General features: G+C 42.0%; 22 protein-coding genes and 1 long non-coding RNA gene across 36 annotated transcripts; 11 read left to right on the forward strand and 12 right to left on the reverse strand.

The window, feature by feature from the left end:
• Positions 1-13946: 13946 nt before the first annotated feature.
• smim20 (small integral membrane protein 20) lies at positions 13947-16697 on the reverse strand. 2 transcript variants are annotated; one of them, XM_082528070.1, is made up of 4 exons: positions 16482-16697; positions 15886-15942; positions 15182-15269; positions 13947-15031 (listed from the first exon to the last, which is right to left on the reverse strand). In XM_082528070.1, the coding sequence occupies exons 1-3, from the start codon at positions 16588-16590 to the stop codon at positions 15226-15228; spliced, it is 210 nt and encodes a 69-aa protein (XP_082384196.1). In that variant the 5' UTR covers positions 16591-16697; the 3' UTR covers positions 13947-15031; positions 15182-15225. The 2 variants fall into 2 exon arrangements, with proteins under 2 accessions (XP_082384196.1, XP_082384195.1); XM_082528069.1 differs by lacking the exon at positions 13947-15031 and having other exon boundaries at positions 15077-15269.
• Positions 16698-16715: 18 nt separating this feature from the next.
• man2b2 (mannosidase, alpha, class 2B, member 2) lies at positions 16716-23233 on the forward strand. 2 transcript variants are annotated; one of them, XM_082528067.1, is made up of 19 exons: positions 16716-16955; positions 17050-17196; positions 17332-17437; positions 17800-17972; positions 18064-18179; positions 18283-18460; positions 19013-19211; positions 19341-19531; positions 19682-19853; positions 20011-20150; positions 20721-20974; positions 21081-21272; positions 21417-21660; positions 21739-21849; positions 21937-22129; positions 22283-22429; positions 22518-22630; positions 22735-22852; positions 22950-23233. In XM_082528067.1, exons 1-19 carry the CDS (start codon positions 16821-16823, stop codon positions 23048-23050), a joined length of 3030 nt encoding a protein of 1009 aa, XP_082384193.1. In that variant the 5' UTR covers positions 16716-16820; the 3' UTR covers positions 23051-23233. The 2 variants fall into 2 exon arrangements, with proteins under 2 accessions (XP_082384193.1, XP_082384194.1); XM_082528068.1 differs by having other exon boundaries at positions 20014-20150.
• Positions 23234-23627: 394 nt separating this feature from the next.
• LOC309702019 (uncharacterized protein) lies at positions 23628-28875 on the forward strand. 2 transcript variants are annotated; one of them, XM_082526402.1, is made up of 9 exons: positions 23628-23866; positions 24187-24258; positions 24337-24408; positions 25407-25600; positions 25856-25925; positions 26041-26206; positions 26472-26669; positions 26843-26931; positions 27269-28875. In XM_082526402.1, the coding sequence occupies exons 1-9, from the start codon at positions 23852-23854 to the stop codon at positions 27305-27307; spliced, it is 915 nt and encodes a 304-aa protein (XP_082382528.1). In that variant the 5' UTR covers positions 23628-23851; the 3' UTR covers positions 27308-28875. The 2 variants fall into 2 exon arrangements, with proteins under 2 accessions (XP_082382528.1, XP_082382529.1); XM_082526403.1 differs by having other exon boundaries at positions 26843-28875.
• LOC309703055 (uncharacterized protein) lies at positions 27697-33170 on the reverse strand (the record flags this gene model as incomplete). The annotated part of the gene is made up of 4 exons (XM_082527759.1): positions 27697-29473; positions 29685-30395; positions 32008-32324; positions 33163-33170. The coding sequence occupies 4 exons, from the start codon at positions 33168-33170 to the stop codon at positions 29388-29390; spliced, it is 1122 nt and encodes a 373-aa protein (XP_082383885.1). The 3' UTR covers positions 27697-29387.
• Positions 33171-49560: 16390 nt separating this feature from the next.
• sat2a.1 (spermidine/spermine N1-acetyltransferase family member 2a, tandem duplicate 1) lies at positions 49561-58152 on the forward strand. The gene is made up of 6 exons (XM_082526002.1): positions 49561-49968; positions 50259-50310; positions 53570-53653; positions 54692-54793; positions 54885-54925; positions 55096-58152. The coding sequence occupies exons 1-6, from the start codon at positions 49906-49908 to the stop codon at positions 55261-55263; spliced, it is 510 nt and encodes a 169-aa protein (XP_082382128.1). The 5' UTR covers positions 49561-49905; the 3' UTR covers positions 55264-58152.
• A 4551-nt stretch (positions 58153-62703) lies between these two features.
• tnfsf12 (TNF superfamily member 12) lies at positions 62704-71465 on the forward strand. 2 transcript variants are annotated; one of them, XM_082525948.1, is made up of 6 exons: positions 62715-63394; positions 64805-64886; positions 67048-67107; positions 67257-67280; positions 67374-67501; positions 70123-71465. In XM_082525948.1, exons 1-6 carry the CDS (start codon positions 63143-63145, stop codon positions 70396-70398), a joined length of 822 nt encoding a protein of 273 aa, XP_082382074.1. In that variant the 5' UTR covers positions 62715-63142; the 3' UTR covers positions 70399-71465. The 2 variants fall into 2 exon arrangements, with proteins under 2 accessions (XP_082382073.1, XP_082382074.1); XM_082525947.1 differs by having other exon boundaries at positions 62704-63394; positions 67257-67501.
• Positions 71466-73802: 2337 nt separating this feature from the next.
• On the reverse strand, positions 73803-76028 carry LOC309701733. Its single transcript, XR_014275232.1, has 2 exons — positions 75929-76028; positions 73803-75662 (listed from the first exon to the last, which is right to left on the reverse strand). It is a non-coding gene; the product is annotated as an uncharacterized lncRNA (long non-coding RNA).
• Positions 76029-80541: 4513 nt separating this feature from the next.
• On the reverse strand, positions 80542-137010 carry chd3 (chromodomain helicase DNA binding protein 3). Of its 5 annotated transcripts, none has more exons than XM_082525883.1 (41): positions 136817-137008; positions 136070-136256; positions 133400-133527; positions 133107-133295; positions 132882-133009; positions 130943-131181; positions 129574-129713; positions 129299-129428; positions 127141-127310; positions 125241-125510; positions 124930-125133; positions 123305-123528; positions 123094-123225; positions 122309-122408; positions 121102-121293; positions 120811-121011; positions 120585-120722; positions 120057-120178; positions 119210-119383; positions 118068-118209; positions 117730-117861; positions 117399-117516; positions 113226-113350; positions 112901-113132; positions 112366-112550; positions 112031-112208; positions 111686-111772; positions 111262-111347; positions 110695-110828; positions 109605-109749; positions 107176-107338; positions 106909-107066; positions 105054-105264; positions 104801-104917; positions 104576-104707; positions 102983-103091; positions 101078-101210; positions 98155-98350; positions 97154-97317; positions 96704-96830; positions 80542-82727 (listed from the first exon to the last, which is right to left on the reverse strand). In XM_082525883.1, the coding sequence occupies exons 2-41, from the start codon at positions 136230-136232 to the stop codon at positions 82624-82626; spliced, it is 6222 nt and encodes a 2073-aa protein (XP_082382009.1). In that variant the 5' UTR covers positions 136233-136256; positions 136817-137008; the 3' UTR covers positions 80542-82623. The 5 variants fall into 5 exon arrangements, with proteins under 5 accessions (XP_082382009.1, XP_082382008.1, XP_082382007.1 ...); XM_082525882.1 differs by having other exon boundaries at positions 104576-104710; positions 136817-137007; XM_082525881.1 differs by lacking the exon at positions 80542-82727 and adding an exon at positions 85014-91523 and having other exon boundaries at positions 104576-104710; positions 111686-111751; positions 136817-137010.
• Positions 137011-141892: 4882 nt separating this feature from the next.
• naa38 (N-alpha-acetyltransferase 38, NatC auxiliary subunit) lies at positions 141893-144693 on the forward strand. Its single transcript, XM_082526570.1, has 3 exons — positions 141893-142001; positions 143124-143298; positions 144242-144693. The coding sequence occupies exons 1-3, from the start codon at positions 141963-141965 to the stop codon at positions 144364-144366; spliced, it is 339 nt and encodes a 112-aa protein (XP_082382696.1). The 5' UTR covers positions 141893-141962; the 3' UTR covers positions 144367-144693.
• Positions 144694-144752: 59 nt separating this feature from the next.
• dnajc3b (DnaJ (Hsp40) homolog, subfamily C, member 3b) lies at positions 144753-152464 on the reverse strand. Its single transcript, XM_082526567.1, has 12 exons — positions 151997-152464; positions 150421-150531; positions 150111-150235; positions 149930-150004; positions 149701-149844; positions 149347-149528; positions 149139-149258; positions 147893-147998; positions 147592-147712; positions 147221-147353; positions 146961-147109; positions 144753-146294 (listed from the first exon to the last, which is right to left on the reverse strand). Exons 1-12 carry the CDS (start codon positions 152079-152081, stop codon positions 146149-146151), a joined length of 1497 nt encoding a protein of 498 aa, XP_082382693.1. The 5' UTR covers positions 152082-152464; the 3' UTR covers positions 144753-146148.
• A 731-nt stretch (positions 152465-153195) lies between these two features.
• On the reverse strand, positions 153196-157437 carry cldn15a (claudin 15a). The gene is made up of 5 exons (XM_082526568.1): positions 157049-157437; positions 156636-156800; positions 156287-156368; positions 156100-156207; positions 153196-155108 (listed from the first exon to the last, which is right to left on the reverse strand). The coding sequence occupies exons 1-5, from the start codon at positions 157263-157265 to the stop codon at positions 155015-155017; spliced, it is 666 nt and encodes a 221-aa protein (XP_082382694.1). The 5' UTR covers positions 157266-157437; the 3' UTR covers positions 153196-155014.
• A 16472-nt stretch (positions 157438-173909) lies between these two features.
• On the reverse strand, positions 173910-179561 carry fis1 (fission, mitochondrial 1). Its single transcript, XM_082526569.1, has 5 exons — positions 179472-179561; positions 178732-178864; positions 176049-176125; positions 174776-174881; positions 173910-174689 (listed from the first exon to the last, which is right to left on the reverse strand). Exons 1-5 carry the CDS (start codon positions 179514-179516, stop codon positions 174586-174588), a joined length of 465 nt encoding a protein of 154 aa, XP_082382695.1. The 5' UTR covers positions 179517-179561; the 3' UTR covers positions 173910-174585.
• Positions 179562-179663: 102 nt separating this feature from the next.
• On the reverse strand, positions 179664-184174 carry LOC309703863 (cytidine deaminase). Of its 2 annotated transcripts, none has more exons than XM_082528782.1 (5): positions 182584-184174; positions 182379-182495; positions 181049-181160; positions 180917-180974; positions 179664-179929 (listed from the first exon to the last, which is right to left on the reverse strand). In XM_082528782.1, exons 1-5 carry the CDS (start codon positions 182588-182590, stop codon positions 179816-179818), a joined length of 408 nt encoding a protein of 135 aa, XP_082384908.1. In that variant the 5' UTR covers positions 182591-184174; the 3' UTR covers positions 179664-179815. The 2 variants fall into 2 exon arrangements, with proteins under 2 accessions (XP_082384908.1, XP_082384907.1); XM_082528781.1 differs by having other exon boundaries at positions 181049-181205.
• Positions 184175-184549: 375 nt separating this feature from the next.
• On the forward strand, positions 184550-192823 carry tm4sf5 (transmembrane 4 L six family member 5). The gene is made up of 5 exons (XM_082528780.1): positions 184550-185100; positions 186118-186198; positions 187859-188001; positions 190306-190498; positions 192470-192823. Exons 1-5 carry the CDS (start codon positions 184927-184929, stop codon positions 192485-192487), a joined length of 609 nt encoding a protein of 202 aa, XP_082384906.1. The 5' UTR covers positions 184550-184926; the 3' UTR covers positions 192488-192823.
• A 9327-nt stretch (positions 192824-202150) lies between these two features.
• LOC309702151 (uncharacterized protein C17orf114) lies at positions 202151-208783 on the forward strand. The gene is made up of 3 exons (XM_082526592.1): positions 202151-202327; positions 207321-207416; positions 207504-208783. The coding sequence occupies exons 2-3, from the start codon at positions 207332-207334 to the stop codon at positions 207674-207676; spliced, it is 258 nt and encodes an 85-aa protein (XP_082382718.1). The 5' UTR covers positions 202151-202327; positions 207321-207331; the 3' UTR covers positions 207677-208783.
• Positions 208784-209536: 753 nt separating this feature from the next.
• On the reverse strand, positions 209537-214686 carry mettl3 (methyltransferase like 3). The gene is made up of 11 exons (XM_082511748.1): positions 214578-214686; positions 213226-213416; positions 212669-213133; positions 212381-212556; positions 211558-211771; positions 211256-211443; positions 210445-210483; positions 210254-210362; positions 210023-210088; positions 209828-209940; positions 209537-209746 (listed from the first exon to the last, which is right to left on the reverse strand). The coding sequence occupies exons 1-11, from the start codon at positions 214678-214680 to the stop codon at positions 209626-209628; spliced, it is 1785 nt and encodes a 594-aa protein (XP_082367874.1). The 5' UTR covers positions 214681-214686; the 3' UTR covers positions 209537-209625.
• Positions 214687-214726: 40 nt separating this feature from the next.
• ttc5 (tetratricopeptide repeat domain 5) lies at positions 214727-221776 on the forward strand. Its single transcript, XM_082511759.1, has 11 exons — positions 214727-214790; positions 214993-215097; positions 215181-215286; positions 217035-217167; positions 217259-217470; positions 219589-219739; positions 219832-219923; positions 220044-220247; positions 220880-221094; positions 221199-221343; positions 221430-221776. The coding sequence occupies exons 3-11, from the start codon at positions 215224-215226 to the stop codon at positions 221547-221549; spliced, it is 1335 nt and encodes a 444-aa protein (XP_082367885.1). The 5' UTR covers positions 214727-214790; positions 214993-215097; positions 215181-215223; the 3' UTR covers positions 221550-221776.
• Positions 221777-222864: 1088 nt separating this feature from the next.
• ccnb1ip1 (cyclin B1 interacting protein 1) lies at positions 222865-227763 on the reverse strand. Its single transcript, XM_082528759.1, has 5 exons — positions 227684-227763; positions 226554-226852; positions 225985-226131; positions 225621-225807; positions 222865-223234 (listed from the first exon to the last, which is right to left on the reverse strand). Exons 2-5 carry the CDS (start codon positions 226848-226850, stop codon positions 223068-223070), a joined length of 798 nt encoding a protein of 265 aa, XP_082384885.1. The 5' UTR covers positions 226851-226852; positions 227684-227763; the 3' UTR covers positions 222865-223067.
• Positions 227764-229957: 2194 nt separating this feature from the next.
• LOC309702132 (uncharacterized protein) lies at positions 229958-236838 on the forward strand. The gene is made up of 3 exons (XM_082526566.1): positions 229958-230513; positions 232171-235472; positions 235564-236838. Exons 1-3 carry the CDS (start codon positions 230438-230440, stop codon positions 235774-235776), a joined length of 3591 nt encoding a protein of 1196 aa, XP_082382692.1. The 5' UTR covers positions 229958-230437; the 3' UTR covers positions 235777-236838.
• Positions 236839-238958: 2120 nt separating this feature from the next.
• Positions 238959-248178, forward strand: slc7a7 (solute carrier family 7 member 7). Of its 2 annotated transcripts, XM_082528071.1 has the most exons (11): positions 238959-239666; positions 240081-240134; positions 241010-241634; positions 244179-244304; positions 244571-244715; positions 245855-245978; positions 246062-246165; positions 246260-246356; positions 246456-246605; positions 247242-247425; positions 247531-248178. In XM_082528071.1, exons 3-11 carry the CDS (start codon positions 241142-241144, stop codon positions 247602-247604), a joined length of 1497 nt encoding a protein of 498 aa, XP_082384197.1. In that variant the 5' UTR covers positions 238959-239666; positions 240081-240134; positions 241010-241141; the 3' UTR covers positions 247605-248178. The 2 variants fall into 2 exon arrangements, with proteins under 2 accessions (XP_082384197.1, XP_082384198.1); XM_082528072.1 differs by lacking the exon at positions 240081-240134.
• Positions 248179-248221: 43 nt separating this feature from the next.
• Positions 248222-254439, reverse strand: oxa1l (OXA1L mitochondrial inner membrane protein). Its single transcript, XM_082525957.1, has 12 exons — positions 254423-254439; positions 254141-254272; positions 252949-253083; positions 252346-252441; positions 251978-252254; positions 251676-251819; positions 251494-251579; positions 250768-250932; positions 250562-250666; positions 250313-250475; positions 250103-250183; positions 248222-248459 (listed from the first exon to the last, which is right to left on the reverse strand). The coding sequence occupies exons 2-12, from the start codon at positions 254249-254251 to the stop codon at positions 248335-248337; spliced, it is 1488 nt and encodes a 495-aa protein (XP_082382083.1). The 5' UTR covers positions 254252-254272; positions 254423-254439; the 3' UTR covers positions 248222-248334.
• A 5199-nt stretch (positions 254440-259638) lies between these two features.
• LOC309703242 (uncharacterized protein) lies at positions 259639-263363 on the reverse strand. Of its 4 annotated transcripts, XM_082527974.1 has the most exons (8): positions 263346-263363; positions 263089-263208; positions 262878-262996; positions 262085-262268; positions 261887-261987; positions 261227-261379; positions 259869-261141; positions 259639-259711 (listed from the first exon to the last, which is right to left on the reverse strand). In XM_082527974.1, exons 4-7 carry the CDS (start codon positions 262239-262241, stop codon positions 260680-260682), a joined length of 873 nt encoding a protein of 290 aa, XP_082384100.1. In that variant the 5' UTR covers positions 262242-262268; positions 262878-262996; positions 263089-263208; positions 263346-263363; the 3' UTR covers positions 259639-259711; positions 259869-260679. The 4 variants fall into 4 exon arrangements, with proteins under 4 accessions (XP_082384100.1, XP_082384099.1, XP_082384102.1 ...); XM_082527973.1 differs by lacking the exon at positions 263346-263363 and having other exon boundaries at positions 263089-263345; XM_082527976.1 differs by lacking the exon at positions 263346-263363 and having other exon boundaries at positions 262679-262996; positions 263089-263345.
• Positions 263364-263933: 570 nt separating this feature from the next.
• Positions 263934-272222, forward strand: LOC309703232 (ubiquitin carboxyl-terminal hydrolase 47). The gene is made up of 12 exons (XM_082527955.1): positions 263934-264113; positions 264245-264329; positions 264911-265013; positions 266467-266579; positions 266678-266748; positions 266819-266944; positions 269164-269259; positions 269347-269475; positions 269961-270089; positions 270199-270236; positions 270536-270567; positions 270652-272222. The coding sequence occupies exons 2-12, from the start codon at positions 264257-264259 to the stop codon at positions 270897-270899; spliced, it is 1158 nt and encodes a 385-aa protein (XP_082384081.1). The 5' UTR covers positions 263934-264113; positions 264245-264256; the 3' UTR covers positions 270900-272222.
• Positions 272223-273900: the final 1678 nt, after the last annotated feature.

Raw genomic sequence — 273900 nt, forward strand, 5'->3', positions numbered from 1 at the left:
ACAACAGCGTCTGTTTCATTCAAAGGCTTTTCCTATAATACCTGGGGGGCTGGTCTCTAGTCAAAATGCCCAGGCCGATTTTTTGTCCCAGTCCAGCCCTACTGCTGGGGAAAAGAGGATAGTCATTTGATTTATTTCACAGAAAAACTAGCCTGCAGGGGCTTAACGTGTTTAGCAAAACTTATTTACAAACAATGTACACGTAACATACATGTAATGTTAACAACATGCACGTAATGTAGACGTATCGCAGGTGTAACGTTCACAATGTACATATACATGTAAGGTAGGCGCCATGTCAACAAAGTACACTTATAATGCACATAATGTCAACAACATTCGCATACGTAACGTACATAAATCCATTTTCAGATCTGTTTCTACATTAAATTTATAAATATAGAGCCTAAAAGCTATAAAGATGTTAATAATCATTGTACCCTAGGGAGTTTATATACTGAGTTTCATCAAGACTGATTAATGTGTCTAGGAAGAGTTAGGAAACACACATAGAGAATTTCAGCTTACTTAGAAATATTTTGAAATTTTGAGTAAAAATATTTAAGATAACTTGAAATTTGGATTTATTTTTCCAGTGGTGGAACGCTTCCATATTTATCTGCATTTATAATGGCAGATAATTCAAAACAACAAATAACAGTGCTATATGTATAAATAGTAGACCTTAGTCATGGACCAATTTTAGCTATGTACAAGTCCGTTGGTATTGTATAAATAAACATAAGGCTTTCAGATATAAGTCTGAAAAGTATAAGCCTTACATTTTTTAAATGTCGAGCAGACTCAGTGTGCCCGCAGATTCAGACCAAACAGAAAGAGGCTGATTGAGCTGTTGCATCCATGGATGTTGCAATTCCACTTGAATGAAACACTTTCCTGGGGGATGGGGCATGACTCAAACTGTTTTTGCCCCACAGACTTTACTCTAAAATAATCAAATTCAGAGTTCTTGGCTTGGCAAAAAATGAAATAATAAACATTTATAATCGAAAGTAAAAACTGACTGTGCTCAGAGTTGGAGGTCAACTAGAGAAAAAAAAAATAGAGAAAGAACTTACATCCCTGTTGTTCATGTTTGAATAGATGTTACGCTGAAAACATTTGTACTTTTTCATTCCGGGGTAATATTAACTGTCCATCAGTGTCGTCAGGTGAAATTTTGAGGCTATGGCTATTTAGAAGCTGTCACAGTCTGGCAGAGGCAAACTATAGGGAGTGAAGAAGTTGGACCCAAGTGCGTACACGCAAAATAACAAGACTTACTATTAACTGAAAATGAGCCGTTTATTGAAGGCTGATTTGAGCAATGAAAAACTAAAGCAAAGAAAAAACTAAATCATAACCTAAACTGGGTGAGCTAAACATAACAAAAAACTGACCGAAAACTGACCAAAGCCAGAGCAAAAGAGAACATGGAGCTCACAAAAAAGTCCAAAACAAAAGTCCACAAAAGACACTGGAGCTCAGGGAGCAGTTCATAAACATTTCAGGGGCCGACCCAGAGGCCGACAGCACAGGAGTTCATGACCGAACAGTTCAGGCGGCCAGCCACGGGTCCAGCAAAGGCGATGGAGCAGATCAGGGGGCCGGCCACGTGGAAAGTGGCGGTGGTGAAGCAGGCATGGATGACCAAACTTTGATGACTTGGCTGATGGTCGACGGCGGTGGATATGACCCCTTGGGTGGATTGGTGCGTTTCCGTGGACAGGCTGTTTTGACAGGCCTTGGAAACAGCCATGCTGGAGCACAGGACGTGGGGAGCGTTGGACATGGCTTGGCGGCGGACGTGGGGAGCGCTGGACGTGGCGCGTCGGCAGGACCGGGCGTCGGCAGGACCGGGCGTCGGCGCTGCAGGCAACTGCGTGGAGGCCACAGGTGGTGGCCCAGGTGGCTGGACGGCCGCTTCGGACCCCCCAGCTGATGAGACATGATGCTGGACGGGTCCCTCGGACCCTCCAGCTGACGCGCCAGGACATTCCAGCACATAAATTATTTTTTTTGTGTTTACACTCACTCTTTCAAATAGATGCAAGTAAAACACAGCAGAAAATAAATAAAGTCAAAGACTAGAGGTCCTGTTGCTCTACTTTCACCTGTAAAGCAGGAGTAGAGTAGGCGGAGGTTTACGCTGGTGCAGGTGTGCCGCGGTCAGTTGAAGAATCCGCGAGTTTCTCTGTGAGTTTCCCATTACGTCGTTGCGCACTCGGTGCTTGCTTGGAAGTTTAGGGTTTTTTTCGCTGTAAAAAGAAGTTTTCTTCCCACGCATGATGGACACTAATGTTTTTGTCACTTTTTATGGAATCAAACTCAAAATAAGGTCAATACTTCCACGCTTTAAACGCTGCACGCTCATACTCTCTCCCACAGTCGATATATGATGCACTGTTGATCTGCACACAGCTGTTGTCACCAACGGCGCACTCGCTTACGTCACTGTCATGAGACATTCTCGCAAAAAAATCACGGTTTTAGTAACGCAGTAACGCAGCGTTCCTACGGGAAAGTAACGGTAATCTAATTACCGATTTTGCAATAGTAATGCTGTTGCCGCACAGCAAGAAGGTCCTGAGTTCAATTCCAACACCAGGCCGGGGTCTTTCTGTGTGGAGTTTGCATGTTCTCCCCGTGTTTGCGTGGGTTCCCTCCGGGTACTCCGGCTTCCTCCCACCGTCCAAAGACATGCAGCTTGTGGGGATAGGTTAATTGGATAATCCAAATTGTCACTAGGTGTGAATGTGCGAATGAATGTGAGTGCGAATGGTTGTCTGTCCTTGTGTGTTGGCCCTGCGACAGACTGGCGACCTGTCCAGGGTGTACCCTGCCTCTCGCCCTATGACAGCTGGGATAGGCTCCAGCACCCCCCGCGACCCTGAAAAGGATAAGCGGAAGCGAATGGATGGATGGATGGATGGATGGATGCAATAGTAATCCCTTACTTTACTCGTTACTTGAAAAAAGTAATCAGATTACAGTAACGTGTAACGCGTTACTGCCCATCTCTGCTCACCACATGACCCTGGCAGAGTGTCAGACTTTGAATGACTTAGTTCAGGTACATGAAAAATGCAAATAATATCATTGTCTATGGAAGCATTGCCTAGCAGTTCATAATCAAGGCCATTAACACTGGAGCTGGCCACAGGATTAATGTTCATGGATTCAGTCTCAAAAAATACATTATTTGGTTCCACATCCCACAAGGATGTGGGATCTGAAGGCAATTGTCTATGGTGTGAAGATACGAGATGTGCAGCACCTGAAACTACGGATACTGGATGCCTGTGCTGGCATTTCTCCTGCGGTGTTGCTATCAGTGTGTGATGAGTGGAAGAAGAGGGTTGCATTGACAATCCAACACAATGGGCAGCACATTGAACACATTTTATAAGTGGTCAGAAACTTGTAAATAACTCATGACAGAATAAAGCTATGTTGAAACCAAGCACACCATTGTTTTTCTTGTGACATTACCAATAAGTTTGATGTGTCACATGGCCCTCTTCCTATTAAAAAAAACAAAAGTTGTATCCAAGATGGCCGACTTCTAAATGGCCACCATGGTCACCACCCATCTTGAGGAGTTTGCCCCCTCAGATATACTAATGTGCCACAAACAGGACTTTAATATCACCAACCATTCCCATGTTATTACGGTGTATCCATATAAATAGCCCACCCTGTATTAAGGCCTTAGCTGCACAGGCCTGGTTAGCAACCATCATGGCACCATTGGTCACATGGGAAAAATGTGTATTCCCTAAGTCGTTGTGAGTGATCGCTGGCTGACTCTTGATTAAATTGGTGGCAAAGAGGGTGCTGTACCAAAAACCTTCTTGTGATCGCTTAAGGTGCTAGCAGATTGTTGCGGCCACCCATAGCTTACATGGAAGACGCCGACTTGTCTTCAAACACTCTGCATTTGATCTCTATGCAATAGTCAAACTTGGGGGGGGGGGAAGCAAAATGTGTCATGCAAACCAGAAACGTACAACATTCGAGGTCAAAGTACAAGTTTTGCCTTACTGCTGCAACCAACACATTTCAAAAAGTGGAGCTTTTACTTTGAAGGCAAGGAGTCTTGCTTGCGGTCTGAATCTGCAGTTCTTTAGAAATGGGCCATTAAACCTCTGGAATGGTCTTCCCAAAGCCCCAACCTTAAACCTATTAAAGAAATTGTGGATTACGCTTATAATCTATCTGTGCCAGAAAACCAACCAATTAAAATGAACTCTACCAATTCTGCCAAGAAGAGCGGTCAAACATCCAGCCAGAATTATTCCAGAAGCTTGTCGATGACTACCGAAAGTGGAACAAATATTAGTGGGGGTGTATGTATATCCTTGAGACTGTGTGGATTAGAGAAAATCCAGAATATATTCAAATTTGTGCACTCAATTCTTGTTTTTTAAAGTCATTAAAGATGTATGTCGTACAATCATTCCATCCTGGAAAAAGAACAATTCAAAAAATCTTTAAAAGCCCCAAATTACCACCGACGATGGGTGGGTGTAAACTTTTCACCTTAACTGTAACTAACATATGATGGCTAACTGGATAGGAGACGTTCATTTTTCTTAATTAAAAAAGTACTCTACTGAGGTACTTCTCCCAGTAACGCACTATCGCAATAAATTGCCTCTAACATAACAAGTTTCATATAAAGTTAACATTGGCCAACACTGTTAACCATTATACTTGCACAGAAATGCTTTGCATAATTAGTTTCAGTCTTTGCTGTCTGTGGTTTGTGTGATACGTTCCACACGACATGCAGTAGGTAGCGGGAGGCAGACACACATCACTGTGCAGTAGTGCACATTAGGACTCCAGAAGCCACAAGTACAAGTTGGTTTTCCTTCTCTCTTGTCTCCCCCTTTCTCCCCCAGAGCCAAACCACACTTTCTGATACCTCAGCCTCTGTCCAAATGATTCATTCAACCATCCGCCCACTAAAGAAACACTGAAACAAAGAACGAATGCAACATAAAACAGCCTATACTTTTCCAACCGCATGCTTTTGCACACACAGAGTAGCAAAAACACACACACACGCACACAACATGCACACACTTGCGTGCCCGCAATACAGAAAAAGACACACATTCACTCAGATACAGATCAAATACACACATATCAAATTACACAGTCTTGTTCTCCATATTCCACATCATTCCATCTCCATCCACGCAGACAAATGCGGCATCTTTTCCTGCATTGGAGCCCAAAGACAACACCGATCCTGCCGCCGCAGGTCTCAACCCACTTCCAGCCCCGACCTGAGGTGACATCATTCCTCTGTTTCCCCTCTCTGCACCCATCCTGCTCTAATAAAGGGCTGCGTTCCAACACAAATCATCCAGCCTTGTCCTTAATGACAGGGTAGAACTAAGTGATGCCAGGGGGCAGGAGAACTGGAGGTACTTTGGCCTGGGATGCTGCCCGTTGAGGATTCCTCCCTGAAACATGTGGTTTGCTTCTCTCTCTGAATGGAGCTCAGACGGAGGCATGGATGGATGAAGAGAACAGGGAGCAGGGAAATGGGAGACCACAAAGTAAGCTCATAGCCCAAAGGGAGAGATCATTTGTAGCTCAGGTGGGATATGATTCTGCTTTCATGTCAGGGTGGCTTTCTTCTGTGGATGGCATTAAATAGCAGAAGTATACCCTTTGGACAGAATATGAGGATGAGGTTTACACATGCAATTCAATCGTTTTTGCAAATTTCCTACTGACATCAGGACATATGGGTGCTATTTAATCTTGTGGTTGGGTTTAGGGTTATGCACATGACATGACCATGGTTTATTTTTGACCCTCCGTTGCACGTACAGGCGAACAAATGAAGGAAATAATGAAGTTCTTCGGCAGTTGTGGAAAGTGAAGCCTTTCCAAGGCTTTAAAGTGATTTGAAAGGATCCAATAATAGGATTTCCACAGGCTTGAATTAAAATTTATGAACCTGTCCTTGGTGGCTTGACTATTGGGAAAACATAACATGCAGAGTCTCTCTGAAGGTCTCCTCTAATAGCACATCCTAAAAGAACTCTTTATTAAAAAAAAGCCTTCAAGTACTGTCTGGACTCATCTGAGATAAGTCCGAAGTGTCTAGTTTTGTGAAGTCAGTCTTCTACTTAGGACTAAAATTAAAACTAAACTAAAATCAAAGTCCAAGACAAGCCTCAAGTCATATCTATGTTATGAATCACTTCTCTGCAGTCTCAAATACGTATGAACCGCATCAAGTCATAGGTGGTTGCGGCCAAGAACAAGTCATATTCAATTTAAAAACGATTTGGGACGAGCCGAAGCTAAAGTTACTCATGAAGAGTTTGAGACGAGCGTCAAGCCCAGCAATAATCTTTCTGCTTTTACATCGCGAATCCCCGATGACAAAATCATTCAAGCTGCAGCTCTTGCAACGGCAACACTCAAGTCGAGTCTCAAGGCTTTCAAGTCCCGACAGATACGTTCACATTAAGTCACCGCAATTAAAGACGGGTCCGAGATGAGTCTCATCTTCCCCTTTTCTAGAAAAGCCGTAGCGCTGCAGAATCTGAACGCTGTTAAATGCCTTTCTGCTGAAGACGCCGATGCCAAACCGCCAGCACACGCCGCAAATTTGCTGGAAACTGATGACATCAGTGGCTCCGGGAGGGGCTACGACGAGACAGCCGGAGAGTATTCGGAGATGCAGCCCACAGATTCTGCCCATCATGATTATAATGCACGATATCTTACCAATAACACAGAATCATACTGCGACCAATACGTAACAAACAACTCTCTAAACCTGACAAAAAACTATGCTGGTTCTTAAGGCATGGAGTTCCTGGAAAACACATATTAATACAAGACATAGTCTCCGGCCTTTGGGCTTTAAGGACAACAGAAGGACTTTCACAGCACTCAGCTGAAACGTCCTTAGTTTTGTGACTTCAGTTTGACTTCTCAAATGAACTTTCAGGTCTAAAGCCCTACAAGCACAGATGTGAAACTTAAAGTCACACTTTATTTTTAGTTGTCAAGTGAAAGATACAAACGGAGGTGCTACAGAAGTTTCCGTGTCACCACATGGCAGAATGTGCAACAATGACATTTAGAAATTTATTTCATGGCGTGCCAGAATGACAACTGGGCACAAATTAGGACACGCACTCGGTGGATTGACGACTTTAAAACAAGGGCCTAACTGCATTCAGCGATGTACACAGTTTTGACACTTCGGTATCTATCAATAAAGATGTTGGTTGACAAGCATAAGACTATTTTCTAGGTGTTTCCAAGTGTAGCTGCATAGGCAGAGACCACTCTCATTAACTAGTGATGCAAACACATCGACTTTGTTCTGACAGCAGGACTGAAATATGACAGAAACCACTCGTGTCAGAACAGAGATTCAAGAGTTATTCCTAGTAGGCTTTCAAGAGGTAAAGAGTTAAGCCTGAGGTTCCTCGTGGTTTGACTGTTGTCTAATCATTATTAGACTTCAGTTGTGCTTTTATTTTTATATCTTTTCAAATGTTATTTGTATTATGTTGTCTCTTTATGTGAGTCCCATATTTGTAATTGGGTTCTTGGTGACCTGGCTTTACAAATGAGTGTCCCTGTAAACCACTTAAAATGCACCATATAAATAAAATGTGACTTGACTTGGAAAACTGAAGTAGTTAAAAATCTAAATCATGGTTGTTCCAAAATTTAAGAGACTGTGTGAATCCTTAGAGATGGAAGATTGTCTTTTTACGAGGCTTGCAGATTTTTGTGACTAAAGGAAGATAAATGCATTAAACAGACAGAGTAGATCCTGTACCTGGGCAGTAATACAGATCACCGGCCTTTCTAATCATCATCGGGATGATCGACTTGGTTGCGTCAGCGCGTTCCTGCTCTTTCTTTGATATCAGCCACATGTGGGCCTGCTGCTTGGTGCTGTGCTGTAAACCTGTCATTATTCTGGGTCAGCTCCATAAGGATCTCCTTCAGGGCCACCGTATATGTGCACAAGGACGCAAACGCACACTGCAGAAGGATTCCTCCTCTTTCCTCCATCTCCACAAGGGAATGGGCCAAGACCTGTGTGCCTGTGTTCCGTCAAGACGTCCAAAATTCCATGACTTTCCCAGAATTCCCATACGAAGCCAAGTCATATATTCTGTTGTCATCCACAAGGCCCTAATAAAAACCCACGGGGAGCACAGGGGCAGGATCTTGTCTGCTCACCCACACGCCATTTACACTAAAATGAAAATACACTCCAAATATGACTCACCGCACGCCCCTGCGGTTATTTAATATCCATTAAAACGATTTAATTCACTTTAATACAGTGACTTGTATGCATAGAAGTTTGACTCCTTGAATTAATTAACATTGTGTGTAAACCACTAATAATAAGACCCAGTTCCTGTAGCTGAATATTAAGAAAAAATAAGAGGGTATTGTGAATATTTTCAGCACTATGAATCACTCGGTCCCGTTGCACGGCATCTCCAACTAAAGACTCAGTGGTTATATTAGATCATAATATTACACATTTTTAATCGAGCTTTATTGCATTACATGCTGTTAAGCGGGCTCTGGGAAACGGCATACCTTCTGTATTGTTCACAATATAATTTTTAAATGCCGTCTCGGGGTTAAGCTGTTTATTTTGATATAGTCCCTCAGATGGAGAGGGAGTAAAGTGCCGTGCCAGGAAATATGAATGAAAACTGGCCTGCCCAGTTAAAAAAAACAACAAAAGTAGTTTCAAAAGAGCTTTCCATGGGTTTTTTAATGTAAGCGATGGCTTTGATAGGCTGCAGACTTATTTTCACAAATGAGTGTGTCAAATATTGAGGTTCCTAATAAATCACCCTCCCTCTTTTCTCTTTTCCAAACCTTTCCGAGAGGCTTGGAAGAACAGCATGATTGCTCACAGCTCTGACCCTCTTTGTCAGTAACCTTGCCTAAGTCAACAGTGGCCCCGCTGCTTTACTGCATAAGAAATACTGAATATCATATTTGGGACTCAAAGACGGAAACCTGCTATATGCCTTGATTGACGGCCGAGCCTCACACGGGCTCAGACTGCGATGCCGTAATGGTGTGTGTTTAGGATGGGTGACAGTAACGTTTCAAGCGGTGTGTGCGTGTGTGCGGTTTTCTGTTAATCAGACAGTTTGACTGATTTAAATGTAATTGTGGTTTTCAGCGTTTTGCTTCCACATCAACAGAGGGAACATGGGGCTACAAAAGAGGAAAAGATGGCCTGCGATGATGAGGTCTGTCCATAACAAAAATTTTCCTCTCCTCTGCAAAAAAAAGATGTTATAAAAGAAATTTGCGTATTTTTTCCAACCTTAAACGTATAATTAATTGCTTAAACATTTCCTCCACTGATCCATATGTTAACAGGAGCCAAAGCGGCGGGCTTTTGGCACTCTTTGAGCCGCATTTGAGAATTTCCTACTTACCTCATTTCAGAGGTGTTGCTCAATCACATTCACTGCCTGTCTGAATAGCCATGAAGAAAGAAGACCCAAATGAGTTAAACTATGAGGATTATGAAGTTCAACTGGTGTTTCTTTAACCCCCGGAGACCCACAGTAAGTTAGCAATCTTTGCAGGCTTTCGTGTTTTGTCATTTTTACAGTTTTACACATCCAAGAACAAGCAAAACATCAGCTAATTGTATACGACTGGACTTGCATACACTTGCAACAGGGGATATTAGCCAATAAAAGAAAAACGTACATTCACAGTCACTTTATTAAGGACATCTGTTCAACTGCTTGTTTATGCAACTATCTAATCAGCCAATCACATGGCAGGAACTCAGGGCAGGCAGGGAGACACGGTCATGAAAACCTGCTGAAGTTCAAACTGAACATCAGAATGAGGAAGAAGCATAATTTAAGTGAATTTAAACGTAGCATGGTTGTTAGTGTAAGTATTTCAGAAACTGCTGATCTGCAGGGATTTTCCCACATGTACATGTTTACACAGAATGGTGTGAAAAAGAGAAATATCCAGTGCGTGGCAGTTAAAATGCTGATTAAAGGAGGATGGACAGACTAGGAATAGGAAGGCAACAGTAGCAAAATAGCCACTCATTGCAATCAAGGTCTGCAGAAGAGCATCTCTGAACGCACAGCACATTGAACCTTGAAGCAGATGAGCTACAGCAGCAGAGGACCACACTGGGTGCGAGTCCTGTCAGCTCAGAACAGGAAACTAACGCTACAGTTCAAACAGGATCATTAACACTGGACAATAGAAGACTGGAAAAACGTTGCCTGGTCAGATGAGTCTCGATTTCTGCTGCAACATTCAGATGGTAGAGTCAGACTTTGGGATAAACAACATGAAAACTTGGATCCATGCTGCCTTGTATCAACAGTTCAGGCTGCTGGTAGCGCGATGGTGTGGGGGATATTTTCTTGGCACACTTTAGACCTCTTAGTGCCAACTGAGCGTTTAAACAACGCGGCCTCCCTGAGTATCGCTGCTGACCATGTTACATTATGAGAAAAATTTTTTTTTGTGATGTTATGTTCTAAGTTGAAGGCGTTGTATACGTTTTTGTTGTTTAAATTTAGATGATGAGGATGTAAACCTGAGGGGGTAGGGCTAAATAAGTATATACTTCTGCCTACTCCTTTTCAAACAACTGCATGGAATGGTTTTATGAAACGTTGGTGAATGTATATGTTTGAAATAAAAAAGAACTGAACTGAACATTAAATTACAGCAGTAAAGCAGCCTTTATTACCACCATATTACCATCTTCTTGAGCTTGTTTAATGTAACATGTGGTATAAAAGTGGCATGAATATAATTCACAGTAATGTCAGTTTATGTTTGCAAATTCTTTGTGAACCCTAAATCTCATAAACAGTTAAGAAAATAAATGGGTGGATGGAGCACAGGTTTATGCAGATTCATACTCTAGGGAGCATTGTTTAGACAAGTTAGCTATCCCCACATGGTGAAAGGTACCCTCGAAGCTTTGCTCCAAAATACTTTTTGAAGTCGTCATTGGTGAATTATTGGATAAGAGATCATCCCAGATATTGAATTAGTGCAGTTTTGCCATTGAAACTGTTATTCATCCAATGATACTGATGCTCAAAGCTGGTCCATCCATCCATCGAGCCAGTTTCTTCCACTTATACAATGGGCGGAGAAGCGGGGTACACCCTGGAGAGGTCACCAGTCTGTTGCAGGACTAACACACAACACATTCACACCTTTTGGCAATTTAAAATCACAAATTAACCTAACCCTACTAAGTGTACTGTGAGAGGAAGCTGGAGTACCCGGAGAAAACCCACACAAACACAGGGAAAATATGCAAACTCCACATAGAAATTACACGTGAAGATAGTGGATTCAAACCTACGACCTTCTTGCTGATTACAGAAAAACAAAAAAAAGTTCTGAAAAAAAACCAACAAGATTTCTTGCTTTGGACTGTGACAGTTAAAGTGGATGTAAAATTGATTTGGTTGCAGTTTGTAGCAGAGCTGAGAAACTGTGAGCTCTGAAAATGTCATGCCTCAACACTCATGTACGTTACGAGGCCTCAAAAACTTGCTGGAAACAATAAGACAAATCAAAAGCACCAGATTTCCACCAACCCTTATGTACTTTTCAGGCCTGTCACTGATACAAAGATTAAATTGCGCATGGCTTCATTAAATATATTGAAGTTAAAAATGGTGTCTTTCTAAGGAGGGGTCAGGTTGGAGGCGCACACTGTTTTTAAACATGGCTAAAACTATGTTTAAAAAAAAAGCTCAGGATGACTGAAGTGCATTTAAGTTGAAAGCATGAATTGTGCTAATGACTACTCTGAATAATGTGAAAATTACCATGCCACAAAATGTAACTGTTACTAATTACTACATGAATGTTTGTAATGAGTTCGGCTAATAACAGACTGCAAGTGGCAAAAACCACAGAACATGTTTTCACACGTGCACTGCTGGGTGGCCAAACGGCCATGCAGTCTGTTTATAACCAGTTCCTGTAAGATTGCAGCAGGAAACAAGAAGCACACATGATGCAAAGACAATGCATCTTTGCATCATCTCTATTTTACCATTGGCTCTCTGCGCACAACCCCACCGTCCCCTTTTAACTAAGAACTGACACACCGCAGCAATGAACTGCAATGCCTTCACGACTGGGCAAAGGGGATGCAACCTAAAACAAACCATAATTATCGATTTGTGGTCCTGCTTGGGGCAAAAAAGAACATAATACAAAAGCACACACAAGATGTTTGGAGTTCCAGTAAGTTCCACAACCACAGTTTAGTCTCGGGGGGATTCTGGGTTCCTCTTAGCTGAACTTCTTCGCTTTCTTTCTTGAAAGATGCATGCACACACATACATATACACTCCTGCATGCAATAAACGTAACACTAGCTCACAGGTCTTGGTGTCCATGGGACAGTTTGCTCTGCCGGCCTGCTGTGGGCCGGGCCTGCGTCTTTTGTCCTAGACGTTGCTTCAGACTTACTATCTGTTTCCACAGCCGTGCGCCTGCTGACCCAAGAATGCGGACAGCACTCGGGTACATTGTTTTACGAGGCTTAGCGGCATATGCGAGATGTGAAATGTAGATGCTGTTAATTTTTTGCGATAAAGCTAACTGTGGGGGTATTTTTGTACCAGTGTGTGATACATTTATTTTTAAGTGATAATCTGACAAGGAGATTCTTGTCCTTTCACATTTGGCATCATCTTTGGTGAAATTTAGTAACTGCTCAACTGATCTGTATGCACCATTACCATTACCAACATATGGAAAGTTAGCTACGTTGCTAACTAATCAAGTCAAGTTGCAGACAAACTCAGACTGATCGCAATGTGTTGGCAATCTAATTTATGAATTAAAAAGCAATTACTGGCAATCATTTACCAGTCTGTCTGAGAGTGATAACAGTCAGTCCAACTTGGACTCCAATTGTTTGGAGACAGGTTGCCTCCCACCAGTTAACCTCTTCCAAAAATGGTCATCCAGAGGTTGAGGCAGTTGCGTGCTCAACCTTTGGACAGTCAGTTGGGTGCTGCAGCTATTTGCAATTTGCCGAACCTGAACAAATTCAAGCAATCACTGTGCAACCACCGATTTTTCCTAGTTGCAAGGAGGTTCGACTGAGTTGTAAGCGTCTTTGTTTACTCGTGTACTGCATAAACTGCGAAACATTTAACAGGAGTCATCTTCCCAAAATGTCACACTTCCTGAAAGAGAAACAAATACCACAGTTGTGTCGTCATATGTGCCATCGCAACGCTCTGAGAGCTTTCTGATGTTCTCGCTCCGGTTTTCCACACTCGATATAGTACGAGGTGTTCGCTGCTCGTATTTTACATACTTCTCCACCCTTTCCCGAACACTGCTGCTGCCGCTGCAACCCCTTGACCTGTCTGTCGACCCTTGTTCCCATGGCAATTAGTTAGAAACCTTGGCCAATTATCGGCCGCTCTCAAACTCGGGCTTAACAAAGTGCTCAGAGCGGCCGACGGCGTGCCACCACTTTCCTAAACCCCCTCAATAGCTGAGAGAGATTTGTGTGATGGGTTAATAGCGGGATAGTAAAAGCACTGCAGAGGCGACATTGTTGAGTTCATGTTGGTTTATAGTGCGCTGTGACCCTGCTGAACGTTTTATAGAGAAGGGTGTCTATCATGGGATAAGGGCAGCATAAAGAGGACTCCACAACAAGCAGCCATAAAAGCCTGGTACATGCTGCACAACCTGTTACACACTGCCAGGCGAGAAACAGAGATCGAGTGTCTTTCTATCCTGCGTGTAGGTGACGCGTCCCCTCAAGAATGTGGTTCTCTTCCTCTCGCCGTTTGCTTCAATTTCCCCCTCTGCCTGCTTACTTCACTCGCACAGCCGAGGAGCTGTCGCTTGAGGAATCTGGAAAACACCAGTGGGGAATGAGAGGAATTTCTGCTTTTCGTTTTTCCTTAACCACCCCCTCACTCCTTTCGCTCTCTTTACTTTGGACGCCTCTGCACAGCCGGGCTCTTGAGTTTTCTCTTGTTTCTGAATGCAGCCCAACAATAACAACCTCTCATAAACAATGGGGCTTGTTGATTTGGGGGTTGTGAAGGAGAGTGGCCGTTGCTGGCCTGCGCTGTCAGTTTTGCTGGCAGCGGGCCTCGCGAATGGCCCTAAAAGCTCGAAAGTACAGGCTACATTGAGGACTGTGAAAGATTTAAGGGCAACTTTAAATATGCCCCATCTCTGAAGGACCATAAACACATGCTTTAGTTCTTTCTTAATCTATCTTTCTTCCAGAAGGACTTTGATGGACCAAACTCTGAAAGGGGGAAGCTGGTCAATGTCAGGAAACCACAAAAGTACAGGAGGGGGAAAAAAATGGCAGTTTTGGAATTCTCTGCTTTTACAGCACCCGTGGACTCGTAAAGCCAGTCTGGATCACATCGAGTAGGATTTGAACAAGAGGATGGTGGAGCCGTGCCCCGTCCTTTCAGCCTATGGGCAAAACATAGCCGGTCACATGTCATTTAAACAGCAACAGTTAAACCCCGCCTGCGTGACAGGGAAATGATAATACAGCGATGTGTCCTGGAATAACTCTGTCTCTACTGTTTCCATTTTGGAAGATGATACCGCACATTTCTGGACATTGTCCCTCGTCTGCTGAACCGATTTAATGACTCTCACATCAACTAAATCAAAATAAAATGTCAAAAGGGATTCCTGTGAATGAGATGGGTAAACAAACCACTGCATTTTATTATAATTTCCTACAGGCTGCATACCAGAGCAAAGCTTTTTTGGAAATACAATGGTTTTTCCAAAATATCTCAGATGCACAAACAAGACATTACACAGTCCACTGCCTTTAGCGGGAACACACAGGAGTGGTGCGCCCTCATGTGGGCAACAGGAGACCAGCAGGTGGCTCTAGGTTGAATTTAGGGTAAAAACAAAACAGCCATTGTTTTGTATCTGTGCTTCTGTGTAGCTAGCCGTCCTCCATCTAAATACAATATAATAAAAAGATATCCACGTTTGGGTTCTTAAGTAGTTGATTATAGTTTATTTAACAGGTAACTTAACACTCAACAGTCATTCACTCACACACACACACACACACACACCAAGCACATATCAAAAAGACACTCTGTACTCAGAGTCTGCAGCAGCGTCTCAGTGAAGGGGTCACTGTGGTCATCATTTGCTTGCAGCCTTGAATGGATCAGACCATATCTTCATACCTTCAGACAAAAAAAGAGACACAGAGACAGAGAGCTCTCATTAATAATAATCAGTCTATCAGTCATGGATTGGCCTCTCCAGATGCTGGACCTCAACATCGTTGAAGCAGTGTGAGATCATCTTAACAGACAACAGAACAAAAGGCAGAAACATCCAAAGAAGAGCTTTAAATGTCCTTCAAGAAGCCTGGAGAACTATTCTTGAAGACTACTTAAAGAAACGACAAGAAAGCTAACTTGAGGCAACTGCTGTTGTGATTTAGCGCTATATAAATAAAATTGAATTGCGTAAGAGTGTTCAGGCTGTGATGAAGAATAAAGGTGGTCATACCAAATAGTGACTTTCAAACTCATTAGGATTGTACAAACTCTGTTTTTGCCTTTATATACTGTAATTCCATGTATGTTTGCACAATAACTTACTGAAGCCGTTTCCCATTTTCGTTGCAAAATATAAAGAAATGAGGAGTGTTTTAAGACCGTTGCACAGTACTGTACTAGAGAGAAAATATAACAATAGCGATCCCCTTTACTCTTAAGATATATGTTGTAATTCATGAATTTGTATGTACAGTATGCAAGCTGTACAAACAAGCTGATAACAGCTCACACTTACCCGCAGGCTGCACATCTGCCTGGTTGATCCCTGCCCGGTTCACCTTTTGGACTTCTCCTAGCAAGGACAGAATAACAGAGCAATTTGGGTAAATCTGTTAAAAAAAAAACAAAAACAAAACAACAACAACTTGCAGCTAAAGTCACTGATATAAACAATTTCCTTTGTTTTTTTAAACACTACAGCTGGTTATTACCAGTCTTTACTGTCTTCATGTCCCATGTATGTCAGGACGACAGCTCTCCATGTACCTGATAAGGACTATATTTGTCTTAGCTGACATAACTTCCTTTAAAACAGGGAAGAAATGTAGCAGTATTAATGTAGTAGCTGGATTTATTCAAGTCAAATAATGTTCATAATCACCTTTGACTCTTAACGGGCGCTCTAACTGAATGTATGTGTTATATTACATGAGTTACCTCAATGGCACTCTTTATGCTAGCTAAGCTAAACAAACCTACACGGACTGCTTATCATTTGTGGAGTAAAATGACATTTAGCTCAGCCGTAACTAAGGAGAATTGTAAACGACATTAGGCCAGGCTTTCTAAACTAATTGTGTAACTAAATGAAAGCAAAGAAAGACAACTTACTGTACTCGTCTTTGTGTGTGAGGGGGTAAAAAAATATGGGGTAAAACGCAGCAGCAACGGCCGTCACAAACCCTCCAAACACCAACATTATTTTCGTGTTTTTAGACATTTTCTCTGCTGGGTAGAAAAATATCGCTCTCACCTCCAAATGTGCGCACTGTTTACACTGACTGCTTCCGGTGAAAAGGTCACTGGTGCCTTTAAAAAAAAAGGCGACACGACAAGTCGGCGGTTTGGCCTGTCTGGGCTTCCGTCGTCACAGTCACATGCCGTAGCACAACAATAATAAGGAAGTCAGCCAAGTTATCTAAGCCGTCTTCTCTCGTATGGGATTCAAAGATGGGATTTGTAACGGCTGTCGTGTTTGCTGTTTGCTGCTGGTTCTCGCATGGAGTGGCAGGGCAAGAAGAGCCGATTCAGACGTTTGTGATCCCTCACAGTCACATGGATGTTGGCTGGGTGTACACTATCCAGGTAGGTGTCTTTAACCCGGCTAAAAAGTTGAGATGCATATAACGCGCAGATTGGGCTTTAATCTGGGTAAATGTGTTTATAAATGTGAGTGCAGGAGAGTATGCACGCCTATGCAGCTAATGTGTACAGCAGTGTGACTGAGGAGCTGTCAAAGGTTAAAGAGCGCAGGTTCATCGCTGTGGAGCAGGAGTTTTTCCGTCTCTGGTGGGACACCGTGGCCTCGGTCACACAAAAGAAACAGGTGAGGATATATATTCACGGCTACGTGACTATGGAGGGTACACGATAACGCCCCAGAAATTAAACATCCCAGCTGTTTTCTCTTAGATTAACCCTGCTGTGGTTTTTGTGCAAACTCCTCTCTCTTTCTCTCCAGGTACGACAGCTTATCAAAGAAGGTCGTCTTGAGTTCATCATCGGAGGTCAAGTGATGCACGATGAGGCTGTAACTGACCTGGACGATGACATCTTGCAGATGATGGGTAACGCCACACACTTCCTGCTCCTTCAGTCCACAGCTGCAGCAATAACATACAGTGGTTCTAAAGATGTGAACAATTCCTGTTAAAATATCAGGTTTCTGTTGTTAAAATAAAAATAAGACCACAATAAACCATCACAAAAACCTGAGATTTTAACAGGGGTGTGCACAGTTTAGTTTTATTTATTTATATAACACCACAGTCACAACAACAGTCACCTCAAGGTGCCTTATATTGTAAGGTAACAACCCTAGAGTAATAGTGAGAAAACCCCAATGATCAAGTGACAGCATATAAGTAAGCGCTTGGTGACAGCGGGAAGGAAAAATCCACAGTAACTGAGAACCTCCCTGCTGTTTCAGAGGGTCACGGCTTCCTGTATGAGACGTTTGGGGTGCGTCCTCAGTTCTCATGGCATGTGGATCCTTTCGGAGCCTCTGCCACCACCCCTGTACTGTTTGCCCTGGCTGGATTCAATGCACATCTCATCTCTCGCATTGACTATGACCTTAAGGATACCATGCAGAAAAACAAGGTAGCGCAGCATAAAAACAACAGTCACATGGTCGTCTCAATCTGTGCTCCAAATATTTATAGCTAATCTAGTTTTATGTTTTCCAACACAGAAACTGCAGTTTGTATGGCGAGGCTCTCCCTCTTTGAAATCACAGCAAGAGATCTTCACTCACACCATGGACCAGTTCAGCTATTGCACTCCATCCTACCTGCCATTCTCCAACCGGTGCTTCATTTTTAGCTTCTCTGGTGCCTTATGTTACATTTGTGGTCGTCATTAATACGGTATATCTTTAATAACTATTCTTGTTCTTCCTCTTATGTCTCAGGTCTGGTTTCTATTGGAATGGAGTTGCCTTGTTTCCGGACCCACCTAAAGATGGAATTTACCCCAACATGAGCCTACCTGTGACCAAGGAGACAGTCCATGCTTACGCCAAGACTATGGTGGAGAACATCAAGCAGAGAGCAGTGTGGTTTAGAACTCATCATGTGCTTTGGCCATGGGTAAGTCAAAAAGAACTGTAAATCATCCACCCGCCCATCCATCCATCTTGTATCAAATCCAAGTAACAATCTTAAGGGATGAAATGCAGTTCGTCTAAAGCCCCCAAAAAAGGCAAGCTCCAAAAAGTGAGAACCTCTTTGTAGAAATGTTAAACTTTGGGTTAGAAGCATATTTAAAGCTTGCAATACAAAACTAAAGAACTTCTTTTCTTGTTTTTAAAGATGTTATCTGACAAATAATGTTGCTTGGTGTGGGTAACGGCACCAATAAACCATAAAAGAAGCAATCTTTTATTTGTTCAGAGAGACTATGACCCTAATCAAGCTAGATATTGTTAGCTGATGACTTACCACTTCACTCTCTTTTCCAAATATGATCTGTTACAAAGAAAAAATGGGAAACTTCAAAACGAAGTTTCAAAGTGGGACTCTACTGTGGAAGTGTCCATCTTTTATATACAGTCTATGGTAAACGTATCTAAGGTTCGGGACAAAATGTAGGAGTTAGTTTTGTGAAACAGCCTACTCACACGTGCGATCGTCCCGTTTTAGGGCTGTGACAAGCAGTTCTACAACTCATCAGTACAGTTTAACAACATGGACCCTCTGATGAAGTACATCAACCAGAACAGCAAAGAGTTTGGGGTAACAGTCCAGTACGCCACTCTGAGTGAATACTTCCAAGCCATCTACCAATCAAATCTAACCTGGGAGGTGCGTGGGAGTGAAGACTTCCTGCCATATTCAACTGGTAACAAATCGATATCCTAACACGAAACGGTGAAGAGGTCCTCTTCACATAAAGTACTGTGTATTTGAAAACACGACACGCTGTCTCGTACAAACTTCATGTAAATTGGAAATGTGTCGCACTTTTTAGAGCCCTACCAGGCGTGGACGGGGTTTTACGCCTCCAGAAACGTCCTGAAAGGCGTGGCGCGACATGCCAGCTCAAAGCTGTACGCAGCAGAGACCCTCTTCGCCCGCTACCGAATCAGTTTCCCAGATGGACCTGTGGCCAAGGACTGGGCCCTGGACAAACTCGGAGCGCTGCGCTGGGCTGTTTCCGAGGTACTCCTGAAAAATAGTGAAATAACAAATACTGCAAGACTTTGAAGGTCCAATAAATATATACGGATTAGAAGGCAAAGCAATCATCATGCTAAATACTTCTCTGTAATTAAGTTTGAACATTCAGTTTGGAGTGGTTTGGTATTCCAGGTGCAGCATCACGATGGCATCACTGGCACGGAGTCTCCCAAAGTGGCTGACATGTACCAGCAGCATCTCCTGCAGGCCATGATGGGAGCAGAGGAGCTCCTAGCTGCTCTCTTTCTGTTGCCCCACAACCTCATGAGTCCCAGCACCCTTGGCGAGCACTACCCTACAAAAGGTTTCAATAATCTGATATTTCTGCAGTGCTTCCACTTTAAAAAAAAGAAAAAGTTTTTATAGTAATTAACTGAGCTAAACAGAGCACTTTAGCCAGTGCATGTCTTCGCATGTAAAAGTCGAAAAGGAAGTAAACTGCTCATCGATTTGCTCTGTAGCAGATGTTGATCAGGCTTTGGAGCAGCATGTCATCGTTTATAACCCTTTGGCGTGGAACATCACCACAATCGTCAATGTAACCGTGACGCAGCCGAGCGCTGCCGTGTTTGATGATGATGGACAGCCCGTCCCTGCGCAGGTACTGTTGTTTTGATGGTTTCTTTATATGTTGATAGGTGAATGGGAAATATGTGCAGAGATTTACAGAAATGTGCAAACATGCATGAAAATGCAGTATATGATGGGGGGTATCATCACTTTTACAATAGATGGAGTACATACTGGTCCTGATGCATCTCTCGGGTGCTCTAAAAGGTCTTTACTGGGGTTTTTGCATATTTCTTAAGGATGTAATTTCCAGATACTCTTCATCTTGCTGAAAGCTTTTAAGGCCTTTGTCCTGCATTTATTAGTTTCCTCACATTCTTTAAGATATCAGGTTGAGATGTGCCAAGTTTTCTGCTAATATCTCTTTGAGGAGTCACGCAACACTTTTGCACAGTACCGTATGTTGATAGTAAACAATGCTAAAGCAGAGTGTATCAGTACCTATAGAAGCATCTGCATAGCTAAAGCTGGCAGCATCAGCCATCAAGTCCTCTTTAATTATATCAGACCAACTAAGAGTCAAGTGATTAATTTTTCCTAAATGAGCAGTTTTATCTGCATTTGTATGTATTAATCTCAACTCTTCCCCTCTCTCTTTCAGATCCAGGGGTCAGCACACTCCAATGCGACCTACGACCTTTTCATCGTAGTGGAACTTGGAGGCCTTCAGTACAGGAAATACTTAATTAAATTCCCAGAGAATTCCAAGGCTTTTGAAGCTAAGGCCGCTTCGTTCGAGAGACGCAGCGTGAAGGACCGGGCGAAAGCAGGGAGGCGACTACTTCCTGTTCTCAGCGAATGTTACGAACTCTTGTTCGACCAGGACACCAATCTACTGCACAGCATCACCTATCTGTAAGGGTTTAAGCCTCCATCAGTTCATAACTCTTGTTCAGCTGTCATACTTCAATGAACAGAAGTTGTTTTCACACATTTCTGCAACTCTTTTCATACACGGCAGTGAGGAGAAAAGGAGAGTAATGATCACACAGGATTTCTGGGAATATGATGCCAATGGAGACGTAAAAGCAGGGCCAATTTCTGATAACTACATCTTCAGCGCTAATGGTTCAGCTGTGCGGGCCTACAAGGCTGTGGAAATGGAGATAATCCCAGGGAAGATTGTCACTGAGATCAGGCAGTACTTCTACAGGTGAGCAACAGTGACGAGTAGTTTATCATCTATTTACGTAGGTTATATTTTTTGTTATGGGAGTTATCTTGCTCTTCTCTTACTGCTAAAAGTACCACTAGTTGTTATGATCATGCTCACATTTTGAAATCTTCCGTGTTCTAGAGAGGAGAGCGATAAAGACTACGCCTACTCCATTACCACTCGTGTCCCAGAATGCTTTGGGACCAAGCTGCCGTGCCACAGGCTGGAGCAGACCTACTCTCTGGGCCCACTCAGCCTCAACACAGAGGTCGTACTCAGGACCAGCACCTCAGTGAAGAACAACAGGACTCTGTACTCGGACGACAATGGCTATCAGATGATGAAGAGGACATACAGGAAATTCACAAACAACACTTTAGCACGAGTAGGTGTTTTCAGGAATGCCTTTCTTGAGACATTCTAGCACAACATGTCGAATAATCTATATATGTCACGTTTGCAGAACTACTTCCCTATGGTGCGCACGGCTTACATTGAGGATGACCTCAGCAGGCTGGTGCTCGTCAGCGACAGAGCTCACGGTGTGTCGAGCCAAACTGACGGACAGCTGGAGGTATAGAAAACAAAAAGACGTGCAAACAAGCTGGCCGTGCAGCCCCTTCACCCAGAAGGCAACCTAACATCTCATCTTCTGCTCCAGGTCATGCTCCATCGGCGGCTTTGGAACAACTTGCAGTGGAACCTCGGGTACAACCTGACTCTAAATGACAGCTCTGTTGTGAGGCCCACGCTGTGGATGATGCTGGGCTCTGTGAGTGCCACTTCAAAGCTGTACCAAAGGGAGGCAGTGCAGCTGCAGCACAGACCTGTCGTCATGCCCATAGACCAGCCTCGTAAGTGCTTACCACATGCAGTGGTGGGCCACTAGTACAACCCTGCGAGTCATCATCCTCATCTGTGGTTTTCATTGTCACGTCAGTAAAATGTCCATACAGGCAGCTTAATTTCAACCTTTCACACCACTTCTCAAACTCTTGTACACTCAGAGAAGCCCTGGCAGGTGAAGGAGCCCAAGCGTGGTTCTCTGTTGCGTTCGGTTGTTCTGCCGCCCAACCTCCACCTGCTCAGCCTCAGCGTCCCCGGGTGGAACTACTGCTCCAATCACAGCGTTCACCTCAGCCACATACAGTCAGGTCAGCTGTGAGAAACTGTGGGCTAGTATTTATTACCGTTTTGCAGATTTCCACTGTTTGATTTAATTTCCGTGTGGCCTGCATCCAGGTAAAGATTTGCACTCGCAGCCAGACTATGATCGGATCCTGTTGAGAATTATGCATCTCTTCGAAGAGGGAGAGGACCCCGAGCTTTCGAAGCCGGTCACCATAAACTTAAAGGTGCAGATAAAAAGAAAATTTAATACTGACAAATGAAAAAAGTTGAGATTTTCATTTTTTTTTTTTTACTCTTGTTTATTTTGTTTTTTTACAACGGTGAACAGGAAGCTCTGCAAGGCATGGGCGAAGTGAAGGGTGTGGAGGAGCGTTCTCTGACAGGGACCTGGGATGTCACCAGTCTGCAGAGGTGGAAGTGGAAAACTGCAGATAACTTGGAAAACGGTGAGAAACACAGAATATATCTGAACTGATTCAGTTTTTATAAAAAAACAAAACAAAAATAATCCCTTCACCCATTTTTGCTTTCTCTCTCCTTCAGACAACAAACAGCAGCGGACGCGGGATGACAATTTCACTGTGACCATCTCCCCCAAAGAGATCAGGACCTTCTTTGTTCACTTTGTCTCCAGGAACTTTTAGGCTGAGCTTTCCTTTGTCTTCTGTGAAGATCACCAAGCTTTAGCTAAATCACAGCAGCACAATATAAAGCCTCTTTATCCTTTGCTGCACTGTTCACTAATGCTCTTTTTGCACATGTGTTGATTTGTTGATCAGATGTGAATTTGCTGTGCCTGTTGAATCAGAATAAAATGATTGTTTTGGTTCAAATGTCTGACTTCACTCTTACATAAGTCCTGTAGCCCATGTGTAGTGCCTTTGTGCGTTTTCCTCTGACTTCTGGCATCAACAAAATATTTCCTTCCAGAGAAAATGTCCAGTGCTTCTGCAGATCAGCAGTTCTGACCAACAACCGTGACTTTTTAGAGTCACTTAAATCCCCTTTAGATTCTCAGTTTGAACTTCAGCAGCTCACCATGACCATAACTGCATGTCTAAACCTATTCTGTTGCTGCCATGTGATTGGCTAATTAGATACTTACATATTAACAATCAGTCGAAAGGGTGTACCTAATGAACTGACCACTGAGTTAAGTTATTTTTGTGTGTTTCAAGCATCAGTTCTATAAAGTTATAGCTTACTTGCAGTACGCAGATACGGCCGCTAGGGGCTTCGTTTCCCCCAAATTGATGCTACTGACAGACCAAGAAAGGCAACACCCGCTGAAAGCCGAGGCTCTTTGTGCAAATCTAAGCGTTCATCCAGAAACGAAGTGGCGTTAAGCAGCAGAATACACGGCTCAATGCTGACATGCAGCAGCTTATAGAAACACAGCGTGCGCGCCTGTGAGGGAGACGACGACGTCCGCAGTTTGGCCTAAGATGAGCAGCTCCGGTGTGAGTATCGTTTACCTCACGATGAGCTGTGAGGGGTTTGTGAATCGGTGCGATTTTAGAGCAGCCCGATCCATTTTTATATCAGCATGCCACTCTTTGTTCTCAGCATGTGTCCGTGCTTTGACTCATTTCACAAACGGAGGGTTTATTGTCACTAATATTGATGGGGGTGCAGGGTGCTCCTGCAGGGTGAGGAGGAGGCGTTGCAAGTGTTGCTATGATACCAGGCAGGGAGAGGGTGCTGATGCCCGCTGGAGTGGTGCCGTCATTTTTATCGTTATGTTCAGATCGCTGTGCTGTCTGTGTGCATGTGTGAACAGAAACGAGAGAGGGAGCAGAAGAGGAAACTGCAGCACTTCCTCGGTGACCTTGCTTTGCTCGGATCCTTGCAGGTTTGGCCACACCAGCATGCGCGTGCACGCTCGGCTCACCTCTCGCAAAATCACAAAATCACATTGCTTCCTTTGCAGGGTTTTAAATACTTCCAGCCTTGGCTCAGGGGGAAAGAGGAGTTGCTGCTGACAGTTGTTAATGAGGATCTGGTGAGTTTCTGTAGAGAAACTGGGTGATTATATAGACTATACTGCCAAAAGGTATTTGCTCATCTGTCTTCACAGGCATATGAGCTTGAGTGTCATCCTGTTCTAAAGCCCTAGCATTTAAAATGATGTCAATCCACCCTTTGCAGCTATAAAAACTTCAACTCTTCTGGGAAGGCTTTCCACAAGGTTCAGGAGTGTTTATGGGAATTTTTGACAGTTCTTCCTGATGCACATTTGTGAGGTCAGACACTGCCTGGCTCACAGTCTCCTCTCTGATTAACCCCAACGGTATTCAGTCGGGTTAAGGTCAGGACTCTGTGCAGGCCAGTCAAGTTCTTCCACACCAAACTCTCTCATCCATGTCTTTATGGACCTTGCTTCATGCACTGGTGTGCAGTCATGTTGGGACAGGAAGGGGCCATCCTCAAACTGTTCCCACAAAGTTGGAAGCATGAAATTGTCCCCTCCACCAAACTTTAAATTTGGCACAGTGCAGTCAGACACCATCGAGTACCATCTCCTGGCAATCACCAGCCCCAGACTCATCCATCAGATTGCCAGACGGAGAAGCGTGAATCGCCACTCCACAGAACGCGTCTTAACTCTGCAGAAAGTTGGTGTGCAGAGGTCATTCGTTGAACCCGCTCTTCCACTTCCACTTTGTTATAATACCACTAACACTTGACTGTGGAATGTTTAGTAGTGTGGAAATATCACAACTGGCCTGGTTGCACAGGTGACATCCTATCACAGTACCAAGCTGGAATTCACTGATCTGAGAGTGACCCATTCTTTCACAGATGTTTGTAGAAGCAATCTGCATGCCTAGGTGCTCGATTTTTACAAAATTCAATGGTTTGGATGGGTGAGTGAATACTTTTGGCAGTACAGTCCAAGTGAAACATTCACACACCTCCCCAGTCTCACTGTCTTATCTAGGGCACATCTATGACTTCTACAGCAGCTTTCTCTCCCTTTCCCTTTATTTTTGTTCGCAGGGTTGGCGTTCCCCAGGCTTTATGGTGTCCAGAGCCTCCTCCTACTCCTCCACCAGCAGCTGTAACAGCAGTGATGTCTCTCCCAGCAGCAGCTCTCCCAGTCTGACCAGCCGTAGCAGCTCCCCCCTGCCCGGGGAGCCTCCGGGCCCACGAGGCTCCCGGTCACATACCAAGACACAGCCACAGACTGCCAGGTGATTGACTGCAAGTTTGTGTGTGCGTGTGGATAGTAACACGTATGTGCTTGGGTTCAGAGGGCAGCTTGGGTTGTTTGAGGCATTTTAAGAATTGCAATATTTTTTATTGTGCATCGTGGAAAGTAATCTCCTCCTAACTGGGTAAAAAATGATACATGTAAGAGGATTTAGATGTGGGAGTATGAGTAGAAACTTCCTACTGGCTGTCCAGGTTTGCATGAAACTGATAAATCATTGGAGCTCTTTCTGCAGTCACAGGGAGGCCTGCATCGAGGAGCATCTTCTCCCAGCATCTCCCAGTGAAAGGGAGATAGCAGTACCCGTAAGTACCTGCAAGGAGGCGAAGTGCAGAAGCCAGTATAAGCGTTCTTCTCTTGCCTCTGTTATTTAAATTGCTCACTCAGCCTTGCAGCCCACACTTTGTCCCCCTCTAACAGGAGGTCAACTGCACTCTGTTTCTATTGGCCGGCTACGTCAAATACGGACGCCCCTACGCGTGGATACGCTCCAATCACGAGCGCCTAGTCAACATCGGTGGCACAGATTCGATGGTCAAAGACACGCCCATGAAACTCAAGTCCATTGCAGACTGGCAGACGCGAGGTATGGAAACAATGTGTGGAATCCTAACAGGAGAAAGTTATTGTTTTAGTGCACTGATTCAATAATTACACCATTTTCCATGAGCTAAATCAGATGCAGATGTGTCTGTGCTGCAGCTCGAGCCTCGCGGAGATCAGTATTTACGGTGGATTAGGGCCGTGGAAAAAGGCTCCTAGTGCTTTGGTTAATGCATATATGTTTATGTGCAGTGCATGACATCTCACAATAAAAACATCAAACTTTTCTTTCTTTTGTCCTTCGTCAGCAATTCGTGTGTGGGACGTTGTCAGTGAGCTGGTGTGCCTCTGCACCGTTCCCTCTCCGTCCAACCCGTTCGCCCTGGACATGCGTTACATCAAAAGTCTTCCTCTCGCCGAACGCTTTCTTGTCACGGGAGCTCTCCTTAACTTCCTGGAGATGTACGTGGTTTACGGCAACCGGGACGAGTTGCATTATGATAAAGGTGCGAACCTTTATCACTCTTGGTTTACTATACCAGCAGGTGGTGCTGTTTAGCTATATTTTAAAGGCATGAAACCTGAAGCCTTTCTCCTAACATACTTAGCTTGGATACATAATCATTTAAGAGCATTGCTGAGTGTCCGTGATGATGTTTTGTTTTGTTCTTCCTTTCAGTGGTGGAAGAGGTGAAGCCTCTCAGGCGTCTTCATGTACACTCCCTGCTCGAGTTGCAGCGACTTAGAGAGAGCTCCGGCAGCGCCGCGGTGCACGGCTCTTCTGCAGAAGAGTGATTCTGATTGTTTGCATATACTGTGAGCTACATCAAGCTGGCCTTTTATTAATGTAGGAACAAAAACAAAACTAAACAAAACAAAAAACTAGTAATCCTTGTGAGCCAAAAGCTCAGAAATCAGAGTGCTCTATGTGCTTGGTGCTTCTGTTTGCAAGGGGCAGCCAATCAAGAGAAAGATGGCTTAAAGGGGGAGGGGCTAAAGTATCTTGTTGGTGCAGAGGATGAGGTGAGGGGCTGCACGAAGCCTAGTATGAGAGAAATAAGGATTATTTTGAACTGTAAATCATGCCATGGTACAAAATAGGAAGGAAGCAGAAGCAGGCTATCGGGGAGCTCCGTATCATTAGGAAAATTAACTCCAAAATATATGGACTTCTTCACTTTTCCTCCAAAGTGAGGCATGAAATTCTCAAACGCTGCAGTAACCCATGCAGATGGAGATGAATCACCTTTGGTTGCAGGTGTCAGATATTAACAATTTTAAAGAACTAGAGAAATAACCCTGGGAAATGAGTCACATGACTAAAATTCTAAATAAATCCCAGGACATCTGAACATGCTGCCCCGTAACCCCTAAAACCTTCAATCTCTTGCTCTCCACCCACTCCCACATACTTAAATCGGTTTTCATCAGACCAAATATAGCATTTTAAAACTGGAAGCCTGGAAACAGAATGATTAATCGAGGGTCAGAGTAGTAAGAGTACAAAATGCACAGGCAAACAAATGCTTTATAAAAAAACTTTTAATATTCCATAAAATACATATTTAAATATGTACGACAACATAAAAACAGAACACTCGTTAAATACATCTTAAAAGCGGGCACATCGACGCCTTTTCTGAGATGAGGCTTGTGCCGTTTGTAATTAAAAAGTCAGGTACATCATGTTAAAATTAACCGATAACAACCTGGTTGCACATCAGTCAGGAAAAAAAAAAAAAAAAACCTTCCCTGTTTAAAAAGAAAAGACATTTTTAGCTTCGTTTTGGTCAGAAAACAGAAAATGGAGTTAACAGTAACCTCTGGCTTCATCAACAATCCTCCTGTCTCTCATGTTTGTAAACCTAGAGATAAAAAATTACCATCATGGCACAAGTTACGCAACACGGCACACGTGTGTGACCAGAACGGTCACTCTAGATGGACTCCGGCACCTTTTATGGCTTTTATTGATGTGAAGGAGCAATTTAAAAAAAAAAAGCACGGCGTGCTGTTTACCGACAAGGCTGCTCAATATGCAAAGTCACGGGTGGACAAGAAGAATTTGGGGTTTTTCTAGGAAAGAAAGGCGCCGCCACCCTTCATCTCAAGTTTCCCCCCCTATTTGGAATGCAGGTGCATGGCCCGGCATTCCTCACGCAGGCTTCACACAGGAACACAGTGTTCCCAGTGTGGGACACAAACAACCAGCAAGTCACTGCTGAGGCTTCCCCACCCCTCACATAAATGCTAATTATTTATTGCTAAAGACAATTAGGACCTTTTTTTGTTTTGCAGGTTAAGCAGAGACTTTTTAAAATTATTATTATTATTAACACCTCTATTCTGATAATGTCCATTTTCCCTCCGGCATGCATTACACTGAGAACTGACCTCATATCAATAAAACTTCAATTTCCTGAGTGAGATCATCTTAAAAAGGACTCGAATGTGCTCAGACTAATTATGCATATCACAGACTTGGTGGGGAAAGGAAAAAACAAACTAAACTTTACTTTGGTATGACATGCCCGCATTGTCTTAGTCGTCTTAAATTTGTTCATCCAACTACAAAAGTAGGGAAAAAAAACAAAAACAAAAAAAAAGAAATGCTCATTAATGGAACAGGCTGAAAAAGAAAATAACTACTTCATGACTCTGTCACATGTGTCACTTAAATATAAATAAATCTCGAAAAAGAAGAAAAAAAAAGGACTTCCAGGTTCTCGTGGTGCTTTTCCAGTTTTGCCGGGGGACTGTTTGGCCAAGAGCAGGTACTTGGTTGGTTTAACTGTCTCTTTCCAGCAGATCAAAGTCTTTGGTGGCTTCAGCATCAAACAGAACATCAAACAAGCCCAAAAACAAAATTAAAAACCCATGACAGACAGTTTGGGTATGTCCCAGTCTAGTCCTCACACAGCCTTGCGGCCTGTCACAGTTCAGTATCTTGTGCCCGGTTGGACTCTGCGCTTGCAAAAGTCCAAAGGCAACTCTGCCCAGTCAAAAAGAAAAAAATCTCCTATCTCCAAGTCCTCACTGATTACGGCAGCATCCACCCATGACCAGTCCTTATATCCAAATATGGACCTTTCTCATGTCTCATTAACATCCACTGTGGTCTTCATTGTATTTTTCAATCAGTCGCTTCCCTTCAGCGAGGTTGTCAATAAAGTGGTCCCACATCTGACCACAACAACAAAAAAAAAAAGAAAAAAGAACAGGTTTCAGTTCAAGCTGTCAGAGGACGATCCTCTCCTGGTGATTGTTCTCATGGGGCTGCGGGATACAGAGCCTCTCTTCCTCCAGCGAACTGTGAAGGAAAAGGACAGAGTCAGGGATGTTGGCTTGGCTGCTGCAGCTGAATTATCAACAGTGAAAGCCAGCCTCTAGACAGGCCTAGGTTGCCATTATCTGAGAGAAGCACACTGTGTGATTGTTTGGGTAAGTTGGCACCAAATAAGGCTAGCTTGAGTTTAAAGTCTTCCTGGTTCAACTTTTATGTGGCAGTGCTGAATTCTCACCTTTTCCCAGACCGGCTGGCAGCGTGGAGCTCTTTGCTTTGACTTGAGAATTGGACGAGTCCTCTGCAAGTTTTCCTTTCACCTCTCCCGACGGCATCGTGGCCACGCCGGTCTGCTGCCAGTCGCTCATCGCCCGCTGGAAGGAGAGTCCCAGACAGGCGGTCATGTCCCGCGCTCGCTCCGCACGGCTGCACCAGAACACCCGACACTGCAGCTGCTGCCCCCGGTGCTTGCAGATGTACAAGAAGACGTTGGGCCGGTTGGTGTCGGCGGCGCAGTACGCAATGTCCTGCAGGTAGGTCTTCGTGAGCTGCCGACCCGTGCTCAGCTCTTTGACCTCGACGTATCTGGGCCGCACGACAAGGGCGTGGTCCTTCCTGAGCTTCTTCCCGTTCGCGATACCCTCCAGCAAGTGAGAAATGGCCTCCTCTGCTTGCTCCCGGTCCAGAGAAAAGATCTTTTCCGTCCCCAGGTAGTGCACTTTGAACAGAGGGTCGCCGTGGGACAAGGACTCCGTCTGGTCGCGGCGGAATCTGCGCCGCAGCTCGGCGGGCGAGTTCTTCAGGGTCTGCATGAGGTGGAAGGTGCTGAGGGACATGATGCGTTTCAGGCTGGGCTTGGAACTTTTAGTCGTAACCGGGTTCTCGTCAGCGCGTCTCCCAATCTTCCACCCTCCTTTAAATGGAGCGTGGCTGCATCCACTGCTTTTATCTGAAATGAGGCAGACGAAGACGGTGACGTTAGCAAATCCAGAGACGACCGATAAGCCGAGCAGGGGGTAAATCAGGCAAAATGAGAGGCTATGTACTTTCTAATAAATTAAGTAACAAAAACAAGGTTGCACTTATGATGCAAAAAGAGACAAGTCATCACAACTCGCAAATGGGAAAGAGACAAAGTCACCAAACAGGTTTGGTTACAGAAGTTGCACAGTCAGTGAAGTATTCAGTCCCTACAGACAGACAGCACCCATTAAATATTTACAGACAGGTTTGCCTTGGGCTTTGCTGTCACTGTACTCTTAAGAAACAAACACAATGATGGAACTGGAAACGTGCCAGAACAAATGGAAGATTACTGTAAAAAGCTAAAGTGACACAGGCAGACACTAGGGCCATGTTCAAAACGAACTGTGCATTGCAAACTCAATTACACCACTTCTGGAGGACTTAAAGGCTTTTGTGATCTTGCAGAGAAATAAAAAAAGTCTTATGCAACCACATCTGGCCACCCATTGTCTCTCCTATCCTACATACCGACAGAGCTGCCTGCTCTCCATTGTGTTGCTCCTTATATTTTTTCCTCTCCCTTTTCTTGGCCATTCTTTCAACATCCTAGCTCCCTCCTCAGAAGTGACTCGCACAGAGAACCGCCGACTGTTCTAAGGTGGTGGCCATTGTTGCTCAAACCCCTGCGCAGGAAACAGCTTTGCATCCCCCCCACCCCCCCACCCACCTAAGCATTTTTCCCGCAACACAATGACATGCTTATGAAAAGTGTGTCATCTCATGAAAGAGCTGCAGGTTCAGCCTACAGCACAGCAAAGGTAGAGCCCAAACCTGCAGGTTTTGGTACAGTTACATATGACCAGTGCACACATGGACAGGTACAGTTAATTGTGTGGGTCCACACACACACACACACACACACACACACACACACACACACACACAGTTTTGCATTTAACCGAAGTCTCTGACGCACAATCAGAGAAATGTAATCCCAAATTTCCATCCAGGTAACACTTCACGTGCATCAGAATACACTGTCGTTTTCTCGTGCACGCAAATATAAAACTAGCTCATGCAAATATCTACAATCTCTGGAAGTGGAAAGAACATTTTGTTTACATTTACCCCGAGCATGTGAGCCTGTTTATTTCACGCAGAACACGTTCATAGATGCCCGGAATAACCCTCCATCCAAAATAAGTGGCACGTACGCTTTGTGATGCTTTCGTTTGTAGAAAATAAGAACAGAAGACTGTCAGTAAGCAGTTGCTTCAGTTCCTCGCTCAATACATCCAAGCCGAATTGACAACCAAAATCTAAAAGATGATTGAAAATAACTCAAAGTTAGCGTGCGAAGTGAATATTATTAGAAAAAACGAGATAACTCTAAAAGAGCTGATTTTGCTGCGGGGTTCGGCTAGACCCGACGTGTCTCCAAACTTGGGCTTAAAACTTGCTGAGAAAACCCTCCTATATTTGCTCAGCAGATATTCCCAGCAGAGTTTCAACACCTATCAAACTGTTGTTGTTTTCTATACATCGTTTAGAGCGCTACACGACAACCAAATTACTTGTTAGGACGTGAAACTTACCTGGCTTCAGTTTCATGCAAACGACGTTTTGGTGCCGCTCAGGTGAACCGTAGCGTCCCGTGATCTCGGGCAGGTGAAACTCTGCAATCCTACACAGAACTGTGCGGCTGTCTGTAACCGCAAAGCAACTCCGAAGCTCCTCTCTGTGTGAACTCTGTGCGGTTAGAGGACTGACTGACTGACTGACTCGCACCTCTCTTCTCTGCTCTCTGAAACGTTGGATGAGGCGAGCGCCCGTGGGACCGCCGTTTTTAAACAGCGCAGGCGCGAGCACGTCACACGCGAACGAGCGTTTGCGTCCGAGCAGAGCGGGGGTGCTGTGGTGGGGGCCACAGGGCAGTAGCGATGATTTATAAGAGAGGGATTTACAGGCAAGACGGGGCGGGCAACAATAGACCCGCTTTCACTTACTGGAACTGTTGTCTTAATTTATGACTTATTTACATTTTCACTGTAGTATCAGGGCGGTCAAGTACCCTGGATTTTCTTTTATATTTTTCTCACAACGGGAAGCATTGTCATTTTTACACACACTTCTCCAGAAATAATAATATTTTCACATTATATAGAATATGGGTGACAACAATAAAAAAAAAAAAAAGCTCTACAGTGCACAGAGTAATCAAAAGCAGCGTTATTTAACCAGGCAACCTGATCCACTGACCCAGTTTGTTATCATGCAAATATAATCCTGCACATTTAGTCGCGAAATGTGGAAATTAATGATCTGATGATCTAAATTTCCCTTTTTTGGTCCAGGTTCTCACTTTTAGAGAGCTCCTTTCGTCCAAGTAAAGGTCAAACATCCATAGATATTCAGTTTGAAATAGATATTTCACACAGCTTGTTTTTAATTTTAATTTTATTTCTGTCAGTCTTGCCTTTTTCATTTGCTGGAATCTAGAGGAAGTGAATGAGGACACGCAGACGGCTGGTGTGACAGCGGTTGATATGGAGCTAGATGATCCAAGGAGAAGAAGAAGATTAAGACTTGCTATATTTCTTGTCATTCTCCAAAAGTAGGTGAAACTAAAAAAAGAAAAAGTTGTGATATTTTGTGTCACCGTGCTCCTCCAGCAGTTTCACATTTCTTTATTTAACCACATGTGCAATACCACACTGAGCAAACATCTGAAACCCACTAACTTTCGTTACCATCGCATTGCGTCACAGCCTCTCTAATGAGGATCGTTGGCCTTGCTGGTTCAGATCTGCTCTGGGTGTTTATTCTGGGGGCATTTCGAACAGTGGCAGAGGAAAACTTTAAACGGTTCCATGTGTCCGTACATTTGTGCGTGTGTGTGTGCGGCTGGGTGTGCCTGACGCTGTGAAACAGTAGGGCCTCTGTTTCTGCTGGGTTTGGCCCAACAACAGCTAAGTTCTGGACGTCACACTTGCCTCAGTACCTTAGCGGGACACACAGAAACTATTCTTAGGGCTCTGGTGACATAATGGATCATCTCAGACATGCACCCACCCACCTACGTATGTTACACCGGGAGGCAAGAACAGACTCAGCATCCATCCAAGACGTCCCGTAGGAAGGGGTGCAGCTGCAGTCCTTGAGCATGTAAAGGCATGTTGCACCATGTTGCATTGGAGAGACTGCTTCTTTGTTCCCCCAGTTGAGAGGATGGGGCAGCACACAAAGCATGACAATCCCCAGCAGTCAAAGACAAATTATTCTTTAGATTTTACAATTAGCCACATAATTACCAGGGGCTCTGGTGGATACAGGCACACCCAGTTCTTCAAAAACCAGTTGGCGCCTCTTATTTCAAATCCCCCGACTCCTGCTTGTGACTGAAACCAATTAGCGAGTCTTTGAAGGAGTAATTATAAGTAATTGTTGGCAAACAAAGGCATCCTCAGGAGAACGGGCAGTCCAAGATACTGCAACACTTCACTAACAAAACAGCTGCTCGAATGGTCAAAGTCAGCACTCTTCACAGCTGAGCCAAGACAGGATTCAGGAATTTGCACTTCCAATAAGACAGTCAAAGGAGCTTGCAAAGAAAAGCGTCTGGACTTCTTTAAGTTGCTTGAAGACGTTTCACCTCTCATCCGAGAAGCTTCTTCAGTTCTAAGGTCAAATGGTGGAGAGTCCCAGATATAAACCTAGTGGGAGTAACCCCCCACAGAGGGACAAAAGGACCCCCTGATGATCCTCTAATCGCCTGAGCCAAGGTGTGGAAGCTATAGAAATGGATAATGAGTGACCCAGACCTGAAGGCCATTCCAGTTCCAGTGAACCTGAAACTTGAAATTAGGCTTTGTTCCAAAGAACAGGTTTCTGTGGTCACTGGGAACAAATTGTTATGAGAGTTGCCCTCTTATTTACAGGATTTTTTGTAACCTCTGTCCTGGTTGTCATGCAGCCTCATAAAAACGATAGATGGACCATCTCTGTAGTTGGAAACTCAGTAAGCAGAAAACTTTTAAGGAAGTAAAATTACACTGTAAACTTGAATCCATTCATGGTAGAGCTGTGTTATGGCCAGTTCTCCTTTTTCCAAGTGCTCTAAATCAAATGCCATTTATTGATGCCTATCTGCAGCGCTCAACAATGAAGGCTGCATTCCAGTTTGCTATCTGTGAGTCCCATTGAAGCGATAGCGGTTCCTCCAGCCTCTATCACAGCAAGCACTATAAAAAGAACGCTAAAAAGAATGCTGTGAACTTTTACCTTAAAACGATCCTTGTCAGATGCCGAGCATCACATTGGCCTGAAGTAACCTACCTGTTAGTCTCGCGTCAAGGCTGAAACCCTCCAGGTACAAGAAACAGAATAACGTGCTGACGTGACCCAGAGATATGAAAAATGATGCTCAGTGACTCAGTGTTTCAAGTTTTGCTTTAAGAATTCCATAAAGCTGCTGAATAGATTTCTATGAAATTTACTGAGGACAGATTTTTATTTAATACCTTCAAGTTCATGCGGAGGATATGCACAAAATCACTGGGCCACCTGCAAATTACAAATATAAGAACTGCTCAGGCATGAAAACCCATTACAAGAAGCTCCCGGTGGACACCTTTAATGCTGATGTTTGACATGCTAATACTCCTATGAAGGCCCACAGAGCCGTTATTATGGTGGTAGACTCTAAGTCTTTTTAAAAATACTTCACTAAAGCGATCAATAGTAGACTCAGAACATGAAAACAAGCATAGAGCACAGAAGGTACCACTGACGTCTTTTTACTGGGGGAGTAATTCAAAATATGGTTGCAGAGAATTTTAATTAGCCTACCTACCTATTTGTTTATTTATTTATTTGGTTGTTTCAAAAGTCTATATAAGACAAAATGTCAATGCCATTAATACATTTAACTTAGAGCTTCTGTATTTACGTTATACTTACATTTAAGGAAATATATTGTACCTCGTATCTGTTACTTTGTATCACATTTGTCGTTTGCAACTTGTTGCTAAGTCCTTGACCAGGAATCGCATCATATGCTTCCAAAAAACCTTCGAAATCCATTTTATCCAAATGCGAGCATCATGTCAGTGTGACAGCAGTGCCTTTTTCTGCCCGCTTTCTTACTCGAGCGCCACACGCATTGGTAAACTGTGTTCAGTGATAAACAAGTTCACCTGTAAGGGGAAGTTGGTTGAGGCGTGGAGTTATGAAAACAGGAATGGTAACTATAGATTTATGGGTCGTCTGTTGTGTTGCGAAACATCTGCTACAATAGACAACATGATAGGGGTAGATTTTTTGTCCATGTATGGTATGACAAGTGTCCCGTTTGACGAGTGCGATCAAGTAGACGCCTTACATAACTTTGTCATTCTTGAGTTGTTTTGAGAATGGGCTGGGTCATGGCACGGAGAAAAACAACAACTTGTGTTCCTTGATGTTAGAATAGCTGCTCTAAATGATGTGCCTGTGAAGTGGAGGGTTATAGCAAGCATGCTACTACATAATGGACTCAAAAAGGAATCAACACATTCAAATCTTTTAACGCTGCCGACTGTCTTTGGCACTTTACTGCAACCATTTGCATCACTGCCATTCCTGCTGCTGTTGGTCGTTTCCACTACTGTCCATGCAAATGTCTGCTACTGCACTTGCACTACTGCCACTATTGTACATAGATTTGATTTTTATATATTCCCTTAAACATCATTTATCTTTTCTTAAGTCTTCTTTTTATATTAAGGTGAGAGAGAAGCTGAATTTCAATTATCTTGTACTTTCTGTACATGGAGCCAATAACAATAAAACATATCTTTCTAAAAGCAAACAATAACAAAACTAAAGCTAGGTATGGAAAGGTGAGGTGTTGGTTCTAACCTTCGCTCATTTGGTAGAACTGACTGCAACAAGCATGACTAGACATTAATACTGGCACGTTAAGACATGATCAGCAATTTGTAGACACTGATAAGACTGTGATTATTTCAGATTTCTTCATGCACACCATCACACACACCATTCGTTTACATTGTTATAGGAAGGAGTTTAAGGAAAGGAAATAGAAATGGTAATTTATATATTCTGTGTAAATGTACTGTTAGCTCGGACATATGCTTTGATAGGCTAATACATAAACAGTACGACCAGTTGTCCCCTTATGTTTTGCTACTCTCAGAAGTCCTGGTTGGTATAAAATTAAACCATAAAAGATTAATATAACGTAAAAGATACAAACCTAAAACCTATGTAGGTCACAACGCAATGCAATGCAATAACAACAACAAAACCATAAATTAAATACAAATATTAAATAAATTTTTTATTACAAAACTACAGTGATCACATATTTGGAAAGGTAATTAGTATCAGTAACATGGCCTAACTTTACTCATGAAAAATATAAATAACACAGAATTTCTGTGGCGCAATAAAAGTGAAGCAATTAGTCCAACAGTTATTTACATACTTTTATGGGTTTGACACATTTAAGTGACGAGAGGTGGTCTTTCACTCAGAGTGATTTAATCAGGAGGTAAAAAAAATCCTTTATCTGCTTCAGGTCACACCTTCCCGGACAAGTGAAACAGGCCTCTGGTTTCAGAAGGAAGTGACTCTGTTTTTCAAAAGAAGTTACTGGTGGGGCTTTGTTTTACAGTCTGGCTTCACAGTCAGGTTTTACTGTTATTTAACCAAAACTAAAGGAAATGGTTTAAGAAGAAGGAAGAGAAGAAATGAGGTGTTTCAGCATATGACAAGGATTGAAACATCACAAATGTATAGTCTGAGGAGGCTAAAATACTGTATATTTGTTGTATAGCCAGTTGAAAATCTATTTAACCTCACACAAATCCCTTTTCTTTGTTTAGTTCTTTCTTTTTTTGTGGCCTGAAGCTAACACCCATACTGTAGGTTTTAAGGGAGAGGTAATTTCCTCAGGATGTTACTTAGCTTATGTAAGTCAGTGTGTTTGTAGTTAAGATATGCCTCATGCAAGCTTTAATGGAAATGCAGGATGTTTATGGAGCTGATGTTTACTGTTTGTAGTCTGTGAAAATAGCAGGGTATTTGCTAGGTTAATACCACAATGCAATAAAATATAGTTTTTATGTAGCATAACATCAGAGAAATGTCTAAAGACTCACATGGCATTATAACAGCCAGGAGGAAAAGTCTTCTTAAAATCGTATTTTGGGACAGCGCTAGCAAAGTATGGATCATATTTGACTGGTCAGTCTCTACAAGTTGCTCCATGTCCTACTAACCAATGAAATTTAAATAAGAATTAAAAAGAGCTGCCCAAATAAAATAAAGACATTACCAAGATGGCTACCAATGTGGCTAAAAGGACTTTTATAATATCCAAGTACTGAATAACCTGCAGACATTGTTAAGACAGGTGAACAATAAATTACAATATGTAAAATGGCAAAATAAAGGCACAAATAACAGTTTTTCCATTTCAGAGCAAGATACAATAGAGCTCAAGCAATAGTGTTTACCCCAAATTCCTTAAAGAAGATTTAGCAAACGTAGCAAGGAGAACAAGATTAAGGCATAATTCATTTGGGATCACAAACATTGACTTCTGTTTTCTCTTTATTAAGCAGGAGATAGTTATCAGCCACATAACTTTTAATAGAGTCAAAGCACATCTTGGGACTTAAAAAAGATATACAATCGAATGTCATCTGCACAGCAGTGATAAAAAATGTCTCTAAAAGCACTCCAAATATGCTGAAAGAAGGAGCAGATGTAACAGAGAGAGTAGAGGCCCCAAAACAGAAGCTTGTGGCACACCGTAGACGAGGGAAGTGGAAGAGAACTTAGGAGTAGCTACAGGAATGATTAGAACCACTCAAAAGCTAACGCTGATACACCCAGTACGTCAGTCAATTGAGCACAGTTTAATGATCAAACGCTGGGGTCCAGTCTCAGCAGAGCTGATTGGAAACCATAAGAAGAGCTGTTTCATTGGAGTGAGCTCTATAAAAGCCAGATTGAAATGTATTAACTTATTGCAGCTTGTTTATCCAATAACCAAGTCATATATCTCACATAGTCGTTGATAATAAAGATGTGCAGATGCTTCAAAACCATTAAATCTAGCTGTTTCATTATTAAATCCAAGCTCTAAAATCATCTTATTCTACTACATGCTACTCTGTGATGTAGCACTTGTGCTATTTAGCAAATGTTAGCATGCTAACAAACATAACTAAGATAGTTAGAAACGGTAAACATTATTGCTAAATATCAGTATGTTAACTCTTTCATTGTGAGAACTGTGCCTATATGTAGAACTACACTCTCACCTAAAACACAGTAGTGCTTTGAGACAAATGCTAACACGACATGCTAATTTTAAATGTTAGACCCAGAAGTTCTGTGTAAACGTCTTAAAAAGCATCAAGCCTTTTAAAAAAAAAGAGGCTGGGGGCTTACACTATTTCAGGCAAGTGGTTTAAATGCTGTGGCCTGCTATATTTTTATTCGTGGGCATTTTTAGTGCACTGTAAAAGCTGCATAAATTAGCAACAACACACAAATTCAGAGAGTTTGTTGTTTCAAAGTTTTATCAGGTTTACCTTTGTGTGCAAACATGAGAGACTGCTTAACATTTTTGACAGCAGGGCCAGTTTGCATGTTTGCATTAGCAATACATTTTTACGTATGCTGCTGTTGACTGTAAACTTTGTAGACCTCGGTTTTGACTATTAATTAAGAATGAAACGGTGACAGGAAATGTACCTCTTGACAGACCTGGGATCAGAAAGGGAAGCTGGGAGGTTTAAAGAAGAGTTATCACTGGACTAGACATATGAGACTCAGGTCTATAAATAACACTTAGTTGTTTGTGTTGGGACTGAAAGCTGTAATTTATCCCAGACTAACAGCACAGATTTAGGGTTTGCCAGGAGCTTACCATGTGAAACCCGGAGCTATAATTGCATCTTTACCTGGACACTGGCATGGAGGCATGCCAGAGTAATAAATCCCTTTCTTTCTCTGATTTACAGGAAAGCTAGTTGTCTATTTATCATTTCCCGAAAATGAACCTGCAGGGCTATTGTTTAATCTTCTACTGAACATCCCACTAGGCGAGAGTCCCATGGCAAGAAAGTAGCCAAGTCGCCTGACCTTCACAGGAATCACATGACTCAGGGCTGTGCGAGGGATGTTAGGAAAGATAGGCTGACCGAAAAAAAACAAGTGACAACAAAAACCAACATCTGCCAGCTGACCGCTCCGACACAGATGTCCTAATAAGGCATTTTAATGGGCCCGTGTGGAGCAGAAGGAATGACACCATGTCTGCTTTTTACTCACCTAGTAATCTTTTACATGAGGGTTACATCAGTCTGCTGATGATGTCATTTCCTTTTTCTTCCCTGCTCAGTCTGAAAAAACTCGTGCAGATTAAGCCTAACTCCCCTAGGTCAGACAGGAAGATGGGTTTGTCTGGGGGAATTCCTCATATCATGAGGTGTATTTTCAAGACTTTCTTGTGCATTTTAGTCCACCATGAAACTTTATACCAAAAAGAGAGATTGGCCAATTATGTAACATCCCGGAAAAAATAAAACTTGACACACTTCTCAGTCACCTGTTCATGATAAGCACCACAAAAGACACTGAGCCACTTGAATAGATTTTATCACAATACTTTCCCTGAACTTGGCTTTGCTTTCCTTCTCATGAGCTTATTATTGAGGGCACTTATTTTGAAAACACACACACAAAAAGTCCAAAAATGGAGTTTATGGAAGCTGAAGGAGGCATGTTTAATCTCTGGTTCCTCTTTTGTTTTGTCTTTATTTCAGCCGCATCCGTTGCTTATTTTTCTCTTTTTTAGAACTTGAAGAATATGGTGTTGACTGCTTTGTTATGGAAATGCTCTTAAACTCAGGGACCAATCAGAATTTAGACTAAACAGGAAGAGGAGGTGGCTTCCTGTTCTGGCTACCGTTATTTGTGAGTGGAGTGTAACTGAATTCCAGTGTACTGGGACAATTTGATTTCATCAAGCTATTGTTTGTCTTACTGTTTGAAACGTAATCCAGGTCACATGGTTAAGACCCACGTTTGAACTGTTAAAGTAAACATTTTTGAATGAGCTTCACTTCCTTCCTTAGAGCTGAATTAAAAGATCAATTCCAGATCTGAAGTCCCAGATATGAAGATGGGGGCGGACGGGGGAAACAGCTAGTATTGACAGGCAATTATGATGTTTAGTTCATAAGGCCTGTGTGTGTGTGTGTGATTGGGCTTGATCTTGTGCAGGAAGAACTCTTTGCCCTTTTCTCAAGATCCACCCATCCAAACCACATGAGTGAGCAATGAAGTCATTGGTCACCGGAAACAGGAAACAAAATGTGAGCACATTTATAGAAAAACACGTCCAGCTATCTTTGTGATAACCATTTTGAATTCTAGACCATCAGACCGATTACGTTTTTGCGAAAGTTACCATGTTTATCACAACTCGTTGAGGCTTAAAGCGTTATACGTATACAGTCATGGAAAAAAGAAAGTACAACCTCCTTCAGTTATAAGGTTTTATTTAAAAAAAATCGTCTGATCCTGAAATTAGGTCAATATAAAGTCAGTGGAACAAAACGTGACAGAATTTAACCAAAGCTAAACCAAAATGCAGAAGCAGTGCCATAAAATAATTGAACCTCACGAGTCACGGTCTGAAAATTCTCAAAATATCAGTAAGACAGGGATGAAGCTGGTGAGAATGAAGATGGGATTATTACACAATGCCATACTTTTGCCCTTAAAGCCACATCTACACAGCGAACGATTCATTTGTTGCGTTTATCTTTAAAGCTGATGGTTGGACACTAGCGGATATGCAAGTTCCAGTTGCCTAGGCAACCCTAGGAAAGTACTACCATGTCATATGTCAATAACCCTCCTGTATCCTGCACCCTCATTGCTTCAGTCGCTACCTCAAAGCCAAGAATAGTTTCTGTCAAAGCCCACCTGCTTGTAGAGTTTTAGCTGTAGCCTGTCCTGGCTACTATCACTGAAAGGTGTTGTTCCACCCTGAACAGGATACTGTCTGAGTTCATGACATCTTTAAACAACTTACAACATATTCAATGTCCCATTAGAAATCATTTTTAATGTTTCCCTTCCTCTTAAAACGGTTGCGTAATGACACTAACAGGACTTGACTGTAAAGCTTTTTCCATATTGACCTTCTGAAGTTGGCATAAAAATGCCATCAATTCTCTTTTTATTCAGGGGTGTGAATAATGTCAGTGTTATGTAAGACGTCTTCTATTCATTATTCTAAACAGAAGACCTTGGGTTCTTCTAGTGCTTGTGACTGCTGGATGACAGCGAGTGACGGTTAACACCATCACTTTGCATCATGTCCTTATTAAAAATGGTACAATTTTACCAGTTAAAAAGAATGAAAGTTTTTAACTGTCTCAAAAGGTGTATTTGCCATAAAAGATGGTACTTTTCCACAGTAATCACTTTGGAGAAGTACATACAGCGCATCAGGAAAGTATAGTATAGTATTCACTTGTTACAGACTTATTCAACAATGGATTAAATTTATTTTTCACCTCAGAATTTTACACACAATACCCCATAATGTGATAAAAGTTGGCATAACATTCTTGTAAATTTATTAAAAGTATAAAACAAGATATAACATGTACATAAGTATTTACACCCTTTGCTATGGCACTCAAAAGTCAGCTCAGGGGCTTCCTGTTTCCCCTCACCATCGGTCAGATGTTTCCACATCTTGATTAGAGTCCACCTGTAAAAAATTATAATGTTTGGAAATTATTTAAAAAGGCAAACGTCTGTCTATACAAGGTCTCATAGCTGGCAGTGAATGTTAGAGCACATGAAGTTGAGCCATGAAGTCCAAGGGATTGTCTGTGGATCTCCAAGACAGGATTGTATTGAGGCACAGATCTGTGGAAGGGTAGAGAAAAGTTTCTGCAGCACTGAAGGTGGCCAATTAGCACCGTGGCCTCAGTGGAAGAGTTTGGAAGCACCACTCAGCCAATCTGAGCATCGAGGTAGACGGCTCTTAGTCAGAGAGGTGACTAAGAACCCGATGGTCACTCTGACAGAGCTCCAGCGTTGTTCTGCGGAGAGAGGAGAACCTTCCAGAAGGACAACCATGTCTGCAGCACTCCAACAATCAAGCCTGTATGGTAGAGTGGCCAGACGGATGCTGGATGCACTATAACTATTATAATTACATTGTTCCAATATGAAATTGTACCTCAGCATCACTTGTTTAAAATGAGGTCATAAGAGATCAAAACCCTTATTGTAGCTTGGCGCCAGCTATTATGATAGACATGTTCTGGATATCGCCCAAATTAAACAACTTCCCGGAAATGTGTCTTTGACACTTTATCTAAAAATATCTGCAAAATCAATGCAACCATCTCTATTTATGTCATTGTTTCTAAAGGACTGTTTGGCATAATGTGGCACAATGTAACACAATATGGCAGTAATATGTCAGTAGAAGGATTTCGTTGAAGAGGAAGGAGCTTTCAGTGAGTGCTCATTGTGTTTTGGTGCATTACATCCCTTTGATGATCCATCAGCAGATCAGTTATGAAATTCTGTGCAGCCGCTGTTTTTTTTTTTTTTTTTAATTGGTCATTCACTGGTCATAACCAAAAATGTTCCTCTTTTTGTTCCTTTTTTTGATTGACCTTTTCGTATGACATCATTTTTAGATTTGCTTGACTTTAATTTGAGCTTGAAGGAGGTGAAGTGAAAATGGAAAATGTTTCAAATGTCTGCACTGACAGCCACAAATTAAAAAAATAGCCTGACTCCTGCAGCGAGGGTATCTTGTGACTGTGTTATGCTGTGGGGTGGTACTTTTAGCAGATCGTTTTCACTTATCTCCTTACAGGGAAGCACGTTACCACATACAGTTGGTCTGAGTGATCATCCTTGTCTTATGATGACAAACGTCATTTCGATGTGAGCAGCCTCTTCAAGGACGACAAAGAGTTAAATGGTTTAATGAGCAGGACAAGCTGTGAGTCACTGTTATGTAAACCTAATGAGGGGATTTTTTTTTGGAAAAATGGTGTTCATGCCACCAGTGGAGTTTAAGAGATGTCACTCAGGCCTAGAGACCAGACAGCAACCATCTAGCATCCTCCTTGCAGTTAGCAAGCGTTTGTGTGATATACATTGCTAAAGCCTCAGTCAACAGGCCTACAAGTGGTCAGGGAGCCCCGACTAAATGCTGGTCACTAGGAAAAAGTGTATATTTCACAACTGTTTGCTGTTGCCTCCATGAAATTAGTTGAAAGGAGGTGCTGCCGCAATCTGCTTTGGTCGCTAGCAGATTGGCACAGCCACATGTAGCTTACATGAAATACACCGATTAGTGTCCAAATGTTCACAAACTATTCAGTAAGCAGTACTGACCCTGTGAAAAGTGCGATATAAACCGTAAATAAAGACTAAAGGCTTTTTCAAGTTTCACTACAGCTCAGTGAGCAAATGGAGAGTTTTTTGCAGGCTAGTCAGGTCGACTGTGGCAGTCTGCTAGCAACCAAAACATTTACAAGAAGATTTTTGGTGGTATGCTCTTTCTGATCAATTTCTCTTGGTGACAGCCAGAAAACTGTAGCGACTAATTGCAGAATACATGTGTTTCTCTTATAACCAGTAGTCGTTAACCAGTCTCTAGGCCTGTGGGTGTGTGTATCCAAAGCCTTATGAAGACACTTCAAGAATTAACTCATGTTCAAAGATATAGATTGACATTTTGGGAAAAATTGTTTGTTTCTTTTTGCTTTTTTCATGAACTATTTGAGAAGAAGATTGTGTTTATCTCTCTAGCCAGTTAGCTTAGCTTAGCATAACAAATGACGATAAGGTGAACAGCTAGCTTGACCGGAGATGGTATAAATGCACGTTATGAGACGTGACACTCGAAGAAACCTGATAAGAAAGAAATCTACAAAGCTAAAGATGGCAGTTGTACTGCTTCTGTCCCCAAAGAGCCAATCCAAGAGCGAAAAAGGAACCAGTTAAAGAATCATGTTCAAATCATGCCTTGATATGTTGACTGAAACCTCTATGCGTTTGTGTCCCAGTGACCTCTGAAATTAAACATTATAGTTTCATATGACTGCCTAAATCTAATCCAAATTGGCTACCAAGTTTCAGGACTTGCCTATAAAAGGATATTGGCCTGACTAGCAAGCAAACATGTAATTTAAATGAGCTTTAGATGTTGTAATAGATAAATATTGTTGCCTTTAGGCAGAGAAAGTATACAAATCTCTCCTAAGATAAGCAGCTCCTGGCCAAAGCTGCAGGGACCAAGCTAAAAAAAATGCTGTGAAGTAAAGACACTGCATACTGCTTTTGTATAATTACTTTCTCTACACCACTAGTAACCTACAGCTAAATAAGTATGACATGAGAGTTGTGTTGTTGCGCACCACCAATGCTTTTTTCAGGGTTTTTGTAGCATTTGTCAGCGGCGTAGAGCCCAATCAGTGGCCTCTTTCCCACTCACACTGCACTGACTAATGCAGTGTTATTGCTTCTGACTGCATGTGAGTCCTCAAGTGCGTCTGTAAAAACGGTCAGTGGCGTCTGAAGCACGTCATCAGCAGCTCCAGAGAGGCCGCTGATGAAAACGCTGGCAGCGCTCCGCTTTTCTCCCTGCGTCGTATGAAAGGAGCCGTTAGTCAGCCTTAAAGAGCCACGCAGCTATTAATAGACACATAGGCTGCCTTTTTTTTCCAGGAGAACAAATTTGAAGCCAGCCCAACAAAATCCCCCTTTCTCTGCTCATTTCCTCCCCACCCACTACTCCACATAGAGCCGTGTACTGTGACAAATCACTAACAAAATGTATTTTTAGCCCTCAAGCAAACCACAGTCGCTTTTATTTATACTGTAATGCATGCAAAGAGTTAACATATAGGCTCAGAAAGCCTTAATGTGAGATTATACAGAAGCCTCGCTGAGATGACCTCTGAATCATTCATTAATTATTAGCTCAAACCAGATTTCACACTTGACTAAGCCAGCTGTAGTTTTTGTGTAGTCTGTGTGAAACGCAGGTAAGATAAGCTTAAAAGGAATGTTTTAGCTGTTGTTTTGTCACTCATTACAGAGGCATGCACAAATGATGATTGACAATTAATTAGGCAACTATTATCAAGGATAAGTGTGACACTACTGTAATGGGGTATCTTTATGACAGGTGGTTTTAGCCCGCTGTATCAGGATGGGGCTGCAGAACTAACTGGTGACTGTCTGGGTCCAGTAGGTCAAAGGTTGGGGAGGCAGATCAATGATATGAAGGTTGTTGGTTTGAGGTCACATGCTGGCTTCTCTCCTCTCCCTTGCTTTAATATATAGCAACTGTAATTTTATTAGAGCAGATAATGGGTGGGATTTTCACAAGCAACAAGAAAGCGTGTGGACTCTCAGGAGGGGAGGGGTTTGGTTGCTTCAGAGCTTTGGGCGTTTCGAAATGTGGAAGTGGGTGACTTTACAGGCCTGCAGGAGGCTGCCCACCCAGTATGAAGTTAAAACAGGACTGGCAGCTTTTTCCCTGTGTCGCAACCGGCTGGGAGAAAAGCCACCGCCCACCTGTGTTTGCGTTTTATTTCGGTAAATGTCAGATGCAAAGTAAAAGAGCCGTTAATACATTCTTACGCCATTTCATCCGTTTTGGCTTCTGGTTTAAGTGACACCTTATGAATGAACATGAAAAAAATAAAAGGCTTTGCTGATTTGTGAGCAGGAGAAACTTGACGTGACCACAGCTTTAAAATAAGAGCCTCACGGCATGTTGTGGAGCGTAAATCAAACAGAATAATTAGGTGTTGTTTGCTTGTGGGTGAGTAAAAAGCCTCTCCTGACATCGACCATCATTACACAATCATATGTTTTCCACAGGAACGCAACAAGCTCCCATGGAAAACATATGATTAATGGAAGATAGACTCCAATCTTTATAAGAATAGCAGCAACAGTATGCACAAATACTTGTTGCCACCTAATTTACTGTGTCAAAATGTCTAAATCCACTACTAAACTAACGCTGTGAAATAAAAAAAATTCATCTTCCTTTGAGCTCCCATAGAGCAATAGAAATCCAGTGCTCAATACTCAACTGTCAAGTACAACTACCCTGAAACTGCAATTAATTACAGCCCTGAAGTATAATAAATGCACATACTCAGTGTTTGTATCACTGTGAATAATAAGGCTGTTAAATTCCAGTAAAATATCACTCAGAGGGGCTTCAGCAGACTTTGCCCACTGGCTGTGGGTATGCATTTGCTGACATGGCTGTTGAAACTCATCGTTTAGCAGCTGGTGTCAGAGAGTGATCTAACCCATGTGGTATTTTCCCTGAACCACTTCTGTTTTTATGAGCGAATGCCATTGTGAGTTTGACGAAGGGGGATGCTTGAATCGGGGGGAAATGCATTTCACAGCTTTGATTCAATTCTGTCAGCGTTTAACAAAAAACATTCACTTCGTGTAGTGAAATAAACGCAGTACAATAGCAGAGAAAGAACATAACAATGAAATGGTCCCCTGTGAGAATGCACTTGGTGAAAGTGGGAAGGAAGAACATTTAACAGGAAGAAACCTCCAGCAGGGCCGTGTTCAGGGAGGGGGGCAGCCATCTGATTGGTGATTGAAGGGAAAGGGAAGAGGGGGGGGGGAGTAGCATAGAGAGACCATGAAGCACACACAGGAGAGAGTAGACAAACATTAATAACATGCAGCAGAGGCATAACTGTTATCAAAATGAAAGTTTAAAGCCAAATCTTAAACTACAGAAGGTGTAAGCTCGATTCAACCTGAGAGCCGGTAACACAGGAGAGCAGCCTGACAGCTGAAGACTCGCCTCTCTTTGTACTTTGTACTTTTCAGGAAGCAACTCTTAAACCGATTATTGTCTTAATTGCAGCATGACGATCCTTAATCTACTCCAGACTTTCATAACGCTCCCACTGAGATGTCGAAGGCGTTTTCAGTTCCTCTAACTCTGCTCTCTCTCTTTTTTGTAGGGAACTTTATTCTGTTTCTCAACCTTCGTCCTGTGAGAACCAGCATAAAGTCATGAGATCATCATTATTTCTGGAGCTGTGGTTCACAGTTTGATTACATGTCCGCACTCTGCATCATCACATCTGAGCCTAATTTAACTCCGTCTGCCCGCTTCTGTGAATTTTTTTTAGCTGACCTTAAAAAAAATAAAAATCTCATAAGTTTTGTAGACTATGATTTAAAAAAATAAAACGAATCCTCCATCCACACGCTGTCACCCACGCAGAGGCCGCTGTTATGTATCAGCAGTGGGTGTTGAACCACGCAGACTCGCTGCCTGCTGCTTTAATGCGTCTGTGGATGAATCTAGAGTACTTTAGTTTGATTCTGTGAAACTAGAGGAGTCACTGTGACTGCACTGAGAAGAGCAGCACCCACAGAGATGGAGCTACAAGCCAAACTCCAAAGCCTCCTTTTGCCCCCTAGAGGCTAAACGGAAAAAAATTTACTTGCTGATATTTCCGTTGTTTGAGATGGAGCTAAATTACCCTGTTGGTCCTAATGACCCTGAACATGTAAACTTTGATAAGTTAAAAGTTTTTGCCTTGATTCGTTGTAGAGGCCAGGCTGGGTTAGCAGCCAAGGAAAACAGGTAATTGTCCTGGAGCCCAAAACTCTCTGAGCTCCCCCAGGGTCAATGTTTACTTTGCAGCAATTACCTTTTTTAAATCTATATTTTCAGCTTTGATTTGTGGTAAACTTGTGCGAAAACATGGACCTTTAAACTGCTGTACAGTATGCAAGTCTTTGATGGATCAAGCATCCTCCTACATTAACTGAAATTAATAGCAAATCCTGCAGGTGTAGCAGGTTTAATCCAACAAAGAGGGAGGAAAATGCAAGTGATTGAGTGAGGCTGCTGTGCATTTGTAGAGCTAATAAATGTAAAGCTGAAAGGAGACGGAAGGTGTTGAGCCAAAAAAGTGATATCTGATGTTTCTGTGTGTTTTTCATGTGTAAATCTTTGCTTATATTAGTAAATAGATTGTAGTGAACAGGGTTTAGATAATAGGATATATATAAAATAATGACCTGTTTTGCAAGTATCTTTATGTCTCTGCGTTATAGTAAGAGATAAGATACCTTTATTAGTCCCACGAGTGGGAAATTTCATGTTAAGGCTGCCGACCAATTGCCCGCAATGGCGGCGCCATCTTACCCTCCGACCATACATACATTACACAAAACATCACATGGGGAAGATGGGTCAGAGAGGTATAACAATGGAAAATGCACCACATGAGGAAGGATAAGGAGAAAAAAATAACTCCCCCCAGACTGAGCTCCAACAGGGAGATCAGTTTGAGAACAGAAAAAAAAAACACCTCCACACATAGCACATGAAAAAACTCTTAATACACCAAAGAAACACATGACAAGCAACAGGGATGGGTAAAGGGTGAGAGACAGCCAGTGTAGACAGTGCATCTGGGCCTGCAGCACATGCGCTGGTCTCCTTGATCCACCGTCAGCATCGGAAGGGAATAAGCGTCGAAGGCGTTTGGAGGGGGGGATGAGTGTATATCTGCATGTGTATATATGCGTCTGTGTGTGTGTGTCCAGAGTTCAGCTGAGACAGTGTCCTTCGCCCTGCCGAGCTAAGTAAACAGTCTTCCAGCCAACCCAGGTGGCCTTGCGTAGGACAGGAAGAACAGTCAAAGCACAGTAAATGAGACATTGAGTCTCAAAGGAACTACCTGTACAAAATAAGGTTCAATAAAAAATAAATATTGTTCCTACATGATAATCAACCCAGTGCTTTTTGGCCACTTAAACCATCTGTATTTACCTGCCTTCTTGGAAGATCTCTTTATAAAAAGACACTTTTAATATCGATAAGACTTTTTAGCTGAATAAATAAACATGACTGGTGCTATTGTGTTGTTTGAGGCTCAAAATGATTTGATATGATTGACACGTTTCACAGATTAGTGAAAAGTCATTTACAACAGTTTAAATACGGGAAAACACTTCAAGGGGAACCGGTGTATGCTTTTTACGCTGGGGCCCCCTAGAGGATCCCTCTGGCCCCTGCAGGAGGCAGAGGAACACCAATAAAGCGAAAAGGATGCTGCTCTTGAAAGCATCCGGAAGCAATCTCTTAAACGACTGCAGCTAAAGCCTGTTAATGGACGCCCTCTAATCCTCGGGTGCACTTTCCAGTCCGCAAGAGGAGCTGACTCACTCCCCTGTCACCTCCTACCTGGAGGAGGGCGCTCTTTATTCAGTTTCCATCCTCCGTGGAGAGGCTGTGGCGTGCTGGTCCAGGCTAGACGAAGAGCTGGGTACTTCTCCAAGTGCTCGTCATCCGTGCTCCGACAGGCCGGAGCAGCACTGTGAGCATCACCGCATCACATCCACTCGACATGGACTTCTCCATCCGCGCGGCCAACCTGGACGACTGCAAGGACATCGCGCGGATGATCATGGTGAGCGGACACGTGCACGTGCGCGCGTGCGGTCCAGCTGTGTGTATGACTCCGAGGACATTATTAAGTAGCCTGTAGTGGCTTACGTCAGCAGGGCTTTTCATAAACACGGTGTTGCTGTTATTATTAGATTAGTGAGATATTATCGGATGAACTGTGCTCGTCCTGCTCGTTAGTTTCAGGCTAATAAACTGCCTGTAAATGACATGTTTACTACCAGCTGAGCAACACTGATGTCTGGGATGTCCTAATAAATGATGGCAGCTGATGCTATTTTTGTTTATGTCCAGGAACTGGCAGAGTATGAGAAACTGGCAGAGCATGTGAAAGTGACCCAGAAAGGTAATGTATGTAGCGATGTCTCAAGTTTTTGCCTTGATTTTATCCGTAATGCTTAATAATGATTAAGAGTGTGTGGTTATTATAATGTAATTTATAAACTTGGACATAAATGTTTGGTCTTGCTTTATAGGCACATATATAATATCTTTAATCACAAATAAATTATTACATCGAGTAAAACCACGTTATTTGTTTTGGTATCATTTAGAAAGTCTGGGTAAATTAATTAAAGTTTTTAAAAGCAGCTTTATACACATACAGATTTGTGAGTGTGTTAATGGAGCTTTTATAACTACTTATGTCAGATTTTAATCCATGTTTAATTCAGGCAGTTGTCATTAGTTCAGTATTTTGTGTCACCACATCTGTTGTGAGGACCATCTATACTTTACAAAGGATTTATAAATGCCTGAAAAGGGGAACTTCAAGACTCAGTCTTTGGGAACTTTACAACACAAAAAGTCAAAAGAACTTTTTATTCAAAAATGGGGCGACTGTGGCTCAAGAAGCAGAGTAGGTCACCTACTAATCGTAAGGTTGCTGGTTCAATCCCCACCTGCTCCAGTCTGCATGCTAATCAGTTGCTCTCTGATGCAGTGTGAATGCTGCAGAAAGCACTTACATAGAAAAGCAGTGCTTGTATGAATGGGTGAATGAGGCAAGTTGTATAAAAGTGCTTTGAGTGTTCAGTTAGAGTAGAAGTAAGAACCAGTCCATTTACCAACATTGCTCATTTAATATTTGCAGAACATCAAAATGTAAGTTGGACCACAGTCTGAGATTGTAGAAGAGAGAAAGAGACTTACTGAGAAGCGAGAGCCACAGGGTATTTTAAACTAAACATGTTGAAGCTTCTTTTCATTTAAAACCAACATCAATAAGGTTATCACAAAGCAATAGTGAATATATCACAGAGCATCACAAACAAGTGTAAACACCATAAACAAAGCATCCATCATATTAATGTGTCAGAGTCCCCGGGCCATGGGCTCAGGGCTTTGTGTTCCTCTAAAGGTTTTTGTGTCTGTATTTAGTCTGGCTCCTTTTGTATATTACTATGATTAGTAGTCTTCCTTGAGTATTTTATTATATCCTTTGTAGTTTGTTTATATTTTAGTTGTCTTCTGGGCTTTGCATTATTGGGTTATCATCATTTGTGGTCCCTGTCTGTTCTCTAGTCATGTCTCCATGTCTGTCTACACTATGTTTGTGCTCCGTCTCTGCGGTTGTCTAGTCTCCCTGTTAGTTGCCTCAAATGAGTCTTGTCTCCTTAGTCGGTCATGTCTCTGTGTTTGTTTGCTTTTCTGCGGCAAGTCATTATGCCTTGAGTCTGGGTTTCTGTCTCTGTGTTTATGTTTCCTGTCTCATTTTGTCAATCTCTCATCCTGTTCAGTTTCACTTCCTTTGGTTCTTTAGATGGATTCTGTTCAGCTGTGTTCCACAGGTGTCTCCACTCCATCACTCTGCCCTTTGTCACCTCGTCCCTCATTCCCTCTTGCTGTATGTCCCGTACGTTCAGTGTCTTCTGGGTAGTTTCCTAGTTAGTAAACTAGCATCCTAGTATCTGCTTAGTTTGAGTTCTTTTGTATTTTTGATCCCTGTGAATCCAGCAATAAACCTAAATTTTGAGTTCAGTGTCACTTCTGAGTCCTAATCTTGCCAGCTACACAGCAACATATGACATAATTTGAGAATGCAGGAAAATGTTTTCTGTCTTTTAGAATTACTTCTGTTCATTCCTCAGGTTCAACTTTCCTCTCGTTTGCAGTTAGTTGTTGTCAGTTAGCTATCTTTAGTCAGAGAAGTGCTCCTGAATTAAACACATAAGTTGTCAGCTGCCGAGCCTGTAGAGGTCTATGTGTCCCCCCTTGGCTATAGCCCCCGAGATGAGCACTGACCACAACCAAACCAAGCCAGTCACACTGAACAATGTTACAGGCAGAAGAACATTCTCCTCAGCTTCAGCAGACTCTTTCACATCTGTCACATGTGCTCAGGGTGAACCTGCTCTCATCTGGGAAAAGCACAAGGTGCGAGTGGTGGACCTGCCAATACTGGTATTCTATGGCCAATGCCAAATAGAGGCCATTGAACCCTCAAGCCTTCCTTGTGAAGTCTGTTTGTGATTGTTTGGTGAGAAACATTCACATCGATTACCTGCTAAAGGTCATTGTGCTGCTCTGGCATCCTGTTCCACTTTGCACAAAGGAGCAGTTCCTGGTCCTACTGATGGGTTAAGGGCCTTCTATGGCCCTCTTTAGCTCTGCTAGAGTAACCGCCTGTCTCTTGGAGTCCATGCTCTTGAGACTGTGTTGGGAGACACAGCAAACCTTCTGGCAATGACATATATTGATGTGCCATCCTGGAGGAGTTGGGACTACTTGTGCCACCTTTGTAGGGACCAGGTATCGCCTCATGCTACCTGTAGTGACACTGACCCTAGCCAAAGGAAAAACTAGTGAAAAAATAGTCAGAAAACATGAGGAGGGAAAAATATCAGTGGTCTCCAGCTGTCAAACCATTCCTGCTTTTTTGGTTAATTGATTGGTTAATCAAATCTCTCAACTCTCTCTGATTGGTTACAAACTTTGACTCTCATTTCTCGCTCTCTTCAAATAGAGGTTCAAATTGTGTTCTTGGCCTTATAAAAGTTAGTTGGACATATCAAGCAGTGTAAATGTTGGAAAAAATCAATGTTATTATTTATTTAAAAAATAGTAAACAATCTTCTTCTGCAGCTGTAAAGTCAACAGTGTAACAAATAAGCCAATAAAAAAAGACATTTTGATTAATGCAGATTTCAGCTGCTTCAGGGGAACTCAGTTGTGGATGTGAAAACTACCAAAGGAAGTGCAATGAGAATAAATACACAGAGTATGTAATGTGGACTTTATCGTCCAGATGAAAAACTCTTCTAACCAAAAAATAAAGTTTCTGTATCAAGTATAGTTTGGTGTTCAGTTATATTTATCTAAGCCCAGTAGATTTTATCACACTATAATAAAGTAGTTGTCTGTGAGCCATTTGTTTCTACCACCAGGTAACAGCTTTTCCCAGGAAGCTTCATTCTAAAATTAGGAACTATGGACCTTTGAGGAAAAACCATTGCACTGTATTTTCCAACAAAAGGTCAAGAACTGGTTTTAAAGCTCTCTCTTAGCTAAGATTACATTTTGATAAAAAGCCTCAAACTGTTAAATGCAAACTGAATTTCCCCTTGTGAAAACACCGTGTAACAGTATCTATAATTTCTTTTCAGACTTGGAGCAGGATGGCTTTTCCAAGAACCCGTTCTTTCACGGGATCATCGCTGAGGTGCCAGAACAGCACAAAACCAAAGAAGGTGATCATGTTACGCCCAGTTTTCTCACACACTGTTGCGATCTACTGTCTAACAGCTGTAACCCGGTTACTGACACAAACTTAAAACTGATGGGTGACGACCCGCTAACAGTAACAGAACCTTACCAACGGAGAGAGCGAGCAGGAGAAACAAAAAGGAAAACGCAGGAGTGAACTGTTGAGGTATATCAAGTAAAGCCAAAAGGTCAAAAACCAAGCTAACTGTAGACTCAATAGCAAGACTTCAGCACTATAAGATACAAAAAGCTAAACAAGTTTAACATTTTATATATTTTTGTATAATTACTTGTGTCGCACTAACTGGAAAACGGTAGCTACACTTAACACAAACATTAATTGCCATATAGCGTTCATTTACATCATCCTGCATATTTATTACTCATGTTACCTAATGTAGCAGCACACAGCACATGTACCCTCCCTCCTTAAACACTTCTTACATAACAAAGTTGAAGTGCTTTTCCTAAGAATGCAGTAATTAGAACATTATACGCTCTGCTGCCCAGCTGTGCTTTTTCCTTCCATGACACGGGCCTTTTTCCACACAGTCACCTCTGTCCACTATCTGAAGGCTTCAACTATCAGAGGCTATACTGAGAAGTAGCTACTTATGTCTTGGGTCTCATTAAAGTTGTGCTCCGCTCTCATCAGTGCTGCTTTGAGCTGCCTCCAAGGAACCAAAAACAAAAAAGAGAAGTAATAGTGGTTAAAATGACCTAACCAGCCTCACCACTGGGAAATGTGAGGTTTCATTTATAAAGATTGTTGCACATTAACTGTGAGCAGCACCACGACTCATATCACTTTTTTCACTGATGTGAGGGAAATGATACATATTTATGTGTTTACAGTGTAATGTAAAGCATTATGCTGTTAATAATCACTGTGCTAAATGTTCAGAGTCATTCACTCAGTGGGAAGGAGCACCAAAACGAATACACAAATTTCATGAATACTGAATTTTGCTTCTTCTAAATAACGGTTATTTTTACATGCTCAAACTGTTTTCTTCTTTCAGGGCACACAAAGATCGGCTATGCACTTTACTTCTATTCCTACAGCTCCTGGTCAGGCAGAGCCATTTATATGGAGGACCTGTATGTGATGCCTGAGTTCAGAGGTACAGTACAGCCTCTGAGAAGATGTCTCATCATCACTGTGTCCTTATATTTGCAGGAAATCTCAAGTAATGCACATGATCTGTCTTTCAGGGAAAGGTGTTGGTAAAGCACTAATGAGCAAGGTGGCACAGGTGAGTGAAACGTGAATAATGGAGAAGGTAAACCTTGAGCATTTTCCTGTTTTCAGTATTTGCAGGAAAATATGCTGAACAGTGTCTCAGAGGCAGCATGCAGAAACAGCTTCCATGCTACATCTACAGCAGTCATTCCTGTCTTCCTTCTTGTTTTTGCTCTCCTGTAGCTGGCTCTGGCTGCTGGTTGCCACCAGCTCAACTTCACCGTCCTGGACTGGAACAAACCATCGATGGACTTTTACCTCAGCCAGGGCAGCTTCGATATCACTGCTTCCATGGGCTACCACTGCATGCGCTGCGAGGGGGAGGCGCTGGAGCACCTGGCTCAACCTTAACCCAACCCTCATGACCTTTCGTGACCTTTGCAGCCATGAGGTCAGGCCACACACTGCAGGGATGGAGCACCACTCAGTGGCCTCTTTCCAAAACTTGACAAGCTGATTTTTATTGACTGTTTGCTAATCCCTGCCTTCCTTAACATTCTAACTTTAAAGCCATTTAGCAATGTGTTGCATATTAACTGTAACATTTTTCACCATTTTTATGCAGCAAACGTCACCTACATGTTGGTAACTAGCCTTTACTTTACGGATCACTTAAAGTTGGTAGAAACACACCCCTACCACAGTATAATATTTAAGAGATATAACTTTTAAAATACCTGTCATTTTAATGGAGAGAGACAGAATACATATCACATAAGAGTTCTAAACGGAATTGCATATTTTCATTGACTGAAATAAGTATTTGATCCCCTACAACCCAGCCAGAATTCTGGCTCCCACAGATTGGCTGTGTGTGGCACACGGATTACAGTCAACCAATGAATTAATGATTCCACATTTCAGTCTCTCCACCACCATGGACAAGAACAAAGATCTGTCAAAGTCAATGTCAGGAACAAGATTGTAAGCTTGCACAGGAATGGGATGGGCTACAGGACCATCACAGATAGAAGACATAAAAGAACCATCAGTCAGCCTCAGCCTAGATCTCCATGCAAGGTCTTGCCTCATGAGCTGAGGATAATCATGAGACAGGTGGTAGACCAGTGCACTATTAAAGATCTGAAGGCAGTTGGGACCACAGTCACCAAAAACACCATTGCTAACACACTACTCTCTAATGGACTGAAATCTTACAACACTTGTAAAGTTCTTCTTTTCAAGAAGGCCTGACTTAAGTTTGTCAGCTGAATGATTCAGTGAAAGCTTGGGAGAAAGAAAATCAACTCAACCTGCCATGTTTGGAGGAAGAGAAATGCTGAGTATGACCCAAACACCACCATCCCCACAGTCAAGCACGGAGGTGGAAACATGCTACAGCTAAAGGTACAGGACCACTTCACTGTACCATGAAATCTTGGACAAGAACTTTGTTCTCTGAGTCAGAACACTGAAATGAGTCATGGATGGGTCTTCCAGCAAAAACCCCCAAAACCCACAAAGATAAAAGACCAGTGTTTCCCAACCTTTTGGAGCCACAGCACATATTTCACATTAGAAAAAGCACAGCAAACGCTACCAAACAAAAATGTCACGAAGAGCATATTGATCATTTTCCCATGCACACCAGGTATAGTGGAATTGGCTCATTTGTCCCCAGTATACCTCTTTCTTTTTTTTTGACCACTGCAAGGGCCGGAATCTTCTCCAGGACCCAGATCAAACTGACTACTTTTTCTTTTCAGATATTTATCTATTGCTATTGCGCGCTGCGTGGTCTCACAGCATGACTATCCGGTTGTTCAGTCTGACGTCACTAGCCGTGTCTGGGCCTAAACTCCGCTGCAGGTCCATATATCAAACGATCACTATGGCATTACTGAGAGTTGAAACACTGTCTAAAGTCTTTCATCTTTAATAAAATGATCAGCGTTCTGCTCTACCAGGTGTAACAATTGAGTTTAACATCCAGGCATCCATGAAAACGGAATTTATGACATTTAACGGAGTTAGAAGTTAGCAGGGAGTTAGCTCGCTAGCTTCTATCTAAATACAATATAGCATGTCCTGACTGCGGGGTTTTGGAAACAAATTAAAACGTACAGCTTTCTTATCAATTCCAGCATAAATGAAGACAGAAAACTAAACAGCAGTGACGTTTGTAGGGTTACTGAAGTTTGGCTAGCTGGTATATAATGATGTGCTACGTGACCGCTAGCGACACAGCTATGTTAGCATAATATAAACAAGCTAACTTTTTTTCCACTCGATAAAAGTTAACGTGAGTGTTCTCGGTGGTCAGGAACAAATGTAATCGCATGGCAGGATGCTGTAAAAGGACCAAACTTCAGCCAGGAGAACAACTGAGATAATCCATCCACAATACGAGGTTAGTCATTCATATACTACTGCATGGGCTGGGCTGTAATTACATCCTAAGGTTTTAAAAACTGAGCTTAAATAAATGATTAGCGGTAATAAAAGCCGAGGGAGATCAACAGTGATCACTGACTGTTTTAGGAGCTTTTTGAGATTAAATAGAAGAAAATACATAACATTAAACATGTTAACAACACAAAAGCCATATTAAACGCAGACTACTTTAGGCCCGGAAGTAGGATTCGTCGTGTCATCACTGAACAACCGGATTATGTAATTTCTTCTTCGTCTTCTTCTGTTTTACTGGCAGTTGGCAACCCATTTAATTAGAGCAGGTAGTTGTACTGCCCTCTAGTGGAAGACAATGTAATTGTTCTGCCTGTTACTCAGGCTGATCGCTTAGAGTACTAATCAGGTGGAACCAGATAATTTTCCACAGCACGCATACCTATGTGCCGCGGCACAGTGGTTGGGAAACACTGGCCTAGACAATCTTCAAGCAGCAGATGGATGTTTGGGTGATATTTTGTCTCTCTCCATTAAAATGAAACTACCATCAAAGAGACTATTAATTTCTTTGGAAGGGAGCAAACTTACAATTCAGCAGGGGATCAAATATTTAGTTCCCCCACCATATATGAATAACATAAAATTAATTGTCTGATTTACACCAATATTACACATACTTCAGATGATGTTTTGCACAGTTAGTGCCTATAGAATAATGACACAATGCCTGAATTTCACTATAAACTTGTGAAACGTGAGGCTCTCTGGTCTTCTCCGGTACCTGTTGACGAGCACTGGAACAACTCTGTCTCTGCACTGTGGAGAAACTGGACAATCACTATGCCGGGCAGGGATTTAGCCAATGGTCGTTTACTTTTATGTTGAAAAGAATATGCAGTGTCAAGTGTTGGAATGGGGAAGAAATGCGTGCAATACATTTAAAAAGTACAATACAGAGACACTGAAGCTGTTTTGTGTTTGTGTGACGTGTTAAGAATTGTGTGATAAATGATGAAACATTTAGACAACAGGGTGTGATACATGTGTATGTAGTGACATTTTAGACAACTTGTGACCTAAGGTATAAGATATGATCTGAATTTTGTTGGGGTTTTTTTGCACAAAGATCCTCAAAAATCTTATGCATCGCAACACTAAGACATATGTTCAGTGTACGACTGTTTTAAAGGTTTTTTGTATCGTATCCCTTTAAATTTACTCTAACGACAGCAACCAAAGAGTCAGTCACCTCTGCCTCTCGTCTTCCAGATGAGGAGCGCTGCGAAGCTGTTGTGAAGCACAGCGTTGGTATTTGCACTGTTTTCTTCTTTTTTCTAGCTGTTTATGTGTATTGAGGTCTTGTGATGAGAGTGTACACTAAAGGAATCAGCTGGACTCAGACTAAAACCTCCATCTTTGCAGCCAGACGTGCGGGACTGGTTTCAAAGACCTGGACGAAGCCTCGAGTCAAACAAAAACAATCCATCTGGTCGTATTTGAAAACTAAGAGAAAATCTTGGACTGGGCTCAGTGCACGTCTTTGAACCTGTCTCGCTAAAATGAAAGCGGCGTAATTCTGGTCTGCACTTCTGTTTTATATTCAGTCTCAATTTTTTTTCTCTCAGAGAGGGCTTCTTTCCAGCACTTTAATGAAAACAGGCTGAGCTGGGGGTTATATTTGGTTTGTTTTCTTTCTTTCTAAACAAGTAGAAACCGCTGACCGTTCTTTGTTACTTTTTGCAATTTGCATTTACAAAGTAATTCACTCTGGAATGCATGGTATTTTATTTTATTTAGTTAGTTCGCTATCCATCTTTGGGACATCGAAATATTGCATGTCTAATGTGCAAAATCTGCAGCCTAGCTCAGTTTTGCAAAGTAAATCTTTGTGCTGCTACAAAGTGCATTTCCACAAAAATCCACACAGAGTCCAAGGGATCACGAGGGGATCATTATGTCTTATCTGCAGCTTCCCATCAGAATTTCAGACCAAGTGCTATAAATTATTCGGTCTCAAACTGTTTTCCCAACATGGATTTCGCAAAGCACTTCAAAATCAAAGTTCAGCCCGTGTTCCTGTCAGTCACGACTGCAGTAAATCTCAGAAGAGACGCTTTGTGCATAAAACAGAGAGCAGCAGCTCACCAGTTTAATATTTTTTAAAATGTTTCCTCAGTTTTTAGTGTGTTGAATGTGTGTGTGTGATTACAACACTGTGTAATAGCAGAGGAGGCAACCGTGACGCATTCTCATTTCCACGGCTGTGCGGCCGTGTTATCCAGTGTACCATAAGAGCTCATATCAGTGTTCCCGGTGAGGTCGGTGTCTTTAATGTCCTCATATTTCCAATGTCGTCTGTGAAATTACCGAAAATAAAAGTTGTGTGGAAACCTTGTGAATTAAGGCTTTTCGGGGCATTTTCGACTTCATCCGCTGAGTTTTTAAAAAAGAGCTTCATGAGGTGCATAAATTCCCTCGGCTCACAGAGGAGCAGTAAATTCCTCAGCTGAAGTCAAAACACTGAAAAGAAAATCACCAAAAATGGATCCATAAGTTTTTCATCTGATATTCGAAGCCATGAAATTGCCACAAAAGGTAGATGCTTGAATTTTGGGTCATTTGCTGTGTGTAAAAACAAACAATGAATAAAACACTCAACATGTACGAGAGTCAGTGGTTTCATGCTGTGACTGTCTTGAAAACCAGAAACTGTCCACCTGTTGGTTTGATTAGAGTAATAAAATCTGTCAGAATTCAAGGTGACGTGCATGTGTAGCTGCGCATTTCTTCTTTAGTCTGTTTGTCTTTCTTTTATTAACATCAGACGTATAGATTTAATATTACTACAAAGTAGATGAGCTGTGCTATCCAGAGCTAAAACTTTAATGCAGCTCAATTTAGCCAATAGGGGGCGTACTGACATCACCCATTTTTAAAAATCCCAGTTTGGTGTCATTTTTTCTCCAACTATGCTCAATACATACTATGCAAAAGTCTTGATTTAGTCCTGATTTCTTTGTGTTTTACTTCCGAGCAGCCAGGCTTTGCAGACATTCTTTGAAGTGCTCTTGAGGAATAGTTCTCCAGGCTTTTTGAAGCTCTTTCAATGTTCTTCTTTGGCTGCTTTTTCACTCATTTTCAGTCCAGTCCTTGTATTTGGTCATCATCAGAGAAATGTTTGGTTTGTTTGTTAAGCCACAAGACAAACATATAAATCAGTCAAGACTAAAAAAAGGCTCTTTAACTCAGGGACTGAAGGGACGAACCACTGCTGTGTCAACACCAAACAGACAACTTAGCAAAGAACCAATTTTAAATTGTACTTTTAGGCACAAAAACACATAATTTGTTCCCATTTCTTTAGCTGAATCTATGAAAAATATCAAGGATAACAAAGTTTGACAGACACAAAATAACATGCCGATTCCCAAAGAGCCATTAGCCAAAAACTTAGCACATCTCTGCACGGTGTGCAGTGTGGCCTTAAAAACAGCTCATGAAAAAGATACAGTTATGAGGTACATTTAGATTTTTATCCACCATGCAATACTGGAAAGCATCTGAGCATGACCCAAACATACTGCCAAAGCAATAAAACACACAGTGGGACACTATCAGCCATGGATTGGCCTCCCCAGAGCCAGACGTCAACATCATAGAAGCAGTGTGGGATCATCTTGACAGAGAACAGAGTTCAGACTGTGTTGAAGAATAAAGATGTTGTAACAAATGTTGACTTTCAAGATCGCTGCAAGCGACCAAACTCTGTCTTTGACTTTTTACACAGTTTTGAATACTTTAGCCTCCACATAAATATACAGACCTCTGCTATATTTAACAGGACATGCACAGATCAAAGTACAAGTACCTGCTGCTAATAAGCCATGAAAAGCTAAAACAGAAAAGTCCACTGGTAGTTATTCAATTTAACTGCCTCAAGGCGCTGCAGCTCACATTGTTCTATTCGCCATGTGAGGACGAGTCACATTTCTGTGGAGTTTTAACCATGAGTAGTGCTAAGCAGGGGTATTTCTCAGTCCCTGTTTGGTGACTCTCCCACGCATCCCATCCACAGTAGCTGTCATAAGGCGGGGTACACTCTGGACAGTTCATCACATGACTCTGATACATACACTTGTGAAATGGAGACGTTCCATGTTTTTGAATCATATTCAACATTTCATCTTCTTCGATACAGTGCCTGCAAATAAACGTGATATACTAGGATGCAAACAAAAAAATATATATTTATCGATAGATGTAACATTTGCATAATCGTCCACAGCGCTTGGCATCTGCTTGCTGAAATGTTAGACCGTCCTTCCGTGCAGTACATTTAAGGGTTTTCTTCCATTCCTGCAAGTGGGCCTTTGCGGATTTGCTGCGTGCTCCTGATCAACATTCACTCTGAATCAATGACTGCAAACTCACCAAAGTTTGAAGCAAGAAACCCCAAATGAAAACATTTCCACCGCTATGCTTTACAGATGGTTCTTCTCCTGAAAAGCCACATTGGGTCCAAACAAGTCTACTGCTCCTGTGGCCAAACAGCTCTGTCTTTCATTGGGCTGCCCAGAGCATGTTATTCCAAAAGTCTCTGTGTTCACCTATATGTTCACTGGAAAACTGTAGATTTATTCTAATCTTTTTGGGCAGGAAGTTATTTTAACCCTAACCCTTCATTTTCACACAAATGTGCACAAGGATGCTCATTCTCACATACGTGTGCGTGCGTTAGACGTTCAGATCGGCAGGTGAGGTGCCAGCAGTGCTGTCCAACAAAGGCTGGAAAGAAGAAGAAGACAGTATGTGAGCAATGAAAGGTTTGTTCTTCTTTAAGAAAAGCATCAGCGTGACTCCTCGGGCTACTTTTAAATTCAAGTTTGATTTTAATTTACTGTTTGATATGGTGCCTGCTGTGTGGGGCCTCGTAAAAAGGCACTAGAGCTCTGAAAAGCGCCTCATACCCCTGCTATTTTAATGAACAGCGTCATTTTGTAAATGTGGCTTCAGCAGCGTGCTTGTTTAAAATGATTCAACGCGCTCTCCAGAAAATATTTTAGGAGTTGCAGAGATCTAGTGGTCAGGACACAGTGTCACCACGTGAAATTCTCTGAAGATAAGAACCTCTGTGCTTTGTATAGAAGGAGCTGGTACTCCTGTTTGAACCCACTGTCCTTTTGTTCCCTGGAACGGTTTATCTTTTTTTCTTTTCTTTTTATAAATTCAATTATGAATGAAAACTTTGCTCTCTGGCTCACCTGTTGATGGCACAGTGGAAACCAAACGTGCAGCGTGCAGATCGTGAGTCTATACAGCCACCGTGTGGTTGCACACGGCACTGTCGCGGACATGAATGGCACATATTTGGAGTTGATGAGAGTGATTTGACAAGCAGCGGAAGCCTCGCGTAAAGCTTTCCGTGCGCTCCCCTCGTCGATTTTCACGGCGGCTGCCAGCTGGTATCAAAAATTCAGGGCGCAGGCAAAGTTCGCCTCCAGCAGAGAGTGTGTGGCTGCGTGTGTGTGCGTCTCTCTCAGCGCGTGTGTGTACATTCATGTGTGCTCGGTCTGTCTGTCTAATAGACTGACCCCCCAGCACGCCGTTTAAAGGGAAGACAAGAGAGCTGAGTCAACGAATCACAAGGAGAAGGATGCAACAGTTGATGTGCGCCAGTTGCACAGTTTTCTTGTATTTGGAGACGGCCTGCACACACGGAGGATGGTGGCCGTGATTTGATCAGATGTTTTTGCTGCTTTGCTTTCAAACTCATCTGCCAGATAAAGCTAAAAGTTAAAGAGCAGATCCTACAGAGCGGTCACAGCCTGTCCTCTTATTGCCAGACTGGACATTTGGACTGAAATGCATTTGGAGGGACTTCATGCTCTGCTGGAATGGAGTTGAAGCGGGGGATTTCGGATGGTCTGCGGCGGTGATTAGCAGCGCAGTCTGCACCAATATGCATCGGATTCTGCAGAGGAGACGAGTACGCAGGCTGCGGGTCGTCTGGGCTTCTCTGGCCCTGGTGGCTCTGTCTCTGGCCGCATGCAGCGCGCTGTTTACGGCGTGGACTTTGCGACAGACGCGGGACCTGTCTCAGTCCTTCAAGATCCTGCAGGACCGACTCGAGCAGGTTTGTGTCATACTTTAGAAAAAGACCTTAATAATTCGAGCGTGCAGACAGCCCCTCTCCGTTTTTGCACCAACAATAATATTTACTCTCCTGCAACTTTTTTTTTTTTTGAAAGACCATCAAGTGTTTCTTATGTAACTTCTTTTGTGGCTGCGGTTACGGGAATCTTGGCTGGGGGCATATGGACAAATCCACACTTCACCCTCCCCCTTTTCTCTCGCCCCTCGCACGTAGACTACTTATTCTCTCGCACCATTTCTCTGCTTGGCACTTTTATTACTCGGCAATAAACGCAGTCAAATTGTGCCGAGTTGTTGCTTGTTTTTGTGTCCGCCTCCCCCTGTTAACCACCTCCACCCCCATTCTCCCCGGGTGGGGGATCATGATTAATTACTCTGGTGCCAGTTGTGCTCCTTTTTTTTTTTAATCTAATTTTACTGGAAAGCCTCAGCTATTTGGCGTATGCCCGCTCACCCCACTGCCTCGAGTCTGCCGGGGACTCGAGGCGTGAAACGGGCTGCACGATAAAGCGTGGCAAGTGTAAATCATTTTCAGCCCGCACAAGCAAACGCTTCTAAATCTCCTGCAAAGTGCAGCTTTCCTAAACTTTTTTCCACTCTCCTTCTTTTTCTGTTTTGCACTTGCAGCAAATATCCGACACTAGATTGCATCACAAGACAAATAAATTTCCTAAAGGAGCCAGAATGGAAATTCTTCTTGTTTTTTTTTCTGTTTTTGAGTTCAGTGTATTTCACAAAACCAGATTGCAATGGATTTTATATCAGGAGAAAGAGAGGGGGGGGGGGGCAAGAAACCTGCACATAACACAAATACCCCCCAAAATTGGACATGTGGAGTGTTGCTGGAGCCCTCCCCAAGGGGGCCCCTGTTCTGTCCATTTGCCGTTAGCCAACTTCTGATGAGAGCCCAGTGAGTGAACGTCTGGAGGGTGCACTGCAGCTCTCTCGGCCTGCTTTTCCACAGTAGCAGTAAATTTAAACATACTTCTTCCCCCCTCCTCTGGAGCAGCTTCTCCTCTTACTCGATTTAGGCCTCCTTCGGTCACCCAGTGGAGTCTCCCCCCCAGCCACCTTCCAGTTGAGGGTTTAAATCCTGTCTGGCTTGACAAAATCAATTTCTTTCTTGCGGAAAAAAAATGACGTGAAGAATTCGAAGTGCTGAAAACATGCATTAGGTGTCGCAACCAGTCGCTGAGGAAGTGGTAGATTTACAGCTAGAATGGCAGCAAAGGGGGCAGGATACTGCCAGAGACAGTCTGCTGCTTATGTGGCTGGCAGGAAATAAAGGCTGTCTGTGGCCGTGAGTGGGTTCTGTGCCAGAAAAAAAAAGTTATGAGAAAAATAACTGGCCGTTTGTTAATAGCTTGGTTTTTTCTGTGTGTTTCAACAGGTCAACAAACAGAGGAAGGCCATTGTTCAGCTGATCCTGGAGAAGAGAGAGCTGCTGGTGGGGCATCGAGTGAAGAGAGATGGTACTAGTGCTGTGATATACTGCTAATTTGGTATCGATCCCATACCAAGTAAATTCATGGCCAGTGTTTCAGCAATACTTTTAACCTCTAAAGGCAGCTTATGTAGCAGATTTATGAGATGAATCATCAATTTGCTAATTCCTAACACATTTAAATGGTTAGTGATGAGTAGTTACTAAGAGAAAACACACCTTTCATCTTTTCATGTATTTTGAAAGTGATTTTTTAAGGACCTGGAGTCTAAATGTGTCCATCTCTAAAGCACATTAACTTCTGTTGTTTAAATGTGCCGAAGTCTGTAATTAAAACAGACGTTAGGCCATTTTTCACAGTAGATGTTTGATATTTTTCCTTTTCCAATAAAATTATTTAACACAATTCAGTTGGCTACACACTGAACTTAGTAGGACATTAATGCGATCCTATCGCGCCAATACCAGCATTTGTATCGATACTATCGATATTAGGCCCAATCCGCCCAAATCTAGATGGTACTGCGTCTCGAAAGCCTGCCAAAGCCTGACATTTTTCTTGCACTGCAGCACCACCGGCATGTATAAGACGTCCTGTCCTTTCAGCTCTCCAAATTGCCACAGACACAGTCTCCTTACCAACTGTTGTTTTTTTAGGAAGAACATTTAACGCAGAGCGCTGGCCAGTCTTGGCCCCACATGCCACTTTGGTCAGGTCTCGCGGGCCGCAGGCACTACCCGCTGCTAAAAGTTGACACAGGAAAAAGTAGGCAGCTGGAAGACTGTTTCAGAAATTACAGGTCTGACCAGAGCGGCCTCGAGTCCCAGAAAAAAAGCAGCTGGCGCGGGCGCTGGGGGCCTTGTTGCACGCTTTCGGGCAATGAAATTGATTTTTTTCCCCACCGCCAGAACACACGACTGACACAGCTATGATTTGTTGTGAAAGCGGTGATATTTGATGACCTATCATTGCTGTATTTATAGCCTCTGCTTGCGTCACCATCACGGGACTGCTTGATTGTCCACGTTTTGCCCGAGAGTGAACCCACACGAGGGCTTTTTAAAGGGGATTAGAGTCTAGATTTCACCAGTGTATCTGTATTGATATCCTCTAAGTGCTAGCTTATTGGTTTTAGTAACTAATATCTCATTAAACTGTCAGAAACTCATGGCTGTCAATGGAAAAAAAGAAGAAAAACGAGGGAATAAGAAGAGCAAACAGCTTTTTCCAGTCTTGCCTTTCAGCAGGACACTGCTGTTATGTTCTCCTCTGAAAAGACCGACAGCTTAAGTCGAGAAAATCTGGCCAGCCTGAGGGCTTTACGCTCGGCCATAGCAAATCCAAAGTCCACAGGGTCACCCACGTGTGAGTTATTTTCACAGGGGCTCAATATTCCCGAATGATGACGGTGGGGGGCGTTTGGCCCGTCTCATCCTGAAACATAAAGTGTGTAATTCACAGTTCATACACAGAGTTGTATCAGTGTTTGAAATCGGCTGGATTGTAAGGCAAAAAAACCCTAAAAAAACTTTTAGTGGGGAATAAGAGCAGGCGGTCATCAGTGCTGTGCTTTATTTATTGCAGCTATCTGAGCTTGTTCTTGGATGAAGCTGGCTGTTGCTTCACTCTGTCTTGCTGCAGCCAAAGACCCTCTTTGACTCTCCTGTTCCTGCACTTCATTTTTCTTGCTTAGCCTTTTAGTTCTTCAGCTTTGCCTTTTAATGCCTGTCCTTTTCTGCTTTATCAGTCACTTTCCCCCTGTCCATCTTAGGGGTTTTATTGGTTTTCTAATTTTTTTTCACCCTTCCTTCCAATCAGATCTCTCCAGCCTCCTTCCTTCCATCCAATCTCTGTATTCAGTATTTTCTACATGACTGCGACCAACTGGCTCCAAGATTAGCTGCTAAACGTGTGTGTGCGTGTGGTGGTGAGGAGGCACGCGCTTCTGACCGAAAATAATAGTTTGAGGAAATATTATTGAAGCACGTGAAAGGAAATCCTTTACCCATCTGCTAACCCTGTTAGAGCCAGCCAGGTCTGGATCTGAATGGCACCAAATTAACGCTTCATGTTATTAGACAGATAGAGATGGGGATGATTGCTTTGTCCAAATAAATTTTTCAAGAAAAAACCCCACAGACGTCATTTTTATGTGCATTCAGTCTCCTTTCCTGCCTCCCTTTTACAGAGAGGACGTCGAAAGCAGGGAGGAGTGGAAATGGAAGGAAAGCGGCGTCTCATTTTGAGAGTAAGTGGCTTGGCAGATCTCTCGTAGCTGTCTCGTGTAGCATCTGCTGAAGTGTTTTCAATCATATACCCCTATACGATTGCACTCATAAAATCTTAATTCACTTTCCCTTTTCCTTTTCTTTCAAAATCGCTTTTGCTTTCCGTCAGTAACCAAAGTCTCCTCTCAGCAAGGTAAGAGTCGTAAAAGTGAAGGACAGAGGTTGATCTTTGAATCTTTTGTCTCTGAGAGGAATGACCTGGGATGTGTGTGCGTGTGTCTAACAGTGGGAGAAGGTGGGGTGATCAAGGGCTGGGAAGAGAGGACGCTGAATATGAGTAAAGCGGTGAGGTACAACAAGGAGCAGGGCACCTTCACCGTGGAGAAAGCAGGCGTCTACTTCCTGTTTTGCCAGGTGAGTTTCTGCTGGGAGCGATAGTTTATTTTGAGCTGCAAACTCTGCATACAAGGTGTGGCTATTAAACAAGGAGTCTGGGCTTATCTAAGCTAACCCAGCATTAGTCTGGGACTGTCTGGCAGCCGCACCTCTACCTTAAAGCTGAACCAGTCACAACTTTTCCATTAATAATGCCTCAAATGAATGTGGGCAGTATTAAAGGCAGCTCAGTGGTGTGCTTTGAACCCAGACAGAGCGCCTCTGAGTGGAGTTAGCATGTTTTCTCTTTACACAAAAGAAAAAAACACCAGGTTAGTCCTGCCTGTTTGTGTGTGATAAACTGTACAAAATCAAAATGGTTCCCAGTTGGCAGCTAGCTGATGTACACAGTGATATGCAAGCAAAGATGAAGTAAAGATCCAGATATTTCCCTCAGGTTCTGGTGAACTGTAAATAAAAGATGCCCACATCTTTTTTTTTTTTTTAAAAGTTCAATTTTCCATCAGTGTTAATTTCATTGTCAAGTAATTTCTCTCAACGACCTTTTTCATTGAGAGAAATAATTTTACTGATGCTTATGTCTGCGAATAGGAACGAGATGAAAATATTCTGGAGAGATGAGATCCAAAGACAAATAATTAAGTTGTAGAAAGGCAGAACGTGTTTGGCAGCGATCCAGTGGTTAGATGCTAACAATCGATCAGCCCTCGGGCAACGGTACAGCTTTTTTTTGGAAACAGAACTCAGAAATCTCCCTGTTTCTCATTAAAATGTGACAAAATGTTAGTGCTTTTGACAAAGACAAGAGCAGACATATGGACACATTTCACATTTGATGTCAATAAAAGTAGGACACCAAACTACGCCACACTTTTACGCTTCATATTTTAATCAACTGAATCACCTTTAGATTTAATATTTACTATAATTTTATGAGATTTATTCGATTAAAACTGACTATGACTTTAGACTTATGACTAAAATTAAATCAAAATTTGCACTGGTTGCTGAAGAACATAATTGGACTGGAGCCGATCCGCTTGCGCTAGCTAGCTTAGTTAGCATACCTTGCTAACTAAGCTAGCTATCTAGCTGTTCACTTTTAATATAAACCCTTCAAAGAAAATTTGGTTGCACAGTATTAATGTCCTCTGCTTAAGGTTTTAAAATTCATAATGCTACTGTAAAACAATATTTTTGCAGTAATGTTACAAAACAAAAATCACTGGCTAATGAATTATACCTCACAAGTTGTTAGTCAGCAAGCACACCTTGGCTAATCCTCCTTTCTGGAACTTGGTATGACAAATGTTTACTTAAGTTTTTAATTCAAATGAGTGACTAAGTCCATAAACTCAACAGGAAAGTGTTTAAAGAGGTCAAGAAAGAGACATTTTGCCTTAAATGTATATAGGATTAGAATTATTTTTGTACCTGTATCGCCCCCTGGTGACTATTAAAAAGAACACAAGCTAAGTTACTTCTACATTGGCTTCACTCTTTAAACCCTGAGGCTTTGTACTGTTTACAGTTACGCATTAGCCAGTATGTAATGCAGCAAACAAAGTCGACATTGTGTAATGTATTTTTAGGGAATTCAGTTTTCGCTGACAGTGAATTATTTCCTGGAACGGGCAGCTCTGTTTAATTCCTTTTATGACAAAATGATTAAGAAACCCATATTCGCAGTAAGAGGAGTACACTCTTACAGGAAACAAATAAAAAAAATCAAAGTCTTTGTCATCTGCTGGTGACTGATGACATAAATTCATCTTTTTTTAACTTTTTTTTTTTTACAAAGTCATATAATGAAGTACTTCATTATATGACTTCCCTTTAACCTGACTTCTTCTGAAACCACATACTGTGTCATACTTCGTGTTTGCGATGGGCACATCCATCTTTTATATACAGTCTATGTAAAAGACCAAAACAGAGTCAAAATGAAAATGTTTTGTCCCAAAGGTATAAATGCAGCTTTAAAGTTGATTAGGTATCTTTATATTATTTCACAAAATTCTATATTTTTATCCTGCCAACTTAATTTCAAAAAACAATTTCAGACTATGGTTGGGTAATAATTTAAAGTGAAATTAAAGTAAACTGAAACGGGTTCATGGGATGGTTAAGACAAAGTTCAAACACTGACGATTCTGAGAAAGATGAATCCAGCTGAAAACATCTTAAATAAAACAGAGATCCAGGTTAAAGCATCACACCTATAAAAATACATTTCTTACTTTTAGTCTGGTGAATTAGGCTCCAGCCCCCCTGTGACTCTGAATTGGATAGGTGGAAGAAAATGCATGGATGGTTGGATAGTAGGGTGAATTAAAAAAGTCTGCATGCAAAGCTAGAAGCAAGCTTTATTTAGCTCGAGCAGTCATAGTGTAGATGTATGAATCATGTTTTTGGAGAGCTGGGTATCAGGTTTTGGGTAATCTCAAGTATCCAGGCCTTCCTCCTTGTCAGGCTGACAGAAGTCTGGAGAAAATCTAAGCAAAAGGAAAAAAAAAAAAAGAGAAAGAAAAAGTCATGAAATCCCGAGACAGTGTGCTTGGGTTTCACATGAATACTCCAGAAACAAGTTCTCCCTCTGCTGACCTGTTCATGAGAGATCATCTTCTCTGTCCATTCAGGTGTTGTTCAACGAGCAGCAGTCTCAGTACGTGAAGCTGGACGTGGTGACCCTTGGCTTGAGGGCTCAGAAGCTGCAATGCATGGAAGGCTACGGGACAACCCCCTCTGCCGGGCCGCACCCTTTCCACTTCCTGAAGCCCTGCCAGGTGTCCGGCCTCCTGCGACTGGACAAAGGCACGGAGCTGCAGGCCATTACGGGCCCGTCCTTCAGACTCCACAGCGTAGGCAATCCCTCCGCCTCGCCTCACGTCTTTAGCATCTTTAAAGTTAACTGAAGCGCACTGTGGAAACTTTTTGTTTGTTTTTGTTTGTTTGTTTTAACGAGTAAACAGACTCATCAGAGAACTAACTTGTTTTTGTGCGGACAAGATTGTTTTATAAATGGTGAAGCTGTCATAAGCGGTCGAGGCATCGCTTAATGCTACGGCTTCTTCCCAAAGACGTTAATTTGAAAGACAAACCCTGACATTTGGGGAAGCTGTTGTGGATTTTTTTTCCCTCTGGACTGCAGAGCTGTTTTGGAACGCAGATTTTTGGAATAAAACCAAGGCCCGCAGTGAATGTCTGCTGAGGGAACAGATGTGATGGGAGCTGTTCTGTAGATAAAGGGCTTCATATAAAAAAGAAGAAGCAGAAGAAAACTCCTTGGATGTTCATCTTAGCCTGTGTATTACGCTATAAATTGTGCTTAAACTCTTTATAAGACTATGAGTAAAGCTGTGCATGCACCTTCCACTTCCACAGCTGAGAGCACATCTGCAAGCGGCCTACACGAGTTGTCATATATTTTATACAATGTAGCGTCAGTGTGTATGAAATCTTACAAATCAATTTTGTTTCTGTTTATACTGATTTTATAATATCAATGCAAGCATTTTCTTTAAATACTTTGGATATATTTTACACACATTTTACATTTTATCAAGGAGATGGTTTGGGCGGTGTTTTAAATGCCATGGATGTGAATTTGTTATCTTTTTGTAAGGTTAAAATGATTGTTTGTATACTTTGTTGTGCAAGTTATACCGAGCGAAGCATAGAGCTTTAAATATAGCTTGTCCTTACTCCCTCTTCTTCACCTGATTGATGACCATTTTTCAAGAAATAACCTGATAAAACTGTTAATTATTCAGCCAAAATACAGATAAAGCTGTATTATAAATGAAGTTAATACATTTTCCTTTTTTTTTCATCACGTTGGCAAAGTATAGATGCTTATGTAAGTTATTCACAAAGAACTAACAGAAAGAACATCACAAAAATGAAATGCACTGCCATGAAATTGGTACACGCTTTCATTCACCCCTGAGCGAATTCATATAAAAACAGCCGTTTCCTGTCAGCCTCAGCTGGATGTTTTTGTTTTGCAGTCATCGTTGTGGCTGATGATGGGTCTTTAATGGTCGACTGCGCATGTAGGCACAATCGGTTCACGTACAGCAAACTCAGTGTTATCTTATTTGGCAGAAATCTATGCATTTTCTGTTCTTTGTGACCATTTGAAAAGCTTTCATTAATCCAATTCAGGGTCACAGCAGTGCTGGAGCCAATCCCAGTTGCCATAGGGCGAGGGGTGAGATAAGTGGCCCCGAAAAAACTAACAAAGAAACTGTATATGCATGACTAAAACCCAAATTTTCAACAGATAATCTTATTACACTTAGTGATTTCCTTTAAATCTGACTGAAACCTCTTAGAAGGAGATCCAAATACTTTCATGCCTGAGAAATCCTCTGTCATGGATATTCACACCTCTCAAATGAACCTGCTCATGTTAGTAAAACATTTTCTACTTTTATTGAAGATGCTACCCTGCACCTGAACACATGGAGCTTCACAAAGTCATCTCCAAGTCACAAAATAGATTATTAAACCCTTCTGCTAATCAGCCCTCTCAATGCGGTAAACAGTGTGCAACATTAGTACTACTGATTGCAGACCAGTGACGTCCAACCAGAGATTCTTGTACACCAGGATATAACTCTGCAGTTTCAGAGAGGTAACAGAAAGCCATTTTCTTACCAAGTGTGGCATTGTAGGAGCGCTGTGAGAGGACGTGCACACCTTCGACACCTCTCTCTACACAGAAAAGCCCCATGCACAGTCTGATATCCTCGTGTCAGTGTTGTTCCTACATCATCATAATAACGCTGGCCCAGGATCAGCATTGCACCCGACCAGTGACGTTGTCTGAGTTAGTTAGCATTCAGTTAGCATTAGCCAAAAAGTTAGCTAAGTTAGCAAACCAAGATAAATAAACTAAATTTGGCTAGCAGCAAAACTAACCCGATAATATGTTTGTTATATTTTATAAATGAACAAAGAAAACACTTGAAATGCTGACCATTTGTTTTAGAAGAGAGGTTTATTTTAACAAAGGTATGGTTTTACTTTTTTCTCCATATTTTAAAGTTATGCGATCACAACAACGTGCTTCGTCAGTTGCAATTTTGATACTGGACTGACATCATTATGATAATGCAGTGAGAACACCAACACAGGGATATCAGACACGTCAGCCTCCTGGCAGATTCAAACCCAGACGCTTCTTGTTGTAAGGTAACAGTGCTAACCTTTGCACCACCATGCAAGCCCTAACTAATCTACTACATAAGTTAAATGCTAATAGGTTCAAAAAGTTAGCTGGTACTGAAATGAAGAGCCAATGAAAGTTTATATCAAAAGGAAAGAAGCATCGGGACAAAGTTAAAACATGAAAGAGCAGCGATGAGGCTGCTGCTAAGGGCTAAGCTAAAGGACCCACGACAGCAAAAGCAACCACATATGTTACTTCACATTTATCATTTTTGTATTTTAACCAGTTAGTAAATGGTTAAAACAGATACCTAAAAGTAAGAAATAGTGAACTGAAAGTTATGGATTAACAGTAGAGGGTAAATACCAATGGGCTATATTGTGAGTGTTAAACAGCTAAAATTAAGTATAAATTAAGAAAAGGAAATGAATGTCATCTATCCATTTATGCAATATGGATAAATGACTTCATCACCCACAGTATGCGTTAATATTGTAGTATCAGGGTCAGAATTTAACAAACTGGCCCTAAAAACGGACCCTTTATTGTATAAAATTATTTATAACAAAGGCAACCAGTGAAAGGGTTACCAGAGCTCATCTGGGCACTGTGGGTATGCATGGGTCTGACAAAAACGACTGAGAGTCATTGCTGTAGTCTGTCCTTTTACCCTTTTGTGGCTTCATTTTTATTACAGTGAATTTATAAAAGCCAGATATTAAATCAGTTGTGTGACACCAAAAGCAGAACTCTGCAGAAACATGGAAAAGATCCAACATCAATTTTCAAGGGAGTCGTTCCAGGTTAACCTCGGAAAAAAAGAAAAAAAAAGAGAGTTCTGGTTATTTGGTGTCTGACTGCAAAAGAGAGGTGAATGGTGTCAAACTGAAAGTTACATTTAAGAGTTCAGTTTAATATCTAAAAGCTTTTAGTATTGGGTTTGTTTTACTTTTATATCCTTCTGGAAATATAACTCCTTCCATTCTCTCATACGCTGCTGGTTTCCGTAATATTCCTTGCTACAATGCAAACAGTGTGTATTTCTAGCCGTGGGTTTCTGCACTCCCACTCTTGTTTATAAGTAGTTTTTGTGGATGGACCACATTGGTTTCTCCTCAGCACTTTACTGCAGCGATCGCAGCGTTTTTAATTGGAACCAAACATTTATGTTTTCAAATGGAAAAAAAAACGTCCGATTCTGCAGTGCAGACGATATATCCTGTTTGATTTCCTCATCATTTTCCTCTTTCCTCTTTATGTCTCAGTCATCCCCCCCTCCACATCCCTGTGCACCTCATACTTCCCTGTCAGCACCAATCAGACTACACACACACACCAACAACCCTCTAAATTTTCACTTCCTGAATCTGAACCTGAACCACATAGCTTAAAGTCTTTTGAGGAAAAACATGCCTCATCCCACCCCCGCCACCACAAACACACACACAACACACACATGAACACTTCCCTGCCCCAATTCCTTTTTCTCTAAATGTCAAAGTTTATCGCCATTTCGGAAAATTCTGTAATGTTGTGAAGACGTTCTCTGTAAAATGATGATGTATGCATTGCCTAAACATTGTTACACTTTGAAATAAACCTTCCTTACTGTTTTTGAAAAGCTCAATTTCTTTTAAGAAAGAGACTCAAAAATAGGTTAATGGGAAGCATAAAACAGCTAACAAAGCATAAGCCAATTTAGAACCATTATCCTGCTCAGCCTTGAATATTGGAGAGGAGAATGACTCCATACATGATGGAAAATGGATATGTGAACACCTTGATCCAAAAGAGAGGCATTCCATGCTTCACGGGATGCCTGGAACACAGAGGAGTCCTAGGCCAGATGACACATGAAGCCAGGTCAAAGAAAAGCAATCTGACAGTAGTCTGGCTGGACTTTGTAGACATTCCTCACAATCTTGTCAGAATAGCCATAAAGTATTACCACGTCCCAGACCGCATCAAGGGAATGATCTGTAGCTACCTGCGAGGGATCAAGCTCCGCTTCAAGACCACAAACTGCATCACCCAGTGGCAGCACCACGAGAAAACGATTGTCACTGGTTGTGCAGTCTCCCCCAGCCTATCATCCTGTTATGAACCTCATGAAAAATGTAACCAGAGACTCGGCGAAGAACTGAAGCATCTGATAACAGTGATAAAGGACTTCGTGGGTGACCTTATAATCACAACATCTTCCCATGTGCAGGCAAAATTGGTCCTAACCAAGCTTGATGAGGTGGCAACACAGACTACGATGACTAAGGGACAGCAGCAGCATCCACAATACTGAAGAGAAAGCATAGGGGTGGTTGAAGACTACTGATAAATCTGGGCTCCTGGGGAAGTTTCAGACATGGCTGTATCAACAACGCTTGCTTCCAAGGTTGATGTGGTTTCTGATAGTGTATAAAGTCCAGCTTACAGCAGTGGAAGGAGTGGAACGAAAGATCATTGAGCACCTAAGAAGCTGGCTCCAAGTTTTACTCCAGTCGGGCTCTACATCTGGGCAACTACAACTACTCTGTCATCTCTCATTGCAGAGTTCAAAGTGGCAAATGCAGGTTTGCCTTCATCTTCAGAGATTCAAGAGACAACAAGGTCAGAGAAGTAGGTTAAAAACCACATCAGGACAAGAGTGGAAGGACTCTAAATCACTGGTCCAAGAGAAAGGAATCTTTAAAATCCAACTTTATTCGAGCACCCTGTGCAGGATGACAAAGTCTGGGCATCATATGCTTCCAAAAATCTGGAAAAGTTTAACTTAACAAAGAGGAAAACCATGATCCAGGCAGAAATGAGAAATATGGAGGAGTACCAGAGGAAGTTAAGAGCAGTCAAGCTTACCTCCCAGGGCTCAGGGGCAACGTGGGTCAATCAACCCCAAGAGGAAGGTGACTTGGTGTCATGGTCCAGGAGAGTGGCTGTGTTTTTCCACGTTTCCACTGAGTCCCACCTCTGGGCGGAGCCCTCATCCACACGCCTGTCATGCTCATCTGTCTGTGATCCAGGATAATCAGCCATCAGTATTTAAGACCAGCGCATTCAACTTTTCTTCACCAGTTCGTCTCATGATCTACGTTAGTATTAGGCCTCCTTTGCATCTTGTGATTTCTCTTGTTCATGCTAACTTATCCTGTTCTCCTTGTGTTTCTAGTAGCTTCTCGGATTCACCATACTCCTCATTCGCACTTCTTTTCACTCACCTGGACGCTGGTCATCTCTGGAAATGCTAACCACTCCCTCTCATCTGTCTGGACACTCACCTGCCCAGTATTGCTTTTTCCTAGTCACCCTCCACTTGCTAGCAAAAGACCCTTGTTCAAGTTCCATGCCACACACGATTCCTGACCCTCGTTCGAGTTCCACGTGCCACCCACAATTCCTGTGTGTACTGTTTTCACTTGAGTTTAGTAAATAAAGTCCAGGTTGATCCCATTGCCCTTTTCTGAGTCTGCATTTGGGCTCTTTGACACTTGGGTTGACTTATGGAGGTTGGAGCCATCCAAATCTGCACAGCAGGGGCACGAGAGATGACCTAATGTGCAAGTTCTACAGGAACCCTGGCACATATTGTAACGTCGGGTTGCGTTTAGTGGTTGAGAGGAGGCGGCAAAACACTTAGCAGGGTAGCCAAAAGAATACACACTCACGCTGGCGTTGGGAATTCCACAGTGTGTTCTTTAATATACCTTCTCTTCATCAACCATATAAGCCCGGTTGAACGGCTGCAGCTTAACAAACATAGCGCACAGTGTTCGTACAACCCATAACGTTGCAAACAAAGGTGTCTGGAGAGGTAAAACATAAAATCCGTCCCTCCTCATGCACTAGCGTGTAAGCACATGTTCACACCATCACAGAGAGAGAGAGCAGAGCAGTGGCACAAACTGATGACACCATCAACCCTCGACTTGGGTGTCTTAAAGGGACACCACACCATAGTGGCTGTTACAATATCTTATTAGTGTACATGTCTGCTCTTAACCAAGGCAGATACAAGTGGTGCCATGACAAGGTACTGGCTGCACTCGCAAACGTCCTAGAGCAAGAGCCCATCCATACTTCTGTCCATCCAGCCATCTTCTTTTGTTTATCTGAAGTTGAGTCACAGTGGCAACAAGCTAGGCACAGAATTCCAGTCATCCTTTTCCTCAGCAGTGTTTTTGTAGTTCCTCCTGGGGGGGTCCAAAGACACCCAAAATTATATATATTGTGGATCTACCCCAGATGCCTGAAAAAAAATATAGGATGGTTGCGTATCCATGACTTTGCCTCTTTGGTCACTTACTCAAAGCTCATAACTGTAAATTGACCAGTAAAGTTTGACCTTCTGGCTTGGCTCTGAAACAATTTTTCAAAAATTCTTATGTTACTCCTTGTCTGCTTGATGGGACCAGCAGTTTTTACAGTTTGTTGCACCTCACCAATAAATAGTAAAATATGTCAGTCTTTTTGGTTATGGACACCTTGTCATATAAAGTAAGTGAGCTTGTTGCTGGCGTTACCTGTGAGTAGTTCAGCTCAGGATTAATTTTTATTAGAAGTTTGTATTTCACCAGTATGTCTCATTTTATTGTTTATTATTATTGTGTAGATGTGATATTGTATTGTGGCATACTTTCACTTTTGTTGCATATGTCATATTTATATTAATGGAAACAAATAACCAATTGTTAATAGCAGGAAAGCAGATATTAAATTATTTGGGCAATTAATAAATATATTAATACATTTTGGGCTTTCAAGATACTGATTACAAAGTAATGTACAGAAGAAAACTAAATACGTTAGACATCAGTACATCGACATCAAATGTAAAAAGATGGGTTCTGACTCGATTGACCACACTGATGAGCGTTAAAAACAAAAACATCTACAAGCCCAAGATATAAATGTAAAAATACACGAACAGTACAGAAGAGTATTCACCTGAGATGTAGAGCTATCTGCAGAGGGCTTCCCAGTGTGTACCTCAAGGGAGCTGAAATCATCTCCAGACTCTCCTATTAGGGAGTACAAAGCTCCTATAACAGTGAACGCTCGTCTGTGAGCGGCAGCAGTCTGTTCTGAATAGCAGAGCAGGGTGACTCTTCACCTTTTAGTCATTGTGAATCACCAGTCATCTGCTCCTCAAGGTTGCTGTGCATGTGTGCGTGTGGGAGGCAGAGGGGCCTGCGAAGGGGAGACACTGAATCAGCGCGGCGTCCTCAGAGCTTCCAGACTCTTGCAGCATCCACCATCAGAGCAGAGCGACTAAGACAATTGGGTGTTAGGTGGTGTTCACACAAATTAAGTGATCGTGACTGTGGTATTTAAAAACTGAGAAGAAATAACATTTAAGAGCTTTAAAATGCAACTTGCTCACTTCACTGCCTTCCACATGAAACTTAATATAGCTAATGTTTGCACATTTAGATACTGACTCCTCTTTTATTTTTTCTACTCGATGAAAAAATAAGACTCAGTGATTTGTTTTCACTGATTCCATTCAAAATACTGCATCAACGAAAATATTGTGATGCTATTTCATATTTTAGTATCTCTCTTTCTCTAAAATGTACCAATGTAATAAAGCCAATTATTTTGACTAAAATAGTTTTGCTTGCTGTGTGAAAAGACTGAAGGTTTACAGCTCCGTGAGGCTGAATACGGTAGATAAATGGCTTACTGCACTATCAAGCTAGGTCCCTGTTGGAGTGGCATGGAGTTTGTAGTCTAGCAGAAAGAAGCCAACTTCATCATCTTAGACTGCAGACAGCAAAAGTCTTTTTTCTGCTTTTTAAAGTAAAGTGTGCGTGTTAGTCCCCATAGGGAAATAGTTCCTCTGCATTTAACCCATTCACCCAGTGGGCAGCCACCAGTGCAGTGCCCGGGGAGGAGTGTGTAGGGACGGTACCTTGCTCAGGGGTACCTCAGGGTAGCCGTTCAGTGGAGTCGAACCCCCGACCTTCTGATCATGGGGCCACCACTCTACCTACTGAGCTATCCCTGCCCTGAAATAATTTCTGTGAGATGGTCCACATAATAGTACTCAAAGCTCACTGATGCCACAGGGCAGAACAAAGAGTACAATTATGAGACAACAATAGTCTGAGTTCGCCCATGAGAGCAGAGGACCACTGGAGAGGCTGAATTGTATTAAGAGGATCAAAATTCACTGATCTGAAACACAAGATGGGACAGGACAATTGCAACACCTTCACATTCTGTTGTAGATTTGTTGATGTGCTGTTGCACAACCAGTTTCTGCCAAGTTTTAGCTGTCAGTCAGATAGGCTTACATGTCCTCACATATACTTTGGTCTCCGGAGGAGTTCATGATTGACTTGGTGATTGCAAGGTGCCCAGGGACTGTGTCTGCAGAGAAAGGCCAGACTGTCACCTCTCTACCACCGTGCTGACAGTTGCTTTGTGCTGCTATGTTGTGTTTGATTTTCTCCAAGCACTGTGCATTAAGCCAAACATCTGTACTTTGTTCTTGTCTGCTCATTGTTCACAATGTCCCAGAAGTTCAGATGTAACTTCATTACGAAAAGAGTATTAGGGCCACATTTAGCCCCCCCCCCAAAAAAGATTGTTTTCAGAATAAAATGAAAATTTCAAGAAAGAGATATTGAGGTCATAGTTTGAAAACAGGTTGAAAACATGGTGCAGAAAGCTGCATCTGGTCAGAACGACCTCCCCCCCCCCCCCCCCAACTTGAAAGAGTTGGCCGGATTTGTACAAACTGAAATATCCGGCAGTGTACAGATGCAAGGATGCTGATGGTTACACCCTTGTGCAATAAAGAGGATGATGAATCACAAGACACGATACGACAGACGATCATTTGTTTCACAAATTTATCTAAACAAAGCATTTTGTAGAGCGGGCCCCAACCCCTAAGCCACACACTGGTACTGGTCCGTGAGTCGTTTGGCGCCGGGCCGCGAGAGTTGAGGCTCGGGTGTGAAATTCATGTTTTTTATCGTGTTTTAGCATTATTTTTTAATCATTTTTATCTTTAACTCGGTTTCCCTGAGTCTTTTCCCGTATCTTTTTTTTTTTTTAGTACCGGTACAGGTTTTATTTTGTTGTATTTATCCGCAACACCTTAAAGGCCGGTTCGTGAAAATATTGTCGGACATAAACCGGTCTGTGGTGCGAAAAAGGTTGGGGACCGCTGTTGTAGAGGGTATAGGAGCCGTGGTAGTTGTTTGGCTTGAAACGACAACTGTAATCTCCACATTTTGGCTTTTTTCTCATTTGTTTTAGTTAACATGGAGCTAATACTCTGTCGTACTTCACAAACATAAGCTTCTTTTTTGAAGAGGCTCCTGAAAGTCCTTCAAACAAGCCATAACTGTTCAGTCTTTTCCTAATTGTGTTGTCTTGAATCTTAACATTTCGCATGCTAACTGAGGCCTGTAGAGTCTGAGATGGAGCTCCTGGGTTGTTTTTACAGTTTCTTTGAGCACTGCACTGTCTGAGATTAAGGTGAACTTACTGGGATGGTCACTCCTGTAAGACCGTGGCATTTATTTATTGATTTTTTTTGACACAGCTGAATGTTTCAGACCAGTAAACTGTGAAAACTTCAGCTTTTACATCACAACTATTCAACTGCATTTAATTATCAACACCTGGCTGCTATGTACTGGCTTAGTTCCTTCGTTTTTCACAGAACTCTAAATGCACGTGTTGTGTTTAATCATCCTTTCAATTCAATTCAGTTTTATTCATATCGAGCCAAATCACAACAACAGTTGCCTCAAAGCGCTTTTTACTCAATGAAGTCCACAGAGAGAATTTTTTTAATCATTTCATTCAGTTTTATTACAAACAAAACAAAAAAGGAAAGAAAGAAAGAAAGAAAAAACGAGGAGATGCGTCATCATTGAAATGTTTTCACTGCCATTCATCATTTAATCGGCACCAACTACATACACAGTGACACAAAATACCCAGAAATCAACACAACGTTTTGGAAAGAGGACAAAGTAAAACCAGAAAAAATGAACTAAGTGATTGATTTGATGTAACATTTTAGTTCAGGGGTTGTAAAACATTTGTAAAATGGACTCTGACTACTTCCTGGGAAGAGTTAAATGTATGGGATAAATGAACTCCTGTCTACCATGATTTTTTTGTTTGTTTGTTTTTTAGGCTTTTTAACGTAAAAGAGGGGATGTTGTAGGATTAACAGGTTGACATCAGGTTCTTAATTCATTTTAATGACTTTACATTTCTTTATTAAGGCTTTTTATTAAATGATGCGGTATATTAAGTGGAATTTTTCAGCATGACTGTATTTTTCCTAGAGTTAGATAGTATGCATTTTCATTTTGCTCATAGAAGCATTTAGGGTTACACATGTCCCGTTTTCTATACACGTACGTCATTTGCAAGCCCCAAATCTAAAATGGAAGCGAGGGGGGAGGAAAAAAAAAGTTTTCATGTAATATATCTACTTCTGAAGTTAGCTCAACTTCTTCGTTTACAGTCTTTCGTAATCATCGGACGAACATGGCGAAGAGGTGCACCGTGTGTCGCACATACTGTGTTGTTTTTCATAGTTTCTTGTTACAAAAAATGTCTTTTGGTAGAAGCTCTTTCTCAAATAGCAACGGCGAGAACAACAGCAACATCGACAACGACAATACTCATAATCGCGAGAGTGAAAACACAAGAGAACACGAATGAGCTGTTTAAATATGTAAATTACTGTATATCACAGGATTTTGTAGAACGAAAAAAGAAACTTGGAAATGAAAAAAATACAGAAAAAAAGGGTTGATTGAAGGGGCACGGGGAGGGAAGGAAAGGAGGGAGGAGTGCTGAGGGTGGTCGATAGGATTTAATAACACTGACTTGCTTATGAAAGGTTATAAACATTCATAGGAGGTTTCTGAAAAACCTTTTTCTGGAACAAACCCCCCAAATACCTCAAAGCTCTGTACATAAACTAGGAACGAGGGGAAGCGGGAAATACTTTGTGGTCAGACGAGTCCTGAATATATGCATCATACCTTTCTGCGTGTGTTTTATCGGAACATGTACCATCAAAACAAAGTGAAGGTTAAAAAAAACAAAACAAAAAATGAAAGAAGAAGAAGAAGCCGGAGCTGTGCTTGGAGCTGCTTGGACTGAGACATCGGAGATTCAGCCTTTCTCTGAGAGTTAGAAACAGTATTAAAACGACTGTAGGCACAGCTTGACGTATATATATATTTTTCTTCCTTTCTCACGAGACAGCATTATTGTGATTAGAGCATGCTTCAGGAGGGGGGTGGGGGGTGGGGGGCAGATGGAGTGCAATGGCAGAAATGAGTTTAGTTTCACATGCAGCTTCCTGTCGTGGGTTATAGGAGCAGAAGGGGAGGAGGAGGAGGAAGAAGAAGGTTACATGGTCTACTTGAGAAATCTAAAAAGGTTTCTAGGGTTGAGGTGGGTTTAGCGTTGTGTTTGCGTGCGTGCGTGTGTGTGTTTATGCTTGCATTTGTGTGAGGTTAGAAGCATCCCTAAAGGAGGAGGAGGAGGAGGCCGCTGCGAGGAGGCCGTTTATGAGGAGTATAATGGTTTGAGGCAGACAAGAAAAGGTCACAGGAAGTTTTTTGAGACAAGTTGGACTGCGTGTACTGTCGGTGTGTGTCCGTGGACAGTAAGTGCACATGTGCGTGAGTGCTAATGTCCTCTGCATGTGTGTGTCTGTGTGTGACTTGAGCTTTTTAGGGAGTACCAGCCAGCAGAGTAACATTTTCGAGGACTTCTGCGTGTATGCGTGCGTATGTGTCAAAGAAAGGAACTACAATCACTAGCGGGTCAACAAGTTCACCCTCAGTCAGTCAATTACTTTGTGATGTGGAGCTCAGCGACGCTGGTTTCACCGCCAGAACTTTCTAGGAGAGAAATCAAAGGTGTCTTTGCAGCAGACGGATTTCAGTGTGTGAGTGTGAGCGTGTATGCGTGTCTGTGTGGTTTAGTCGTCGATACAGATGACCTCTCCGCTGCGCTGCTCCCGCCGGTTGACTAACAGCTCTGCTTCCCGCTCCTTCTTTACAGACATGGGAGGCCCGTTCAGCACTGCCGGATGGTGACGGTGGGGGGAGAAAGAGACACGAGTTCAGTTTAAGCAATTCGGCATGAAAAGTCTTTTCTGTGACGGATACATCTGACTTGAAGCCTTGTGCTCGTTCCTAACTCGATGCAGAAAAAGAAAAGCAGATTCTTGTGTTATTGAAAGTGTCGACAGGTTTTACCTTCAATAAATCACTGTGATTTGGGTTAAAAGTGCATTCTGGATGCGGGGCTGTTGGAGAAAGAGAGCGATATGTCTTTTCGACACAAAAACAGTAAGAGGGCACTGCTCTTCCAAATCATTAAGAGGGGAGTTGTGGTGGGTGCCTCCGAGCCAAGGGAGAAGCTTCCACATTATAAACGAAGCGTGCAACGGCGACACCAAAGTGCCAAAAACTGCAGTTCCTGGACTTTCTACAGACAAACTCAACACCATTATAAAGGATGTTTTGGGACTGGCACAGTGCAATGCAATCCACAGTTTTGCTCTCTATGGATGGTTCCCTCTTTATGCCAACTGTGAAGTTGGTTTAGGTTTTTATAACTCGTACAAGGCTTTTTAAGGTAAGCTAAAGATCCTGCAATAATACAGGGAAAACCCCCAGGTAGGTGCTTTCTATCCGGTTGTTCAGTGATGACGCGACGAATCCTACTTCCAGGCCTAAAGTAGTCTGCGTTTAATATGGCTTTTGTGTTGTTAACATGTTTAATGTTATGTATTTTCTTCTATTTAATCTCAAAAAGCTCCTAAAACAGTCAGTGATCACTGTTGACCTTCCTCGGCTTTTATTACCACTAATCATTTATTTAAGCTCAGTTTTTAAAACCTTAGGATGTAACTACAGCCCAGCCCATGCAGCAGTATATGAATGGCTAACCTCGTATTATGGATGGATTATCTCAGTTGTTGTCCTGGCTGAAGTTTGGTCCTTTTACAGCATCCTGCCATGCGATTACATTTGTTCCTGACCACCGAGAACACTCACGTTAACTTTTATTGAGTGGAAAAAAAGTTAGCTTGTTTATATTATGCTAACATAGCTGTGTCGCTAGCGGTCACGTAGCACATCATTATATACCAGCTAGCCCAACTTCAGTAACCCTACAAACGTCACTGCTGTTTAGTTTTCTGTCTTCATTTATGCTGGAAGTGATAACAGAGCTGTACGTTTTAATTTGTTTCCAAAACCCCGCAGTCAGGACATGCTATATTGTATTTAGATAGAAGCTAGTGAGCTAACTCCCTGCTAACTTCTAACTCCGTTAAATGTTATAAATTCCGTTTTCATGGATGCCTGGATGTTAAACTCAAATGTTACACCTGGTAGAGCAGAACGCTGATCATTTTATTAAAGATGAAAGACTTTAGACAGTTTTTCAACTCTCAGTAATGCCATAGTGATCGTTTGATATATGGACCTGCAGCGGAGTTTAGGCCCAGACACGGCTAGTGACGTCAGACTGAACAATCGGATAGTTCTCTGGTTGAAAATATCTTGTTGATGTCAGAGTTCAGAGGAGAATGGCCAGACTGCTTTGAGCTGATAGGAAGGCAACCTAACTCAAATGACCACTTGATACAACGAAGGTACAGAGAAGGACAAATCTAATGCAACTCCTCTCTACTAAGAACAGGAAACTGAGTCTCAATTTCTGCTGCAACATTGAATCAGCCTTGAATCAGTGGTCCAGATCGGTCCCCTAGTACCAACTGAGCATCATTTAAACACCAAAATCTGGACCAAAATCTCTGACGGATGTTTCCAGCACCGTGTTGAAACTGTGCCACAAATAATTAAAGCAGCTCTGAAGGCTAAAGGGGATCCAGCCCATTAGGTAAGCTGTACCTAATGATGTGTGGTGAGTGTGTATAAGTCAATGTTTTGCAACATGGTGCAATTCAAAATCTTACAAACAGCAATTTTCATTCTATTGCGGGGCGATCGTGGCTCAAGAGTTGGGAGTTCGCCTTGTAATTGGAAGGTTGCCGGTTCGAGCCCCGGCTTGGACAGTCTCGGTCGTTGTGTCCTTGGGCAAGACACTTCACCCGTTGCCTACTGGTGGTGGTCAGAGGGCCCGGTGGCGCCAGTGTCCGGCAGCCTCGCCTCTGTCAGTGCGCCCCAGGGTGGCTGTGGCTATAATGTAGCTTGCCATCACCAGTGTGTGAATGCGTGTGTGGATGACTGGATATGTAAAGCGCTTTGGGGTCCTTAGGGACTAGTAAAGCGCTATATAAATACAGGCCATTTTTTTACCATTTCTATTTTTTGGCGAATAAGTCCCACCCAAGTGTGATTTTTAATACTTTTAATGAGAAAACTTGCATAATACAGTACATCAATATATCATTTTACATATCCAGTATCAAGTTTGTTTACAATATTGACCAAACCTCAGAATGCATAACTATTAACCTGGACAGAGTGAGGGCAGCAATGAGTAAACACACACTTTATCCACAAGCACGCACACGGTCACACAAGGACACAGATGCACACACACACAAGCACACATAAAAATTAAGTTCTTTGCACAGCTGGCCAGCAAAAGGATCTGTGCTTCCCACATTTGCGCACCATCATGAATCTGCTCAGGGAGTACAACGGGGAGTTTAGCGCTCCTTTCGAAACAAGGCCAAGAATGGACCAAAAGAGGTCTGACTTGCGCCACAGGGAAAGAAGTGCCATAACACCCCTGTGCAGATCAAAGATGTCATACGAAGTGTATTGAAGTGAAGACGTTTGGTGGGGGTGGAGGGGTGTTGAAGCCGTGTGCGTCTGTCTGAAACCAGAGGGGGGGACCGCTTATGGGGAAACGTATGGCATTTCGCCAGTGGAGGCCAACAGAGGAGATCAAGAGAATGAGCCAGTAGAGAGTTAGTGTGTGGGACAAGCAAAATCTGATAAGAACCAAAACAAATCGAGGTAAAGACTGGGTGAAAGAGCAGGAGAAATGAGGAGTTGCATAAAAAAAAGAAAAGCTGCAGAAGACAGAAGACTGTTCAAATAATGAGAAAACACTCTCTCTTTAATGTTCTTACAGCAAATCACAGTACGCCTTAAAAATCTTCAATTCATAATCTTTAATGAAGGAGTCATCAAATCAGAACAACAACTCTGGTTATTGTGTTTTTTAGAAATCGGTACTTAATGAGTGCACCTCGTGGCAGAGTTGCACCATATTTGGACACCAGGGACTCACAGGAATGGACCAATGCTTGTTGTTTCTGATTTTATCTCAGTGAGAACAGCCTCACTGCTGGCTGTTTACGCTTCGCTTCCTGCTGGCGCTCTTTCACTTTAAAAGCACTGCCATGGCAAAAAAGCAGGGAAATCTTTACTATTAATTAGTCACATAAACCCAAAACACGTGGATGTCCCAAAGTCCTTTTTTTGTTGTTGCTGTTTTTGATTTTGAGCTTTGCTGGTAAATGCTGAATGCTGCGCCTGGTCGCACTGGTGGAATTTGTCAGATTTTATAAGTGTGAAAACAATCACCGTGAGATAATGCTGCCAAAAAAAGCCAAAGGAAAGTCATTAAATATAACCATTAAAGGTAATTAAATGCTCGACATCTGAATCTTTAATTTGAAAAAAGGTCTACCCAACAACAACATTTCAGGTTTCACCTGCTGAAAAATGGGACTCAGTTCTAAAGATTAAGGACTCTGAACCCTCACAAACCCACAGCACCTCTTCAGCAGGGCCCAAAAAAGGCATTCAAGGTAAAGAAGGAGTGGAGATAAAACAGGAGGAGAAATTCAATGAAGCACTTGTACTATACCAGATAAAGATTCCCTCAGCGATGTCTGCAACAGTGTACATGTCTTTCTGCTGCCAAAGTAACTCTGCAATACTTCAGCTCTATCTACTCAAGCTCCTCCCCTTCCCAGCCCCCCCAGCGTTGTGTGCAAGCTCTCAGAAAAGCCATCTTCTCCTCAGCCTGAAACTCTGGACTGAGCTGGATGGTGCATCTGAAATCTAAAAGGCAGTAAAAATGATTCCTGGCCAACATGTCAGTCTGTGTCTCTCCCTTGTAGGTCCTGCCTACTCTTTGATAGAAGTGAATGCTGCCAGGTTGGCAAGAAAAGCAGCATTTTTTCCCCTCGCTGAAAAGCTTTGCGTGAGTGCATCAATACAAAAACCTCTCACCAAGAACAACCCTGTGTCTCTAAACTGTCAACTTTTCAGGAAGTAAAAAAAGAAGAAAAACAAAACAAAACACAAAAACGCGGGCTTGTTTTTTAGAAATCTATAGAGCCCAACTGAGAGAGAGAAAGAGAGGAAAAGTAAGACGTGCATGTAGCAGGAGGTTCACATACAACTGAGAACGAAGAATATGCTTCTGGAGGTACAAATCGTAAAATCGAGCTCTGAAACTGTGAGTGGTTTTATTTATAGGCTAGAGAAAGGACATCCCCACTCCAGAAAATTGTCAGGAAATAAAGATTATCCCCCAAAAAACATATTGGTAAATTATTCTTTACGTATCCTTCGTGACCCTGAATCTTTTTCTATTCTCAGTCTTACTAATACCTGAAGCCTCACAAATAATTTCTAAACCTCCCTCAGGTGGCTGTGACAAGGAGGTAGAGCAGATCATCTACTAATGGGAAAGCTGTTGGTTCGATTCCTCGGGCAAAATACTGAACCTCAAGTTGCTCCTGATGTAGTCATCAGAATGTAAATATGTCGGCTACAAAGCGCTTAGATGTACAAAAAAGAGGTTGTGTGAATACAAGTAGAGCAGAAAAGTGCTATATAAGAATCAGTCCATTCAAATGAATGTGACTGCCATGTTATCTGACTACTAATACAGACAGCAGCCTAATGTCTCCAAACACATATTTGTGTTAAGATGTAGACTCTTTCCAAGGTAGAAGATATTTGATACTGGAAGCTTTCTGGCCTTCATTTGTAGTTTGCTTGTCCAGAGTTTAATGATTAACCACATGTGAGCAGGCTTCAGCTGCTCACGGGCGCAATCTGTGTTAAGATATCATCAGCCGATATTAGCTAATTGACAATCGAACGATATCGACATTTATAACGGCTGATAAATTTTAAAAAAGAAATGGAAGAACCATCATTAGCCATCACTGACGTTGCATAGTTTTCCCACCAGAGGGCCTTCTGCAACATCCCTTTTGGCAATCCGGTCGTTAAGTGATGACGTGACGAATCCTACTTCCGGGCCTAAAGTAGTCTGCGTTTAATATGGCTTTTGTGTTGTTAACATGTTTAATGTTATGTATTTTCTTCTATTTGATCTCAAAAAGCTCCTAAAACAGTCAGTGATCCCTGTTGACCTCACTCGGCTTTTATTACCGCTAATCATTTATTTAAGCTCAGTTTTTAAAACCTTAGGATGTAACTACAGCCCAGCCCAGTATATGAATGACTAACCTCGTATTGTGGATGGATTATCTCAGTTGTTGTCCTGGCTGAAGTTTGGTCCTTTTACAGCATCCTGCCATGCAATTACATTTGTTCCTGACCACCGAGAACACTCACGTTAACTTTTATCGAGTGGAAAAAAAAGCTAGCTTGTTTATATTATGCTAACATAGCTGTGTCGCTAGCGGTCACGTAGCACATCATTATATACCAGCAAGCCAAACTTCAGTAACCCTACAAACGTCACTGCTGTTTAGCTTTCTGTCTTCATTTATGTTGGAAGTGATAACAGAGCTGTACGTTTTAATTTGTTTCCAAAACCCCGCAGTCAGGACATGCTATATTGTATTTAGATAGAAGCTAGCGAGCTAACTTCCTGCTAACTTCTAACTCCGTTAAATGTCATAAATTCCATTTTCATGGATGCCTGGATGTTAAACTCAATTGTTACACCTGGTAGAGCAGAACGCTGATCGTTTTATTAAAGATGAAAGACTTTAGACAGTTTTTCAACTCTCAGTAATGCCATAGTGATCGTTTGATATATGGACCTGCAGCGGAGTTTAGGCCCAGACACGGCTAGTGATGTCAGACTTAACGACCGGATAGGTTTTCAGAACGCTACAAACAACAACCAGCGGATCTGAGCAGACTTCGGGCAGAGCGTAAATGAATAACTAGTGCGAGTGAAACCTGTTCATGTTTCGTGTGTCTGAAAATAAATAAATAAATCAGCCGATATATCGGATTTTTACATCACAGACATTAGTATCGGTGTTGATCCTATATATCAGTCAGGCACCCGGAGGAACATGTTTCCTAAAATGCAGTCTCATAAAAATCAGCTCATGACTAACGATAGCTTAGCTGTTTTATTAGCTTTAAAATGCATCCACTCCTGTAAACATGAAGTCTTGAGCTACAACGTTGTGAAATTATGGAAAATGTCCCTCAGTGGTGAAGACACTGTAAGTGCACTATTCTGTCATTTTAGCTCTGTTCCACCACGATCACTCGCTGCTCCCGGGGATGGGCAGGATGCATATATTGTATTTATTTTCTCTGAAAACAGCTGCCTGCAGCTGGAAACAGTCTTGAGAGCAGTCACTGAACCAAAACAGAGCTAAACCGAAAGGTGCTAAAATACTCCCGACTGCTGAGCCGGACGATATGTGTGCACTTCACACGTACAACATATTAATGCCATCTTTTCTTTAGATAGAAAATACCAACGAGAGCTTCAAGTCATAGTTTTGCTTATTTTAGACTGAATTGCAATCAGGATAACAGACTTTAAGGTATATACTGACTGATCTAAGATGTTTAGCTTATTTTCTAAGAGCAGAAAAACATATTTGAACAAAATACTTTAATATTTCTAGTAAGCTATCCAAAGTCGTACTGACATCAAACAGGCATGTCAAACAGTTGGCACAAATCACACACATTCACACTCATTTCTTAACCTACAGACATGCACGACATTCTCATTGCAGGCCGCACTGCTACCACACTTCTCCGGTCATTAAGTCCTTTAAACTCAAAGGGAAATACCATTCAGTTTTAGCTGAAAGCAATCCAAATTCATTGCTTTTTCCCTTTAGATACGAGGCAGAATGGTTCATCTCTAGGACGCCACACAGCGCGCACACCAAGCTGGAAAAACGATGACACGGTCCAGAATGTTTTATTTTCTCAGGGTTCAGGGGACATTTTCCAGCGTGGAATCCATCACGCTGTCACAGCGAGGAAACTCAAAGAACAAAAAAAGAAAAAAACGCCTTCAAAGAGAGTCTCCCTTTTTTCTTCGATGACAGATTACAGTCTTCATCTTTTGGGAAGAGCCGCTCATAAATTATGATCTTTTGTATTTTTCAGTGATTAGGCTTAAAAACAGGAAATGTAAGTACTTCATTAGAGTGATATTCCCTTTCAAGTGACCCCCCCACTCCCCCCCAAAGAAAACGGGTGCAACAGTAAGTATGCTTTCTAATACAGTACATGTCTTTGCTGTCCATCAGTTTGGGTTAGAGCTGCCAACCGCTGGACAAAGGCATCGTCTCAGTTTTTACATCTATGCTTCTTGTTTGGACTCAGGAATGCGAGAGAGGGCAAGAGAGTCCATGGGAAGTCGTGTTTTATACTTAGAAAACTTTTTTCTTCTTCTTTTTTTAAACTTTCGCCCCTCGATTTTGTTGTTTTTTCTTTGCAAGATAATCTCGGTCCACTTTATCTCGCTCGCTCTATTTTGAGTTTGGGTTTCATCTGCCTATACTCAGCAGATAAATTCACTTGTTTGCAGGTTTTACAGGTTGTGTGCGAGTTCCAGAGCTTGTAATATATATGCATATCTGAGCGTGTTCGACTGAGAAAGAGAGACGGAGGAGTTGAAGACTGCGGAGGAATGAGGGAGTACGGGGTCAGATCGAGGGGACAGCCTTGTTCAGCCAGCCAGCGAATGAAAAATTGATCCGGAGGGAAATCTTTTTCTTGTCTCAGAGGGAGAAATAGAAGAGCTAAAGAAGTCTGTATAGGGAGGAATTAAACGAAAAAAAGATCCTCTTTTGTTGCATTGTTTTTTCTTTTTATTCGGCGTCTAATTTAGAGTTTTTGAAATCCTGTGATTGCATTAAGCAGCTTTCCCAATCCCACCCCCATTCTTTTTGGCCAAGGCCTTCAAAGTAAGGTTCGTTTGTTCCAGATAAGTACTCTCTCTTTTTGTCTCTGCCCCCACCACCCCCACCACCCCCCGGGCATCATTAGTGCTTGATCTCAAGGCCAGATTTTCACCTCTCCCTTGTTATTTTGGACTCACTCCTTATGCAGTTGATTGCTTGTTTTCTTTAGTGGATCAAAGTGCCGCCGCTACTTTTCTTTTCACATTTCATGTCCGCTTGTTTTGTGTTTTTTTCCTTTCTGCCTCCCATCCTTATTCAATCCATCCAGCGATCTTTTCTTCTCCCTTTATATCCCTCACATTCCAGCTGTGTCAAAGTGCTCTATCCTTGGATCCTTTTTGGAAACGCTCTCATGCATTCGGCTTCTCGTCTCATTTTTGTTACATTCCACGATTGTTTTTCCATCCAAACGTCGCCCTGTTTTTATTGTTTTAGTGTTCACCTCCCCGCTTTTGCCCCTCAGGGTTTCTTTGGTCGCCCGTTGCGCGGCAGGTTCTCCACTGTGTTGCTGAGGCGGTACTTGACGATGATGCTGTGCACCGTGGATTTAGGCATCCTCAGCTCCTGCCCGATGGCCCCCTCTGACTTTCCGTCCTTCCAAAGGTCCACCACACGCTGCCGCTGCACCACATCGTGCTCCTTGGTCTTCTGGCAAACGCTGGCAGCGGTTGGCCCTCCGGTGGCTCCACCAGCAGCTCCCCCGGTGGCCCCAGCAGCGGCGGCGGCTTCTGTGGGGGCAGACAAGCGGCAGACTGTAGTGGAGGCTTGGAGAGGGGAGAAGGATAATGTGACACTTAACTGGTCCCTGTAGGGATTTGCTCTTTTAGTTTGCCTCCCTCCTCTCTGTGGGGGGGAGGTCGGAGGTCAGGGGAGAGCTACCGAAGCTGGAGTGGTGGAGGGGTGGGGGGAGCTGAGGTTCAGTGTCCTGCTCAAGGACACTTTAGCAGGATGGGTACTTGCAGACACGCGTGCTCCACTCCATCTGTTTAATGTTTACGCCTCTAAAGGATGAAGTCTGGTCTAATGTGTGGGACTCCTTCTAGCACAGATGTGTAGCGTCCTGATGGCAGAAACAGGCTCTCCAGAATGCAACTCGAGTTATTGTGCAAATGCTGACAGACTGCCACGTGTGAGACATCACCAAACAATCCTTCGTCAGAGCATTGTTACGTTTTGTTGCGCGGTTCACAGAGTGCAGCTAAAGTAGTAGATGTGCACTTAAAGTGCCACAGCCCGAGTATTTTTGGACATGTTTTGTGTACTCAAGTGTGGGAGCTTCTCTTGGGGAAGTGCGCTGTTAATGGAGGGGGGGGGTCGCAGAATCAGAGAATTGTTATTTTAACTCCGTCCATTTCTCCAGCTCACTTTTTTTCCCTCCCCCCCTCCCCCTTTCGGGCTCAATCTAAAAAGGTCACGACGCAGCGCAACCCCAATCAAGACCGTAAATGTGGTCTCATTTGCTGCATGCTTGTGCCCCGCTGCGGTGCTCGAGACTGCAGCCCCCAGGCCCACGCTCAGCTTCAGCTGCAGTCTCGCCACGAAAAGGCCCCCGGTGAGCAAAAAAAAAACCCCCACGAAGCAACACAGCACGCGTGTGACTATTTCTGAAGCAGCCGGTGCTCGGCCCAGCCCTCTGCCAGTTCACAAGTCACAACACGAGGTTTAAACAACCAAACTCGTGCGGCTTTGGTCCCTCTCAAAATACCTTGGTAGAAAGTCCGAATGTTTTCTTGGCACGGGCCGAACCCAGACAGCCTGAGCATAATGACATTTTCAGAGATAGGCCCTGGCTCTCGAAAAAGCAATGCTTTTGACAGATGTCTCAGTCTGCAATTACAAAAAAAAAAAAAAAAAATCAAGATACACCGAGCGAGAGGGACAGGAGAAGCACTTGGAGAGAGAGAGAGAGAAAGCTGGCTATTGTGGTTTTTAGAGCTAAAGCTATTGGGGAATATCAGGTTTTACCAGTTATCTCTGCCACATCGCCGCTATCTAAACATCTCCAAACACGAATGCACATGCAGAGTAGAGAGCGCGTCTGGAGAGCACATGCTGTTACCAAACTAATTACGAGAAAATACATTCTGGAAAAACTGCCAGCGAGCCCTGACAGACTGCAGACGAGGAGAGCTGGACAAGAAGTCAAAATAAAATAGATTTTTCTTTTTCTCTGCTTTTTTAACTCTTAAGCCCTTAACTCAATAAGTAATTAGAGCCACGGCAGGACCCAAGAAGAGAAAATAAACAGGCTCCTTGGGGCAGGTTTGATAGCGCTCCGGCTGTGCTTTATCGTTGCACAATGTGTCATTAGATCCCATAAGTGCTGAGCTGAGTATTGAGGTTTCGAGGCCGGACATGTTAAGAGATGAGAACGCCTTAATATAGCAGCGCAGCACGCTCGTGTTTGATTTGGGTAATGTCTATTTCAGGTGTCTATCTGGCAGCCACATCAGAAAGCTCTGCTGCAGATGGTTTTTTCCGATATGGACTCCTTTCTGGATTTTTAAGGTTTCACAACTAAACCTGCTTAGGGGTGAGGGGGGAGATAAAGTGACTGTTCAGAGTGCCTAAAAGGGCGCTGCTTTAGAAGCCATCAGGTAGCTCTTTCAGTCACACGACACGGCATTAAAATGAAACCCAAGACTCGAGCAATGATCCGAAATCTACGCGTAATGCAAAGACATCCTGAAATACCCGATTCCCCAGGCACGCTCATTTCAGCGAGGCCTCTGCAATATTTTTCCATTTTCTTTTGCCTAATCTTTTTCCACAACAACATAACCATATATAGCTGGAATTCCTTAAATGATATCTTTAAAAATAGGAGCAGCACTTTGGACCGGTTTTGTCCATCAACGGCGCACGTTGCCAAGTAATCAAGTTCTGATCTCTGCGGCCAGATCTGGGCTTCTCCGTCGGGGTGTCTCGGAGGCTGGAGTTGGCGCGCACCCTTTCAAATATGAAACTATAAAAAGTGTGACCGGTGGGATTTGTCTGCTTCTGTTTTCTCACAGGTTTCTTTTGCCAGAGCAGATGGTATAAAAACAAGGAGGACATTAAACAGTGAAAATGAATGGCTCAGTCACGCTAGAGAAAAAAATATGACAGCAACCTCCTTGAGCCTAGGAAAAGTCAGCGGTTGCCCGGTGATTGGATTTTTTTTTTTTCACATCTGGAAACTCGTTAGAAGTAGAAGCAACTACCAACAGACTAACCTCAGGGCAACAACTTTCAGTTTGAAGTCGATTGCACAGGATGCCTGGTTGGAGGCAACCTGTCTCCAAACAATTGCAGCCTGACTCAAACAGATTGGAGGTTAGCCAGCAAGACATCAACCTGAGTCAGTCTGCACTGATAAGCTCAACTCGTGTGCAATGCATCTCTTTGCAATAGGGGACTTGACTCAATGCATCTGCATAGTACTTATATTCCTATATAAAAGAAAGCCTTTCTGAGCACCTGTGATATTTTACAGTTAAACTGCTGTTCTGCAGTAACTATGTCACTATCTGTGGAGAAATGTCTGAATTTCTCTTTGGATGTCAGTAGTTAATGTGAATTTCTGAGTATGCAGACTGCAACAGATTTGCAATGTTCACTGTTTCCACCGTTAATGATCATATTATCACAAACAGGTTGAATGTAACTGTCAACTTAATCCAATTTAATCACAAACCAATGCAAACTGATTTGGTTTTCTTTCTGTTTTATTGCTGCCCGACTCACTAAAGTTTCTCTGAGGATAGCAACTGACTGCAAGTAGCAAAAGCCCAGGTTCCCATCTTTGAAGCAGCTATTTGAAAGGCAACAAGACTGAAAGCAATTACAACCATTCATTCCTCAGTGTGACTGTAGCGTAAGGACTAAACCCAGTTAGTGATGCAGTTTAGCAAAAATAAGAACGCTAAAAACTGTTGCAGCAGATTCTGAGATTTAGCCACTAGTAATCAGTAGCATGGGTGAAGCACTTCCCATAATGCAACACAGTACCATCTTTTCATTATACCCTTCATGCCTGGTTAATTACTATAGCTTTCAAGAACTCTTGAAAGCACTTTCTCTTTGCTTTCTATTTTGAAGCGAGCTGAGACTAAAAGATAGTTGTCTGTCACGCTGATCGCTGTGTCAGATTACACAGAGGCATAAAATCCTGCCACTTTATGACTGACAGACATGACAGACTGCACCCGCTGAGTCACGCTTGTCATCCATCAAAACATGTGTGTAAAGAGGTGCTAGCTTGTAATTTCCAGGATAGCAAGGAAAGGAAAAGGAACAGAAGATGGCAGCTGAAGCAGTCATTATAATATTGAGTTCTGACCACACAGGCAACATAATTCCTCTTTTGCATTGTCATGATTACAGCTGTACAGAGCTCAGCGGTAGAAAAAAATATCTCGACAGCTGGAAAAAGCAATCTGAACCGAAGGGAACCGTCGTGGATGACACCAACACATTTTTAACATGCTAGAGCGACACTACAGGAGGCTGTCAGGCATGGAGCCTCGGTTTTAGTCCGTAGGCGAACAGACGGCCCACATCGTCTGGATCGGCCCACGATCGCAGCGTTATCATGTAGTCTGAACCTGGCATTAAATCAGCTCTCCTCAGGCCAAGAGCAGCTGGTGTATAAAAGTGCACTAAAGTTTTCAGTGAATGTTTGGCATGACTGAGTAACTAGACGCCGTAAAGTGTGTGCGCTCAATACAGCTCGTTGGCACGTTTTTACAAATCTGTAGATTTTGCAAACGGTGCCTGCTCCGAGCCTGAAAACAAAAGCAGAACTTTGGCCACATCGTGAACAGAATTTAGAATTTGAAACCAAGGTGGAGTCTTGAGAAATATCAGCGTGCGACTGCTGATAACAAGAAAATTATGAGTAAGTAAGGTAAAAAACACAAAAGGAGCCACCAGAGCGAACAGATCTGTTTACAAATGACACTGGTTAACAGATTTGTTTTGAGTTCTGCTTCATGAGACGTGGAAAAAACTGCACGGTGGTTGTTTTTCTTGGCTTTTAAAAGATGACTGTCTGTGATTGTAAGGCAGCATTTGCAGTCATTCATTCAGACAATGACTCGGAGCAGCTCGGAGCGGCAGGAAGAGATTTGACTGAAAATGATAAACTGAGAGAAGCTCAACAGCAATGAGTTACCTGCGACCATAAACTCTGAGCTCATTTTAAACCTGTGCGAAGTGTGAATTTGCACAACCCCGACCACAATGATCCCTTTGACATCACCAGAGTAATTTTCTCAGACTGGATCCAGACCCAGAAATAAAAAATTTAAAAACAGCACCACGGCTTCCCACAGGTTGATGAGAGCTCCTCCCGATGAGCAGACTGAATTTTTATGTGGAAAAATCGATGGGAAATTACTAAGACAAACTGAATGTTGCGCCTGAGCCAGCAAAACCATCTCCACCGCTGTCAATTATCAGCACGTTAACGAAAAACAAAAACAAACATGACTACGGCCACTTCAGATACAGATTTAATGCACAAAATGACTCTAAAGAACCCTTAAACTGACGCTGCGGCGCTGCTTTGTCCTTAAACATCCTTAAATCACGTGCTGTGATAAGAATCAGTTCCTGAGCCAGAGGCAGAGCTGCACTGACACAGCAACAACACCTCCGCAGAGAAGCATAAATCTGAGTAAAAGTCATCAGCTTGCCAAGTGTCAGACAGATCAAACAAGCTTCTTCTTCTGTGCTATAATTACTGAAGCCCTAATGCCTCGAGATGTTCGATTATCACTCAGTAACTCACCTGTTTGTCTCTCATACGTCCACAAACTGCATTTTCTGCTGACAAAGCTTTTTTTTTTCTTTCTTACTGTCATATTAAGTACACACTTTGGTGCTTTACAGCTGCTACAGTGTCAGCGGCGCCTCAAACACTGACCTGATATGAATGATCCGGGTGGCATCTGACTGTAATTGGCCCCTCCCATGTGTAGGGCGCTCGGGGGCGCGGGTGTGAAGGGGGCTCCGTAGTTCTGAGGGGTTGCGTAGGGTCCTGGAGGTATGGGCTGTGGAGAGAGACCGTGGGAAAGACAAAAAAAAGGTTTTCTTTAGAAATTCTGCACGTGGTGATTTTAGGAAAATCATAAAATAAAACGAACCCCCTTTTGAGTCGTGCAATGTGACCAAAATAAAAAGTGCCGAGTAAGCAGCTGGGGAGTTAAAAAGTGCAGGTGGGTGAGGATAATGGGCTCTATGTTTTCATTGGATGTCTTCCATCTATTATTTTTCCACTGAGGGCTGGCAAAGCTCGAGCAGGTTTCAACCTGTCAGCGTTTGTGTGTGTGTGTGTGTGTGTGTGCTGTATTTAGAGGCAGCCTGATGTGCTGACCGGGGATGTGTGCGTCTCTGTGCCCTTGCTGGCCAGTCGGCTGAGGATGCTCCTCTCTGACATCTGCAGGCGGGCGGCGATGGGTGGGACTCTGGACAGCGTGGCCGGTAGCCGAGTCACGTCGGCCTTCATGTCGCTCAGCAGCTCCTCCAACTGGTTCAACACTGCAATGACAACAACAATAAGAAGACCACAATAAGAAGAGCCACCGACCAGGTGCTTCAGCTTCTCATTTTTATTTCGTTTGCTCAAAATCTTCAATTAATATGAAGAAATGTGCTTTTTTTGGAAGGTGGCAGTTCAGGTGTTTCACATCCGAGGCTGCTTCTGTGCTATGAAGGTCAAGACTATAAATAGTCTGCTTAAGCAGCTTTATTTCAACAAGCTGTTGCTTTTCTTTCCTCAAATGCTGAGAATAAATGTTTAAATAGCACATTGTTGATGCTGTTTTTGTAAGAGATTACAGTTCCCATCCTCCGGTATCTGCCCTCTCTGTCATCGCACCCTAACAAGTAATTAATCACCGTCCGCAGCGGTGCTGATAAAAAAAAAAAAAAGGTTTTCGCCTTCATTGCGTTCGGGTCTGTTAAGACGTACAAGACGAGAACAAGACCAGCAGTGTGCTGAGCGTGTTATTCTGTCGACAGCGCGATATAAACATGGACGGGCTTGCAAAGGAGCCAGCGAGGAAATGTTTGGAGCTATCACTTATCATTGTGTAAGCTTATCTGCCTGCCGTTTTTTTGAAGTCAGCTCCAGGCAGAGCGATACGGTCAACTCAGCAGGAAAAGATTGCACAACAGCTGCTGCGAGATACGCCGATCTTTTATCCCCCTCTGATTATCTGCCTGACAATCTTCCCTGCTTTCTCTGAATCCGTCTGCGTGCCTCTGCGCAGATCTGCTTCCCCGACGCAAACGTTTGTGTTAGATTTTGTTCGCTGAACAACACGAAACAATTTCCTCGCAACTCTCGGTGCCTTTCATCCGATCGCTCCTGACCTTTGTGCAGGACAGCGTTGGCTGGCTTGTTTCCCGCCAGGGACTCCTTGCTGAGGTGCTGGTGTGACTCCGCCAGGCACTCCACCTCTGCAAAGCGTGCATTGAGCGCCATGGCCGGGTGGCTGGGATCCTGGGTCATGTTTAGATAAGCTGCCCGCCGCAACTGCTCCTCTATCACCAGCGCCTGCTCCAACAGCTGGAGGATGATGGATCGGGAGGAGGTCAATGGAGAAAGAGCAGAGAAAGGACTGTTTATGAATCCGAGGTCACTGAAACCGCAACATGTATATGTGCTTTGCTATGATTAAAAAAAACCATGTAATTTAAAAAAAAAAAGTGATTTAAGAGTTGTACTGATTGTGGTTTGCACTGTATTCTGGGCCTTCCTGCACACTCTAGGCTCCAAAATGACAGCGCGGTGATGAAGTGCACTTCAACACAGATATCAAGTTACAAAAACATTACAGAGCGCTAAAATTTGCCACTTCAGTTGGTCTGCAAAGCCTCCAGGGCTCTCTTGTTGCGTAACTTACACAATAGTTCCACTCCCAGTCTGGATTTTAATAATGTACCACAGCTACAATTTAGATACCGTCACTGTATTCAGTTAAAGTTAGTAACTTCTATACTCTTGTTCCATATGTGCATTTTATTACATTTATCGTATGTTTATCTTAAATGGAGCTTTAAATAATTTAAAAAATCATATAAAAAGTTTTTAAAATCTAAAGTTTGGTTATAAAATCAACACAACAGGCCGTAAAAGTACGGCTGAAGCAGATCTAGTACCTGAGGAAAAACTGCTTGTTTAAGTTTTTGTTTGTGTATAAAAAAAATGTAAAGATTTGCTTCCATTATTTATTTATAAATCACAATCTTAATTTAATGTAAGTAATTTTGAGGGTTGGACTGTTGTTGGGTCAAACTGGCACTGTCGAGATCGCAGCTGGACCAGTTTATCAGCAGGCTGATATTATCTGCCGTTATAAAAGGCATTTATAATGGCAAATAAATGCACATTTAAAAAGGAGAGAATAGATAATGGATTGCATTTATATAGCGCTTTTCTAGGCACCCAAAGCGCTTTACAATGCCACTATTCATTCACTCTCACATTCACACACTGGTAGAGGCAGCTACAGTTGTAGCCACAGCTGCCCTGGGGCAGACTGACAGAAGCGAGCCTGCCATATCGCGCCATCGGCCCCTCTGGCCAACACCAGTAGGCAGCAGGTGAAGTGTCTTGCCCAAGGACACAACGACCGAGACTGTCCGAGCCGGGGCTCGAACCGGCAACCTTCCGATTACAAGATGAACTCCCAACTCTTTGAGCTTTGAGCTAGATGATACAAAGACTACGAGTGTTGGTGTTGCATAGCTTTTCCTTTAGAGAGCACTTTGCAGCTTCACTACTGGCAACCCATGTATCTGTTAAGCTGCAATCAATGAGCAACTGAGCCAAACAGAAACTGGCAGTGAATCAGTAAATAAGTAACTATACATAACAAATATTTGGGAAATCTGTTTATATTTTTCAACTCTAAAAGGAAAAAAAAATCAGCAGATATATATTGGAATATCAGACTTTTAACTCACCAAATATCGGTACCAATATCGGTCAGGCTCTAAGGAAGGTCCCACATGGGTAATTGAGAGGGACTTTTTTCACATTTTTAAACCAATCAACCAATTTATTAATGGAAAACTTAATCAGGGTGAACACACTGCATCCTGTCCTAATGGTGGAAATGCTGCGATTAACAATGTGCCATCAACACTCAACAAAATATGTTTCTAAACATAAAAAATACATAAAAATACATTTATTTGTAATTTAAAACACCATGTTTGTTTTAAAGGTATGATATAAATATCCTTAAACAAAAGTTATCTATAATCACACAAAGTGTGTCCAGATCAAACGAGAAAAGTCTATCAAGACTGATAATGATGAGAAAACACTGAATGAATCAGCACATTATACTTACTGGCGTAATTTGACAGTAAGTATATAACCACACACCTGATTGAAAAAATACTGCTAATAATAAGATGTGACACAAAGTCCTTATTACATTCTTAATAATGCAGCGTAATTAATAATTCAGACAGTGGTTAATTAAAAACAGTGAATTAATAAACCAGCGTCACACTTAGCCAATAAGAAAACTGACAAAACAGATGACTCTATTTATACTGAAATCTACAAATCTTCTCAATTTTCGTACAAATTTCTTATGTTTTTTTTTAAACAATGTCTTAGTTGGCATACTAATAATAAAGGCCTCTCATGATTAATCCAGCTTCGTGAGTAAATGCACTTTATGTGTGTATGGGTATCTGTGTGTGGGTCCTGGTAAAGGGAGTTATTTGTAGTAAATGCATTGCAAAAGCTGTCGTGTTACACAACCAATTACAACTAAGACAGCGTGATGAGAAATCGTTTTATTTTCTGCTGTCCTGTGCATTCTCGATGGCAGGTTTACCCCCCATGAAAGCCTACAATAATTTAGCGAGAAAATAAATGAGAAACGACGAGGCTGAGGCAGAAAAAGCGATGCGATGCAGTAAATGAGGATGTTGAGTGCAGGATCTGAAACATGTGCGCCGCTCAAAAACAGGATGAGAGCTCTTCCAGAAATGCAGCGGTCAGCAATACCATTCAGCTAATATGTGGGTCTAGGGGCATCTGTCATCCGACCATCAACCGAGTCAAGTGATCGAAGACACTGGACCGCAAGGCTTTTTATAGCGACTGAAACCATCCGCTGTCGTGTTCACGGCACACCACGTTCCCGCATACGTGGTATGAATTTGTATTCAACATGTGAGACCTTTGAGAGCTTGGAGGAAACTGACATTTATAAAATGTGCGAGTCTAATGTTGAACGCAAGAAGTGAAGGTTTTCGTGACACATCTTACCTTGAAGCGCCGAGCCAGGAACTTGTTCTTCATTTCCAGGAAGTTGCCTTTATTCGCCTGCGTCTTGAAAGGCTCGTTGATGATGGCGAACTGGGGATCATTCTGGATGTCCTGCCACCGAGCGTAGCCGTGACTGGCGCTGAGGTCAAGGGTCATGTTAACAACACTTTGGGAATAAGACCATAGAAAGTATCTAACTAAGCACACAACATCACCCTGAAGCTCAACAAGGAGCACTTTTAGACATTTGGTGCATTGGGGAGAAGTATTAACAACATGGGACAGATTTGGAAAATGTGAAGGAGGGCATTAATCTTTGTATTTATGTATTTTAATTATTTAATCATTTTAATTGTATTCTCATAGATTTTGAGATTTTCTTTTTCCTATATCAAGACATCTCAGGGAATAAATGTTTAGTTAAATGTCTTTACAAGGACAGAAAGTGGAGTTTGTTGGTCCGGCGTGGTAAAGATCAAAGTAGTCTGTGTGTGGCCCTCAGTGTAAAATGAGTTTGACATCCCTGGCTTAAAATAAAAACTAGAAAAAGAGAAAAAACTTAATTGCAAACATCTGTAGTTTCATCAGAGGTTATAGGATCATTTGTGCTGCTTTCTTATAGCTATCCTATGCTAACCTAATACTGAGTTGTATGAAAAGGAGGAAAGGTGGCCCCTGTAGCCTGCAACACACATGCAGTTAATGGATTGCCTTCATTCCATCTCTAACCATGTTTTTCGGTGGCTATGGCTCAGGAGGTAGAGTGGGCTCTATGCTAACTTTAAAGTTGGTGTTTTGCATGTCAAAGCATCCTTGCAGATGATGCAGAATCCCCTGATGCCTCTATTGGAGTGTGAATGTTAAACAAGGTGCTTAATTAGATAAGCATAGTGGTATATAAGTACCTGCTAAGCACTAACTTTGCCATTTTGGAAGCTTAACGTAATTGCCTTTAAAGCCCAAATCAGATAATGATGTTTAATGGCTGCAGCTGATCGGTTTAGCTTTAAAGCATGAAGGCCAGAAACAAAGAAAAAGCAAGTCTTACTCTGTCTAGAGTTATAAAAAAATCCACCTTTCTTTACTTTAGTTAGTTTAAAGTTAATGAAGAAGAAACAGTAAATTATTTTCTTAATATCTTCAGCACCACACAGAAAAAATTGACCACTTTTGACCTTTACTGCAAGCAGCGAAACTTGATGCTTAAAAAAGAAGCAAAAGCAGAAGTGCTAAAAACTTAAGATCTCACTTAGGACTGACTCCAAAAGTGAGTCAATTCCTTTAAATTCCTATAGACGTCACGCATCGGCTGGTATCTGTCCATGTGATGCAACCACACCATTGGGATGCAGCTTACTTGAAAGCAAGCGAGCCTCATTTGATGACTTTGCACAGGAGCCTCTTGCTCAAGTTCGGCCACTTCTGGCTCCAAAACCAACATGGCAACAGCCCAAATGCCACACTCGGGCTTTAAAATAGAAGTCCACAAAACAATGGCATTGCACAAAGATAAGTAGCATCTTCTAATCTTACTCTCACACAGAATGAAAACAAAGGCGAGTTTCCTTCCAAAATGGAGCTATTCTTCTAAGCGTGTTTTTTTACATTTTAATTTCACCTCTAAGCAGACTTCAGGCAGACTTCTATTTCAGTCTATACAGGCCTCAGCATCAGCTTGTAGAATAATGAAACCTGAGTTTAATGTGAATACTCCACAGCCTTAATGACCATAATAGAGAGAGCAACATGAACTAAATGACCCTCCACATCAGTGTCCAGCAGACACACAGCTTGCTGTTTACTGAGGTCTGGCCGGCTTGTTGACTTATTACGCTGGGCTTCTGCCGGCCGATAGAAAAATAAACCCGCCAGGGTCATCGCCTGAGCAACTGCCATCAAGGATACATCACGATTCCCGCCAACAGCCAGAAGTCGTGCCGGCGGTGCCAGATCTCGTTCATCTTCCCCGAAGAGATGGCAGCCCGCTCCTCGTTCTGCCAGAGAGTGTGCAGCTCTGCGGAGAGAAGCGAGCACAAGGTAAAGAACACGAGGCGGGTTTACACGGTGCGCCCAGAGCTTTTCTGGGTCCGCGATCAAGGAGGAGATAATTCTGGCTCAGTGCTGCTTTTGTACTGAAGCTCTGGAACACAAGGGGAATGTTTTGCTCGTTCATTTAATGTTGTTTGGACTGCTTGGCAACGTTTTTGGACAAACTGGATATTTTCACCCTCACACCTTTTTCACTTGATTAGCAGGGGGGGGTGTTTCAAACACAAAGCCAGTATTCAGACAGAGAAAGTGAACTGAGAGTCGTAGGACAAAATGCAACAGATGTAGAGAAGTGTTATTATCTGACAATGTTTTTTAAATATCTTGTTCTAGTTTTGGGGAAGTTCATAAAAGAAGTATCATAGAAATATGAGCGGAAGCATGACGCTTGAACAAGCTTTATGGAAATTCCTATGAAATTTAGCAGAACACTTGTTCACACATGTTTCCTTGATTGTTTCTTCTGATTACCACTGAAACACTTCCAAAAAAAAAATAAAAAATTTACACAGGAGAATAAAGCTGCTAATGAAGGAAATGTTGATGCATGACATCATATACAGTAGTGTGAAACAGCCTTGACCCCCCCCCCCCCCCCCCTCATTTCTTTAGATTTTGCTAGGAAAATGGGAAATACCTGCAGCAGTTTGTTAAAACGTGCAAATCTACATGAAATACGGTGTATAAAGCAAAAACGAGAGTTTGTGCGGCTTCTTGAAGGACATTCAAAGCTCAAAAATGATACATTTCACTCCATCAGACCTGTTTCACTGATTTTTCAGTCCAGTTCTTGCGTAATTTGGCATGTCCCTGCTTTTTCTCGCTGCTTCTCTTTCCACCCTTCCACTGAGACCATTTCTGATAAAGTTTCAGTGAACAACAGAGCCAAGTCAACTGAAGGGCCAGATGTATCTCTGAGGTCCTGTGTCAGGGCTCTGCTGGATTTTTTCCTATTTCTTAAAGACGCTCTGGGAAAGAATCTAATTGGTGCTAAAAAACTTTTTTTTTTATATCTGTCAAACTATGTTTATAGATTCAACTAAAGAAATGGGAACAAACTGTGTTTTTGTGACAAAGTGTGCAAAGACATACTTTAAAATTGGCTCTGTGCTACGTTTTCTGAATCACAAAATTGGTTCATCACTTGATTTAGGGGCCTTTTTGTGCTCTGGGCTAATGACTTATATGTCAGTGTCAAGGAGCTTAAGGGTCAAACAAAAAAAAAACATTCCTCTGAAAATGGCAAGGTAGAAGAACTGTTTTAAAAATGAGTGAAAAAGCAGCCAATGTCCAAAGATAAACTTTGAAACACCTTCAGAAAGCTCAGAAAACTATCGCGCAGCACCACTTTAAAAAAATTAAAGAAACTCCGGCTCCCTGGAGGCAAAAAAAGAAATAAAGAAATGAGGGTTGAATCAGGATCTGTGTTCCAGATCTGCTGTAACTAACCAGTGAAGCCACCGTCTGCGATGTTGAACATGAAGCGAGGTCGCTCAGTCGGGGGCTTCCCGTTACCCTTCGGCGCCTCCTCCTTCGCTGCTTTGACTTCTTTTCCAGCATCCTTTTCACCTTTGACCTCCTCTGCTATCAACGACAGCAGTAAAAATGTTAATTAGTTTGTTATTGCAGCATACCGTTACACGTCTAACCACCAGGAACTGAACAGACACGCACCTTTCTTCACATCAGACACTTCGGTCTTATCCTTGGCATCTGTTGTTTCCGTTGTGGTAGGTGTTCCCTCCCGCTTTTCTTTTTCTTTCTCTTTCTCCTCCCCAACCCTTTCTCCTTCTGCAAAAACAAAAGGACCTGAGTCACATAAACCTGTTTTATGTGTTTGTGCATGTCAAACTTGAACTCACAATACAACAAAAAGTCTTATAATGTTTGGGCTTATCAAGTTTCCTTTTCTTTTTTTTGGGTTCACCTGATTTCTCCTCTTTAACTTCTGAATCCTGCTTAGATGTGTGTTTAGTCTCGTCTTTAGTCTCCTCCTGTGCTTTCTTCTCCTCTGTAGAGGCAGCTGGGTTATCGGTCGTGTCTTTCTTCTCGTCCTCTTTCGTGTTGCTGTCGTCTTTGCTTTCAGTTTTTTGAACGGAAGACACATGTTGCGATGTTTCTTTTGTGGAGTAGGAAAGCTGCGGAGAATAAAACAATGCAATATCACATAATCTTGTTTGCAGTCATGTGCCAAAATCTTCACGCCAGAAGTAAATACTGTATATAAAGACAGCCAGTTTGATGTCACCAAAGTCACGAGAGTGAATCTGAGTAGTGCAACTTCTCAATCACAAGGCAGGACAATCCTAAAACACACCCTGCTTTATTATCTTTTTCACTCTAATGCTGATCATCCTTCTAGCCATTTTCTCCCGCTTATCCAATTCAGTGTCATGGTTCGGCCTATTCTAGCAGCCATAAGGTGAGAAGCGGGTCACACTATGGACAGATTACAGGTCGCCGGTCTCTTGCACGGCTAACACAGAGGGGGTTTTCAAGAGTATTCACAGTCACATCCAAACCTATGGAAATTTCACAGTCACCAGTAAACCGAACCCCACTACCCGTAGTTCTTTGGACTCTTGGAGGAAGCCGGATTACCCCGAGAGGGCCCACGCAGACATGAGGAGAAAATGCAAATTCCACACAGAAAAGAACCGGCCAGGCGGCCCAGGACATCGTAACAGTCAAGTAAACAAGACCCCAGTCACACAGGCCTAGAGACATGTTGGCAACTACCAGTCATTAAGGAGAAACGTGCTTTCCCCAAACACGGTGGTAAAAACTGTCAATGGAAGTGATGGACTTGTCTGCAAACACTGGTAAACTGCTCTAAGAAACTGAGCGTGACACAAACTCGACAGGTTGAGTTCAATTCAATTCAGTTTTATTTATTTGTCACTAAATCAGAACAACAGTTGCCTCAAGGTGCTTTATTTTGTAAGGTAAGGAAGGACTCTATATTAACAGAGAGACAGCCCCAACAATCAAACAACTCATTTGCTAACAGTTGGAAGGAAAAAGTCCCTACAAGCAACCATGGCAATCTGCTAGCAACCAAAGCAGTCACCGGGAACCACTCCCAACCAGTCAGGGGATACGTTTCCCTAGCAACCAGAAGTTGTCACATCCAATATGGCCAACAACTCTCGAGCATATTTGCAGAACGTCCCGTGAGAAAGCCCCACATTTGCAACCAGAAGAGTCGCCCTCTGCTGGCTGTTAAACAGAACGCAGGTTAAGATGCACCATAACTGGCTTTTCAGTCCTATATCCATCTTTTATATACAGTCTACGGTCACACAGGGAGAAATCTCTTCGATGGCCACAATAAATCTTCTAATTAGCTTAATAAATTTATACAAAAAATTGCACAATTTGTTGTGGAAACATGCTACATCAGAGAAATAATAAGGTAATAAACAGACCACCTGTTCATTTGCCACTATGGCCTTAATAGTCTTAAAATTTGAGTGGTGGAATATTTTTTTTGTGTTTTTCTGTCTTTTAAGCTTTAAACTGAGTACCATACTGCATGAAACTGCTGATACCGTGAAACTGATTGCATAGATAATTTTAAGACTGCAATGCCTGCATGTAAAATATAATTTTTAATTTTCAGTGAAAGGAGGATATGTGCAACAAATAAGAGATTTGTGAAATAAGTCAGAGGTTTTACTGACAAAACAGAAATATGCATAAATATTAAGATTATTGGAATAATTGAGAAGACACTGTACTGCATGCAGGTTTTGATTTGCATTTTGAGGACCAAGTCCCACCTCTGTAGGGTCTGCAGTTTTGTTGCCATCCACCTCTTTCCTTTCGTCCTTCTCCTTCAGTTTCTCTTTTTCCACAAGGGCCTCAACGTCCTCCTTGTCCTCCTCCTTTTCTCCCTCCTTCCCATTCTTTTCCATCTTCTCTGCAGGAGCAGGGGTCGCTGCATTTGTTCATACACGTAAAATCATTTGCACATTACACATCAACCATGCTTTTATTTACGTGGAGCGCCCTCTGCTGGCCGCTGTTATTGGATGTTTTTGGGTTACCTGGCTTTGAGGTGCACGGTGTGTTGTTATAGCTGGCATCTGGGGTGGGCGTGGCGGTTTTCACCGCAGGAGAAGAGGCCCTGGAGGAGGATTTGTCTATGCTAACCTCAGACTTGAGCTCTGGAAGACTCCACCGACCGTTGATGTGCTCAAACTCCTGGATCTGAACACAAAACATGAAACACTCAGTAAAAAATAATAATAAAAAACTTGGCACCCACGCACTTTACCTAATACCACCTCCTTTAAACACACCACCTACATGCCCTGTTTGCCTGGCAGTATATCACACAATCCCTCTGGCACAGATAGCAGATCAGGATGTGTACACGTTTAAACAAGTTGGACTGAAAACTGGAAAGAAGATGTTTCGATAAACTAAGATAAACTGAGAAAGTGGAAGCAGCAAAGAAATCAAAGGGTATTTAGAGATGTAATGATTGATCGTTTCACATGAAAGAGGTCTATTTCTTCTTTTCTTCAAAAACACCTATAAACAAAAAAATCTGGATGTGCTTTATCATCATTATATTTATCCAAACTTTCTTACATACGATTTGTAGTTGCAATTATTCTACGTTAGTCTTTCAGCGTATTTACATTCAGTAATTTACTCTCCGTGCAGTAGTTTTCAGCAGTTACCTGCACAGTCCAGCGTTCCCACTTTGCATTTAACTGCACAAGATATTTTTGCACAAGATATTCACAATATTACTGTTAATTCTCCACAGCTGAATGAGAGCTGAGTTCATGATATGCTTGAGTAAACTGGACATTTTCTGTTATGGCAAGAATTGCAAGGGCAATCTCTTTGCTGAGGTGTTTATTTACCCCTGATTATCATGGTTTTCATATTTTGGATAGAGAAACACATAAATCTGACAAGCATGGTCAAGTGCAAGCTGCACAGACAGAAAGAAACTTGGATAAACAACACTAAAATTTTGTAAATGGAAAAATACTAGATGATGTTCTGGCCCCAATATAGACCAGTAAGTAGGGAAGAGATCCAGGAAGCATTTATGCACACAACAGTCTGATCTCTCTAATGCCCAATGAGAGGTACAAGATCCACATATCACACACCAGCAGACTAGTGAACACATTTTTCCCCCTATAACCGTAAAACTATTAAATAAATAACAGATACACTCAACAAATGAGCAATGCATACTGCAAAAGTGCATGTCTCTGTAGTGTTGTAGTAGTAGTGTTGTTCATATAAATCTTTACTTGCACTGGTACAAAACACACTGGAGTCTTAGTTAGCACACTTAATGTTTTTCACATTTCACAAGACCCTATTTACACAATCAGAGCAACAATAAACACCTTAAACTCTGAATCTTTATCTGAGCTATAAAAGCTACTAATGCAGTTTTAAGAATTACTTTTTGTTTCTGCTGCTGTTCGATGTTCCAAGCATTTATTTAACTCAAAGGAAAGACTCTGACACAGAGCCAGCAGGGAGCAACAAACACAACTGCTGGGTTTCTCCTGCTTCCATTTATTATCGAACTGTTCTCTACTGACACATAATATAAACTGTCACCTAATGAATCAGCGAGAGACACAGTTTGACTTTTTTATAGGATAAAGATGGCATCTGAGCCTACACGCACACGTAGTTAGTCAGAAATAACAAAGCCAATCCTTTTAGAAATAGTGTGGTGACACTCAGATTAGGAAAAAAGCAAACTGCTCCCTTTACTTCAAACTGATTTTTAATTTTTGATCCAAATTATTTCCAGTAACAGTTCAGTAGTTATTGCATATTATAATAAGCCCCTTTTTTCTCTACTAAATTCTACACCCTTGTCAGAAATTCAAGTATTGACATCTCACTGCTGACAAATTTAAAATTTTGCAGGGTGAAAGAGAATAAGAAGGTGCAGCTGCATACTTCCAACTCTTTAGCCATGCAACCAAATGGTGACTATCCTGCTGTTGTGTGGAAATCTGCAGGATGTAAAGTCTGCTTTGCAGCACTGTATACCTGTTTGCCATCACAGTCACAGTTTGCCCATTTTACAGAAGTGGCTGGTGGTTATGAGGGAGTTACTAACCTGTGTGACTAGGGCTTAGCAGTGAATGTCAAGACAAATGAATCTCCAGCAAACACTTGCCAACCAGTTGGGGAATACACATTATCCCCTTGTGACCGGTGGCTGACAGATGGTTGCCGCCTGATCTTTAGGTTTGTGTGACGGGGCCTTATTAAAAGAGCACGAGTTTGTTTGATTGTACTCCAAACAGACACACCAGTCGTATTTTTTCCATACCAAATTGCGTTTCCTGGAATATTAAACCACACATCTTGTTATTAAAGTGATTCCCCCAGAGAATACTCTTGAGGATGAGAGCTGTCATAACTTGCATCATTCAACTCATCTGTCTGCAACTAGGAAAGGCAACAGGTTTCGTCTAACCTTCTTCTTGAGGAGTGACATGACGCCAATACGTGTGAGAACTGGCTGTCGACACAGTCCTTCTCTTGGGACGCCATCGGCGAACGTCTCGGCTCCATCGGCGACGGGCTCGCACAAGTGGCGCATGAAGAGAGACACGTAAGCTCTGGGAAAGAAGAAGGCAGAGATAGATGAACATACTGGACTTAGAGGAAGTTTAAAAGCTTGACCTTGATAGTGTGGAGGACCAAGACCACCATAATAAAAAACAAAAGCATATTTGAATATTATATCTTAATAACATTTTGTATTTTCTCCTAGTTATTTTCACAGCACTGTTCACTTTTGTGTTTAATTCCTTTATGCAGCATGTGATGTGTATATTATGCATGTATGGAAATAGTGTCTGTTAATAAAGTATGCTGCAAAGCATGAACGTGTGGTCGGGTCTGCTGTGGATTTATTACAAGCATCATGCCAGGATCTAACTTGTGAATGATGGTAAGGATAGGGCTGATGCTTTCATTCAGGTTTATGTCTGGTTCTCTTTATCAGCTCATCACAGCTGTTTCACCATCTGCTGCAAAGCCAACAAATTACATATGCATCATTTCTTTAAAAACACCCTTTATAACTGCAGGATGTTATAGTCGCCCCCTAACCCTGGTGCATAACTGCCATTATCAAGTTCAAAGAAAAAGCTACACAACTTTTTAGTGGGAATTCTGATGTTAACAATCAGAATTTAGACAAAATTGTACACAAAGTAAGAATATTTTTAAGATTTTTTTGTGAGTCGCCCGAAGCTTCGAATCCAGTTCATTGCTCTTTTATTACTGGCAGCTTCACAATGAAACAGACTGTTTAATGGCATGATGCAATGTTGGAACAGGATGAATTGGATTATCACCCACTGAGCCGTGACATCTCTGTCACTGGATAGCGAGCGCGAAAAGTAAAAGTCAGTTTCTGATATGATTGTTCTTTGCACTGCAGTGTTTTAAGATATGCATTTCGTGCATTTAATTCCTTGTGAATCTACAAAATGATGTGTAATAATTTTAATTTTGTGGGTTTTGGTCCTCCGTGTAATAAACTGTCTGTTACTTACTTGAATTCTTTCTCAGTCTTGCCTTTAAGGTCTCTTACAAGCCACTGAGAAGAGAAAGCATCCTGAGATGGCATCCCCCAGCGCATTACAGCATTCAGGAAAGCTTTGCGCTGGCGTGTGTTAAAGCCCAGAACCTATTGAAAGAACAGTTTATATATGTGAACTACTATTATCCTAGAGCTTGATTGAAAATGCCAGAATGAAAAACTTTTTCATAATCTTGCAGACACTTTTGTGTTTTTAAAACCTCCCAGGGCCTTTTCTGTTTAAGTCTGACTCTTTGATAATGCTAAAATAAACTCTAAGTCCAATCTTTAACAGTGCAGGAGATCATTATCACGTCCATCATAATCAGGATGATGAATGAGCTTAGAAGGTTCAGAGCTATTGAAGAAGTAATTGCTTTGCCGCCATCTCCAATAAAGGATCATTCGGTTTTTAAAGATCGCTGAAAAAATAACCGTGAATGCTAGTTCACTTTAAAAAAAAAAAAGCCTGACAGATTTCAGAAATATCACAATTTAAAATAAAACAAATGAGTAAGACTAGTTCCAGAGCTGTACAAACCTCAAGGTTGCCTCCCACCCTGGCCAGAAGAGGAGGCAGAGGTTTATCTTTGTCATTCCTCAACTGCCGACGTGATTGCCGTCGTCCTGTGCAAAAAATTAGGCAACAAAAATGACGCACGTAAGAATATTTGCTACAAAAAAGACAGATGCGCTCAATAAAACATGTTCTTTATTTATTTTTACATTTTGCAACCCGGCAGTTATTCGTGTCAACCAAGAGTTAAAAACTTCTGATAAGCCTGAAGCATTTTGGTTTGAATTTTTGGCAAGCCAACTTGTTCCGCTCTGCCAGGGAACTGTAACAACTAAATCAAATTCAAGCTGTAATTCAACACAGGCCTGAGAGCGTGTCCTACAAAATATATATTTCGACTTTCACAAGCAGCTCTGCTCGATCTGATGCCTCCGATTCTTTTCCTTACCTTCTGGCCGATCATCAAAGTCCTCGTCCTCCTCCTCAGAACCCACCGAGTACTCGGACTGGTTATCTGAAATGTCAGCATGCCACTCTGAAACAGCACACGGTGGTCTGTCAATAGGCCAGGCCCATTCACTTCCACTGTGCAAGTCATAACTCAAAAAGCACACACACATAATCTGAGACCTCATTATTTTTCTACTTCGATCCCCAGATTAACATAATAAATCTTACATCCATTCTTAGGTCCACGTGAACGAGGACCCATGTTCACATCCAGGGCTTCCTACTCCTAAGCATCATTCTGTTATGTGGAGTTTCTTCATCTTACACGAGACTCGCCCCCTACCTTGGTCTTCCTGTGCAGCATCATTGTAGTTGACAGGCTTGCGGTTCCTCTTTCCTTTACCAAGTTTGCTTGCCAGATCCTCTTGTTGCTGTTCGTAGTGATGCCGCAAAAGCTTCTCCCAATAATCTGGGTCCACGTTCTCCTCCTGTTTGATTATCTCCCGCTCAATCTCCTCGATCTGCAGCATTAAACATGTATGTGCAAAGAAATGCTACACTTCATCTCTATTTTTCATCCATGTGAGGAGAAAACGATGTCTCCACTCCAGACCTTTGCACAAGTTGCACATTTTTGCAAGCAAAGATACAATAAATGGGTATTCAATGTGTCCTCACCTTATCTTCTTCTCGCACCATGTACTGGGCCACTTTGAAGGAGCTGAGGTACTCGTTCATGTTCTGGACATCCGAGTCGTCTGTGTCGTCTTGGCTTCGGTCCAGCAGCCTCTCGATGGCGGTGCTGTCATAGTGAATGACGTTGCCCTCGTCCTCAACTTTATCCCCTGAACTGTTCTTCATGCCTGCCAAATGTGGAGTTAAAAAGCGAGCAATTGTTTCTATGGTTCTTCCAACACATTTTAACAAGTAAAAATGCTCTTGTCAGTTATTTTAATCAATAACACCAGAACATGCCAGGAATGCCCTGTGGCGAAACCTGTCAGAATGAAAGGCATTAAACTGAGTGTATTTGACAAAATAATTGAATTCAGCAGAATAAGCCTATCAAAACATGCCCTATTAGAATCTATCCCAATCCAAGCCAAACCCCTACTTGATTACATTTAACAGACAATCCTAGTTTTATTTGACTAACAGATCCAGCTCAGCTCGTGGACGTGTTATTTTTAGATTCAACAGTAACTGCCGTCACCTTCCCCCTCGTCCTTGAAGAGCTCCTCCGTCCCAAACTTGAGGATGTCATCCAGCTCCTGCTTGGTCATGGAGCCTGCCTTGGATCCCAAACCCGGGCGCACCACTAGGTGGGTCAGCATCATCTTCCTCTTGGCCACCTGGGTGATACGCTCCTCCACGCTGGCTCGCGTTACGAAACGATAAATCATGACCTTGTTGGCCTGTCCGATGCGGTGAGCTCGACTGAAGGCCTGCGAAGGAAGCGATGAGGTAATTCTTTAAAGAGGCAAAGTTTTATGAAGTAGAGATCACTTCGCTTACACGAAAAGCCGACCGAACGGCACCTGAATGTCATTATGAGGATTCCAGTCCGAGTCGAAGATGATGACAGTGTCCGCTGTGGCCAGGTTGATGCCTAAACCTCCGGCTCTGGTGGAGAGCAAGAAGCAAAACTGGCAAGCACCCGGAGCTGGAAACAGAGAGGGCGGAGAGCGTATGTGTGAGAGGGAAATAAACAGGAACACTTGTAGGACAGTGTGTAAAAGAATCACGCAAACATGCTTTACTAAAGTCTGCAGTAAGCAATTTATCAAAGACTGCACTGATATTATCACCTTAAAAAGGGGCTCTATTTTGAACCTTATGTGGCTGTGATAGCTGTAGCTGGAAGTGTTCATGTGTTTGGAAGCAGAAGGGGTGATGCTGTCAGAATGAGCTCATAATTGGCGCGGGTGGATGCGCTCAAAGCTGTGAGCACGGGGCCAAAACATTCGTTCTGTCCTGGAGCTCTTCAGCCTGAATGTTTAGAGCTGAGCCCCAAATAGTTCTACTGTTCAATAACACCGATATAATAATCAAACAGAGCAGAACTCAACTAACTTAGCTGGACTACAGGGAGGAAAGGTGAAAATCCCCATTTTCCAAATTGTATGCGTAACACATACAAGGATACATCTTGTTTTACAGGCTACAAGTTGCTTCTTTTTACAGTGACAAAGTCTGAGCATTTACAGAGTGCAGAAAGCTCATTCCTCCAATACAGCGATTTTATCTACGCTTAAATGCTTTGTGATCTTTGCACACACTCCGATGCACCGGGGCTGAGATCGATCCACCAACCTTCCACCTGAGCTACAGCTGCCATAAACGAATCGCTGATGCAGGACGATCTTACAGCACGTAACAGTGACTTTGATGAATCTCGGCAGCGTCGCGAGGCATTCATAAAAGACATTCGCACCTGCCTTCACACCTGTGGGCAATTTAGTGTTACCAATTAACCTATCATGACTACCTGCATGCCTTTGGACTGTGGGAAGCGGAGAGAACCCACGCAAACATGGGGAGAACATGCAAGAAAGACCCCGGCATGATGGTGGAATTGAACACAGGACCTTCTACTGTGAGGCGACAGTGCTAACCACTGTTCATTACTGCATACATGGATCAGGTTCTGACAGTAAAACAATGTTGTCTTCTACAAATCACTCAGATCAGCTGTTACACATACGATTCATGTTTATCTGGCGGGATAGATGCAAGAATTTAAGTCCTGCACCCCTCCTGAGCGGTCAGATTTATCCTAAGCATGGCTGTCTCTACCTCCGAACCCACACGGTCCCCAGCAATTTCTATAAATATATATATATATTTTTAATCATACAGATTCTTCTTCTGCTGCCTCTCTGTGATTTAAATTGTCACTGTGTTTCCAGAGAGAAAAACATGAAGAAGTCAAGGTGCCAATTTTGCTCATTGGGTGTCACAAGGCTTCTAGTCTAACACCAGGTGCTTTGTTGCTTAATTTCCCCCTTCTTCCCATCCACTCTCCACTATCCAATAAAGGTCACCCCCCACCACCACAAAAAATAAAATAAAATATCTCAACAAAAAAGGCTTTGACATCATGGGTTTCACTTTGTGTGTGTGGGTGTGTAAATGGTGCTTTTCTACTATATTTGACTGCTTTATACAACATACTTCATTCACTCAGTCACACCCGTTGACACAAGCACTTTTCCACAGCTGCGTGCTTTGTACAGGGAGTGCAGAATTATTAGGCAAATGAGTATTTTGTCCACATCATCCTCTTCATGCATATTGTCTTACTCCAAGCTGTATAGGCTCGAAAGCCTACTACCAATTAAGCATATTAGGTGATGTGCATCTCTGTAATGAGAAGGGGTGTGGTCTAATGACATCAACACCCTATATCAGGTGTGCATAATTATTAGGCAACGTCCTTTCCTTTGGCAAAATGGGTCAAAAGAAGGACTTGACAGGCTCAGAAAAGTCAAAAATAGTGAGGTATCTTGCAGAGGGATGCAGCAGTCTCAAAATTGCAAAGCTTCTGAAGCGTGATCATCGAACAATCAAGCGTTTCATTCAAAATAGTCAACAGGGTCGCAAGAAGCGTGTGGAAAAACCAAGGCGCAAAATAACTGCCCATGAACTGAGAAAAGTCAAGCGTGCAGCTGCCAAGATGCCACTTGCCACCAGTTTGGCCATATTTCAGAGCTGCAACATCACTGGAGTGCCCAAAAGCACAAGGTGTGCAATACTCAGAGACATGGCCAAGGTAAGAAAGGCTGAAAGACGACCACCACTGAACAAGACACACAAGCTGAAACGTCAAGACTGGGCCAAGAAATATCTCAAGACTGGTTTTTCTAAGGTTTTATGGACTGATGAAATGAGAGTGAGTCTTGATGGGCCAGATGGATGGGCCCGTGGCTGGATTGGTAAAGGGCAGAGAGCTCCAGTCCGACTCAGACGCCAGCAAGGTGGAGGTGGAGTACTGGTTTGGGCTGGTATCATCAAAGATGAGCTTGTGGGGCCTTTTCGGGTTGAGGATGGAGTCAAGCTCAACTCCCAGTCCTACTGCCAGTTTCTGGAAGACACCTTCTTCAAGCAGTGGTACAGGAAGAAGTCTGCATCCTTCAAGAAAAACATGATTTTCATGCAGGACAATGCTCCATCACACGCGTCCAAGTACTCCACAGCGTGGCTGGCAAGAAAGGGTATAAAAGAAGAAAAACTAATGACATGGCCACCTTGTTCACCTGATCTGAACCCCATTGAGAACCTGTGGTCCATCATCAAATGTGAGATTTACAAGGAGGGAAAACAGTACTCCTCTCTGAACAGTGTCTGGGAGGCTGTGGTTGCTGCTGCACGCAATGTTGATGGTGAACAGATCAAAACACTGACAGAATCCATGGATGGCAGGCTTTTGAGTGTCCTTGCAAAGAAAGGTGGCTATATTGGTCGCTGATTTGTTTTTGTTTTGTTTTTGAATGTCAGAAATGTATATTTGTGAATATGGAGATGTTATATTGGTTTCACTGGTAAAAATAAATAATTGAAATGGGTATATATTTGTTTTTAGTTAAGTTGCCTAATAATTATGCACAGTAATAGTCACCTGCACACACAGATATCCCCCTAAAATAGCTCAAACTAAAAACTACTTCCAAAAACATTCAGCTTTGATATTAATGAGTTTTTTGGGTTCATTGAGAACATGGTTGTTGTTCAATAATAAAATTATCCCTCAAAAATACAACTTGCCTAATAATTCTGCACTCCCTGTAGGTAACGAAGTACAAATACTTCCTTAATGTACTTAAGTGCAATTTACAGTTGTTTATACTTTACTTTTTTTTTCGGACTACTTTTTACTTTTACTCCCTGAATTAAAAAAAAATTTATGTACTTTTTACTCCTTACATTTTCAAAACAGACTTGTTGCTTTTGCTTTACCGCATTTGGGAGGTATCATTTCTATGATCATCATGCTAAATCTTGCCCTCAGATTCTTCATTTTCTTAAACATTGAATCCCAAAAGTCAAATGAGGAGTTGAGCGTTACCAACAGAATGTTTTTGAAAGTGTTTTCCATATTTCTTCTTGTTATTGTGCAATCAAAGCAACATCATCATCATATGACCCTCGACCTAAATGTAGAGAACCATCTGAATCCTGACGACGAATAAATAAATAAGCACTTTAATGACACGCTTTGTACATCACATTTAAATTAAATTTGACTTAACAGTAGTTTTATTAATAATGTGTAAATTGCATCATTTTAAAATGCAGTATATTGCCTGCACTGTAAAAAGGTTCTGTAAAACCATTATGGCCCCATTAGTGCTGAAGGAGAAGCTACCGAGGGCACACTCCCTTTAAGAGTGCAGTGGTCCCAGCTTCCACAGGCATGCTTGTTACGGTTGGTTTCAACAAGCTAAAATAAATGTGGCAGAAACACATGACTTCACTGACTACTGCCTGTGTCAGTCTTGTACATACAGCCTATTGGTATAACTGTCTCGTATCGTTTTAAAACATTTTAACTTATATTTTAATCAGCAAACTTTCTCGGTTAGTCTGTCGCAGCATTTTTGTTATTTCTGTCAATTTAATGAGTCTTTCTAGAGTACTGCAAGGCAGCGTGACACCTACTCATCCTTAGCTGAGCTCACGGTCAGCTTACCGCACTTGATCCTGTGTCTCACCGTTAAAGCGGTCGATGGCTTCTTGCCTCAGCGCTCCCGTGATGCCTCCATCAATTCGCTCGTACTTGTAACCTTCATAATCCAGAAAATCTTCAAGTAAGTCGAGCATTTTAGTCATCTGAAAACGGAGGAGACAGAGAGGTAGAGAGAGACACCGGCATGTGTTTTCATGAATACTTGATTACCCGTGCAGCCGCACAGCTGGAATCACAGCCTGCCGCTGAGCCTTCTGGAGATGTCACGAGACCAATTTAACATCTGCGCAGGGAGATACCCATCTGGTGTTTGCATGTGTGAATGCGCGCTCGTTTGTGTCTGTGTGAAGACGTACCTGTGAGAAGACCAGCACTCGGTGTCCCTGCTCTTTCAGCTTCCTCAGCATCTTCTGCAACAGGGTCAGTTTCCCAGAGGCCTTAGTGAGGGCTGACCCTTCATAAGCACCGCTGGGTGTTTTCGGGGATTCCTACAAACACAAAGAAGATACAGTATGACACAGGAGCTCTTCCACACATTACCACAGGGTGTCCCTGTTAAGCAATTTGCTATTCATTTAAAGCAAATCTTGGAGTAAATGCTGAAATAATACAGGAAACTTAAGCAGCATTAAATCTACTCTTTCTGTGGATCAAGAATCCCCAAAGACAAAAGTGTCCTTTTGTTTCTTCTCACCATTGAGGCAACGGGGAAGAGGTAGGGATGATTGCAGCACTTCTTTAGGTCCATCATGATGTTGAGCAGCGAGACCTGATTTCCTCCGCCTTTCGAGTTTAGAGCTTCAAAGTTTTTGGTCAGAATTAGCTTGTAGTATTTCCTGCATTTAAGAAAATCCAAGAAAAACACAAAATCGTGAAATGATTAGGAGTGTGTCAACACGACGTCAACAACATTAGATGGATCTATTAAATCTTTGAATTCTCGCATTTCACTGAGTCCCACTGACACTGGTGGAGGAATTCCAGGAGCCAGCTGTTCAGTTTTAAGATGCACAGCTGGTTCATTTTTCGCTTTAATGTGGTTGATTGGTGCAGATGTGAACAAAGTAATCGCACATGAGTGAGGACCGAAATAACAACAAAAAGGCCATTGGATGAGTGAGCAACTGGTTTATGGTGAAAACGTGATCCAATCTCTAGCCGATCTTGTTGCAGTCAGGTATATTGAATACAAATGTTAGGAATAACTGCTCCATGTTATTCACTAGTCCAGAACAATGTTGCTCCTGCTCTGAACACATCCGGCCAATAAGAGGACTGAATGTTCTCATGTGGTTTGTAGTGTCACATTTTGGTCTCCAAGAAAAGAAACCAAAAGAAAGGAAATCATGAGAAAAATCTAAGAGTTTACAAACTCTTCAGTTCTTCAATTCTGTATTTCCAGCTTTGTGGGAACACCTCAACTCTACCGAACACCTTTGGGATGAACTAGAAAGAGTCAGCCCGTCTGATCTGACATCAGTGTCTGACCGCCCAAATGCTTTTCTGCATTAACGGACAACAATCCCACAGACAGGCTCCAACATGTACAAAAGCTTCCCAGGAGAGTGCAGAGGGGTACCAACTCCAGATTAATGCCTGGCTCCTGTTGTTTATACAATGTTTATATAATGTGTAGATCAAGATGAAGTCTTTTTAAAACCTTTTTCTCCCCTCCAACAAACACTTACAAACAACAGAGGATGTATAGACTAACTGTCGCACTTGTACACACAAACACACCCTTTCAGTTGAATCTGACCTTGGTTTTAGGCTACGGAAGATGCTCGTCTAAGTGCTACAAACGTAGATTTGTATCTACATTTGTCAGTGTCATACTTCTGCATAGGGCTCAGCTCCACTCTGACAATCAGCTCGGTCTTGGCGGGCATGTTCTTGAAGACGTCGGCCTTCAGTCTGCGCAACATGTGAGGCCCCAGCAGGTCATGGAGCTTCTTGATCTGGTCCTCCTTGGAAATGTCAGCGAACTCTTCTAGGAAGCCCTCGAGGTTACTGCAAAGAGAGAGAGAAGAAAATCTATCATAGACAATTCTACTGCAACTAGAAATAAGAACAGATGAATTAGTAGAGCTACAAGTACTGGGCACATTACTGTTTACAGGTAATGAGATACGTGTACATAATAGTAACCCCTGTAAACCTAAGCATTAGGCTTTAGACTACTCCAAACACTCAGTTACTATCTTTTCTACTTTTGTGCTGAACAGATATCAGCTTCATTTGCTTCTATGGACGCAACGCTTACAAGCTTTTGTTTGAGGGAGCCAGACGAGGGGCAGCCAATCAGAAGAAAGTGGCCTTTCAAGAGTGTGGCCTCAACTCTTTATAATTGCTAGAAAATTGTCAGTGTTTGTTCAAACACCTGACCATTTTATAATTAGTTAAATATTAATTTGCATACATGAGATTTATTTGTATTATACTTCTACACTCTCACAAACACATAAAAACTCATGTGTTAAATATGACACACTTAACAGAGAGTAGGTAAAACAGCTTTTTCTAACAGGGGATGAAGTGAATGGGCTGCACCAAAAGCTAGAACAGATTCATTATTTTTTAAATTAATGACGACTCATGCAAAGCTACTCTTGTAGGACCCCCTTTTAAAATTAGGTGTTCATGTAGTGTGAAGGTGTGTGCTTTACAAAGAAAGAAGTCCTACTTGAAGCGGTTAGGTGTGAGGAAGTTGAGCAGGTGAAACAGCTCCTCCAGGTTGTTCTGTAACGGAGTTCCTGTGAGCAGAAGCTTGTAGTCGATCTTGTAGTCGTTCAGACGCCTGAAGAACTGGAAACACAAATAAGGAAGCTCAGCGTTATTTAACTCTCAGTGGATTTTTCTAAACTCTTCCACATCATTAAAAAACAAACATATTTGACTTAATTTCACATCAGTTTTATTTCTATAGTGCAAACTCACAACAATAGTCGCCTTAAGGTGTTTTATACTGTAAGTAAATATCTTATATTGCATAGATCTTATAATTAGTTGTAATTAAGTCATTATGGCATGGACCCCAACTTCCTGAAGAAGTACAGCTAATACTTAATCTATTACTCTCATGATAAAGTACATTAAACGACCTATGAAAGTAGTTAAGTACTGTGGGACTAAAGTGTTGCCATTGCATAGTTTGGCCACCAGAGAGAGGTGAAGTGCGTTAATGTGGACTCATATGCAGTAGCTGCTGTACCTTGGACTGGTTGTTCTTAAGGCGGTGAGCTTCATCCACCACCAGACAGGCCCAGTCAATAGACTTCAGCGCCGTTTGGTCGATGGTCACCAGCTCGTAGGAGGTCAGCAGCACGTGGAATTTAATAGGAGCTTCTCGCTGCAGGAGGACAAACAAGGGAGGAAGGATGAGTGGACGCCACTGTCGATATCGTGTTTTCCCGCTACTGCTAACGATCCCTCCTTACCCTCAGTTTGAAGGTCTTCTTTCCTCCCTTGACGGCCGTGTCATCAAAGGAGAACTCGTTCTCTCTGATGATGGCTCGGCTGTCCTTGTCTCCCGTGTACGTCACCACGTAGAAATCGGGGGCCCACATCTCAAACTCCCTCTCCCAGTTGATGATGGTGGAGAGTGGAGCGCTGACTAGAAATGGACCCTTAGTGTGACCCTGAAGCGAGCAGAGAGGGAAATCAGTACCGTGTTACACAGCGAGACTTTAAACAACGTTAAAGGAAAAAAGCAGAGATAAGGTCAGCACCTCTTTGAAAAGTGAATAGAGGAAGACGATGGTTTGGATGGTCTTTCCCAGCCCCATCTCGTCCGCCAGGATGGTGTCAGTGCCCTGAGCCCAGGAAAACCGAAGCCAGTTCAGGCCCTCCAGTTGGTACAGATGTAGCGTGCCGCCCGTTGACGTGACAAAGTCTGGCTGCTCCTCGTATTTTATTGTAGGCTGAAGGGAAGAAATGAGAAAACGGTGAGGAGATACGATTGGGTTAACTGGAAACTCTAAATTGCCATAGGTGTGAATGTGGGAGTGAATGGCTGTCTCTGTCTGTGTGTTAGCCCTGCAACAGACTGGCGACCTGTCCAGCGTGTACCCCGCCTCTCGCCCTAAGACAGCTGGGATAGGCTCCAGCTCCCCCGTGACCCCGATAAAGGATAAGCGGAAGCGAATGGATGGATGGAAATTCCTTTACATTTCCTGAAAACATCTGGATTACCAAGAAAAAACTAATTTCATTCATCAGTCTTTGTTTATTTTCTGTAAAGGTTTTGACTGAAAGGTCAAATTGTGTCTGTTTGTTTGTATTTTGACTTATTGTGGTTTAATGCGCACAGATTTGTACATGATAAAAAAAAAATACTGGCGGTCGCCAATGCTACCACTCAGCCTCCTCGTAGTGTTTCCTGTGACTGCGGTATAAATTTGAAAAATCCCAGGCAATCACTGGGATTTGAACTCGTCGGAGATTTTTAGCAGATGCACTTATGGTACAGATTTTAAACTCCTATGTAACCTACTGAGTTGTCAGATTTACAAACCTCTCCACGCTGAACAATTATGAGGTTATGAATCAGAAACTGTTCAATAATCTACATTTTCAAAGATAGTTTTGAGCAATATTACCAAGAGAGAGGCTTAGATATGCAAAATGAGAAATATTGGAAAGTGTGGTTATTCTCCCATGCTGCATCGGACAGCTTTAGTAAAACTATTAGTAAAAATAATCGAAGTCGGTTCACCAGTGGTGTGCTTTTATACAATAAAGATCCTTAAATGTGTACAATTTAACACAAAAATAAAGGGAACACATTGTAAGGGAATCCTTACAGTATAGCATATAAAAAATGTAAATCTGAATTGCAGTATGTGATTGTTCTTATAAGAAACATTTAATAACTTTATAACAAAAAAGAGTGACTGGCTAACAGCAGACAGCAGCTGCACACTTTACAATACTCACATCAGTGAGTGGTGAGCCTGGAGACTCATCTTCACCCTCATCTGAGTTCTTGTTCCTTATCTTCCTGGGTTTGTCTGGGTCCTCCTTCATTATGGCGTCCCTGTTAAACAGCAGCAGAATTATTGCCACGTCGCTGACACTAAGCTGTTCACTCTAGCAGGGATCCGATTCATCAAAGGGAGATGAGACTGCACGTATACGTAGGCAGGTCTCTGTGAAGCGGCTGAAAAACACTAGCGGACTTGCTTTAACCTCCTAAAACCCGAACTTTTTCATTGCATGAAATTTTAATTTCTCTTTGGGCTGATTGAGACCTGATGAATGTAAAAACAACGAATGATCATTTTACCTGATGTAGTTTCTGAGAAAAGTTATATCCACATATGAGGAGATTTGCATTAAATTTCGATAGAACATTATAAAGTCACAATTGATGTGCAAAACTTTTTATTTGGTGTCTGAACACAGCAGCATTTTTCCTGAGTACAAAAACAAAATGAGAAACAGCAGCTGTGCCCCTTTGAGCAATATGGTTCATTTGTTACAGGCATACGTCTTCCTGAAACTGTTAGCATCACTTCAAAGTCAAAAAAGTAAAAGATTTCAGAGCATGAAACATGAAACATTTCAGGTGGCAGTGTAATGTCCTCGTAACTGCATATCAGGCCTTTGTAGAGCAAAATTTAGTATTGTGGTCTGGACAACCCAAAATGTGATGCCCACATATGTGGACGGCAGGTTTTAGGAGGTTAATAAATGAGAAATACAGCTTTAAAAACAAATACCTGTGTTTCCAGTAGCTGGCCTTGTAAATTGCAAAGTCGGGGATATCCATGTCGTCTCTCTCCCATGTACACTGGTCGTAGGCGAGGTCTCGCCACTTGACCAGGTAGTGGTATATCCCCTTCTTATCCACACTAGCAGGGAGACACATGATCACAGTTAGTGGTCCTTCACAAACCTGACCTCTGCGTGCTTGTGTGCACGGCTCTTTACCTGTGATTGATGATCCGGTGAATCATCATCCACTCGGGCTTGATGCCATATCTGTAGTATTTGTCCTCCATGATGGCATACTGGGGGTCTTTGGCCCTCCTCTTCTCGCTCTTTCCTACTCCGTTCTCATCCTCTCCCCCCGAGCCGTAGTCCAAGCTGGGAGGCTCGTCCATGTCCGTCTTCCTCTGGTAGTTTCTATACATGACCGAGTGGAAGATCTCCAGCTGATGAGACAAAGACATTAGTTGGTCAGATGATCATTTTTCAGGTGAGGACGTCCTAGATTTGTGGTTTTCAAAACCATTTTTTTTTCATTGTTTAGACTTGGAAAAACGTGACCCTCGTCATATATTTTATTCTAAATATGGAGAGCAGTTGTTTATATTTCAGCCACGGTTTGATTTCCATTGTTAGATCTTTTAAATCTGAAGCATTAGAGACTCAACACAGGAGAACAATCTAAAAAATGTAGAAAGCAGTTTTTGCTGTTTTGTTTCATAAATCTGGTGAATACAAAAATGCTGAGTAAACACTGCAAATGACATGCTGAGTGCAGTTTTTAAAGTAGAAAGGAAATTTAAGGGAATAATAATCTTTAGTGATGGTGATGATGTACGTTCATTTACAAATACCATCTATGGCTGTAAAAACAGTCGCTAAAATATGTGTAAACAGTAGGACCGCCCTGTGAATAAAGCTTCCAAGGATCAGTTTAAGATTCTTGGGGTCGAGCATTTGCTTATGCAGATAATCGAATGCGCTGCACTCGTGGTTCGCCTGATAGCGCCCATTCTGTCCCCTTTAAGACGCCTGTGTGTGAAGTAGGTCCCTTGTTGAGGGAAGAGTGTGCGAGAAGCGGCTGCAGCCACAGAGATGATTAAGCAACAGTTACACATGATATACATAGTTTCAGTGTAACAACAATCCAAACAAGGTCCTATAAAGGGCCGTTTGTGGGTGGTCTGGTGTGGGCTTTCTCTTTCATACTTCTCCTCCAGGGTGGGCAAGCAAAAGTTATTTTTTGTGGTTATTAGCTAATGAGCCAGGCTAGAGTCAAAACACAACTGCATTTTAACCTCTGAAGGACATGTAACAAGTAAAACTCTAACTCTGTAAGTTTAAATATGTCTTTTAACAACAACAAACCAGGCTGACTACCTGAGACGGCTACTTCATTGGTTACACCTTGCTGGGCTGGACCCAGTTTAGCCTTCAGAACGACTTTAATTCTTCACGGCACAGATTCCACAAGGTGCTGGAAGTCCACATCGTGTCTACGTGTCTAAAGGCATAGAGTTGCTGCCATGTGTTGACTTTTTAGATATTTTTGTACTGGTATACCTGATGGCCAGTGTGTGTATAAGAAATATCAGTTATTTTATAGGGAGCAATACTGTGAATTTAATTTAATTACTTTATTAACATTTTTGCTACGGCATGTTGTCAAAGGGATGTACATTAGGCTGCAGGAGCTTGATTAAAAAGACAGATGTGTGCTGTCTGGTTCATTACTCTGACACGTGTGTGGCTAAAAAAAAAGAAGAAGAAGAAATATTTGGACTGAGGAGGGGGAATCCCTAGAAAACAGACTTGCCATTATTTGTGGTTGTGACTTTCAGACTCACCTGCAGCTCAGTGATCCAGGTGCAGTGCCAGTAGGACTGTCCGGTCAGCTTTACAAAGAACTCCCTCTCTGCCCTGCCTTTCATTGGTGGCGGTGGCGGGGCGTCGGGTGGAGCGTCGGGAGCGGGTGGAACAGGAATGGGAGGTGGAGGCTCACCCCATCGCCAGTGGAGGATCTTTTGGACACGTCCCTTGATTGGCGGACACTGGAGCAAAAATGCATTTTTAAAATCACATCAGTTTATTTAAGCGAGAAGATGGAAATCTGTGAGGTATAGATTAAAAAAATACTGTGACAAGAGCATCAACTGACCGTGCATCGTGGACACAGCCACTCTCCGTTGGGAATCTCCGGCAACGGCGGGTTCAGACAGTGGATGTGGTAGGAAGACGTACAGGTGTCGCAGCACAACAGCTCACCTCCGTCTTTACACACCCGACAGAACTCCATGTGGTCGTCATCTTCCTCCTCCGCCCCAGTGGCGACCCTCACGCCGACCTCTGATATCACTCTGTCCTCGCTGTCCTCCTCAAAATCCTCAAAGTCTTCGTCTTTTGCTTCCCACTGGATTCCCTCTTTTTCCTGAAAGAAAGCGAGAGAAAACAAAACCGTTAAACTGAGGAACATCCTGAACACATGAAGTAAAAGGAGCTTTCAACAACCACAAGATGCTTATTGAGAATTTTGTGGTTACATATTAATGACTCACAGAAAAAAATTAAGCTGCTAATGTTGCCAGCTGTTCATTGCACTGAGAGTCCTGGCTCCCATTGACTCTTTTAGCCTTAAGTGGGAATGTGGTTGTGAGACATAAGATAAGCGGGAGAAGGACCTTTGCTGGAGCTGCTCAGGTGCTGTTTTAAGTAGGCCTCCGTGACTGTGAAGGATGGAGTTTGTGAAAAATAGACCACTGCTCCAAGTGAGCCTATTCTGGGTGAATAAAGGTTAAAAAAAGAAATACCTGATTTATGTAACAGCTGCAGTATGTAACCCATATTTGGGGTCTACTATCCCTGTGCAACACTGACAGTTAAAGTAAATGTCTGCTATCTCAGTCACTACAGACCAAAGCTTATATAAAACACAGTTTTGGCAACTACTGTACGATATTAAAACCGGCATTTGCCAATTTGTAAATGTAGCCTGGTGACATATAGGGAGCTCACACTCCGGAGGAAAGCAAGCAGCTTTTCGCCTTGCTGTGCAGAATAAAATGAGAATGTGAAATCGTTTATTTGCAAGAACCAGTGACTTTCAAACTGCAGAATGGTTACACGGCATTACAAATCATTGCTTTTTGAATAATGCATACATATTTACAACATGGCATTTGATTGTTGAAATGTTCACGATTAATGAAGTGGAAATTTTGACTGTGCTATAGCACCTACTCGGGGGAGTCGAAATTTTCCAAAAAAAAAAGGACCAGAAAAAATCCCCAACCCTTTCAAAGTGTAAGTATCTCACTAGCACGTCAACAAACACCTTGAGTGTGACAGTTATACTGCTCTGATCCAGCTCTCCTTCAAATTCAATGCCAGTCTACCACTTCTTGGTATTCAGGGATGCTTGACTCAGATAAACCTGACACTTGCGCTGAATAAACAGCAGGTAAAAAGCTTCTTTTCAGCTTCCTGTTTGTCACCAGTGCATGCCCTTTCCCTCTTTTTCTCCGCTCCTCCAGTCAGTTAGCTAAATGACATTTAAGCGCAAGTATCGCTCACTTTGTTCACACTTTCGATATCAATACCAGGTCGTCCCTACAGATAAAAACACGTGACTCATAAAGAAACTAAAAAGCTAAACCAGTCGAAACAATCACATAAAATTCTACACAGTGGATTTAATGCAGCAATTTAGTGAGCAGTTTCACAGCACCTTAACTGACTAATCTCAGAGATCTGATACCAAGACTTCGCAGCATCTAGAAATTAGCACTGAGCAATATTTGTGCCATTGCTGAATAGATTACACCCACATTTGGCGACAGTTTTTTGTTGAGGCAGGATGTCTGCACGTAGCCGCTTCCCCGCTCAGATTTCTGATAAGCTTAAAGGGTTTCTACTCATCTGATCCTCCAAGAAAACAAGCTTTAACTAACAGTAACAGGTGTTTTTGCTGCTCAGGTAGCCACACAGCTCGGAGATAAGTTGTGGAATAAAAACGATGCAAAGGAGACGGGAAAATAAAAAACAGGAGCAGTTGTACTTACACAATGGGGACAGCTCCACTTGCCCTCGGGGGCCTTGTCCAGCTCAGGCTCAAGGCAGACGAGGTGGTACGCTCGAGGACAGGTGTCGCACAGGATGATCTCCCCGCCCTGCTGACACACCTCACAGTAGTCCTGGTGATCGGTCTCGTAGCCATCCCCTTCCTCTTCACCTGGGAAGGGAGATAGCAAGCACAGGGCGAGTTGACAAGCACTGACAAAAGGTCACAAACCATTTCTGTGTTTTTCACCCCAAATAACTGAACTGCTCATTTTTCACTTCCAACTATAACCATGCAGTTTCATGTGTAACTTAAAACAAGTGCAGTCAAATGTGAGAGATGTGCGTGACGTTTTCAGGAACACGGGGTGAAGTTTTAGGTACGTGCTGCATGTTTGAACTTTTTCAGAACTAAAAGAAAAACTGAAAAACGCAAGTGAAACACTTGAAGCTGCTCGGATTTGCAGCACATCTGCACGCTTGTAATGCAGAAGGTTTGCAAATGATCAAGTTTTGGCCTTCTTGGCAAAATGAAATCACGCTACCAGACGTGACAATAGTCAGATTTAGCTTATGGATGCACGTGTAATGAGTTTGGATTAAGTGCAGAGTCTCAGTTTGCATTTGAGGAGTTGAACAAAATAGTGCATTCATCACTGAGAAACTGAAGTCATTTTTGTACACAGTGCCTTCTTTCCATGGCCTCAGTGTAATTCACACACACAAAACACACCTGTCTATGAAAAAGGCATGTGTTATATTTTTACGTTATTTCTTCACTAATTCAAAATGTAAAAGGTCTTTCTTTATTCCAATAGTTGCATTTGTAAGCTGTTGATGTGAACTCACAGCATGTGATCAGCGCAAGTGAAACAAGTTCAACTTCAAGATTAGAGTCAAACTTATATCAATTTTGGCAATTTAAGAAACTACTAAATGGGAGGTAATAATACTGTAAACTAACATATGAGGGACTGATAAATACAATAGATGGTTGCCTAAGCAACATAAGGAGACCTGGACGTCCAGGAAAGACAACAGTTGTGGATGATCATAGGATCCTTTCTATGGTAAAGAAATGTCTGCTCACAACATCCAACTGAGAAAACATATCAGGAAGTAAGCATATCTTAACTTGAGAACAGATTTAATGAAAAACAAACAAACAATAAAACATAAGCTATCCCAGAATATGCAAAGGCTCAGGTTAGATTTGACCAAATTATGTCTAAAAACCCCTTTCGAGCAGCTCAGGAACAGCATTTTTGGACACACTAATTTGCCCCAGAATAACAGAAGAAAGAATTGTGAAGGCTGCTCCTTCTGCTCATAATCAACATAATCTGTGAAACGCGGTAAAGGCAGTGTGACGAATGGTTACCCGCAGCTTCCAGTGACACTGGGCACTATTGTTTATTGATGATGGGACAGAAAACAGAAGCAGACACATTAATTCTGAAGTGAACAGAGCTTATTGAAGGTTAACAAGTGGAATCATCTGGAATGGCAGAGCCAATCACCTGATCGCAACCCGATCGAGCACGCATTTCTCATCCTGAACACGCAACTGAAGACAGAGAGACACATTAACAAGTAACTAAAGACAGCTGCATGGGGATGTCCATGCACTCCAGACTACTGAAAATCAACATTTGATTTTTGATTTTTTTTTATGTTTTATGTTTATGCATCTCCAGTTTTGTGTTATAAATAGGAGACTATAAAAAGTCAAATTATTCACTTTGTGCAGTATTTTTGTTCAATCTGCACGCTGTCTCCATTTTAACCAAGCTCCAGTAATATGAATGTTTTGTTAAATAGCTGCTAAGAATATACTCCAAGAGTATACAGACTGTAACTGTATTCATCTGCAGCTGGAAGCACCTTCATCCTCTGCCTATCTCATCCCTCACACAGTTCAGTCATCGCTCCACTGCTGTTAATACTGTTTCCCAGCTCAGGTTCATCCTTTTAAATACACTTTTATCAGCAAAGAGAGAAGATTATTGTCTGAACCAGAAGAGTTGAGCTGCATTATTCCTTTGGATTCCAATAAGCCAAAGTAAACTTAACAGTGGAGCTGTAAGATGGATGTGGACAGGGAGGCTGTACATCATTTATAATTATGTGCTGTACGTATAACAAGCAGGCTGCGCTTACTTTTCTTCTTCTTCTTGGCAGGCCGTCCGCGCTTGTTCTTCTTCACTCGGCCAGAGCTGTCAGAGCGAACCGAGGAGCTGTGAACGCTGGAGTCCTCCTGCTCAGACTCGTCCTCATCCATATCCTCGCTCTAGCAGAGCACGAGAAAGCACGGGGGCAGTGAGTGAAGTGAGGAGAGACAGGTAACAAGAAACAGAGGAAAACAATAGGGAGCGACGCTGTTTTTAACTTCCACCGATTCAGTGTTTCACGAATACTCTAAACTTCACACTCACCGAGCAGCTCTTCTTCCTCTTGGCACTGATAGGTGATAATTTAATACGGATGGGTGCCATCTTTTTAGCTTTGGCTACGGCTGAAGCCTTTTTCTTGTCTGGAACTCGAGGACTTTTACTGCGCTTCTTGTAACCCGGACCTGGACAGACAGCATAACAAAGAAGCTGTATCAGTGAGCTGTATCAGAAAAGGGATAGAGGTAAATGAGAGGTTAGCATTAGTTTACTGCTCTCCATTAGCATGTACAGCACATGTGCAAAAGTCTCGAGCCACCCCTCATACCCTTAGATTTTGCCAGGAAAAGGGGAAACAGGTGCAGCAGTTAGTTGAAACGCGCAAACATACATGGAAATATATTTCTATTCAGTTTGAAAGTCAATATTTGGTTTGACCACCTTTATTCTTAAACTCTCTTAGTCAGCTTTCCTGTAATTTCTTTAAGTAGTCTTCAGGAATAGCTCTCCAGGCTTCTTGAAGGACTTTCAAAGCTCTTCTTTGGATGTTTCTGCCTTTTGTTCTGTTCTCTGTCAAAATGATCCCACACTGCTTCAATAATGTTGAGGTCTGAGCTCAGAGGAGGCCAATCCATCACTGATAGAGTTCCACTGTGTCTTTTTCTATCCAGGTATGTTTTTACAGCATTGGCAGCGTTTTTTGGATCGTTGTCATGCTGAAAAATGAAGCTGCTGCCAATCAGATGCTTTGCAGGTATTGCATGATCTAATGGATCATCTACGTTCATAATTCCACTCATTTTGACAAGATCTCTGACACCACTGGGTGAAATGCAGCTTTAAACCATGACAGTGCCTCCACCCTGTTTATAAAGATGGCTGTAGACACTCACTGGTATACCTCTCTCCTGACCTCCTCTCTGTATATCAACGATGATTTGACTCAATATTTTCAAATTTGGATTCATCACTCCATTAGACCTGTTTCACAGTCCAGTTCTTGTGTAATTTGACATACCCCAGTCTTTTGTCCCTGCTTCCCTTCCTTAAAAATGGCTTCTTGTGCAGACAGCTGACACTGGTTAGGTGTTAGGTGCCTTTTTTAAGCATGCTGATCAACAACTCAGTGTTAAGTAGTTTAAACAAACAAATAAAACCATTTCTCTGAAAGTGATCAGGAACTAGGATTGAAGTAAAAATTAGTTTCCAAAGAAAGATTTTGAAATACTTTCAGAAAGTACATTTACATAAAAGTCTGGCTCCTTGGAAACAAAATCTAAAGAAATGAGGGGTGGTTCAACATTTTTGCGCAGTTCTGTAAACCTAACATCGGTCAACATCTGCTGTGTTCATCGTGTGCCTCTAAAACATCTCGTTGCCCTGGTCCTAGTACAGGAATGGGAAGACGACAGACCTTTGCCCTCTTTTGTCTTGGCTTTTCTAACAGGTGGAGGCTGAGGTGGCGGTTCAGGTGAGGCGGTCGCTGCAGAGACCTGCTCGGCAACAGCGATGGCAGCGGCCGCAGCCGCCGCCGCCACAGCTGCAGCGTTGCCCTTGAAGGGGTTGTTAGAGCTAAACTCCCTCCACTTGACCCCCAGGATGGTCATCATCTTTGACATGGGGATCTTAGGGTTCTTCTTGGCGATCATCGGCCTAAGAGAGAGCGTTGTGAGAGTGAAACCACATAACCAAAATGAATAAACTTTCACCTCCATCAAGAGAGCCAATCACCAGGTTCATTTGTCAATTAGCTTTCCTACCAGCTGCAGACAAGTTGGCTGAACAGGCGCTGGGCATTACACATTACTTATGAGAGTCAAAGCAGGTATGAGTCAGCCCCAGAGACCGAGGCTCAGGCTGCTGCTGACACAGTGTTACATGTAACACGGGGGCTGCTGTCTCATTTATACAAAGCTGGGATGATAAAGACACGGCTGCCACAGGGGGACAGAAACAAGTAATAGTAGTCAACCCAGGCTACTGGCGTCTGTGCTAACAGACACTTAACAGGAGCTCTTCTTCATTAAGGAGGAAGCAGTGTCACCAAAAAGCATCAAATCGTTTTGACATTATTATTATTATTAAGGTTCGTTTGGTATTAATAGGTTCAAGTCCTGTCAATGAAACAGTTTCATTTCCATGTGTTGTAGAATCAACCATATATGGACGTTTATTGATGTTTCTATTGTATCTAACCATCCGTTCTACTGCTTATTTGGGTCCTTGTCCCAGGGGGCAAAAGTCAAACAGAGTTGACTAGATCTCCCCTCTCTCTGTCTCTAGCCACCGCCTACAGATTAGGGACCATAATGAAGCATTTCAGTCATAACATACAATGTCTTCAAGACATCTTGGATCAGGCCTGAGGTCACCAAGCCCAAAATACACCTCACCACGAAAGCCATGAGGCACCTTAACTCAGAGCATCTCCAAGATGAACAAGCTTCTCCTCGAGTTTAGAAATATTTCACAGACAGCTCCTTTCTGTCTGTCAGCTAGACGCCAGGTAGGAACTTTGCCTAGAGGCTCAGCTCTGTCATCACCACAACAGACCAGGTGGGCACCCGTATCACCACAGCTGCTCGGGATCAAGACCCTCAAGCACCTGAACTCTGTAAAAGTTAGCCAGCCAAGCCGAGGACTCCTCACTCTCCTAACCAGCCTCGTCACATGAGCTGAGCAGTTACAGTAAGCTTACCAGCAGATGTAGACACTGTGGGGGAGTAAAGAATAAAAACAACAAGCCATAAGTCTGTGAAGGTTCTCAGTCATCCAGGTCATCGTAGTCAAAGGAGCTTGCAAAGAAAAGCGTCTGGACTTCTTTAAGTTGCTTGAAGATGCTTCTCGGATAAGAGGTGAAACGTCTTCAAGCAACTTAAAGAAGTCCAGACGCTTTTCTTTGCAAGCTCCTTTGACAACAAGCCATAAGCACATTGTCAACATCCACATAGTTAGCAGCAGCACTTCCACTCCCATCAGATCAGCTAACGGGAATCTGACTCCACTCTGCAACTCAAACAGAAGTTAGAATCAAAAGATTTCCAAACTGCACCCCTGCAGTGCAAAGTCACAGCGAGTGTGCGGAGCTAATGTCTTTTGAATACAGGCGTAATGACACGACATTTCCAGACAAACGTTCCCACAGGACGTCAGCACTCTTACTCGTCTTTTACCCTGAAAAGCGAGAGAAATTCGAATGTCGAGCACCTTTTTTCCACCTGACGACAGCTCATCAGAAGTGAGTTGTCTGAACCTATTTAACCATCCAGTAAACCTAATCTGTGGAGCCTATTGGGGAAGGTTTAGCTGTCTTGATGTCACCCACCCACGTGAGAACAGAGAGCAGGCCGTACCTCATGAACTGGCTGAAGGCTTTGTAGTTGGTGAGCTCCCTGTAGTCCTCCTCTGTGAAGATGTGATCGACATCCTCCAGGCCCCACTCCCTCGCCAGCTGCGCCGAGGTCTTCTGTTCTAACGGTTGCTGAGAAGAAAGCAGAGCATCAGACCGTGAACAAGGGTGGACTCGTCACCGTTGATCACTGTTGGGGTTTTTGGGAGTCAAGCGAAAACGTCTTTACCTTCGTTGTTTCCTCCTGACTGCTGTCTCGATCCCCATCGTCTTTTTTCTTTTTCTTGGTTTTCTTCTCTTTCCTTTCTTTATGTTTCTTCTTTTTCTTTTTCTCACCAGATCCATAGTCGCTGGCAATGCTGTCCGAGTTCTCGCCGTAGTCTCTTTCTCTGTCCGAGTCTCTCTCTACATCACTGTCCTGTGCATGCAGCGAGAGATGAAAAACAAAAAAGGAAGAAGAGCAGTTAAGACGCTGTAATGTGGACGTCAAACTTCCAAAATCCACAGGCCGAGGAAACTCACGATCTTCTTGCGTTTTTTTGCTTTGACAGGTTTCCCTTCCTTGTCTTTCTTTTTTGTGTCCTTCTTCTTCTTCGGCCGGCCTTTCTTCCTCAACGGGACCTCTCTGTCTGATAGCTCTGCCTCTTCCTCTGAGGAGGAAGAGAGAGAGAGAGAGGGTTAAGAAAGCGTGGAAGAAAAGACAGCTATCAGAATCAGCTGAACATTAATCTTCTCAAAACGCTCCCCGACAAGCCCGCTAATCCCAGCTGACCATAATTACACATGACAAAGGCTGCACGATAGCCACACAGTGGCATCGCTGACCTCTGACCTTGTCTGAATTGTGACACATGCTAAATTAGATAGTTTGTCAGAGCGCTCTAAGTAGATTTGACAGCCGGTTGCTGCAGCCTGGGGATGTAATTGGTTTATGGCAATGCAAAGGGTGATCATTACCTTTGTTAAAAAGAAAAAAAAAAGAAAAACAGAGCCCTGGGGGAGGAAGTGGTGGTGGTGGGGTTGTTGCTGATAATCAATGGATACATCCTGATGAGTTGAGGGAGGATTTAAATTTATAAAACTTTTATTTCAGGGAAGAAATAGTCTGAAAACCTCAGACAGCTCAGAGGGGACTGAGCCACTGTGCAGCAACTGAAACCAGCTGACATTATGTGGCATAAGACCTGAAAATGTCAGGCCAGTTATTCCCGATTTTACGTGGGAATCATCGCAGCCACGGGGGGAGAAAGGAATTTAACCTGCAGGCCGACCTGGCTTGCAAATGACAAGAGAAACACAGGAAGACGAGGGCAGATAGCAGCCCGGGCTTCGCGGAGAAAGCAGCAAAGCGTTGAAGCATAACCAAGATATGGGCTGCGGTCTCCGCCAGCCGCTCGTCCCGTTTCACAGGCTGCGATTTGTCGGTTTTTATTGTCTGCCTGCCTTTGTTGGTGGGCGCTCCCCCCACCACCACCAGCAACAGCAGCAGCAACAGCCATCCCCTCACCTCCTCCTCACTCCCACCCCGTCCACCAGCCAACCCCACTTCCCGCGTCTGCGTGCAGCGTTCAGCCGCCGAACGCACGCCGGGGGCGGCAGCGGCACGCACGCGGGGCTCGGTGATTCAGAGGCCGCCGGAGCGGTGAACTGGAACGACTTCTCTCCCGCTCAGGCCCCCTGACCACCGCTGTGACCGCTGCTGGAAACAAGGTCGCGATGGGGCTAAGGTCCTCCCGCCGGGAGGCCTCGACAGTAATTTATCTGTCTCGCACTGCGTGACAGCAGGTCCACGGAGCCCTCGAGCTAATTAAGTACAAAAAAGAGCGCAGTGGGATGATTTGTGCAGGCTGCCGTCCTGACACTCGGAGCTCCGAGCTGACTTTTAACTCTGTGCTTCAGTCACATCCAAACCAGAGCTCACAGTACAGCCCACGACGGCAGCTTTCAGCCGTGCATCTGATCTCCACTGTTGCTGTGTGGTTAACCAGCCTCCACTCTCTGCACCCTTCACTTTCACTGCCCCCCCCCCCGTGCAAGTTCACTGCCACAGAAACTTCCAGAATGTCATTTAGTCAATCATCGCCTGACGCGATCGATATTTGTATGTTGCTGCTGCTGCGAAAGGGGGGCGGTTAAGAATCAGAATGGGACACAGACACACTAACACCCAGCTCCGAGGCGCCAAACATGCCCGATAATAGACGTTTAATACGGGTAACGACCGAGCAGGTCCTCCGGAGCTGAACGCAGTATGGGTACCTTTTACAAGAAAACGAGCAGCATGCGGGCAGTGCTGTCCTGTCCTGACCTATCACAGAGACAACCAGGCAGTTTGTGCCTCTCGTCGCGATTTCACACACTCGCCCGGCTCTGTGACTGCATCGTCTCCCCAGACTGCTATCAGATTTATACATAGCCTCCGGCCAAGAGGAGAGTCCATGCTAGCGTGTGTGCCAGTCCTTCAGGGCGACCTCATTACCCCCGCAGACCTCTGCTTTTTAAAAACAATTTGCAAGTCCTGCACGTCCAAGAACCCCACCAATAAAAAAAGGCAAGGGACTATTTTTTTTTCTTTTCAACAACTTTTCACGACTGTGAAGTGAGATCGCGACGAAGTGAGGGGGGGAGGCAAAGCCACAACAGCGGTGCCAAGTTCAGTTTAAACTTTTGCTGGGGATGCTAGACGCAAAGAGGAAGTGGAGTGAGGACAAAGTGCAAAACACAGCAGAAACACATCAGTAGGTTGTGTGTGTGAGTTTGTGGCGTTTTTGTTGCAAACTGGACTTGTGTTTGCACAGCGCGCTCTCGCAGCTGCAAATATGGCACCTACAGCAACGTATAGCTGCCATAACAGGACAGCAGCCTGAGTGCGGCTGTCTTTTTTTAAGAGGAAGGAAAAAGTGTTAAAGGAGGCTTTCTTTCTTTCTTTTTTGTTGTTGTTGTTGTCTGCGCGCACTCGAGATCTCGCTGCTTTCTACTGTACCGATGTGGACCTGGATGGGATGTGTTGGAGGAGGGGGGGGGGATTAAAAGAAAGAAGATCTGCGGGTTTCGGACACTTCCATCACGCGCTTTTCTATCTTATATTTGTGCCTCTAAGAAAAGCAGCAAAAAGCGCGCGTGAGTGTGTGTATTTCTTATTTCGTGTGCGCGCTCCCGACCTGTCCGCCAGTTTCCCGTTTTTTACTGTACCTGGCGCGGCTGGTGTTGCAGTTTCCCGAGGCGCCGCCGGCGAGTTTATGTCGCTTGCGTTCTCGTCCAGGTCCCCGTCGTCGTCTTCTTCATCAAAATCTCCTCCCTCGGAATTAACCACCATGCCCTCGTCTTCCTCACAGGACCGGAGAGGAGAGGACATTATATCCCTGTCATTGGATCCGTCCTTGTATTTAAAAAAAAAAAAAAAAAGAAGGAGGGAGGGAGAAAGAAGAAGGAGAAGAAGAAGAAAGGGGGAGAAAAAGCGCGTTCTTGTCCGATTATATGATATTTATTTAATATTCAAATCGGCTCAGGAAAAAGTGGGGGGCGTTTTGGAATATTTTACACCAAGGCAGAGCAACAAAGATGGCCGCCCTCTTATATTTATTTTTTAACAACCCCCCCAATAAGAAAAAAAAATCCCCTTACATAAAAAATGGCTGACTATATTATTTCAGAACGCACCCCCCTCCTCCTTTCTCTCTCTCTCTCCTTCTCTCTTTCTCCCTCCGCGCGCCCCCTCCCTCCTCAAAAACGTACACATTGTTACAAGGAGCAAAAAAAAAAAAAGGGGTGTGTGACTGCATGTAAGTTACATTGTTACTTGTTTGTTTCTTTTCTCTCTCTGACCCCCCCACCTCCCCTCCTCTCTTTTTTCCCCTCTCTCTCGCTCTCTCTTTCTCTATCCCCCTCACCCTCCCCAGCCCCTCAAGTCCGGATCAGTCACGAATCCGACAGACTTGCCTGGTGTCACTGTCACTTGCCAGATCACACGCAACAACTCTCGCTTTCTGCATTGCAGACCCCGACACAAATCTATCAAATATGGCCACCTTATATTCTCCGGAGCCCCCACCGTTGTGCTTCAAAAAAAAAAAAAAGAAATTATTTTGGAGCAGCAGCAGTAGGGTTGGGCACGCGCTTGTATATATACGTGTGTGTGTGTGAGCGTGTGCGTGTGTATGAGTGCTGGGGAGGGATTGAGAGAGAGAGAGAGAGAGAGAGTGAGTGAGAGAGGGGGGTTGGGAAAATCTGCCGCAGCCATGCCCAGACTTACATCAGATTGTATTGCTTAAAAAATTAACTACTTGTGGTGGGGATGGAAACAGGTCGGGGTACGCAAAACCGCGTTTCCACCTCTAGAAAGCACCGCGAGAAACGGCTCCAAGTGCGCACGCCGTCTCTCGCACCGGCGTTTAAAACGGCCACGAGAGATTTTCCGAGCTCTCGCTGTAAAGTCGCGCTCTCGTTACCGCCGAGCTGTGACAACTGGATGGCAGTAAGGCCATGGGAATGCCTAGACCCCGGCCAGCCCTCGGGGCACTTTTGTTTTGACAAAAGGAATTTTGATTTGCTTTTTTTTTTTTTTTCCCCGCATTCAAGCCTCACATAGAAAATCAGGGTCAGGCAGGAAACTGTGACTTCACTAAAGATTCAAATATATGGTTTTAAAAAAGAATTTACATAATATCTTTTTAAAAGGCGCATTATGTTTTAAAATACATGATTCCTATTTCATTTAAAAGAGATATTGAATAAATAATGAACAAATTACACATTTCTTGCAATCTCTTGTTTCCCAGTGAGCCGATATCTAGTAGCAGTAGACCCTTGGTCCCTTTAATATCTCAGCACCTGTGTTCCAATAAGCTGCTCATGTCTTTACTGTTTAATTCGCTTCAGCAAACTGTAGTCAGCCCTAGAGTGTGTGAACATTTGTTCAGAGTTAGAGGGAAGAGTGTGAAATTTTATTTATAAAGTGCTAAATCACAACAACAGTAGACTCATATAAAGGTAAAGGGTCTTTATCTTTATATGAGGTAAAGGCCCTACAATAATACAGAAATAACCTCAACAATCACACTACCCCCATGAGTAAGCACTTGGTGAGAGTGGGAAGGAAAAACTCCCTTTTAACAGGAAGAAACCTCTACCATAACCGGGCTCAGGGAGGGGCAGCCATCTGCTGCGACCACTTGGGGGTGAGGGGAGGAAGACAGGACCAAAGACGCACCGTGGAAGGGTTTTATATGTAGTAACATTTGCTTTTTGTATTTTCAGCCTTTATTTTGAAAGGATAGTGCAGAGACAAGGCAGGGCAAGAGTGGAGGAAATGGCCAGGGGGCAGACTCAGACTGTGCAGCTGCAGCAGCCTTTGGCATACGGGTCACCTGCTCAACCAGCCCACAGTTAAAGGGCCACCCGCCCAGTATTGCCTGAGGTTTGAGCTACCTGAGGAGGCCTTGGGGGGTCAGGCCACACCAAAGTCAAAAGGCCTTTTACACTCCATTCAGTTTGCATGCTGAGCACATGCAAATAAAGAAATGCAAGCATTGTGAATCCAGGCTCACTGTTACCTCAGTGAACCACCTTTCCAGTCTTACTGACCACACATTGTGGTTTACACCATAAGCCACATGTACACACATTGACACACACACACAGATATGTCATCCACTGTTAAACAACCTAAGGAAGTTTTATATGAAGATAACTGAAATGTTGCAGTGCAAGCACGCCTAAATCTCCGTGAACCTCACCACGATACAACCTTCTCTAACCCTCCTGTTGTCCCAACAGATCTGTAAGTGAACGCAGGAGGGGGGAAATGTGGAATTATAAAAGTGTCCGAAGCTGAAAGACATCCCGACCACACGGCCGACAACTCAGGCAGCCTAGCCGTTGTGACATCTCATAAAGCCTCCGCGTCTCCAAGTTCAGCGCTCCGTCTATGCTATCTGTCACTCTGTCAGCTGTGGCTCCCACACCAATAACTGGGTATCGTGTAAACAAGCATTTCAGTTACGCCTCGCCTGCTGAGCACGCTCCTCCTCCTCCTCCTCTCTCTGCTGCTGCTGCAACAGGTGCTCGAGCTGCTTCGGCTCAGCTCGTCCCGCGCCCACAAATGAGAGGAGAGGAATTTAATTAGTGTCTGATCCAAAGGCCACATCTGCCAAGAGAGAGACGGCGCAACGCAAGACAACATGGGCAGAGGAGACATGTCTGTGTGTGTCAGTGCAGGGAAAGTGTATCACAGTGTGTGTGTGTGTGACTGGAGTCCCCCCATCCACCCACCCACTAAGCCTCTGGCCACTGAGGTGTCTGCGGTTGCCAGATTGAGAGGCTGGTGATGTGGAAGCTGTGTGTGTGTGTAGCTTACATACCCTAACCCACACTACCTATGTGTGTGAGTGAAGTATCTGTACTCATAACCGTGCATGTTTCTCACTATGCTATTGCAAAAGAAAAAAAAGGGTGAAAGCAGCCAGGGCTCTCATGTGCCGTAGGCCCTGACATACTGCGCTACTCTGCTGTGACTACCCGCCTTCCCCCTCCCCGCCCACCCGCCCGCCGCTACCAACACTCCCCGTGTCCGTTTGGCAGGGAGACATGTCGAGGATGAGAGAGAAAAGCCTCCCCTGGGTGCTGCGCTCCAGCTAACCCAGATTTTATGCAGTGTGACACACAGAGGAAGACACCGGCTCCTGAGCTCCATTCAGAGCTGAGCTGTCTGAACTGAGGCGACCCGGGGAGCAGATAATGCTTAAATAAGAGGCGTGCAGCGGGGGCCAATCCAGCAGGCGCTGGTGTGGGATTGAATTAGCAGCAGAAGAAGTGCTGATCAGTTGAGTTTTGGCTCAGCGTATTCCCTGACCAGTGAAACACTTGTACCGGTAATAAAGTGATAAAAAGTAAAGGTGGGACACAGTGCTTTTTGGGGTTTAATTGTGCCAGTTAATGGGCTCCAGTTGTGGCCGTCTACATTGAGAGATGATGATTTATGGGAAAGTTTTATCAGAGACATAAGAGGGAGAGGGTGATGAAAAACTCCTGAACTATCTAACTACATCAAGACTGTAAAGGACATAATCAGCAACATCCACATCCACCAGATAAAGTGTGACACATCGAGGTTTAGGGTTAAGGCTTCTTTGGACAGTAAAAGAAAGTAAATCCTCACAGGTTTACTTTTAACTCATGAGGCATAGGTCATCATCTGTGATTATCATTCTAACCTAAACTATTAAAATGTGCTATTTTAAGTGTCCCAAGAAGCTGGGACGGGCTCCAACTACAACGCTGAATCTGATAAGCAGAAGGAGCTAGATGGATGGGTGTGTGGATAGGATGTGGTTCTCTCCAAAACACAGCACTAGGGTTAGGGATGCCATTGATAATGACTTTAACCTCACATATTAAAAGCTTTTTAATGTGGGTGCTCCTACACTTCTCTGCAGATGGGTCAAAAACACAAAATAGCCTTCTTTTGCATGCTATGCGTGGAGTTTTGAAGGATAAAGAGGATACAAACCTTTAGTTACGACTATGATGCCAGTCATCCCTCTTCTAAGGATTCAAGATACCATCAGCACAGTCAGCAGCAAGGCCAGCACTCACTGCCACTACAAGAAGATCTGTGGATTATGACTTTAGTTCAGATTAAAAAAAAACTATGCACACCACCTAGCTGAGGCTCTATTTTCACTCTCATTCATTTCATTCACATAGAGATGCGTCGATATACAGTGAATATATGATGAAATGCTGCTGCACAAGAGTATATCTTCTACAAAATCATGCTTTTTTAAACATCAGTAGTTACATCTGTTCCGGGTCGTTTGCTGAACAGTGTTTGTCTGATCTTATGATATTGTATCTTAACTTGATCTTTCCTTTCTCGGGAATGACTCACATAAATCTTGACTCTAAATTCTTTTTAAAGTCTTTTAAAATATTTCACGGCGATAATAATTAAAAAAAAACGCAGGAAAACGTAGGAACTAAATAGAAAAGAAACTATTAGCCCCTCCTTCAAACTCTACTTTGAGAGAAAAGTGCAAACCAGATATTTATATTCACATGCCAACATTCCAGTTTTACATCATCTGTCTTATCCAGTGTGTAACATTTAATCTATGCGGTCATTTAGATTTAGATTTTTGGCACTTGAGAAAAAGAGGTTTACTATCATAGTGTTTCTTCTTCTCTCACGCAGCTTCTCTGTTCTCTTTTTCCTGTAAGTAATTGGGTTTCATGGATCTGTTAGATGTTTGGCACCGTGGATCTTTTGCTTATTGGTTCCTCTACAGTGTGTGTTACAGTTCATTTCATTTGCAGTTATGCTGACAGCCTCTCTCTTTACTTTTATTTTGAGTCAAATTAACTTGACTGCTTTTATTTGTTCTGCAGATATTGCGACTTTGTTGTTATTGTGTTGCCATAATAGTGCAGTGAAAATGATATTTTTGCGACAATCATAACCACTGTAATGACTTTAGCAGTTTCCCCCCAGGTTTTAAATGTGGTACTTTAGAAAGGATTTTTAAGTAACACTTGGTAAGTTATACAAGTCATCTTTTCAGTGAAGCTCGTGGGTTAAGCAACGCGTACAAATCAGATAGAAATCTCAGTGATTTTATCAGTGTTTTTAAAGCGATGTGTCAGGAAATGAAGGGAAAATGATCCTGTAGCGGCCACCTGTGGCGACGGTGGGAACATACAGGCGAGCTTTAAAATGCCACACTCCAAATTCTCCAGACTTACCCGACAATAAAACTCTGAACACGTAATAGTTTTCGTTTTTGAAAAGTATGGGTATATGAGTTTTTAAAAGGCTTTAGCAAACAGTGCTAAAACGAGGCTAATGGCGTCTTTGATCAGTGCCAGCTGGTAGTTCCTCTTAAAATTAATAAATTTACAGACTTAAATGTTAACTTATTATTATTAATATTTATCATTTAAATAATGTAAACTTTAAAAAATTCTAGCAGCATCCTAACGGACTTCCCCTTTAAGAAAAAAAAAAAAACTGGATCGTTTCCGGTTTCGCTGGTCCGTCGATGAAATTGCTCCGTAAGCAAATGCCGGAGGAGAAGAAGAGGTGCAGGTTATGGCCACAATGATTGAGGAAAACGGCCCTTCGACTCACGTATGTGTTTCTCGTTTTAATTTTTCAGTTTGTCTCGGGGTTTTTGGTGCTGTTTAACATGTCAAAACTGAGATTAAAAAATAGTTAAACTGAAAAGTATTTCAACATTGTCATTGCTTCAGTTGTAGCCAATTCGTTAGTCGGTGGCTAACAAATTAGCTTGTACATCTGACCTGGTAACCTGCGTTTATTTAACTGTTTATATGAACGACAGACTAGAGATTCACTATGTGTTGAGTTCTCCTCACCAAAATGCAAAGTTTGGTCATTCTGTCTCAAATCATTATTTTTTCCTCGACCGTCTCAGATTTACCTAAACATTTTATAGTCCAGAGTTTGGATATATATAGTGATTGTTTTAAAATGTTAGCTTTATATATCATTTTTTTTCAATATATATGTTTTAAGTCCCACCCACCTACTTTCAGGCCTTTTTATAGCTCAAAACTATTAAAAATAAAATCCTTACATTTCCACAGGCCTTCCTTTCTGTAATTTGTAAAATGCAGTAGTGACAGTTTCCAAATGGTATATTGATTCATTTCACAGTACTGTAACATAAAACAAGTAGAAAGCTTTTAAACATGAAATTCTTGGTCACAGAAATTAAGAAAATGTCATTTTCATTCAACTTTTATTCTGTGTTTAGCAAACATGACAAGTTGTACCAGGAAAAAAAGATATCAGTATGTATTAAGAGATATGAGATTTAACAGGAGTGCATGGAATTTATTTTCTCACATTTTATCTAGCTAATCCTTTTTTTGGTTTATGTGTCCCAAAAAAGATCCCGATTCCCTTTCATGGTACGAAACACCAGTGCAAATTTCACACATTTTTCTTTAATAGTTTTTGAGATATTCACATTCAAACACTGTCGGATTTCAAAATTTGGGGTCAAAAAACATTATGAAAGTGGGTCAATGGAGAAAAATGTATACTAAGAAGTGTTTGATATATGAAGCTAAAATTTCACAGCGGTCATTACATGTGTCTAAACAGGGCTTCTTTCAAAAAATATATAATAATGGATTAATAATGTGCCAAGTAGTCTGTTAAATAACAATTTAGCCCTCAGCTTAGGTTTTATTTTGCTCACTTTCCCTTATTGTCCTCACCCAGGAGCAGTCTGAAGTGTCCTCATCATCTCAGGCACGGCAGAAGCTGGAGGGGCTCCTGAACAAGAACATGAGGATCCGCATGACAGACGGACGGACTCTGGTGGGCCTTTTCCTCTGCACTGACCGGGACTGCAACGTCATCCTCGGCTCAGCTCAGGAATTCCTTAAATCCACAGGTACGCAGAGGCGACCTGAGCACAGCGTCCACTGATGCCTTAGACTCCGTATAAAAAGGCTGTTCTGCTCTTTTTCACACCTCGCACTTTTTATGGTGTTGTATTATCAAAGCATCTTTGAAGTGTCTTTCCAGGAAAGATTTAAACACACAGGTGTGCTATCAAACTGTGACTTTACTCAATGCCAAACCATCTTAAAGGTTATCAATAAAGCTAAAAATAATACTGATCAGAACCAGCAGCTGTGGGGAAACTCATACACGATGCTTTTGTCATTCAACATGCTCTGTTGGAGGAGATGTGGTTACTGTGGAGGCCATTCGAGTACAATGAGTTCATTCTCATGTTCAAGAAACCAGTTTGAGATAATCTGAGCTTCATGGCATGATGGTTAGACTGGGGTTATAAAGGGGTGGGCATAGTCAAATACCCCAGTTAGGCTGCAGGTATTTAGACTATGCTATGTTGGTAGCCAGTGGTACATTGCGGGGTAGCTCTTTAAACAAACGTCTGAATGTCACAGTATAAATTGAGACTCATCAGACCAGACAACGTCCTGCTTTAATGTTTCTTTTGTTGTTATTGGGCAAAGCCCTGCTGTTCTTTCTGTATGTGCTGTTCATTCAAAGGTGCTCTTCTGCGTACGTTGCTTGTAATGAGTTATTGTTGCCTTCCTATCAGCTTGGATATTTTCACTTTTTCAGAAATTTCTCTATGAACCACACAGATGGTCGTGTGGGAAAATTTCAGAAATATTCAGACTAGTAGAGCCCCTTAAATCACCTTTCTTCCTCATTCTGATGTTTACATAACTACATGTCTAAATGCACTGATTTGCTGCCATGTGATTGGCCGACTTGGTATTTACATTAACGTGCAGGTGTGCTTAATAAGGTATCACACAGTAAGTGTAGTCTGACCTGTTGTCTCGTTTTCTTTTCAGACACATTCTCCCAGAGCGAACCCAGAGTCCTGGGCCTGGCCATGATTCCCGGCCACCACGTGGTGTCCATCGAGGTGGAGGCAGACAGCCTGGACGACACACAGGGATTCGGAGCTAACCACTGACGGAGCTCCGTCTGTTTGGACAGCATTCATGTGACTGAGTCCTGCCGAGCCAGACTCTAGGCCGTGGTCGATCCCAGGAGAACGGACGACGTCAGTCTCTCGGACTCTTTGGACGCAGACCTTCTGTGTCGATGTCGTGGATTCAGTCAGTCCCTCGGCGACTGATGAAAGAGTGCGTTTGCGTCAACTGCTGCACAATGCAGCGAGTGCAGAAATGGTGTGGGCGTGCATGAGGTGTGAGTAAACGAGAGCTTACTTGTATGTGTCTCAGTGTCTGCAGTGCCCGTCTTTATTACAGTGTGTTTTAAAATAAATCGCCCTATTTGACACTTTGTGTTGCCGTCCTCGCCTCGCTTTAAAACACAGCAAAACAAAATGAGCAAAAATGCGTTTGTTTCAATATTTTAATACACTTGAGCTTGTCAGCTGACTCAGTTTGGCAACAGGAAAAAAAAAGCCTCCAACAAAAGAAACCCAGAAACAAAACCGTCCCACTCAGAGTTAAATACAAAGAGAGCCTGTCACATTTTGTTCACACAATCAAGCAGTAGAAGCTGGTTACAGTCAGTGTGTCCTCAAGTTATTAAAGACAAAATAACTTAATTTGTGCTAAAAAATAAAGTCTTTAAAAACATCATCTCGGTTCACCTGTGTGGCCCGTGTGGCTGCAAGAACCTCATTTATAAACTGTATGAAGTTCGTATGTGTCAGTGCGACCCATTGGATAAATATTATCCAAACATGCTGCTCGTGAAGTAGATATGGTGTACCTCGGGAAAAATAAAGCAGCAGCTCAGACACGCTTCAGTAACACCTATTTATAAATGAGGTTCTCGGATAGCCACTGAAGACACACGGGAGTGTGTGGAAGGCTTTTCAAAGGCCTACAGTAACATTTCAGGAGTGAAGTGGCCTTTTCAAACAAAGTAAAAGTGCAAGCTTTCGAAACGTTTCCTTGAAAGGAGGAGGGAAGGAACAGAAATACTCTAAATGTCAATGCAGTCATTTGCGGCTGTTTTTCTAAACTTTGTTTTTTTCCACTTATTTTGTGCACTTACATCCATAATGTCTGCCCCTGGATATAAATGAACATCTCCAAACCAAAATTCACAGAGAATTATTCCAATTAGCTATCAGGAGGCGCTGATTTAAATTTAAAAATATACACGTATACATCACAGAGCACCTACGCTGACTTCAGATCCATAGGATATTGAAATTCTTACACCTACAGGTTTCCTGTAGCGGTGCTCGAGTTTCACCATAAATATAGCTCAACAGCCACAGGTCTAATGATAAATATAAAAATCCTGCTTCTCTAGTGTAGAGACGTCTCGACGTGGTAAAAAATAGAGACTGAAATCAGTAGACCTTTAAAGAATACTGCAAGCAAACGGACAGACGTACAGATTTCCAAGCAAAGAGTCACGGCACTAAAAATAAAAAGGAGGCGCCGAGTAGCGCTTCAAAGAATGGCACAAAGAAAGAATAAGAGGGGACGCTGCTTCCAGCCGTCACACATTTCCGGAGCTCGTCTGTAGACTTCATTTTCTTCAAGCACAACGTAATTTATGAGTAACCACAGGTAGGTCCTTTGATTTTGTGGTAAAAAGTCCAAAATAACAAAAAAAAAGTTTGCAAAAACCTGCGTCCAGGCTGACGCAGAGCTTTTGAGGAAGACTCGTCCTCCAAAATCCCCCGAAGGTTTTTTCCAAAGTATCCAATCCACCTAAAACGACACTACCCCCCCTCCCCGCCCGTGTGTTCGTCAAGTCCTGCTCTCTAGTTGTACTGGAACTTGAAGTGGAAGCTGCCGCCAGATTCAAAGGGGTTGAAGTGAAAAGGCCAGCCCTGCTGACCTCCGCCGCCTCCTTGCTGGCTTTCTGGGTCCAGCGGATCCTCGCCCGCATCAAACTTCTGTCTCATTTCTAGGAAAAAAAAAAAAGTAATAGAGAACAGGATCGTTAACATTTTAGTAAACGATCAACATCAACTAGTTTGGACTTGGTTTGACAAACATCCATTTTCTTCTGCTTTTACAATTCTATTCAATTTTTTACAGGACCTGTGATGATGGTGAACTTGAACTTAGGTGCCACTGTGCTGCCCCCTACTGTCACAATACCAAAATGACATCAGTCTATTCATCAGACAAAACCTGACAGTCAGTAAATGTTTGTTCTTTGACTGCAGAGCTGCAGTTTTAACGTCTGCTGAGCAACATTTTTTGGTCTGTTTTGTGAAAAGAAGAACGAAGCCGCTCGTTTCTTTCACATGAATGTTCTCATAGCTCAGCTTAACTTCATTTCTGAGAAAGCCAAACTTTCTAAATGAGCCCAACTAATTTTAATGCTTGTGTTCTGGACTGTAATACATGCTGCTCACCATGCATTGCTATTGGAGTTTTCGGAGACTTTTCAAGTCTATAAGTGGAAGAAAATGAATAGATGGATGTTTATGGAGACTGTTGGAATTTGTGACTTTCCCTCTGGGATGAGTAAAGTATGTCTAAAATCCTGGAAATTCTTTAAAATCAGATATTGGTGGTGTGGAAATGTGGCTGTAAAGACTAAATAACAAGGCTGGCTGCTGACCTGGATCAGTAAGGACCTCTTTGGCCGATGCGATGTCGATAAACTTCTTTTCTGCTTCTTTCTTCTCGGCCTCAGACTGGAAGTTGTCGGGGTGCCACTGCTGTGCCAGCTTCCTGTACGCCTTGGTGATCTCCTGCTTGTTGGCACTCCTGAGGAAGTTTCTGAGCGTTAGCGTTATAATATTGACGGGCGTTGACTTTGGCATCAGAAAAATAAAGTAAACGTGTAGTGTTTATGTTGAAGCTGGCTGGACTGGTTACCTGCTGACACCGAGGATTTTATAGTAGTCCCTCTTACGAGACTGCTTGAGCAGCCTCTGGGCTCGGTCCAGCCCCTCTTTGATATCGTTGCTGTCGCCGTCGAACTCTCTCGCCTCCTGGTAGTCCTCCACAGCTGCATGACACACAAGGGATTTACAGATTACTCCTATATATTATTTGTACCACATATCTGAGGCTAATTATGTAATATTGTTTTACTTTAATCATCAATTATCAATAAAAATCTTCTGATACTGCGTGTGCAGTTCTGAGATGGAAGCTGTGTCTATGGTTACGATAGGCTCATGACATCATAACAGGACATAAGCATGGGATGAGTTGAGTTGCATTCATTGAGAAGACTGTGTCACCTTTCTCGTAGTCCTGGTTGAGGATATAGGCCTCTGCTCTGTCTCTGAGGACGTTGGCGTTGCGGGGGTCTCTCTGGTGGGCCTCCGAACACACGTCTATCGCCTCAGTCGCTGATTTAATCTGGAAATGATATGAAGCAAAAGGTGAATGATTACAAACTAAGACTGAACTCTATTGAGAACTAGGACAGTGCGTTTGCAAGGAAATGATGATTTATTTAGAGGTTCCACATCTTCTGGGGGATGTGAGAGGAGAAAAATGAGCATCGCTTCGTGAGAAAAGCTGCCGTCACTCTCCCACCTTCACAAGACAGAAGCAGATCCTCTCTTTGGCCAGGTTGGTGTAGTACGGGACATTAGGCTCCGTCTGCATTACTGATTCATACTTTTCTATGGCTTCTTGATGCCTAATGGGGAGAGAGAAACACAGTTAAAGGTCAAAGCACTTAACATGCTGTGGCACTGAAGCAGTTCACAGTTTACAAGCTGCAAATGTACAGACGAGTTAGTTATTATCCCACCTATGAAAATAAAATAAGTGCCGTTAAAGAGAGCCAGGACTTTCAAACACAGCATTTCCAAACATGCTTGTTTTATTTTGGATGCTTACATTATTTTACTTTGGGCACAGAAACACAAATATGTCATAAAAACTACCTGCATCGACATTATTAGCCCCCCTGCTGCTAATACTCGGTTTTGTGTTCTCTTTGCTGGTTAACAGCCTGCAACTGTTTCTTCTAGTTCTCAATAAGGCTCTCACGCGTGTCCTGAGGAATCACAACTCACTTTTCTTTGATGAATCTCCAGCGCCTCCAGATTTTTTAAGTCAGGGCTTTTGCCCAGGCCAGTCAGGGACATTCACTCTAGTCTTCTGGAGCTTGTTCTTAACCCTGAGTTTTAGGTCGTTGTCATGTTGTTCTGGGGTCTTCTTAGTTTCCTTTCTCTTCCAGGCTTGTTCTGCACTGTGTGGCTCTCTTTGAATTTTGCAATGATGCTTCTCGCTCCAGTTTTTAACACTTGGAAAACGCTGTGATATGTTTGCATATCGCCTCCTGCAACGTGAGCATCGGCCATTCTTTTTCTCAAGTCTAAACTGTCTTCTTTTGTCTTTGACCAGCTGTCTTCTCATTGACAGCTCAAACTCTTGCTGAAGTTTTTTGCTGTGTGCAAGTTGGACGATAACCCTCAGTTTTAACTTTAACTTACAAGCTGAGCATTACAAGTTACAGCAAATCATTGCACAGCAGTGGTTTGTGGTTTTTTTTAGGGGGCTAATAACACTGACTCTGGTATTTTTTCTTCTTTTATGAAATTATTCTGTTACTGTGTGAAAATATTTATAATTTATGCTTTCTAAAGAAAATGCTGTGTTGAAAATCCCTTGCTCTGTTAAAAGCAAAGGGAAAAATTTCATAGCTGTGCTAATAATTCTGCCCTCATTTGTATATGTTCCACTTTCAGAGGCTGAGACTATAGCTGCCCTCTGAAACTCTCATTTGCATGCAGGTGGAAGCGAAGTGCCTCAGCCCAACAGAAATACCCACCTGCCCTCCTCAATCAGCTCTTCGGCCGAGTCCAGCTGCTTGCTGAGCTTCTTCACCTGCTTGTAGTGGCTGAAGCACTCCTTGTCGTCCTGGTCGAGTTTCAGACACTCTCTGACGTTGCTGCGTGTGAATAGATGGAAAAAGTGAGACTTCATTTGCGTGGCTGAGCAAGCCAGACCTATTTGTTTATTCCAGGAACGACGCTCACTTGAGTGACTCGTGGTGGTCGCCGAGGCTGTAGTGCAGCTTGCCGAGCTTCAGAAAGGCGGCGCGGTTGTCGTTGCGAAGCCGCGTCGTCGGCGTGAGATCCTGGATGGCTTTCTGTGGATCTCCCATCCGGATGTAGCACTCTGCGCGGAGCTCCCGAGACTCCGGATCCCAAGGAGAGATCTAGAGGAAGACGGAAACTTTTTATAAATGAGCAATCAGCTCAAAGATCATAGTGATTCCTTTAATAACTAAAATGCTGAGGCATTAAAATCAGATTTGAAATCACACTTTGAAGCAGCTGGTATTGGTAAGATTGTAAATGAAAAATAAAATTAACCAACAAGACCCCTACCTCTATAACTCTCTCCAGCACAGTGATCGTTGTGCTGTAGTCCCCTTGGTGGTACGCGGCCTGGGCCTCCTCCTGCAGCTCCTCCAGCTCGTTCGCCTTCATCAGCTGGTTCTGAGCTTCCTCGTTGTCTGAGGACCGCTGCAGCTGGAACAGCAGGTACATATTATTGTGGCAAACATACGTGGGAGAGTGATTTAGGACTGCAAAAGCAGCACGTTATAAAACCTACCACTGCCTCAAAGTCCTCCCGTGCCTCCTGCGTGCTGCCCTGCTTCAACAGGATGTTCCCTCTCTGCAAGCGGGCCTGAAAAATACAAACAGATGAAAAGATAGGATGACGAAGACTCTGAAGAGGGCAGAAGAAATGGAATATGATAGAAGACATTAAGAAAGGCTAGCGAGTGACCTACAGCCAAGAAATCGGGCTTGAGTTGGATAGCCTTGGTCAGATCTGGCAGGGCAGATTTGGACTTTCCCATGGCCAGAAACACTGCAGCTCGCTTGTAGAAGGTCAGGTAATTCTTAGAGTCACCCTCTGGAAAATGCATCATCACAATTTATTCATTTTTATTTTAACAAAAGCAACAAACACAAGCTTTGAACCTCTAAACTCTTTTACCGCACAATAACACACCTTTCTCGACTGTACAGACAAGCACCGACTGTGTAGACTGAAAATGTCAGCCAGTGGCAAGAACGTGTCTGTGTGTGTAACCTTACCCACAGCAGAGTGGTAGTGGGACAGGGCTTCAGCCAGCTGACCAGCTGCCAAAAGTTTGCGGCCCATCTCCAAGTGGTGCTCAATCTCAGCCTGAGTTTCCCCAAAGACGCCTGTAACATAAAACTGGGTGTGAGCCTCGCTGGAAACACTGAAGAGGGACAACTTTATAGAAGGAAACCACAGTGTAGCCCAGTGTTCTTTGTGTGTTTGTCTTTTGTTCACAGGGATAGCTCAGTAGGTAGAGTGGTTGCCCCATGATCGGAAGGTCGGGGGTTCGATTCCCCTTAACAGCTACCCTGAGGTACCCCTGAGCAAGGTACCGTCCCTACACACTGCTCCCCGGGCGCCCAATGGCTGCCCACTGCTTCACTGAGTGAATGGGTTAAATGCAGAGAGCAATTTCCCCACGGGGCTCAATAAAGTACAATAATGTAATAATAATGTACACACTTGCACCTCTCTTCTGATGACAGAGGCTGCACAAGCTCAGAAAAAGATTCAAAACGCACAATCGAGCTACGGCATCCGACCAACAACCTAACTTGTCTCCGAACTGCTCAGCCTGACCTTTCCCTCTGATGTACTCATTTCCACTCTTTTCCATCCTCCCATGAAACTCTTAACATCTTCACCTCAGTCTCCTGTCTTTATACCAGAGCGATCATCTCAGCAGGTCTCCCTACTATCTTCTAAACCATCTCTTTCACCGCTTTCCTTTTTCACTCATCTTCACCCACTCCCTCTCCCTTATTCACCTCTTATGCACTTTTATGCTAAATATTGCACAAGTCACATTATCAAAATATATTTTAACTACCTAAAGTGAAAGTACTCATTACACAGAATGGCACTTTTCAGAATCATACACATTATATTAGTGGATCATTGCAGTTGAGGACTGTTTTACATCCTTCTACATTGCTTATAGGCATTGATCTATAATAATGCAGTTAATCTTCAAATGAATAAGCGACTAAAGTCTTAAAATCTCCATCTGCATCCAAAATATAGTGGAATAGAAGCAGAAGGTAGAGAAATACTTAAATACAGTACAATTACTGTGTATTAAACCTCACCTTTAGTAGTAAAGTACGCAGTTAAGTGTAGAGCTGAAAGTAATTTAGCGCTGGCGGAACGAGGGAGGGGTGAAACTAAAGAAAACCGATGTAATGAAAAGTGAAAGTGGAGTATTACTGCAAGACGAAACCTTATACAATCAGTGTTTTTAAAATAACATATAAATGTAACTGAACTATAAATATTACTAAGGGCAGAGGCCTGACACAGGTAAAAGCAGGTGGTGCTGGGACTGTAAGTCCTCACTACGCCCCTGGTTGTAAGGATGCTGCCCTTGGAAACATCTTTTAAAGCCTTCATGTTTAACTTTTACAGATTAATAGCCGGTATCTTTAAATCAGAGCAACGATATAGTAATTACTTTTTTGTATTAGTATTTTAAGAGCAGTTTCGGGGTCAGTAATTAAGCCGGCTTGATGAATTTTTAGCACTAAAGACGACAAACAAGTGAGTAAGCAGGCTGTTTTTTGTTTTCTTTTAACGTGAAGTGGGTCTTACCGTCCAGCTGGATGTCCAGGATGACACACAGCAGTGACAGGGAGCACAGGACCCCGCTGAGTCCGGCCCGCCGACACGGCTCCATCTCTTCCCGGATTCACGCTTTAACACCGGAACCAGCCAACTTCACAGCTCTGCGTCCGCTTCGACTGAAAGCGCCTGTCTGTTTCATTGAAATCTGCCTGTTATTTATTACACCCTCATGGGTCTCCCCTCTCTACAGAACAGCTACGACGGTGTATTTACGGTCCCAATCGGACAGTATTCCGTGTAGAAATGAGTCGTATCGCTGAAAGGTTCCTCCCCTCACAAAAGAACTAGCAGCTTAAATTCACTACCCCGCCTGAATTAATTATTTTCTAGACTCGTTTTAAAGTTAAAACGACTAGTCTGTTGCTGAAGCCGAACAGCTGACCGTCCTTACACTTTGTAAACGAAACCTTGCCCCTCTGCCAGAGCCGTCCCCGCCCTATCTGCTCTACTTTTCCATGGTTGGTCCGCGAGGTGCACATCCGTGTTCGCCCGGAAACGTGGGCTGCTCTCATTGGATAAGCTATTTTAACAGTGACGCTCCCACCATGTCCCTGCATGGGCCCGGCAGCCTGCACACTGCGGCCAAACGTCACCACGGGGTATGTAATTGACAGTGGTAACGCATGACGACGTGTTATGCAACGTAAAACAACCTGCTGAACAGGCCCAGTCTGTGTTTTTACCTCAAAGAATGCGAAATGCAAAGAATGCGAAAACCGTAATCATCCTGTCCTAATAATAATAATAATAATAATAATAATAATAATAATAATAATAATCGATCATGATAAATCATCATTTCTTTTAGTTCTCTGCAGGTCTATAAAGTTTTGTCATTTAATAACTTAATTTAAAAGAATCCTGAATCTTCATTTTTGAAGTGATTTACACTCACTGGCTCACTCACTTCATAGTTATACCGTGTGGTACAAGGTCGGACATCTTTTTGCCTTTTAAGAGTAAGATCGACCTTAATTCATCATAGTACGGATTGAACAAGGCGCAGGAAGCATTCCTAAGAGATTTTGCTTCATACTGACATCACGCATGATGTGCATCTTCTGTTCCATCCCAAAGGTGCTCTATTAGTTTGAGATGGGGTGACTGTGGAGGCCATTTCAGTAAAGTGAACTCATTGTCATGTTTAAGATGATTTGAGCTGTGTGACATGACACGCTATTGTTGTCAGCAACAATAATCAGGTAGCCTGTGCCATACAAATGAAGCTCAGGTGTCTAAATGGCCTAAAGCATGCCAAGAAAATATCACACACCATTACATCATCAGCAGCAGGACAAACGCTGATACAAAGCAGGATGGGTCAATGCTTTCCTCTTGTGTACTCCTAATCCCTACCACTGTAGCAGTTGAAGCAAATTGAGACTCATCAGTACAATCATCTGTTGTCAAGTTTTGTTGTCCATGCGTAGCCTCAACATCATGTTAGCTGACATGAGTGTCACCCATTGAGGTCCTCTGCTGCTGCAGCCCATCTGCTTCAGTGCTCGATATGTTGGGCATTCAGAGACTTGGTTGTAACGAGTGGTTATTTGAGTAACTGTTGCCTTCCTATCATCTGAAAACAGTCTGGACATTCTAATCTGACCTTTGACATCAGCAAGACATTTTCTTGCGTCTGGATATTTTCTCTTTTTCAGACTGTTTCACTGTAAACCCTACAAAGGGTTGTGATCTGTCGCAGTAGATCAGCATTTTTCAGCCCGTCTGGCACTCAAAGTCACTTAAATCAAATTTTTTTCCCCATTCTGACACTGAGGTTAAGCTTCAGCAGATAATTGCACTATCGAGCATTTTAACAGTCGTAATAAGAAGCTGGGCAGCCATGTTTCACCAAAACAGCTTGAGTTCACCTTGAACCGGTGGACACACACACACCAACTCACATAAGATGTGTTCTCCTCTTGTGTTTTGTTAACAAACTGAACAAGAAGTTGCTGAGCTGAGACCTGGTGCTATTAAAGGCACACAAGTCACAGGATTTTCAATCATTCGGTGGTTGATGTGTCCTCTAAACGGAGTCACTGTCATCCTGGTTAAGACCGCTTCCACCTGCATACATTTACCACGGGTTAAGGTGACCACCCAGTGACTCTTCCCTATCTTCTTTATTATTATTAAATAAGTTGTACAAAATACAGTCTTTATTTGACACATAAAGACATTTGAATTTGCTGCTTTTAGCACCAAATTTAAATAGTAAAAATGTGGAATTTGATGAAAATATAACATTTGCAATCAGTCTTTACTCTGAACACAGACACCGAACAGGTTGTTGATGATTTCCCACAATATTTTACCCAAATCATGTCCTGATGACCTGTAATCATGCGCCTGGCTGATGGTTTTTTAATTTTAATTTAATTTTTTATTTAAAAAAGGAAGAATACAGCCACCACTGTTTTTGTCTGTGGTAAGCAAAACTGGAATGTTCAATGTAAAACATTTAAATTTGTACATTTGCTTACCCCCCCCCCAAAAAAAAAAAAAACAACAACAACAACAAAACCCCAAAAACAAACAAACAGGCAAAATACAATCAAAACAAAGACAACCTGCCCTCCAGCGCCTCAGGTGTCGCCTACAAAACTGTACAAAACAACATATCCCAACAATCATCACACTTTTGACCTTCCCCTTACAAATGTGATTGAATTCATTGGAAAATAAGTGACAATATCAGAGAAATATAAATATTAATCATTGAGAGCGCACAGTGAGTTTGTGCAGTGACGCTGATGTTTTGTCAAGCTTTTTGCAATCATTTTATCCATGTTATTTCTACAGAACATGCATTTTGAAACTGCGGTTATTTGTATATAACATATACAGCTGAAATACTCCCAACAGTGAACATCTGATGCACTGCAAGTGTTTCCACAGTGATGAAATGGCACAATGTGTTAGTTAGACCAGCCAAAAGTGAAGGGATGAATAAGTCCACAAAGCTCAGTTTCCAAATCCTGCTCAGACGTAAGCGTTTCTCCCGTAAGTACTGGCGGCCAGGCTTCTGGTTGGTGCTGGTCCAGAATACACAGTTCCCCTTGCATGAGGTAGAGGGCTGCAGAGAAAGAAAACGTCAGGATCAGATGGTGGAAATACAAATCACCCCAAGCATGCTGCACATCATATACTCAGAGTCTCAGCAAGGAAATTAAAAGTTTTAGAATAGTGTTAGAATAAGTTATCCTTATAGTGGCAGTGCACCTATCAGAAGTGAATATAAACAGGCTATGGTCAGTGTAAAGTGAGTAAAATTCTTGTGAATAATCTAGTTACTACTTTTTTTGACCACTGGGGGGAGCCAACTTTCTAATCAGGGACATGAGCACTTGCCACTAGGCAGCCATCTTGGTAACGTGTTTGCATTGTTTCTTTTTAAAGCACAGTTTAGATCTACTTTAATTCTAATGATTACCTGGATAGAAATCTAAATCACTAATCTGATTTAAAAAGTTTACAATTTTACCGACTTTCTAATAAAATAAGGTTTTAATAAATACGTGTGTGGGTTTTTGTTTCTGTTTCTGCCAAAGATTTTCATTCTTTTTCAAATCTTTGATTGCTACGTCTCCGTTATTCACTTTGAGCAGTCTGAGACCTGCTCAGGAGCTTCCATCTCCAAACAGAGATCTCTCCACAGAGAAATTTAAAATCTTTTCTATGCTGTGTTTTATGATGTCCCTGTAATGAAGGTGGGTCAAAAAATTTTCATACAATTTTTATTTGTTCTTTTGCCCATGTTTACCATTGAGACAGGTAATTACCAAATAAACTATAAACCCCTTAAACCTGCCACTTAGCACAGTCGAGACAAAGACACCTGGATGGGTGGGAACTATCGACACTTTGAGATAAGTTCATGTTGCCACAGTGAGTCGCTAGAGAGCCACGGCATCCGTCTCCCTTTGTATCAAATTAATAACAGAACATTCAGCACATTCGTGTTTTCTTTAATTTAACCAGAACATTTTTCATGGCGGGGCCAGACTGCACCTGTAGACTCTGAGAATTACCTCCAGCTCTGTACATCAAAAAGAGATCAAACTCACTATTTTTCCTCTGTGCCCAATTTGCAGGAGCAGGTGAGAACGGCTCCTCCAGCGATGGCGAGCACAGCAGAGCACCAGCCGATGTAAAGCCCTTCTCCTATCTCATACCTGTGACACATAGCAAAATTATGGGCTGCTGGCACTGCACTTTAGGCCTGTTTATCTCACACCACTAACAGCAACTTACTTTGTGCCAGGGTAGTAGGGATCAAAGAAATTCTGAGTGATATTGAAAGCATACCAGGACACTGCAACCATAGTGCACAAACCTTTTGATAGAAAAAAACAGACAACAACAACAGGGAGTCTTTAGTGAGCAATAAAACAGTGACGGGTCAGAGTTTAACTCTGATCCAAAGTATTGAAGTAAACAAAAATAGGTAGGACTGATCTAAAAAGGCGGTAGGGCATTATCATGATTCATCAGCATGCTGGGGAGGTTTCTTTATCTTCTTTAAGGGGTAGTGTAATAGGAGGTCAATATTGTTATCTGAATAGCCAGGAAGAACAGACTGTATTTTCTATGCTTTTGTTACCTTGAAGCATAAAAAGTACTCCAGCAGTGCCTGCGATCCTCCCTTTGAGAACATAGTTTTCTCCTCCTGCTTTAGAGCATTGTATCCCGATCAGCGAGCCCAGCAGTCCAAATGTGCCAAACACTATCGAGGCAATCATCAAGGCACGAGACGCTTGGATGTAACCTGGAAACAGTGCATAGATACACAAAACCACATAATTCTAGCAGATTTTTCAAAGATGGATTGATGTTTTAATGTGTACCCACAGTACAACAAAAGATAGGACATCTTCAAGCTCTTCAAGTTGTCCTTTTAATACATTTCTTATGACAGAAACCCTCCTCCAGACAAAGCAACATAAACATTTGATGGCATCCAACTTTCCCGAACCTCATGATATTATTAAGAAGTCAATTTTTTTGTCAGCATACCATTCAAAGCGAGCATCGAAGGGAAGTCCCTGCAGTTACTGACCCCGGTTGAATCTGTCGCGCAGGACATCCACAGGTTTTCATAGATCGTAGAGGTGGTGATGACATTTCCGTCAACAGTGGAGGTCCTCCAGTAACGGTTTGGAATCGCAACCCCCACCATTATCCATCCGATGAACCCCAAAATCACAGCCACCACTTCCACGATTGGATCCATGACTTCTCCTCGGCCCAACTGTCAGTGACGACAGACTGAAGTTTTTGAATTTAATAAAAGTTGTTTTTTTATGAAGATAAAAACATCGGATTTGGGTGAATGTGTGTGTGTGATGTGTGTCCGCTCCGCCACTGAGAGATGTGTCCAGTTCAACAGATAAGTATAATCAGTTATATGACTCACTTGCAGTCTCTCCTCCCCCTACACTCTCTCTCTCTCACACGCACACACGTGTACTCTATCCTCTTTTTTTTTTTTTTTTGCATTTTACACCCCTGAAACTGAACAGGTGTTTATCGGCTCACTTTCAGGGTCCAATGGTCATCTGCTACTCTTAATGACGCCGTGACTCTGTATGCATTTCTGGTTATGTTTATGAAAAATACTCAAACATATAAAATTCTCCCATCTCTCATAATAAATGATTACACTATTTGTCATTTAATAACTTTTAAAGGATATCATTGCTTAAAAAAAACAACTAGTTTTTTTGTAATCACTATTCACTATAACACTTCAAAACTCATATCGAAACATATACGAATATATTTCTCTAAATTATGCTCCACCGCATAGGTTTTATTGTTTCGGTTTGCATATCTCAAGGCCAGAAGACTCGAGTTAACAATTTCTTTGTCACACCCTGTGCTTGGGAACCATCAATATTTAACAGGTTCAATTTAATGTCACAAACACCAACCAGAGACCAAGGTCTAACGCTGCCCAGTTCATCCCGTAGTTTCTCAGTTTGTTTCATGCCATTAATAATCCTCCTGATAGCTTTTAGGTCAGCGTTGACAAATCCAGGGCACTCTGAGTTTACCTCACTGATAATTTGAAGATAAATCTTAACCTGCATTTCACACCAAGTCGGTAGAGGTGGGGAGATTTATAAACCAGCGAATGTGTTTGTTTAAAGGTCAGCCTCCAGGAATAGCCCCATTCACCAACAATAAGCCAGACTCTAGCTGCTGGTGAGCCGAGTGTTTGGAAGGGAAAGTTCGACTTGTGGAAATGAAAAAGACACAAAGGTTGTTAATTGTAACAAAAATTCAAATGTTTTGCATTTATTTTACGAAATGACAAAGAAACTAATAACTAAAAACTCACAAAATGCTTAAATAAACCGATTAAATATAATGAGCACATTTTCAGTGATATAATCAAAGAGGGTTATGCTCTTTATGTTTCATCAGATAGGTTATTAAACTGCTCAAATGGCATGTAACAACTGAAGGTAAGTAACATAGTTTGGCAACATTACTGAGTGAACTGGGAGACCATGAAACATTTTGTGCTGATAAAAAAAACTACAAATGTTCAAAGGCTCCTTTTGAAAATGACTTCTTATTATCATTACTGTTTCAAATTGATTGTGTTTTGTTAGTCACCACAACTGCAACTGTAATTCGTGTTCTTTGCAAATGTGAACAAGCTGAAGAACATGGTTAACACGGCTGCCTGATAAACATTAGCATACTAGCATCGTCATTGTGGTCATTGCGCGCACTTAGCTAAAAGTGCTACTAGCAAAAGTCAACACTTTAACTTAACATTTTTCTGTTTTCATGAAACAAATTTCCATCAGACCTGAAATATTTCAGCCCACTTTTCCAACAAGTGTTGCTCAACTGCCATAAAATTTATATATTTTTCTTTTTTTAATGGAACCATTAAGCAGGAATTTGATTACTGGTTTTAGCAACAGTACTGCCAAATGTAAGGTCGTCATAATGATGCATTACTTTGGAACAACTTAGCTCTAACAGTCTTATGAAGAAACTGTTACTGTTTTTTTTAACACCATTTACACTTTAATGATTTACCCATCACACACTTTCCAGAGTCTCCAGCTATTTGTGAAAAATGTTCTGGGTTGTTTTTGGTGATGAGGCTGCTGCTAGCAGGTCTCAAATCACTCTTCCTGCTCATGATCAAAATTCCTTTGCTGGTTTTAGACCAATCTCTAAACTCCCTTTTTGGTCTATGGTGGTGGATAAAATTGTCCTTCAGCTCTAGACTTTTCTGGAAATAAATGGCGTCACTGAAACATTTCAGTCAGGTTTCAAAATAACATCACAGCACAGAAACTGTACTTTTAAACATTTTTGATGATCTTTTATTAATTGCAGACTCAGGTAATCCTGCCTTTTTAGTGCTTTTAGACCTGAGTGTTTGATAGAGTGGATCATGGTGTCCTAGTCTTTATGGAGAGCTGTGAGCACTAAAGGAACTCGCCTTGAATTGTTTTTACGTCATATTCAGTGGCTTACATGGGGCATCCCTCAAGGATCTATCCTTGGCCCGGTACTCTTTTCACTTTCATGTCATGGTGATGATTTAAAATACTATATATATATATATATATATATATATATATATATATATATATATATATATATATATATATATATATATATATATATATATATATATATAGTAAAAGGCCTTGCTGGACTGTATTGCAGACGAAGAAACATGATCAGTGATAGACCTTTCCAACATGAATGGACAAAAAAAACAGAGGTGGTACTATTCGAACCTCCTGACACACATTGCTCTTTTAAGGGGGAACTTTTTCATTTGGAGAATTGCAAAACACCGTTTGCAAAAAAGAAAAAACTAAACAAAACAGGAGTGACCTTTTTGTCTGGCAGTTTTATATTTAATAACTAAATTCTGTTGTTAAATTGCCTCTTCCAGCTGAGGGCCCTTACAAAGATTACAAATATTCCCTCATCTGCTGATTTAATTAAGTAATTCATGCTTTAATTTAATCCAGGCCTCAATATTGGAATCACCTTTATTTTGGAGTCATGCAGGCTTTGCAGGCGGCAGCTCGACTCCTGACAGCCACATATAAGCGAGACCATATTTCTTCTTTACACTGGCTTCCAGTATGCTTTACAGTTCATTTAAAGATTTTATTGTTTGTTTTTTAAAGCCACTAAATGGATTAGCACCCTATAACCTTTCTGAACTTTTATCTTGGCGTAGTCATCAGATGCTTGTGTTTGTTCATACAAGCAGACTGAAGCCGAGGCTGCACCTAAGCTTTTCCAATCTACCTCTTCAAATTAGGACCTCACCAGCACTCGACATCTTTAAAACCAGCTCGAAGACACGTCTTTACTCCCTAGCGTTTAAATATAAACAAGATTTTGACACTTCACTTTTGTTTTGTTTATTTTTCATCTTATTTTTTTCTGTATTTGATGTAAACCCTTATTTTTTATAAATGTGCCGATAACCCCCCCACCCCCCCACCCAATTGACTGTTGAGAAGAGGAGGATATTGTCAAAATGCTTCTCCATCACAAATGGCTTTTTGAATCTCTCCACAGTGATAGGAGTGCATGATTAGCCAGAACACAGAGTAATTTAATGCTCCAACAAACCTTCCAGGAAACAAAGACATTCTTGGGAAAGGGGCACCCAGATATTTGTGCTGATGTTTTTAATGATTACCTGATGGCTTCTTTTAACTAGTTCGTTTTTTTAAAGCATTACATTTTACATTTTCAGTACGTTTTACACACATTTCTTTTCCTGTGATTTAATTAATGTCTTAGATTTAGTTATGTACAAAAGAAAATTTGGAACATTATTAATGGTCCATATAAAAAAGATATCGTACCTCAGAATAGAAACAATATATGGTTATATTAAAACAGTGTAGTAACAAAAATATTGCACTTCAGGATATCCACAGTCAATATTATTTATTTTATCTTTATTTAACTGATCCAATCTCTTTCACAATGACAGCCATGTGAACTCAAAATATATAAAAAGCACAGCAAACCAATAATCTAATATTAATTATAGCTTAATTGTGATAATTTAAAAGGAACCCTTTTAGATACTTGAAGTTTTGCATCCCATCTGACTATTAAGAATATCATGTACAATAGGATAAATACTGTTAGTACATGCATACTACATACACCAATGTAAGTGTTTCAAACTAAATATCTGCCATTATTATTTCCTTTTACTGCTCTGACCAACATTTTATCAAGAAAGACAGAAATCCAAACCACAGTTACATCTAAACACATTAGCCACGTTCTGCGACATTTTCAACTGAGAAATCAGTCCAGCCCTAAGTGTCTCAGTTTACGAGTGAGGTGTTTGCAAAGCTTTTTTGTTAAACCCAATTTCTTTGCCCACTTGGCTACATATAACTTTGTGCTATTGTATTGAAACTTTCACCCAGGCTCTGCCTTTTAAAATAAACTTTATATGACATTTATAAACTAATTCCTGGAACGAAGTTTATAAGTTTTTCATGTGCTTTCCCAGAACAGGTCATTAAAAGCCGGCGAGATGAGCATGTGATGAGTGGACACAACTAGAGAGATGAGATCGAGCAGGTAAGTGCTTAGTAAGTTTTTTGTGTCCACTTGTTTATTTAAAACGTCAGTATGTCTGTAAATAATCATTGACTCTAATTGTTAAAAGATTCACAATTATTTGTGTGTGTGTGTGTGTGTGTGTGTGTAGGGGGGTGGACTTTAAATAAAAAAACTAAACAAAAAAGGTGACCTCACATCTCCTACACCAATCAGGATTTAGTAACATTTGTATCAAAATAAAACAATAGTTGTTGGACTGTTGCTCACGTTGCCAGGCCACAGTCAAATATTTTTGACCACGCCCATAAAGCCATAATGAAACCAATCAGTTGCTTTAAATGGTTTAACGTATTACACAACCTTTAAGTGTCATATCGAAACATGCATATCAATGCTAAGAGGAAATTGCTAAAACTGGAGAGCAATATTCACCGCTTTTTACCAGCGCAAAATACCCACAGGGAATGGCAGGTATAAGTCTGTCACATAGGTCCAGACAGTGTGGATTTATTGGTACACAAAGAATAAATTTGGATTTGGTGCCACCATAATATCTTTAAAACCTGAACTCATCTTGCTGAGGAATCTCTCAAGTACAGACTGTACCCATCTGTGAAAGTGTCAGCAAAACTTGTGAAATGTCATGACCGCATCTTATACTATTGCAGTGCTGCTCCATGGACAGAAAACACATGCCAAAGTATTCAGTTTCACCGCTGTGTTAATTTTCTGCCACAATAGGTGTCTTCAGAATCACTTTTCCCATTATGACACACAGAGGTACGCACAAACAGACTTACAAGGTGAAATTTCCACACAGAAATCTTGATTTTATTACTAGAGTCTAGTGCCAATTAGCAAATGTTGGTATGCTTGGGTAAACATTAACATTGTCCTGATGAGCAACAGGTCGAAACTTCAAAGAGCAACTATGATTTTCCACTTTCCACTCACTTTCCAGAAAGTTACAGATTTGGCATCTTTCATTTTAAATCATTTGTATCCAAGTATAATGAAAAATGATCAAAAGCTGCATTGCAGATGGTGCAAAATCCACAAGGCTTATAAGGAAATGAAGGTTGGGTAACACAGATGGGAGATGTATATATATATATATGTATATATATATATATATATATATATATATATATATATATATATATATATATATATATATATATATATATATATATATATATATATATATATATATATATATATATATATACACGTGTGTGTGTGTGTGTGTGTGTATTAAGATATTTGACCATAGCCTTTTTCTGTATTATTATATAATGTCTTCTTCTCCTTCTTATAATACTATTAATACATACATTTAACACTGAAGCCATAATTTCAGTTTGCAATTAAGTGATGCTATGAGTTATAATAATAACAGTTAATTGTTCATATTCATTATTCACTTAAATAACGGCCTCGTGAACTTGGTCTGAATGCACTGGTGTTGTCTCAAGAGCTGTGCAGCATGGCTGTGTCACCAGATTCCAGGTGTGTACAGTTGGCTGCTGACTACAAACAGAGGTCATCTCTGTTGTCTGTCTTTTCAAAGTTTACCAATAAGCCTCTCCCTTTCTTTATTAGTACTTTATATTTATGGAACTGCACATTTACTTATTTATGCATTTATTTTGTTCTTCTTCTGTTGTAGGTTTGGATACCCCCCCCCCAAATAGAAGAAATAATCCTTTAAAAACTATATTTTGTATTTACACATTATGTAATTGAGACAGATACACTAAAAATAAGAAATCTTTCTACTACGACTTTTCAGAAAACACCTTTTCATGGTACTATATATACATCATGATGATGGGGAGAATACAGTTAACCACGTGACCCCCTTTCTATCCTGTTTGTTTAAGCTCGTCCTCTTTTCTGTGTTGTTTGTCCATTTCCTGTGCTATTGTTGTTTTAATTTTAGAAAAAAGTTTAAAAAACACTCTTGTGCTTTGAAAAAAAAAAAAAAACAGTAGAAGAAACTTGTCTTGTGATTGTGCAGCACCCACATGGTGTCATTTATGTTAATGCCAGATTAAAAAGAAACGGCAACAACACATCATCAGTTAAAGAAATTAAAAATGCAATGCAAAGGACAAGGGTTAAGAGTTTTTCCATAATTCCGACACCCTTCATTTTGACGTCTGCTTCGCTCCTGTAAAGTGTTGTGAGCGCTCTGTGATCGGTTGCGACACAAACAGCCTTTGTTCCCGCAGATGCCTCTGGCCTCTGTTTCACGACACAGCCCACATACAAAGACAGACTCACTTTCACATTATGATGAATATGACATGTGAACAGCACAATAAAAGAGAGACAAAAAGTAACATGTACCGCCTTTCCTTGTGTCTGCCCGCAATCAGCTGTTTAACTGGATTATACAACAACCTTAATTTCCAGTGTAGTTACACCTGCACAGCGGGGGGTAAGCGAGCCTCTACACTGTGCTCATTCGCGGTGATTAAACATTAGTATCTGTGTTAAACCCGCTGGGTACTTGACGGACGTTGGCCCTCAGACGCACTGAAGCTGAGCTGAATTACACCAGCTCTGATGAATCATTGATGTTTAAGTGTGTTTAAACTGCGCGTGGGAAGAGGCTGGAGACAGCTCGGGGGTCAGTTAGACATTATGTCTATTTTCTGCTCCTCTGTTTGGATATTTGTTTCTTCAGATATGGTTTTATCTAATTGTTTACCTAAATGATCATCTATTTTACACCAGAGAAAATGATTGTTTTCTCAGGCCGATCCGAGTTTCGGTCCTTTCACCCGGGTTAATAAGTAACATCCCACCGCGCTGATAACGCGGCACATAAACCATAGCCTCCATAAACCTCCCCGTTGTAAAAAGATGTTGACTGTTTGAATCTCTCCGAGGGTCAAGATATGAGGATGATCGAGAGTGAGCGAACTCGTGCGTGGGTTAAACTCTCAGAGATGACAATCACAATACAAGCTGTCACATTGTGTGCACCAAATCCCTCATTGTAAATCTAACAGTTAATAAATGACATTGATAAGAATGGGGTTTCATATTGGACTTTGATTTATCGATTGGTCTTTATGGATATGGTAGGAAAAATGCTACAGTGTTACAGAATCCTGGCTCCTGTTTCCTTGTAGAAACGCTTACACCGTGTGTTTTAAAGCCATTCAGTTCTTCTTCATCCCAAACCATGTCTAGATTATAAGCTGTCTTGTGTTGGAGTGATGCTGGACCTTAATAAAACAGTATCTGCATCAGTTACAAGGACCCACTTTTTATGAAATCAGTGAAACAATGACAGGAGCGTGGGTGGTGCCTTGAAGAAAGGGAGGTGCTCTTCATTATAGGAAATTTTCCCAGTTGTACTTACAGGCGTACCTAGAAACTCCAGGATTTTGTACTATTTGCTCGATCCTTCATGAAAATAGCATTTTCTTCATTTTTGTGACTAATAAATCGATGTTTAAAAGCATTCTATCTTTTGTTTTAGCATCATAGTGCAGTGAACTATTTACTATTCAGAAATTGTGCGCACAAATATGCAGGACTACATATTTTAATAAGCCAATACGCAGACATTGTTGATGCACGAGTCCCACATTAAAGACCCCGTTTTATTTTGATGGTGAGAAAATTCAACATTTCAGGCTTTCATCTGTAATAGTTTATCTTTTGAAATAAGCATTTTCAATTACTGCCTCTGATTTTAATGTGCAAGAAAAACGATATAAACATTGTATGTCATAAAAACAAAAAACACGCCTTTAATTCTAATACATATATGACGCTAAATTGAACGGCAATTATTATGTAGCCTACTGTACATTCAAACTATGGACCATCACATGTTTTTTGCAAAGAGCAGAGCAGAAAATAAGAAAGGTGAATAAAAGTTTTCTTCATTTTTGTGACTAAAAATGTAATGTTAAAAAAATTGTCTAATTTTACAGTATTGAGTAATTCAAGTGTTTATCATTTAAATTTGTCACAAGTTGTCTTTTGCAACTTTGAAGGTTTTTTGTTTTGTTTGTTTGTTTTTTTAAATTAATGTGTTCTTGAATATGGGACTTTGCAGGAGTGCCGGTCTTCTTTCATATTTTCAATATATTATCGGTTGATTGATTCGGTAATTTAAAAAAAAATCAGCTGGAAAAGTATTTAATATGTGAAGCTAAAATTTCACAGCAATTTTCATTTTAATGCAAATCAGAGTTTGGTTGATTTAAGACGGTGTTGTGACTTAAATGCTGTAGCCTACTGAAAATCTCTTGCCGTGTTAAACAAAAGAGCTCTTGGAAATGGAATTTTTTTGACACCTATGCAACACCAGTCCCATAAATCTATAAAATAGAATGACATCTTGCTCTCATCTCAATAAAGCCCTGACAGTTTTGATGGAGCACAAACAGGTCCTTTATATAACCCCGCGAGCAGCTTGGGTGCAGAAGAACACCGAGCTTTACATAGATTCTGTTGACTGATGCGCCAAAGGGTGAAGCAGGAAGGAAAATCTGACACGGAGCCTGTTGTGGACTTCAGGTGTTAATACTGAGGGACGTGTGAACATAAATATGCCTTGTGGTAATAAGGAGTTCGGGAGCTAAATGCGTTCAAGTTCATTTGGTGTGTGAGGAAGCTTGCGTGCGCGCGCTCCCGCTCTTTAACAAACCAGTCTGGTGGAGCAGAGTGAAGCTGACCCCCCACCCACTTGAAACGTAAAGGCAAATAGGCGGAGCGGTTAGTGCTACGTTTGTGCTGGTTTGTGCAGGTAAAATCAGCGTTTGTGCTGCTACGGTTTCCGAGATATTAAACTTTATTTTATAGGTCATTCAAAGGTCACCATCCCCCCAGACTGCTCCAAAACGGGCCAAAATGGTCTACTTTTTTAGTGCTACGTTTGTGCTGGTTTGTGCAGGTAAAATTAGCGTTTGTGCTGCTTCTGTTTTAAAGATATTAATGAAAATGTAAAGGTCAACCAGCCCCCCCACATTACCCAAATCCAACAAAAGTGGTATCAAACGTTTGTGCTACGTTTGTGCTGGTTTGTGCTGCAAAGATTTTCGTTTGTGCTGCTATCATTTTAAAGATATTAATAACAATTTCTAGAGGTCATCAGAGGTCAACCAGCCCCCCCACATTAATTAAATCAAACAAAATGGGTGTCAATCAACTGTGCTACGTTTGTGCTGGTTTGTGCTGCTAAAATTTTCGTTTGTGCTGCTTCTGTTTTAAAGATATTAATGAAAATGTAAAGGTCAAAAGGTCAACCAGCCCCCCCACATTACCCAAATCCAACAAAAGTGGTATCAAACGTTTGTGCTACGTTTGTGCTGGTTTGTGCTGCAGAAATTTTTGTTTGTGCCGTTATTATTTTAAAGATATTAACAAAAATTTCTAGAGGTCAACCAGCCCCCCCATATTAATGGAATCAAACAAAATGGATGTCAAACGTTTGTGCTGGTTTGTGCTGCAAAAATGTTTGTTTGTGCTGCTAACATTTTAAAATGTTTAATAAAATAACGTCTTGATGCGTGCTTAATCATCCAGGTAAGTAAATCCCAAAAGGTTGATTCTGTTCATCTGGACATTTTCAGTTGGAGAAACGTTTCGTCACTCATCCAAGTGACTTCTTCAGTCTCAGCTGACTGCAGGTTTCCCCAACCTTATAAACAGTACATTTGCATAGTGAAGGAAACTAGCGCCACTGAATGAACAATGTGCCGGGGGGTTAATTCCATGATTGTTAGTATGCAAATTCTTATGACCATTGATCTTTTTTTTTTTTTTTTTTTTTTTTTTTTTTTAAATGACATCAGAAACAGCAGTATGCGACATTACGTGATGGCAGAGCTTCAGTTCATCCTTTGTCATTTTTTTTTTTTTTTTTTTTTTAATAAATAGGACAGGGGGAATGAATGAGAGAGAGAGGGGGAGAGAAAGAAAGAAAACCCAAGGGGAGAAGAGACGGTGAGAAGGGGGGGGAAGAGAGACAAAAAAAAAAAAAAAAAAAAAACTCCTGGGTCACCTGTATGGAGAAAAAACAAACAAACAAACAAACAGAGGAGACAGCAAACAACAAAGAGCAACATAATAATAGAGAAAACAAAGCACCATCACAATAAACTAGCTAGTCATAGATATCAGTATTTACTAAGTAATAAACGATATTGTGCAGCACGCAAGATAGACAGCGCACAGTGTGCTTTGAGGCAGCAGCCAAGAAAGCTTTAGTCCGCGTCTGTGAATACCCATGTGTGCATACCTGTGTGGATCAGCATGCTTGCATTCCAAAGGTTTCTCCATGTAATGATCTGCTAGGGAGTGTGGGGGGGCCACAGCCCCGTCCTGGGTGTGAAGCGGGTATGGAGGAGATCAAAACTCCAGACATCCAGAGGCCCCCAGAACACAAGAGACCATGGAAGACCAACAGAGGGGCAGCCGCGCCACTGTCCCAGTAAGAGCTGAGGAGAGTCCCAGATGAGGGCTCACTCAGCAGCCGCGGAGCAGAAGCCAGGGGGGGTTGCAGTGACGCGCCCGTGAGCTCCGCCGGCCCCCAGCTGCGCCTGAGTGACCGAGCCCTAGGCCGAGAGGCCGGGGGCACCCCACCTCCAAAGGGGCCCGAGCGAGCCCCAGGCCCCAGGCCCCGACAAGCGGCCGCCAAGGAGTGAGCCGGTGTGTACCCGGATGCCCACCCCCAGACACAAAGAACCACCAACACACCGACACCTGAGGGAGTCCGCCACCGGCAGGGGAAGTGGTGGTGGGTGGAGATAGGCCTCCAAACCTTGGAGGGCCTGAGGTGTCCCCAGAGAGGTGGCGTCTGATACCCAACCTGACATATAGACACAGACATACAGGCACACACAGACACAAACATCCATTCCCACCCTCATGCTCTCATATGCACTCACTCCACACTCAACCAACGTGGAGACAGACATAAAGAGACGCTGTACACTCAATCACACTCCCCAAGCGTACTCTACAAACCGGGTCTAGGTACCCTTGCCCCTGGAGGGGGGAATTGCACCCAGACCCAGGTGGTGTTACCCTTTTCCCTGCGGTGGGGAGAGGCAGACCACCCCGACTCCGCAGCAGCAGGGAGGCCCCACACCCCAGACCGCAGTCGGACGGCCAACTCCTCCTACTAGCCCCCCCGCTCCAGCAGGCCGCAGAGAATGGGGGTGGGAGAAGACTCCAAACCTCCCTCCACCCGCTCATTGTAGTGTTGATGCATATGTGTTCTAAGGTGCAATTAAAACCCAGGAGGGCATGGAGCTACCTGCCAAGGAGCAGCAGGTAAGCACATGGTCCCTCCTGCTAGCCCTCAATGACTAAGTGTATTTAAAATTGAGAGGTGGGCAACGACGTCAGGGGTGAGGTATACACCCTGATGGTGATTTGGACTCCGTGATTGTGCCCACCCCCAAGATCCTATATGTATGTGTAATGAGAGTGTGAATAATGTGAATGTCTAAGTTGTGGGATAAAATTGAGGCAGAGGCAGCCAGAAGGGGACAGGGGGGGGGGTAGCCTCCTCTGCACCCTGGTGACATACCCCCACTCCAAGGCCCTGCATGTGTGGGTGGTTGTGGAGGAGCGGGAAGAGGGAGGCAGCTGGAGATGGGGAGGGAAGGAAGGGAGGGGCAGGTAACCCCTCCCTGGGGCCAGCTCCCCCGCTAACATTTTAAAATGTTTAATAAAATAACGTCTTGATGCGTGCTTAATCATCCAGGTAAGTAAATCCCAAAAGGTTGATTCTGTTCATCTGGACATTTTCAGTTGGAGAAACGTTTCGTCACTCATCCAAGTGACTTCTTCAGTCTCAGCTGACTGCAGGTTTCCCCAACCTTATAAACAGTACATTTGCATAGTGAAGGAAACTAGCGCCACTGAATGAACAATGTGCCGGGGGGTTAATTCCATGATTGTTAGTATGCAAATTCTTATGACCATTGATCAATGACAACTAATCAAAGCCTATTGATCAATGGCAGTGAGTACCATTCACAGAAAGTGGGGAATGGCTACAATCACAGCATTGTAGGATGGCGAAAGATGTACCCTTGGGCCCCCCTTCTCGATCCAGAGATGGTCAGCATCCTGACAGCCCGATGGACGAAGCTGTCTCTCAGTCTGCTGGTTCTGCCCCGGAGGCTCTTCAGTATCCTTCCTGATGGCAGCAAACTGAAGACGCTGTTGAAGGGATGAGTGGAGTCACCTGTAATGGAGACGACCTTCCAGATGAGGCAGGTGCAGTAGATCTCCTGGGGAGGGAGGCAAGAGAGGTCCCCACAATGCTCTCGGCTGCTCTCACTACCCGTTGTCATTTTTTCCTGCAGAACCCAATGCAGGAGTCATACCACACAGTGATGCAGCTGGTGAGGATACTCTCAACTGTGCCTCTGTAAAAGGTGCTCATAATGGGGGTTGAATCTCTTGTGCTTCTCAGTTTGCAGAGGAAGTAGAGTCACTGTTGGTCTTCTCCACATTCAGGGACAGGTTGTTGTTGCTGTACCACTCTGGCAGATGGTTAACTTCACCCCTGTAGTAGATCTCGTCGTGGGTCAGCAGAGTGAAGAGAAGGGAGCTCAACACACATCCTTGGGGAGCCCCCGTATTCCGTGTTCTTGGGCTGGAGGTGTTGCTGTTGACCCGTACTGTCTGCTGTCTTCCTGTCAAGAAATCTAGCAGCCCGTTATACAGCAAGGTGCTGATCCCCAGCAGATCCAGTTTGTGAATGAGTTGCTGGGGAATGATGGTGTTGAATGCTGAACTGAAGTCTATGAACAGCACTCTGACATATGAGTCTCTAGTGTTCAGATGTGTGAGGGCTGAGTGAGGGGCAGTTGAAATTCCATCATCGGTTGAGCGTTTTGACTGGTATGCGAACTGAAATGGATCCAGGTTGGGGGAAAGCAATAATTTGATTTGATGCATGACTAACCGTTCAAAGCACTTAACTTAATAATGATGGAGGTGAGTTTGACAGGACGGTAGTCCTTAAAGCAGGAGATAGATGACTTCTTGGGTTCAGTAATGATGGTGGAGGGATCTCCACACACTGTCTGGGGATTGTGTCACCACGGTCTGTAGAGTGGGCTTGTAGTCTGTGATGGTTTGTATTCCTTGCCACTGCCTCCATGTATCTCTGCTGTCGCTGAAGCTTTGCTGTAGCTGATGCCACGTGACAGGTTTGCCCTTGCTGTTCTTAGACTCACCTAATTCCCGGCTCTGAAGGCTTGCATTTTTCAACTTTAGGAGCATTTAAACCTGACCTGTGAGCCATGGTTTCTGATTGGCCCAGACAGTGATAGTCCTGGTCTCTGTGACATCATCGATGCATTTTGGGATGTAGGCAGTGACAGTTTCTGTATATTCCTGAAAGTCTGTGGTGTTGTCGTGTGTGGCGGCCTGTGGTGGAAAAGCAGTGCCTCTGAGGACCCTTCTGGCCACACCTGTACCTGCTTACGAACTGGTTTGGTGACTTTGACCAGGGGCCTGTGGGAACCCATGGCACACCTAGATTTCTGCCTGTACTGACCCTTATGCAAAATAGGTGGAATTAAGACAGTTCCAAAAGCAAACACAACTGATCAGTGCTGAGAGTGGTCCTGTTGCTGAGGTTGGGATGATCCTGTAATCTCTTATGAACGACCTCCAACGCTTCTATGACTGGGATGCAAGTGAAGACAGATGTAACATCTCTCTCTCACTGTACATGTACTGTTTATAAAATTAGGGAAACATAACCTGCACAAACAAAATAATTTGCAGGACAAATGTTTGACATCAATTTTGTTCGATTTGAAGAAGGTAGGGGGGGCAACTTCACTCACGGGTGTTTATAAGGTTGGGGAAACCTGCAGTCAGCTGAGACTGAAGAAGTCACTTGGATGAGTGACGAAACGTTTCTCCAACTGAAAATGTCCAGATGAACAGAATCAACCTTTTGGGATTTACTTACCTGGATGATTAAGCACGCATCAAGACGTTATTTTATTAAACATTTTAAAATGTTAGCAGCACAAACAAACATTTTTGCAGCACAAACCAGCACAAACGTTTGACATCCATTTTGTTTGATTCCATTAATATGGGGGGGCTGGTTGACCTCTAGAAATTTTTGTTAATATCTTTAAAATAATAACGGCACAAACAAAAATTTCTGCAGCACAAACCAGCACAAACGTAGCACAAACGTTTGATACCACTTTTGTTGGATTTGGGTAATGTGGGGGGGCTGGTTGACCTTTTGACCTTTACATTTTCATTAATATCTTTAAAACAGAAGCAGCACAAACGAAAATTTTAGCAGCACAAACCAGCACAAACGTAGCACAGTTGATTGACACCCATTTTGTTTGATTTAATTAATGTGGGGGGGCTGGTTGACCTCTGATGACCTCTAGAAATTGTTATTAATATCTTTAAAATGATAGCAGCACAAACGAAAATCTTTGCAGCACAAACCAGCACAAACGTAGCACAAACGTTTGATACCACTTTTGTTGGATTTGGGTAATGTGGGGGGGCTGGTTGACCTTTACATTTTCATTAATATCTTTAAAACAGAAGCAGCACAAACGCTAATTTTACCTGCACAAACCAGCACAAACGTAGCACTAAAAAAGTAGACCATTTTGGCCCGTTTTGGAGCAGTCTGGGGGGATGGTGACCTTTGAATGACCTATAAAATAAAGTTTAATATCTCGGAAACCGTAGCAGCACAAACGCTAATTTTACCTGCACAAATCTGCACAAACGTAGCACTAAAAAAGTAGACCATTTTGGTTTGTTTTGGAGCAGTCTGGGGGGATGGTGATGTCATCAGCAAAAAATAGAACTTTTAATATCTCAGATACTGTAGCAGCACAAACGCTAATTTTACCTGCACAAATCAGCACAAACGTAGCACTAAAAAAGTAGACCATTTTGGCCCGTTTTGGAGCAGTCTGGGGGGATGGTGACCTTTGAATGACCTATAAAATAAAGTTTAATATCTCGGAAACCGTAGCAGCACAAACGCTAATTTTACCTGCACAAATCAGCACAAACGTAGCACTAACCGCTCCGCCTATTTGCCTTTACGTTTCAAGTGGGTGGGGGGTCAGCTTCACTCTGCTAGGTGGACCGGGAATCGTCAGGGGAGCGAGCCGGTGACTCGTCGGGACCTACAGCTTTGACACCGCGCTCACAGCTGCTGTGTTCACCGTGTTTGTTGATCTGATGTGTGTTATGCGTGGCAGTGATGGGAACACCACTGCGCAATATCGCATATGTCAGATTATCGGTTCATTATCAAATAGCAAACGAATAAAAAGATTATACATACATATTAAACAGGTTCTAAAGTAAATATGAAAATAGCTTCAAAAGTATATAACATGTTTTTAAAGTTGCGTTCAATTTTATAAAAGGATTTTAAACAATTTTGAGTCATTTGTAGATTAATTTAATTATTTGATTCAAGTACTTTGATTCATTTACTCTATTTAATTTGTAAAATATGTGTACACACACACACACACACACACACACACACACACACACGTAGAAAAATATTTAGTATACACATCCAGAAATGCATATACTATTATATATTGTACATATATTTATTAGTTTCAGATGTAGCCATTCTTGTATTTTGCTTGTTTACATTATTGTATTTTGCACAACTCTGTTGCTTGTGAAGCTCGCACACAAGAATTTCACTCACATGTGTTGTACCAATGTACCTGCACATGTGATGTGACAATAAAAGTGATTTGATTTGATTTGAAAAAAAGTATTATTATTTTCTTTTTTAAAGCACAGCAGTGCAGTCACTGCTTGAGGTTCTTGGTCTAAATGCCGTTTAGATCCTTTCTGCGTGGATTTCTCTGCGAGGGCAATCCAGCTTCTTCCCACAGACATAGGTGTTAGATAACTGGTGATTGTGTGCTGTTTGTGGATGTCAGGTGAATAAAAGGCTTCAACGTACAATTAAAATGTGACTTGTGAATACATATCCCAAACAACATAGGCTAATTATGCTAACTATGTAAAATTCTGATTTTGACTTTTCTTAATTTCATTTCATTACAATGTATTTATCCATATAAATACATTGCTCAATGTTTTAATATCTTCTTATTATAATGAGGACTCCATGTAATCAAATGCTTATTTGTGCTACTTGTGCTGCAAAAGAATTTAAAGTATAGCTTTTACTCCACAGTAGTGTGTGTGTGTGTGTGTGTGTGTTACTCTGAGATATCAAAAGCATACAACACAAATCTCTCATTTGATAATCATTTTATTAATAGAGATGGAAAACAACCCATTAATATTAATGTTAGGAAATGCTTTTTACACAACATAAAACAGTTTAATTTCCATTATAAGAGCTGCATCCCTTTAAGAAACTGCATGTCCAGAGTAAATGCAAACATCTGCTCACTGCCTCCTCAGCAGCAGCAGCAGAAGTATGGCAGAGTCACCGAGACGTCACCATCAAACAAATGATTCTCTTCCCTCATTACAGGATTACAAGCTTCACTTTCCGCTTCATCAGTAACACTTTCTGTAACGCTTCAAAAATCAATGCAACGAACAACAACTGAAGCAAAATCATGCATCTGGACAAATTTTCTTTTTACAAGCTGTAAATATTTGGGCTGAAGTGCACAGTATAAAAATTATATAAGGGTTAAACAACACGTCTCCTATTCTAGTTTGTTTAAACGACAAATGAGGAAGTGACAGGTTATTAGTGTGTCAACAAATGGTATGTACGACGATTTTCACCCCTGTTACAGCTGGCAATATTCAAATCTTTTAAATAACGCAGTTTAATTTCACCCTCAAATCAGAATTCTACGTCTTCCAAGCTTTTAGTACAAAAGCTTTATTTTTATGCAGGCTGGTCAGTGTGTGAGTCCAGAAAAACATCCACGTTCCCACTCACACCCAAGTTAGGATTTGGCAGCTCCTTTTGACACGGCCAAGCCGATGAGGCCCGCTAAGCCGGCCACGCCAAGGCCGATTCCCCCGACAATCGCCATGCCGACAAGGCCATCTAGATATCAAGAGGTAAAAGGTCAGGATGTAGTTTTCAAAACACAAGCGCTTTTATTATGAAACCATTTAGTGCCTCTTTCTTACCTTTCTTTAAAGCCTTGTCGATGAGCTTCTCCATCTCCAGAGCCTGCTTGTTCCCCGGCTCGTTCTTTAGGAGAATGCGGATATACTTGAGAGCTTTTTCATATTCCTGGAGGGAGAAGAGAAAGTCTAGTTTATGGAAGTCCTTCCAAAAGCAGCTCTCATCACTCGACAGCCACCCCTGTAACACCTCCAAGCGGCTATCTAAATTAATGGGGAGATAGAGCCATGGCAGTAATTGCTGTGGTCAGTGGGACTTTGCTCCATAATAAAGGGTCTAAAAAGGTTTTTTTTTTCTCCGCCTGCTATCCACATCCAGGTTACACAACGCTCCTCCATTGAATGTGCCGCTATGTGCATATAAGTATTGTACAGCACTTTGGTCTACCAGGTGTGTTTTTAAAGTGCTATATAAATAAATAAATGATGATGATGATGATCGACGTCATCCCTCCAGATCACTCGAAACAAATGCTGATTCATGTAACGGATATGGCAAACCAAGGATACCAATAAGTGTGCTTATCTGCGTCTTTTTATGTCCACCACACAGTTCAAACGGTCATGAAGCTCTCACTGCATGCCTGTGATTGGTTCGTTTGTTTACCGCTTCAGCTGCTGATTGGCTCGTTGGGAATGCGGGCAGGGTAACCGCCAGCTTCAGTGGCAAAACTTTTCCACAGATTCATTAAATGGCATGTCTCTCTGGCATCATTAAAAAGGACATTTTTATTCACGCAGGAAAGCATGAAAGAAATCCATCATGTGTTGAAGATCGTCAGGTAAAAGGCGTTCATGTACACTCATTGTGCAAAAGGTAACACGGAAGAGACCGAGTTCATTGTGACCTGCAGACTTTGAAGGTCTGATTAGTTATCTTCCAAGTACGGTGAGTGGGAGGTCAGAGAGGAGCACATTATGGTACTGAAATACAAGTGAGGGCATTTCTTTTACAGAGAACTGGGTGTGTTAAGGAAACATTTTCCTATTAGTGTATGTAACCATGCCTCAGCAGTACTTTAGGATTAGACCAATTAGAAAAACCCTCGGTAAATGCGAACCAATGAGTAAGATGACATGCTTTTAGGGAGGAGCAGGAAGTAAGAGGTAAAGTCAGAGAGAGAAATATTTTGCGCTGTCTGTCAGATTTGACCTTTGCCCTCTCTCTTATCTGAAGCTCAAAAGCAGCGTGATACAAAAGCAGAGATTTCTGCAGGTCTGTTTCTTCATTTTGTCTCCCATAAACCTGAACTGAGAAGAAACAGGTGCCACTCACTTTGAGTCTGTAGTTGGCCACTGCAAGGTAGAACAAAAAGTCCCGGGAGTCGTCCTTTGATGCTTTCTGAACCAGTTCTACGAGAAAAACAAACAAACAAACAAACAAACAAACAAACAAACAAACAAACAAACAAACAAACAAACAAACAAACAAACACACGATTCAAACCAGGAAAGCTGAAAACACACTGAAGCCACAAAGTCACAAGTTACAAGAATAATCACTGTGCAGGTAATGGAGCTGGCTGTGCTGAGCTTTTCCAGTGACGCAGCGCCAGTGCCTAATCCAAAACCAGTTCCACCCATTTATACAGAAAGAAAAAGACCACAAAATTGCTGGTTCCAAAGTTGGAGACGCTGACCTCAGCGACCGCAGGAGGAGCTGCCGCAATGACTCACTGATGACACTCATCATTATCATTATTATTATTTTTTTATAAGAAAGGAGAGGAAAAAAACAACAACAACAACCAAAAAAAGAAAAAGAAAAATCAAACAAAAAGACAGTAGGAAACCACAGCAACAACCAACATGAGCATCAGTAACAGTAAATAAAAATATTGAATGTTACTGAGCAGCATACAGTGCTAATAATGCATAAAATGTTAAGAGGCAACAGCCGAGAGTGAGCCAGTACACACCCGAGCACCGAGAACCATCAGTGCACCAGCAGGCGGGGGCACCAGCAGGCTGGGGCACCAGCCACTGGCAGGGAGTGTGGGGGGGAGATGTTCTGAGAGAGGTGGAGTCTAAGACCCGACACAAACATGCATTCCCACCCTCAAAGACACATATGAAAATACTCACACACTCACCCAACATGGAGACACACAGACCTGTACGCACACACACTCACCCAGCTCCGGGCTCCAGGACCCCGCAGGGGCAATCCAGCAGCAACTTAGACTCTGATGGTCACCGCAGCTTAGACTGTACAATCCTTTTATTTGCATTGCTTGTCATTTCAATACCTTATCGTTAACAGCTGAAACAACACTTAAATCAATAGACTCATTACTTACAAAAAAAAGAAAAAACCTCCACAAAAATTCTTGATTAAAAGTTATTCCCATTTGAAGATTGGAATATTTTTGCTGTGTTGATGACAAATCCCTGAGTTTTAATAATGTTAAAAATTGACTGTTTTATGTATAAGATTTTACATGGACATGCCAACCTCCTTTATTTATTAGTGCAAGCACAGACTGTGGGTTTAGCACTAGGGCCACCACTAGAGGGGACTGTGAAGTAATTTATAGGTTCACTAAATTTGGACAAAATGTGCTGTTACTACTCAAAATACTAACCAATTAAGAGTCTATCAATGGGAATAACAGAGCGCTCAACTTATCACACATTTAAGGCTCAGCTTAAACAACGGCTGAAACTAAACCAGCTCTGTTCCCACTTTTAACTTATCAAGTCTTTGTTTACTGTAAAGTTTTGAAGTGACCTGCCTGGGCTCACAGTTTCCATCTCACACTTTTTGTATACCGATGTCCATTAACAATGTAGTTAAATAACTACTTAAAAACAAAAACAACGACAAAAACCAAACAAAAGATTAAACTATTAGTTTGAAACAGTCCATAGCGTACCAACTTTATTCATAAAGCACTTTAAAAACAGTCGTAGAAGACACCGAGTGCCGTACATAAAAATGAAATTAAAATGAAGTGAAGACAGTACCACTAAAAACTGCAATAAAATAAAAACAAGCAAGTATAAAACAATAAAAACAAGCAGAGATGTATGTCACATGCTGGGTAGAAAGTCAGAGAATATAAATGTGCTTTAACATGGGTTTTTGAAATGGACACGTAGCTGACTGTCTAATGTGAAAAGGCAATTTATCCACATAGGAACAACAAGTCAGATGACCAGAGAGCTCGGACAGGAGGGTGGGAATAAAGACAGGCCTAGACCATTTAAGGATTTAAAACAAATACAAGAACTTGGGCTCTAGAGTGCACAGGCAGCCAGAATAGGTGTAATGTGCCCACAGCACAGCACAGCAGCATTCTGCACCAATATCGAGTCGACAGGGAAGAGTAACTCTAACATTAAGGGCATTACAATAATCAAGCTGAGACATAATAAAAGTAGCTATTACAGTCTCCAGATGAAAGGACAGGTGTCCCCTTTGCCAGTTTTCTTAAATGAAAGAAGCTGTACTTAACTACTGCAGCAATATACATGCTCATGTTGAACTGTGGGCTGGTTCTCAAAAAAGTCCAAACTGAATAAGTACAGCACCAGCACTGCGTCAGCGGAAAAGAGTCATCAGGAAACCTATAACAAGTCTACAATCCAAGGACATTTCTATAATTTTAGTTACTACAGTTACATTATTTTGTGGTGCAAGGGAAAGCTCTGGTTAATTTTACGAGTTGATAACCAGCTTCCTGTAACCGTTTATCCTGCTTCCCAAAGTTAGGATAAGTGAATCCTGATAGCTGAAAGAAATCCTAGCTATGTTGAACTCGCTTTGTAGTACAGGGCCCAGGTTATGTGTTCAGCATCAGTTGCGATGGTGATTTAACGAGGTAAAAAGGAAGCTACTTTGATGACTCAAGCTATCTGGATTTTCAGTACACCGCAAGGGGCACTTGCAACAATCCTGTTAGCCAACAGAAAAGTAATAACATTATAAGTACATAAGGCACAGTGGGTGGACTTACCCTCCAAAAGTACAATCCCCTTCTTGATATCCTGTGAGTATTTACTCCTGATCAAACACCAAGCATACTCAAACTTTGTTTCTTTGGAGACAGCACCCTTCGCCAGCTCGCTGTTATATTTCTTCTCAAATTTCTGGAATTATAAAAATAGGCAAAAATGACCGGTTTCATAGTCGAAGGAGCTTGCAAAGAAAAGCGTCTGGACTTCTTTAAGTTGCTTGAAGACGTTTCACCTCTCATCCGAGAAGCTTCTTCAGTTCTAAGGTCAAATGGTGGGGAGTCCCAGATTTATACCTAAAATTTATACCTGGTTTCATATTTTATTATTATTATTTATTCATTTACAGAAAAAGTCACTTCGATTGTGTTTATATTAGCAGATGCCCTGACCCTTCCTCAGTATTGTTTGTTGTGTATCCACGAGGAACAATTACAATGTTCAGCTATTGAGCAGGTTAGTTCACAAAGTAAAGTCTAACATCACTGCCAAACTACATTAGCCATAAACTGTTTTATTAGTCGAAACTACGATAACACAGTGTCCGGATGTTCACTCATAAACATGATGATTAGCACGAGCTAGCTACGTGACGCGACTAAGTGCGTGTCGACATGTCACAGTTCTCCCGAGTACCAACGTTTATCGACTGACAGACGCCGTGGGGCGACAGGAAAAGTCGCTCATATGCTAAATGTGTGTTTTAATCCCAAGGAAGAAGTTTAATAACGTGAAAACTTACTAGAAGGTCTTCAGGAGCCACCACATCACTCAGTACAGCCTCCATGTTTCCGGAAACGAATTTAAGACACGCCCAGCGTGGTCACATGACAGACACATAAACGTCATCGTGAGATCTCTCTGGTAACGCCTCGCTTGCGTAACAAAAAAACATCAGACGTTTAAACAATAAGCTTTATTGTTTATGGGTAGCTTGGCATCACATTTATATTTATTTATCGTAAAATAACTTCAAAGATGATAGAAGTCTACAGGCTGTTTTATTTTTATTTATTATTTATTTAATTATTTAATTTTGCTATGTCACTGTAAGATCAGCCGAAGAAGGATCTCACTGAGGTTTCATCAGTTCTTAGCTAGATGTGATGGGGAAAAGGCTAAAGGCAACAGTTCACTGAGGCTGGTTTCTTTGTAAGAGCCGTCTGGCTTGGTCAAGTATACAGTCCAGTCTGATCCAAACTGTGAAACACACAGAGAGAAAGCAAAAAAGATATAAAAATATCAGCAAGCAAGGTTTAAAATGGGTCATTTCCAAAATTATAATTTATTCCTAACATAAAGTATTTCAAAGCCCAGGCAAGACTCAACTGGAATAAAATATCATTGGACTGGATTAAATGGCGAGTCTAACAATAATGGGTCATCTTTAACAAAATAAAGTTCATGCATTATATTTCTAAAAGCTACATGTATGTAAAGCATGAGGTTTAAAGTGGTTTGTGTTTTTAATTTGGATTAAAATGGTCTATTGGATTACAGAAAACATCCCTTCTAATCACACTGTAAACATCAGCAGGAAGATCACAAGTCAGCAACAACAAAGTATAACCCAACATTGAGAATCACAAGTGGTGGGAAAGGGGCGAGACATGCTCAGTGATGTATCATGGTGAATGCGCCTTACTAACATCGGGCTGGAGCTACAGGGTGCCACGTTTATGAATGTCGCGTGTCCAGAGGTCTTTTATACCTTGCAGTATAACTCTGCTGAACAAATCCAGGTGACACATGATATGATGTGGTATGATATGGGTGTCACTCGCACATATTCGTACATATTTGATCTTCATCAATTTTACTGCAGCACTTTCTTGTTGTTACTGTCTTTGATGTCTGTAAGTGTGACGCCTCCAGTTCCCCAAAGGTACAATTTTAATTTCTGAAAGGACACATAATAAATCTAATCTAATCTTAAATGTTTATGACAATATTTTAGGAGGAGAAAATATGCTTTTTTTTGCTGATACAAAGTGCCCTTCACTGTAGCAAAGCTATAACACTTTACTGTTCTAGTTTAACAAGCCTGTAAAATGCAGCTTCTCCTGCTGGAAGACACACAGCTACTTATCACTGTAGATGTGTTTTACAGGGAAGGATGAATATGGGTTCCTGGATTCCTGGGTTACTTTCCTAGATGGGAAAAAATCCTTAGAGACACCTCCTCACCTCCATGAGGACCTGTCGGCACGCTCCGCATGGTCCAACAAAGCGGTCTTTGATGTCACTGCATAGAGGAGAGGACAGGATGAGCGCTCGGGAATATGTTGCAACGTGCTTTGTTGAGACTGAGTGTCTTACCATGTCACGGCGATGGCGCTGAACTGTGTGTGGCCCTCCACCACAGCTCTCTGGATGGCAGTCCGCTCGGCACACACCGTCAGTCCATAAGATGCATTCTCCACATTGCAGCCTGGAACCCTAACAATACTTAGACCCTGGGCTCTTTTACAGTGCTCTACTGGGAGGCATCGTAAAATCACATTTGATATCTCCGGCTTTTGAAAAGCAATCATACTTTGTGAGGTGTACATTTGGGTCTGACTGTTTTACTGCCTTCTCTTGGTAAGTCAAAATCTGTGATTCGTAAATTGTTTTATAAATAAAGTCTGCCGAAACTATTAAAATATATAAAAAGAATTACGAGAGGAAATTGCCTCTGTCAGTTTTATTTACTTTCTATAGAGATCACATTATTGTATTATAACTTCTGCATGCCGTTTTTACTACTGAACCAAGTTACAGACAATAGAGTAGAATAGAATAGAATAGAATAGCAATATCCTTTATTGTCTCTCATTGGGGAAATTCACAGCCAAGTTAAGCTCAGTGCCAGATGAGATCAAAGCGGATTGGATAAATTAAAGTTTGTAGGTTTATTCCACGAAATGAAAGTTTCACTGCAGCAGCACATGAGCACATCTGCATTATGAGGAGCTACAAAATCCTGCGCAACAAACAAACGATAACATTTACTGCAGTGCAATATACACGAGCATGTATATTAATTGTGAGTATGAGGTTATAGATAAACACAAATTCACATATTAGAAGAACAGTCAAATAAAAGTGAAAATTGAATAATGTTATATAGTGAGTAGTATCGGTGGAAGAGTACTTGGGTTCATTTACTGTCGTTAAGAACATAGACCATTGAGTGCACACTAGAAATAAAATTCAGTGCACTGACTTGCAATCGAATCAGCCTAAGTAAACAAATCTAAATATCAAAACCTAAAATGTATACATGTGAGCATATAAGAAAAATGCTTATATACATGTGATAATTAAGAAAAGCACAGGATCTTAGAAATGAATAAATATTGTATCTGGTTTTTGTTGCTTGATTATAAAAACCAGTGCATTAGTACACGAGAAGCATACGAGTACTATAACTGCTGTTGCTGTCTGTCTGTGCTGTTGTGCTGTGGTTTTATCACAACATTTAATCTGCAGATAAACTAATAAGCACATAAAAAGCATACTGGCCCCTGAAATGAAGCCACCGTTAATTGCACTTAAGGACAGTAGCCTGCTTGCTTAATTGCACTTTCAGCCATTACTTAATATTACGGTATCTATGACAACCACACTTTATGAGCTTGCAAAACACACTCCTGTCTGTTATTACCTGTGATTATGGCGCCATCTGCTGTCAGCACGGCCGCACCGACAGGGAAGCGGCTGTATGGACAGTAAGCCTTGTCCCGAGCCTGCAGGCACTTTGAAACGAGCTCCTTTACTTGATCTGCGCATGACAGGCAACAAACCTGTGTGAGCTGTGATTAAACAAATGACCCCCGAGGCTGCTGAGACTCCGTGAGGGGTGCACTTGCCTGTCATTGTAGCTGAAGACGCTTCTGGATTATGTCACCTTATCCAACTACGCTGTTCCGTGACAAAGAAATAAACTATGGTAATGCAAGTGGCTTTTAATTCAGGTCTGCCGACGGCTGCCGGGGGGTCGCGAAACTACGAGGTTTTGTGACAGCTGTTTACCGTTCACGTTATTGGCTGGCAGGGGTGCAGCGTCATCGACCAGACTGGGACCGTTATATCAGGACTGCAGAGGACCTGGCTTTTGGCAACTTTCTCGCGAGAAAAGTGGGATGAGAATCATTTAAATTTTTAATCAGACAAAGTAAAACACTCGGAGGTTCTACATCACCAGAAAGTGTGAATAAAGCTGCTGTGGTGTAAGGCAGAGCGGGGCATGTTTACTGGTTTTAATGCTCGGACATATTTAAGGCATCCAAACTGAACAGATGGAAGAAGAGGCAAAGATTTGTTGTTTCCTCTATTGTTCATCTGTGTTTCCTACATACTTAGAAATAAAGTCATCAAGAAATTTCCTAAATTCCATGAGTGGGTTAAACCATCACAATGATTTGAACAAGCATCTCTATATTCAAAGCTCTCCGTGCCAGAGGCTATCATTGTAGTGCAGAGCTGTTCAGTGAACCACACCGCTGCACTGGCTCACACGTTTGTTCATTAAAAAGAACACAGTCACTTGCTAAAAGTACAAATTCTGCTTCCGTGGGTCTCTTATACACGTTGCTCCTGTGCGAATTACATTTGCTATGCAGTCCAGTGTTTTCTAAAGAGATGTGGTGGCGGTTTAATGCACAGTCATAGTTGCTGGCAGGTACTCAACGCTTCACATTATTATAATTTGTTTTATTATTATTTTTTAATTCCAAAACAAGTTCTTCTGCTCTAGACTAATATCTAAATATTAAAGCTTCCAGTTTGGATTTAGAAGACAGACACTCTTTCTACTTTCTTTTTTGATACAGCTTATAGTTACTGCTGGATTAGGTGACCCTGAATGCTGCTGGAGGTTTCTTTCTGTTAAAAGGGATTTTTAACAGGAATATAAATAAAACTGCACTGAAATTGAATAGATTGCTTTTAGTGAAAAATTATTTGCTCATTTTGAATGAGACACGTTTGTGGCATGAACTCACAAATATTTATGCCCACGTTAAGCAATTTGATTACATGAAAAAAAATGTCCCTGTAAATTTTGTTATTTAAGTACAATGGAAAGATTTAAATGGAAATTTACGTCATTGGTACACAGTGAATTTACAACGAGCACTTTTCATTAATGATTAATTATTGCAAAAATAAATCAAGCTTTGATTTGTATTTGTCAGCTGCATTTTATTCAGAATTATTGCTCATGTTTATGAGGGCAAATAGTCTTTTTATAGTGACATGTTTATCAGTGTGGTGGATCGTCGTCATGCAGCACAGTGCGTAGAGGTGATTCAGTGCTTTCTTGAGAGACAGAGAATTGTAAATGTGTCAGCAGTTCCTGGGCTCCTCTGTCATACATGCTGCATTTTGAAATTCACAAAATATTTTCGGTGGGTGGCAGGTCTGAGATGGATTCAGGCCTTTTTGGCATCATCCTTCCCCGAGAACCCCCTAGGTACCATCACAGGTGATGGAGTTTGACCTGATACTTTCATAGTTGAGAGTCCACGCAGTCATTTCTAGTAAACATTTTTGTCTTCTCTCTTTTTTTATATGCTGTCCAAACTCTGAGCCCAAGGGATCTGGACATTTAGTACTGTTTCTGAGCGACTGAATGAGTGATTGATTCATCAGGTGCATGGAAAAAAATCGTTATCAGCACACCCTTCAATCATGGGTGGACTGATATGTATGCAGTAATGACCTCAGATCTTCAGCAGGTATCAAATGGCATTTAAGACAATGATGAAGCTCTCTAAACAAACACAATTACACTCACAATTACACACACATACACAGCCCCCCCCCCCCACCTTTCCATGTAGTCTATCAGTGGTTCACTTTTTTTTCTGGTTAACTTTACATTACAAATATAAGTCTCTACCTCAAGACTTTTCATCTTTATCTAAGACGTGTGAGGAGACGCCCAGCTCTGACATCAGAGATCGGGAGCACCCACGCCAACATCTGGCCTTTGTTCCCTCTCTGTTCCCCGCTGTAACGGTCACTGCTTGTATTTGAGTTTCGTGGCGTGAGCCGCCACAGGTGATCTCCTCTCTCTCGCTCTCTTTCGCTCTCTCTTTCTCTCTCGTTCAACTCCTCTTTTTGGTTTCCTGCACTTTTCACCGACTTCCTCTTGAGAGGGGAGTCAGATCCACAGAGCAGCCAAGTGAAAGAAAAAAGAAGCTTAAGCCATGTGTTGTACAGGAAAGTGCGCCCGCCTGGTGGGCCTGATCCTGCTGCCTTCAGCCTTCATCTGCATCATCTCCAACCTGCTGCTCTTCTTCCCCGACGGGAAGCAACTGAAGACCAGCGAGATCTCCACCGAGGTCTGGCTCATGGGGGGGCTCCTCGGAGGAGGCCTGATTGTGAGTAAACCAGTTCCACGCAGAGAGTCTGGTGAAATGTTTTATTGCTCATTTTTATTGGGTTTTTCAGCCATTACGTTTCGTAGTGTAAACTAGTAAAGTTAAACTGCTTACGTTTATTGAGTTTTATTGAGAATTACTACTGCATGATCCTTTTTAGATTAGCATAGAGTTTTGTTAGAGCATTTTTATTAACAGTACACGCCTCTTTGTCTCTATCAGCCTATTAGTGGTTTGGGGTTCAGCGTGATGTTATTATTTGACTTGTCATATGTAAAACCTGTAAAAGCAGCACCTTTAACAATGGTTAAGGATTATTTTATAGAGGGGTTATGACTCACTGAGTAAACATTTTTAATTCTAGCTCAGCTTATGTGTACATAGAACATGCTTTAGATACCAAAACATTGAAGAAGAATGTAAATGTAAGTCATTCTGAAAATAAATAATGAATGTAACCAAATCACACCACTCATATAAAAGATCTTTAATAATAAAATAAATAAATTCACTTAAATTACTAAAGTATTTATGTTGCTATAATAGAGATAGAAATGTTGTAGCGTTTACATTAATTTGCCAGCTTTCATTACTTTAGTTTCCTTAATGCTATTAAAGAAGCTAAAGTAGTTAAATTGTATTACACTTCCCTTATTAAAGGGGACTATCTTGACATTGTGTGAGCTATCACTATCAATAAATAATTCATAAATATTTAATCTTTTGTGCTTCAGTATAACATTTCAGTTCAGACCAGGAAGTCTGATCCCTTTCGTCTAACTTTGGGATGTCGCTGCCTGCTGGGTAAACCTTGATGCAGGATTTACAAATATTTGGTTTGATAGATAAGCGAACATACACACACACACAATTGTGCACATGCGCACACACAAATAAGTATGTAACCTGTGGGTGGACCCAAAGAAATAGAAAAAAAAAAGTTTTTTGAGAGAATTCATCAACAACAAAAACTGTTTTTTGATAGCAGATGTAATGTTTCGTCTCTGCACCTGTCAGATGCTGTGTCCGAGCTGTTCAGCTATCAGGGCCGGGGGCAAGGGTTGCTGTGGACAAGGTTGCTGTGGCAACCGCTGCCGGGTGAGTGAAATCATTTGAAAGATTTATTGCATTTCCATGTTACACAATACTGTGGTGTGTGGGGGACTGCACTGATAATGATGTGTAATAAAAGGCATATAAAAGTCCAAAGGACAAACTTTAGTGCATGATCATTAATGTGCCCACATGCTCTGTTTGAGGTGCGCCCGACAAAGACAATCATTAGTACTTCAAACAATAAGTATTTAAAGTTTTGCTGAAGATGTTTTGCAGAAGTACAGCTCTTTATCTGAATTCCAGATCCTCACTTCTCTTTGATTATTAGGAACTACGTCGCTAATTACAGAAGTGAGGAGCCATTAAGTCTGAATAACCAGACAGCAATTTTTAAAAATATGCACTGCTTCGACTTTTAGCATCTTAGGTCATTGACACTTAGAAAGAAAAAGGGAAATAAAAAAATTATGTTTGCATTGAAAGGCTGCTAACGTTGAAGGCAGTACGATCCTCTGGGTTAATTATATGCACTGAGACCATAAATGGCTAACTTTGAGTAAGTGTAGGCAGAAAGCCACTGTGTGTATGAGCTGTCCATGTGATCGCTGTCCAGTAACACATCACAGACGTGCATTTTGCCATTCCTTTTTATTTTGGGTAGATAACCTTGCAGTGATATCAACAACAGTACATAAAGGGGTTAGTAAATTCATCAGATCACCTGTCATAAAAACAAGAAAACACAAATATTGATTTTTAATGCAAAAAACTTGATTAAAGCTACAAATGATATTTTTATTTATCGGGGAAATACGCATTAGATTTTTATATTAGCAAGTAATCAAAACTGGCTGTTTAAAATTCCTGGATAACAAAATTAGTTATATTTTAGCATTAAAAATGTTGTTTTCATTAAAGAGCTTCTTCATACTGGTGGATTAACCGTTACAGGCACTATAACAGAAACTTTTTTAAATGTTATTACCAACACTGTTAATTTAGGGCAACTGCAGCCTAAACCTTACACTGGTTGGCAGTTTAATACATTTTTAAGCACTGTTTATATTTTACATATTGGATAAAAGCCATAAAACATGATATCAGTTAATTAGTAACCTAATAATGATTCTACAGGGGATAAAATAAACTTTTGTGTTTAGCTTTACTCTATGTCGACCTGCTTATTTATTATTAAAAGAAAGCTCCATGATGCTTGAGTTGATAATGTTTTAGTTTTAGGGCCTGATTATTTATATTTTTGCATGTTTTCAGAAAAAAAAGTTAAAAAAACAAAAAAGGAAATCACTTTTCTCTTTGAAATAGAAGTTAAGCAACACAAGTTCTCTCTTTTCCAAGCCCTGTTCATGGACTTTTATAAAAACCCCAATATGGAAACCAAAACCCTTAACAGTAAATATTTAGGTTATATATATATATGTATGTATATTGTATACTTCATATAACTTCTGTCTCCTACAGTGATTCATGGCTCCTTCCATTTGTTTTCCACATTAAGTTTGAGTAAAATTAACATGAACTTGTCCCAGAAAAATGAAAAAAAGAAAGAAAGAAATGATGAATGACAGCAAAGAGATCACCTAAAAAAATCTCTCTAAAGAACAAACATACTTGTACAGTTACAATAATTCGTAATCTCTTGCACGAGTGAAAAAACACCTAAATGTTCTCATCTTTCTTTTAGATGTTCAGCTCGGTCATATCCTCCGCCGTCGGCGTTCTTGGAGGGATTTACTGCACCAGTGTCGCCTCAGCTGGGTTGGCTGTTGGACCCAAGTGCCAGGTGGAAAGTGGCGAATGGGAGTACCCCTTTAAAGACACGGGCACGTGAGTGTCCCACCTTCATCATTATATTTTTAAATGTACTTTTTGATAAGCACTGAAACAGCAGATTGAGCCAGTAATTATAGTCTTGACTGATACCCTTCAGGCAGATAAAATATATTTCAGTTATTCTTCTTTTCTCTTAAGTTATATTTAACTGCTTTAGCTTTCTTTGAGAAGCACCAAAATATATAATCATTACTGTATTATTTTTCTTCCTTTGGTTGGTTTTGTTAGAGTTTGGCACAGAGTATCACCCTATCCCTAACATCCCCCTCTGTCACACCAACCCTCTAACATGTCCTCTGAGGTCTTCCTCTTTTCCTCCTGCCTGATGACTGCATCTTCATCTTCCTTTGTGCAGTATATCCACTATCCCTCCAATGTACAGCTCAGCTTCCTGTCTTTTTATCAGTGCCACCTTCTCTACGTCACCTTCCCCTTTCAGCCCTATCCTGCAATACTCTTAAAGTCCAGTAGGTGGCACAGCGAGCCAGTATGTTCCATCAGTGTTTCTTGACCCTTTTAAACATTTGCAATATTCATCGATACTCAGACGGAATTAAAAGGGTTACATAAGCATCCACCCAAAGCAGGTGATAAAGGCCCATCATGCAATCGGGACAACTGTTAATAAATATGAGCTTGTTGTTAATATTCAGGCTTGTCTGTTATGACAGCAGTTTAAAGGGCAAACCAAGAAAAACAAGTCTGATTACACAATACATGTTGGGTTATTAACATGTGACCTGGGCTTGTCCTTCCTCCAGAAAACTTTAAGTTCCTCTTTCTCGTTTCTGTTCTGTCAACTGTCGATTTTTAGCCCAAACTATTTTGCTGTTTAATATTTCTAACGGTGCTGAAAGGATGATATGAAAAACAAGAAGTGATTCTCTCAGATCATAAGACGTGCTCTATATCTGCTGCGAGGAAGGAGGCTGGGAAAGATGCCTTTGTGTTTGCTGTCTGTGTCACTATGAATAGGCTGCGATAAGATATCAAATTGAGGAAACAAAATTCATTTACGATCAGTGTATTTTGGTTTACTTCGTTGTCTTGTAATGTACTCTGTACTTCTGTGATGCTGTTTAGAGGAAAGGAAAGCTTTAACCTTCAACAGCCTTTAAATAAAGTTTGAAGATGTCACATATAAATATTTACTGCCTGCAGAGTAAACGCTGATCAAGCACTGTCCTGCAGTGATAGTGTTTAATGTGAAAGGGAATTTCAAGAAAAGACACTGCAGGATGTTGATCAATGAAAAACTTTAACTAATATAAATTCGCCCCATGAGCAGCTGTCACAAAGAGAGAAATCAGGGACATAACCTTACTTTTGCATGTTCAGACTGTGCAAGTTGGACATTGTGACTCATTTTCAGTTTACTGAACAGCTGTTTACTGCTGTTCTTGGTAATCTGTATTGGCTTATTTTTTTTTTAACCTGTTTTTTTTTAGCTGTTGAGCCTGTAACAAAATGCAGTCCTGTGAAAAACCCAAGCTCAAAGCCTCTTCCCGTAAAAAGAGCATCCCAGCACTACTTAGGGTTGCAAAGCTGCATCTGAACAAGCCACAAGACTTCTGGAACAATGTCCTTCAGACAGATGAGACCAAATTTGCGATGTTTGGACATAATGCACCATGTTACATTTGGTAAAAACCAAACACAGCATATAAACAGAAACACCTCATACCAGCTGTCGGCTGGTCACTGGACCTGAGCAGCTTACATTTGTTGATCCAGCCAGGTCCTATTAGGCCCTGTGAAATATTTTTTTTACATGATTGTAGCAATAATGAAATAATGTTCTAAAATATCAAATGATATCATATCTAATCTTCGATTTTTCAAACAAACAAGATGTTCGTGAGATGTTGAGCTGCGGCACAGACTTGTTTTTTCTTGCCTGGACTGGATTAACCTGTTTCCAGACTTTGTGTTGATTTAAGGGGATGTGAGAGCATATCAGCAAGAAAGAAAATATATATTATTTCTCGAAGAAGCTTGAAGAAGCTTCTCGGATGAGAGGTGAAACGTCTTCAAGTAACCTAAAGAAGTCCAGACGCTTTTCTTCGCAAGCTCCTTTGACTATATTATTTCTCAGAAGTATTCCTTTAATATTTATGTAAATAAGTAAGGTTGAAAAGTTTTACAACTCGCTTGCTTTCTCCACCTCACACTTTTTTCTCCTTCTCTTCCACCATCACCGCCTTTTCTTCACTTCCCCATCCCCATCCATATTTTCATTAATGCTGTTAGTATGAGCTCTGGTCACTGCTTATGCTCCACTGCTCCTCTCCTTCACAGGGGCAATGGGAGCTACCTTGTAAACCAGGATATGTGGACTACATGTGTGCACCCTAAAAACATAGTGCTGTGGAACATCGTTCTGTTCTCCATCCTGCTGGCCATGGGCTTGCTGCAGATTGTGCTCTGCGGCCTCCAGGCCATCAACGGCTGTTTGGGATGCATCTGCGGAGACTGTCGGGACAGCAAAGACGTAAGTGAACGAATCCTAAACCTCTGCCTGAGCTGGGCGAGGGTAGAGGAATTCCTTCGAATCACTTGAGTGTATTTGCGAGTCTCAGAGGTCAGACGTTCGAGGCAGTAAAATTGTAAACAGTTTATTCAAACATGAGCGTCATAGTGACGACTCACTAATGTGCTGTAGCTGGTTTGGTTGGTGGAACTGAGTCGGCTCTTCTCGGCAACTCCATTTATGGCCGTTGGCCATTTTGTACTTCCAGACTGAATTTCTTTAGAGCTGTTGGATTGCGGGTCATGACTTCCATCCAGCCTGTCAGTGATTACAAAAACAAGTTTTGTAGTTTGGATCCTGTGTTGATAGGAAAAGGGCTCCCAGTGGGGACGGAAACAGCACTAATTTAAAGGAATTTTTAAGCATTTTGGGAAACAAGGTCTAAAAAAATCTATGCTTTGTATTATTAAACTAATTTAGACTGCAGACTGTATAAAAGCTCTAGGAAAAGAAAAAGTGAAGCCAGTGTATATGTGCCCTAACCCTTAATACCTCTAACAACCAGCAGGGGGCGACTCCTCTGGTTGCACAAAGAAATCATATTATAAAGAAAATGTACCTTTTTTATGCTTGTTTTATTTTTTTCAATTAATAATAAATTTTTATAAATGATGTTCCTGTGTAGGGTAAAATAGCTGATAAAGCAGGTTGTGATTCAGAGCACGAGCGTCAGATATTCAGGAAAGAAAACAAAATTGTAAATTAACAAAAACTTTCTGGTTTATAATTACAAGTCAGTCTGTACAATGAGATTACAGAATTTTTTCTTCACTGTAAGCTGGGTTTGACACAGAGAATAGGTGCTCAAGCTCCTACCATGTGGGAACAGCAGGCACCACGGGCCCTCTGGTTCTCAGTCACACCCGCCTCTCGCTTGTTTAGTGCTATGTCGTTCTAAAAGATACTTCAAGGAGTGAGCACATTATACACTTTGTTTCAGGGCTGTGTTCAGCAGACAAATTAATTTCACAGTAGTGCACATTGCATTATTTCACGAACGTAAACCATCCTCACATCCAATTGTAATTACAAATGATTTCAAAAACAGCCAAAATGCAAAACTCGAGTGCAAAAATGGCCGTCTAACTATCTGGTAACCTTTTCAATGTATCTTTTTACAGAGCAGTTTATGGCTGATGTACAAATTGAATGACTGATCGATTGATATGAGACATAATGTGCCATTTGTAGTTTTCAGTTGCTGTGAACAGGATCTTCATACTTTTGCGCAGAGCCGAGCTAATTTTATCTCTTGTTTGTCTTTAGTCGTTATGCAATCTGAAACCTCTGCTTGTTTGTGTTTGTAGTGCAAATTCACAAATAAGCACATTTTTCCAAAAGTGCAATGAGTGCATGTAACATAAAAATCCAAACTTGCACAAAGAAATCTAAAGCTAAAACACCAAACTCAACAATAAAAGGTTCGTTTAAACAAAAACCTTTAAGGTCATAAAAACATTCCCATGTCTCAGATATTTCAGATAACATTTTCCAATACCTTCCTCTTGATGCAGCAGCTAAAAGAATTACTAAAAATATACATGATGTAAAAGCAGTGACAGATTTCTTTCCATGAAGGTGCAATAAGTAAACCAGCAGCTTGACAGAAAACAAGGTCAAAATTCATAAACACCAACATGAACTGTACGAACGACAAGACAAATCCACACGCTAAAGATTAAGCTCACATTTAGCGCATGGTTAAACATCTACTGATGACCTGCGTCCTTCTACTTATCTTTAGACATTATATCCAAAGTATGCAGCAATGTGGAAACTTGTCCACAACGTCCACATTCACATGTGAACTGTATCATCAGATGTCTACATATTAACACGGTTCTCCAGTTTATTAACACCCCTGTTAGTCATTTGAGAGCCGGCGTCCTGTCCGATATGTCAACTGAACATGTGATGTTTGTCCTGCTGCAGGATGAAAGTGGACTGTAAGGGCGAAGAAGACAATCCTGCTGTGACCGGCCTCCAAAAGGGCCCCCACGCTTTTCTCCATTGGTGCCACTTCTGTGAAGAAGCTCATCGACTCGCTTTTCTTTCCTCTTTCCTGAATGTGTCAGAACCGAACTCCATTATTTTGTGAATTGCAATCTTCTTGTTTGTATCTCCCAACTTAATTCCTTTAACTGAAATAATTTATGAAATAAGGAGTAATTCCTGTGCTGAGGACTCAACGCAGGACGGATATGAATAAATAGTAAATAACTGTTTGATGTGGGCTTACACTGTATACCAGGCAAATGTGAAAATGTGATCAAAGCTTTAAAAAATAAAGGCAGCATATTTTTAAATTACGCTGGATTTGCTCTTCGTTACGCAGCAGCGCTCAACACTTCATCTAGAGGAGTGCTGCTTTACTAAGCCTCATTATCAGTAAGAGATTGTTTCAGAAAGGTGTCAGACCCCATGGTTGAGTACTTTTAAACCACGCCATCGCTATTACAAAGACTTTAAGACATTTCGTCTAACAACAACTTGTGCACGAGCCTATGGCACTACATTTATCACCAATCTGGTGGCTGTTGCCAATCTGAACTGTAATAATGGTTCCCTGCTATGATTATAACCCACAACCAAATTATGAGCTATTACACAGAACATACACAAGCCTTTAGACACCCTGTGTGTGGGGCATTGCTACAGCAGATACAGCTCTCACAGCAGCATTAACACATATTTCAGGACGCAAACATCTATATACGCACAGTAATATAAAGATGTTACTTGGACGTGCTGGTTGTGAATTCTGTGCCTGAGATGACCGTATCAGTAACATCCATCATCTGCAACATCATGCGGATCCAAATGAAGAATAAAAGGTGGATCAACCTCAACCTCAACCATCAACCTGTGTGTGAAATGGGCATCCACAGCAGCATCACATATAGATCACAGATCCACTGTAACCTGTTACTCATCATCTGACTCCAGCTCTGTGTCCATGACCGTGTGTTTGTTTTTTATACAAGTCTCAGTGGAAGTGTTGCTGTACCTGCATGTCCAACACCACAGCAGCTGTTGCCTTTGCCTGTCTCTACTGTATCCTCTGCACTTTTGTTACTATGAGCTATTTGTGCCAGATGTTTTCTTTAATCTCTTTGGCCTTTAAAATGTGCATCTAACCCCCCCTCCCCCCCCCCAAAAAAAACAAAAACAACAACAACTACTTAAATGTGTTAAAGGTGCATATGTTTTTTCCCTCCAGAGTCAAATTCAGAGGGTAGTTATTTTATAAAACTGGAGAGTATTAGTTATGTGGCATCCTTCCCACACAGTGGCATCTCCCTCGCTTTACAGGGCTGAACTGTGACTCTGTCGAACATAAGAATCAGTTGCCAAAGACTCAAGTCTGGTCCAAAGAATAACTTTGGAAAATGTGAACAAAGGATAAATTTTAACTGTATTTTCACAGGTTTTACAGCACTTCTACCTTCCCCCGATGGCCATTCATACCTCACCAAAATAAAATTAACAGATAAACATTTAGAAGAAAGTTTCTCCTATTTATGATTTTTACAGGGTTCCCCATAAAAAACAAAAACAAAAAGAGGAAATGCTTTTAACTATCAAACATTTCCTGTTGTCTAATTTCAGGACAGTCAGAGTTCTGAGCTAACATGACTTTTACACATTTATTTCTTACAGCTTAAGCCCAAAGCAGCAATCTTTACGCTGACAGAGGATTTTCACTGGTCTGACCTGCTTAAGATCAAACTTGGCTGCATGTGGCCAATAATGAAAAATGAATCTTAACCTGCAGCCGATTTTACCCCAGTATTAAACCCTACTATTTGCTACAGACTTCTTTCTTATCTCCAAAAACTCAGTCATGCCCTCACAATGTGACTGCGCAGTAAACACACACACAGAGCTGTAACAGAAGTCTCTGCACTGTGTCACCAGTTAACTCTGATTATCCAGAAGAACTTGAACACATCAGAGTTAGCAACTCTGTAAATTACTCATCCTGTTCCTGTGTAGTGAGAGAGCCAGTTGTAACGAGATTATTTTGATTAGACACAAGGCCAAAGGTCAGAACGCCCCCTGTGGACACTGGGAACACTGCAGATGTACACAGTCTGCAGAAGGAGCGCCTGTTAGTGTAGGTGCAGGTTAAGCTCGTAATCTTTTGCTGCCTGGAGCAGCTTCGCGGTAATTGTTACCTAACTTTCAAGGTAAAAGCCTGTTGGGAGACTGCACCCAGGTAAATATAGACACGCTCTCTTAGGACATGCCAAATAACCCAAAGCTGTATCTGTAAGGTAGGCTGAGCCCCTTTGGCAGCAGAGATAAATGAATTTAAACTGCTTTAGTGGCCTGGTTTCCTCAGTAATGATGTCTCTTTTCTTAGTTCCATCTCTGGGGAGATTTAGGTCCATGTGTGCCACAGATTGAATCATGACCCTGCTCCTTTGTTGCAAAACTCAAGCACAAAATTATTCTCAACGTGTTTTTGTCTTCACAAACCCCCCAGGACACGGAGGAGGAGTTACGTTGATCTGGCCAACGCTTTGAGCCAAATCTTAGCCGACTGAGTGTCCGGTGCTGTGCTGCTCTCTTGCATAATGTCAGCGCACAAAGTGTGACCGATTTTGGGATAAAAGAATGAGGGGAAGGGGAGAAGAGAGGAAGGGGCCCCTGCTCTCTGCCAGTTTTCATACAAATTGGAGCCCCAGTGAAAGAATCCAGAGAAGCAAAGAAAGATCCATTTAATGGCGTACGTGCACACATCTCTGAGGGGAAAAGAGGCAGGCTGGTCATTTGAGCATAAAATTCTTTTGTTTTGTTCGCCTCAGCTTGAGCCAGGAGGGAAACGGGACATCGAGGCAGATCTGGCCGTTCCCAGAAACATTGAATTAACCTGCTGTTTGTGCAGCTGTGTACTCTTCTCTCCTGCTTCTCCCGCTTGTTTCTTGGTGGAGAGCTCTTCAACACACCCACACACCGCAGCCTAATCTGAAAGTAGCACTCATCCTGCAGTCACTGGCCAAACACAAATTTCAGCTCAGACGCACGTACCTGATAACTCAGCGCTGTCCACCACCCGGTCATTATGGCAACCACTAATAGCAGAAGCAGAGCCACAAAGCAGACAGTGAGGCACATTCAGCGGCTCGCTCAGCATCTCCAAAATCAACACATCTTAAAATCCAAATTTGAACTGTTTATTAATCAGAACAAACTCACTTTGTCAAGAACAATCACAATAAAAACTCACCCGTCAGGTATCCACACACGAAGACTTTTTGTCTGAGTCATGTTAGTTTCAAAGTGTCTGCAGATGCTGACACCCGTGTTAGTGGGAAGTGTGTTATTATGAGATGTGATAATGTGCATTAGCAACAAGACACAGTGTCACTTTGCCTGTTTGCACCATTGCTTCAAGGCAAACCTGACAGTCTGTGCTCCACTCTGCATGGAGGAGCTGTGATATTAACACTTTCAGTGCCAGATTATTATTTTCAATCTACCTGTGACTCATGAATCTCCAATCACTCAACATATCCCACAATACTTTTGCTCTATGAAAATATACAGTGAAGTTCAAAAGTATTGAGTCGCCCCCTCATTTCTTAATATTTTCTTCCCAGGAGCCAGACTTTCTTGTAATTCTTAACGTGCTCTTGAGCAATACGTCTCCAGGTTTCTGAAGGACTGTCACAGATTTCCTTTGGCTACTTTTTCACTCATTTTCAGTCCAGTCCTTGAACCAGACCAGAGGAATGTTTGTTTGTTTGTTTAAACCACTTCACATTAACTTTTGAGTCACTCGGGCATTCAAACAGCACTTAACTCATGTGTCTACACACAACACAATGAAAAATACCAAAGATAACACAAAGTAGGATTTCTATCACCATCGAGGTGATTCTCAGAGAGTTATTAGCTGAATATAATACTGAATATCTCTGCACGGTGTTCGCTGTAACCCTAAAAAGGAAGGAAGAGGCAGCAAATGCAAGTCTTACAAATCAGGAACATTTGAATGTCTTTAAAGAAGCCTGGAGAACTATTCCTGAAGATTACATAAAAAAATGACACGAATGTTTGGCTCTGAGTTCAGACTGTGTTGGAGAATAAAGGTCATCTCTGACTTTTAAACTCATTATAATTGTACAAACTCAGTTTTGCCTTATTTACTGTGTTTCCACGTCTGTTTGCTCTTGTTTCAATAAATCATTGCACCTATTTCTCATTTTCCTAACAAAATATAAGTAACCTGTGGCTTGACACAGAGCAGATTTTTTAATGCTGTCGCATGCTGTGAGAACACTGATTGCTGGATTTCTCCATCACTGCTGGGACGGTGTTAAATCAGCACTGACCCGTTCGATGAAGTGTCTGCAATTCATTTAGTTAATGAAATGTGTCGGCTGAGAAATAATCAGCCTGGAAAACCCATCAAATCATTTCAGTTGCCGTTCATCCCATTTGGTGCAGTTTCGTATGCTCTCATCACATCTTTTATAAATGCTCTACAGAATTAATTAACAGTTGCGATCCCATAAAGTTGGTTCTGTTCAACTGGACGTTTTGTTTTCAGTGGGAGAAAAGTTTTGTCAGCCTTCCAGACTGAACAAATGCTTCCGGCATGTCACTGCCTGGACGACTGAGCGTGGATCACGACGTAACAACTGTGATCTGTGTTGAATCTAACCCATGAGAGCCCAAACCCATTTTTACTGTCAGGAAAACTATGGGAGAGTCAATGTTGAAACTTTAACAGGAACTTTTTCTATCTTCCTTTGCTTTTGTAATCATGTTGAACAGGGAATCATCAGCTTTCAGACCCTTTAAACCTATTTAATATCAAAGTACACGCTCTTTAAGAGGCTGCAGAAGACAGCATGGTGCTCTTTGCCCTGCAGGAGAATTATCTACTCATTTGCATGCTGTGCAGGATACGCCTCCTTTACGACGTGAATGAGCTCACTATGTGAAACATGTGTACGTCTTGTTTACGTAGAAACAACAGCAGGAGATAAATAACTCAATGTACAGACCACAGAGAGGGGAGGGTGGGGGGCAGGAACCAGCCGCGAGCGACCTCAGCTAGTCAGCACCGGTTCCACAGACACACACACCAAAATGCTAGAAAATTAAACTGTGGGTGTGTGTGTCTGAGGGAGGGGACAACAAGAGGGGGTGAGGGGTAAGGGGAGGCAAGAGACGACTAGACTGGTTTAAACCTGCGATGACAGCATTTTAGTTAGTGTTCAAAATTCTCACAACAATCAGTGATGAAAACAAACACAGTGGCTTTGCACATCTTATCTGCCCTGGATTTGTCTGCAGAAAGACATTATCCTAGATGCTAATGTCATTATACACACACTGACACACACAGCCTGTCCTCCTCCTCCAACAACTCTATTAAACCCCCATTCTCTGCTCCATGACCTCCTCTAACAGCATAATAGAAGGAGAAGTAGGGTAATACAAATCAACAACACAACCTGAAGTGAGGCTTTTCTGCACAAGGGTCAAGAGTAACTGACGTATAAGTACATTTATAGGTAATTTTGCAGCGCTTGTCCATAGATTGCAGTGACTAATGACATATATATTGATCCTTCTATTATAAGCATGAAATTAAAAAAATATCTGCTTGTATTTTAAAGTTTTTGCTTTTTCCATTTGATACTTTGAACAGTACCTTTGAGACAAGACAACGCTCTCTAAGCCTTTTAAATTAAATACTTATCCAGTCATGCACAATTATGTGAAAAACTCTGTGCAGTTCTGTAAAAAACTAAGTGCACCCTACGACTCAGTAGTTTCCCTTGAACCACCTTTAGCACCCATGACTTGCAATAATCATTTTCTGTGTCACTTTATCACATTAAATGTCCCGCTTTTCTTTGCAGCATTGCTTCAGTTCACTGAGCTTATCAAGCATTTATACACGCACAGCTCTCTTAAGTTCCCACCGCAGCATTTGAGTCTGGACTTTGAGGCCTTGCAGCACCTCGATTCTTTTCTTTTTCAGTCATTCTGTTCCGTTGTCCTTGTGATCATTCACCTGTTGCATGAGCCAATTTAGGTCGAGGCTTAGCTGTCGACCTCACGTTTGACTCTAGTGTCGATTCAATGACTCCTGTGTTCGGATTTTACCAAACATGGTGCTGTGCATTATGCTCCAACATCTCCACTTTGGTCCCATCTGTCCAAAGGACATTGCTGCAGCAGTCTGGTGATTTTTCAGACGCCTTTCTTTCCAAGCTCCTTAGACTACGATGACCTGGATGACTGAAAAGCTTCACAGACATAGAGAGAAGACGCTTTCTTCTGACGGCGTATCCAAACAAACCATCGTTGTTCAGTACTTTTCTAATTGCACTGTCACAAACATGTAACATGCTAACTGAGGGCTGTAGAGTTCTTTTGCAGTTTCTCAGAGGACTGCATGCTTTGACCTTGAGATGTAATTGCTGGGACTTTTGCGCTTTTGCATTAACGCAAAATGCTTCAAACAAGAAAACTCTCCAAACTTTAGCTTTTATGGAAATAGTCAAACTTCCTGATGATAAATAGCAACACCTAGCTTACAAGTACCGTCTTGATTCCTTTGGAAGCAGGTTGGACTTAGTTTTTCACCAAACTGCGCTGATTCATGTGAAAACTTTGGTCTTCACACGACTTTACACTCTGGGGCAAAAAAAAAGAATAAAAAAAAAAACAGGACATAACTGTATAATTCAAGCAAGCATGAATGTTTTTCTTATATTTTCACTCAACTAGAGAAAATACTGAATGACACTCATCGTTTTCCAGTAACAACAGCTTTATGTTTGCCTACTGGTGGTGGTCAGAGGGCCCGGTGGCGCCTGTGTCCGGCAGCCTCGCCTCTGTCAGTGCGCCCCAGGGCAGCTGTGGCTTCTTGTCAGTCATATGGTGAGGCATAATCTTATTTATCCTTCTTTTTGACTCTAAGGAGATCACCATTTACAAAATCAACATCCTGTTGTATACAGTAACACTTGAAATGACCCATTTAGCCCAGGAAAAAGGTTGCGCATCAAGAGAGCTGAAGTGCTGTTTTCCATAGTCGCCTGCACAACAGGATGCATCTCTGCAGCGTGAGGACTTTCCCCTTTGCTGATTAGAAGGCTTTTACGCACACTTCTGTCGCCGCCCTTTCCATTCAAGTCCTCCTTTCAGCCACTGGTTGTGTCAATAGTACGACAGTGCTTCGTCTTGCTCCTCAGGTAACCCCCCCCTCTCAGCTGACAGGGCCTGATATCATAAATGTACTTGAGGCCAGTGGGACAGTGGGTGTGGTTTAGCTCCTGACATCTGAAGCTGCTCGTGGACTCACAGGAAGCGACACACTGTTGCCTCGTAATCATATTCAGGCCACCAGCAGACTGGCAGGGACACTTGTCACCTTACAAGGATAGGAAAGAGTGTGTGAACGCACAGAGGTGACATTGCAGAGGGATCACTTCGGTGCAAGTTTAGAATCTGCTGAACAAAAAAAGAAAATGGAGTTTTTAAGCTATTAAAATGTCATTAACTCCACTAAGAACAGCAAATCAGAGCAAATACTTGCCTGGCTGATACATCTGTTTAAGCATGTCTGATTTAACATGATAGTTCTGGTCTGCTGACCTGCTGTTAATCATTCACAGGGCAGATTTAAAATTAGAGAGAATGTCCCACTGAGGCACGTCTGTCCTTCACCCACATCCACAGGTGTAAATCTGTAAGCGTGAGTGTGCAGCTGCCATTAAGACCACAACGCAGACTTTAACTCATGGAGACAGACTGTTAAAGAGCAGCTTCACTGTCAGCCCAAAATACAGATTTGGCTCATTTAAGTCTTCAATCCATTCCAGGTGTTTTTGACAATCAGTGCTCTAAAATAAGAGTAAGAAGACAATTGGAAAGTGTTGAAAACACTCAGATACTCAGAATCAATCAGCAAACGTCACCCACTTAACCATTAGAAACCTCTGGTGCTTTGAGCTCAATGTAGCAGATGATGTTAAGGTTGAAGTCCCACTAAGGTGACTGGTTTTATAAACCCTAAAGGTTTATATGAAAATAGAAATGCTCTTCAAAATAACTGCATGATTTCCAGTAAAAAACAACGTAATTTATAGTCCTCTAATGAACTATTAAGGCATTGTACTGAACAAAGTTGAATTATGTGTAATTCCTCATTCACAGTGGAAGAACAAGTTTTAGAAAGCATGCCTCTTGTTTCACTAACTACTTCCTGGGTGATTTCTGGGCAGCGGGCTCAGACTCACTCTAAGAACTCATCTGGGTAAATTTCCAAATCACTGCAGCCAGAGCACTGCCTTTGATAAGCCTTAAATAGAAGCCAGGAAAAAAAGCATGTAGCGAGATTCACGCTGTCCATTTGTTCCTACCTGATATACAGCTGGTCATTCTTGTTCAGGAGTGACAACAAAACTGTTTGCAAAGTTATATAAAAATCATTTTTAGCTGCTTGTGCTGGCACAGACTTTAAATGTGTGCAACAAAATCTGAGCTGGCTGCAACTGTTTCCACGTGACTCATTTGGACTGGTGACGAGGTATAAACATCTGGCCAAGCCTTTATTCCCTGAAATCACTATTTACCTGTATCTAAAGGGCAAAATCCACGGTCTTTATTACTGTGCAGACTCTCGGGAAGACCTTAACAATATATATTGTGAATGTTTTGGGGGCATGAACAAAGAGACGTGATTCCTGCCATTAGATTATAGATTGTAGAAGGTACAGAAAGAAAAACCGACTGTAGGCGTGTGAAAAATGAGCCAATAGCAAAATGTGTTCTGAAGCTGAAGCTGACGTTTTGTTTTGGCATAAATAATCAGTTTCATCTTGAGTAGGAAACTAAGTGTGACTTAAGGTGAATCAATTTTTTTATGGTTTGCAATGATTTTAAGCCTTCTGGAGCCAGGTACCCCTTACACAAGGACCCCGACATAAGTGATTTCTCACTATCTGTTGGAAATTTTAGTTTTTCAATGATAACGCTGGTGCAAGCGATCGACATCATTTGTTGGCAATGTAAATATGCACAGAAGTCAACTAACAGTCCAGGACTTTTAGGATCCCCAGCCCCAATCAGAGAACCATAAATCTCATGCCTTGTTTACAGACCTAATATTAAAGGAAATGTCATTTTGTGCAACAACATGGGTTGGCTACAGTATGGTGATGGTAACAAAACATAACCGTACAAAATATAAATAAATAAAGAAAAGCGGTGATGCTCTCTCTATGGATCAGTATAGAATAAATAGAAAAACCTGACTCCCGGATGTCAAACGATATCAAGGATCACATCATGATCATAGTTTGAGAGAGTCAAAATCATCTTAACTCACTTGTCATTTTGCACCTGTTATTTCGTTTTTCCTACACAAGCGGCTATTTATGCTTTATCCACATCAACACGTGCAGATGGAGGCACAACAAGCAGGAAGCACTGCACAAGCCTACAGTACGTGCATTAAGGAGGGGTTAGCCGGGAGGGAGAGTGTACAGGAGGAACGCACAAGAAAGGAGGGAGGGTGAGAGAAAGCAGGCGTGTCCATTCAGCATGCTCCGGGGATTAGCTATTTAAAGTGCGGCGACTGCGCGCCACTGAAACCATTCCACGGTGCCAATAAGGACGCGGATCTCAGGACGTGCAGGACGAGGCAGCGCAGCAAGGACACAGAGTGAAGCACATTTTAATGAGGGGACGCAGATAAAGAGTGAATAGACGCGTAGACAGCGAGAAGAAAATCAGCAGTATCCAGTATTTCATCGGGTAAGTAATCAAACTAACCCTCAATTCAGCCATGACTGAAAGGTTGTATCAAGTTGTATTGTAAAAACTTGCTTGAGTGCATCTCGGTTTTTTTTTAAATGTTCTGTTAAAGCTTCACGTAGGTCATGATTTATTGTTCGAATAAATAGATAACCTCGTATGTGATCTTCTCTTATCAAACAGCTTAAGTGTGAGAAGAGGAGGTGTGTGTTTGTGGGAGGGTGCCTGATTATGACACTGTCTGGCAACGCATGGAAGACACTATTACTGACAACAGCCTGCCACACTCGATTATTTACGCGTGAATAAGTCACCGATTCTTCTTCTTATCTTTCTTCTGCGTTAATTAGCAGCAAGATTTATGGTCCAATAATGCGATTTATAAGCATGTTTAACCTCATGCTACCAACTTTAACACATTTCAATAGCCTAGACAAGGAGGAAACGCCACCGCCCCTTTCGCACAGCTTAAAGTTGTTCAAGGAGACAGAGACACGAGTGATGCGCGCAGTGCTCCAGATGAAAGCTCAGATTAGCCCGTCTGGCGTAGTCCGAGCATTTCATTCAAACTTCCACCTGTACGCGCGCACAGGACTCCACCTCACACACTCTGTACCTGTAGCATAGGCGCAAGGAGATTTAACAATCCGGTTAGGGAACTTCTTTAAATAACAAGTTCAGGCATGGGAAAGCGTTAAGTGTCGTGAAAGTTGTTTATGATTCATAAAAAGTATAAACCAGTAATGAAAAGACGTTTCTCGTTGTACAAGTGCTAGCATGTAAGAGGAAGATTGTTTACAACACTGGATTTCTTACAAATTTCAACTTAACTTAGAGTACCAAGTTATTATCTTTATTTTTTTTGTTATTTTCTTAGAAGTTTGAGTTACTAAGTCCAAAAAATTGAGATAACAATCCAACATTTTGGCTATTTTATTTATTTATTTATTTATTTATTTATTTATTTATTTATTTATTTATTTATTGTAGTGGCAAAAATAAACAGCCATAAAACATGTTAGAGGAAATTAAAAACAGAAATCATCAAAGATTTCTTTTTTTTTTTTTTGTAAGAAAAAACCTCTTATTTGAAATATAGTTCAACAGTTACATAAATGTTACATCAAAAAGAGGACTTGTTTCATAAAGGTGCAGCATCAGCGTCTCATAGACACTGAAATAAAACATGTTGAGTTACTAGCTGGCTAGCATGTTGACGTGACATGAGATTTTCCATCTATTTGGTGTAATCATGCAAGTTAATTTTATGAAAAATATATTTTGCAGTGTTTAAGAATTAGTTCAAATATGACATTTAGATCGAGTACTAGGCCCACTGCACTTTTCAACAGGAGCCGCTCGGGCATAGAAACCCATGAAGCTCCCAGCTGATAGTTTAGTGCTGATGTTAATGCCAGAGAAAGTTTTGGAAGTTTATTGACCCCACTTTGTAACTTTACGTGGTTTGACACTCCCTGGCTGAGTTGCTGTGGCTCTAAAATGCTTCCACTTTGCAAAAACACAACATATGTTTTTAAATGTGGAATATCTAGAATGGAAGAAATTTCACAAATTGATATTTTATAGTGGTAACACCCATGCTCAAATCCATCTGGATGAGATTAATTTGAGCATCTTTACATTCCTTTGTTTGATTTATGAGCAGCTGAATAGCTGACAGATTTCTGTGGAGTTAAAAACAACTTGTCTCGTGAATACAGAGAGAAGTAGAGGTTTAAAATGAGCGGGCCTATCACTGCCTGATCCGTCTTTTCTTTGAATATTCAAGGGAAGATGTTCTAAAAGCTGTTTTATCCTCCATCTCTGATGAATATGAATAAAAGCTGACTGCATGCTGCTACGAATGCACACAGAGACATCTGCAGGTAGACGTGCACAGAGTGTGCGTCATCCAGTCTGGAAAGTCTGTATGGAGCTTTGTGGCAGGCAGACTGGCCTTTTTAACTTTTATTTTTATTTTTTTTTTAAATAAAACTCCTGGGACTGACTGGAAAAGGTCAGGCCCAGTCCCAGCTGAGTGGAAGTGTGGGAAGATCGTTATCATGTTCCTGCATGAAAATGTGCTTTGAAGAGTGCAGACAGAGAGGATCGGTGGCATTTGTGGAGGGTACAAAATATATGAAGGGATCAGATTTAATTTAGCTTAAGTTTCATAATTATTCTGTTATGTTTCGTCAACGACACACACTCACACGCACATGCACAGACATGTGCTTTAAATGATGTGACACAATACTGGCATAGATTGTGAGCCAGAAGCCGCTCGCTAATGTTTCTCGGAGGGATTGCGCAACCTTCAGCTTCACCAGCAAAGCGGCGCTAATTGAACAAGTAAAACTGCATTATTTAGGAGCGGCATGTTAACCACATAAGCTGCCTGCAGGCTGAACTCTCCGCTGTGACAAACAGGCATGGGATCCTAACAGTCACAAACCCTTTCCCCACTTTTCCTCATCACTCCTATCCTCCTTTTGTGACTGTAAGCCTTTTTTTAAAATAATTTATGATGATGTTTTTCTTAGTCGCCTTCCTTTTCTGCTCTTTCTCATCCCATCCTCAGCCTTCTTTATTTTGTCCTTTTCCTTAAGTGCTTTTCCTCTTGCCCCCTCCCTTCTTTGTGTGTGTGTCTGTGTGTGCCATCTGAGGTTGTTTTTCTTTTTCATGCTCCCAGGCCTACTGTGTGCTGCCAGACCCCCACAGCCAACCAAGATCTGTGCCCAAAATTCCTCACTACTGACCAGCCCTTCATATTGTGTGCGCATTTGTGTGTGTGTATGAAACTGGTTCAAACTCTGTACTGTCCCTGTTCCCGTGCTATACTGTGATTTCCCAGAACCTCTAAATTGACCTAAACATAATGGAGTCACTGTGCGTGTAGATGGCATAAGGTTTCAGAGCCACACCTGACTGAAATGCAGATGGGAGGAGTATCGGATGGTTGGAAATAGAGGAGGAAAAAACGCTTGTACTGTGAGAATTTGTCAAGAAACAGGGTGGCTGTGAAATTAGTGTCAGAGTTTCACACTTAGTGGACACATACCTCCCCCATTGGCTTGTCTGTGATGGGGTGTAGCAGCTCTGAGACCGTGGGTATGTGCGAGCTGTCACGTCTGCCTCACTGAGTCAGGCAGCACGACCAGTCAGCAGTAAATAGTTGTCGGGGCGGGGGTTTTGGGGGGTTGTATATTTACCCAGGATTGCCTTTCTTTATGTTGCAATCACAGTTTACAGTTTGCGATCAGATATCTAAACGTGCCTCTGGGATGAATAAACGGTGAATTATCAAACTAAAAGAGGTTTCCCCATCAGAGTTACGAGGTTTACTTCAGACAGAGGTGGGAGGATTAGGATCAAACCTGCTCTGATCATAAATATTGTGACTAACTGGCTGAAGGTTTAATTCCAAAAAAAAAAAAAAAAAACACACCCAAATGCAAATAAGGAGCTGATTATTACTGTATCCCTTTAAACGAATTGTGGGGTTGGGCACTCATGTCATAATGAGGATGTCAATGTACACTTTAAGCCCTGCATGACTGTTTAAAAAGGTGTACATCATATAAGAGATATCATATATAACCATATTTAATGAAAAAAAAGCTCAGCATTTAAAAAATAATATTGATAAATTCAGCTTTTCATCTTTAGCCAACCATGACAAAACAATTATACTGCAGGTCTCTGGACACTGAAGTCTGAAGCTCCCTGTCCATCCATCATCGATCCTACAAAGACATCACACCCGGAGAAAATCGTGCCTGCTTTGTGTCACATCTTGCATCCTTTTTGCTTCACTTTGTGGGTTTTTGTGTGCAAATATTTGCAGTTGTGCAACCCTTAAACATCAATTTTTCCCTTCTTCTGCTTTTGTCAATTTGTAAAGACCCCAAAGGGAAGTAAAACATCTACCAGTGCAGATGCCAGTTATTCATTCCATACTTCACTGTTGCCCTTCAATTGTACCTCAAAAGAATTACTGTAATCATTACTGATAGGAAATCTTGCTAAGTGGTTAGATGGTATTATTCCTTTATGTATTTTATCTGAAAGTGCAGTAAATATCTCCTCAGTTTCCAGTTTGTCTGGTAACAGTTAAATGTGAACATTTATTAGACTGGCATGTGAGGAATGAGCGCTTGCACTTCTCTGCACAGCTACAATAGAAACTGTCAACGTCCATCAGCTCCTTCTGCTCTATTTCACCTGACCTATTTCTTAACCTGATTAGCCTAAAATAAATACCTTTTTTCTTTCTAAGCAGCTACAGCTCTGTGCCGTCATGTGACCCTTTATCTCCCCACTGCAGAAAGGCGGACAGTCCGCAGGGAAATCATGAATTTGACAGACATGTCTGGGTCGAGCTCTGCAGATAGGTCGAGGTTGAGCAGCTGTTTTTTTTTTTTTTTTTTTTTTTAAAGTTTGATTTTTGCTCTTCAATATCAGTTAAAACAACAGATTTAGAGGCAAATTTGAGAAACTGAAGTTTTTGCTGATATGAGATATGAGGCTGTCAGCTGTGACGTGCCTACATCAGACGACCTCTGTGTAAAATGTCTTTGCTTGTCAAAAGAGAGCTTATCATTCGCCCTGGCTGCTGTAGTGCACTGACGTCCTGTTCCAGGATTAGACGGCGTGGAGGGTGGTGGTGATGGAGTGGTAAATAGTGACTGAGTGGTTGGTTGCTGGGCCGCCGTGCCATTCGGTGATACTGTCAGCTTACATTAAGCGGTCGCGCTGGTGAAGCGCAGCATCATAATTCCATTAAACGGTGACCTGGTGAGGAGACGATGAACTGTCAGCAGAGCTGCTGTGGCTGTGATGAGGCGGCTTAAGTGCGAGCTGTGGAAGAAGTGTTGTCACGATGGTTTAACTCGGCTTACTTCATATTTGAGAGAAAGCTCGTGGAAGATTTGCGTACTTTCCAATCAGCTCACTTATATTTATGTCTTTCTTCACTTCTTTCTCTCCTCAGGCATCTCTATCATGGGTGTGAAGATGTTACAGTGCTTTCCCTTCTACAGACGCTGCAAAGAGCGCTGCAAGAGCAGGCAGTGCCCGCCCCCTCCAGGTGAGCACCACCTCCTGTATATTCCAACTGTATGAGAAAATCAAATGCAGAACAAACCGCTTGACTCTCTATCTGCCACCCATACAGTGCCTGTGGAGGAGATGAAGCCACGTCTGTCCTCTACGACATCCTGGGGCAGTGACAGCGAAGGAACAGGAAGCATCAATCGGGGTTCCCAGATCTATTTCTCCACCAAGGCCCGGCTTTCTTTCAGACACCAGCTGGACAGCAACATCAATGCAGTGGATGCCACCTACTGAGGAAGACCCAGGGCTTCATAGGACTTGAATGGACTCAGTTTTCCATCGCCGGTTTATGCTTGGAGCCCGATAGTAGAGCAAACACATTTTGACGCCACCTTTAAATGGGAATGGCGGTAGAGTTGCGGAACCACAGTTTGTCTTTTAACTGCTTGTTCCTCGCTGCTCGCACACAACTGCTAATGATTCGTCAGATTCAAAGGACAGAGGGAAAAGGACTGGGATGAGACGGCGCTCAGAAGTCAGACGAGTAGATCCGCTGCCCAATCGGGCATACTGATGAGGGCGAGGACAATGTAGAGAGTTGTTTACAGCGTTCACTACCAATAAGTGCATTACTTTGTCTTCTGTTTGGAAGGTGTTTTTTTTTTACTGTTTCTTTTATATTTCTTTTTTTTTTTGACTACCTTTGTAGAAAAAGATCAATTTGCTGATTAGATCATGGCTGGAGTTAATTAAGGCTGTTTCACAAAGCAAGAGGAGGAAGATAGCATTGAGTGTGATGAAGTGTGTGACTATCTAAACCTCATCATTAAGTCATCATCGTGAAGTAACTTTCTAATCCTGCTCTGTGACACAGAACCCTGCTAGTTTAAAGTGAGATAATAAAACAGAAAATGGTTTGCTGTTTTATAAAAGACATTAACTGTAAAAACATGAGGTGGGACTGTGTGCAACATCTGCTGACCAGGTCTGAGCCTGTTTAACAGCAGTGTTGTTAATAGTTAATATTCATCTGTGAGATCTACGGTGGCCCTGATACTTCAGAAAGGCTTGCTGAAATCCAGTTGTGTTGTGCACCACAGGGCAACCGTATGAAATAAGCAGAGCTATACAGCAGCTTATTTCTGATAGGTATTTTGTTAGTCTTGCTTGATTCTGATCAATATTTTTAATTAGAAAAAAAGACGCTCTCGCTGTGTTTTTAAATTGCACGTTTTTTTTTTTTTGTAAGAAAACCTTTCTGTATTTGCCCAAATTGAAAAACTATGACTGTTAAATGCTGATCAAAAAAAAAAAAGACTAATGATCACTTGTTCAAATCCAGAGTATGTCAAAAATATCTTCATTCTAAACTAAGCAAATATAAAATAAGTTGTAACAAAATGTCTCCGGTGTGTTTTTTTTGGGCTGGGGGATATATTGCTTGACAATGTTGTGAAGACACAAGGATACCAAATATTGGCATTTTCTAAAAACTAAATTCAAATACTCCAGGAATGCTACAAACAAGAGGGCTCCTCTCGTGCACGACCATCTGCAAAAAACATCACCCAAGAAAACTCGCGGTTCAACACTGGACACTGACCTTAACAAAGCTGCTTCCTAACTCAGAATAAGCTCAGGCACATGAGCTCAACTCGACTGGCTGCCTATTGTTTGTTTTCTGGTTATATTACTATGGAACAGGAAGTTTACTGAGTGCAAGTCTAATAGTTAAATGTGAATTTCTGTTTGTGTAGACAGCAGCAGATGTGATTTTTGATGATTTATCACAGTTAATTGGAGTGTTATCAGAAACAAATTGCAAATAACTTCCAACTTGTGGACTGATATCAGACGTGCTCGCTCTTATAGCAACATTTATGGCAGGTTTTAGTGACGGTCTGCTTGACAGTCTCATTTTGCAGGAAAAAAAATAAAGTGAGATAACTTTATGTTACTGGATGAAACAGATGACAAACTTTTAGCTTTGAGGACACAATTTGTTGTTGAAAAAATGTGATAAGTTGCATGTTTTATCGCAAAATACTAAAAATAGCAATAATATGGTATCGTGTGGAGGCCCGGCGATGCGATCATTATGGATAATGTGCAGAGAAGCCGTGAAAAGTACACAGGCAAGGTGGAGACGGGGCATCTAGTGGACAATATTTATTAAAAAAATGTTTACAGGTATAAAAAAAATAAAACAGTTTGAAAACAAACTTCTTCAGAGTTGTGAGCAGTTACGATGACTGGATGTTTTTGGGTTTGGAGATGACGCCGTCTGGATAACGTTTCTTAAACCGAGCCACGACCTCGGGATCCAACAGATGAATGCCGTCCAGCTGGTTCCCGAGAGTTATCCTGGACAGGAAATGACACAGACATTGTGAGGTGTGTAGAGCAGCTCGCTGGTCTCTAAATTAAAGCATGATGGTATGTTACCAGTTAGGCTGGACATTGTGGGGTCGACCAAAGAGCTCAATCTTCCTGGTGCCGGGTGAGAGTCTCTCTATCATGCCGTAGATCTCGTCTGGCTTGTGACTCGTGGAGCGGACCTGAGAGCGCACAGACATGACTCAGGCTGAAGGAATTATGGGTAATGACACCACGTATAACAGAGGATTTACAGCTGTTTACCTCTGCCACGATGACATCACAGTCCAAACCCCTGTTGAACCCCTGCGGGTTTCCTTTTACACCAACCTGAAGGCAAACACGTTTAGAATGAGACAACACAGGTTCAGCTATTTCAGCTACTGGACGGTTAAGAACGACAAAAGCAAAAAGTTGCTGAAGGTTAAATTCCTCGAGCCCGAACCCCAACGGGACCGTCCTCACAGTATAACACTGAGATTGGTTCAAACCTACCAGGCAGTGCTCCTTCCCGTGGTTCAGCCAATGACCCGTCCTGCCGGTGCGGATGATTCTCTGGAGCTGGTTGGTTTTCACCCAAATGATTTCATCCACACGCTCATAACTGAGAGAGGAGGATAAAGGCTGAATGATTAAAAAATAAGGGGAAAAATATGACACGATGTTGACAGAAAGGCAAAACTTACCCCCAAAGGCTGAGGCACTCTCTGCCCAGCTCCATAGCCCTGAAACAGGAAGAGAACGTTGAGTCTGAATACCATTTCTAAGAATAATGTTTAGGATTGGGGGAAATATCAGTTGTCAGACATGTAGTTACCTTCTTTGGGTAAATAATTAACCTGAATAGCAGCACAAAGTAGTGCCAGCTTCCTGTCGTGCTGAAGCTGAGTGAAGAGCTGTACGCAAACACTGACCGGGCTTCTCATCATTTATGACGAGTGAATGTAAAACTGTAGAGATCTGGCACCGTGCGGCCGATGTCATATTAACGAGAACAGAGAAGCATTGTGCAAGTTCCCTGTTCGATAGATTTATTTGCTAAGCCAATGCAAACTAAGCCACCAGGTTTTCCCCATCACCGCCACATGTTAATGTTGGGCATATGTGCACTGCTCACTTAAACACCTTGTTCCCAGCTAAAAGTCTACTTCTTTAGAGCCTTGCTGAATGACGACATGCCCCATTTCTTTACCCAGTCTTTCATTCTGTCAATGACTGTCTGTTGCCCAAGCTTCTATCTATCTATCGATCTATTTATCTAATCTAGACTTTAAAACGTTTATATTAAATTGTAGTGAACTAGGTGAAGTCTCATCTTAAGGGAAAGCGTTTCATAGGAAAAAAAGCAGCCATTATTCTCTAGAAGTTTAACTTAAACAGGCTGAGGGGCGTTAATTTGTAGATCAAATGAAACATTCAGCTATGAGTTAAATGTTGACATAAAGTGGTCAGCTGTCCTGCTAACTGAGCCAGATTTCTGGACTTCTTTTTAGTTACCTGCCAGTGACCCAGAGGAAGAGGAAGCCGTCATCCTGCAGGATGGGGATGTTCAGTTTTCTCATCTCGTCATCAGTCAGAGTACCGTAGGGCAGCTCCATGTGGATGTCCCAGGGAGGGTCAGCCATCACTACGGCGAACTTACCCAGGATGGACACGTCCAGGTAGCGGATATCACAGCAGATCCACTGAGTACCAAAGCACATAAATCACACTATTTTACGATTTTAAAAGACATTATGACACACGAATGCGTCCAGTCTCATAGGCTTCTTTTAAATCATCCCCATCCTCCTCCTCACCTGTGAAGGGAAGAGTTTGCCCACATTGCTGTCGGCGTCCCCTGCGTGGAGACCAAGCTCTGTGGTCCCCGCCTGGGGCCCCAGCAGGTTCCCCTCGGTCTCCGGGGGGCTGTCGATCTCATAGTGGACGTACTTACAGGTGTCCATGTGGAAACAGGTGTTGAGGAAGGAGCAGTCGCCGAGGCTCTCGTCTGTGTGCTTGTTGATGATGCGACTGTATGACAAAACATAAAGTTAACATCACAAAGTAAAAAAAAATTGACACCTAAATTGCATTTAGGTGTCAGACCTTGTGAAGCAAATACAGACCGAAAGTGTAACTTGGTGCATGGCTGGTTAATGCAAGGTTTAAGCTGTTAAATGCTCACATGAACATAATAGTGGGCAGAGAATCCCTTTTTATGTAGGACAGTTTTCCAAACTTTATGTATTAGAAAACTTAAAATGATGCAAAATAAAACTTCTGGTGCAGCACATTAGACACATGTATGAGCAGGACACTCTCAAAACGTGGTGTGTCTCATATTTATATCAAACAGTATTTAGCATAATCACAGTGCCACCTGGAGGCCAAAGAGAGTATTACTCAAACACTTATGGATGTTTTCTATACTTGAAAAACAAAGCAATTAATGGGTAAATGTACTTAGCAGGTCAGCTAGAATTTCCCATATTTATGATACGCTCTTTTCTAGCTGTAGCACAGCAGCCTGTATTCTCGTGATTTGGACAATCCAGGACTGTCAGGGAAATAAACTTTCAGTCTTGTTAGTTACAGTTACTTGTCTGTAACAGTGTCAGACTTTGTGAAGCAAATACAGACCGAAAGTGTAACTTGGTGCATGGCTGAGGCGTGTCTCCAGCGCGAACACATTCTTCTTTGGTCCCGTGATCGCAGAACTCTTGGACCTGAGCTCGGCCGCGGGATCTGAACTTTTCCACGATGGACTGCTCCTTGGCTGTGCTGGCGTTCAGCAGCTCCAGAATCTCTCGGCTTAACTGGATGCGAAAGAGAGTCACGTGATAACTGCAGCAGTAACGAAACGCCGATTTTTAATCAGTTACAAAAGAAACAAAAACAGCAACAACAACAATAAAAACTCTCTGTTACCTTCTTGCTCTGCTGCTCCTTGGTGGACTGTTGGTTCAGGAGGCTTTCGATCTCCATGTCCAAATGAGACGACTGGCTTTTACTGCTCCTGCCCTTCTTCTCCGTCCCGCTCCCTGACGCCGAAGGCCCCGGCTCTGAGGAGGAGGCTGGCGTCAGCGATGTGGTTGACGAGTGAGGAGGAGAAGCAGAGCTCTGAAGCAAGGGCGAGAAGCCTGCAGCCCTTTTGCTGTGCATTTGGTCTTCTGCTTTTCTCTTGACTCCAGTTCTCTGGGCTCCAGCTACAGATCCAATCATAGCCCAAAGTTTTGTGTGATCCACAGCTATGACCACCGTGGGGGTTGATGTGGAGGAGGAAGTTGTAGAAGAAGAAGGAGCCGAGGTGGGCTCTCGGACCTCGATGAGCTCCTGAGCAGAGAATTTAAGCAGCAGGCTCTGGATGCAGCCGTGACTAACGGCTGTTTCTGACTGTGACGAGAAGCAAACAAAACAGAGATGTCAAAAATAAACCCACATCACTGAGTTCAAGGATAACACGAGCACCGGAGACAAAAACTCACACTGTTGAGTTCATTTGTGATGGAAAGGGAGTCTGTTGGCAGTGTGAGACTCAGATCAGACAGATATCCCAGCAGCCTCTTCTCCAGTTCAGGGTCTGGTGGTTTTTCTGTTTCCTCCTGCGAGGTGGACGGAGCTGCTGGGGCAGGGCTGTCACTCCTGACTGTGGTACCGTCTGTGCTGCCACCACCATCTGAGGGGACAACAAAGGATGAAGCATCAAGTTCAGAGAAAATTGTCAATATTTCCCATTTTAAATTCCTGAAACGTTTCATAACTTTCAGATAAAAAGGTTAAGTAATTATAAAAATAGTTGTTTAATTTAATGGTACAAGAATCATCCTTTGTTGTTGTTTGTTACTCCTTTTTGTTTTGAGGAATTAGGGAAATCTTCATAGTGAAACAGCAGAACTGCTTTAAAGTTTTTCAGCTTATATCAATTACTGCCATCGGTAAATGTCCAGCGCTTGTACTGTTGATATACACTGCTACATCCCCAGCATGGCATCAAAGCAAATGAGCTTAGGCAGCTTTATAGCAAATTACTACAACTGCTGGATACTCTGAGCTAAATTTACTGGTTATCTGTAACAGAATACCTGACTGATCAATAATATAGATAGTAATGTCTTTGTTGCATCACATTTAGCAAGAATGAACACAGTATTTTGTTAGTGTCCAACAACAACCGAGTAAAACCCCACCTTCATTTGATAAAACTCAGGTCCCCTTTTGCCAGCGAAGGCAAATTCGCTCAATTAAATCAGCTACTAAATGAATGGACTGGAGCGCATTTCTGTGCTTTTCAAGATTTACCGAACACTTCAATCACATCTAAACACAATCATTTTATCCTATACACGTTAAGCGCTTCGAATCCGATTTAAAACCCCCAATTAACTTAATACACCATCAAAGCAAAAGACAAGAGACAAGAGTGCAGACAGGATGGAGAGGCTGGCGTGTGTGCAGTGAACTAACTTTGATCTCAGCTGAGAGGGGACCCACTGATGTTTATTTACATCTTGCCACACCGTCAGTGACACCAGTGATATGGTTGAAAGGTGTAGTTCAGACATAGTAATAACTATATTACGTTCTTTAATTAAACCAATCACAGAATTAAACCCCCCCCCCCCCCCCCTTCTTTCCTTGTTTCTAGTAAGCTTTTCTAATTGTAATTTGGCGCTTAGAGCACCAGAGGGAAACGATATCGCCATAACACGGCAGCTTACACAGTCTAGATGGAGCGCTGCAGACCTGAGTTAAGATACGTAAAGTTAAATATATGGGGGGAACTACCCCTTTGGTATCAATACCAGCGTTAGCTTGGCACTGCCCGGCCTGAACCTACCGGCGGACATCTGAGCCGGGTCTTTCCGCCGTCGCTGCAGCCTCTCCCGCAGAGAGTCCAGCTGCTTCTTGTGCGCCTGGATGTTGCTCCATGTGTCCGACATGACGAGCTGGACTCAGCTGCAGGAAAAACACCAATACTGGCCTCACCGAGCACCGAGTGTCCGGGAAACTAAACAAAAGTTGAATCCAGTCCACCCTTGGAGGGAAGCGGGTACGGTGCAACACAAAAACGTGTGTCGGGTAGCACACGGGTTGATTGGGATTAAACGTTCCGCTTTCGTAGTGATTTGTCGTGGTTTTAGGATTGAGGGTATATGATGTAAAATATAATACATATATATCTCAGTCTACGAAAGTGGCATGTTGGTAGCTAAATCAGTCATCACGTTAAACTTCATCTGTTAATTTTCCAGGCGGATTCGTTTTCAGTACGGACTACTTCAATTTCCGGCGTCGCCGAAATTAAAAGCCCGTTTCCTCTGTGCTGAAACAGACTACACTCGCGATGCTTCCTTAAAGTAATTACCTTTCTGTGGCAGCAGACATACCGTATAGACTAATATCTAATAGTTATTAAGTAACTTGGCGCATTTTGTTCCAGCTCGCTGTCAGATTTTGCTGCTGTTCCATGGTCTAACGCAAAGATGGCGGAAGAGGAGAAGAGTGGTGAGGCTGTGGAAAACAAAGACGAGCTGCAGATTATGAAGGTAACTCTTCTCAGCGGAATCACACATTTATTCAAATGCTCCGACTGTCTCCAGCCTTTGTGCCCGGCTAGCTTCCCGTGAGGACGGTGTCATGTGTTGCTTCCTTGGAGTCTCCAGAAACAACAGCTGGCTGCAGCTGTCACGCCGAAGAACAGATTTTTTTTGTAGTAGCTTTAAGGTTTTCTGCTATGTCAGGTGCAGGAGTGCCACACTTACCCTTCTGTAGCTAGATTGGCCACAGATGTTTCAAACCACCAGATAACGGGCTGATATTCGCGCTTTGCTTTGATCTGTGCGCTTCTTGCTGAGTCACCACATTGTCAGGGTGCCTCTGGTTTAGTGCACCAAGGATGAGGAGTGCAGCTGTACTGATTTGTTCTCTGCAGGCCCTTCGATGGTTCGTGCCTTATAATGTTACAAAAACGAACTATTTCAATACCAATATTTCACTCTGGGAGTACTGTGTAGCAGACGTTCACTTAGGAGCGAAGTATGGTTAACTTAGAAAACGAGAAAAAACTAACAGTGAACATGCAGTAACACAATACCGCACAAAAGTCTTGTACTAATATTTTCAGTGGTCTTGAGCAATAGTTTTCCAGGTTTTATGGAGGTCTTTTGATATTGGCTCCTTTTTCACCCCTTTCCAGTCCAGATCTTATACCTGACCATTTTCATAGGAATGCTTTTGTTTGTTTGTTTAAATGACTCCAAAGTGAAATGTGAATCATCCAAGCCTGAAAATGCTGTCATGTCTACACATAACAAACATGTTGACAAAGAACCAATTTTTAATTGTATCTTTAGGGACTTTTTTTTTATCAGCAGCTTGTCACAAAAATGCATAATTTCTTCCAACTTCTTTAGTCGTATCTATGGAAAACGCGAAAGATAACAGCTTGACAGACAGAAAACGGTATTTTTGCACAAATGGGCGATTCCCAAAGAGGTATTAGCGTAAAACTATGCTATATCTCATGCATGGTGTGCAGTGTGTCCTTAAGAAAAATAAGGAAACTGAACAAGTGGTGGACGTATAGTAGATGGAACAGTAACTGAAAGTCATGTACTTAAGAAATAGGAAAAATGCGGTATGCCCACATACGTAACAACTGGACTGAAAATCAGTGGCAAAAGGTCTGATGGAGTGATGAACCCAAATTTTACATATGACAGTGTTTTTTGGTCCAAATCATTGTTAGTATGTACTGATGAGAGCCAGTGATGTTGACGATCTTATCAAAATTAGTGAAATTCTGAACACTGATAATACCGTCATATTTTGATCCATGTGGAAAAAGTCTGATGGGCAGTGGCTCCATTGTTTTTCTTCAGGGGTTTAGGATCATCTTCACAGAGAACAGAACAAAAGGCAGCCAGCATCCAAAGAAGAGCTTTGAATGTCATTAAAGAAGCCACAAGAACTATTCCCAAAGACTCCTTTTTTTTTGCCTTTGTATACTGTATTTCCATATATGTTTATTAATTTTAATAAATCGCTGTACACCTGTTTTCTAACGTGGTGTAAAGAAATCTGCAGTGGCTACAGACTTTTGCACAGAACATTCGCAAGTGTAGTATAAACTGTTAGTACTAGTTAAATTATTAGTTACTCGGGTAGTTTCACTCCTCAGCAGTATTTGTTGATGTGTTGTTGTGTCTCAGTGTTGTACTACAGGCAGATGTGGTTAAGAGAAATGTGTTTTTGATCTATTTTTATGTCTGTTTCTTGTCTTCTCTCCCGACAGGAGCTGGTGGATGAGCTGTATAAGTTCAGAGATTGTTATTTTGAGACTCACAGTGTGGAGGATGCAGGACGGAAACACAGCGACGTAGCAGAGGAGATGGCACAAACGCTGAAGAAGCTGGAGGAAAAAGAAGGTAAGGGTCTCTTTAAATTAAAAAAAAAAAAAAAAAGTGAGTTAATTTGCAGGCTTTCATTCACAACTGCTCCGTTTACAACTTCCAACAGACGCCTTTAAACACAAAGCCGAGTTCTTGCTGCAAAAGGGACGATGTCTGAACGTGGCTCCAGACTTCAGTGCTGCAGCAGAGGAGTGTCTGTCCCGCGCGGTGAAGCTGCAGCCTGGCCTGGTGGAGGGCTGGAACACGTTAGGGGAGCAGTACTGGAAAAAAGGAGACCTGATCGGTGCCAAAAACTGCTTCACTGGTGCCTTACAGCAGGTAATGATGGAGAAAGGAAGGTTTGTCCTCTTTGGTTTATTGTCTTCTCACATTCCATACCTGCAAACACTCCTGCTTTTACCAGGTTACTCCATTTTTTTTTCCCCCCACAATTTATCCCAGGAATCTCTTGTAATTCAAACTTTATTATGAATAATTGTTATACACATATTAATACATTTTCAGTTTATGTGATGTGACCCAAGTTTCCAGTTACTGGTGAAACAATCTCCACATTTCTAATCATTGAACCCAAACCAGGAAACACAAAATCCACTTCAAATTGGTTTGTGTGCAGCTGATCTCTGCTCAGGCAGACAGATCTGTTAGATTATTATATTATATTAGCTCATTATCTCCATAGTTGTTGGTCTGACGCTTTAATCGCAACCATAGTTAGTTATCCGAACAATCTGTTCAGCTCTTTGGACGTGTGTGATGGGTAGTTGTTGACTTTGGTAAAGCTGGAAAGTTTTCAGACTCGTCCATTCACACCACAAGAATCAGTAATACAAAAAAAAGACCTTTATATACTTTAGTAAGCAAAGAAAATATTCAATAACTTCACTTTTGTGTTCTGTTTAATACTGTATAAAAACATAATGCTGTTTGCTAAAAACATGTAGCCATATTGTCAAAAACAAATCTACCACATTTTTAAAATGCCAAACTGTCGTTCAGTTCAGTTTTATTTATATAGTGCCAAATCACTCAAGGCGCTTTATATTAAAGACCCTGCAATAATACAGAGAAAACTCCCAGTCAGACGCTCCCCCTTTGAGCAAGCACTTGGTGACTGAAGGAAACTGTTTCCAGGGCCTAATCCGTGGATCGACTTCCTTCGAGGCGTGGACGTCTATCAGCAGAGAATGTCCCTTAGTCTGTAACACAGTCAAATATATTCTCAAGTAATATTCAAGCATGCCATTCAGCGTGTTAGTACGAGCTCGGGAGCAGCTTGGGAGAACAAGAAAACAGAGACTGCTTCAGATTGTCTTCCCAAATTGACTCAACTTTATTCACAAGTACAACAGTTTATATAGAGGGTAAAATTCATGAGACAGCAGATTATCAGTTTAAACCAGTACAGACCAAGATAAGGCAGCGTCTTCCTGCCCTTGGGTGAAGAAGCATCCTTTGTGTAGTTTATCAGTTCAGCTACAATTGTGATTATCTCAGCGACATATTTTCAAGGCACAAAACGAAGAGTTCTTACATTAGTGAAATCTGAAACAAACCATTTGGCCTTCAACAGGCGTCTAAAAGATTAAGAAACTAATGTAGCTGAGGGAGTGATCTCTGTGGTATTTCAACCTTGTACCAGCCTGTGATTCTCACACATCAATTCTTGGGTCAAAGAGAAAAATAACTAAAACAAAGGGGCCTTATTGAATGACAGAGTTTTCCTGTATAATGTCACTATAAAACAATATCCAGTAAATGCTACCATGGTACTAAAATACCTAACAGTGACAGTGGGAAGAAAAAAACTCCCTTTTAACAGGAAGAAACCCCTGGCAGGTCCAGACTGAGGCAGGAGCAGCCATCTGCTGTGACCTGTGGGGGATGAGGGGAGGGAAACTGGATAAAAGTGACACAGTGGAAGAGAGCCAGAGATTAATAATGAAAATTGACTGATACAATAGTGGTGTATAAGCACATTGTGAGTGAAAAGCAGGGATTGAAGAAGAAATGCTCAGTGAATCATGGGAAGTTTAAGCCTAAGCTTATTTCAGCATAACTAAGGGATTGTTCAGGGTCACCTGATCCAGCTATGCTTAATTATAAGCTAATAAACAACAAGTAAGCCAGCAGTCTGTGAGCAAAGAGCTCTAACGGGGCGATGCTGTACTATGAGGTCTTTAAGACGAGAGCCTGATTATTCAAGACTTTGTTTGTGAGGAGCAGGATTTTTAATTCAATTCTGGATAAAACAGACAGCCAATGTGGGAGAAATATGCCTGCTTTCCCAATCCCTATCAGTACTTCCACTGAAGTATTCTGCAACAACATCTGGTGAATTTAAAAGCTATTTCTGAGCATTAATCCAGATAACCTCTCCTATCCTTTCTGTTAGGATTCATTCATGTTAGTATGTTTTGTTTTCCACCTCTGTAGAGCAAGAACAAAGTGTCTCTTCGTAACTTGTCCATGGTGCTGAGGCAGCTGCCCGCGGCTGACAACGACGCTCACGGCAAGCAGGTGCTGGAAAGCGTGGACATGGCCCGGCAGGCCGTGCAGCTGGACGTGAAGGATGGGACGTCCTGGTGTGAGTAGAGTGAAGACAGACTGTGCTCTTTGTTAGAGATGCTAAAGACTGTTGGGGCATTAATTCATGTCGTTCTGCCTTTGTTTTTACAGATATCCTGGGAAATGCCTACGTGTCGCTGTTTTTCACTTGTGGACAGAATCCCCAGCTATCTCAACAAGCTCTAAGTGCCTACACACAATCTGTGAGTACAGACTTAAACGGATACACACCAGAGGGAATACCGATAAATAATAAAATGAATACCGTAAATAAATAATCAACATGCGCATCTGTATTTTATTCCCGTTTTCCTCCTGTGTAGGAGACGGTGGATCGAGCTGCCTCTTGTTACCCAGAGCTGCATTTCAACAGATCCACACTGTTCCAGTACGAGGAGATGTACGGGTCTGCGCTCGCCGGCTACAGTCGAGCCGCCGAGCTCGACCCCGGCTGGAAGGAGCCACCAGAGAGAGAGAAGCAGCTGCTGGAATATTTGGAGAAAGTGACCGAACTCCTACAGAACAAGGTAGGAGACTCTTTACAAAAGTACCGGCATACTGTTTATGTCCTGTTACAAAAACGTACAGAAAAGAAGTCGGTGAAAATCATGCTGTGATTTGGTCGTGCTAAGAGTCTCCAAGGTGGTTTATCAGCCACCACCAGATTTAATATTATCAATGACTAAGTATGCTCTGACATGCTGATGCTGTAAAATACTCGGTAATACTCCAAAATGTTAATGATTGACATGTAATCAGTGGCAGCAAAGCGATATCTGTCTAGAGTAAAAGGGTAATCTAAATGATGTAGCTCTCTACTCCTGACACAAAATAATGGCTACAGAAATCATGTCATTGAGTCAAGTATGGATTTAAAAAAAGAAAAGAAGAGTAGAGTTAACTGAAGTGGTTAAACGTAATTCAAGTATTTTAAGATCACATAATTTCTTTAATGTCATCTTTGTATTACACACGTTGTCTTTATTGTTAGTCGTAGTTATGTGTATGAGTAGCACATGACCTTTGAGCCTGTTTGCTTCCACTGTTATAAATGCTTATCAGAGTGACATACAAGTCAGTTTTTTACCACATGATGGCAGCAAAGAGCACATTTGACTCTAGTTTTTCCCTTAAGCTTCAGTCTGCCTTGTGTGTTCAGGGGAAGGTGAAAGCCCGCCGGTTACGGACGATGCTGTCGAACCTCAACACGTCTGCTTTGGGCCCCTGCTCGTCTCCTCAGTTTCGCTCCCCGGCAGGCCGTGTGGGCAGCCTAGAACCCCGGACACTTTCCTCCCTGACACATGGCCACAATGCTGGGGTGGCCGCTCTGGGGAAGGTGGTGTTCAGCCTGGCCTCTGAGGGTCGCATGGCCTTGTAAGAGAATCTTATTTAACAGTAATGGTCCTTTAATGCACGTGCAGCTTGACTCTGGCTGTAAATGTAAAATCTTACAATCTTCTTTTTTATTTTTCCTCCAGTACGTTTGGCATGGTGGACAGTGAGGAGACTTGTATAGTGGTGATGGTTTACAACACAGCAGATAGCTGGGGCGTCCTAATAGGAGATTCTGTAGTCATTCCTGAACCTCAAGTTAAACGACACAGTATAACCCATAAAGATAAGGTAAGTGTTGCATTAATGAATGCTGTTTACAATCAACGCAATAATGTCTGACTGAGTATGTGACCTTCTCCTGTCCTCTCTACCAGTCACTTGATTTTAGAAGTATACGAGTGGACTCTCCTCTGCTGCTCATCGTCAACGGCAAGAAGCAAAACGTTAAAAGTCAGATCGCTGCCTCCGTCAGCTACAAGCCTCAGAGCGAGTGAAGCAGACTGAAAGCCCAAGGACCAAGCTTTCTCGTTTTCTCTCTTTGCTGGATTTTGAAGCATTTGTAGCAGTTTTATGCAGATCTGTAAATAGGACACCGTGTTACATTTCTTTGTATTTATAAACCTTTTTTATACTCTGTGGGTGTGGGGCCGAACGTGGGTTATCTGTAAAGGAAAGAACCTGTGACGTGACAGTTGTGACCTCAGTTTAAAAAAAATAAAAAGGGAGAGAGAAAAAATATGTATCATGTTTTAAGTGTATTTTTTTTTTCTTGTATGTTAAAACTAAAGTTCTCAAAAACAAGACATTTTGAGTTGTCCCATAAGTAGTACTTTTTTTTTTTTTTTTGTTAAAAGTAGTAATGTAACAAAGCCCTTGGTGAAACTGTCATTATGATTTTTAACTTTTTTTTTTTTTTTAATTTAAAGTTGTGACATGGCCTGATGATCAACTTTCAGCATGCTGTCTATCCACTGTAACTCATGTCTCCACAAACCAGTTTTTATGGCCTGGCTTGCACTGCTTTGGTTTTGCAGTGAAAAACTCATTCACATCACATCTTGGATCCCAATAAAGAACTGATCACAGCTCAGGTTTAAGGCTTCCTGCTTTGTATAACAGGATGCATACAGTGATGTGAAAATGAAGGTTTTCTACAGGACTACACGATTATGCAGTGACCCAGTCAAAGTCCAGACCTCAATGAACTGAAGCATGGCTATAAAGAAGAGTGGGCCAAAATTCCTCTACTACAACAGGAAAGGCTGATAAAGTCATACAGGAAATGATTACTTCAGATTATTGCTATTAAATTTCCACAGCACTGCATGAAGTGTTTCCAGAAGCAAATCTTTTGTAGCATTATGTAAATTAATAGATACATTTAAATGGTCATGCTGCATGTAGTGGAAAACAGCAGAATCTGATAAACCTGAAAAATCCCATAAAATCTTTGTTCCAAACTAAAGTTTTAAAAATCTCTTCCCCTAAAGTTTTTCTTCTCCCTCATCTCTGATGTTATGAAACTTTGAGGATCCAGTGGTGTTGTGCCTCTTTCTCTAATAAATCCTCCGACTGGCCACCTATACTGTTTCTTAATGATTATTGCAAATCATCAATATTCATTATGTGAATCTGATGACACAGAAATGTGAAATGATCCATTTGTACTTTCTCTTTTAAAGCTTTACAACTCTTCATTACTTTATAATCCTATATTTAAATACAGAAATGAGGAAAAAGTGATTGCACCTGAAAGCTTTTTGTTAAGCGACAGATAAGTGTTAGGTGTAAGACATAACTCTGTGAAAATATGCTTGAGATTTTTATTATTTACTTAGGAATAACATGTAACAAAATATAAAATGAAATCCCATATTTGTTAATACTGTTAAATACATATTTATGGTTTGAACAGGAAATAAACAGTGCACAAAATAAGAGCAAACGTCTCCTGCTAAAGTGAGTACAGCAGAACAGAGGAGAGTAACATGGATAACTGCAGACTGCTGCTCTCAGTGCCTCCTGATGAAGGGCCGGCATTTATCCCTGCCAGGGGAGCTGAACTGGAAGAAGGTCTTTCCTCCATCAGCCTCCAGGGCGGACAAGAATCGACTGTCCCCTTCAGGGCCGAGGGACAGGAACGGAGGGCTCCTCTGAGGAGTCGCATGCCGAGCCACCCCTGAGTGACACACAGGAGGTTGATGGATGTCTTTCATTGTTATTCTCACTAAAAATTCCCTTACATAGACATTCAGCTCATTACTCCTGCTGTTCTTTCCTGATGACAAAGTCTTTTTGATAAAAGCCCTGTCTTCTTTCGTTGCCATTAAGCATTATTCTTTTACCCTGATTCCTTCCTCTTCTCATTCATCAACGTGAGCACAATGTGAAAGCTGATTTTATGAAAGCAGAGTCCTTATTTATCTTTGTTTTCTGAACATAAGTGATATTTTACTATGGACTTTAGTAGTTTTTCTGCCAAAAAGCAAACAGCTTTAGTTAAGTGCAGGTAATAGAGGCCATAATGACATCTTCACATTGTTTGTGTACTCAGCCAACAACAAAAACTTACTGCTTCTTACCTAACAACATTTACTAATAATGCCTTTAACATTTAGGCATCATTAGTAAATGTTGTTAGGTAACACTTTTAAAAGGCATATATTATATATATTATTATATCATTATTGTAACTGTCCCTGAGACAGTTAAAATAATGTTGGTTATTTCATGTTTCTGTGATAGATTCATGCTTAATTTAGTTCATTTATTTACAAGATAAGATGATAAAAGTGTAACATTAATTAAAAAAATATGTGATTACAAAATATGGGTTTGTTAAATATGTAAAGTGCTGTAAAGTTTGTATGAGGCAAAGTTTGTAATTGTCACATGACCAGAGTTTGGTTGAGAGCACAACCATGGCATTGTGTAGCTAGCATGGATACATGGCTACAGATGCATCTACAGCCTCAGCGTTAATGTTATTCTGCATGTGGTCCAAGAGGCGCACACGGTATCGTTTCATGTATATTGTTTGTATAATGTTGCATACGTGTTCTACACTGGTAATGAGAGGACATTTTTGTGATATCCATTATTGTGCATTTTTCTGTTCTGCTTGCACAAGACTGTTTATGGACACTGATATGAGAGACTGATAAGCTCAAAACATTTATGTTGTAAACTTTGTGTTTCTTCAGTTTTCACGGTGTCTGAAGACAATAAGAGTGAGAGAGAGAGAGAAATAAATTTCCGAAGACATCAGTATGATGCGTGGCCATTCTTTGTTGGACCCCTGTAGTTACAATTATTATTAACAGAAGTTATGTATTGTATCATATATTATTATCCTCGTGAAAAACTGACCTTTGATTGCACAGACCACTACTGTGCAATGATGTGTTTTAACTTGTTATGGTCAAAGTCTGTAAAATCAAGTTAAAACTGAGGGTTATCTTCCAATTTACACACAGTTTAACACTTCAGCAAGGGTTTGGAGATGGATATACAAAGCTACTGCAGTGTTTCCGAACCAGAGTGAGAAACACATCAAGAAATTCAAAGAGAGCCACACAGAGCAAGCCTGGCAGAGATAGGAAACAAAATGTTTAATATAAGTCTCTGGAAAGAAAACTGGTACGAGATGTGGCTAAAGACCTCAGAACAACTCTGAAGACACAAGGGAATGACTTTGCTAAGTCTGGAAATTGAATTTGTTAGTTTAGTTTAGTGCCTGCACAGGAACGGACTGCAAGGTTGCAGACCAAGAAAAACTGAATTTTTGCAGAAGAGACACTTTCAAGACAGAATGAAGTGAGGACAACCTGGAGAATAATTATGGAGACTGGAGGCACTTTCTTTAGCCACAGAGATGCTGCTTATGTTTGGAGAAAGCAGGGAGAGGCATATAACCCAAAGAACACGGTCTACACAATGAAATACGGTTTAGGAAGCATTATGCTTTATGCACGCTTTAGTACGTCCGGAACTGGGACTCTCATCAATGTGGTAGGAATCATGAAGAAAGGACACGTGACGATTCTGAAAGAAAACCTGAAGCAATCAGCAGCAAAACTGGATCTGTATCGCCGATTTGTCTTACAACACGACAACGACCCAAAACATAGTTTGCTCCTGGTCAAGAACGACCCCCAGATAACCAAAGTGAACGTCACTGACTTGCCTGCGCAAAGCATAAGACCAAGGTTCATGCCAGAAGACCAGCAAATCTGGAGAGGTTTTTGAGATGTACCAAAGAAGAATGGGCTGGGACAGCTCAGGACACGTGTGCGAGACTTAATAAAACTAGCACGGTTGGAAAAGCTGTGTTAAAAATTCCCTGCCCTTGGTTAATACTGATAGGGGGGCTAAAATTCTGTCATTTGTGATTAAGTATAAATGCTGCTGTTCATATTTGAAAACAATATTATGGTTTGACCTTTAAAAGTGAAAATAACTAGTCATGTCTGTGTCCATTATCATAAACTAGTTGCCAAGCCTTCATCTCTGTCCAACAATGCACCTTTAAAAACTACAAATGAACAACAATGTGCTGACATTACCGGCATTATTATCAGCGTTGTAGTCTTGATGTCCCATTTGTTGCTCTGTATGTCTTTCTCCAGCACCCACCACCATGCTACGCATCCTCAGAGAGTCGTACAGCCCCTGTAGTTTCTGGTACTGCCGGTTTCTCTGCATCAGCTTCTCAGACACCTCGCTGTAATTCCTCTTGTACTCGTCCATCATCTGGCCATCAGGATACAGAGAAATCTAGTTTTACTCTATGTATGTCTTCAAGATTCACAGTTAAGATGACCACGTGCTCCTTGTAATTTTACATCTTAGCCTTTGAAGCTATTTTACACCAGGTTACAAGTTTAGTGTATTAATGTCTTGTGTGGTGATGAGAGTTGTGTCATTTACTTTCTTCAGGGAGGCGATTTCTCCTTTCAAGGCGGTAAGCTCCAGTTCTCTGCTCTGGTTCTGCTGAGTAAGCACCTTCTCCATCTGCTTCAGCTGTGATTCGGCCCGTGACAGACTGTACTCTTGATAGATACGCTCTTGATGCACCTGCACACACCAACACTTACACGCTACACAAGATCTGACTGACATAAACGGACCATCAGGGTTTATATACGAGGAAGTACACGGCCAGCTGAGCACCTCGGAATCAGCTGATTGTTTACCAACTCACCTTTTTCATCATTTTAATTCTTTAAATAAACAGAATCTCAAATTTAGCATTTAGCATGAGTTAAAAAATAATTAAAAAAGGGGAGGGATCACAGCTAGAAAATTATCCTGGTTTCAAGCGTAGATAAAAAGAGACAACTTACATTCTGTAACTTGTTTTGATCAGATGGGCATGGCATCATTACATATGCTAATGCTACTTTACGAATAAAAAATTAGATTTTTCTGGGATGATGTGGGAGCTTCTCTCACACTTGTCTGCTTTTGTATTGATTGTTCACATGGAGATACTTGACCTGATAGCTCCAGAAGGCCAGAGCACGGGAACTGATGTCCAGCACTATGTCTGGTCGCAGACCTGTCAGCACCATCGCTTTATACTCCTCAGAGGGCGACAGCTCCATCCTCACAATGTCCAGCTTTCCAGACAGTGCAGACGAGCATGCAGGGCAGATGACTGGAGAACAGCTGAACTTCTCAGATCCGTGCTGATCACAGAAAACATGTGAGCACGCTGTGACCCAAGCGAAGGCGCTCAGCTTAGCGCGACACTTTGGGAAATTACACAGGAGGGTGTCATCGCAGATGGACATGCCTTTGTAAAGGACAGTAAAAAGTCATTCAGAGAAAAAAACTACAAAGCAAAAACATGATGTCCAAAGACTAACAATCAAATTTCCATAACACAAGGCCCAATGCGATGCAGGAGTAATTTGGTCTTTGTTTGAACTATTTTAATCACAATCAGACATTATTTTAGAGGTCTACATTTTACTTTAATCTGAAACCTTTGTATTAAAAACAAGGTGGACAATAGTTTTTATTAATACAGCTGCAGCTGGCCTTAACCTACAACATTTTGGTAATTTATAGGAGCTTATTTATTACATGTTTAAATAATTTTGTTCACATATTCCCACAAATTGTTTTTATCAAGTTTTTTGTAGGTACATATTTCATGTACCTACAAAATGTTCATCAAAAGCTAAGCTACAGTAACTGTATGGGGGCTAAAATAACTCTATAGATCCCACGTTGGATAAATGTACTTTTTACAATGGAATAAAGCAAAGGTTATTATTTGTAAACACTGAAACCCTTTTTTATTTAATTTGTAGTGGCTTATAATATATATTTATGAAAAAATAAAACTGTTAAAATACAGTTTTGTTGTATAAAACGTAAAAGCTCCGCTACCCAAAATTGAGCAGCATTATCGACATTAGATGCTAGTACTAGAAGGTTAGCTAGTGAAAGCCTGAGGCACTCTGCACTTGCTAATAACAAGCTCGTTAAAGTGTCATTTCAACCTTTTTTTTCCTTTAGCAGACTATTAAAAAATATATACTTTCGACATTATACACACGGACCTTAACACAACCCTAAAACACTGGTAAAATGGCTCATTTCAAAGACCAAAACCTACCGTTAACTCTTTACTCTGAAGATGACCCCGCAAGTGACATCACTGCTGAAATCTGATTGGCTGATACAGCTCAAGCTCTACCAATCACGATGGCAAAACCTTTAGAATAACTCACAAAGTTAGGGCCAAACTTTTAATGTAAATCTCAAGCAAGATTTGTGTCATTATTATTATTATTATTATTATTATTATTATTATTATTATTATTATTATTATTATAACATAAATCCAGTGAAGCCCTACAAACTGTGGTGTGGAAAAATAAACAACAAAATAAATAAAAATTAGGCCTACATGACCACTGGTAGCTACCACACTAAGCTACAGTAAGTTCAATTCTGAATTTGCAGAAGAAGAGGATGACCCCACTCTACTTTCCGGATTCAAATTGTGTGCAGCAAGAATGTTGGAAGTGCCATCTACTTTGCTGTTGTGTGCTTGGAAGGCAGCATCAGTCCCAGAGATGGCAGCAGGATATACAAACTGATTCAGAAGGCAGGAACCATCGTTGGCAACAGGTGGTCACTGAATAAACTGCTCTCCATAGTGGCAAACCCATCTCACCCACTCCACTCCACAGTAGTGAGCTAGCAAAACTCATTCTCTCTCAGATTTGCTCAATCCGCCTGCCGTAAAGAACACTTCAAAGAATTCCTACCTCATTCCTGCCATTCTCTGTAAAACTGTACAAAAAACTGTAGAAAAACTCTTCTTTCTGAGACAGGTGAGCACACCTGTCAGGCATAAGATTCCACACACATAATACATATTATGTATTATACCGTCTTGCAGGTGTCTCTATGTAATAAAGCAGTAATGGAAATAAATATAATATTTCAGTTACTGTACTTCACTGTCTAACGTTATGAAGCCACATAGCACATATATTGGCAAAAACGTATATGTTGTCTTTTTGAATTCATGTTTTTTTTTTTTGTAGCTGCTTTTGCTGGCACAAGTATTTATGCTTCCAGGCTTCCTTACAAAAGGGACATAAATAAAACAACAACAACAATGATAATGAGAATGTGATCTGGATATCAGTGAGGGAACCATTAATGCCAGAGATGATATATTATGTGCCATCTGTTGCTATCCTGGATTTCAGGAAGGACCATGCTTGTTTCAGCATAATAATAATAATAATAATAATAATAATAATAATAATAATAATAATAATAATAATAATGGTTTGACATGTTATAGTGTCCTAACTTTTCTTTCTTTCTTTCTTTTTCTTTCTTTTCGAAATAGTGCCGTATTTCAAAGTGACGTGAAAAAGCTTGACTAAAGTCCATCATTGTGAGCTTAAACTGTTAAACTCTGAATGGCAGGCATTTCCTCAAAATCAAATACTGCCCATTTTCCCTACACAGCCTCTGAGCGGCCAGTCTATATGCTTTATGTGAGACACCTACTTAAATATGGCCCCCTTCCTCCTCCGCCACCACTTTTTTTCTCCCCCTCTCCTGCTTTTATCCATTTCTCCACGTGGTACAGGAGTAAAGGCAGGGGGTGAAAGAGGGGCATTGTGTTGTGCAGCAGCGGGTCCGGGGGTTCATAGTGAGAGAGGGGAGATGCTCACTCAACTGTGTCCAGCACGCCATTGTCAAAGATTCCCATCTATTCTCTGCCTTTTAAATAGAGCTCCAGTGTAAGATGCTTTTTTTGGGTGGTGGTGGTGCTGGGGGTGGGTATTATGCGCTCGGTGATAACACACACGAATTACATGCATGCATGTGGAATGGATGTGTGGCCCCACTTGCAAACATTAGCCGCTCGCTGCACTGTTGTTGATAATTGGCCCCGAGGAAATCAAAGGCTACATCTCGCCTTCTCAGCTCAATGCTGGGAAGGCAGATTTTTGACTCACGCTGACGGAAACCACCTGCCAGCTTGACTTCATTATTATGACTAGGATCAAAGTATAGGTGCAGAGCGCACAGGATGATCGAGGCATGGCACCTGATTGCTAAGTTACCTGTTGGATTAGTTTTACGCGTGTTACTGCATCTTAATCAGAGCCATCATCGTCTCTCTCTCTCTCTCTCTCTCTCTCTCTCTCGCACTCACTCTCTTGCTATAATGATTGAAACATTTATCTCGAACAAAAAGGCCACATCTTACGCCCGTTTTAATTTGTTTTTTAGACATCCAACGGGCTTTGACGCCATTGTCGGTTTTTTATTGAAAGTTTATGGCTGCAGCGTGAGAGTGTTAAGAAAAATAAAGCTGGGGGGGGGGGGAGATAGAGAGAAAAGGAGAACCGGGGAGGCTGTGTGTTGCACGCCATTCAAATGCAAATATCATAGAACAAGGAGTGGTTCTGTGTGCGTGTGTGTATATAGTGTGTATGTGTGACTGTGTGTGCGCTCCCTGTATGTGCATGCAGTGGGGCAGCAGTGGGAGAGGAGGGGCGCAAATTGGACAAGTTTTTTGGGGGGGTAGAAGAGACTTTAGAAAACAGCCACACACACGGCAAGCTTCATGTGACACGGTGCAGCCCGGCGGATTTCCAAACATCACTTTTTCTTTTTGGAACTTTGTTCCATGAAAGACCCGCTCTTTCAAAACTCCCCCTTTCTTCTTCTTCTTCTTCTTCTTCTTCTTCTTCTTCTTTTTTCTTTTTTAAAGCCAAGGACTTGCAGCTTCTTAAATTTGGATGCTCTCGGAAGCTCGTCCAAGTGCGCAAGAAAAAAAAAACTGCCATTGAACCGACGGATGCCCCCCTCTCCGTCTGACTCGCCGTGAATCATGTCACGCCGGAAACAGAAGAGACCCCAGCATCTCGTTAACGCGGATCCAGGGGGCCCGAGGCTGCAGTCGCACGGTGAGAAAACATGTTTACGAGTGTTCGTGCGCTTTTTATTTTTGGATTTTTGTGTTTCTTTCTTTCTTTTTGTTAAATCAAAGCGGCATAAGATTGTTATAAACAACATTGCTCACAGGCTACTGGCTGCTTGTGAAATTCACTATAAGAACTTAAATCTTTAAATTCATTTACCAACGCAAAAGTTAGCATTTAAGTCATGAGCGGGTTTTCTTTGATTTCTTTTCTCGAACTTTTGCAAGTTCATGTTTGCATTTGCATTCCGACAAATGCACCTGATTTAACTGACTGAAAAAAAGTCTCACCTCACAATTCTGCTTACTAGTTTAGTGCAATAGATCCCACTTATAAATGAGACCTGGGGCACTTTGGACGGGGCCAATAAACTTGCTCTTGTGGGTAGGATTAACTAACATACATCTGTGGCCATTTTCGTGTGCTGTTCATCCTCTTGGAGACCAACAGGCTGCTCAGCGCTGACTGCTGGAGGGCTTTGATTAGTATGGAGCACTCTCTTACTTCTTCACAATAAGGTGCAATAGGGTGGGGGCGGGGGGCAGTGGTTTTTTTGGGGGGTAAAGATTAATCTTCCACCCTTTCTGTTCTGATCTTCTTTTGCTCTTCATCCATGCTTTTCTTCCTTATGTGCCCCTCTCCCCCTCATTTTTCCACCTTTCTTAATACAGCCCCCCTCCCCTTTCTTTGCTCCTTCTTTCTCACCCTTTAGCCCTATTGACTGTATACTCCTAACACAGGCGGGGGGATTGAAAACATTTCAGAGAATATGGAGGTTTTTGTCACATTATTAGTGGGATATAGCTTCTGATGCATGCACCAGCTCCCCTGGGGCAAACTCTCACAATTAATAGTGGAAGTTTTAGTTTGAGGCTTATCTGCTTGCAGGTTTGCAGGGAAGGAGTTTCGCTTGAGGTACAGTCTTTCATTCCATCACTGTCTCTCCAGGAGGGAGTAGTTAGTTTGTCTCTCCATTGTTGTTACCCTCCCCCTCATTTCTTTTTCTTTTTTACTCTTTCTCACTCCGTGCTCAAGATTTCTGAAAGAATTTGACCCCTGAGTGCCAGAGGTCAGATTAGTTGACCAATCAGAGTGTGTGGACAGTGCCCAGAACCCTTAGCTTGGCCTGACCCCTGACCTCCACTGTGACGTAAGGCGGGGGAGGGTGAATAGGGAGATGAAAGACGTAACCGCTGTAGGGAGTGGGTTAAGAGGGGCTATGGGTTGTCTTGGTGATGCCCATTGTCCTCTAAAATGTGTTGCTATAGCAGCAAGGTGGTCTGTGAGCTTTTTTTTTGTATGTGTGTGCACAAGATGTTTGAGGAGTTTTACTCTGGAGAGCACAGATTGAGACAAGATATCACAAAGACTCGTGGACGGTTGAGTTTCTTGTTTATTTGCATGTTCAAGGCCACTTTCCAGCAGGAATTTCTTTTGATGTTGTAACTGTATCTTTTGGTATGCACACAGAATTTTTTAAAACTAAATTCATAAACAATAATGGAGGCAAAGGAAAAAACAGAGTTCAGATAAATTCACAAAGCTGTATATTTGGGTTGATATCGGAGCTTTGTCAAATAAACATGCAGGTTTAAAAAAAAACAAAACCCTCATCATTCTTCTTTTTCTTCTAAATCCTCAGATGACCATCTGGGCTTAAAGTCACCATCCACATCTCTCGGCTCAGAAGTGACCTCATCAGGATCCTCCTCCTCCTCATCCCCCACATCTCTTCAAGACTGCCAGCCGCCTCTGGCCCCTCGCCCATCCCCTGGAGGGCTCCACGCGCCCTCCTTACCCAGCGAGAGCTCACCTCCTCCCCACTGGCCCAGCCACATCGCCCCCTTCACAACATCTCTTCCCAACACCCACTCCTCCCTCTCCCCGGACTTCCCTCACCCGTCGCTGTCTTCCCAAACTCACTCACCTCCCCCCCTGGGTCAGACCTCTGGTTCCCACAGCCAAGGGAACTCTCACTCCACCATGACCTCCCCGCAGACTGGAAGTTCAGCCACCACCACTACCTCCACCTCCTCTTCCTCCTCCTCTTCTCAATGTGTTCCACCTCACCGTGAAAGCTCAAGTCCAGGTCAACAGCAGGCCACCAGCTCACCAGGGGAACAGGGACAGAGCCAGGTCCCTCCCACACTGGCGGTGCTCTTAGAGGAGCTGAGGGTTTTACAACAGCGCCAAATCCACCAGATGCAGATAACAGAAGAGATCTGCAGGCACGTTCTGAGGCTTGGAGGAGCTGTCTTTGGCCAGGACAACAATGCACAAGCCAGCGGAACGGAAAGCAACCTGAAACCTAACGGAGCAGCATCTTCATCCCCAACGCATCCTTCCACTGCCACTCCAGTCACCACAGCCTCGTCACTTTTGACTGGCCTTCCATCAGCTCTCTTCCCCCAACCGGCTGTCTCCAAGTCAGGCGCTTCACACAACAACAGCAGCAGAGCTGCATCTTCCTCTACCTCGTCCTCATTATTATCTTCTTCTTCCTCATCTCTTTCATCCACTATTAGCTCCTCTGTTGCCTCCCTACACCCCTTGTCCCTGTCGCTGGGCCTGCCACCGCGCTACCTCCATGAAAAATCGTCTAACACTTCTTCATTCGCTCACAGTAATGGCGTCAGCTTCCCAACTCCTTCACTTCCTCCCACCAGCCATCCCCAGGACCTCCAGTCCAGCTCCTCTCTTACCTCTGCCTCCTCATCAGGACGCCCTCAGCACATCTGCCGCTTTTGTGGGAAGGTGCTGAGCAGCGACTCGTCCCTGCAGATCCACCTGAGGTCCCACACAGGGGAAAGGCCCTACCAGTGTCCAGTCTGCCTGAGCCGTTTTACAACCAGGGGGAACCTTAAAGCTCATTTCCTGCGACACAGAGAGCAGAACCCAGAGCTGTCACTCTCCCTGCTGCCTCCAGCGCTGTCAGAGCAAACGCAGGGCGGATCGGCCACAGGGAGCATCCAGAGGAGGCGCAAACGGCGAGCTGATGATGATGAAACATTTAACGCGGTGAAAGGAAGCGTTCCCGGCATCACAGAGAGCATGGCTTTAGGATTCCTGTCCAGTGGCTCGGCTCGGGCCTCGCCTTCCTCCCTACCTCTGCCCCCCTCTGTGGACATGGCTCTGCTGTCCACAGCTCATTCGCTGCTACAGCTGAACAGAGCTTCAGCGGCAGCCGCTGCAAGCGCATCCAGCAGTGTGCTCCCGTCTTCCTCTTCGTCATCTTCGTCCTCTGTGGGCAGCCAGTTTAAAGGAGCAAAGCAGCAGCGCTTTGACGAAAACACTCCTCCTCACTCGAGCCTCCATTCAGCCTCGCCGTACTCCCAGCTGGCTCACCTGCCTAAGATTCTCTTCCCTGGAGGTACCTCCCCTCACCACCTCGCGCTTCTCCGACCACCGGGACACCCATCCACCTCCCACCTCACTTCGCCTCATCAGCTACCTTTCCCTTTCCCACCTTTCCCCAAACCATCTGCCTCCTCCCCCTCCTCATCCTCTCCCACTACCTCTACCTCTGATACATCCAAGTTGCAGCGGCTGGTACAGAAGCTTGAAAAGCAGCCTCACCCAGGTGTCTCCTCCTCTTCTTCTGCCTCTTCGCCCTCCACCTCCTCACACACCACTACTGAAGCCAACGGAGACACCCATGGCCACGACCTGACCACCACCTCCAGTGCCTACCGCAGGGAAATGTTGGCGGCTCTTGGACTGAGTCCTAGTGCTAATGCTGCAGGATCAGAGACAAGCCAGGGTTCAGGCGCTACTAGAACTACCCCATCTCTCCCCGCCGTCCAGGCTGCTAATCAGTGTGGTGTGTGTTTGCGTGTTCTTAGCTGCCCCAGAGCTCTTCGCTTGCACCAGGCCACACATTTGGGAGAGCGCCCGTTCCCTTGTAAGCTTTGTGGTCGTTCCTTCTCAACAAAGGGCAGCCTTAGGGCCCACCTGGCCACTCACCGTGCGAGGCCGCCCAATAGCCGTGCCCTGAACTCCTGCCCGCTGTGCCCACGCAAGTTCACCAATGCCCTGGTTCTTCAGCACCACATCCGCTTGCACCTCGGAGGACAGATTCCGCCCGATGAAGATGTTCCCCCCGAAGATGCTGCAGAAATGGACAGTGGCGTCTTTGATGATGGTGAGAATGACTCCATTAGCTCCCAATCTAAAACACAGCTCCTTCCTTTGGCCTTAACAACAGGCACCAAGTCTCAAATTGATGCTCTAAGCTCAGGGTCCACTTTTAAGCAATCTGCAGCTAATGACACCACATCTGTGAAGACAGAGGAATCAGAGCGCTCCATGTCCAGTGTTAGCCCACCTCTGACCCATAACCTCACTTCAGCAGGGCCAGAGGACAGCATCCCAGCTGACAGTAGCCTGGTGAATGGCTCCATGTCCTCTGAGGAGGAGACCCACACTGACCTGGGCAGCCCTTTCAAAGCACCCCCAGCTTTGGCAAATGGAGATTCAGAGGGTGACGACGTCCCCCTTTCTCTCTGCATTTCAAAGCCTGGTGCAGAAAATGATCTGCCACACAGAGGCGTTAATCATGATGAAGAGTCCTCGACAGATAAACCCACAATAACTCCTGATAGTAACCCCACTGCAAATCCTGTACCTTCACTCCCCCCTCCTGTCAGCCCCAGAGCTATCCCAGAAGCAGATGAGGCCTGTGGCAGTGCACCACATGAGTCACAGGAACGAGATGCTGCCCACAGTAAAGGGAAAAGTGAAACACTCAGAGAGTCTTTGTCTGGGTTGGACACAGAGCTGGAGAAGGACACTCCAGAAAAGCCTTCTGCGGATGCTGAGCCCTCGGTCCCAGCAGCATCAGCACCAACACCAGCACCAACACCACACACACAGCCTCATCGCCCAGAGAAACCCTACAGCTGCTCCCACTGTGGAAAGGCTTACGCTAGCCGGAGCGGACTTAAGGTGAGAGAAGAGATAATAGATAGTGTGATGTAAAAGTTTTTAATTTGAGATTTTGTATCTGTAAATAAATATCATTGTGTCCTGTCAACAGGGTCATATGAAGACCCACCCCGGCGTGCTGACCAGTACCCCCTCCAAGGCTCAAACCAATGACAATGACTTTGCGGAGGATCGTAAAAACGCCGCACAGCAGGATGAAAAGCAGGGATTGCTTAAATCCCCCGAGAAAGGCGACAGCACAGATCCTCTGCCGAACAGCGTCGGCTGTGACGCGGCAGACGAGGCTATGGACACCACCGCGTAGAAAGTTAGTGCTGTTGAATGTCAGTTTTTAAGGGTCCTGACAAGGGAATGTATTTTTCTTTTACTTAATAGAACGAGATTTGTTTCCTAGCGTAATAATAATTCAAATTCATATTTACCTTTTTGTTAGGCAGATAGGTCTGCTGTAGTTTATACTGTAGTATGATTCCAGTGATTTTGTGAATGTAGTGTTTTAGCTATGTATTTTTCTATTTTGGAGACCACGGTGAGGCCTTATTTACACACTTCACAGCATTACCATGAGCTGAATTACTTGTTCTTTTTTTGTTATCGTGGTGCTTGTTCAGCACAGACTCTATGATAGCTGATTTTTGTGGTTTTTTTGTTTGTTTTTTTTTAAAAGAAGAGTGTCCAGAATTTTACAAAATGAAGTCAATACCAAAACAGGCCAGATTAGGAATGGCCAGAGTTTGTAAATACAGCTGCGGTTACATTTTAAGACTTCTTATTGTTTCCTACTTTGTTCCTTTTTTTTTTTAATGTGATGCTGCTGAATGCATGTGCCGAGCTACACTGTGAGCTGCACTTTGCCTTGTGCTGCCGAAAAACCTGCTGAAATGATTGAATCCGTGATGCTGTTTGGTCGTAATGCTGCCGGTGACTGTGTGAGTCCCGTACTTAAAACTGTAAGCTACCCCGGCCCTCACAGGGCCCTGTTTGCGTTGTTGTATTGATGGTTGCTGTTATCTGCATTGTGAAACCCGCAACAAGTATGAGCCCCGTCCGTTATAACCGCCCTCCCGCCTCCTCCTTCATCCTCCCTTCTCTCTCAGAGCACTTGAGGGTGTCCTGCTCCTGCACCAACTGTCTGCACTCACTGCATTCCTGCTTTAGCTCAGTTTAGCTTTTTGTATGCTTTGCTCCCCCCTTTGTAAACCCTTTTTTCTTTTTTTTTGTAGCAAAGACAAAAATATGTTCCCATGAGATGTATAAAAGATAAATAAAACAAAAGGCAATGTGAAGAGGAGACCTGTTTGTTGCTCGTCTGGTGGGTTTCGTTTTGTGTGTGTGTGTGTGGGGGGGGGGGGGGGGGGCATTTTTTTGTCTGGGTTGGGTTTAATCCCGTGTCTCTGTGAAGTCATCTATCTGTTTAAGTATTCTGCTTGCATGACTCTTATTCTGTGTGCACACTGTTGGTCAGTTTTCTCTTGTTTGTTCCAGTTTCTCTGTGTGTCGGGATTGGAGGAGGAGGAGGAGGAGGAAGGTGGGGTCCTTTGTCTGAGACTCTGGGCTAGCTGTCTCCAGATTCTGCTTTTTCTTTTCTTTTTCTTTTTTTGCTCTCGGTGTCTTTTAATATGTTTCAGTTCCCCTGCGCTGTTCATGTGTGTGTGAGTGTGTGTGAAAAGGATAATCGGAGCCTGTATGAGTGTGATTGAGGGTGCAGCTGTAGAGGCTGCCACCTCCCTCCCTATACCCCCCTCTCCTGCCTTTCGCTCCCCTTCTCTGTGTCATACTCTCTTTCATACTCACTCCTTTTTTCTTTTAAATTTTCTCTTTCATTTCGCTCCCTCACTCTTTTTGCTCCACCCGTCACCCCTACACTCCCCCGTGTAATGAGCTGACACACAGGAAGCTCTAATCCTCACACAATGCCGGCCCTCGTCCCCCCTCGCACAGTGACTGGGAGCGGGACAGGGGGCAACAGGGACCAACCTGGTCCAGCTGTCCCCAAAATGGCCGCCTTTAATCCCTCTATTTTTTTTTTTTTTTTTTTTTTTTTAGCCTGCAGGGGCTCCCTGAAACCATGACAACTGGTAACCAATGAAAAGAATGCCCAGGGCAGGGAGCGGGACAAAGGGGGAGAAAGGAGCCATGTGTGAGAAGTTTGTCCACATGCGTTCATGAGTGACAACGGATGTGTCTCAATCAAAAAAAAAAAAAAAGACAAAAAGAGAGAGAGCGGGAGCGAGAGACAGAAAAGAAGCCATTTAGATAGAAGTGAATATAAAATCCAACAGGTGTGATGCTGGATGTGTTTACAGGCTTTAATCACGCCTCATCACACTCATCAGTGAGCTTTAATCAACCCTCTGTGGGCATCAATCATCTCCAGGGAAAAAGGACAAAAGTTTCTCAAGGGGTCAAAGGTCAGCGTTTAAACCTGTTTAGCCTTGGAGCAATGAGGAATTAGCATCGTTTTAAAAGACAAAGAAACTGATTACTTCACAGTCGCCAGTAATTAATTTGATCTGATTAATTAAAGCTGCCATTCAAGCGAAACATCCTCGAATAATCCTTAAAAAAAGGCTTATGATTAATTAGTGATTTGATTTTTGAATCGGGACAATAATAGCTGTAAAAATGTGCAACATGAGTCACGTATTTTTAACTTTTTAAATCATTTTTTTGTTCCCCAGGTTGTATTAGTGGGGCAGGAGTTTTGTTTGTTTTGTCTCTTTTTCGCTCAAAATGTTCTCGTTACGCTCTGTAAGTATTCGCCGATGGCCACATCAGACATTTCCTCACAAACAGAGCCGCACAGTTTTACATCATAACTGTGACCGACACACAGGAACAAAGATGAAGTATTTGGATCTTCTGTGAGTTCATTTTGAGCATCTGGTGATTTGATTGTTGAGGCTGATTCTTAATTAACGGTTTGTCTGCAGGGACCTGGCTCTTACATCTCCAGGTTAAGTGTTTGCCTGTTAATTAGACATAACAGAGATCAGAAAACGGGTCAGACAAAAGACAAAATGGAAAAAACAAAAATGCATTATGAAAATAAAAACACAAAATTTATGTTGTTTTTACTTTATACATTTGTTTTTATGTTCACTGCAAACCCTTTTACTTTAGAGACTTTATTTCTTGTAACTGACCTGTAGCAGCCTACCTGTAGTACCTTCACAGCCCACCAGGCGGACCCAACGCACACTTTGGGGAGAATCAAGAGTAAGCAAACAAAGCAAACAACAAAGAAAGAAAGATAAAAATGACCTACTGGTTTTTCTACTTTTCCATAATATCTGCATTATTGAAGGTTCACGTGCGCTTGATGTTTTTTCTCTCGGATCTTTCTCTTGTAAATCATCTTCATTTCAGTCAGAATCAAACCGAGATCACTAGAAACTGATAATTTATCACCATTCAGTTTATTTCATATCCACAAGAGGGCGCAATAGCTTGTGTTTGGTCATCCATCAAACAGCCTCACACAGACACGCATCAGCTAAGTTACGCTATTTCCCTCAGTTTTATAAACCAGTATAACTGTTTTATAACAATATTGCCTGTGTTATAAACAACACTGTAATGGGATGTACTTAAAGTGAAGGAGAAAACGCAGGCTAGTCTTACATGAGTGGATAATTACGACCATTGTTCGGATGAGCCTTAAAGTGAACATTTCTAACAGCATTATATCATCAAATTGTCTCCAGATGCATTTGCATAATAGTAATCGTGGAAAAACCCTCAGTCCTCCTTTTATTTCCACTGTCACACTGATCAGAGAAGAGCAGGTAAGCTGCAGATAACACCTGTGTGATGGGCGAGATAATTGAATCACACACCCGTAGGAAAACAATGCTGAGGTGAACTAAAGCCCTCCCACTCTCGCCTTGAACTCGTTTCCTTGGTCGATTAAAAGCGTCGTTGGGAACCAGAAGTGCACAACACCTCAAACGCATCAGCCGAGGAAGGTCGGAGCAAAGCAGAACAAGAGGAAACCGAGCAGCAGCACAGCAGAGAGAGAAGAGGAAGGCGCATGAAGTGGTTTATTTACGACTGTGACGGGGAGGCAGGACAATGAAATAACAGAACAGAGAGTGGATTTTGAAATAATACAGTATTTGCGATCAGACTGTGCTGCAGTGATTTAGAGGACCCCAAGAGGAGCAGAGAGGAGCTGAGGAGCCTCTGGAGAGGGTGAGTGTGTCCCCCCAAACTGCTGCTTGTGTTTCATAATGATTTAAGTAGAAGTGTTAATTCAGGAGAGTTGTTTTATCATGCCTGGCTGCTTTTACGAGTGCGTAATCTGAGATCTTTTACATGAAGAAATAACTAATTAGAAACCCTCTGATGTGTTTCAGATGTTTCCACAGCTGCCTTGAAAACATAATGATACTTTTTATTATCGCTGCTTCATTAATCTGAACTGTTACTTGTGTCCCGTTGCGTAAACAACAGGACTTCCTGTATCCAGGATGTGACCTTAAGTAGCTCAAAAAGAAGCCTACTTATCAGCAGCTTTTGAACTTTGCACTTTCTGTCTGCAAGAGCTTCGCCTCTGAGCTTCTCCGGCATGCTTCACGTCCAATCTGCTGTCCTCCTTCTTTGCAGTGACTCCTTCATCAAGACACTTGCTGCTGCTCCTACTGCTGCTGTTGCCACGAGGTATCTGAACTTCACAGCCTCTCTTACATTCTCCTCACAAAAGCTTCATGCTTCTGTGAGTCTGTGTCTGTGTGTGTTCATATCAGGCTTTCCATGCTTGAGTCTCTCCTGTATCTGAGTTCCTTATTACTTACGAGCTGTATCCAGTTTACGATCTTTGGATCGATATCTTGCATTTATGCTTCTCCGTGTACCTCTACACCTGACGTATACTTATTTATATGCGCTGACTTTATGAAAGAGCCAGAAGCCTGAATGATCAAAGTGTAAATACTGTAAATAACTACACTTTAAATTGGCATTAATGTAGTGAAAACACTGTCATTCAAAACAACACTAGCAGTTCATGATATGTAAAGAGATTGTGTAAAGCCAGATTATTGAACCTGCTGCCTAACGTGTCTGCATCATCATCAAATTGCACACATGCTGACGATAATGAACTTTGGAAAACATGTGACCTGTGGCCGCTGTGCTGACACTGAAACTCTGCATATGCCGGCGTAGGTGGATCTGGGAGTCTAAGTGTGAGTCTTAGTCAGTGATTCTTTCTCTGCTTGTGGTTACCAGCGAGAAGCCGGTGTCTGAGGCACGCAACGTGTTTGCTCCCCTCCCCGTCTCTCTGTAAATACACTCAACCTTAAAAGGCCATTTGGTGTGCGGCCTAATGGCCCTCCAATCCCAAAATCCCGCTCTCGAATCCAACCGTGTCCACACTCGTTGTGCGTTGTCTTTTCTGCATGTTTGTTCTGACATTAGTGCCTCTGGCATGCGAGTGTGTTTTTGTGTGATCGGATCGGGACAACGCGAGTATTTGCTGTGTGTCTGAGTTGTGACAACATCGCTGATATGACCCCTGCGTGTTGCCTTCACAGATGGCGGGAGATAAACGAAGATAGCTCGAGGAGGAATTTTCCAATCTTCATCACACAGCAAGGCCAAACAAACCCTCTTATTTTGTGACTGTTTTCCTTTTTAAAATAAATTAAAACCACCAAACTCGAACAATGGCTTCTCACAGCCTCATCCCGACAGAAGAGCCGTCCAACGGCGGCCCCCCGTCAGAGAAGTCAGATGACTCGCAGGAGTCCATGAAGCTCAAGAAGGAGATCTCCCTCGTGAACGGAGTATGCTTGATCGTGGGGAACATGATCGGCTCGGGGATCTTCGTCTCGCCCAAGGGCGTCCTCATCCACAGCGCTTCTTATGGTCTTTCCCTGGTGGTGTGGACCATCGGCGGGATCTTCTCCGTGTTCGGCGCCCTGTGCTACGCCGAACTGGGGACCACCATCACCAAGTCCGGGGCCTCCTACGCCTACATCCTGGAGGCCTTCGGGGGTTTCATGGCCTTCATCCGCTTGTGGACTTCGCTGCTGATCATCGAGCCCACCAGCCAGGCCGTTATTGCCATCACGTTCTCCAACTACATGGTGCAGCCCATCTTCCCCACCTGCATAGCCCCGTACCTGGCCAACAGGCTGCTGGCTGCTGCTTGCATATGTAAGTACACATCTGGAGACTGAAGATGAGTCAGTGCGTGAGTGCGTGAGTGATATCCAGTGTCAATAATGCCTAATAATCTGTGTTACAGCCGTGGTTTCACATCTATGACAGATCACGTGAGCTGCAGAGACTAGAGAAGTGAAAAATGGTGGCAGTCGGTTAGAGTCAGCAGGTCTACAGCAGAAACACTCACTAACATCTGATTAAAGAGGAACCGATCCACCCTAAAATCATCCATTTGGTAGATTAAGTGGGAGGAAAAGCCACTTTTTACTCAATCTCAGAGCAGTGGCTTTGGAAAACCTGGTATGGGCTCATCACACAAGGACATGAATCACAGCTTTTCCTTTTTCTTCCTGTAAATGTAGAAAGATCAAATCTACCACGAGATAAAGCCTACGCAACTGCACACTGAGTCAAAGGTGCAGAGAGAACTTGTTAATATCTTCCAGATAAGCCCTGATAACAAATATATGTCCTCCTTTAAATCCATTGACCCACCTAAAAGGTGGGCGCGCAACACACACACACACACACGCTTGAATGCGTGCACACACACACACACACACACTTTTGTGCCACGCACCAGTAAGCAGAGGACGACAGAGAGGCTGGTAGCTATGAGGTAAAGTCCTCCCTGCAGGGGCACTCTGACCTGACAAGCCTCTCCTCTGATAGCTCAGTCAGCACATGAGTGAAGCGCTTAAACAGCACCACTTCCTTTTAAGTGAAGGCAGTGCAGTAAATGTAAGTGCAGCTGCTGTAATGAAGTCCCTCTGTTTCATATTCACCTTCACCCTATTTCACTCAAGACTAGAAAAGAAAGGTTTTAGACATGGCAGTGCCGAAACTGCTCTGACAAGACAACATGTAAGTTCTGTTTTATAAAAATTATGATAAAACACAAGAACAAACAGCTTGTAGTGCAATGAGGTCATGTGTAGACAGAGAACTGGGATGGGGGTGAATGAGGTCCTGGGTTTGAATCCACCGGCCACCCGGGGCCTTTCTGTGTGGAGTTTGCATGTACCTGTGTGGGGTACAGCATGCTTCCTCCCGTAACCCAAAGATTAGTTTAATTAAACTAACAGACCACATGTACAGATGTGAGTGTGAGCGGTTCCCCGTTTCAGGGCGTACTCCACGGCAGCCGAGGTAGGAGCCATCGTGACCTTGAACTGATTAGCAGAATAAGATAGACAGTTGTGATTTCAGTACCTTAACATGACAGATAAAAACATTCAGATTATAATAAGTGAAAGTTTACATCCTGTGTAATAATTTACTATCGAATGATTTGAGTTGGACTGAGTATTTAAAAGTCTGGTTGGGTCAAAGTGTTTTGCAGTGGAAGAATTTTGACTGATTATCTCAGATGTCGTGTAACTGTATAACTTTATTAATATGCGCGGGCCATGCTTCTATAAAACGTCCAAATTTTGAGTAATTAGGTCATTGTGTGTGCAGTTTTTATCTATTCTTGTCTCTGTGATGTCAAAGTGAGAGGAGACATCTTTAATATGGTCATTTCAGATACATTCAGCTCAGTCCACATCCACGTACTGTTCAAACGTTTTGTTTGTGAGGGGCGGTTATCAGAAGCACGTGAACTCAGGTGTAAAGTCCGCCCAACCCGTACTCAAGGTCATCGTCTGCTAACAGCTACGCAGTCTTCAGCATCTCTGTATCACTGGCCTGCCTGTCTCTCACACCTGATCTCAAACCTCCACCTCTGGGTGGCACAGCCTCCTCCTCCATCACTCATCCTTGATCGCCTCCATCTGAGGCATTGTGCTCTGCTGTGTTTGAACAGGCATCCTGTTATTACCCTCTAGCTGTCAGTGTGGTGGAAGATGATGCATTCCTGTTTTGGTCTGAACTACAGCAATTAATTTACATTCATTAATAAAAAGATTCGCTTTCGCAAAACTGAGTATTACACGCTATCAATGGAGATAGTAATTTTTACGATGTCCCGTGAACTAGGCGGTCCCTTACTGATAAGGTGCCAGAGTCAGAGAGCGTGCGTGAGAGAGATAAGTGACAGAGAGGAGCAGAAAAACATGTTTTCCAACACCATTAATGCTGATCAAGGTGAAGGAGGGCAATAAGGAAGAATGCAGCAGGGACCACTTTACTTATCAGGACCAGAGGCTGTAGGTCAATAAGTGCCAATCGTGACAAATCTCCAACCTCAGGCCGAAACATACAAGCTCATCAGAACAGATCGGTGCTTGTTTAATTATTTCTTCTTTCAAGCTTTTAAACTTGGTCTCACTTCCATGACCGTACATGTGTGTATTTCAGTATGTGTGTGTTATGTGCTGCACTCAGCTGTTTCCTTGTCTGACAAACAACTATCCGGTCTGCTTGAGTCAGCAGCAGTGCTTCCTTAAATCAGCCGCTCTCTCACATGGAAACACGCTGGCACAGACACAAACACACAAACACACACAGTTTAAAGAGCAAATGTCTGTTGCTGTGCGAGTCTGTGTTTGAATGATACGTGTGTGTTCATGTGTTTCGCTCCCTCGCCTTCAGGTTTGCTGACCTTTGTCAACTGCGCTTATGTCAAGTGGGGAACCCGAGTCCAGGACTTCTTCACCTACGCCAAAGTTATTGCTCTCATCGCCGTCATCATCACCGGCCTGGTGAAGATCGGACAAGGTGCTCAAACACATCAGCAACTCACACACATTTTTTCTTTTTCTCGTTTTTCTTTTTCTTCTTCTTCTTTCGTCTTTTATCCTGTCTCTGTCACATCAACACTCTGCATGTCCTCCTTCACTAAATCCATAAAAAAATTATCTGCTGTTATAACTAATATAAAACTGTTAAAGAACAATCAGATAAGATTGTTATGTGGAGGGTAGGAGTTTAATTAGGTTAACTACATGACGCTCACACAGTGCCATGCTGTCACTTCCTTCTAGGTCACACCCAGAACTTCGAGGGGCTATTTGATGGCTCATCTCGAGATCCAGGAGCCATCGCTCTGGCTCTGTATTCGGCTCTGTTCTCCTACTCTGGATGGGACACCCTCAACTTTGTCACAGAGGAGATCAAGAACCCAGAGAGGTGAGTTAATACGCATGATGTCACATGAACCATTTGCCACTATGAGCATTAAATCATCCCATCATATGGGAATTAAATTACTTTGGTTTCAAATGTATAATTCCATTCCTAGACACCGGAGTATGGAAGCTCATTTCTGCCAATGAAAAAATTTTTTTTGTCATGCATAAGTCAAAATTTCAAGTTATTATCTCAAAAGTTGGACTTTGGACTCAAATTTCTGAATAAGCTGAAAATTTTATATAACATGAATTTTTGACTCACGGATGATAGAAAACATTTTCAGTGATGGTAATGGGCTTTTTAGACTTGAGACATTAACAAACAGGTTCAAATGTGACAGGTTTTTCCCTTTACACCCAATGGCCTTTTTGACAGAACCCCAAAGTGGTTTGTGTCACTTTGTCCCAAAGATATAGCCGTTAATGACCAGCAGGGGGCGACTCATGTGTTTTTGCAAAGAAGAGAAAACTATACTTTTGGCTTCGCTGCTCTGTTACCTTATTATAAATATTTAACTCATGAGTTAATGCTTTTAATGGCTAGTTTAAGTCTTATCCCAAAAAATTAACATCTTTATTTTATAAACCGTGTTCCCCCTTTAGAGCCAATGGCCAGAATAGCAGACTAGCTTACACTTAATTTTACATTTGCAGCTATTATAGTCACAATTACATCTTTAAACATACAACAAGCAGTCTATGAGCAGTCTACTTTTCCTGAAGCATCTGGATAAAGTTCAGAGTTAAGGCTATAAAACTGAAATGATCAGTGCATGACAAAAAGTAGCGGTAGCTTGGACTTCTACGGCCTCCTCTCGTCTGAGTACAAAACAAAACACAGAGGTGAAAAGCAAAGGGAGGGAAAATGGGAGGAGAGGCTCTGAAGTATTCTCGTGTGTGTTTCAGGTTTATTCTTTGATTCACACAGCCAAACGCTGATCAGCAAGGCCACACATGTGATTAGATCAAAAGCCTTTCTCAGAGTTCACAGACAGAATAAGTGACAAACACCCGCTCCTTATCACTTAATATCCTCTTGACTCAGAGACTTCAGACAAAACTCTGGATCTTTTCTCTCTATAAGAATCTCTCTGATCTCTTTTGCTGCCCTCTGCTGTTTCTCTCTCTAAACTACAGAAACCTGCCTCTGGCCATCGCTATTTCCATGCCCATCGTGACTGTGATCTATATTCTCACCAACGTGGCCTACTACACTATCCTCCCAATTCCTGCAATCTTAGACAGTGATGCTGTGGCTGTGGTAAGTTCCTCCGATCCACACTGAATGATGTAGGCTTGACATGTACGAGGTGTAGCTTTTGTTGAAGAGTTTTCCCTCTGCAGACATTTGCAGATCAGGTGTTTGGTGTGATGAACTGGACCATTCCTCTGGCTGTGGCTCTGTCCTGCTTTGGAGGACTCAATGCCTCCATCCTTGCTGCCTCCAGGTATCTCTATCGTTCTTTAGGCTACTTTGCGAGGTCATTAAAACCAGTCAAAATAAACCAATCCTCATCATCGCTTTATTTTGTGTCTCGAAAGGCTGTTCTTCGTGGGCTCCAGAGAAGGCCACCTGCCCGACTTCTTGTGCATGATCCACGTCAACCGCTACACTCCCGTCCCCGCCCTGCTCTTCAACGTCAGTTGTTTTTTTCTTTGTTGTCTAATTGTTTCAATTTAGTGCCATGCTTTTTTGGCCCTCACCCTTACTCACCATGATTCCCGTACTTTCCTGCAGGGCGTCATGGCTCTCATATACCTGTGTGTAGAAGATGTCTTCAGGCTGATCAACTACTACAGCTTCAGCTACTGGTTCTTCGTTGGTTTGTCCATCCTGGGCCAACTATATCTGCGATGGAAGCAGCCGGACAGAAAGAGGCCTTTAAAGGTATTTAAATGAAATGTTTCAGATGTATGTGCAGTGTTACCTGTAAACAGACAATAGTAGACTGATGCTGCTGCTGAGATAGAAAAGTGAAGCCAGTGTGAAAATATAAAATCTCCACTTTTTATTGCAAAATCTTTACTGCAGCTCAGGAAATAACCGCCGGAGTGAAACAATCAGGAAAATAACTCCTGAACACATTTAATTTTTGAACTGCACACATGCTCAGACTGGTCACTGTGTACTCACAGGCTGTATAACAAAAAGGAGGCAGCCTTCAGGTTAGAAAAGCATCTAATTCTAATAAAGTTCTAATTCTTCAACCTGCATTCTTTCTACTGGCCAGCAGGGGGTGACTCCATTGGTTGGGCTGATTATAATGATTCCTCTCTCTCAATTTATGACCTACGTAAACTCTTTCGTGATGGGTCTACGACCTTTATCGCTTGGTTTAAGTCCTATTAAAAACAACATGTGCATTTCGTAATTGATGACCCTGTATTGAGTACAGCAGTCGATAAACTGGAAAAGGCTTTAAGATCCAGCATGTTTCACTTAATCACGTTGGCGAAAAGAATTTTTGAGGCAGTAATTCATCCCATCGTCTCACCCGGCTCTCTCTCTCTTTTCCTTCCACAGCTCAGTTTGTTCTACCCCATTGTTTTCTGCATCCTCACCATCTTCCTGGTGGTGGTGCCTCTGTACAGTGACACCATCAACTCCCTGATCGGCATCGGCATCGCCCTGTCGGGAGTGCCCGTCTACTTCCTCTGCTGCTACACCCCGGCTCACAAAAGACCGCTGTGGCTGCGAAGGTTCATCGGTAAGATTGGGAAGAATCCAGACGTTTTTCTGCATTATTCTGATCATCAAAGTGTAAATGCTTGACCTAAATCCTGCGTTCTAACCTCCTTCATGTCTCTTTTAGCCAAATGTGGCATGGGGATTCAGAAAGTGTGCTTCTCTGTCCTGACCGAGATGGACATCGACAAACTCGAGTAGAGACGCTCGTTTTAACGCCCTGCTGGCGGCCGGTGACGCACAAACAACAGACTCTCAGCTCAGCCTGGATCTTTGCCAGCCGCCGCTGTTGCGAGACCGCAGTGGACCAAACATTTGGGCTTAAAGCGGGATCCAGTTCTCAGACCCGTCAGCCACCACCCTGTGATGATGTTAAAGAATGTGTTAATGATGCTGCTCATAGGCGGCACTTCCCTGAAGCCAAGCGTGACTTCGGACTGTATTTAATTATGTCAACACAAGTAGTTTGTTTGAAATGATCTAAATGCAAAACCTTTTTTGATTTCACTTGAAGGTGGCCGGTTGTTGTTGAAATCGGTCCAGCAGGCTGCATCTTTGGAACCGAGAGCGCTGCTGATCGTGTTTTTATCATCATTTGCTCACAGAAACAGAACAGATGAGACTGACTCCACGCTCACTCAGGTGGATGAACATTCATGAAGTTTTATAATGTCAGAGACTACTGAAGGGCTATTTTTAAACAAGTGTGAAACAGCTTGAAAAAGTTGAGCTGCAAACATGTATTTATAATAAAATTACTCGTTGACAACATGAAGACAGCCGTTTGTTTTGTTGAAATAAGCAGACATACAATAAGGTTGTGTTGAGGCAGTTTACATTTTTATTAGAACACATATTCATACCCCTAACTCTTCTATCCATAAATATGTACACAATTCATCATTACTGCCACGCTGACAGCTGGTTGGATTTATCCAATAGTGTCCTTCCATGGTCTCGTCTTGCTTCCAGCAGACTTGTCTTTAGCTGATGCTGCTGCTGCAATGGGAGGTTTCTGCTCTAGAGGATTGTGGGTAAAAGTCTGTCTCAGTGGACCTGCAGGGAGACATGAAATGAGACAACTCTTAGATAAACCACGGTGGCATCAAGTGATAAAAGTCCGGCAGCAGAACAGCAACAAATCAAACAGCTCCACCGAGTGTTTAGGAGGTGTAAAGACAAACACGTGTGGAGTCTCCCCCTACCTGTGACCTAGAAATTAATCTCAGTAGCCATCATGAGGAATGTTTCAATTCCTAAAATATATCTGGAAGATAGAGGTGGTTTGCAGGAACAGCCATAAACACGGACACACAGGTGTATCCTGCCCTTAGAGTGTTTTTAATCTTGGTGTGTGCAAGAGACAGGATGCTACAATGATGATCAACTGCCTGATCAACCTCTGTCCTTCTCACCTGTGCGTGGTGAATAAAAATAGTTCCCGTGCACTGCTGTCATTGTGACTCCTGACATTTAAGTTGTCATGAACACTTAAGTTCACCTGGACACTCCCCCCACATTAAATAAAGCACTACATTGTTGCCTTCTTCATGTCTCTTCATCGCCTCCTCCAGTCATATCTCTGATGAAAGGAAGTAAGATGTAAGGAGAGGAGATGAGGAAAGGAACTGAGGATGCACAGAGAAATGAGACGAGGTGCAAACATGTGAAATGTCTGCTGTGAAATATAAGCTCCAAACATCTAGAAATCAGAAAACGGTTGCTAAAAAGCCTTTTTTTCACAACAAGCTAAACTTTGATCTTTAGAATATAAAATGTCCATATTAGTATTTATTTATATATATATATATATATATATATATATATATATATTAACATTACTTGAAATATCACTTTCCTGCTAAATTTACAACCATCCAGCAGTAAGTCTGATCAGGTTTCACACTCAAGAATCTGTATTTATCTCTTTAAACGCTAATTTATTTAACACTACTGATTACAAGAGTTTAAAAAAAAAAGTTAATTTTTATACTTCCCAATCCTTTATTAAAACCTGTCGTTTTTAAGGATCTTAAATCTTTCTTTTAAGCTTTTAAAATGCAGTAAATTCCTTATAAAGCAGGTAGTACTGAAGTAGCCACTGAATAACTGCCCGGATAAATCCCACAGAAATAAATTGTATATGTCGCACTGTTCGGTAGGTTAAGGGCACATGCTCTTGGCTGTCTGTGTGTGCATCAAAGGTCAAAGCCATTTTTAAAATTTTTTTTTTTTTAAACAGCTTTTAAATAATAACACATGTTCTTCCACAACTACAATGGGGCTACTTAGGAACAAATACACACAACAATCAGCTCTAACCCTGCAGCTTTTTAGCACATGAATCAGTTCTCCACCTGCTCCATAACAGAACAGGGACTACAGCAGACAGGCCGACCGCCTGACAGGGTAGCTGACTGACAGGAAGGATCAGGAAGCGGGTCAGCAGTTAATAAACCTTCAAAATAAAAGCGAGTGAATTCTACTCCGATAAATTGACTGTGTCTGGTGTCAGTCTGTAAGGTGGAGGGCAAGACGACAAATGTACTTGGGTCAGAGTTTATATAAATGAGCAACCATTTCAAATAAAGTTTTTTTCTCCCTCCCTCTAAATAAAGTGAGTCATTTTTCTGCAAGGAGGAAAAAACCCTGACAGAGACCAAAAGGTCTCTGTGGATGAGCTGAAGACTGGGACTGACCTTTGGCAGCGAGGTCCAGATGATTTTTTATTCTTCGCTCACGCTCTTCCAGCTGGTGGGCCAGCTGAGCGTTCTTCCAACCTGCAGACCAAACCAGTTCCAACACAGACAAACACAAAAACAATCAGAGTGGAAACAAAGTGCTACAAACTACAACTAGATTTATAGTCCTACTCTGTTTATCGACAGATTTATGCTCACAACACCAACCCTTTTTCATGCTTTCGATCAATCCGTCGCTCTGTGGCAGAGCGGAGGCCGGGTGCTTGATCCTTTCAGGGATCTTCAACTTTTTTCTGATTAAGGGGTGTCTGAGCAGAGCCACTTGGCACAGAGAGAAGCAGTTTGAGGTCAGCCAGTAGGTAAAGACTGCCTGAAGTTTGTACGAAGAAAAATAAAGATGTTTCAGCGATGTTTTTTATGAGAACAATAACAGATGTGAGCGAAAGAGTCACTAACCGTGGGGAAGTTGATGGTGAGAGGGAAGATGACTAAAGGCATGATCCTGAACACCGTCTTCATGGCTCGCAGGTTGGGGTTGTCAATCCCAGACTCTGCACCCAGCTGAGGAAAAAAAGATGGTGATGAAGTGGGTCAGTAATTTTTTACCATCACTCTCTTTTTGTTGCCGTGTTTCTTTTGGGAAATAAGAGATCTGAGTTCACCTCCAGGATGAAAAACATCGTTCCAGTGACGGCCAAAGGCAGAATATAAAAAGGATCTGATGCCGTCAGGTCTGCAAACCACAGCATGCCTCCTGTCTGCATGCTGGGCACGGGCAGATAGGCCATCTTTCTCAGGGCGATGAAGAAGGAGATGAAGACGGGTGTCTGAGGGTTGTGGGCAGATGAGTGAGGCCAGAGAGAAAAATGGGAAAAACAAAGCTCCAGCAAAAACAATCTCAAACACGTTGAAGCAACAAAGCAAAGTCAATGATAATAACTAGCATATCTGCAAAGGTACACATACATTCATCACTAATTTAACAGCCATGAATAGTTTCTCTGTTTTATGATGATGAATCCATGAAGCTGCTCCCCTGCACCAAACACACGCCTTTATTTTGAAGGAAGGGACATATATTTGACATATGGCTGTGTTTGTGATGTCTAAATAAAACCCTTTCAACAAAACCCGCCATGGCAAAAAGCTAGACACCAAAATCTTACTTACAAACTGCATTTTTAGTGTTTCTGTGTTACAGTCAAGATGAACTAAAAAGAACTTCTTGTTAATCATAAATGCACCTAAAAATCTAAATTCCACCTTTGCTTACACTGTAATAGCTGGGAGCCCCACATAAGCAAGTACTAAGCTGAAGTGTAAAATTTGTTTAATTAGTCTGCCTGAAACATTCATGCCAATAACACAGAAAGCTGAGAATAACTGACCTGCACCAAAGGGATCAGGAAGCCACGAAGAGGATTCACATCATGTTTCTTCTGGAACAGGTTCAGGTCAGAGTACGCTTTGGAAACTGTGACAGAACCAGAGACAGCAGCAGCAGCTCAGGATCAGCTGAATGTCTAAAGAGTGAGTATAAGGCCATGAAGAAAGAGGAGAGAACATTTACATTCAAACTTGTTTCCGCTCTGCTTGGCCTCATTCATCCTGTTGGTCAGTTTGGTCATCTCGGGCAGCACGTTGTTCAGCTTCGCCGCCTCTCGCTGGCCCTTCACTATGACGGGAAACACAGCCAAGCGAGCCAACACGGTCGCTGGAGGAAGGAAAGCAGAGGATGAGAATAGACGCAGGAAATCAAAAACAAGGCGCTTCTTAAAGAAAACCTGAGGAAAATATAAACCCAGCCTGTGTTTGGGTGGCCTAAAGTGACGCACTGATACTGACAGAGAAGAAGTGTTAAAGCATGCTTACCCACAACAATGGCTCCCCACCAGGGCAAACCCAGATCCATGTGAATGAACTCTAACATATTCTGGACCAGCCCCACTGGTGTGTGACCAGCTAGTCCAAGCTCTGCTAAACGAGGCTCTCCAGCAACGGCCTGCAGGACCTCCACTGCAGTCGGTGCCACATCAGCGACCTGCTCAGAGACCGGCTGTGTTAAAACAGGAGCAGGGTCAGCAGACACGAGAGGAAGAACAGAGCTCTCTGCTGCTGGTAACACACTGGAAACTGTCCCACCTAGGATCTAAAATGATTAAAAATGACAAAAGCACCAAATGATTGAAGTGATCACGTAGCTGAGGGATGTGGAAGATTTACTTTGGATGCAGACTCACCTGCTCAGTGACAGGCTGTGTGACAGACTCCAGGACTGGAGGACTGTTTAAAGTTTCTGTTACTGGAACTGCAATGGATCCACCATCAGGCGGGATCTGTGAATGTCAAGATAAACTCTACACATCAGTTAAGTAGAAATGTAATAGTGTAACCTCACAGGAGTTCAATTTGTTTAATTTCAGTGTTTCTATAAACTGGATCCAGTTGTTAAGATTACATCAACTTGTAATGTGTTACTGGATCCTACGCGACTCATTTCACTCTACAGTCCACCTGTGGCTGTGATAGAGGATTTAAATCCTACAGGCCACTCCCAATCCTGTTACATGAAGAGGCTAAAACATTTGACACACTTTAGTTTGACACACGACAAACACAAACCTTTCCAGGTCTTCAGGCTGGCCACTGCACTCCAGTAAAAACTCACAGACACTTTTTTTTAAACCAACATTTAAATAATACCGTGACTACTATCAGTTTACACCAGTAAGTGAGGAGGCTCAAGAAAACAGTATAAGTCAGATTAACTTTAATGTGTGAAAAAGGTTAAAGAATGGCATAGATCTAACTGTAGTGACTACATAACCTGTGTGGCGACCCACCTGTGAGCTGTTGTGTCTGATGGCCACGGCATTCACCCAGAGGAACTTGTCATGGTGTCTGCGGCCCAGCAGAGCCCTGGTGGCAGGGCTGCGGCACTCAAACACTGTGTGGAGATGTGACCTCTGGATTAACCGCTGTGTGGACAGAAGGAGGACAAAGACCTGTCGGTCTGATACACTAACTGCAGAATAACCTTTTCTTTTTTCTTTTTTTTTTTTTTTTAAATAAAGACAAGAAGCAACAGGAAAGTAAAAAATAAAGCTTGTATAATTAATGATTATATTTCAAATTGAATCCTTAGAATAATTTACTAAGCTACAAGTCTCCTGCTTCTGAACCAGTTCAGTAACAGAAAACAATATAAGATGTTAATGTTTTACAGCTGCGTCTTTTCTACATTGTGTAATAACTAAAACCAGCGCACTGAATGAACAATGGGCTGTGAGGGTGACTTGCATTGAAAACGCTACGTACAGATAAACAGAATCAACCTTTTGGGATTTACTTACCTGTATGATTGGGCATCCATCAAGACTTTACTGCAGTAAAGTGCTGCTTGAATTAAACAATGTGACTTATATAACTCTTTGGCCACATAAACTAATGCAATGTGATCCTTTTTAAATATGATCGTCAATCTTTGCATTTGTTTAACAATTACTATAATATATCCTTAATAGATACATTGACGTTTGGGAAAACATTACATGTAGTTCAAGTTAAACCTATACTGACCTCTAGAGGTTTGCAGGTGACTCCTGCAGGACATGGGTTATTAAACTTTGGCATAGTTTAAATGAGGTTAATCTATTTTCATAAAAACTCTCATTATTATACATCGGAGAGAAAAGCTGTAATGGTTCTTTATAAACTGGTAGACTGTGCAGTCACACTGATGTAGCATTACGGATTTTCAATAACATCAAACAAACTCCTACTAATTCCGTATTTCAGTGTTTTTAGCTGACCTGTCCGCGCTTTCTGGTTTAAATCCAGCTGGTTTTACAGTTACCCTGAACAGCAGAGAGTCCTGTCTTTCTTGTCTTTGCTGGAGAGCCTGTTACTGTCAAAGTCACACAGGAGGCATGATGCTAGCCGGCGAGCTAGTTAGCCGTGGAGAAAAAGCTATTTGTATCTTTGCTTCGGAAGCACAGACAAAGTACCGAACATGAAACTGTGAAGAAGACCTACGTGGCTCCAGATGTCTGAGAGAGGATGGCCGCCTCGGCTTGGTTTGCCTGTCTGTCTTAGAAAACATCTTGTTAAGCAGACCGGAGTCAAACCGCTCCTGACGGCAGCCATGTTGACATGACAGACAACCTGCTACGGAAAGCGCAAATAGTCAATTTCAATTTCAACAAGTTGCGCACATATATAAAAACACGATGTTTGTTATTTCTACCAAGGAAGTTTGTTTATTTGCATAATTACATTTAAAAAAAAGTCACTGCCTGAAAATCATAGCAAATTTACCAAGTGGTTTTGGTTTGGTCCACTTTGGAGTCCAGGATCCAGGATTATTTGGAAAGATGACCTTTTAACCTTTTAAAAACTGAGACTCAAAGATACAAAAAACAATCAATAAACAAGCCTAAGTCACATATAATCACAGTCTGGAGTGTTACAGCAATGGGTGAGACATGTTTTCACTTTGTGTTACTGATGGTCACGTTATTACTAAAGGTTGTTTAACATTTGAAATGGTCTGTGTGCTTTCTGTGGTTCCTTTACCCAGTTTAAATATTACATTAAAAATGTAATGGAGACTTTCATGCAAGAAATTGTCTGTCTCGTCTTTTACACCTCTATTTCTTGTTTAAACCATACTGAACAATCTAGATGAAGAAACGTGAAGATGAAGGATTTTCATATCAAGGAAACTGAAACACGAATGAAAATCACTTAGTGTTATTCCCATAAAGCAGAAAGTTGCTCTTTCATCGTAAAAATCGCATGACATAAAATGTAAGGTAATAAATATAATGAAACAATGATGAACAAATGAAACAAGTGACAATAACCAAAAACCAAAACAAACAATTAAAATCCTCAAACTTTATATGTAAATAACTTTCATTTTTAAGTTGATACCAGGTGGCACAATTGACTCCGTTTTAATGTACAGTTAATCATCAACACTTTAGACACTTTAAATAAAACCAAAACAAAACAAAATAAACATCCCTCAAAATATTCCTTGGAAACTGTGTCTCTGTGTCTCTTAAAATGATATTTAATGTTAATGTTAATGTCAGTAAGTGTGAACACTTCTATAAAAGCAAAAGCTCTGTCAGTTTGCTGGTCTGGAGTTTTCAGGCATGTGTTAACGCAATGCCTACACTGTAAAAAAAATTGTATTATAAAAGTATTTTACAGTTTATTTTACAGTTTTGTACCGTTCTTCTAGAACATAATTAAATTCACATAAATAGACTGTGATTTTACATTTCAAATGTAAATTAACATAAAATCACTGTAAATGTAATAAAACATCATTTTCTTGTTTTTTAAATGTATCTGTCTGTACATATGCATATTTAGATTGTTAAAATACATTCACAAATGCATCACAATTTCACAAATATTTGTCCGTTATTTGAAAGATTGAACTGTTAAATTCAAATGTAATGCTATGGAAAAATATATATAAAATGATTTTTATAAACTTTTTCTTTTTACATCAAATAATAATAATAATTATTGTTATTTAGGGCGATCGTGGCTCAAGAGTTGGCAGTTCGCCTTGAAGGTTGCCGGTTCGAGCCCCAGCTCGGACACTCTCGGTCGTTGTGTCCTTGGGCAAGACATTTCACCTACGACCTACTGGTGATGGCCAGAGGGGAATTATAAAGTGGAATTGTAAAGCACTTTAAGGGTCTCAAAAAGTGCTATATGAATGCAATCCATTATTATTTAAACCAACTGTTAACTGTATATTTCTGTACATTTAAATATTATTATTCATATTGCTGCATTCATTGACCTTGTTTATAGGTAATTTCATTTTCATTATTTAATCACGTTAAATTGTTCCTAATTCAATGTTTAAAAGCACTTGAAAAAGGCAGAATCCCATGTAAAATTATGGCAACAAACTGTATTGTCATTACTGAAAATAACTGTATTTTCATGAGAAAGTTATTTTCTGGTATTTTCTGGTAGTATTTTGGTGCCCCAGCTGCCAGAATATTACGTTTTTTTAGGATTTTCTTTTTTACGGTGTAGGAGGAAAGACATGAGCTGTGATCTTAAAAAAGCAATTGTTTCTGCCCATCGGTCTGGGAACGGCATATCCAAAAATTTGAGGTCCATATAAACTTCCAAGAACTACGTCTCTAAAGGCCTCAGTTAGCATGTAAAATGTTAATTTGATGACAGTAAAATTAGAAAATGAATGAAGAAGTTTGGCTTGTTTATCAGAATCAGAATCAGAATACTTTATCAATCCTGAAGGAAATTAGGGTTACAGCAGGCAGCACGCTAATGGCGCATGCGCACTTACAAAGGAACCTTCTGACCAACTTTACACAAACATCACATTGGGGAGACATGTCAGAAAGGTAGGCTGATAGGAAAAAAAACAATGAAAATACAAAACATGAGGTAAGAGGAGGAGAAAAAAAAACTCCACTCAGATTGAGCTCCTAGTGGGAGAACAGTTTGATAACAGAAAAAACACCTCAGCACAAAAGCACATGACTATCAATACATCATAGAAACACAAGACAAGCAACAGGGGCGGGTAAAGGGTAAGAGAGAGCCGGTGTAGACAGCGCATCCGGTTCTGCAGCATGTCTGCGCTGGTCCAGTCGACTGCCATCTTCCCAGGTAAGGCACAAGCATCGAAGGTGTTTGGAAAGGGAGGGAGGATCAGTGTGTGCATATCAGTGTATGTGTGTGTTTGTGCGTGTCCATAGTTTAGCTGAGACAGTGTCCTTCGCCCCGCCAGGCTAAGTAAACAGTCTTCCAGCCAACCCAGGTGGCCTTGCATGGAATGAGGGGAACAGTCTAAACACAGTTGTTATCAGGGTGTTTTGTTCAGCTCCAGCCTTGAAGCTGGCACTGAAGGGGTCTCCGCATGAAGTGATGATGGTTTTTACTTTAGTGCGAACAGCTCATATGAATTTCAAAGCTGTTCTAACAGTCCAACACTGGTCTCTCAATCTCCCGTTGGAGAGCCGCGAGCTTTCTATGGTGTTATCCAAACTTACGTTCCGTGATGTTGTCGTTCTTTTTGCTCAAAGAGCAGGTTCTGAGAGCTCACGACCGCAGTGCACTTGCCCAAGATGTGATCGAATTTGCGCTCAAAGGTGTTATTCGAGCTAGCCCCTCCAGATGTAATCCAGTTTTTCACTCAGAGGTCTTGTTCTGAGTATTCACGGCAGCCGTGCGTTCTCCAAGATCTTCTCCGTGCTGCACTCAATGAGCCCATTTTGAGAAACTCACGCCTCGTCCCATCATTTCAATCCCAGCGGGCAGCCTTGTGGGGGTTTGAACAGCCGGTTCCACTTCCTTAATTCTTCGGTAAGCCAGGGCCAAGCCTGCTCCGATCAGCAAGAACCCTGTTACCATGGTTCCGAATAGGTAGATATCTTCAGCACTCAGGCTCACCCGAGCCCAGACTTCTCGTTGAGAAGGGGTGTCAATTGCATTCAGAGACCAGTTGATCAAATCCATAATTCCTCTTTTAGGTTTTAGAGAACAGACTGTGAGAGAGTGTTCCAGGGAAAAGTAAGTAAAAACACAAGACAAGACAAGGACATAAGAAGCTAAGCAGGGAAGATAAGGGCAGGAGAGGAGAAAGTGCGACCGCCTTCGCTGAGAGCCTAATCTGGCCTCATGTTTAGAGGGGCTTTCAGGGGAAACTCGTGTCTCTTTAAGAAGAACCTGGCAGCACGGCATATGTTTGTAAAGTTGTATCTGAACAAGTCTTCTGGAACAACAACCTTTCAACAGGTGAGACAAAAGTGCAAATGTTTGACTGTAACACACAGCTCCATGTTTCAAGAAAGTGTAACACAGCATCTCAGCACAAACACCTCATAACATAAGTTCCAAAGGTAGTGCAATAAAAACACATATTTTCAAAATAAAGCAATAAATCTGTGAGCAGCACTGATAACCTAAATAAAACAATTCAGCCTTCCATTATTGCAACTGGTGGAAAGCAACAGCAAGTAAAAAAAAAAAAAGTTAATGTTTACGTATAATTCCCAAAACTTATCTCAACCAAAAACTGGCGCATGACCAGGTCCAAAACAGACTTGATGCCAGAGATATGACTCAGAAATCTGCTGATGACCTGGCTTCATTATTAAACCAATAAACCATTGAAGTATACAGCATCCATATCCTAATCACACATTAGAAACTGTGCTTGTGTTGCTTTTTCTACTGGCTGACGAAAAACATAAAATATTTTTTCACATTTATTTGGGAGTTGGGAACACCTTGCTTGCTGACCCACATCTTGCCCATAGTTAGAACTGAATCGTCACTTACAGTGTGCCGAAGCACTCCACAGGAGGAAGTTGTTTACCTGAATACCCAAATGGGCGGCGACTGCTGGGATTTTGTCTCTCGGACAAGATAGTTGAAGTTAAAAGCCTTGATAAAAGTCTTATTGAAGTGGAGACAGATCCAGCTCTTAGTGCTAAAATGTCCGTCCAGCTGAAAGTAAACGGACCGAGGGGAGAGGAGAAGATAGTCGATATTTGTGACAATATGGACCAGATGAAGGCCCTCACTGTGATGGAGCTGAAAAGCAAAATCGCCAAAGCGCTGGTGATAAGTAAGCATGACTTTTCTTATCATCTGCTTTTACATTTTTATAGAAATGCAAATGTCATACTTTTATTGAACAGCAGATTCTGTTTACAGAACTCTCTATTTAAATGCAGTGCAAGTGCAGTGTCTATTTATGTTGTCTTCAGCCAATCAGACAACACACACAATAACCACAAACATGACTTTTAGTGGTCTACAGCAGATATAATGATTTAATAATGAAAATTGTCTTCTAAGTGGAAACTTTCTTTGAAAAAATACAAATCAAATCATCTTGTGCTAGTATCACTAACTCATCAGATCACATACATTAAACAATCCAAATATTAGCTTTGCTGATCTACTCTAAAAGGCCTGAAGCAAGCCCAGCTCTTTAAAGCTCTTCTCTCTGCTTCTGCTCAGTTGGTGAAATGCGGGTGGTGTTCAGGACGAAGCCGCTGGAGGACAAAGCCCTGCTGGTGTCTTATGGGATTAAGCACATGTCCGTCATCCACACACTGCTGATGCTGCCTGGTGGAGGAGATCGACCCGCATGAAGGAACACGACAGACTCTGCACTGACAAAATCATTTATTGTGAAGTCTTTATTGTGATCTCATATGCACTCACATGATCATATTATTGTTATGTACTTACTGCTGTCCCTTTTTTGGTCTTTATTTTTCATATAATAAAATACATCATGTTTGTAGCACACTGCATAATGCGTTTCATATCTTATTTTTGAGACACTTTAAGAAATCAGATGTTTAGCTGGACTTTTGCTAGAGAGATCATTTCAATAAAACTCTTCCATGTTTTTTGTGCTATCTTGTTTCTTTAAACTCCAGATTACAACAGAGGAATCTGGATGTTACAATATTTACAGAAACAGATCGCTGCTAAAAGCAGACAGTTACTGGGTGACTTCAAAACATAAAAGGCAGAAACCAGTGCCTGATCCAAGATAAGAATGTGATCTGAAAGACAGCTCTACTGAGGCAATACTTATAATCAGTGTTGGGCAAGTTACTTTGAAAAAGTAATTAATTATAGTTACTAGTTACTTCTTCAAAAAAGTAACTGAGTTACAATATTCTAAAAGTAATTAATTACTTGAAAAGTAATGTGCATAAAATGAATTTTCATTCACATGTTTTAGGACAAATTTTTTCTTTTAAAAAGACGCACGATTTATTTATTATTGTTAAAGTTTACTGCAGTTAACAATCTTGTTTGACACGTGAGGAGAAAAGGGGATTCCTAGGGTACAAGGAAAATTTAAAAAGTGAGAAATTATCCAAAAAGTTATTTTAAAAGTCTATAAAAGTCTGGTGCACATTCTTCAGATTTCTGGTGTAGAATTTTTTTCATTAAATATTAGAAAGTGAATTCTGTATTAGAAAATGAAGAAATTCTTTCAAATAATAGAAGTAAAACACTTAATTTTAGAATGCTAATATATTAATTTGATGATTACTGGTCTTAATCTGATTTATTGCTGTATTTGAGACACAGAAAGTCCATGCATTAGATCAGCGGTCTCCAACCTTTTTTGCGCCACGGACCGGTTTATACCCGACAATATTTTCATGGACCGGCCTTTAAGGTGTCGCGGATAAATACAACAAAATAAAACTAGTACCGGTACCGAAAAAAAGAAGATTTATTCATAACACACGTGAAAAGACCCAGGAAAACCGAGTAAACGATAAAAACAAAATAACGCTGAAAACCGATAAAAACCCTGAAAACTATACATTTCACACCTGAGCCTCAACTCTCACGGCCCGGTACCAAACGACTCACGGACCGGTACCGGTCCGAGGCCCGGGGGTTGGGGACCGCTGCATTAGATTGTGGTAACTGTAGCTTAGTGGTAAATTTTAAATCAGGCTTTACCAACTTACCGAGCTGTTAGTTTTTCTATGTGAATCACACAATAACAACATTTCTGTAACAATCTAGTAATCATCCCACTGACACACTGGTATAGAAGTCTGTCTAGGTGCTACACCACTGGAACAAGGTTTGTAATATTCACTCGTCTCCAAACATTCCTCTTTCATTTTGAGGCAAACAAAGCAGAACTGCAACTTACAACGTGTACAGAAGATGTTTTTACACCCAGTTGTGTTATGTTCCACAAGGAAGCCACATGTGGGACAGGCACGGATAGAGGGACAGCCAGTGATGCCCTCCACATTCTGGAAGGTGATATCTGGACATTTTCTCAGAGTTTCTAAGGACTTATTGTTGCAGCCATGATTTTCACATCGGTTTGAACGTGGGGACGGACCTTTCCATTCCCTCAAACACTGCCAACAGAACGTAAAGGTCCGATTTAGATCAGCTGTGCACACTGTACATTCAGTACACAGATTACTGAAGTCAGTTCTCAGCACTGAAGACTTGCAGCCAGGACACTGTTAATAAAAAACGATTATTTATTTAATGCTCAACATTTGGACAAATATGGCGCAGAAATGCAGACTATGTAAATAAACTTACTGATTTAACATCAAAAACATCCTTAGAGTTGCTGAACATTTTCTTTTCAAAGTACTCGATTTCTTCCGGGGTTAGAAGAGCCATTTTACAAACCTCCTCAAAGGACCACTCAGTATGACATTCAGTTTGGCCGCACACAAACCTGCTCTCGCCCTGAAACACAATATACAAAAATATATATCAATCAGTGAAAGCAAAACATGTGGAACAAATAGCAACTGCTCACAATAGTATATAGATCCATTAACTGAGCCACAGTCCAGTCTCATGCCTATTAGATTCCATTCCTACCATACTAATGTGAATGCTTTATTTATTTATTTTTGGATTCTGAAGTAGCAATCCAGAAAGAAAGCTTGAGAACTACCAGACTAAGAAAACCCCCATTAATTAATTCCTGCGCTGATGACCCATTACTTAAACTCCTATAAAACTTATATAGTGCGTTTCTGCTCTATCTGGTAAAACAACATACAAACGTTCTTGACATCATGAGAGTTGTCAGTTCTGCCTTATAGTCCTGTAATGTTGAATTGGTGCCTTATTTTGTGACTGCAACTCAGTAGTTATGCAACTGAGTGCATAGTAATATACACTCAGTTCAAAAATCACTGTTAATTTATTTGGGGTTTGTGATTAGATGAACGTGTAATATCCTACCTGATTCAATAAGCTAAGACACCAGTTGGTGAGAGACATGGGAGTGACAGCATGGCCGCAAGACATCAGCGCTCTCAGAGACTTGAAGTCCTCATACAAGACTATGAGTGACACATGAAAAATCGCATTACTGTTGTACACTCTACTCAACATTATCTGTAGCCCAGTAAAGGTAGAATTCATAGTCTGAAGACTTACAGTCCAACTCATCATCTCCATCCACAAATGTAAGTGTAAAGTCGGATGGGTCGTAGCACTTCTCCTCCTCATATGTCAAACTGCTTCTGGAGTCTTGAGAGGGAGTTCTGCTCCTCTGATGAGAAATCTTTTTCTTTTTAGATAGTTTTAAACCCATCCTGACTCAGCGCCGCCTTCAGATCATCTACAACAAAACAAACAGAGATCTCGCTAAAAAGTTTTTTCTCTCTTATTTCATCCACTTTGGACTTCACTCCATCAGGGACTGTCACTATACCAGATATTCTACATGCATTCACATATGATTAACATGTATTTATTCCATGTTTTATTCTCTCACTACACTTTTCCTTTATGCTGGGTGCTTTGTCTAACACTACGTGTACAAGTAGACACAGGAAAGACAAAAGGAGCTCATGCACAACTATGTGTGTCTTGGTGCGCACGCATTACAGTCTATAGCATTAGAGTTTATTGATAATACTGCCATAAGAGAGCGTGGAAAAAGTCAAGCCTGACGCGTGGATTTCAAGAGTTTCGACAATATATCGCTGCTCAAATTCCGATTAGATCAAAGTAATCTATGTTACTCACTTTGACGCGGAATAATCTTCGTCATCTTTCGACGTCTTGACTTGCTTTGGAAATAGCTCCCAAATGAAAGTTATCCCGATGCGCAGACGGATCTTAAAAGCGAAAACCCTGAACTTTGTTTCAGACGAAACAACCAAATGGCCAATAGTACCCAACACTCCCATTATTTAATGCAAAACATGAAAACGGAGGTAATTACCAGTAAGAGAGGAACTGCCAAAATCCAACGATGTCAGGATTCCCAAAATTGTCAAATATATACTCGCAAGGAAATTCTTGTCCCACAAGACACAACCGCAATAGTCGTCTTTCCATCATCTGTTAGAACAAAGCACATCAAACAAAAACAGTGTACCTGATGACTAAAGTTTTAACATGAAGACTTGCCAAACAGAGATCCGGACGGTGACCTTTTCTTATTTTTCAAAGAAGAACAGAAGCCGCAGCTGCCCGCAGGTCGAACCCGCGACGTTGTTTTCTTGGTCATGTGGTCGCGGTATGACGCGTAGTGATCCAGTCAGAGTCTCTCGCTACAACACAACAGATAGGGATCATTTTAATTTAACAGAGAAAACAAATCCATGGCTGTTTGTTGTTTGACGTTACATTTTATCACCAAATTTTCGTGAACAGTCAAAGAGGCTCCACTCCAATCACATACATTTACCTCAGCCTGTTTTTTTTCTCTTTTCTTTTTCTCTTTTTTTAAATAACACACTAAATAACACTAATCCATTCGCGTCTGCCTATATGCAAAGGATGTCTTCTTTCACTTGCGTGTGTGGACACACAAAGTTCACCACTCTGCCCTCCTCCCCATGTCGGAAAAAACAACCTTTCATGGGTGTCAGATCGGGCCCAAGTGAATTAAATTTCCTCATGAGACCGCGAGAACGAGGCTCGTAAAGAGCTCCGCATGTTGTTGTTATGATGTAAATACAAAAATGGGATACACAATCTATACTCATTCTGTAATAATAATAATAATAATAATAATAATAATAATAGTTGTAAACTCGAAAAATTTCGTCTCATCTAAACATAAAAAGGAAGAGGAACTCAGTCCATTTGATGGAAATGTAAACACTGACGAGCTGCATTCAAAATCACAATGTTTTAAAAATTACGCTAAGGTGTATCAAACAGTGTCTGCCAATATTTTATGACCACTTGGACTTTTGCATGGAGACTCTCCAGTGCATCATGTGCCCTCTGGGCGGATTTCAAGCTGACACGAATGAGTAGGCTGCTCCCCTGTGCCTGCGTGCGCAACAATCCCATGGCGCGCGCAGTAAAAAATCTCGACTTTCTTCTCTTTAAAATATAAAATAATCATTGTATGGAGCCTGTTCTTAAATAGAAAGTTCAATCTGAACTTGCAGCAAACAGCGACATCGGCGGATCTATTTTTAAACCAAGACAACAAGAAAAGAAGGTGAGCCGATAGTTCAAAGTCGAAACTATTCCTGGGTGAAAATATGGAATATGAGATGGTGCAACAAAGAGCTGGATATTTTTAACAAATAAACTCAGATTTAAAAAAAAGCAAAACAATTTATCCTCAAGGAGAAATTCAAGATGATCAGCTCCAGGAAACGGAACCTGGAAGAAGTGAACACAGAAGAGACGAAAAAACTAAGAGAGGATGCAGGTGAGTTAAAGTCTTTTATACTGAACACTTGCTGGACAAAAATTAAAGAAATAAAACTAAAGCACCGCATACACAGGATTTATAAAGCCGATTTATAAAGCTGTAACTGTCACAGAAAAGAAACATCTTTAAACCATGTCCCCATAAGGCCCAGGCTACATTATACATTCAGAGACCACTTTATTAGGCACACCTGTTCAACTATTCTATAAGGCATCTAATAGCCAGTCACATGGCACCAACCCACTGCATGTAGACATGGTCAAGATGACCTGCTGACGTCCAGATGAACATCAAAACCAGGAAGAAAAATAGTTTAAGTGACTTTGAATCGTTGATGCTTTGAAATATTTCAGAAACTGCTGATCTACTGGAATTTGCCCACACAATCTCACGTCACATAAGAGTTTTCATAAATAGATACAACAAACCTATTGGTCTGTCAAAAACTGTCAAATTAATTCCTTATATATGCTTTAAATATGCATCATTTTTGTGGCTGAGGTCTTTAAATTTTTTGTAATCTTTTCTACAGTCATTTATAAAAAAAATGCTATTTTTTCTTTCTTTTACCCCCAAAGTAATCCAGCAGAAGAAATTTCATGGCCTGAAAAATCAAGGAGCCACATGTTATCTCAACAGCATAATGCAAGTTTTCTTCATGACACCTGAGATTCATGACAGGTGGGAGATTTTAGATTGCTTATATTTCACATCTGATGCTAATTAGAAACAAATAAACAAACAAATATACCCCTCTTCTGTGGAACCAGCTTCCAGTTTGGATTCAGGGGACAGACACAATCTCTTCTTTTAAGATTAGGCTTAAAACTTTCTTTTATGTCATAGCTTGTAGTTAGGACTGGATCAGGTGATCCTCAATCCTCCTTTATTTATTATTTTATTTCCCACTGTCGCCAAGTGCTTGCTCACATAGCAACAATCGAATTGAACTGAAAGTGAACAAAATTGAAGCGTTTATGCCACTGAGAATTATTTTGATTCATCAGGCCCTGAGTTTTATAAGCTCAGATATGTTATTACAAGATTTCTGGTCATGTTAAACTTTCTTCATATTTAGAAAATGTCACACAGAATAAATATTCTTTGGTTTGAGAATTATTTTTAGGAATCATATTACTCTCAACCAGCTGCTATACTGAAAGAAAACAAGAGACGTGAAAAAAAAGTTTCATCTAGTGGTGAATCGGTTCTTCTATCTTTCCCCACCTGCACTCCACCTCGTTTTATTTGAAGTGAGGTGGAGTGCAAACTATGGTCCTCCTCCATTCTTAGAGAAAAGTAAGCAGTTATTATCTGCCATGTGATTGAAGTGGAGCTTGTGCAAAACCATTGGTTCATCAGGTTATTGTAGTCACAATGTGATTATGATGGGGGCAAATGCATGGTTAATCAAATGTATGATCAGTCCCCTGCTGTGGGTTGTTGACTGTTCATTCATCACATAACTGGTATGAAAGCTTCATTTTCATCTACATTATTTTACGAATAGTTCGCAAAGCAGCAAACTTTCTGAACCCAAAACAGTGACTCCCAGTCATTACTTGGTTTTCTTTCATAAAAAGGAGTAAAAAAATAACTTTATGTAAAAAAAACAAACAAAAAACATCCAAAAAGCTTTTGTTTACTTCGCTTATCAACTTTTGAGCCTAGAGTGCAACTGTTCTGATTGTTCTTTATGACAGTCTGGTGTGTTGTGCTGCTATCAGCAAATGTAAACCTGATCTTCTGACCCCAGTCACAAATAAGGAGTTGACTCTAGAGGTCTTACAGAGTTAGATTTTGTTTGTTTTCAACTTCAGTCCCCATGAATGCAACTCTTGGTTTAATAGAGGCAGTTTTTTTTATTTTTTATTTTTTTAGGATATGCATTTTACCCCCTAATATCTTTAAAGAAAAATGTAAATTTAGGAAGCCCCTTGAGTTATTAATTGGGTGTCAAATCAGTCAAAGTGTTTAATTTCGAATTTTTTTGTCAGAAATGAAAGAAATCAAATGACTGAATAACATTGTTCTTGGTCACAAGCCTGTATTTGAAATTAGATAAAATATTAACAACATGGTGAATGGACCATAAAAAGTCAATATTAACTAAGAAATATCTGTTTTCCTGAAGGTTGGATCCAGAATCACAGAAAATAGACCAAGAGCTGAGAAACATCTTTGAACGTCTGAAGAAAGGAACGTGTGGAACAGAAAAGATAACAAAAACTTTGGAGATCCATAATGGTGAGATGACCAGTTGGTAAAACATAAACATCAAAGGTAAACTCAAAGAAAAGGTCACATAGTGGCTGTGCTGAGTAACATTTACATGTAATTTTCAGTTTCTCAGCAGCGTGATGCTGCTGACTGCCTGGATCTGATTTTATGTAAGGTCAGCCCCCGTGTCTCTGAGGTGAGAATCTTACCATCCAAATAACATTGAGAAACCAGAATGTTTTCTAACTGATATTTCTGTGTTAAAGCTTTTTGAGGGTCAGCTGACGTACACAACAAAATGCTCCAAAGGCCACGTCATCAATGAAGAGACAAATCCTTTCTGGACTCTTCCACTGTCACTCAGAGACAACCCTGATGAAATATACAGCATGGTAAGCAGCAGCCAGGGCTCAGACTGCACCCCTGGTCATGCTGGTTTTGAGTTAATAAAGAGATAATTCTGTCATTGGTACAGAAAAGATGTTTATTCTAACATACACTGTGGTGTAATCTGGATACATCATCAGTGATGTTCCCGGGCTCATCAGGTGCTTCAGGTCTCTTTTCTTTTTTTCTTTTTTTTTTGCCTGTCCCGTTTGGCTCTTTTGCCATCAGAATTATTGTCTAAAGGCGAAGAAAGATCCATCCATCCATCCATTCGCTTCCGCTTATCCTTTTCAGGGTCGCGGGGGGTGCTGGAGCCTATCCCAGCTGTCATAGGGCGAGAGGCAGGGTACACCCTGGACAGGTCGCCAGTCTGTCGCAGGGCCAACACACAAGGACAGACAACCATTCACACTCACATTCATTCACACACTCACACCTAGTGGCAATTTGGATTATCCAATTAACCTATCCCCACAAGCTGCATGTCTTTGGACGGTGGGAGGAAGCCGGAGTACCCGGAGAGAACCCACGCAAACACGGGGAGAACATGCAAACTACTTTACCAAATTGACCATCCCAGCCTTGCCGTAATGGTCTATTTGATTCATCTTTTATTGTTTATTTTATTTATTTTTTATTTTCACTTGTTAGATACGGGACAGACTTGAATGAGGAAAAGAAAAGGGAGAAAGGAAAAGGGGAAAAAAACAGTGGAGAAGAGGGGCGGGGATAAAGGGCAAAAAAACCAAAAACCAACTAAATAAGCAGACAAAAAATACATATATCAATCACCTGGATCACCTGTTGAGAAAGAAAAAAGAAAACAAGCAGAAGAAAAGGAGAGCAATACAATAAACAACATCACGATGATCTATGGGAATATAACAGTAAATACTAAATATTAAACATTATTGTGCAGCACGTAAGATCGACAGCGCACAGTGTGCTTTGAGGTAGGAGCCAAAAAGGGTGTAGTTTGTGTGTGTGAGTCCCCGTGTGTACACCTGTGAGCATGAGCGCGCTTGTTTTTAAAAGGTTCCTTCATGTAATGATCTGCTAGAGGGTGTGGGGGGGGCCACAGCCCCGTCCTCCAGGGCATGAAGCAGGTATGGAGGAGATCAAAACTCCAGACATCCAGAGGCCCCCAGAACACAAGAGACCAAGGAAGACCAACAGAGGGGCAGCCGCGCCACTGTCCCAGAAAGAGCTGAGGAGAGCCCCAGATGAGGGGTCACTCAGCAGCCGCGGAGCAGAAGCCAGGGGGGGTTGCAGTGACGCGCCCGTGAGCTCCGCCGGCAGCCAGCTGTGCCAGAGTGACCGAGCTCCAGGCCGAGAGGCCGAGGGCATCCCACCCCGAACTGGCCCGAGCGAGCCCCAGGCTCCAGGCCCCGATAAGCGGCCACCAAGGAGTGAGCCGGTGTGTACCTGGGCGCCCATCCTCGGACACAAAGAACCACCAACGCACCGATGTCTGAGGGAGTCCGCCACTGGCAGGGGAAGTGGTGGTGGGAGATAGGCCTCCATACCTTGGAGGGCCTGAGATGTCTCCAGAGAGGTGGCATCTGATACCCAACCTAACATATAGACACAGACATACAGGCACACACAGATACAAACATCCATTACCACCCTCATGCTCTCATATGGTGTTTCAGGTCTTAATATCAGACACCTTCTCCTCGGTGACCCAGCCATGGGGATCAGGCCCTGACTTGCGTCCAGGTAGCAGGCTCTACTGCATAACACCTTTCTTCAACCAGAGCTATTGGGAATCATTCACTTGACAGCTTTCCTCCTTCACAGTCTACAGATCCCCAAGAGCACTAGGACTACTCAGTGTATATACTGACTTGCAAAGCCCCCAACACGCCACCTCCATGGGGTCAGTGGGTGCTTTCAACCCTTGCCTCCAAAAATTGGCTACAAAGTATTTTGTCCACTTTCTTTCCTGGGCTTCCTCCACTCAGTCCTCCTGTGGGACCATCAACTCCAGCAGCGTGACTTGCTTAGACTCCTCAGACTCCCAGGACCATGTCAGGCCTGAGTATGGGGGTTACAATGAGCACGCTTAGTGTGCATGAAAGCTTTTCAGTTGTGTATGTAAAAGTGTTTTACTAGTTGGTTTCTGTAACCAACTCTTTCTTTAAGAGCTTGATTTCTGCCTCCCCCCCCCCCCTTCTTCTTCTTTTTTTTTTTTTAAATTGCAACATGTGTGTTTGTGCAGGAAGGAGGATTTGAAAAGATTTTCCAAACCAAGTCATACAGTGGAGACAACATGGTGTACTGTGGAGAATGTGAGAAAAAAACAGAAGCAACGAGTGTGAGTTTCTTAGTTTTTATTTTATTTTAAAGCAGAGCCTGTTAGTCAAACTCTGCTGTGTGTAATCATCTCTCTTGTGGTTTTTAGAAATGTGAGATGGTGAAGTTTCCTCACATCTTGATTCTACTCCTGAAGAGATTTGGCTTTGACTACTACACCATGTCAGATTTCAAGTCCGACTGCTGTGTCGCTGTGCCATCTGAAATGACAACAAACGTAAGGAGAAGTCACTCTGAAACCTGCTCTTATGTTTTTGTTTCTATAAACTTAGAACAAAACTAAGGAAATTTGTGATTGGTCAATTGTTTCTTTGTTGTAACTGGCAACTAATCTTATATCTGTTGGAAAGCCTGTTTATTTCTCCTTTAAATGCTCCCACATTTGTAAGGAAATGCGTTTGTAGGGTGAGCAGCAGTTACACCCATGAAAAACCTGCCAGATCTTCACTGTCAATGTCAAACAGTTTACTCTGCTAATGACTCTTGCATGGTGTTGTTTATTAGTTTGGGTGAAAGAAGGCTGAAGAAATAAGAAAGGTCCATGCTCACAGGTGCTGAGAATCTGGTACCTGGGGTACCAAAGCTGAGATTTATTACCAAGAAGCATTGTTAGGGCAAAGAAATAATCAGTCAAACACAGATTTCCTTACTTTTTGCGGTAATTTTATATGTTCTTATGTCTGACTGCGTGCTCTGTTGTAGGGCAAAAAGTACAAAGTGTATGGGATAGTGAATCACATGGGCAGTCTGAGAGGTGGACATTACACAGCCACTGTGCTGTTCAGGGAGGACCACACCTGGTATGACTGTGATGACTGTAATGTGACAAAGGTGACTGATTAAATAGAACTGAAATATGGGTCATATTTAAAACCTACAGAAAGTGTTACAACTGCAGGGCTCATTTTAATGTTAATCTTGGTTTTGTTGATGTGTGCAGGCTGAAGAACAGCTGTTTGCAAAAACCAAGACATACAAGTAAGTTTAATTTTGTTTAACAAGTCTGACACAGCAGACAGTTTACATCTAGAGCTGTTTGTGAGCTTTATTTACTAAACCTTCACAAAATGATTTTTTTTTTCACCAGTGGTTTTGCGACCGAGTGTTTTGTGTGTTTTCGTTTTATTCTTTGATTATTGTTATTTTCTCAGGCAGTTATTTTTACCACTTGTTGGGGCACTTTAATGTCTTTAATAAGCATGTATGACTGATGGATTACTGAACATTGTTGAATTTCCTTCTTGCTCTGTGTGAACTTCAAAATGATGGTTCGACAGTTCCAGGACTGCATATCTGGTGATGTACAGAGGTAAGATCACAAAACTACTGAACATCAAGAAATCGTTTAAGAAGTTCATTCAACACTGACAAATAATTACTGTCTTTTGTGAAGCCTCGGAGAGAGAGCCAGAGGAATTGAAAGAACAACAGAGGACCAGGAGAAGAGTGGGGGAAAAGGATGAACCAAAGAAAAGAAGAGTGCATGAATATATAAAGAAATCTGGAGAAAAGAACATCCACGACGATGCCCTGCAACCTGGCAAGAGTTCAGAGATAAAGAGGAATACTTTTTTGATCACTGGTTTTTTGGCCTTAATTGTAATACTTGCAATGATACTCACAGCTCTAAGCAGAAACTGATGGAGAGGAAGAAAGTCACCAGAGTTTATGGTTTTGAACATTTCAGCTTGTAACAGAACCAGTTTTGTCAAGGGAGCAATGAAAATGTTATAATTGCCTTTCACAGATAACTATGGTCGATGTTATGAACGCAACTTTGTAGAAGCCATTTAAATAATTGTAAAATCAGTTGTTTGAAGTGTGCAGCTCAAAGAAGTTGCTGTGGTGATGATGATGATGATGATGATGTGGATGAATTTTAATCACAAAAGAAAAAATTCAGGCATCAAAATTGTATTTTTCACATTGTCACTGTAAATTCTGGCGCACAAACACAGCCATGACATGCAATACCAAGATTTCATTAGCAATAAACGATTAAATAATAACTGTTGTAATCATAAAGTTTTCCCCAAAATTATAAAAAATGATTTTCCAAATAAATAAAGGGTCCCACTCCACAGTGAGTGATAGTGACAGAACAATATCATATATTTGTTTGACGTGCAATTTACAGTTCACCCAGAAGGAGGCAGTGATCCAATAATGTAACTAGAATGGTTATGGATATGTAATCTCTCATTATTAATATTTAGCAACTTATATATTTACTTATATATTTCTGGCTTTAATATTACATAATAGAAACTGTAAAAGTAAGTTTATTACCTACTGTTGTTGCCTGAAACCACAAAGACCATCAGCTGTAAGAGCGGTATGTTGACATAGCCTATAGGCTACTTATAAACACTGACAACCTTTCAATTGATATTCTACACATTGTCATCCAGTTTCTGAATCCTGCAGACAATATTAATTGCAGTGTCCTGCCTTAATTTTTAGAGCTCACCATCCAAGCCAAGCGTCCAACAGTCCAAAAGCAAAGTGTAGCTGAGCGTCATAGTAGAGACTGAGCTGCTGCTGTCAGATGTTCTCTCATCATCAAAATCTCTTGTGAAAGGTAGCTTGTATTTTCATCTTTAGCCACCTTCAGCCACCAGGTGGGCCTTCTTCATATTTACTTTCTAATAGTTTACTCTGTATATCAGGTGTGTAAATTAAAGCAATTAAAGGTGCTGCTAGTTAGAGACATTGTGGAATTTGTTGTGCATGTGGACTACTCAGATTTAATTTGTAAGGCACTTATACAGTTGCTGACTAATATACAAAATGTCTATGTTGTACACATTTAATGTTATTCCTTATCACTTTCTGATCAGAAACACACGACACCATGTTTTCAGCCTCACTGTGATGGACTAAGTCCTCCTGATCTACAATCACTGCTGCATCAAGTGCTTCTTTTCAGTCCACACTAACAACATACACTAATCTACATATTCACTGTGAACATGTAGATTAGTGAATGTTGTAAAAAGAAACAAACAAAACAAAAATTTGAGTATAGCTTCCCATATAACTTTTTCATTTTCCCACCGAAAAACTGAAACTATTCATGTTTTTAATACGATTTTACTCCCCCACCTTCCCTCTCCCTTTTTAAAAGCAGCTGAGATGCAACGTGATACATGATATAGGCAACAATCATTAAAATCAGAAAGCCTAAACATGCACTGTTTACCAGAAATCTCACATATGCTCTCTAACCCTGTGTTAGTTACTATATATGTCTAAAAACACATCTTTACTAATTGTAATGTTCATTTTATAATACATGGACAAAGTCCCAAAAGATTTGGATCATTTGACTAAACTGGAAAATCACATGCCTTTCTCCAGTTTAACAACGTTGGATGGAATGGTATCAAGAGAATATAATTTTGTATTTGTGGCTGTTCCTGAGTTTTTTCATTGCAAACATTATCCTGCATCATACATAAATCAGCTACTCTAAAAGATTAAAAAAAAGCTGGAAAAATAAACAAATGACTTCAATACAACTTTCTTGGGAATACTTATTTACACACTAATTAATCATTATTTACAATCTTTGATACTTAGTACTGAACTCTAAATAGGTTTGATAAAAGTCTTAAAATGTAAAGGAAGACCCAAAGATGACACAGTTCAGTCTCAGCTGGCAAAGATGATGCATTTTGTCCTTTGGTGTATCATATTTCAGTCCTGCTGTGCATCGATGATGATATCTGTCAGCCACCGTGGACCTTCGCCACCATCTGCACCACAGACGAGGGTTTGATCCCATACTCCGACAGAGATGCAGAGTCATCGTCCAGCGGCTTTCCTGAGACAATCAGCCGGAATTCAGCCACAAGATATCCTACACACACAAGACAGGAGAGCGAGAACCTCACTAAATATTTAAACATGTCACAAATAATTATATCATGTCCCTGAACACCACTGAAGATTGTTATTTTTAAAAGTCACTCAGAGAGCACATGACTGTGGCCACTGCTCAACTTAAACTAAACTAAGTGTGAAGAATATTTAATTCAACTATAATAAAATAATAACTGGAAACAAAACAAAACCTGAGTGTGCTCTCACAGTTTGTGCTACTAACTGACATACAACAACAGTAAACACGTACAAATGTGTGCATGGGACTGTGCTCATCTATTAACACAACCTGAGATGTCCACTTGAATGTGTGTTTGAAGTTGTTCTGTTTTATTATTGTGCTTCTTGATTCTTGCACCACACAAATACCTCGCATGACAATAAAACAAACTGAAACTGATACTGAACATAATGTAAACAAAACTAAATCAAAAGATTTTTTAACAATAAAAATTAAGCACATTAAGGTCATTTAAAAGATGAATAAAATAAACCAGGACATTTGAATGTAGGCTTATAACAGAGTCTGCCTCATTTGCTTGTCTTACTTTTTATCAGATTTCTACATAATCACATGAGACACAGATTAAACACAGATCTGTTTTGAGTTGTTGGGCTTACCTTTCTTGGGAAACAGTTGCGCTGCTTTCATCTTCAAGTCTTTCACGGTCTTCTGCTGCTTTTTGGAGTGGTTTAATTTGATAATCCTCAGCTCACCTGCGGGTGAGCGAACAGACACGCTGTACTTGCACATTAT

The sequence above is a fragment of the Aulonocara stuartgranti genome (assembly GCF_965226115.1).
Source record: "Aulonocara stuartgranti genome assembly, chromosome: 3".
NCBI lineage: Eukaryota > Metazoa > Chordata > Actinopteri > Cichliformes > Cichlidae > Aulonocara > Aulonocara stuartgranti.

Bases quoted from the DNA above. Each gene is read 5' to 3' on its own strand.
- smim20 (XM_082528070.1), bottom strand. From the start codon at position 16,590: ATGTCTAAAAACACGAAAATAATGTTGGTGTTTGGAGGGTTTGTGACG. The intron at 15,943-16,481 runs GTAAGTTGTCTT...TGTCCTTGCTAG, and splicing joins CACACACAAAGACGAGTACA to GAGAAGTCCAAAAGGTGAAC. The intron at 15,270-15,885 runs GTAAGTGTGAGC...TTTTGTCTGAAG, and splicing joins GGCAGATGTGCAGCCTGCGG to GTATGAAGATATGGTCTGAT.
- man2b2 (XM_082528067.1), top strand. From the start codon at position 16,821: ATGGGATTTGTAACGGCTGTCGTGTTTGCTGTTTGCTGCTGGTTCTCG. The intron at 17,438-17,799 runs GTAACGCCACAC...CTGCTGTTTCAG, and splicing joins TGACATCTTGCAGATGATGG to AGGGTCACGGCTTCCTGTAT. The intron at 21,273-21,416 runs GTGAGCAACAGT...TCCGTGTTCTAG, and splicing joins ATCAGGCAGTACTTCTACAG to AGAGGAGAGCGATAAAGACT.
- LOC309702019 (XM_082526402.1), top strand. The intron at 24,259-24,336 runs GTTTGGCCACAC...CTTCCTTTGCAG, and splicing joins CTTTGCTCGGATCCTTGCAG to GGTTTTAAATACTTCCAGCC. The intron at 25,926-26,040 runs GTAAGTACCTGC...CCCCTCTAACAG, and splicing joins AAAGGGAGATAGCAGTACCC to GAGGTCAACTGCACTCTGTT.
- sat2a.1 (XM_082526002.1), top strand. From the start codon at position 49,906: ATGGACTTCTCCATCCGCGCGGCCAACCTGGACGACTGCAAGGACATC. The intron at 50,311-53,569 runs GTAATGTATGTA...ATTTCTTTTCAG, and splicing joins TGTGAAAGTGACCCAGAAAG to ACTTGGAGCAGGATGGCTTT. The intron at 54,926-55,095 runs GTGAGTGAAACG...GCTCTCCTGTAG, and splicing joins TAATGAGCAAGGTGGCACAG to CTGGCTCTGGCTGCTGGTTG.
- tnfsf12 (XM_082525947.1), top strand. From the start codon at position 63,143: ATGCTCTGCTGGAATGGAGTTGAAGCGGGGGATTTCGGATGGTCTGCG. The intron at 63,395-64,804 runs GTTTGTGTCATA...GTGTTTCAACAG, and splicing joins TGCAGGACCGACTCGAGCAG to GTCAACAAACAGAGGAAGGC. The intron at 67,502-70,122 runs GTGAGTTTCTGC...CTGTCCATTCAG, and splicing joins TCTACTTCCTGTTTTGCCAG to GTGTTGTTCAACGAGCAGCA.
- chd3 (XM_082525879.1), bottom strand. From the start codon at position 136,232: ATGTCCTCTCCTCTCCGGTCCTGTGAGGAAGACGAGGGCATGGTGGTT. The intron at 129,714-130,942 runs GTCTGTCGTCTT...CTGTCTGTCCAG, and splicing joins CAAGACAAAAGAGGGCAAAG to GTCCGGGTTACAAGAAGCGC. The intron at 104,918-105,053 runs GTGAACCCAAAA...TTGTTTTTGCAG, and splicing joins AGTTAAAGAGGAGAAATCAG to AAGGAGAAAGGGTTGGGGAG.
- naa38 (XM_082526570.1), top strand. From the start codon at position 141,963: ATGGCCACAATGATTGAGGAAAACGGCCCTTCGACTCAC. The intron at 142,002-143,123 runs GTATGTGTTTCT...GTCCTCACCCAG, and splicing joins AAAACGGCCCTTCGACTCAC to GAGCAGTCTGAAGTGTCCTC. The intron at 143,299-144,241 runs GTACGCAGAGGC...TTTTCTTTTCAG, and splicing joins GGAATTCCTTAAATCCACAG to ACACATTCTCCCAGAGCGAA.
- dnajc3b (XM_082526567.1), bottom strand. From the start codon at position 152,081: ATGGAGCCGTGTCGGCGGGCCGGACTCAGCGGGGTCCTGTGCTCCCTG. The intron at 149,259-149,346 runs GTGAGCGTCGTT...ATTCACACGCAG, and splicing joins GACCACCACGAGTCACTCAA to CAACGTCAGAGAGTGTCTGA. The intron at 146,295-146,960 runs GTCAGCAGCCAG...TTTTTTTCCTAG, and splicing joins AGAGGTCCTTACTGATCCAG to AAATGAGACAGAAGTTTGAT.
- cldn15a (XM_082526568.1), bottom strand. From the start codon at position 157,265: ATGGATCCAATCGTGGAAGTGGTGGCTGTGATTTTGGGGTTCATCGGA. The intron at 156,801-157,048 runs GTATGCTGACAA...CACTGTTTCCAG, and splicing joins TTCGATGCTCGCTTTGAATG to GTTACATCCAAGCGTCTCGT. The intron at 156,369-156,635 runs GTAACAAAAGCA...TTCTATCAAAAG, and splicing joins AGTACTTTTTATGCTTCAAG to GTTTGTGCACTATGGTTGCA.
- fis1 (XM_082526569.1), bottom strand. From the start codon at position 179,516: ATGGAGGCTGTACTGAGTGATGTGGTGGCTCCTGAAGACCTTCTA. The intron at 178,865-179,471 runs GTAAGTTTTCAC...TTATAATTCCAG, and splicing joins TGGCTCCTGAAGACCTTCTA to AAATTTGAGAAGAAATATAA. The intron at 174,690-174,775 runs GTAAGAAAGAGG...CTTGATATCTAG, and splicing joins CGACAAGGCTTTAAAGAAAG to ATGGCCTTGTCGGCATGGCG.
- LOC309703863 (XM_082528781.1), bottom strand. The intron at 181,206-182,378 runs GTAATAACAGAC...GCCTCCCAGTAG, and splicing joins AGATGGCGCCATAATCACAG to AGCACTGTAAAAGAGCCCAG. The intron at 180,975-181,048 runs GTAAGACACTCA...TCCTCTATGCAG, and splicing joins AGCGCCATCGCCGTGACATG to TGACATCAAAGACCGCTTTG.
- tm4sf5 (XM_082528780.1), top strand. From the start codon at position 184,927: ATGTGTTGTACAGGAAAGTGCGCCCGCCTGGTGGGCCTGATCCTGCTG. The intron at 186,199-187,858 runs GTGAGTGAAATC...TCTTTCTTTTAG, and splicing joins GCTGTGGCAACCGCTGCCGG to ATGTTCAGCTCGGTCATATC. The intron at 188,002-190,305 runs GTGAGTGTCCCA...TCTCCTTCACAG, and splicing joins CCCTTTAAAGACACGGGCAC to GGGCAATGGGAGCTACCTTG.
- LOC309702151 (XM_082526592.1), top strand. From the start codon at position 207,332: ATGGGTGTGAAGATGTTACAGTGCTTTCCCTTCTACAGACGCTGCAAA. The intron at 207,417-207,503 runs GTGAGCACCACC...CCACCCATACAG, and splicing joins GCAGTGCCCGCCCCCTCCAG to TGCCTGTGGAGGAGATGAAG.
- mettl3 (XM_082511748.1), bottom strand. From the start codon at position 214,680: ATGTCGGACACATGGAGCAACATCCAGGCGCACAAGAAGCAGCTGGAC. The intron at 210,089-210,253 runs GTAGGTTTGAAC...GTTTGCCTTCAG, and splicing joins ACGGGAAGGAGCACTGCCTG to GTTGGTGTAAAAGGAAACCC. The intron at 209,941-210,022 runs GTAAACAGCTGT...GTGCGCTCTCAG, and splicing joins GTGATGTCATCGTGGCAGAG to GTCCGCTCCACGAGTCACAA.
- ttc5 (XM_082511759.1), top strand. From the start codon at position 215,224: ATGGCGGAAGAGGAGAAGAGTGGTGAGGCTGTGGAAAACAAAGACGAG. The intron at 220,248-220,879 runs GTAGGAGACTCT...TTGTGTGTTCAG, and splicing joins CCGAACTCCTACAGAACAAG to GGGAAGGTGAAAGCCCGCCG. The intron at 221,344-221,429 runs GTAAGTGTTGCA...CCTCTCTACCAG, and splicing joins GTATAACCCATAAAGATAAG to TCACTTGATTTTAGAAGTAT.
- ccnb1ip1 (XM_082528759.1), bottom strand. From the start codon at position 226,850: ATGTCCATCTGCGATGACACCCTCCTGTGTAATTTCCCAAAGTGTCGC. The intron at 226,132-226,553 runs GTCAAGTATCTC...TGGTGTGTGCAG, and splicing joins TGGCCTTCTGGAGCTATCAG to GTGCATCAAGAGCGTATCTA. The intron at 225,808-225,984 runs GTAAATGACACA...CCTGATGGCCAG, and splicing joins AAATCGCCTCCCTGAAGAAA to ATGATGGACGAGTACAAGAG.
- LOC309702132 (XM_082526566.1), top strand. From the start codon at position 230,438: ATGTCACGCCGGAAACAGAAGAGACCCCAGCATCTCGTTAACGCGGAT. The intron at 230,514-232,170 runs GTGAGAAAACAT...CTAAATCCTCAG, and splicing joins CCCGAGGCTGCAGTCGCACG to ATGACCATCTGGGCTTAAAG. The intron at 235,473-235,563 runs GTGAGAGAAGAG...TCCTGTCAACAG, and splicing joins CTAGCCGGAGCGGACTTAAG to GGTCATATGAAGACCCACCC.
- slc7a7 (XM_082528071.1), top strand. From the start codon at position 241,142: ATGGCTTCTCACAGCCTCATCCCGACAGAAGAGCCGTCCAACGGCGGC. The intron at 241,635-244,178 runs GTAAGTACACAT...CCTCGCCTTCAG, and splicing joins GCTGGCTGCTGCTTGCATAT to GTTTGCTGACCTTTGTCAAC. The intron at 246,166-246,259 runs GTATCTCTATCG...GTGTCTCGAAAG, and splicing joins TCCATCCTTGCTGCCTCCAG to GCTGTTCTTCGTGGGCTCCA.
- oxa1l (XM_082525957.1), bottom strand. From the start codon at position 254,251: ATGGCTGCCGTCAGGAGCGGTTTGACTCCGGTCTGCTTAACAAGATGT. The intron at 253,084-254,140 runs GTAGGTCTTCTT...CTGTCCACACAG, and splicing joins TCTCAGACATCTGGAGCCAC to CGGTTAATCCAGAGGTCACA. The intron at 250,184-250,312 runs GTTGGTGTTGTG...TTTGGTCTGCAG, and splicing joins GATCGAAAGCATGAAAAAGG to GTTGGAAGAACGCTCAGCTG.
- LOC309703242 (XM_082527974.1), bottom strand. From the start codon at position 262,241: ATGGGTTTAAAACTATCTAAAAAGAAAAAGATTTCTCATCAGAGGAGC. The intron at 261,380-261,886 runs GTAGGATATTAC...ATTGTGTTTCAG, and splicing joins GTCTTAGCTTATTGAATCAG to GGCGAGAGCAGGTTTGTGTG. The intron at 261,142-261,226 runs GTAAGTTTATTT...TTTTATTAACAG, and splicing joins ATGTTTTTGATGTTAAATCA to TGTCCTGGCTGCAAGTCTTC.
- LOC309703232 (XM_082527955.1), top strand. From the start codon at position 264,257: ATGATCAGCTCCAGGAAACGGAACCTGGAAGAAGTGAACACAGAAGAG. The intron at 269,260-269,346 runs GTGAGTTTCTTA...TGTGGTTTTTAG, and splicing joins AAAAAACAGAAGCAACGAGT to AAATGTGAGATGGTGAAGTT. The intron at 270,237-270,535 runs GTAAGTTTAATT...ATGGTTCGACAG, and splicing joins GCAAAAACCAAGACATACAA to TTCCAGGACTGCATATCTGG.